This window comes from Rhamphochromis sp. 'chilingali', assembly GCF_963969265.1.
Source record: "Rhamphochromis sp. 'chilingali' genome assembly, chromosome: 5".
NCBI lineage: Eukaryota > Metazoa > Chordata > Actinopteri > Cichliformes > Cichlidae > Rhamphochromis > Rhamphochromis sp. 'chilingali'.
In genome coordinates, this window is record NC_137932.1 from 20,214,840 (window position 1) to 20,458,632 (window position 243,793).

General features: G+C 39.7%; 1 protein-coding gene across 1 annotated transcript; it reads left to right on the forward strand.

Annotated features, from left to right (window-relative positions):
• Window positions 1-65,256: 65,256 nt before the first annotated feature.
• On the forward strand, window positions 65,257-234,531 carry man1a1 (mannosidase, alpha, class 1A, member 1). The gene is made up of 12 exons (XM_080882224.1): window positions 65,257-65,981; window positions 102,783-102,879; window positions 126,507-126,622; window positions 137,056-137,136; window positions 194,112-194,206; window positions 208,972-209,095; window positions 209,429-209,522; window positions 216,320-216,435; window positions 219,666-219,885; window positions 220,906-221,078; window positions 221,346-221,461; window positions 227,247-234,531. The coding sequence occupies exons 1-12, from the start codon at window positions 65,472-65,474 to the stop codon at window positions 227,371-227,373; spliced, it is 1,869 nt and encodes a 622-aa protein (XP_080738350.1). The 5' UTR covers window positions 65,257-65,471; the 3' UTR covers window positions 227,374-234,531.
• Window positions 234,532-243,793: the final 9,262 nt, after the last annotated feature.

Below are 243,793 nucleotides of genomic sequence, written 5' to 3' on the forward strand. Positions count from 1 at the left end.
TGTTAGACTTTCCTCCTTCTGCTCCCAGAGGACAGGAGGTTGTAAGCTGCCATAAGACACAGGGAGAGAGGCAGGGGTATTAATCAAACACACACCTGAATTTCATCTACTCATTTTTTATTCTGAAGAGAGTGGACGTAAATCTAAATGCACTTTATACCAGTTATTTACAGTGTGGTGTTACTATTACTGCAAAGCTGAAAGGGTTCAAATACACCATCACTTCTATAAATCACAGTATTAATATCATGCATGAGTACATTTTTCACTGTTAGAAATGTGTGTGTAAATTTAAAACTTGATGCACTGTTCCTTCTCCTGTTGAGATTTACAATATGAAAAGAATATTAAAAACAGCTTCAACAAAATTTTGTGTGGAAGTTTGGATTTGTTATTATATTAAAGCATATTTACCGTTTTTGCGTTCTTCTTTTAACATTTCAGATTTTATTTTATTTTTTTTAAATGGGGGTATTCAACTAGGTTATAGAACTGCATGGCAACTGTTTTGAGGGTAAATCCTTAAAAGCTTAAATATTGTGGTCACTTGGTAGAAACAATGAAGTGCATTGCACAAAAACTGCTTTTTGTTTGTATCTATTCTAGCCGTTAAAGCAGTTTTGAGTTTGATTAGATGTTTCCCACAGACTTAATTCTATTATCTAGACTCCAACTAGAGAATCACTGATTGCGGTTGTCCTGGTCAAAGCGTGACCTGCCAATACCACAGTTTTATATTGAATGCACAAAATAAATAATGAAAATTCCTCCAAAATGCAATAAGTTCTCTCACCACCGACCACCTTTACCTGAGATATTTTATTATGTCACATTTTATACAAACAAAGGCAAGTGTAAGGTGGTTTCCTGGTGGACCATCTGCAGTTTACTTTGGTAAAATTAGCATCTTCAATCACAGTGAAGCGCTTCCACACTAATGGGATGTTTGCATATGGTTGTGAATGTGCACAACACAAAGCAAAGCAGGACTAAATAACAGAGCAAGCACGTATCTCCGCTATGTGGTGCCTATCACTACCCATCAGCACAATATAAACAGGCAATATCTCACTGTGCTGTCTGGGGAGCTTCTTGAGCTCACAGCTAAAGCCAACCACTGCTAGCTACAGTCCAGGACAGACAGAATACAAACCACCAGGAAAAACATAGCAGCATGGTTAATTAGCCCATACTAAAATATAAAGACAAGGGCAAAAGCAGTTGTCCACTAGTAAATAAAATATACATCATGAAATTTGCAAATTGATTAACAAAAAGAATAAATAATTTAAAAAAAATCAGTTTCAAGTTCTTACTTTTAGACTCGTGGGTTAGTCTGAATCTTTATCCGTAAAAATCAACCACGAAATTAACTTTAAACACACAAGATACTTCTAAAGATTGTTTGGTCAGTATGTAGACAAGTAGATGTGTAAGAATATTTTCCCCCTGAACTTAATTCCACTTAATAACTATATAACCCTTTCCTTTCTTTATCTGAGGAACAACAGTCAGCAGTGGGCAAAATGTGAAACATATAGCGGTTTAAAAAGCTGGAATTATATTAGTTTTTATCAGATGTGCATGTTACTTTTACTTTTTTGACATTTTTAAAGTAGTGATATGTTAAAACTTACACTGTAGGTACTCTTGATAATAGCTGGTAAATCATCTTTCTGGTTACAAAAGTGGTAAATTGTCTAAATTGTTTGTTTTGTCAGAACATAAATAACAGAGAAAACACTGTTTCTGAGTAAGATTAGCAACAGAAAGCTTGAAGGCTGAGGCAATCTTCAAATATCAAACTCAGATTCTCCTAAACCACTCTGCACTGCATGCCATTAATACATTGCTGTGATAAACCACTATAGTTTTGTACACAAACAAGCTGTTTTCTTACCCTTTTTAAAATAAATGTAGTGCTCTCAAAACATTGCTCAGAAATGTAGGAGGCTTTCAGCCAGCAGCCTGAGATATTTCCACGATATAAAACAAAGATAGGAAAACACGGTCACACATAGGGTTCACAGATTGTTCAGTGCAGATAACAAAAAGCCCAAAGGCAACAGTGAATCTTTCTCTTCCAAATAATTCAGAACAGAAAAATTCCAGGATGCAAAAAAAAAGGAGAGAAGAGCATTCATCAGAAAAACATTTGTTTATGTTAAACATCTATATGCCGCTCTGCAACAAACATTAATATGAATAACTAAAGAACTGCAACATATTTGCATCCCCTTCTAATACTGAAATAAAAAAAATGTTTAAGCTCATTTCAAGGAAAAGAAAACATGTCCTTAAAGTATGCATAAAATTAAAATCACATGGACTTTGAGAGGCCAATTTGCCATTATTTCCATGGTCATATCATGCATAACATAGACGAAGGTAGACATAGGATTAAATTAAGTCACTTTCAAATACTTTTTACTGATTCTTCCAAACAGGATTGGTAAAAGTTGCTTAATTAGCTATTTTGCATGATTTAATACAGACTTTCCATGGCTTCACCTACTCTCACTCACACAACACCTCGAGCAAATCACCAGTCACCATCTGTTTTATGACAATCTAACCCAAAAGTCCAAGGTGGAAAAGCAAGAACAATGGAACAGAACTACCTGCTGTGCAACAAGGACCACTCTAGATATTTAACTTTTTTTGTTTTATTAGAAGTCAGTCAACCCAACTGTAAATGTCAACAGAAATAGTATAATTAGAAAAACAAAGGGAGAAAAAAGGAAATGCAATTATATGGAAAACAGAAATGATAAAAGTGTGAATATTTCTGAAGATGAGTGATTATGTATATGGAGAACACAATAATCCACCTCATCATCACCCACTTGTGTTGTTCTTTGTAACTCCCTAAATCAGGAGCAAACCTCTCAGTAATGTAGCCATGTTGGAGACAATATCAAGCAGTAATTATTCTCAGGTCTTTTGGCTTTCTCTTGAGACTTTGTACATTTTCAGGAGAGGTTTCATTTGGTTGTTTTAAAAAACCTTCCTTGGACATGCTGTATTCTGGTAAAACGATTGGACATATTTTGTCAAGATAAGCCAGATATCCATTCATAAGTCAGTTAGCAGCCTGTGAAAAAGCAATAACAAAAACATGATACAAACTGGACCCGCCAACACAAGTAAGTAAGTGAAATTTAGTGATTCATAAGGTAAGAATTCAAGAGGAACAATGTTGAAAGGGACTTGCATGTCAAAGAGGGGTTGAAGACTAAAAACCACAAAGACAGAGAAATTCTGATTGTTCTGGGTTGCTGTAGTTATTATTTGGTTTTGTTCTTTTAAATGTGAAAGTAATCCAAAAAAAGGGAGTGATGAAAAAAGTGTCAAGGAAAACAAAGTGAAAGGAGGTGAAATCAGTTTTTAGAAAATAACCTTTGACCTGAGACATCTACACTAACAAGAACAAAAAGTGTGAAGCAAAACTCTAGTGATCAAATGAAGTTGAATCCACAAGTCATTTAAAAAATAAAAAATAAAAATACTCCTTCACCCAGAGGAGTAAACAGCCACAACCACACAGTTCCTTTGTGCTGCCAACACAAAGGAACTCTGGCCTCAGCCATCTCCTCTCTGTCAGCTTAAGGACTCCCAGGCCTAATTGGTGAGTGGAGTCAGTCAAGAAGAGAAGAGAGCGAGAGAGAAATGCAACAACCCACGGTCGGTCTGTGGGGACATAACAGTGAATTTATAAGCAGAGACCGAGGTTTGAGATGTTTTAGAAACAGCATCAACATTTGACAATTTACCCATCAGGAAGCAGCGACAAATTCATTTTCATTGTTTCTTTCAAATACCCTTCCCTCAGTGTTCCTTGGTTCTTTTACATAAAAAACATGTTTGAGTATCAGTATCAGCCTTTATAAGTGATTGTGGAAATGGGCTCATTCAAATTTTATCCTCAACTTCTATTTACACATTATGTTAATATAGGAATTTGCATAGATTTTGGTCCATACTCACATGACATCATCACACAGTTACTGCAGGTTCGTCAGCTGCACATGCATGATTTGAATCCCCCATTCCACCACATCCCAAAGGTACTATGTTGGATTGGGATGTGGTGACTGCAGTGAACTCACCGCCATGTTAAAAGAAAAATCAGTTTGAAATGAAGGCAGGATGGATCTGTGCTTTCATGTTGTTTACAACAAACTCTGTCTCTACCATCTGAACATCACAGAACAATCAAGAATCATCAGGCAACATTTTTCCGATCTTCTACTGTCCAATTTTGGTGAGTCCATGTGAATTGTAGCTTCAGTTTCCTGTTCTTAGCTGACATGAGTGGCTGGATGCCACTCCTGTCAACCTGTTGTGCATTTAGAGATGCACTTCTGCACACCGTGATTGTAACAAGTGGCTATTTGAGTTACTGTCGCCTTCCTATCAGCTTGAAGCAGTCTGGTCATTCTGCTCGGACACAAACAAGGCATTTTCCCCTGAGAGAACTGCCGCTGACTGTGCCTGCATGTCTAAATGCACTCCGTTTTTTTTCCATTTGATTGGCACAAATATAAAAATCAGCTAATGAGCAGTTGAAAATTTGTACCTTAGATTATATATTATATTGTTTTTGTCATCTTATAATAATATGGCTTACGTAAAGAAGATGACTTGATTCACTGGAGAAAATAAAGGTGAGTGAATACAAATGTAATGTGATTAAATCTGTGATATTCACAACAAAAAACAAAAAGATATAGGTTACATTTGCTCAAAGCAGAAGACACTGGACATTTTCTTACGTAATCTCTCAGAATAAACATCCTGTCGTTATGGAACAATGTAAACAACTGATAGTGGCTGCTGCATACTACGGTGGAGAAATACTTTCTCGATAGGTTGAAAGGTTTCAAAAACAAAAACCTCTCACAATCAAATTCAACAATTAAAAAAATCCACAACCTATGCTAAAACTGAAACTTTAAGAATAATAAAAATACAAGTAGTTTGTGCACAGACTATTTTTCAGGCAGGATGTTTTTTTCCTGTGTGAGATACTCGGCTATCATCGCTGCAGTCCTATTATTTGAATTAGTTTGCTTGCTTTTTACATGTGCAGCTATCCTGACAGTATCTGTAAGTGTAGGTGAACCACACAACAGCGCTGTGCCTGAATCCCAAGTAGACTCTGATGGAAGACTGAAGCTGCTGTACTGCTGCTTTGCATGTCGACACAGGCAACATTTATTTAATATGACACAGCATGACTCGGTATTATATTCTTTATACGAATGATGCAAGGTATTAAAATATCTGAGTAGGTAGTAATCCTCTTAATGCAAACTCAGTCTTGAATGGACGTAACGTTAGAGGTTGTCAGTCTTTCTGCTTTGCATTCGCCAGCACACAGATCCATGAAGCATTAAGGTGAGAGGGATTTCTTTCCACCAGTCACTCAGCTCAAGAGACTGTCGACAAAAAATAAATAAAATAAAATAAAAATAGGGAAGTTATTCTCCTCACAGTCGAAGGAAACTTTTGCCTCCACTTCTGAAGAAAATGCGAGGACACCTCTCAAGGTGAGGGACTGTCCGCGAGAAGAATTTCATTAAACGAAAAAAGCAATTACTATCCGAGTGTAGGTAGCACAGTGTTTTCAGCCCACTGCAACTGAGGTCAGACATCCTCATTATGACCCATCCTCTTCATTAGTGTCCATCAGGGAAGTTTATATCACATACAATTTTGTTCTGTTTAAAATGCATAGACTGAAAGTAAAAAGAAGTAATCGGTTGTCTATATGGAGGGAATTGTTAAAGAAAACCACAAGGGTACTGAAACATATTCACATTAATTCTATGTGTCACTGTGACTACTACATTTATCTGAAACTATTGCAAAAAAAGTTTTAAGGAGTCCATTGCTCAATGAACATGTGATAACAGGGTCTGCAACCTGGCATCCAGATCAGTTTGATGTTAAATTCTATTAATATAGTGCTAGCTCAGTGTTCAAGCACTAATTGAAAATTGTGCCGTAGCACAGACAGAACAGCAGGGCTGCTTATGTTCAGCCACTTAGTTTGTTTTCCACGTCCAGCATAGAAGAAAAAAAACATATCGTATCTAACCTTGTTTACAGTGATGATTGATGTAACCAGCTTCAATAGCGGCCATAAGTGGATGAATATCAGCAAAGCAGGTAAAGATTATTAGGTTATAACAGCTGGCTGGATGGAACATTTCTGTGTGGTTTCCATACTCTCCTTGTGTCAGTGCAGAATTTCTCCAGGTACTCCAGCTTCCCCCACAGTGCACAAACCTGGATGTTAAGTTAACTGCTGATTCTAAAAATCAGCCAAAGGTGCAAATGTGAAAGTGAATGGTTGGTTTTACTCTCTCTGTGTTACCCCTTCAATAGCCTGGTATGCCTACAGGGAGTGCAGAATTATTAGGCAAGTTGTATTTTTGAGGAATAATTTTATTATTGAACAACAACCATGTTCTCAATGAACCCAAAAAACTCATTAATATCAAAGCTGAATGTTTTTGGAAGTAGTTTTTAGTTTGTTTTCAGTTTTAGCTATTTTAGGGGGATATCTGTGTGTGCAGGTGACTATTACTGTGCATAATTATTAGGCAACTCAACAAAAAACAAATATATACCCATTTCAATTATTTATTTTTACCAGTGAAACCAATATAACATCTCCACATTCACAAATATACATTTCTGACATTCAAAAACAAAACAAAAACAAATCAGCGACCAATATAGCCACCTTTCTTTGCAAGGACACTCAAAAGCCTGCCATCCATGGATTCTGTCAGTGTTTTGATCTGTTCACCATCAACACTGCGTGCAGCAGCAACCACAGCCTCCCAGACACTGTTCAGAGAGGTGTACTGTTTTCCCTCCTTGTAAATCTCACATTTGATGATGGACCACAGGTTCTCAATGGGGTTCAGATCAGGTAAACAAGGAGGCCATGTCATTAGTTTTTCTTCTTTTATACCCTTTCTTGCCAGCCACGCTGTGGAGTACTTGGACGCGTGTGATGGAGCATTGTCCTGCATGAAGATCATGTTTTTCTTGAAGGATGCAGACTTCTTCCTGTACCACTGCTTGAAGAAGGTGTCTTCCAGAAACTGGCAGTGGGACTGGGAGTTGAGCTTGACTCCATCCTCAACCCAAAAAGGCCCCACAAGCTCATCTTTGATGATACCAGCCCAAACCAGTACTCCACCTCCACCTTGCTGGCGTCTGAGTCGGACTGGAGCTCTCTGCCTTTACCAATCCAGCCACGGGCCCATCCATCTGGCCCATCAAGACTCACTCTCATTTCATCAGTCCATAAAACCTTAGAAAAACCAGTCTTGAGATATTTCTTGGCCCAGTCTTGACGTTTCAGCTTGTGTGTCTTGTTCAGTGGTGGTCGTCTTTCAGCCTTTCTTACCTTGGCCATGTCTCTGAGTATTGCACACCTTGTGCTTTTGGGCACTCCAGTGATGTTGCAGCTCTGAAATATGGCCAAACTGGTGGCAAGTGGCATCTTGGCAGCTGCACGCTTGACTTTTCTCAGTTCATGGGCAGTTATTTTGCGCCTTGGTTTTTCCACACGCTTCTTGCGACCCTGTTGACTATTTTGAATGAAACACTTGATTGTTCGATGATCACGCTTCAGAAGCTTTGCAATTTTGAGACTGCTGCATCCCTCTGCAAGATATCTCACTATTTTTGACTTTTCTGAGCCTGTCAAGTCCTTCTTTTGACCCATTTTGCCAAAGGAAAGGACGTTGCCTAATAATTATGCACACCTGATATAGGGTGTTGATGTCATTAGACCACACCCCTTCTCATTACAGAGATGCACATCACCTAATATGCTTAATTGGTAGTAGGCTTTCTGTCATGGTCCCTGTGCCTCACCAGCTGATTCTGTATTAGGCAACATGTTTTCTCTCTCTCTCTCTCTCCTGCCGGGGTGATGCTCATTATGGGCTCCCGCCCCTGGCCCACGCACCTGCTGCCGATCGGGATAATCACAAGGCCGATTTAAGACAGCAGCACTGTGTCACTTGTCGCTGGATCGTTGAGTTATCAGCATCTATCCCGGACCTTTCCCTGCCTGCCTGTCATCCCGTGGACGAGTGGATGGTGGATGGTGGATGGTGTTTCCCCAGTGTGGGGAGTGAAGAGAGAGAGCCTTTGGAGGACATCAGATTCCCGTCTTTTCCCTCACATACCCCGGAACCCTGGACCCCCCTCCCCTCCCTCCAGCACTTTGTAAATAGCATCACCTGGTGTCGTTGTGTAAATAAAATCTGTAAATCCTGTAAGGAGTCCCGGTCTGCGCCTGAGTCCATTAACTGAAACCTGACACTTTCGAGCCTGTACAGCTTGGAGTAAGACAACATGCATGAAGAGGATGATGTGGACAAAATACTCATTTGCCTAATAATTCTGCACTCCCTGTAGAGTGCACCCTGTCTCTCGCCTGTGTCTCTGTATGGACAAAATGTGTTTCTTCCATCGTATTTATTTCAAATAAATACAATTACTGCAGTATAATAGAGCATGTCCACTGAAGCTTAACGATTGGGACCATTTCTTACATTTTCTTATCATTATTATCTTATAATTTATTATCATTTTGCCCCATTTTCTGGTCAATTTTCTACTTCTTTCCTATAAGTTTCTGCATTTTGAACTTTTGACTTTTATATCTGTATTTGTATCTGTATATGAGATATATCTATATCCATCTATATCTCAAAGTAAGTGTCTTTTTTGTACAAGATGACTTGATGAAACCTGTTCAGCTTGCTCTGACTGGAAATAGAAAATATTAACATATTCTAACAGCTGCAGAGACCCATGTCCTGTCTCTTTTAGACAAATTGATGCAGTAAGATTCACGAAGCAATCTATGTCTGCAACTGTAGGCAATAGCCTTATTGTGCACTGCCTATATGGCTGGGTAATTTATATATTCTGCAGACATGGGCATGAGCTCTTCACTGTATGACTCAAATAAACCGTAAAAAGCTGAAGTGATTTGTTTAGGAAGATCATAGAGACCAAGAAATGTTAAAAATCACACTTTTCAGGAGGAAATGCACATTTTCAGTTAAGAATTAAGAGATTTTTTCACTCTCTTGTTAGTCAAAACTTTCACCCTCGGTGATTTTCTTTTTAAAAAGCCCTTATCACTGTCATCTGTGCACAGCTGTAGATTTGACTACAACTGCTGCTTGTCATTCATGGGTGAATTTGTAGGAAGCTTTTTAAACTTCACCATCACTCTACAGGTAAGTTCTTGGAAGCAGGACAGTGAGTCCAAATGTGTTATGTGTAAGAAAAATGTTCCTCAAGCTGAGACTCCAGCAGCTCTCAGCCCTTCTAACAGCATCCTAAAACACTGACCCGAGTGGTTAAAGTGCCTTTTTATTCAGTGACACCCAACCCAGTGTCTGCAGTGAAAAGTCTGCAGATTTTCATTCCAACTTAACATGTCATAGTAGCAGATTTCTCGGATTTCAGTTTCTCTAAATTGAGCTGCTAATGCTTGATAATGCATTCATACAATGAAACAAGCGCTCAGTAGCAATAAAATTGAACGGTAAGATCAAAACTGAAAATGTTTTTGAGGAAATGTGGCCTCACATTTGTATCCCTCTCTGCCTTTTTCTTTAAATCACTGATTACTTTACGTAACAGTAAACGGACTGCTGACAGCGGTTCTTGTTCTGTGAGCTAGAACGCCGCCCAAACCAGAACCTTCAGCAGGTGAAGAGCAGCTCAGAGAGACTTCAGAAGTGAACTAGGACTACTTCCTGCAGTTGCAAGTTACTTGCTGTGGGAGTTGTGTATTAAACCTACACAACTGGCAAAAAGCAATGCCAGCATTTATACTTACGTACGTATTGCTTTACAGTTTTGCAGACAAAACATTTGTTGGCAGTGGAAAGTGTCTGCCCCACCCAATGTCAAACAAATCCACTTTAAAAAAAAATCAAAGATGTTTATAACTACAGAAAGTAGTTCAATTTAGCTGAAAGAAAAGAACAAAACAAATAATATATATATTATACTGTAAGGTGCTTAATAAAGGATAAACCATCTGTATCATTTTCAAACCACATGAAGAAAATACAAAAGAAATGTATAAATCACCATAAAAACTAAAATTAGTCTTTACACACTGTACGACACATCACACCTTTAAGGCTCTTAAAAACCTCTGGAGCTTTGAGGTTAGAAACCCATTAGCTTCCTAATAATATCCCTAGTCTTTAGGGATATTATCTGAAGTCACTGAAGCGTATAAACACAACAACAGACTCAGAGAGGAAGAGAAGATGAGGTCCATCTACAAATGTAACCACCAATTTCAGCGTCCGGTATTTACAGTAAGAAAAAAAGAAAAAGAAAAAAAAAAAAAAAAAAAAAACAGTAAACGGACTGTACTTATATAGCACTTTTCCACTCTATTTGAGCACTCAAAGTTCTTTTTCACTACGAGCTTCCTTCACAAAAGCAGTTTTTTCGATGCTTAAATGCTTTCACTCAATCTCCAACAGATGCATCAGCAGCAAATCGGAGTGTAGCTTGCCAGCGGAAACTTGGACATGCAGACTGGAGGAAAGAACAAACTTTCTTCACTGTAAATATAAAAATTCAATAAAGATAAAAATGCAAAACCAGTCAGACGATTCTACAAACATTCCTTTGCATGGTTTAGGAAGCAAAACATGGGCCAGAAAAAGCCTGCAAACATCAGTGTTTTAATTTCCTTCTTGACAGAAGCAGGACACCGATTGAAGAGATTTTTAACCGTTAAATCAGGGCAAAAAAATCAAAAACATGCCCAATGGAAATTGGCTAATAAACGTACTTCAAATGAAGGTTAAAAGCAAACAAAATCATGCTAATGTGAGTTAAATGTACAGTATAGGTTTTATTCTTTGTGATGAAATCTGCACAATGAAAAGCTGGTGACACAAACACTGTTCAACATTTGCTAGATGGTTAAATGCAAAAAGCTGCAAATGAATATAATAATGAGCATTGTTTCCTCAAAAGAAGCTATTATATCGAGTAATCTTCAGTGAGAGTCGACTATAATTTATGTTTTAGTAAAAAGAATCTGGCCGGCATTGCTTCTCTGAAAGTGCACTTTACTTCGCAGTTTCACGACTATTAGCTCAGAACTAATTATTTGCATTGGTTTTTACTTTCCTGGGTTCCCTGGCCTTTTCCCTAGGATCTGTTTCATCACAGTGAGTCTAGCCTCAGGCATTTCCTTTCTCCACTCAAGTGTACGAGAGACTAAGCATGCGTTTTACGTAGTGGAGTTTCAGAGGGGTATAGAGAGGAAGATTTTTTTTGCTGTTTAAAAAAGAAGAAACTTTTTTCCTGTCAGAAATTAATGCCTCAAAAGCCTCCCAACCAATGCACTCTAAAACCATCATTCATCTCTTGCAGAGCTGAAAGCTAAAGTTAAATAAATGATGACATTTATGAGACGCACACCTGTGAACCCCCAACACATTTGTCACTCAGAAAATAGAGGAAAAAAACATGCCACTGCTAAGACTAGTATGTCTTCTTGAAACTAGAAAAATAATCACATTAGTCTTTTTTATTTGTCCTCCCACCACTTCCATCTCTGTCTTCTTCACCACAGTCATTATGTCTCAATGATCCCCTCTCAGTCCAATTCTCCCTCTGTCTCGCCCTCCCTGCCAAAGTGCCTCTCTCGGCAACAGTAATTCTCATTAATTATCACTGCAGGCATGTTCCGGTGCCAGAGAGCCCCAGGTGTCGAGCCTCGGTCAAACCTCCCTGTTCCTGTTAGGGGGGAGTCAAGCTTTTCTGGAACAGGCAGGGGGTTAGACATCTTTACCACCCATCAGTGCAACAGAGCTTAACTTTATCTCAGAGATAGGGGCAGATTAATGAGCTGGTTTCACTGATTATACAACTAGAGTGTGATTGTGGAGGCCACAGTCAGGTTTTTTTTTTTTCCAGCGGGAGATACACAAAGAGATTGTTGCTCCTTCACGTCAAAAGGAGCCAAATGGATGGTTCAGGCATCTGGAATAAAACCAGAACTCACTAGACAAATTGTGTCATTTGTTTATCCTGGTAGCACAATGGGATCGGGAATGCCCTGCTCAGTCACTGCACCCTGACTTCAGGAGGGAGGATGGATGGATGAATGAATGAATGGATGGATGGATGTTCATCTTGCACTTTTTTAACAAATGGGTTCTTGATTCAATCAGTCTGCACTGATTTTATTCACATACTCTGTATGTATTGCATTTGGCTGTTATTTTTGGTCAAGCTACTTTCTTTAAACTCCTCTGCTGTAAGCTTCAGTGTGTGTGTATACATGTGTCCATGTGAAAATGCCCTCCCTTTAACCCACACCTAGCAGAAGGATGTCAGCAATAGAGAAAACAGTGAAGTGAAACTAACTTTCCTCAAGTTCAAGACAACTTAAAACCTCACAAGGTATACCAGGGAGAAATTTTATTTGAGTTCATTAACATGGTGTCAGTTGTCAGGTGCCGTTTCATCAAGATGAAACCTGAGTATCTGATCAGTAAATATAAGATTAAGTAAGTTACACTGAGCGATCTCCATCATATTTGGGTGATTCAAAGCCATGAAAGACCAATGGTTTTGTTGTCTATTCCCTCAATTATTTCTAAAATTAGCAAATATAATACATTTATTTAAAATATAGAGGTATGATGGGTGTCACCAGGTAGGGAGTTTGGTACTGACTAGAGTATTTTTGGGGTGTAAAGCCAGTCTCACAAAGGCAGCTGCTGGTCCTTTCTGGACTGCCTCCAATGCAGGTAATTCAAGGCACAGAGGAAAATAGAGGTCTGCGCTGTAGTAGATTTACCATGAGTGACAGAGAGCTGAAACTGACAGCGAATTCTCTGCACTGCAGACAACTTGACTGTAAGCAACTGAGAGTTAAAGGCAGCTGCAGGCTGTCATTAATAATCTTTCAAAGAAAACCTTGTGAGTTTTACTTCCTTTAGACTCCTGTTGTTGACCACAGATTCTCCTGCAGTCAACTTGGCTCAAAGTGAACCAAACAGGAAGAAAGTTTGAGCTTTTAGGGATGGCACGGTAAAAACAAGAAGTACACTTTATAACAAGAACAAAAAAAAGAGTGTTTCATACTGTAGTTGTTGTGTTTACATACACTGCTAAGATGGTGAAGGGTTGCTTACAAGGGGGACTGAATATGAACATATACTCAGTTACCAGTAGGGGGCTCTGTGACTAAGGATGATGGAAGGAGAGAAGAAGTGAAGTGTATGGTGAGATGTAAAATGGCGAACTACTGCTGAATATATACGTTCCATTACAAACCAAGCCGTCTCTGTTCTTCTGTCGAAACACCACAAATTGGCGACGAGGATGAGTGCATCAGTTCCGAGTCCACCATCTTTTCTTCCACATGTGGGTGAGCCGCCGATTCCATTTACTACATGGCGGAAAATATTCGACAATTACATGCTAGTAATCAATGCCACGGGAGACGCATGGCCGGATGCGGCAAATTCCCACTCTCACCAGAGGAGAGGACCTCGCCCCGCTAAAGGCTGCACTCCAGACCAACGCAAACGGGGAGGTTCAAAGCAGCAGCAGCGGAAGTGCTTCAGGTGTGGTTCTCACAAGCACTTAGCTAATGATAAAAACTGCCCGGCTGCTTCTTCAAAATGCAATAACTGCGGGAAAAAGGGACATTTTGCCAAGGTATGTAAGTCGTCAGTCAGTGAAGTGAGAGAAGTAGTGGTTCCAGAATTGGCAGTACTGTGCGTGCAAGATGCTAAAATGATGGCAGCTATTCAAGATAAGCTTACCTGCACTGTCGACATTGAAACTGTACAAGGTGGCTCTAAGACAGTAGAGCTGATAGTAGACACTGGAGCTTCTGTGTCTATTCTGCCAGAAACTATCTACAGACAGTATTTTGCAGACTGTTCACTGGTGCGACCTAAAGTCAAACTAGTTACTTATGCTAAAGATGAGTTGGCTGTGATGGGTTGTCTGCCTGCATCAGTTGCACTGCATGCACAGAATGAAAAAGTTCCTGCTTCCTTCTACATTGTCAAAGCTGGTTCCCCGCTATTAGGCCTCGACCTCATTAGAGCACTGAACGTCTGCATCGTCGGAGGCAAAGTGGACCGTATTCAGGATGAAACTGCAGATGAGCCGGATTCGTCTAACCAGAAGTCTGCTGTGTACAATGTTGATCCTATTCCACCAGCTCAACTTGGATGTGTTAAAGGGTTCATCCATAAAGTACAGGTAAACAACAATGTGCGGCCTGTACGCCAAAAGCTGAGACGCCTGCCATTAAGTGTACGTACAGAGGTGTCAGCAGAACTCTCTCGCTTACTCAAAGCTGGCATAATTGAAAGGATCGATGCAGCTGAGTGGGTGAGTCCTTTGGTCGTGGCCAGAAAGCGAAAAAAGGAGTTGAGACTGTGTGTTGACCTTCGTGAACCCAATAAGAGCATTATTGCTGACTGCCATCCTCTTCCTCATATGGAGGATCTGTTTTCTGACTTGGCAGGTGCCACTCACTACAGCCAGATTGACCTCAGCTCAGCATACCACCAATTACCTTTGCATCCGGAGAGCCGCAAGCTGACTGCTTTCATCACTCATGAGGGACTGTTCCAGTTCACACGTGTCCCATTTGGCCTAGCATCAGCACCTTCGGCGTTCCAGAAAATGATGCAAACGGTCCTGAAAGATCTGCCTGGTGTTCGCAACTACTTGGATGACATCATCGTCTACGGAACATCAAAGGAGGTGCATGATACACGCCTGCAAGCTGTTCTCCAACGTCTCAGAGATGTCGGCCTGCAGATTAATGCTGGGAAAAGTTCCTTCTGCCAGTCACACATCACATTCCTGGGCCATGTAATCTCAAAGGAAGGCCTACGTCCAAGCCAACATCACCTTACTGCTATTGCTGAGGCTCCTGCTCCAAAGGATATGGCTGCATTGCGCTCGTTCCTGGGTTTGTCATCCTGGTTCAGTAAATTTATTCCAGATTATGCTACACTGGTGGAACCACTGCGACAGTTGCTGAAAACAGACATGAAAGTCGAACTCCAGTGGAACGAGGCAGCACATGAGAGCTTCAGTAACCTGAAAAAACTCCTTCTGGAAAGTCCCACACTTGCCGTCTATGACCCTGACTTACCTGCTTTTATCACCACAGACGCATCAGACTATGGGCTAGGCGCTGTGTTGACACAGTTACATCCAGATCAAGTGGAGCGGGTTGTGGCGTTCGCCTCCCGAACACTGTCTCCTGCTGAAAGAAAGTACTCCACCACAGAAAAGGAGGCGTTAGCCTGTGTCTGGGCGGTGGAAAGATGGCGTACATATGTATGGGGCCGCAGATTCACACTTCCTACTGACCACCAAGCTCTTACTACCCTTCTCAGCACCAAAGGTATGAACAGAGCGGGCATGAGAATCGCACGATGGTCTGCAAGGCTGATGTGTTTTCAGTATGATGTGCAGTACCGTCCTGGTGTTCAGAATATCATCGCAGACTGCCTCTCACGGGTTCCCCTGATGTACTCCAGCACTGACATTGATGCTGAAAAAGACCTTCTCTTGGAGATAGCTGAAGTTTCTCCTCTCTTGACAGCGACACCGTTGACGGATTTTAAAGCTGAATGTGAGGACTGCCCTGACCTTTCTCTGCTGCAACAGGTTATCCGCTCAGGCTGGCCTAAGGTGAAAAGGTCTCTCCCACCTGAGATACAGCCGTATTTCCTGGTGCGACATGAACTTGCTGTGGAATCACCGTTGGTTTTCCGGGGGACACGTCTGGTGGTCCCAAGGTCCCTGCGGGAAAAGGTGATATGCCTCGCACACGAAGGTCACCAGGGCATAGTTCGCACAAAGCAGCGGCTCAGAGAGCTTTACTGGTGGCCATGCATGGATACTCAAGTCCATGCGATTCTGTCATCGTGCTCAGTCTGTCAATTGTGTGACAAAACGGCCAAAACTGCTCCTACTCCCTTACAGCCGGTTCAGTTTCCAGATGGTCCCTTTCAGCATGTGGCCGTTGACATTGTTGGACCTTTTGACCGCGGGTCGCAGGACTGCAGGTTTGCCATCACACTGGTCGATTACTTCAGCAAATGGCCAGAAGTAGCCTTTACTTCATCAGCTACTACAGACACTGTGATTAGGTTCTTGTCTTCAGTTTTTGCACGGGAGGGAAACCCTTGTGAGCTTACCACAGATAATGGACCACAATTCACTTCATCTGCCTTTGCTGATTTCCTGACGGAAAGGGGCATCAAGCACATCAGAACAAGTGTGTATCACCCTCAAGCGAACGGGTGTGTTGAAAGATTCAACAGAGTGCTGAAGGACTGTGTTCAGGCTGCACAGGTGTCCCAGAAGCTGTGGAAGCCCGCCGTGACAGAGATGCTACAGAATTACCGTGCTACAGCTCATGCAACGACTGGAGCAGCTCCGTTCCAGCTTCTCAGAGGGAGACCCATGAGAACAAAGCTAAATGTCCTGCCGTTTCCCAAAGACACAGGACAGTATGACCAATGCAGGGCCAGAGTCTCTCACCAGCAACGTAAGAGTAAACGCTACACTGATGCAAAGAGGGGGGCAAAACCTCCCCAGCTTGTGGTCGGTGACAGGGTGCGGATACGTAAACCTTTCCGAGTGGGGAAGGGAGAGAGACAGTTCACTGATCCACTGTCAGTGCAGCAACAGACTGGACTGAGCACCTTCATCTTGAGTGATGGAAAGAGATGGAATGCAGCCCGTCTCTCACTCTGCTGCGCAGAGAATGCTGAGCCGTTGCAGGCTGGTGACGAGGTTGAAAATAACACAAGAGAAACTCCTAAAAGACCTTCTGTTCCTAACAGACCGAGACAGTTACCAGCTTGGACCAAGGATTATGTTATGAAATGAGTTTAAAAAAAAAAAAAAAAAATGAAAAGAAAAAAAAGTGAAAAAAACACGCTTGAGCTGTTGGGTGCTAATGTTAAGTTCCATACTGCTAGTTCTGAGGTCCAAGTATAATAGAGGATTGATTTACTGTGATTTATTTGTGAGTTTTGTGACTTAAGGTTGTTAAGTTACTACAGTAACCTTAACGGTACAAGTATTCATTATAAAGGACGATTTAGGCACCATAACAAGATTGTATGTTAAGATCACGGGTATAGTTCAAACACCCAGTAATGTTATAAGTGAAATAGGTATTGAAAATGCTGTCTGGTTGCAAAGTTTACTACTGATAATGTTCTGTGCAAATAGTAATGTTGCCATACTAAGTAAGTAATACTGAGGTAGTAGAATTCTGTGAGAATGAGGAGAGATGTTGTGTTTACATACACTGCTAAGATGGTGAAGGGTTGCTTACAAGGGGGACTGAATATGAACATATACTCAGTTACCAGTAGGGGGCTCTGTGACTAAGGATGATGGAAGGAGAGAAGAAGTGAAGTGTATGGTGAGATGTAAAATGGCGAACTACTGCTGAATATATACGTTCCATTACAAACCAAGCCGTCTCCGTTCTTCTGTCGAAACACCACAGTAGTGTGCAAAGGATAATCAGTTTATCCAGATTTTTTTTTTTCATAATCACTGAAAACAAAATCCTAATTAAAATTTAAAATTTGATTAATCTCCCAGCCCAAGATTGACCCTGGAAAACTATTGGAGCTTCCTCCTATAAAAATTGGTTCTTGATCCAAGGCAAACTGTAGTAGTCTGAACAAAGTATTTTTAAGGCAGACAGTTAATGTGCATTATGCTCTCGATAGTGTCCCAAAATTGATTCTAAAATCCGGAAATCTTAATGCAGTGTCATGAAAAAGCAATAAACGAAATTATGTACTGCTGTACAGTACTTGCATCCTACTTCATGTATTTTCTCATTTAATGGTGAATAGGAGATGACTGTTTTTCTATGTGTTCAATAATTTCAAATTACGCAGTTTTTTTGTTTGTCTTTAAAGTTCCTACTAAATCAATGTGACTTTAAGTTTAAAGCTCCTGGTTGAGTTGCAGTATTTGGTAACGTAGTAAATTAATCAAAGATCAACGACCCTGACCAGGTCTTTAATATTTGCACTTAGGGCTGTTGGTGACGATATAAAAACGTCTATCGTTTCATTTTACGCTATTGTTTGTTTCGTGGTGTTGCAAAATAAACTGTTTACGGCAATATTTTTTCATCGTTTTGATGGTCACTGTAGTGGCTATATTAATTTCTTAAAGTTCTCTCTTTCTCTTATATTTAATATAACCACACTATCGACGGACGAGCGCCTGTTTTTATGCATTAGCAACAACGAGGGTAAAACCATCACGAAACACTGCTTGTTTATTTTCCACATAAACCTTTCACAATAAAGCTCAAGATCCTGTTGAGACTTTTCAAAATAAACTGAATCACGTGAAATAGTATGCAGAGTATTTACCGATGAGAAGCAAAAAAGAGCCGTCAGTTGCTAAAAAATAAACCTCAGACTCAAACATTAGAACAGGCTTTTCCCTGCAGCACGCCGCAAAGAAAACGGTGGCCGTTACAACTTATGTCTAAAAATGTGTAGTTTCATGCATCGGTAAAACACTCGACTCCAGATAAACGACGCCCAGCAGGAAATACTTCAGCTACCCGAGATTCAGAGAATTTACAGAAAATGTTAAATTTTTGTGATTTATGTTGTTATCAGACGATAGATGTTTTATATCGGGATATGAGATTTTGGTCATATCGCACAGTCCTATTTGCACTTCATAAATCAACATTATTGAACATTTCCTACACTGAGGAGTATCCTCATGTTTTAATGTGACTAAGAAGCCATCCTTCTGTATCACAGAACCTATTCCACACTAACTGCATGTGTCTGTGTAAAACACCTCTGCAAGCGCATCTTCCCAGACTAATGCACTTGACTATAAAATAACCAGATTGGACAAGCACGAAGCCCCTCTCTAGGCCAAATAATGTGATGGTGTATAGGAGCGGGGTAACACAAACTATAAGAATCAGACAAACACTCCCTCTAGCCAAAATGGCAGATAACACAGAGGGGGGGGGGGGGAAACAGCCTTGGAGGATTAGAAACGTGTACGATCTCCTGGGAAAATGAGGAGGCTCTGGATAATAGAGTAATCCAATCTGCATCAGCACAGCTTTATAATCCTTCACCTTTTTGGCCCCTATCACACCATGAGAGGATGTTTTTCTTCATCTCTATGACAACATAACATCTTCCAAATACAATACGTGATTGAGAGGCCACAGTGTCTCGTTAACACTTAATGAAAAATGTGATGATATGCGGCGTTGTTTATCGCAGTTTTGCAAGATATTCTTATGGCTACAGTGCGCCAAGGATTGTTCGGTTTTCAGCACAACTGATTTTTAGTCAGGCAACTTCATCCTGAAACTTCATTACACCCAGATTCAGAAGCAGCTGTAATGTAGAAAATGTTCTGTTAGGGCTCTGCACAAGCCGCAGTGTGGCCATTCCCCCACATACCACCTCCAGCCAAGTGAAATTAGATGTATAAATCTACACTCAGCACTCCAACAGATATTCAGCAGAAGATAATTATTCCATTATGCATATTAAAAATCACAAAAATATATGGCTTGGAGCAGACGATCTCTCCTTGTGAGGCCTTACCCAGCATTGATAAGCAGAAGAGAACCATCAGTACATGGAAATGATCTTAAGGTGTGCGGCTGAGTGTAGCAGCAGCAAACGGTAGAAAGGCAGCTCAGCAGTGGAGATGTAATTATGATATGTCATATAACCATACTGCTGAAATATCTTTTAAAGCATGGCATGAATGAAAAATGAAACAGGGACAAGAATCAGTATTTGTCATGAAACACACACACACACAAAAAAACATCTGTAGGCCACTTCCAAGACAACGGTGAGGTTGTCATGCATGAAGGAAGCATACAATATCATAACCTGGGTCCAGTCTACATATCCTCACCTGTAATCACTGACTTTAATGCTGCATCCTGAAACAGTGGAAGGTGGAAACAATAATACAATGAAAAATATGCTTTCACTGTCAGTCCTTGAAATACTTTATTTTAGCAGCGATGACGTGGTTCTATCTCTGCTGTCAAAGTAGAGGTGGGGCGATGATCCTGGTGCGATTCCAACCCTACTTTGATCCATGCATGGTCTTTCCATATGGCAACAAGCATAAACTACCGCAAGTTAATGCCTTGTGGCCTAGACACCGGACCCCGGCCTTGAAACATCTGATTGCTATGGGAAAATGTTACTACTCCAGTAGTTGATGGGTGGTTGCTTGAGGTTACTGGTGGCCACCAGCACCAAAAACATCCATTCGATGGCTCTGGCACTTTAAATGTACATGTATAGAGCTTTTCTACTCTGAGCACTCAAATCACCTTCTTATTAGAAGCCTCATTCACCTATACACATCCATAAAAGTACTTTTTTTCAATACCTTAGTGCTTTAAACCTAACCTAACATTGTCTAGGAAGGCTTGTGTAGTTGCATGCTAAATCAAAAAAGAAAATGCAAAAGATTGATAGCAGCAAAACTCTATCTACAGTTACATCAAAATCTCCAGATCAGAATTCCCTGCTTGAACTTGTTGATCTGCATGCACTGGAGTTACTGTCTGTATCATCCTGCTACAAGACCTTGATATGCAGGTCATCTGTGAAGAAATGTTTAGCTCGCGGCGTGTTGGCTTTGGAACCTGTGACACACAACTGTTATGATGAGCCGATACTGTGGAGCAGCCACACTCCTTCATGAAAAGAAACTGTCATGAATAAGTGAGAACCAAATAGCCAGGTGATCATATAAAACATTTGCCTACCTTTCTGTCTGGAGGTTTGCAGATGTGGAAACCAGAGTGAACGTCAGGTTACTTCCTGTTTTATTTTGTTACCCCTTTGTCTTGTGTGTTTATTGGTTTAGTTAGTTTAGTGTTACTTTCCCCAATTGCTTGCACCTCTGTTGTTTTCTGCAGCTGTTATAACTTCCTTGAGTTTAAGTAGCTTTAGTTTCCCCTCTTTCTTTGTCAGCGCATTAGTTAACCCTTCCTGAGATGTGTCTAGTTGGTTTATGTTCCTCATCTTCTGTGTACTTCCTACTGGATTTTTTTCACTGCTAGACTGTGTTATGTTTGGACTGTACCCCAAATGATCATTAAAAGTACATTTTGAGTTTTCACCCCTGCAGCCTTCCTTGGCCTGCATTTGGGGTCTGCTGCCACAACCATGACCATGACAGGTGTTTTGTCAAACAGGATATAATTCTGGCATGTTAAAAATATTATGTTTAAATGCACCTCGTGTGTCTGAAAGAGAAAACATGAGTTTGAGAGAAACGCTCAGTTGTAATTGAACTAAAAAGATGAAAATATTCTTGCAAATGCCATGTTTATGTTGAAGACTATTTTTTCAGTTGAAAGTCATAATGATCCTATAAACACTGCACTTACTGTAGTATTAAATAATAAATAACCTAATATGGGTCCAGCTTATAAGACGAATGTGATTCCTGAAGTCTTTTTAAGAAAATAACATTCAAAAACGTTTTCCCCTCTCACAAAACACACTTTGATTATAACTCGATGCTTCAAACTTGGTTTCTTCTGAGACAAAAGGAAACCCCTCAAAATAATGGCAACAACGAGAAGCACAAACGCACATATGTCACAAGCCAGGCAGCCAGCAGAAGAAAAATGAGCCGAATAGCTTCAAGAGACTCATTCAATATCAATAATAATAATAATAATACACACAATGCACTTAGATTGGCAGCAGTATAATTTAGTGGAATATCACACAGCCATATTAGCCATAAAACACATTTGAGAGAGCAGCAACAACCAGCCAGCTATATCACCTGACACATAAATGATGAACACAGCCGATATCCATTCACAAAGTGCATTTAGAGGAAGCTGCAAACATTTAGCTCCATACTCTGTATCCCAGTCGAGAATGAATGCAATGGCAACCTCCGACATCTACCAAAAACAGCAGGCTTATCACAAAACCAGCCGCCAGCTCACTTCTCTATATAAAAACATGACTTTGTAAAGGAAACACTCGTCACACTCTACTTCGCTCAGTAATAAATATTCACTAAAACACACACTTCAAGACCAAACACAAATGTAGAAACAAACTGCCTTACCTGTATGCTATACGGTGCTTTCCTGGTTCACTTTCTCGTTTAGGTAACTGGGTCTTCTTCAATTTTTCAAACTCCCCACGTTTCCATATTTACAGGCTTTACATGTCCCAAAAGAAAAGTAAATGAAAATGTAAACGCTAATTATAATTCCACGTAGGTGAGTTGGCTGCAGAGCGCAGGCACTGTACAAGTTAAAGTGGAAAAGCTTGTGAAGCTTCTGTTTCAAATGAGCATTTCCTGTCATGACAAATCACCTGCAAGGAGGCCCGGAAGGCAGCCTAGCAAAGCAGACTTAGCATATCAGGTGTGTATGTGGTTTGGTAACATAACCCAAACTTTCAAAATACTCAGTAAGTTGAAGATGTAGCATCATTTTTCCCAGTGGGAGAAACATTTTTATAGTTCTTCGATATTAAAGTATAAAAAAATGTTCAAAAGAGATAAACAGTAAAGCTATAATGTTGAAGTCTTTAGTTCAGGGGAAAAAATGTCCACGAGCAATTTTAGGTTACCATAAATAATCTTAGATTAACGTGATAAATATGAGGAAAATATAAAAATGAGGATAAACTCCCTTTTTTGCCTTTACTAGATGGTGGATCTGTGAAAAGTGGATAAAAAAGGGGCAGAATGCAGGAGAAGAGGCAAAGGATGGCAGGTTTACCTGAAATTGACTCGAAAGGTAGGTTCTTGGTGAAAATCTATTTTTATGAAATGTGTATTTAAAGCAGGCATTTTTAATGTCCTCCACAAGCTAAGAGGTTGTCATATCGTGTAAAATTGACCAGACTAAAGTGCAACACTTTATAGAGTTACTCTGATTCTTGAAAGCGATTTAATGTAGACGGTGTTCAAAAATAGGACCTTTATTTATTTATGTTCAGCTGAGACAAAGCAGGAAAACAATTAAGATTTTACATTTTTTCTTTTTGTTCCAGAGTTCAATTTATAATCTTTAAAGCATAAGAATCAGTTTCCCCCGTTCACTGTTTCTTTAGTTACTGCTTCCTGCCCTTATGTGGCAGGGAATTTTGTAACTCACAGGCCCAACCCTGCTGCCCTCTGCCTGCAGCCTGTCACCCGTGGAAAGTGCCCAGAGGTGGCAATTTAAGTACTGCACACTTATTTAGTCAACTATAAATACACACACACATTCATACACAGGCTTGTGCATGCCCTGTATAAATGCTTTAAGCAGTCATTATTCTGGGTCCTGGCACTGGACTAGCAGGGACTCAGGTCACCTCGTGCATCATCCTCACAGACTTTCAGTTATGATGACAAGCACTTCAGGCATATCACGCCTCCCTTAATACGCTGTATCTAAAGATCATGTTTAGCAGTACGTGAATCTGATTGAGAGTGCAAAACAGGAAAGTTGTACTTTTTGTTTTTTTGTTTTTTATAATGTTGCATTTTCATTACATCATTTAAAGCTGAAATGAAGCAGCAGTGTTTGCTTTCACAGCATAAATAACATCTCGAGCTACAAAATCCACAACAGGACCAGATAATTCTTGCTTTGCATAAGCCCCTCTTTAAGCAATAACACACTTGTTTATCTGCTCTCACAGAAATTGTGCTTTTCACAACTCCAAAATTATGTTGTTTGTTTTTACAACGAGAGCCGGGATGAGGCTGAAGATGAACAGTTTGTCTCACTGAATTTTCCTTGTCTGGTCCATGAATTTGCTTCAATGACCATTTTTTTGTTGAAATATTGATTTAAAATTGAAATGAAAATTTGATGTAATTCTAAGGTAATACATCAAATAGATTTCATGATTCCATTATCTCGGATCACCTGTACAACCTGCAGCCTCAGCCGACTGACTTTAATGATTCCATCACAACTGTCTGAAAAGTTGACTTTTACTTCTTGGTCCAAACCATCTCAGACATGCCTCTCTAATTTTGTCTCCAAAGCGCTCAACCTGAGCTGTCCCTCACTCTCAATGGAAATCTCAGAATTTTCAGATCAGAAACCTACAGATGGCCTCCTAACAGGTCTCACTACCATCTTGTAAACCTTTGCTTTCACCCTTGCTTCTGTCGTTGTGTCACAAATCACCCTTGAGCCTTGTCTCCATCCACTCCACCTTGCCTGCACTCTCTTCTTCACCCCTCTTGTGCACTTTCTGGAGTTTTTTGGATGGTCGAACCCAGATGTTTAAAGACCTTCACTAAATCGGTTCCCTGGAACGTCACTGTTAAGTGGTCAAGGTATGTTGTGTTGTGTACTATCTGGATTCTGGGCTAAAATCAAATAATGACTGTTTTCATTTAATTGTTACATCTTCTTATGTCCTGTCTTTGCCTCCCTAACCTGTCTGTATATTCATGTGTCCTTTTTTTTTTTGGTGATTTGGTGATTTTTGGTGATTGTTTTTCCTTGTTTTTTCCTTGTTGTGCTTTTATTTTGTGTCTTTAATCTTCTCTTGATTGCCACACATGAATTGTTTCCACCCTGTTCATACCTGTGTCAACTTGTGTAATTTGTCCCCTACCCTACATACACACTTGTGTTTCTCTTTGGTTTTGTCCCTTTATTTTTTGTTTCCTACATTTTTGCAGTTGACCAATAAGAGCTCATTTTCTCATTACATTGCCTGAGTGCTGTCCTCAACATCAGGGGATCTTGCCCCCTGATGTTGGGGCAAGACTATCTTTCTGTCACTATCCAAAAAAGGGAAAATGCCAAAAATGAAACCCATCCATCCTGTTATTTTTCACCATAAGTTGATAAACGGGATAAAGAGAGAATGAAGACTTTATTGCACAGCTTTATAAAGTTTCGCTCTCAGTGTAAAAGTAAGCACAACAGCCACACAATACTTCTGATAATGTTCTTCAGCTACGTATTGTTATCTTTATTTGTGCCAGCAGCAGTAGATTAATGTAATTTCTCAATACAAAGCTCCGTGTTCATCCAAGCTTCCTCTAAAAAAGACCAGCTTAATAAAAATTGAGATACATCATACTGTAATCAGCAGCCGTACACCCAGGGGGTGCTTTACTACAAATGGTCATTAAAACACTGACAGCTACAGGAACGTATTACGTCCTATAACTGCTGAATGGAACATTTTGGCAACATGCTCTTTTTGTTTAACAGTTTCTAGGTGTGGGTGAATTTACTGCAAAAAAAGTATTTCAGATATTATGACAGAGAGTTATGCTGCAGGAGTTTTCAAGAAGATGCTTAATGCATCAGAGATGAGAGATGGTAGTAGCTGTGTCATAGGTACAGATCTTGTGTTTGGGAAATGGAAAGGGAACACACAGGGTCAAAGTGAATTTGCTTTCATGGTCCAATCTGAAAGCAGGCGCTGGCTTGATCAAGTCGACATTTAGCTTGAGCACAGAGGTCACTCCACTGCTTTTGTGGATTGGAATTAAATGAGTTTTAAGATGGGGTGCACTCAATTTAGGATAAGAGAAAGGAGCTTAAACGGTTCTTTAAGGTGAGCTGAATCTGTATGTTTGCAACAAAACTGAAAATCAGGTTATTTCAGAAGCTTATTGATGAAATCACGTTTTGAATCCATTTAGTCTCTCATGGTCTCAAAAGGAAAATTTAGCTCTGAGTTATTTTGAGTTCTCTTTTTTTAAATTTCCTCAAAATTGATGTGTTTCATGCAAAGAGGGGGGAAAAAAAGTCCGTTTACACAGGAATGTGTGCTTTGCATGCATGCAGTCCAAAGACATGCATGTAACATTATTTGTGTGATTAGACGAAGCGTTTAAAGTGCACAGGATATAATGATTCATGAATATGTGTGCAAATAGGTTGATCTAAACAGCATGAGAATGATCTAAACAGCTTTGAATGGTAAAAAATTTCGACTATTTACATAGATGTTTTATGTAAATCAGTTATTCTCTGTTTTCTTTGGTTGATATTCATGTTTTTTCACTTAGTATATTAGTTCTGTTTAAACTGAGCAGCCTGTCACCTTTAGTGAAGTTAAGAATTGTATGATAGATAACATGTCAAATATCATATCTCAGATTATATTAGGCATAATTGAAATTATAGAAGCAAAAGCCACAGTTTACTTCTTCTACTCATTTAAATGGTTACCAATTGATGTTGGCACTAACCTTAGGACCCCATTATGCTTTATACTGGAATGCTTCTTTTAGCAGCTCTAGCTAAACTGTTTTCTTTATCTATGATCAATATTCTGCAATGTTCTAACTAGTTATGATTTTATTGTATGTACGGTCGGCAAGGTCTGTCATCTCAGTTGTTGTCAAGTGCAACCGACAAATAAAAGAATTTCTCAACTCAACTCAATCATTTTTATACAAAAAATTAGCTTTTAGCTTGACAGTTTCACCAGAACTTCACGCCAAACTTGGGTGTTTTCAAAGGGATGTGTAGCTTGAAAGTTTCATCTACACGTACAATACAAAGGATATTGTGTTTGTGGCCTACAAATCTTGTCAAAACATCCCAGAAACTGCAGGTTTGTCCATGATCTGCTGTCTGCCCTGGTTGTTCATTTTGTCAAAAGGTTTTTCAGATACTGAATTTGCTATCAGTCTGTTAGCCATACGTTGCTCCGAAAGATTACACGAAAAGCAACAAAGTTGTATTGAGTTAACTTTAAAAAGACATGTTGTCAAGCAGCTCCACACAACTGGGTTACATAAGGCATAAGAAATAGTTTAAGTTTGCTTGACTGGTTTCTGTTATTATGGTTTTTTCATTGAGTACATTTGAAGCACTTACTTAACACAGGGGGTGGAAACACTTGCTGTTACATTTTTAAGAAAATTTTTAAAAAAAACCCAAAAAACATTCTAAGCCCATCATATTTTGGTGAAATAACACAAATGACTAAAAACAAAAATAAAATAAATTTGTTCAACAAATCGTTCCTCCTGTTTAAACTGATAGTAGATTGAAAAAAAATCATAGTTGGAACCATTGTTACCAATAAAAATGTCACCATTCATTGCAAATTATTTCAAGGATCCCTCAGCTTTAAAGTGCATTCTGAGCATTTTAATTGGTCTTTAGAGGAAACTTTAGGTGGAGAAACTGATATCTTTGTATTTTCTGTGGTGGATTTAGTTCAGTGGAAATGTTGAACATCAGTGTTTGATGGTTAACCAAGAGAAGAGGCTGACAACAAACTCCAAAATTCAGCTTCAAGCCTTTGATCACCGACACTTATATCCTCTTTTCGTACTCCAAAGTAGCTGCGCTGGAAACATCTCAGGTTAGAGTTGTCTGCAATGGGCCTGGGAGCAAAGACAATATAGAAATCTTCTGACAACAAATCAACAGAACCGGCTCACGAGATTGAAGGTGAACACGTTGACCCTTGAAACTGCAGTTTGACAAAGACAAAACTTTGACTCATGGTCCCCCGAGCTTCTCTTCTGAAATGGTGGGATTATAGCAGACATAACAAAGAGCTTGTTTTATTTCTCAGTAAGTGAATACGGAGAAAGAAAACTTCAGTTCCCTTTAGAAATTTCAATTTTTCTCAGTAGTTAGTCAAAAGATTTTGTTCCGCACTTCTGATACCAGAGGCTGTTTACACAATAAGCAGAACAAACTGCTATTTGATTTGAATTACCATGAATGTTAAAATCTTCACTGACCTTTTTAAGAGAACAACAGTCCCACAGAAAAAAGCAAAAATGCAGAAGATTATGCTTTGAATAATCCAAACAATAAGGCATTTTTGCAATAAGTTTACTTCATTTGTGATGTCAAAGTAAAAAAAAAGACATGGAGCTACAATCTCTCTTAAAAACATAAAGTCAGCTAACCCATCTTTCAATTTGCAGAAATGGAAAAGTTAATTACATTTGCATTATATCCCAGTGAAACCAAAATTTGAGCTATGAATCATTGCTGTGTCACTATGAGTGTGTGGACATTTGTTTATCCTTTTATTTTATCTACACTCTAAAGCAACTCTTCACATTTTGAATTAAATCATGTTAGCCCTTTAGAACTGGGATGGATGAAGTCTCACAGCATTACATAAATGCGGATACTCGAGCGTGACAGTCTGCCTGTGGACAGATGGTCACTGGTGCTTGTTGCCCTGCAGAGCTATAAAACTAGCATCACTTCCTTGTACTTGGGAGGAATATGCAGCATGGCTTCAAATGCATCAATGTCACATCTAAATACAGAAGTTATTTTTCTGCATTGTACAATGAATTATCTGTCAGATATATGAATATTGTTTACATTTAGGCCCTGAAATCGGCTCCTGATTTGCTCCTTTCACAACAAATACCAGTACAGATCAGGTCTTTATTTTTGTAAAGGTACAGTCAATTTATTAGAGAAAAAGCATATACATAAATATACATTTATTAGTGTTTACACGTGACTTACAACACCCTGATATTTTTTCATGGACAAAGAATAAATCCATTAAAAATACAGAGGACTGGACACTGGTCTGTGAATACGATGGCCGAGATGGATGTTGTACGTATGTAGTACACCAAAGATGGAGGAGAAGAGACGCCATAGGCATCAGCAAGCCATGGGGGCAAATTCTATTTCACATCTGCACTCTCAGACTCAAGATTTAAGGAATCATAGAAGAAGAAGATAAGAAGTTGCAGAAGTTGGAACAGTTTGAAGGACCCGTCCCATCCTGGCAACAAACTGTTCCAACTTCTGCAATCTGGTAGAAGGTTCCGCATCTTCCGGGCAAGGACAGAGAGACTCAAGAGGAGCTTCTATCCCCAAGAAAGAAGATGAAAACAGAATTCAGATGTCTAGCGGTGAGATTTTATACTCTGTAACTTTAAGACTTGATTCTCCTGTGTTTTTAACTAGCTGCCAAATACTTCAACAAATAGCATACTTGTTTCACTCCTGTGTTCTCTTCATGTGATATACAAGTTAGCGTTTCAATTTAGACGTTACTTAATCAAAACACTCTTTTTTTCTTTTCTGCAGGTGGATCAAGTTATGCTGAAAAATGACCTTTAAATAATTACTGTTGTGAAAATGTTTATTCATGTGAAAGGACATTTATTAGATTTATGCAGGGGCATTTATTGCAATAAGCTCCGTATCAGAGAAGCAAAGATGACCATGTACCATCAAATTTGGAAGGGTGACCTTTCAGGGCATATTTTCACTCAGTCTCCATGTCTACAATTTGTTCATATCAACTTATCTAGCCAGGAAGGTCCATGTAATTCTTTTCTCATTTCTAAAAATTGGATTACAGTTCCTAAAATAAGATAAAGGAGGCTCTTGCGAGGCTTGGGATGTGTGCAGACCCAGTTTCTGTGATGCCCATGCCGAAGTCCTGAGTCATTTGCAGACACTTGCGGATCCTGTTCTAGCTAGAGGCCCGGCTGTGTATCACTTTATGAGATTTTACCAGAGAGATTGTGACCTGCTCTAAACAGAAACCATGCTTTAGAACAACATAATCATTAATCTGAATGAAATTTGTCCCTGTTGAAGGTGTGATTGATGATTGTGTATCATTATGTGTATCAGAGTGTGTGTGTGTGTGTGTGTGTGTGTGTGTGTGTGTGTGTGTGTGTGTGTGTGTGTGTGTGTGTGTGTGTGTGTGTGTGTGTGTGTGTGTGTGTACTGGTAATTTTCTGTAGTTATAATTTACCAGTGTCCCCCAAACACCTTGCATGCAGGTAATTGGTTGCTATGAAAGCTAGCAGACACACAAATAATGTTATAAGGATACAACCATTAAACATTTGAGAATGTTGCAAAGCACATGAACCGAGCACACAGAGCAGGGCTAATGCTAATAGATCCAGGTGGGTGATAAATGATAAGGGGAAGTCACCATGAATGTATAATGTCAGTAAGTGGCTTTACAAACACAAGAATGCAAACATGTTGCACTGAAGTAGTTGCTGGCAAAGCCAGAGTTGCAGTCTGACTGTTACAAACTGGTCCAATCCCATTAACTAGTGGTATATACAATGTCCACAAAAGAACACATAAAGCATGAAACAATTTATCAACTTTACCTGTATATTGACAGCAAAAAAAAAATATGTAAAGTCTTTCCACTCAAGCTCAAAAAGGCTCTCAGTGGAATGGGACTAAAGAGTCAAGTTTGGAGTACTGTGGTCCTTTGACTTGACTCAGGAGTGATCGCTTCCGGGAGGGACTCTTTGTATAGCATAAATGGTGAAAGCTTCTCAGGGATGTGTGTTTGGTTCGATAGATGATGGGTTTCTGGGTTTGGTGAGGTGTTGTGAGGATTACCAGGACACCAGACTGAGCATGAATCTAACAAATGGTAGGTTTTTTCCATTGTCTGTCGGGCTGCTGACAGACAGCCAGACACATGTGTCCTTGCTCCCAGGCAGAGTGGAGCAGACAGCTGTCAAAAAAAATGGAAACTTTGCTAAAGGAGAACCATTTTTAGCCAAAATAGAAGAGCTGCTCTGCTGAACGACCTCAATGTTGGCACTGCACTTAGTCCCCAGCAACACAGCCACCAAATATGAAGTGGATTGGATGAATGATTGTAGACAAAAGCAAAGACCAGATAGGCAGATTCACACTTGCATACAGATTCCTGGATGGATTAGTGAGATTTTGATGTAGGTCTACACACAAATGCAGTTTAGGGGTCCACATATGATTCAGTGGTTTGTTAGCTATGCAGCAGTGAGGCAGTCAAATGTATCAGACAGCTGTAGCCATTTTAAAACCATCATGCTCTTGTGTTGGGATTGCTGGCAGTATTATCACAGCAAGTCATGTCACTCCAGCTTAGACGCCTTGCAGGGAGCCCAGGTCGTTGTGTAGCTGGATGGCATCATGCCTCTGCTGAGTGCACAGCAAGGTTATGTCATCCCAGCAGGCATATACACCACAGAGGAGTGGCTTCTGCCAGGCTGCATCACAGCATCCCAGCTCCTGTCTGAATGAACACGGCTTATCCTCTCCACAGTCTCACTTTCTGCCTCACAATAGAGCTGCTTTCACATCACCCGGAGGCTGTCAGCCAGGCCACAGTCGCCTCACTCTCAGCTTACCGTAAATGAAAGCAGCGACAGATAATTAGGTTTTCCGAATTATCTAGTATTTGCACACATCAAAAGATTTAGCAGGTGCAAAATAGGCGGGGAACAAAAAAAATGAAATTTGATCCTCGTAAAATCAGAGCTTTCTTGTTAACATGTAAGCAGTTTAGAGCTGTAGACTTATGTTGTCTGTCTTATTGACTTGTACTGGTTAATTTGCTATTCTCCCTCTGCTTCTCTTAGTAGTTTTATTACAGCTGCCACTTGAAATTCTTCCACTTTTCAGAAGATGTAAGTTTTGAAAACACAGAATTTTCCCATTTTTCTTATATATATATTTATTTATTTTTAAAATCTTGACATTGTTGAAGATTTTTCACAATGCATCACTGGCTCTTTATCTTGTGAGATTGTTTATGATACATCCATTTGCGATGTGTCCCAAGGCGAAAACTTGAAAGCCCTAAAAACTCAGCATATTGTGTCCCTGTTTTTATGTTTTCTGTTGCATAAAATAATATTTAAATGCCAAAGAAATCATCTCTGCCGAAAGGACTAACACACATCGTTGTTCCTAATGGTGGATAGTTAAGCTGTTTAGTCACGATTAAAAGAGAAGGTCATAAAATGGGGAGGGAAAGATTTTAGTTTTTAAATAATGAGATTCACAAGAAAATCCATATGTAGATGGATTAGCATGACACGCGCTTCTAAAAAGTCAAATCATCACAAGATACTGACATTCTAAAGTTTTAAAACTTTCACTGAAATTACTTTTGTCGCTCAGTTTGATTGAGGAAAGCCTGGCACCATGGAACTCATTAACAGCCAGCCTATTATTCAACCAATTGTTCTCTTGTTTTGGCATTGGTAATTTGTCTACACAGGAAAGGAAATTACTTTGTCTTTGGTAGTTACTCATTAGAAGTGTGGTTCATTAAATTCTCTGACCTGACGTCACAGTAGATTTTTCTTGCTGGTGCAAAATAAAGGCATTCATTTATTACAGTTAATGGCTTTTCCAATTTATATTTGACTAGTCCTTCTTGGACGACACAGTTTCCTAAAGAGAAGACACAAACCACAAATTTACCTCTGCATTGTGACAGGTATTCCTGTTTTTCAAAGCAAAAGTGAAACACATGATGTGACACTGGATTTAAAGGAACCTATGAGAGTTACTGCAAATGTGACTGTCCTACCCTTCTCTCATAGAGTCACTCCACAGTCAAACAGGGAAACGTGAGCAAAACAGACCTGCAAAGCAAAACAGATTGAGCTGTGAAGTGGCAGGCAGATTTACCCCTCCACTGTAAGTAAGTGACTTATTCTCTTCCTTGGCTTACCGCATCCATGCACATGAATTAGCATGCATTTATTCCATGCCACGATCGACTACCTCAGACAGACTAAAATAAAAATAGCACTGCTACCTCCTTACAAGTAGGAAAAACTACTGGTGATTAGATCAAATTTTAATTATTCTTTTATTTACTTATGATTGCCCACAGGTTTAGCACACAGTACTTTTAACCGCTGATCGACCAATTTAACTTGTGTGACAGGTGCAGAGGCAACCTGTCTCCAAACAATCGTCATCTGATTGGCAAGTAACTGCTCTTTAATTTACAGGTGCAGACAGATTGCTGTCATTTTGCAATCTTTCTGATTTAGTTTTCCCCAAAAAGTGCAACTCATCTTGCAACTCACCAAGTACGTCAATTCCTGTGAAGGAATTTCTGAATTTCTCATTTAAATCTTTGATATTCTGGCTGGACTCTGAATGTAAGTAGTGTGAATTTCAGTGCATGTAGACAGCAGATTTTAAATTCACCTGTTAATTTCTGTATTGTCACAATCAGATTGCATATAACTGCTAACTTAACCCAATTCAATTGCAAACTGATGGCAGACTCATTCAGTTTTATTACCATTTTATTGCAGTTGTAAAGCACCAAACATGCGTTGAAACTGTTAAATGACAAGAAAGTTGCAAGTAGTCACAGATGGGGTCCCAGTTTTCAAAGCAACCGTTTCAAAGGTAATAAGATCACAGTTTTATTGAACATGGCCACAATACGCAAAATATGTGCTTCAGTCTCCGACCACTTAGTGTGACTGTAGCATGACTGTGTTGGCATTCTGGATTAAAATAAAGCTGTATTTGTAGAAATATAAGGTGTAGGGGGAAAGCGCATTATTTTGAGACTACGTTACCAGACAACCTATAATTCTATACATAGATATATACTTTTTATCTCCTGTTGACAATAAAAATGAAATAAAAATAAAAATACTTAAAAGCAGTTAGATTGCAATATGCTAAATCATGCTTTGTCATGCTTTCAGAAAGGTGTTAACTTTGAAATCAAATCTCTTACATGCATCCTGCCCTTACATTTAAAAGAATTCCTTTTGATTATCTCAAATAGAAAAACGCGGAAGCATGAATTTTAACACACCCTCACTTCTAACCCTAAACAAGTTATCAACAGTCTGGTGGCTGTTAATAGGTTGAAGTAATCCTCCTTAGCTCAAACCAGACCAAATAGCAAATAGAGAAATGACAACTGAGTGGGAAGAGGCTTGTTTTACAAGGTAGGTATTAATATGGGGCCTGTTCTCCTCCAGTGAATGCCATTGTATCAAAATTGGCTGCTTTTTACCTCGAGGAGCTCGGAAATTTGTCCTTGATGAATGGGAGTGAAGTCGGTTAAAAGGCAAATCTAATTATTTACACCTGCTCTTCCCCCAGTGGTGTCCATTTCCAAACAATAGCTACAATAAATGTGGCGATTGCTATCAGGTGGCTGCAGAAATTCTATGCAGCTCCTCGTACCATGCCCCAGTAAAGTGGCTTGGGGCATGGTACCAGGTGATGATGACATCTTGCTTGTGGTGCAAGATGTCATCAATACTTACAGAAAGATAATTTATTAATAATGGATTGGATTTATATAGCGCTTTTCAAGGCACCCAAAGCGCTTTACAATTCCATTATTCATTCACACACTGGTGGAGGCAGCTACAGTTGTAGCCACAGCTGCCCTGGGGCAGACTGACAGAAGTGAGGCTGCCATATCGCGCCATCGTCCCCTCTGGCCATCACCAGTAGGCGGTAGGTGTCTTGCCCAAGGACATAATGACCAGGACAGAGAACCTTCCGACCTTCCGGTTACAGATGCGCTTCAAAACCTCCTGCGCCACGGCCGCCCCTGCAAACTGTTAAAAACAGTTAAATGTCTAAATATGGCTGTACTGGTTGTCCCGACGTCTTATATATAAAATATAATGAAAAACTCTTTTTATTTCAGTGCATTATTGATTTTTTTACTGTGGCTCTGTAGGACTAAATTCCTCTTACCCTGCACCCTTGGCTGTTCTCCCTATGTTGAAAATTCCTGGTGAATTCTTTTTATCAAAAATAGATTAAAAAAAATAGATTCACAAGCATTTTTTCCTCTTGCAAAAACAAAATAAAAAGTCATTTAATGAATTGATAAAATGGGACACATTTACAGGACTTGTTATTTTAAGATTTGGCAAACACAATTAGAATTGTTGTTATTCCCACACATTACCCTTGGAAACTGAAAGGCACTGAAAAACCTGACACATGGTGAAGTTAAAGAAGTGAGCCAGTCACTCAAAAAAAAAATGGAAAAAGGTACCTGGAGTGCTGGCAGCTGTGGCAAGCAGCGCTGGGCTGAAAGCATGATGAAAACAGGGCTGCACTTGACTACCAATCTACCACCCTTGGGAAAAGGGTGTAGATTTTGAATGAGCTTGATATCCACTGAATGAGAAATAAATGCCTCTCTTAAGTACCTGTCAGCAATGTGAGCAGAGCAGCAGCTGTGTTACGCTTCACTCAGAGCTTTTTAAAGACTCTTTGGCTGAATACTTAGGATGTAGAGGTTCGATGAGCTCATAAAAAAAAGGAAAATGCTCACATAAATGCATGACAGATTACGTTTTCATTTGACCTTTCACACGTGGAGCTGACACTCTAAGCCAGGAGAGTTTTAAGCGAGGGGAGAAAAAAATCCATTCCACAAATAAAACCAAAAACCAGGATGTGATCATGATTTATTTGAAAATACAGATGAGTATGATACACGTGGCAATCTTTGAGTGACTAAAATAAAATTAATGGTAAAAACAGGCATTAGAAAGGAAGAAATGTAAATTCAGATGAAGGTTTTTTAATTATATTGGTTGGTTTCCATGCATTCCAGTAGAGGATGTCAATTTGGTGGAGGACTACAAGAATGTGGGTGTCTACACTGACAGCATACTGAAGTGGAAGATCAACACCAAGGCTATATATAAGGAGGGGATGAGCCGACTCTATTTCCCGAGGAAGATGAGATCCTTCAACATGTGCAGCAGACGGTGGAAATATTTCACCAGTGCAATGTACGTAGTCTGCTAAGAGAGCGGCACCGGAGCCGATGCAACCAACAGACTGAATAAACTGATCAAGAAGGACCAATCTGCAGCCGACTGCAGACTGCAGGTGGAGAGAAACTGTTAGCCATCAACCTGATTACGTACCGTGCTGCCACTGTCCCACTGCTATGTGCAAGATATCTGCTGAGACACCCAGTGAAATTTAAGAGACTTACGAGGTCCATGTTAGAAGGTTACAGGTTTACCACCCCGGAGAAAAAATGGTTTGGATCTTTGTGTTTTACCTTTTTTAAAACTCATTGATTTGTCTTTGTTTTGGGTGTGTGATTGTGTAATTAGGCTTGGAATAAGATGAAAACATATCCCTTCACAACAGTAACCCTTCAAGTTGGCAGATTACTTGTCCTTCACAAAGCTTTAAATCACACCTAGAGCACAGAAGGTCTTTTTATTTTTGAAAAGTGACTCAATTCTCTATGGTCTCCCTGCCCTCCTCATCTGCTTTGTCCATTTGACATGGCTTCTTGGGGAAAAAAAATAGTGCTGGCAGTATTTTAACTGAAGTGCAGCAGAGAGACACTTCTGGGACTTTTCTGAAATGCAGGTGTTCCTAAGGGGGCAGACCCAGGGCATCACACACTGCTGCAAAAGGACACCTTGTGAGCAAATGTGACCCACCACCCAGTTTGACAAATCGGCATTATTTGATGCCTTGGGAATGAGAACAGGGATTTTGGAGAGAAATGATGGATCTATTTTTTTTTTCCTAACAGACTGATTCAACTGTCATCTCATTTTTAGGAAAACAGGAATGATAAGGTAAGTTCATACCAGTTCTTTAATATAAATAGAGGCTGCAGCCACGCTAGTAGCTCTATGAGGCTTTACAGAGGCACACTGAACAAAGACGTTTTTAAACATCTAATGTATCTAACATAACCAATCTGCAAACATTTTTCTGCCGCTGTTTGAATTCTCTGCAGATCCACCTCAGAGTTTTTCCTTTCTCTTTACCTTAGTTGCCAATGTTGAGTGAGAGGCATCCACCTTTATTTGTTCTGTAGGAGGCTGTAAAACTTTCCCAAAGGACCCGATACGGCTCAGTGAGTCAGTGAAGCTCACGTCTGACCAATGACAGGAATACTGAGGTGAGTTGTTGAGGATATGCTGAGGTTTCCTGTCAGTAAGTGTTGCTGGTTTTGCTTCTGTTAACCTCTTTAAAGTGGATCTAATGCTGGACTCTGACTCTTGTTGTCAGCTGTTATGGCCCGTCTAGGCGCAGCCAGACCACAACATAAAGGGTGATCCATCCCCGTCCAACCCCAAGCAGCACGTCACACAATTAATACTTTGTGACAGTGATTTATTTACAATGAGTGAATTTAAACAAAGGAAGGGAGCGAATTATAAGTTCGGGGTGAACCAGAGGCCAAAACAACAAACAAAAGGTAGCCTCTCTCAGGAGTAAATACAACTTACCTAGTCAAAAGAACTAAACCAAACGACAATTACTTTCCTCCCTACCTAACCAAAACAGGAGAAAACTAATTAAACAAAAACTCGGGCCACCCCTACATGCTCCTACATTAAACCAACATAGTGAAACAGTGAACACACGGTCTGCCGGTTGGGTTGGGCCGAGGATGAATGACCTGGCAGTCCCTGGCGGCGTCTTCTTATGCGCTGCCTCCAGGTCGTTAGCCAATGGGTACGATCCATCCACCCTGGATGCACCAATCATGGAGGAGCACCTGCACACTCAAATTTACATATTATAATTACGACAACAGTCGTAACACAGCTGTCTGAAAATCCTGCATGTCTAATCTGCTGGTTGTAAATAATTGTGACAATATCAGATATAAATAAGCATGTTTATGCATGTTTTCATTTTTTCTGACTTCAGTGTAGAAGATGATGTTTGAGGTGAGGAGGAAGAGGAAGATATTTTATTAATATGCCGGTTCAATTTTCTCTTTCTTTTGCATTTTTGCTTTTTTGGTGAAGGGGACCCCTCCCACAATCTGTAGGTACAGGCGTGAATTCAAAATCCAACTAATGGCATTTTACACATGTGGCTAAAATCCAACTAATGGCATTTTACACATGTGGCTAAAATCCAACTAATGGCATTTTACACATGTGGCTAAAATCCAACTAATGGCATTTTACACATGTGGCTAAAGATATATGTAAAACCCCATTAGTCAAAACAGACATGTCCGTGCTGGGGAGTGTATTCAAATAAGGCGGAGAGAAACCGCAAACCTGCTCCTGTGTATTAACATTTATGAGTACAATATCCTTTTTTTCATTAAATAACTTACTGACTGCTTACTGACTGTACCTGCAAGCTCATGGACATCTGAAGAAACCTGCCAGTACTGAAACTTGTGGGAAGTGAATATTTGGATTTTACTGCAGTTTGATTTTTAAAGCCTGAACCTGCTGCAAACATTGACCTGTTGTATTAACCTGTGCTGCTCATTTAAACCGCTGAACCTTTTCCAGCCACCGAGTCTTTTGGATTTGCCAGATATTGGCACAAAGATACGATGTTTGGTGGCAAAAGCTAACAGTCCATTCAGTGGCAGCATAAACTAAAAGTCTGTCAACCAGGAAACCATCTTGGTGCCCTGTTTTTGTACTTTGTTTTGCTTTAATTCTTCTTGTTCTTTGGTTAGGTTTGCAATAAGAAGGTATTTTGGATTCAGATGTGTTCAGTCACATCAACTCTTCATATTGGATGAAGGATTGTTTTGAAAAGTAATACCAAGGGCTCCTGACTGAGTGTGCTGTAACCGTTGCGGCACAGATTCAACAACAACAAAAAAAGCACATTCAGCATATCTTGAAGACTCCTGCAGGTTTGACAAAATAGCAGAATTTGACACCCTGGAAGCAAGGACATACTCCAAAAACCAAAGCACTGCATGACATGAAAGGGTCCAAAACCCAAAATACCTTGGAAAAAGAAGTTTGATGAAATAGCCCTGAAACAAGGTGTGCTGTCTTTTGCAAGGTGTGCTGTAGTTTTTAACCATATTCCAATCATTAGTAGAGTTTGCTCTGAAACTTCTCTGGATGTCATCAGATGTAAGCAATGAAATGAATGAGAAATTTATATATCCGGCTCTGAAGTATGGGCCTTTTTTGCTCCATCACAAGAATTGTTAATGATCCCCTTCAAACAGAGAATCTGCCTCCAAAGCTCACAGACTGCATTAAGATACAGTGAACGCAACCAAGACACAACCATTTCAAAGCAAGTCTGTAAAAAAGCTACAAAATCTGTTAATAAAATTCCACGTTCCTCACCTACTACATGAGCTACATCACCTACTAGAATCAATTAATGCAGTTCTAATTTTAGCCTGACAGGGAGAGGGGAGAAGAGAGGGAGGCTGGTGTCTGTAAGGTATGTTCAGAGTGTGGACGCTTTCTTTGTCAGGATTTGGAGAGTGCTGACACAGTGCTCACTGTAAGAACAGTGTAACTTCTGTGTCCATGCTTGTCAGTCATCTTTTGGCCAAGTTCCTGTTTCTCTTGCTGTTAGGAACTTTAATGATGCTGTGCCTGTCTTCCCCTCATTTTTCAATCTTCTTTTCACTACAGTTCGATTCATCTATCTTCTACTCTTTTCTGCTCCTCTCCCTTTATTCTCTCTATTTTGCTTCAACCCGTTCTCACTCCCAAAGCGTAACATTTTACGCTAGGTGACAAATCGTCACCATATTACGTTTTCGGCTACCCACCACGTTCCTAAATGACGACCTCGGAAAAAGAGGAAATATGAGAACCGTCTGGACTGAACCTACACATGTTCGCTCTTTTTCTTCAAATCGCTTAGAAACACGCTATTTAACATCATTAAAGTCCTGGTTAAGGTCAGGAATAAGGTTATGGTCAGGGCTAGGGATAAGGTTAGGTTTAGGGCTGGAATACAGGGCTGGAACGTCTATTACCGCGGGAGCGTCATTGCACTGGATTCCAGCCATAACCCGCCGCGTACCATAAGAACGCCGAAGGTCTCCTTTCGCGTTCCTCAGGAACGCCGCGGGACGTGACAAAACGTCGACATGTTACGCCTCGGGAGTGAGAACGCTCTGTTTGCTTACATCTGGTCCCCCTGCTTTCTCCTCGTCTTCTTCCTCCCTTTTATCAGTATTCATGATGATGTGGCCTAGCTATCCTAATGAAATGCTGTTGCATTTAGAAATGTTGAAGTGCTTCAGCTCAGCCACCAGACTGCCAGCTAACTTTGGATCATTATAATGAAAAATAACTGGGACTTCTGGGAGTGTGTGTGTGTGTGTGTGTGTGTGTGTGTGTGTGTGTGTGTGTGTGTGTGTGTGTGTGTGTGTGTGTGTGTAAGATAGAAGCAAGTGAAGGTGTGTGGGTGTTGCAAGATTTGCTATATTAAAAAGAATGACAGATATTAAATGCACACTTTTATCATCTCAATGCATCGTCACATGATCATATTTAAATAATAATAATTTACACATTTTCAAATATGGTGTGTGTGAGTGAGTGTGTGCATCTCTACCTGTTTGCATGTGGGTTTGAAAGTCCCATGCTTCTGGTTGACCCATAAAAACAAGCCATGTCCACACCATTTGCAGATTAAATACAGATTAATAAGCCCCATTCAGTTAGTGCTCAAAGCTGTTCGCGTTAAATGTAAATTACTTCTATAGAATTGTCGCAACAAACTATGACTGCAATGAATGGTATGAAAGTAAAAACAATAGATACCAGGAAAGATGAGTCAGTGACATCAGCAACAACCATGACCCTGGTAAGATGAAAGAAAAATAAACAAAAAATGATGAGAATTTAAATGTTACAAGGAAAAAATGTCAATAATAATATCTTTGACTGTTGTACGCCAAAATCTCCATCCAATGGCTGTAGCACTCCCCCTCAGCAGTGGTCTCCCACGGCAGGGTGATGCTACAAAGCCCACTGAGGAATGGTTCATATATAGAAAAATGCAGAAGAGCAAAACACCCCAAGGCTTCCAAACTTCCCATATCATAACCTTATAGAGCAACTGTGCGCTGCACCTAAACAAGCCTGATCTATGAAGGACCCCTTCCCAGAGCCAGCTTCCCTCTGCCAGTCACAACAGGACACCTCCAGAGGTGTTGTGTCCATGCCCTGATAGGTCAGAGGTGTGTTTGTGGTAGGACAGGAAAATGTCATCATATGATAAAGAATGTATAGACCCAAAATACAAACTTGGAGGCTGGAGCTGAATAAAAAGCAAACTAACCCATATTTAAAAGAAGGAATTTTCCAGCAAGTGTCAGAAAGCAAAGTCGACAAGTGGAAGAAAATAATACCCAGGAGGGAAAACCTCACAGGCAGACACAGAGAGTGAACACTGGATAAACCCTATGATGCATCAAGGTACTAAGGTGGGGAAAACACGCAACTGAAAGAAAGGGAAGCAAAACTAAACACGGTGTACGCAAGATGAGAGACTATCAAAAGGAAACCGGAAGTAGCCAAAGGCAGGAATATTTAACACAGAAACATAGACTTAACAAACACGGGAAACACAGGAGGGTGGTAAAACTGAAACTAAGAGAATTAACTGGACAATAACTATGATAGAAATTACAAATGAAACAGAGCCTGAAGGGAGAATAATGTCATGGAAAACAAACGTAGCCAGCATACGTCACTCTGTGACAAAAATAAAAAGCAAACTAAGCAGGAAACATGACAAATAAAACTAAAATGTTGAATTTGAAGCACAGGGTTGAGCAGCATTGACTCATGGGGCTGTTTGAGTGGCTACATACATTCAGATCTCATTTCTCTCACAACAACAGACCAATATATTTTGCTCCACTCACCAAGTGAGATATCACAGCTGCCCAGATATCTATTTTGTGCTGTCTTTAGTAAGCTTGGTTGCAGTCAATCGTCACAGGTCAGTAGCAGTCAATGGGAAAAAACATAAACACACACACAGATGCACACACCTGCTGTTTGTAGCAGCACCGCTGACTTTGCATTTACAGTCTTTTTTTACAGCTCGCTTATTGGCTTAGCCAATGCTGACTTTGCATTTTGCAGGCAAAATGAAATAACTGTAACGCAATATGTACAAGCTATAACAATAGATTTCAGCGTCCACATACTGTATTCGAGTTATAAACCATATCAACAACCACTCCATAAGCCCTGTCAGTCATTGAAAGAATAAAAATACTTTATGGATGGTTTGTAATAGCTGTGCACAGATAAAAATCAAACTGAATTAATCACCTTAATTTATGCCAATAATCTTCAAATATGTTTCAGGGATACTCACTTTATAACTATGTTCACTATTTGTTATCAGTGACACACAGGTTATGTGTGGATTATTCAGAACAGGCTGATTACAACAGCCAATCGTTTAAATCATCATCCAATGTGACCTTGAACACCATGTCAGGCGATTTCATCAGCCTTTCTACAAAGCCTCCCAAAGGGTCCTTTACACTTGATTTAACCTGGATTTCACATGAATTTCATATCTGAGAACAGACTGTGTGATGATGCATGTCTTTTGTTTCCATCTTTGACTGTCCATATTCAATATGCATTTCTGTTGCTTCCAAACTCACATCTGTATTTAAATTCAGGGAAGGGACTAGAAGCAATTTGCTGAATTGCCTGTGAAAATATGCATTATGAAATGAAAAGAAACAAAATGAGAGAGAAACAGTGGGAGATCTTTATGGTGCTTTGTGATACATTATTCTGACAGACCAGTTTTTATTATTCAATTGAGCATGAAAATGTCCTAATTTTGCCTTGAATCAGCACCAGGTGCGTGGAGCTGCTGGAGAGGTGGAAGCCCTGCCCAGGGGCGGAGACTAGAGAAACAAAGGAACCAGGGGGAAATTTCCAGCCACTCACCCAATTCATGACACCCCAGAAACTATGCTAGAGAATTTAGTCATCCAAAGTGGTGCACTAATGCTTAAGCTTAGTTTAACTTTTTTGTATTGTTTTTTGTGGTTTTACTAACCTTTGTCATATGCTTAGGTCTGGTTCTTTCACTCATGTTTGTGCTCGTTGCCTACCCCATATTTCCACCTCTTACTAAGCCTGGACAAAGCCAACATAATTTCTTTGCTTTGGCATAATCTCAGCTCTCATTAGCACCAGCAGTACCTCACTGAGTTTCAGCCAGTTCTTCCCAACACTCTCCAGCCACTTGTCTACAGGGTACCACCAGCTGTACTTTGTACTCATGCATGTGAACAGACAACATATTATAAACGTCACTGTGTGTTAGCATGCTATAAGAAAGCTACCTTTGAGGCCTAAGTAGCCCCACTGAGTTGCTAACATAGTGGTAGACTCTTAGCATACCATTGTCCCATAAATTAGAATACTGCATCGTCATTTTAACCAGGAATTTGCATTAGAATTAAAGAGTTCCTCACAGCTAGAAAAAATGTAAATAAACTGCACAGGCTTGTGAAATGGACTCAGAAATGCAGTGGAAAACTTAAAGCAATAAATCTTAAGTATTTTGGGTTTTAGTTTAGCCACGAGTGTTATGAAATTGTCATTGATGGATGTCTGATGTTGAATATATTGCACATGTCCATACAAATCCATACATATAATCAGTATGTATGAATTTTGGACTGAGGATAATCTTGTTTGCTGTCATGTACCTGTCATCATCATCACAATATATCACAAAGATGCCGTCGCTGAAGTCAGCACAGTTAACTAAATGCTGCTTGACCAGACAAGTGTGAAAAGGTTTGCCTCACATCAGTGTAAGTGCTGTCAAAAAGATGATGGATGAGCTAGTCCATGAGGCAGAGTGGATGGGCTACAACGCATTTAAAAAGGCACTAACAGACTATGTTCTTCTGGCATGACTGGACCCTCAGATAAAAACATAAATAGTTTTGCTAAACCTGCTAATTACAGTAAAAGATGTCCAAATGCAGGCGGTTTGAATATGAATGTGAGACATATCAGTTGCAATAAAAACTGGAAACAGTTACGTTCTTAATCATATAAATGTAATTTAGCTCATATATATTTATTTGCACTTCATGACATAGAAATGAACATAACTTTTCAGGAGATGCTCATTTTTAGGGTCTTCATTAGTGCATTTGATCTAATTTAAGCTACATGGCTGTGGCTCAGAATGTAAAGCAGGGCATCTACTGGAAGGTTGGTGGTTTGCTCCCTGGTGCCTCCAGTCTGCATGTCAACGTGTCCTTGGGCGAGACACTGAACCCTGAGTTGTGCCCGATGCATTCACTGAAGTGTGAATGTTACACAGGGTGCTTAGGCATAAAAAAACGCTGTATGATTGGGTGGATGAGGCATATAGTAAAAAGCACTTTGAGTGGTTAATTAGAATAGAAAAGCACTTTATAAGCACCAGCCCATTTACTTCCTATTAAATGTTTTACTCCACCTGAAGGACTGATACATAGTTGGTGCATTATATTACTATTACTGTTAATGAAATTATTGTCACTGGGATACGGATACCGGATGACCACAATAGCACAGTTGTCTTTTAGTTCATTTCAGTTAATATACTAGAAAATTGGTTTAAGAGGGTTTAAGCACTGAAAATAAAGCATATTTAACGTCAACTTAAGACAAACAATACATGAAAAACTAATGAAACAACTTCATTTATCCTCCTTTCAGCACAAATAAGACTTGTATGTTTAATATAGTATAAAGAATTCAGATATAGGCATGGAGGGAATGCGTAATGAATTCATGCTTTATTTTAAATACATTATGCTGTGAGCTCCTGCCTCTGTGCCGATGGGAACCTTTTCAATTTGAATGTGCCCAGATAAACATAATTGCAGAATCATGTGTAGGCTCGCTCAGAGACATGGTAAATGTATCTGTGCTAGCCTGCAGCAAAAACAAACCATTTAAATGGAGTATTTCGTGGGCCTGTGACATGAACAGAGTTGGCTGATGCAGCAGAAGTCCTTGAGCATGAAGCAGGAGATGAGTGTGCTCGGGGCTGCAGATGAGTTGGTCTTTCCAGTTTATTTAATGTGAGTTTAGTTAGAACAGTCGCAGAGCACAAAGGAAAAAATCTGCACTGCTGGGCTGTCTTAAATTTGTCTCGTCCACACTTTACTGATTATAGATTAAAGTGGAGGAAAAATCAGCAAGCAATGACCCTGAAACATCATATAGCGCCACATATTTGATTGCTACATTCACTGTGTGATACCTCAACAATAATTCACAAAAATATAGCATCTACATAATGTGCTGATGTAGAAGATCCAGTAGCTTCTTCTTCACGTCCTTTTTTTCACTGAATAAGATAAGATAAGATAAGATAGAACTTTATTAATCCCTCGGGTGTTTATAATGAGTTTATACACAACTCTGTATTTAAATCATTAGTTATTATTAATTTCTGGTAAATGGTAAATGGCCTGCATTTGTATAGCGCTTTTCTAGTCCCTAAGGACCCCAAAGCGCTTCACACTACATTCAGTCATTCACCCATTCACACACTGGTGATGGCAAGCTACATTGTAGCCACAGCTGCCCTGGGGCGCACTGACAGAGGCGAGGCTGCCGGACACTGGCGCCACCGGGCCCTCTGACCACCACCAGTAGGCAAACATGGGGTTAGTATCTTGCCCAAGGATATTTGGCATGCAGCCAGGAGGCAGCCTGGGATCGAACCACCGACCTTCTGATTAGTGGCTGACCTGCTCTGCCACCTGCTCTGCCACCTGAGCTACAGTCACCCATAATTTCTGGCTTTTCCTGTTAAAATGATGTTTTTCCTTCCCACAAAGCACTTGCTCATAGAGGGTCATCAGATTGTCGGGATTTTTCTCTGATTTCTCTGTATAATTGTTGGGTCTTTACCTTATAATATAAATCACCATGAGGGAATTGTTGTTGCAATTTGGCATTATATAAATAAAACTGAATTGACAAAACACAAAACAAAGTAGTTAGGTGATCTTTAACGTGGTGGTAACTTTTTATATGATCAACAATAAATCATCTATAAACACCAGATTACTTTTTATATCGTTTTATTTCATCTTGCCACGCTCTGTCTGTGGTTTATTTACACAACAGAGTTAATTCTTTTCCTAGCTGGATAACTTTTGTCTCTGCTGCCGGTCTTTTTGATATACTGTTTGCTTATGGGCAAAGGCAACATTTCATTATTTTATCTAACAGATAAAATAAGTAAATTGTCAGTGACTTCTGAGATAACATTTAAGACCTTTTCTATATTTGCATGCAGTTTAAAAAAAGATTAACTCAAACTGCATTCAAAGGTGAAGGCCAATGGTGGTTCGGTGAAATAACAAGACCTGAGTTCAGTACTGTTTTAACCAGGGGTCCCCAATCCCAGTCCGCGAGAGCCGGTGTCCCTGCAGGTTTTAGATCTCACCCTGTGTCAACACACCTGAATCACATGATTAGTTCATTACCAGGCCTCTGGAGAACTTCAAGACATGTTGAGAAGGTAATTTATCCATTTAAATCAGCTGTGATGGATCAAGGACACATCTAAAACCTACAGGGACACCGGCCCTCGTGGACTGGGATTGGGGACCCTTGGTTTTAACCCTCAGCTTCAGGTAACATGACTATCTGTTTACAAAGGATTTGAGTTAAAGTAGACGCTCTGTTTGGCTTTTTTTCCTGGGGTCAATACAATCTCCAGACAAGACACAAACAAGAACTACTCCCTTCTTTAACTTTACAAATATTCAAGTTCAAATAACTTTAAAGATTAAAACTTGGATAAAATTGTTAGATGTAAGAAAAGAACATGAGAAGTTTGAGATGTACCAAGGGCTCAGAGTCCAGTGGGAACTTCCAAGCTAGGTGAGTGGCTCCAGCAGATCCCAGGAATAACATCCGAGATCTCTGTCCAGAAGAGCGTAGTCCTAGGAACAGCTAGGATGCTGCACAAGACCCTCAAGCTCCCGGGCCTCTGGTAGAGGACCCGAGCTTGAAGGATAGACTGCCTGCGAGGGCAAGTGGGGAATTTTTATTTTTTTATAAACTTTATTGTAAGCATGCATTTCTCAGCTTTCTTTTTAAAGAGGTTTTGCATGCATGTTACTCCCACAACTAGACTTTAACCCCCTTCAAATATCAACCACTTCTGCCTGACAGCTGTTATTTTTCCAGTGAGGCGGACCAGTGATGTACCAGTAAAACAGCAGCCCACAACACAAAAGTTACTCTTAACCCTCCTGCCTTCTTGGGACCTTTTTGTGCCACTGCTATGTGTTAAATGGCTGCCATTTCCACTGTGTTCAGTGGAATATAACCAAACTTGCCACAGGATAGTTTTTACCTGTCAATGTTAATATTCCAGTGTGAATTCCTTAAATCAGCCTAAAATGGCTGAGCAGCAGAAATCCCCACACCCATCACCCTGGGGACCATTTTCTGCCCATTGACTTCCATTATAAACGCTATTTTTCAACCCCAAATTATCATCATATGATTTTATTTTTTCTTCTTTTCTTGGATGTCAATGAAGACTCAGGGCCTTGAAGTTTTAATTTTTAAATTGCAAAAAAAATGCAAAAAAATAATGGCAGGTCAAAATGTATGTTGGTGCCAATCTTTGGTCCATCTAAAGGCCTACTTATAATGACAATCACATATTACTTCAACTGGTTTTTTGTGGAAATATTTAGTTTCGTTTTTTGGTTTTTGGGGCTTATAACACAGGGCGCTCATGTAATAACACTGGGATTTGAAGGGTTAAAACAACGAAAATATAATTAAAACTTTACATGAATATTTCAGGGAGAAGTAGTTTTACAAGGTTGGCTAATTTAAAGTGGAATAAGATATGGATATATGGTCTTTTTATGGCGTGGCTGAGAATGGTCCCTAGGGTGATGGGTGTGAGTTTTTTAAAGGATGGCAGGAGGGTTAACTCATAAACATAAACGCACGAATGCCCTTGCTGCATACAACTTTAGCTTAATGAGCCAACAAATAATCATGTACTGGGGAGACGTCGACCACTACAGGTAGCATTTGCTGCAGAAGTTCAGACGCAAGTGAAACCTGTCCAAAATAAACGTTTTCATTATCTGATTATTTTCTTGTTTCTGCAGTTTCCTAGAAAAGGGTAAAGGGGACACGAACCAATGTTTTGGTTTGAAGAATAAATTTAGAAGAATAATTTGAATTGCTTTCTTCTTTTACTCAATTCGTGGAAGCTGCTGAAAAGTGAGAAATTTGAACATTAATCCTTTTTCTGATATTTCTTTGTGGGATCAGCAGAAGCTTGGATAAAAAAGTGTTCCTCCCTTGAACTACCTCGCTGTCATTTACAATCTCTGTCTCACAGTCATGGTGCGTGGGGCGGTAATGGGAAGTGAGGCCGCATTGTTAGCTGTGAATGTGTGTGTCTGCTAATCGCCTAATAATTGGATATGATGGCAGAAAGTAGGCCCGTGATGATGAATTACCGGCAGCCGAGCACTGAGCATAGCAGGTAGGTGGCAGATGCTGCAGGTGCTGAGTTGGAGAGTCTTGTGGCTTCCTGCTGGTTTTACCCACCCACAGACACACACACACACACACGCAGATACTGGCACATGCAAAGCACACAACTGTGTCAAAGGCACACACTACAGGTGAAGAATCTGCATATAGGCTTCACCATGACAGTCACACACCTATAGGAAGACTTCAAACGTAATGTCAGAAGGATACAGATCAGTCATAGCTTTGACACACACTCACACATTCAGACTTGCAAGTCAGTCATATGGGAAATCCACTGAAAGAGAGCTTATATAGAAGCTGCTCCCCATGCTGAGATCTATCTCATGTGGCTAGCTGCACAGACTGCTGAAGAAAACTTGTTTAATCTACTCTGTCTGTGAAGCGGTGGCAGTCACGCTGGTTCAATCACGGTTTCGGAGCTCTGAAGGAAAAATGTTTCCTACCATTTTCTTTTGTTCTTTCATTTCATTGTGAGGGCTGATTTCTGGCCTGCATAGAGTTGTCATCCCACAGAGTCAAGCTTGATTAAACTGGTGAGATTGGCACTTGATTTCCCACAGAACTGGAAGGATTTATTCCACTTAAATCTTTCAGTGACTTCCTAATCAAGGCTCAAGAAAATAACTAGAGAAGCAACAAGTATCACTCCAGGAAATTATGATTCATGAAATAGACTGTGCCTTAAAGTATGTGATCTAATTGTGTCAGGTAGTAAGTAGGGTTTGGTCAGATTTTTATGTTTCCTGATATATTTTTTTCATCGTCTCTCTGGAGTTTTTTCCTTCCTGTCTTTGTCTCATTTTCTTGCCATTATAGTTATGTATATTCTTAGCACCATCTCTCTTTTTTTGCCTACTATCCCATTTTATTCCTCCTTTATCTGAATATTTTTTCCATGTCTTCCTTGTACTTTCAAAGTTTTGAGATTGTTTCCCTTTTCTTTAAATCTATCCCGGCAATATTAAATGGTGTCTTTTTAAACACTAAGGGTCATGAAAGATTCATTTTTTCCTACCTGACTCCATTTGAATCCTCATTTTGATGTTGTGTAACAGTTTAACTATATTTTCATTCAAGGGGAGAAATAGTGCTCCTCGGAGATGGTGTTTTCCTGTTGTGCTGTGTCATATGCTTACTTTGCAATAATGCTGAATGACAGGCAGCATATGAATGAAAAGAGTAAATTCAGTAATGGCTGAAGCTCACTGAACTGTAAGATTATTGGACTTCTTGCTGCACTTCTCTCACAGCACCTACGATGTCCCCTCCCCTCATCGAGTGATACAGAGGACTTGAGTCCTAGTCCCAACAGCAAGCTGAGATTGTGTGGCTTCTCCAGCAGCATTAAGCACTTTGGTTGATGGATGATATCCATGCCAGCGATAGTAGATTTCAAAACTGGCTGTTCTAGTGTCTGTGTCCTGTAGAATTTAAGGAAGAAGAAATAAAAGCAAAAGCAGCAGGACTTAGGATCCAGAGCAGTGGTGAAACAACTGAAACAACAGAAATAACTTCTACAGTAAGACATGTTACACTTTTAAAAGAGTAAATACATTCCCTGTCAGGCCATTGGCTTCATTACCATCTTAATCTAACCTTAATCAGTCTGAGTTTAACTTTTTGTTAATAAGTATTGACTTAAAACATGCTGCTTATGAGCATTTTGCATCTAGAAGGTGTGATCAAAAATCCCCAAGACTGAGCACAAAACAGAAGCAGCCATCCAGCCATCGATCGTCTTCCATTTTTCCAATTCAGGGTTGTGGTGGTGGTTTCTCCATGCAGACAGGCCCTGGCCAGATGGTGGATTCAAACCTATGATCTTCTTACTGTGAGGTGACAGTGCTAACCACCACACCCCCATGCTGCCCACAGAAGCATCCATTTTTTTCTCCTTATCAAATTCACAGTCATGGACAGGCTGCCAGTCTGTTGCAGAGCTAACACATAGAGATGGAAAGCCATTCACACTTACATTCACACTAATGGCTGATTTAGAATCATGAGTTAACATACCATGCTTGTCTTTAGACTGTGGTAGGAAGCTGGGAGTACCTGAGAGAGCCAGCGCGGGCACAGGACAACATGCAAACTGCACACAGAAAAGGCCCAGATGATCAGTGGATTCAGGATATTCTTGTTATGAGGTGACAGTGCTAAGCCCCACACCAGTGAGCAACAAGAAAAAGTTCTCTCTTTGTGGATGAACTAGGAGGTTGTAAATGCCGCATTATGGGAGAGAGATGAGTGAAGATTGTGCTGGCGTGGGCAAAAAAAGCTCTTTCGATGAGCTGATGCCTCAGATTCTTCACACAAACTCACAATAAGGAACATATTCACAGTTCACTACTTTGTGAGTGTGGAAAACAAGTACAAATATATTCCTGGTCACACTCATTCAAATGAAAACTGGTGGATCGAAGCTCATAACCCATCAGTTTCAAACAGAAGTTGATGCTTCCTCTCTGCAGGTGTTTGAAGACCGTGAAGGGGAGACGTCCAAATTTAAATAAAGTGTGTTTTTTCATTTATATGAGCTGAATCCTGGAGCTTGTTGGTCACATCATTTATACTCAAAGTTTAAAACATTCTTCATTATCTCGATTAAAAACAGAAAGCATAAAAATTCCATGTAGGATTAGGGATAGAACATCCAAACAATCAGTAGGCAGTGGTAATGAGTAAGGACACAAAGCTTGTTTTTGATCTAATGTGCTTCTCTTTGCTTTTATACTATAGAAAATGTTCACTTTTTCTGGTAGTTTTGAATATTTGTCTTTGTTGTGGTCTTTTATTCCTTTTGTCTTCTGCTAAACAAGACCCAAATCAACAGCTTATCAAAAAGAAAAAAATCTGTTTCAGTTGACAGCATTCTCATATTATTTTTCACAAAATTCCAGCAGACTAGGCTTAAATGAAGTGTTTTTTGACTTGCACCACTGCAAAAATTGATTATCCTCCCTGTTAAATAAAATTGAATTCACATCTCAGGTTTTTGCTTTGCAGGTTTTTGCCATTGCTGCAGATGTGCTTGCTTGCATGCTTGCTGTCATAGCGTACAAATGCTAAATGATTCAGAACTAGCCCCAGGACAAGATTTGGGAAAGAGTACATTTCAGCAATGACAGAAAAATAGAGAGAAGGATCCCTAAAGCCCAGGCAGAACTCCGTGTTCCACAACAATTTTGTTGGATTGTCAAGGACCTCTCGACTTCATCCTGCTGTTCACAGTCAACAGTTTTGGAGAGCTGCAGTTTTCTCACCTCTTCCCTGGAGAGTCACCTGTTCAAAGGGTGCACTCTTAACAGCACACCTGACTTTTTCAAACTGTTGTCTATCACCTAGAGCTCCCCCATCATGCCAATTCATACATTTATTTGAGCGTTTATAAGGCTCATATCATGGATTAAAGCTGCTTTTACCTGTGCTCTCAGAAAGATTTCATAGGTCAAGTTTACAAGGTGTTGGCATCTCTTTTACTTTCACAAGTGTCAAGTATGATTTAGGGAAACACTGTGCGAGCTGTATACTAGAAAATGTCCATCAGACATGAAATGAGCATCTGCTCAAAAGCCAAAGAAGATCCTACATAAACTGAGGACGATCTGTTTTTCCTGAGATATGAGGGCAGATTCTTGTTGAGGTTTTCGTCAGCTCCACGAGGATTAATGGGGTAGTTCCCACAGTTTGTCTAAAGAGATGTACACAGACAACTGACAAAAGAATAAATAAATAAAAGTGTATAGTGTCTGTGTCCCTGAAGTTTCTAAAAATTCTGGAGCAATGCAAGAACATTTGTCCAAAAGATCAGACCTCATTTGGTATTCGATGGCACTAGAAAACACTTTTTAATGGACCCGTCCAAAATCTGCTTAGCTGCACAAATGGGTTCATTGCAAAGGCCTTTGGCTCATAAGGTGCGTCATTTTCATACTCATCAAATCATTTAGTGACCCCTGAATGACATTGTCATGCTGGAAGAGACCACTCCCATCAGGACATGAGTTTTTCATCACAGAGTAAAAGCGATCACTTAAACTTTGTATTGATTTGTAGTTACCCTTTCCTTTAAGCGGGCAAATGAGCGCAAAACATGCCAGCAAAGTGTCCTGCACAGCATACAGATGCCTCCACTGGAGAGATTGCACGTCAAGGTTTTCCTTTTAATTTGTATATATGACAGACTTTAGGAAGAGTCGGTTTAAGAAGCTTAATGCAGTTATTTTTTTGGGCTTGTTGATCTTGACTGATAATATTTAGTCTCTCCTTGAAGGTGCACGAATTCAAAGAGCTTCTTTTTTTTCGGCTCTATTGAAAGGGCCCATTTTTCAGCTCATTATTTTGGTTTTATGGACTTCAGCTTTTCTGCAGTTTTGCTATAGTCCCCCACTTCACCCACCCCCAGATGATGACCCGATGAGCTTTCATGAGATGTTATACCATATACAAAAGCAGTTTTTGGAGGGGAGGGGGTGTTTGATCTTTTCTTGTTTTGCTTTTTTACACCAGACATAGGCCAAGGTTGACTTGGCTCATGATGTCTTAGATAATTAAGAACTAAAGGGATGCGTTGGACTTATACTTTGCTGACATATTAATTACAATGTAGGTCCATCCTACAGCTTATCCTGCTTTATTGCTTGTTGTTGTTTTTTTTTGTTTGTTTGTTTTGCAAAATATGACCAGCATGTACAAAATGAACATCAGCTTGTATCGAAGAAGACTTAAATCTAGCATCTGAGAGTATTAAAAAGGCCAAGGTTGGGGGTTATATCAAATTCCCATAGACTTCTACACAATCTATTTGCACCTATAAGATTTGCCCCCCCTGCTGGCCATTAAATGAGTGCAGGTTTAAGGTGCTTCACATTAGCTTCATTTTTTAGTCTTGGAAGTTATGTCCATCCTCTGGATGCAGTCTTCAGATTCAATACAATAAATTGCTACCACTGTTAGGCTTTGTATTGTTGATTGTCATTTATGCTTAGAAATATCTACTTATATATGCTTAGAGTTTTATAATTAGTTGTAGATTGATAGAGGTTTGATCCTTAATAGTCTGAAAACTTTGTGTGCATTCCAGAGCACTCTGGGAGCATGGGAGAGGTCGTACCTTCTCTTATTGTTTTATGGTAGGATAAACGTATCTATATCTGTTTTAGTCTAAGTGCCTTTTGTTTAGATCAGGGGTGCCCAATCCCGGTCCTCGAGAGCTACCGTCCTGCAGCTTTTAGATGCATCCCTACTCCAACACAGCTGAATCAAATGGTTTGATCTCTACAGCATGCCATCATGTTTGGCAAAGGCCTGATAACAAGCCATTCATTTGATTCAGGTGTGTGGGAACAAGGATGCATCTAAAAGCTGCAGGACGGTAGCTCTCGAGGACCGGGATTGGGCACCCCTGGTTTAGATGAACTGCTGGACTTCCAGACCAGCAGGTTTAGGGAAGTCATTTATGGGGTCACACTCTGACCCCACACACACACACTTACACAATGCACAGGCAAGGTACTCTTTGTTTGTATGTAGACGTCATATGTTAATGAACCTATGCATATTCATGTCACCTCAATAAAAGAGCAGTGTTACGGGGGAGCGGATGAGAGCAACTGGGGTCAAGCGAAGGAACGGCGTTTGTCCGGTTCTCTCCCGTGCACGAGAAACACGAAGAACTTTGCCTACTTCGTGTCTTGCTTGCTGTGTAATTATATTGTCTTCAACGTTCTAGCGAATAGGTTCAAGCTACAAACCTATCAACCACCAAATGAAATATGAAGACAGCTGGGAACATGTTTGAACAACAAGAAGTTAAAGAAACCTCATCTCAGCAGTAACCAACAATGGACACTTAATCCACTTAGAAAGAGAAAATGTGATTCCTTTGACATTAGTTTGACATTTTCATTATCAGATGTGGAACTACTAATAAAAAGTGTACAACACACAATGAAATTGTCTGACTGCATAACTACTCTTTGCCCACTTTGTTAGGTGCATCTGTTCAACTGCTTGTTAATGCGATCTAGGCATGTACACATGATGAACATTTTGATGTTTGCTTTGAACCGCTAAGTTCAAAGCAAACATCAGAATCCATAAAGGGTGATTTAGCTGGATGTGGTTGTTGATTCTAGACAGGCTGGTCTGTGTAAATCAGAAACTGCTGATCTACTGGGATTTTCCCAAATTACCAAAATTTTCCCATCTCTAGGGTTTACGGGGAATGGTCTGAAAGGGAAAAAATATCCAGTGAGCAGCAGTCAGGGAAGAAAATGCCTTGTTGATATCAGAATTCAGAGGAGAATGCGAGACTGCAATGAGCTTGTTTCAATTCTGCATGTCTTCCCCCACTCTCTCTCCCCACTTTCTTGTGCAGCTGAAAGAAAGCAGCATCAACTATGTATGAATGAATGTATGAATGTTTACAGCACCTTGCTTAATCGATGCCATGAAAAATAAAGGTATTACTCTTCCACCCGTCCTCATCAGGGTTAAGAAGGGGGCTGGAGCCTATTCCAGTTACCATAGGGTGAGATGTGCAGTACCTTTTTAAAAAACATACGTACAAAGTTCAAGTATTTCGTGGTGATTATTCAGCTGGAATCAGCATTCTAGTTTGCACTAAGAAAAAAGAAAATCTAAATCAGTGTTACTGCACATGCTGTTTTTTAATAAAAAGAAGTATCTGATCACAGTTGAGAGCAGGGTTGGCAGCATCACTCTGTACTTAACTTTGTCACAGTTGAAATATCTAATGAAAGATTACCAGAAACACACGTCAGAGACTGTATATGCTGGCCTGAGCTTTCTTAAGTGTCTTAATTCGGGACACTTGTTATTTTGTTCCAGTAATGTTCCCCTGTCATTCAGTCGCTTGTATTTGTCACCGTGTGAATTAACATAATTCTTCTTGCTCTTATAAAAGAATTTTCAAAATAATTTGACTTCTGTCAGGAACGAGGGGAAGGGACTGCCGGGGAGCTACAAGTCTCAACCCAATTAGTGACCTCGTTCACTGAGCACATCGTGTCTTTTTTCCCCCCTCCTCTCTTCATCACGCTTTCTATTCACTACCACCCTACATAACCCTCCATCCTCTAAAGCCATCCTTTTCTTCTCCACAGGACCTTCTGTACTCCCTTTTCTCTGCTTTCTCCTGTTTCTCCCTTCCTGTCTCTTCACGCAAATGAGTCCATTTTGCCCCGGGGATGAGACCACAGTGGTTAAATCAGATTGGGGCGAGGTTATATTTGGACTGTGGAGAGAGAGAAAGGGAGAGAGAAGGAGGCATCAAACAGCTGGGTGATGACTGCATGGCCTATTTTACATCAGCAAATTGGCTGACAGTGAATTCTCAGGGCACTTTGAGCTAACAATATTAGTAATATTAGTTTATTTAAAAAAAATCTCCAACTCATTTGAAGCTTCCTTGCCAATTATAATGAACACACATCGAGGAGATACAGCCCTGAGCCACAGTGCTGTTATGCAGGAAAATAAAACTGGAGATCAAACTGTGACCTTCAGCCAGAGTTAAACAAATATTTGACAATGACTAAGATTCAATTATAACGCTTTATGCTGTGATCCAGATGATCCAGATCCAGATTAAATGAGTAACTGAAACAGACAGATAAACGTTTCGACTTGTTTTCGCAGGTTTTGCATGCAGCAGAAATAAAGACTTTAAAGGCTTTAGGTTCCCTTTAGTTTCCTCTGATATCACAGAGACTTTCAGTGCCACACGGAAAACACCAGCATCTCTGTGCCAACTGCTATGATTCATACTTATATAATGGCATGAGGTGTGTGGAGGCACTAAGAAAACAAGTGAAGGAACATAGTTTGGACAGTAGCTTTCATCCTCCACCAATTGTACCAAACTTTGCCTCAGAGCCACAGTTAGAGTATATTTTCATATTTTACATAAGTTTGTTTTGTTTTTTAATGGCATTAGTTTTAAGTTAGTTTCTAGCTTTTTTTTTATCTTTATTTTTTTCATTCAAAGAAATTAGGGGCAAGATTTCAGAAGTTCAGAACAGGCATTGCAGTAAAAAAAACAGCTGGCAGGGTCGCTAGGTCTTGAACCCAGGGTGTTTAAGTTTGACTCTATTTTGTAATATTAGTAAGGTTGCTATTTTCCTTTATGCTATTTGTTTTATCCTCTGTTTGTAATCTGTTCATATTCATTTCATGAAATGCTCCAGCTAAGTCCATGTGTCTTGGTTATCTCCTTTTGTGATCCCTTTCTGTTTCCCCAGTTGTGTCCTCATGTCTGACCGGTCTCTCTTTGTCCTGTCTTGTTATACCATTCAGTAGTGTCAGGTTTGGATGTTTGAGTCTGTATTTCGGTGTTTAGTTTCCGTTTTATTTTGATAGTTTCGTGTCTTGTGTGCTTCGTATGGAGTTTCGCCTTCCGTGTCTAGTTTTCCGGATTCGTTGCAGCTGTGCCCTATGCTCCAATGTTTCCCATCTCCCTAATTACCTGGTGTTTATTTATTGTCTGAGTTTCCCTCTGCCCTTTGTCATGCCCTCCCACATGCTAGTGTGTTTTCTTGCCCTCTGTTATAATCAGGGTTGGTTAATGTTGTGAAATCTGTTTATGTTGTCCTAGTAAGGCTACCATGAGGGCAGGCACTAGAGGTCGCTAGGAGACCGGTGTGTATATGTGTTTTCCAGAAATTGATGTAGCAACGTACACTGCTGCTACAATTCAATAAAAAGCGGTTCGTGCTTGAGAACCCTGTGTCTTATTGCCTCCGAACATGACATGGTGTCAGAAGTGGGGACTTCACGCCGAGTTACACGAAGAAATGGCTAAATTTGGACCTCCAGAGCCGTTCGACTTTACACAGCCGGCAGAGTGGCCGATATGGCGGCAGAGATTCTCCCGTTTTCGAGTGGCGTCCAAGCTAGGGATGGAGAATGTGGAAATATGTTGGAAAATTCCTGCCAGGCCTGTCCACGGTGCTGCACCCCCTCTCCAATCTACTCAAAAAAGAGACTGTATGGGTGTGGGGCGAGCCTCAGGAGCAAGCATTCAACAAAGCAAAAGCAATGCTCGTGGCTGCACCGGCACTTTGTTATTATGATGCAGGCCGACCAACAGTTGTCAGTGCGGACGCCAGCAGCTGTGGCCTGGGTGCTGCACTGTTACAGGACAATGACGGGGAGTTACGGCCTGTTGCCTTTTGTTCTCGCATGCTCACAGACGCAGAGAAGAGATATTCGCAGATCGAAAAAGAATGTTTAGCATCTGTCTGGGCCTGCGAACGTTTTACCCGCTACATCCAAGGCATGGGTCATGTACGTCTACAAACTGACCATAAGCCCTTGGTGCCTTTGATCAACTCATACGACCTTGATAAAACGCCACTGAGATGTCAGAGATTGCTGATGCGACTGATGCGATTCAATGTTACTGCTGAGCATGTTCCTGGTAAACAGTCAGTGGTGGCGGACGCACTCTCCAGACATCCACTGCACGGATGCTACCCGTCCGAGACAGACAGCCAGGTCAAGGCATACGTGAGCAACGTAGTGACAAGCAAACCTATCAAGTCACATAAGTTGGAGGAAATTCGTAGAGCTACACAGAGGGACCCAGAGCTTCAAAAAGCAATCATCTTCACCAGACAAGGGTGGACAAGAATGGCAAAGAGCTCACCACTGCAAGGCTTTTATGCAGCCAGAAGCCACCTTTCACAATCAGATGGTCTAGTGCTCTACCACGATCGCATCGTAATTCCCACAGCACTCAGACCCAGTGTCCTTGACCAATTACATGAAGGCCACCAAGGACTAACTAAATGTAGAGAGCGCGCAAGATCAACAGTGTGGTGGCCCAACATTGGACTTCAAATAACACATAAGGTGAGGTCATGCAACTTTTGCAGAGAGCACAAGCCTACACAGCGACGGGAACCTCTCGTGACTACTCCTCTGCCCAATGGCCCCTGGCAAAAGATTGCAGCTGATCTTTGCGAGCTTGAGGGTAAGAACTTTCTTGTCGTTGTTGACTATTTTTCAAGAGACGTTGAGATTGCTTCCCTCTCTACAACAACCACCAGACAGGTCATTAACAAGCTTAAACACATGTTCGTTAGATGGGGCATCCAGTTAGAACTGGTCAGTGATAATGGGATGCAGTTCACATCATCGGAGTTCCAAGACTTCAAACTGAGTTATGGCTTCACCCACACTACGTCGAGCCGTCATTACCCCCAGTCAAATGGAGCTGCTGAAAGAGCTGTCCAAACGGCCAAGTACATTCTCAAACAGCCTGACCCCTGCTTAGCCTTAATGAGTTACCGCTCTACACCAATTGCAGCAACCGGTGCAAGCCCAGCTCAACTTATGACAGGACGTCAAATCCGCACCACCGTCCCAGTACTCGAAAAGACATTGCTGCCCAGTCCAGTCAATAGGGACACGGTGTGCCAAAGAGATGCTGCAGCTAAGGACTCTTACAGATTCTTCTACAACCGCAGACATTCAGCTCGTCCACTTCCTGAGCTTCTCCCAGGCCAGGATGTTGTAGTGAAGCTTGACGGGGAAAAGGGGTGGACGACTCCAGCTAAGGTCATCAGGAAGTCTAAGGAGCCGAGATCCTACTTGGTGGAGATGGCGAATGGGAACGTGACTCGCGGCAACAGACGACACCTTCAGCCTGTCCCAGGCACCGTTGATCCTGAGGAGCAGCAGCAGAGCACTGTTCCAGCTACACCGACTACTCCAACTAAAGGGGCGGCTGCTTCCCAAGAACCACCAGTAAGGCAGACATTGCCAATCCCTGTCTCGGGGTCTCCTCTCCACCCTACCACACCTGTGAGAGTGACTTCCAGGGGGCGGGAGATTAAAGTACCTCTCAGATTCAGAGACTGAGGACTATCTCCTTTCTATGTTCTAAGGGCAGAATAATCCCTTATCAGGACTGAGGGTAGTCTACCCCCGTGATGTCCTGCGTTCTGACAACACTGTTTTATGTTTAAAGTACTTTTGTTAAAGGGGGAGATGTTGTGAAATCTGTTTATGTTGTCCTAGTAAGGCTACCATGAGGGCAGGCACTAGAGGTCGCTAGGAGACCGGTGTGTATATGTGTTTTCCAGAAATTGATGTAGCGACGTACACTGCTGCTACAATTCAATAAAAAGCGGTTCGTGCTTGAGAACCCTGCGTCTTATTGCCTCCGAACATGACAGTTAAATTCCCCATTCAGCATATGTTTTGCTTTAAGTGAGTTCAGCATTAAAAGCATTTTTTGAGTTCAAGTCCTGTCTCCTGATTCCTGCACTGGGATCCACTTCCTGACTTCCACGCTGTGAAACCAGTTGACTCGCAACCATTTAGACACTCCAATACACTACTGTAATAATCAATGTTTATGAATGAATATTTCCTGAGTTTTATTATGGCACGTTTTGCAAACACAAAATATTATTTCAGTTTTTTTTTTTAAACGTCTAGTTGTTGCTTTTAGTTCTGTGAACTAAAAGTGGGCACTGTGGGTTTTAAGCAACTGGATAAGAGAAGCGATTAAGGAAATTCATGGATAGACAAACTAAAATGTATTTCAGTGTATTTTAATGTGGTTTTAGTTACCCTTGTTTGGGTGTGAAGAAACTTCACAGTGTAACCAAGTATGTAATCAGCAGATTATGTTTTAAAAAGCATACATAGCAGATCGTTACATGGAGAAACCTTTTGAATACAAGCGTGCTGATCCACACAGGTGTTCACAGACACAAACTACTACTGTCGATCTTGCGTGCTGCACAATAACATGTAATATTTAGTATCTACTGTTATCTACTGTTAGCTAGTTTATTGTGATGGTGTTGTAGTTATTATGTTGCTCTTTTTTGTTTGTTTTCTCTTCTGTGTTTTTTTTTTTTATCTCCATACAGGTGATCCTGGTGTTTTGTTTGTTTTTCTTTTTTTTCTTCCCCCCTTTCTCACCATCTCTTCTCCCCTCTATTTTTCTTTCTCTCCCTCTATTTCTTTCATTCTTTCTCCCTGTCCTATCCCCCAGTCATGTCTGTCCCGTCTGTAACAACCAAAAATCAAATCAAATAAATACATAATTATAATAAAGATCAATCAAATGGACCAATATGGCAAGGCCATGATAATTCAGTTGGTAAAGTAGATCCGCTTGGCATCTTTCTTGCCCTTCAGACAACAATTCTGATGGCTAAAGATCCAAACGGGACAGGCAACAAAAAAAAAAAAGTGTACATTTGAGAAATCCATAGTAGGGAGATGAACTGGAGTGCACACCGAGTGAGAAAGTGATTAAAGTTATTGTCTAAAAATGAGAAACAGAAGACAATTATGCAGCCCTATTTATCTTTTTATTGTTACCACTTTGTCCTCTTGCACTGGCCCTGCCTTTGTTTTCTGCATCTCCTCTGCAATTGCAGGAGTGTGTTCCTCGTGTTTCAGTGGGTAGGGGCAAACCCAGTGCATTCAGTCATCCATCCTTCCCTGGATCATGTGCTGCTCACCTCTCTAGAAAAGTTACAAAATAATGGGTTGTAATCTGATTTCGATTGATGTTTGTAGATACCTGGCCTGTCTTCCCCCTTCAAAGAAAAGAAGTTTGGGTGTGTGAACACCACCCTCTTTGTCGGTCCAGCTGATGGACAGATAACAATTCAGATGTGTCTGTTGCTCTTTGAACCAAGAAGGATGTGCTGGTTACAGGATGTTGCAGTGTGTGCTGGGATACTAGCAGACACTGCAACACTACTGGAACGATAGTGATGTTGATTATAATGGTTGCTTTGATCCTATACTGCATCTGTGAAAATTTCACAGCATTAATATGTCTGAATTTAGTCACAATTTCAGCAATTTTTACTCCACTCTTTTACTTGCACGTATTTGTAGGGATCCACCCACGTATATAACCATGAAGTGGCTGCTTTTTATACCCTAACAACAAAAACAAGTTCTGGCTTATATAAATTCAGGAAAACGCTGACTAAAGAAACCCAACCTTGTTATTTAAGTTAGGAAAAAAAAGTGGCCTGAAAACATCAGACCAGATCCAACTCGAGGAATCTGAATTTCTTTGCCTGATGTGAAATTAAAAGAAAGAAACATGATTGCTACAACAATCCTAAGATGAGCTATTGGTGATATACTGTACCATAGATTTCTCTGTTAATTTTGTTGAGTATATTATCTTCTATGATAGCAGTCCACTAAAGCAGGTGATCCAACATAACATTCACAGGGTTCAGTTCCACCCCTGCAGACTTAGATAAATAAATTTCATTCTCCCATCAATCACGATAAAGGAGCGAAGGCCTCATTCCTGCATAAAAATTCAAAACCGATGTCTACCAAACACGATAATTCATTGCGGCGCAGTAAGAATGACACGCAGTTATTGTTGGTTTGAAGGCTTCATGTGTTTATCTCCTTTGAGACGCATCTAACATATCATATGAACTTAAAATATGTATACAAAAGATTTCTCACTTTCTCCGAGTGGGGTTGCAGCTGATTATTTTTGATTTTTATTATGCGGGACTGCTGACATCAGCAGATTTGGTAGAGTGCTTGCCTCCAGTGTTGACATGCTGTCACAATAGTTTATGATGTGAAATGAAAAATATTGCAGACTACAAAAAAATGCCCCTCGTCCTATTTGTAATTGCCATGTAAAGGTCGACGTGAACAGCTTTCCCCATGGGGTTAAAGGAAAATGAGTACAAAAAAACTAAGTACAACTCTTCATTTCTAAAATAACTCTTAGGGATCTTTAAGATCTAATTGCGTAGGATTGTACAGAGAGGACTTTTTTTTCGAGTGAGCCTTAAAAGTGGGTTTATCCTTCTCTACAAGTTAAACCAGCCTCACAACAAAGGATTACTTGTTCCTCCTCACCTAGAAAACCACAGCAGCACTGGGAAGCTGTTGTTTCTTTGATACATACATTATCAAAAAATACAAATGCAAATGCGACTGAAAAAGCTAAAGACAACCTTCGCGCAGTGACGGAGTAAAGACTGTCAGTTGTCAAAACCGTTTCCACAAGAGAGTCTTAGTTCAATATTGAGATGTCACGCATTTCATCTAAGATTTAATTTTCTGCTTGAATCTCGGAGAGAGAAAGTAATCATACGGACGTGTGTCATCATTTAGACAAGTTGTCATCCCAGCATTGGAATTTCAAAATGGCAGCAGACATCTGTCATCCCCAGATTAGACTCTCCATCTCTCCACAGGTGAAGTATGGTATATACTAACAAAGATTTCGATCCAGACAGTTTCCACTTCTCAAGCTCTGCGATTCCTATTGGCGTGACAGTAATTTGTCAGATATGTACAGAAATGTAAGCTTTTATCAACCAGCAAGTAAGATGAACTTTTCAGTTTGAAATCAGGTGCACACACATCAGTAACAGAGAAGAAATCCAAAATAGATTATTTCAGTTCTCTCTTTCATAAAATATGCTCTTAGCTGTAGCTAATTCCAGTCCCATTTAAGGTTAAATTGCATGTTTTATAACCGTCTGGTTCCTCAAGCCATTACGAGTATGCAGTGGAGACAATTGAAATGATTGCCATTTATCTCTCACATTCAAAAACGGACTAACAAAGATCATGGATCTCATCAGTAAAAATCTATGTGTGCAATCATGCATGTGTGCATGTTCTTGAGCATCGCGGGACTGAGGTTTTATCCAATTTGTTAAGCCTATGAATAATAATCAGTACCCTGCACAAATGTATTATATGAGGTTTTCAATGGCTGTCAGCTGTGTATTATGAGGCGCGTCACTTGCTGCATTTCTGCATAAACAAGTCTGGCATTTTTCTCTGTATAGCTGCAACTCTCTAAAGATCAGACCACGTTTTATGAGTGATCAGTTCAGAAGACTTGGTAATTACAAAAGATTCACACAGGTCACAATAACAGAGAAAACAATCTGACTGATTAACACGTAAAAGGTTGTACTTTTGATGTCTTTGTTACAACGCTGAATAATCTATCGCAGCGCGTTGGAAAAAACAAGTCAGCTCAATAGACTGATATAAAAGATGGATGTAGTGACTGTGATATTTCCCTCTTGTTAGTAAACTCTGTGTTCTGAAGCCTCTGTTTTAGCTTTTATAATGACAACCATCTTCATTTCCTGGAACGAAATGTGGCCATGTCTTAACAAACAGCTCATTAGCCTTGACAATCTAAGAAAGTGATTTGTAAAATAAATAAATAAATAAATCTAATAAAAAAATTCTTTCACCAGATTTTAAACATTTTGACATTACGGGAAAAAATCGGAATCTATGAGGACTGACCCTTTTGGAACAGCCTCAAATGGCCATAAAGAGCAGCTGGCGTTTATAGCACTTCTACAGTGGCTTCATTGTTCTTATATTGTGTTTCCTGTTAGCAGCCTTCTTTAATAGTGTCTGTCACCATCTGATGTTTCCTGTAGCTGCTTATAAGCCTTGCACAACAATCAAAAGGAAATGTAGACCACCACTTCCTCCAAAAGCCTTAGTGCATCAACATTGGAGGAAAGTCTTGGTTGAATAGCCCTATTCACGTCATGGCAGAGCATCTCAAGGTCAGTGCTCTGACTTCATTTTCCACTACTTTCCACTGCTCTGATTTACCTCTGTGCTCTGAGTCTTTCCATTAAGTTTTAAGTCATGGACCGAAGCTATGTATTGTCCTGAAAGATTACTTGATGTATTCTTGAATTCATTGTTTCCTCAATAATAGAAGGGATACAAACTATCTCCAAACCATGATGCTCCCTCTGTGAAGCTTTGTGTTTGTGTGTAGTGCCTTTTCCCTGCAAGCACTGTGGATTTTTACTAAGAATTATGTTTTCTAGATGAGCATCAAGGTCATTTAAGACACGGGGGCATGTTCTATTTTTTTAGTGACCAGTTGTTTCCTTTGAGGTACCTTTCCATTAACACCCATGGTGTTCACGTGTCCTAAAGTTGACACATGAACAAAGATTTTAGCAGGTTGCAGACATATCCGCAGGTGTTTCCTGTTTCTCCTGGCCTCCTTTTCAGCTCTTTCACCTTCGTCACATATTGCACCCCTGGTGTGATCTTTGCAGGACATTCACTCTTGGGCAGTTCCTTCATTTGTTGTCTTATCATACACCAGAAACACCAAGGCCCTGTGACGGTTGTTATCATGGTTCACACCAGCCAGTCTTTCTTGAGAAGATGAATGTTTGTCTTTGATTATATATTCCTTTGGCATGCAGAACATGAGATTCTAGGGTTTTTAAACATAAAAGTCAATAAGGTTTTTCCACATCATCTGTCTTAATGGGCCTAAAGCCGCTATTGTTTTGCCCACCCTCAATCCCCCCAAACCTGTGAAAATTAACAGATCACATGACTGAAGTTCAGACAGAAAGTCACATGATATGCTTTTCTCATTTGTTAGAGAGGACTAGACTTACAAATGAGCCAGTGAGGAATTTAGCTTGTGGCAAAAGTAGTATTTAACTTTACTTTGTAATGCAAAACTGCTAATACAACAATAATAAACTATTACTACAAGTAATGTGCTCCGTTAACATGTTTGAAGAAATAAAAGTACAAATGTATTGGTGTTTTATTGTTGTTGTTGTTTTGTATGTGATGTTATTAGCTAATCATTGTTGTGTTGCATTTATGCATTGCTGTTGGTAGTGAGGTGGGTGCAGAGAGGCGCTTAGGCATTTTATGATGCTTTCAGGTAATTCTTAAAATTCCTCATTCAATACCATACCTACTTGTCTGTATCTTGGAGAGATGGTGGAGAATTTCGTCTAATAAATCCTACTTTTGTGTATATTGCTTAGGAAAGTAACAAGCTCAAAATCCCGTGTTTTACATTCCACTCAAACTCTCTCCCCGCTTAGTGAGAAATGACGGTTTCCGAGGCTGTCAGCGGCTTTATACCACGCAGTTATTGGGACACGCCCACATCAGAGCTCCCACCACTCACAGGGACGAACGTGATTAGGTCATCGCGCCTTTCAGTCACGCCCATCTACCGTGGCTTCCTGTGTGAGCCGTTGGACTCGCTCTATCTGCAGCGAGTCTCCGGTATGGACACAAGCTTCACGGCAGAACTTTTCACAGGAGATTTTATCGCTGTTGTTTTCCATCTGACACGGCTCGTATCACTCGGAGATGGATTTCTGAACGGAATAAGCCGAAGCTGAGCCCGACTCTAGTTAAATCTCCCATTTGAAATCGTTTTTTGTGTGTTGTTTGAGTTGTTAAAGGAAGAGGGGAAAATGCCAGTTGCAACTCTTCTGCCTTTTACCGCGACCCCGAATAGGAAGTCTGCCAGCCCGACTTCTTTCAGGTTGACAGAGAAATTTATTTTGTTATTAGTGTTCAGCGCTTTTATAACCCTGTGTTTCGGGGCAATTTTCTTCCTTCCGGACTCCTCCAAGCTGCTCAGCGGAGTTTTCTTTCATTCCTCCGCGGTCGAAACGAACACCCACACCGGTCCGGACAGCAGCGACGCGGGTTCGGCTGGAAACGACGACAGGCTCCTGGCAAAAATCAAGAAAGACCACGAAAAGGCTCTGTTAGAGGCTAAGGATACTCTACAAAAACTTCCCGACGTGATACAAAATGACATTCTAGCTGATAAAGCGAAAGTTACAAAGGAGAGCATGGGTAAAGGTGCGAAGGATGGCAATAATTTACCTTTCATAGAGTACCACCGCCCGCCAGGGGCGACGGGACTAGAACCCCAGGACCCAGAAACCAGGGAGAGACGGGCTAAAATCAAGGAGGTAAGGATCTGGAGAGGATTCTTGTCAAGCTGAGCTCCTTCTAAAATCCAATATTTTAAATGTGCCTTGGCGTGTGGCTGTTTGGAGTCATGGGAGAACGTGACTCAACACGTTATAGGGATTGTTCACAACCTGTCTGCTATTCGGCACACACATAAAATGCAAAAAAAGAACTAATGTAAATGTAAATTTAACTTTAGCCACGACAGTCTTGTTATCCCGAACCGCTGATTTACTTCACGCAGAGCGGTGGGAGTTGGCGAACACCAGGTACACAATTAATCATTTTAGTTAGTCGAAACAAACTGTGAGGTGGTTCTTATATCCGAAATTCACAGGATATATGTTAATGTTTATCTAATCATATTTCCGCGTGAAGAGATCTCTTTATGCTCTTCGGTGTACTTGGCAGTTTAATTAGGGAGCTTTTTGAACGCAGTTAGTAATACCGTTTTGCCTTTCCACTACACCGGGGGAAAATCAGGAATGCTTGCGAGATCCACTGCCCCCCTCCGGGCTGACCTACCTGTCTTTCAAGTTTCCCAGTCTCAGGGGCTGGTGCAGAATCAACTGGTATTAGTTGGTATATTCTCGGATGGTGGCTGGGAGAGGGGGGTAAAACACACCTTTTGCATCCTTTCATAGATCTTTATGTGACCTAGATTTTCAGTGAGCTCCATCATTCCTAACCTAAAAGGATTTGTTTTAAATAAAGAACGAACGTGTGCGTCTCTCTAATTAATAGTATTAATTATTGCAACAGAAGCTTAATTCGCTCTTGTGTTTATTTACAGTGGTAGTGTCACAGCATCTGTGTTTTTCGTTATTGAATGTTTTTTTTGTCACAGCAGATGGAAACAACGTTAGCCTTGTTGCCTGCAGCAGGGTGAAAATACCAACAGGTAGCATGTCTGCTATTATTGTGTTATGCCAGTGCACAGTGTGCGTGTGTAGAAATAAGGGGAAATCCCAGCCTTGAAGTCACAGAGGTGGTTTCAGGCAGCATCTTATGAAAGCAGCCAACCTGCTGTTTCATCTGTGATATTATGATCCTCGCAGCGCTCGACTGATACTAAAACATCCTCACTAAAACGTTAAATCAGATCTAAACCACTGTGATAGTGGTATGTGTTTGTGTCATTTTGAAAATGTGCATTGCAGGTGATGATCTCAACACTAAACGCATGTTTTGAAAAGTCCAAAGAGGGACTTTATCTTGATATAATGCAAATGGATTTTGGTGCCAAGACTTGGGAGAATCTATAAAAACAAAAGCATTGGAGAGCAAAGAGGTAGGAAGAGGGTCACCACAGCTCTTAGGGGGTTAAAGGTACCAAACTAATATAGTGCCTGTCCCCTTGTGCTTCCAAAATTCCTTTGACACATTGGGGCATGGACAAAGGGGGCCTTTAGGGTTGTCATGCGGTGTCTGGGGACTCCAGTTTATTAAGCCAATCCTATGGGTGCTGAATTATATCTGCGCATGTAGTTTTTTCTTTGTTTTATTCCTTGAGGTGGTCGTTGAGGAGGCTGCTGCAGTCTGCAGGCAGCACTGCAGTCAGTCTCTGCCTGTAGACCCGTGGTCAATATTAGCAGATACAAATATCACAGCAGTGGATTCGCCTGACTCCTTAAATGATCCCTGACATTAAACCATGATATTTTTACTCTCAGGAGAGAATTATAATAGGGTTTTTACCTCGATACCAAAAACACCAACCAAATGATCAGGGTTGTTGTATGAAAATATATTTTAGGGATATACTTTACTCAAGAGAGAAATGCATTTTTGGCGGTGGCCAAAAAAATAAATAAACAAACAGACTCACTAAAGTAACTGTATGGAGACCAGTTGTTTATGAAATCTTGTCATTTAACATTGATGTAGCTTACTGAAGCTTCATAACAATTTAACATGGCATAGTTTCATATTACAACAGGAGATTTTATTGATACATCACTCTGTATCTGTACTAAAGCCTTTTTTCTATTGTCTGTTATTAAAGACACAATGTACTGCAGATGGTTGACAAGCCGAGCTTAAGATGTGTCAAGTACCATTGAATAAGTCAGAAACCCTGCGGTCGTGCCATCAGCCACATGAATGTGGCATTAAATAAACCATGTCAACAAGAAGCCACTCTCTTTACAAACTAAGCCATGCCAAATGTGCATTTACACGTACTCACGGTCTTCCTGCACTTAGTATCATGATGTTAGGCAAAATAATACCGTGTTAATGTTTGTGTTTTGTTAGTGAGGTCCTAAATCCCATTTCCAACATCTCAGATGGATGTTTATGCTTTAGAGTTCAGCTGTGATTTTCAAAGCGACTTTAATAACCTGGGGGGAAAGTCAGCACACGACTGTCCCATTGAAAACACAATGGTTCTGAACCCTGTGGGGTTTTGAGGTCAGATTTTCGTGTTTATAAAGTACAGTTGTAACACATTGTATTGCTGTTTTGTTTTCAATAACAAAAAAATAATAAGTCCTGTACACAATACTTTGTTTATTTTCTTCCATTTTTGAAAATATCAGACGCTGTGTCGACTTGCATGCATGGTTATAAGTTTGATTCAGGTCAGGTGCTCTATTCAGAGCATATTTTTGAGATGAACTGTAACAACCTGCAGTAGTAAATCATAAAAAGATCCAGTAGTGCTTCAAGCAGTAAAATGCAACTTTTTCTTCATGAGTTCAGCTCCTGTTTGCTTGGCAGTAAGAGACTTTGAGCTGTGATCTTCTTTCAAAACAAAATCAGCTGCGTGTTTTATTGTTAAATGAGTAGACTGAGGCTAAGCGGAGGTCACTTTAGATCTCACCCAGACATGCATGTTAATCTCAGTTTCTGTAACTCATAGTGTTGCAAAAATAAAAAAAAAAGGCAGAAAAGCAAACGTGTGAGGCTTCACCAACCCCAACTTTAACGAAGCGGCTAATAAACATATTGTAATCTTCTGGGAGAAGCCTTCCTTTGAACTAGAAAACAACACTACATAATAGTTGCTTTATGGCTTCTCATCATGGAAAAAAGCATGTGGCATATATAATAAAGGCTTATAAGAACTCAAAAGAAGTGTACTGACTAGATGTGTACTTGTACCGATGAGATGGTTTGAGCATGTGAAATTGGGAATATATTGGAGAAAAAAATGTTGAACATGGAAGAAGACAACAGAGGAGGTTTGTGGATGTAGTGAAGGACGACATGCAGAACCGGCTGTCGGTGTAACAGAGATTGCAAGGGATGGGAGATGGAAGAGATGGTCGTTGTGGCGAGATCTGCTATCTCCCAGCTAAACTTCACCATCTGATCGAGTTATCAAGGGATCAGCCCTGCACTGAGCTGTCGTGTCAGCGGGCGCATGTTGAGTTTGAGATGGGCAGAGCGCATACAGCATGGGTCGCTCTGTAAAGGATAAATAGTTTGTTGGGAGTGACCGCCACAATCCTACAATCAGCTCAATCTGTTTGTCTGACTCAAATCAGGCTCTCTGGAGAACCCCGCCTCCCCACTGTCAGGACCCCGGGCTTTCACATAGCAAGCTACTTTTCTGTTAATAACAATTTCTTCACCAAGATTAATTGGATAACATTTCAGTAACATTTGCAGGAAAGTCCCCTCCTGGAACGCCTTGCGATTTTATGAAGAATGAGAAATGTATTTTCTACATTTGTATTTTAACACAACCTGGCAATGCATTGAATAAACTCTTGTTAGCGGTTGAGTTAATGGGCTTATTGCTGACCCGTGTGCTCTGCACTTCCTTTGACGTAGGCTAACCACAGGTAAGATGCAGCTTGAAGCCTTCATTATGCTTTGCTGTGGACATGGACAGCTGGAGACCTGATGGCCAAGTAGCCATTCCTGTTATACTTCTTTGAAGTCCACCACCTGGGGTGCATGCTTAGTTTGTGGATTGCAATGCAAATTCTCCACACGTAACTCCGCGCGTACACAAAAAACAAGCAGGCACCCGGCACCCACCTTCTGATGAAATTTGTCACTCATACCTGAGTGGGCCGTAGTGGACGTGGAAAGTATAATGAAAGATTGAGGGTATTTTTCTTATTCTGTTCGATTTGATTTGATGTCAACATATATTAGACATTATAATGCTGTCGAGGTGAATGTGTAAACCAGTGTTTTTAACATTATTGCCAGCACTGTCTTCTGTAGCTCACAGCGTCTGAAGTTGTTTTTACACGACGCTGTTTAAGCATAGTTTAGCTTTTAAACTTGTCAGCTCTCTAACTGCTTTGGTTGAAAGAAGTAGTTGGATGTATTGTTTCTCAAAAACCAAAAAATTATCGGTGATGGTGGACAAGCTAAAGCTGGTCCTCCCGCAGTGCAGTCGCCTGTATAACATGATAGTTAACGTGTCATAACATTAATTATAAAAAGACTGTTTAGAGTCACTTTCTTTTTTTGTTTTGTTATGACTGTGTCAGATTAAAGAGGCCATTTCCCAGTCTGCAGTGAGCTGCATATTGTCCACAGCTCTTGTTGGTAGGCAGCATTCTGTGCACCATACTGTGCCCTCCCCCGTACAATGTTATGCAAACACAAACATTAGGGAAAACGCCATCTCCGTCTCTTTAAGTTTCAAAAGACAGAGGATGAGGCAACAGTTTGCATTTATTTGCATCTTGTACTGTGGAAATTTTATCTTTCAAAAGACATTTTTAGCTGCTTTTTTAGCCCAAACAGTCCAAGCATTTTTTTTTCTACCAGTGAAAAATGGTTTGTGCAAAGGTGAGCACAGCCTTAGTTTAGGCAAAGCTGCACATAAGAATGCAAATTTCTGTATCAGTTTGATAAGGCACACAAACACAGTGTTTCACCTACAAACTGTCACGGTCTGGCTGGGGCAGACCGTATGTGTTGCAGAGGAGGACTCAAACGCAGACCAAAACGTAGTGTGGATAAACAAAACAAGCCGTTTATTGAGGCTAGCAATGAGGGTAAAAATAATCGGGCATCGGTGAAAACTAAACAATAACCTAAACTGGGTGAACTAATAACAAAACATGAAAAAGCTTAACCATAGTGAACTGACATGGGTACCTGGGGATGAGACATGGATGAGCAGACGACCTGACAACAAATGACTGAAAGCACACGGACTAAATACACACAGGATGATGAGGGAAGTGGGAACACATGGGGAAACAGCTGGCACACATGAACATAATGACGTCACAGTGGGAGAGTAAAACTGAACATGATGAACACAGAACACCAGACCTCTTCACAATAAAACAGGAAACACAGTGAGATATAAACATGACAACCTGGACTGACAACATACGCCACAGACATAAAATACATGAAAGCAGGGGAGACTTAACATAGTGGAAACACGAGGGGAAAATAACTAGTAACACCTAGGCATGATAATGATAAACTTAGGAAACCTGAAGGCTACATAAACTAAACACAAAACGCTGGGTCAGCAGACCCAGGATCATGACACAAACTCTCCTGTAATAGGCCTACATGATGCCTGATTATATCCATAGGAGCAGGTAATTGTCCAAAAATAGGAAGTGGCAGTCACGTGCCTTCTGCCCTCCTGTGTTTAAACTCATGGTTCCAAATTGTGTGACCATTGTCTTTGAGCATTCTCATATGGCTTCAGGTGATGTGTGTTAAGTCAAACCAGTCAAACGAGTATGTCACCTAACAGGAGAGGTTAGCTGCTGCTAATAAGGTGACTCATCAACACCAAAGAAACGTGGCTTATTTCAACAAAGAGCTCAGGCTGAACCAGAGGCAGCCAGACTATTTATTGGACTGTGTGAAAATGTTTAATAATGTATTGGAGACGAGTAAAGTACTGTATATGCTAATGGAGAGGTGACACGCTTGCAAAAAACAAATTGCAGTTGTCATGCTATGTGCAAATTCTACAAGGGGGCTGTCTGAAATATAATCAAAAGAAGAATTGAACACGTGTCAGATCACATAAAGGCTGTGAGTACATTTTGGCATGCTATTTGCTTTGCCTTGGGCACAGAAAGTTTGGAAACCACAGGCTTAATAAAACTGACTCTTTCTAGTAACGCCTGTGAGAAAAAGTGACTGCAAGTTTTGTTCCAACTAGATTCTCCCAGCACTGTTTAGAGTTTGTGTGAGAATGTCAAAAAAGCAGGGACTGGAAAAGCATGTGGATACAGCTTAAACACTGCAGGTCAAAGTACATTTGAACAGTAACAGGCAGAAATTTAGCCACAGATCAAATACATCACATGACAGTTTGAAGGACATGTCGTCCTATTCATAAAACCATGTGCAAGGTATCAGTGCTGGAACTCAGACTGTTCTCTAAAAAGACTTCTCCAACTGAAAAGCAAAATCTTTGACAGCTGCTGGTTATATGCATGCCCTGTATATACAGCAAACCTCGTCTAATGGCAAACACATTGTCTTGCCCATTCCCCACGTTATAATGCCTCATAATCCATATCTGAAGGTTCACACATTTTCACTTTGGAAAAATGAGCCACTGTTATCAGCAGACACCTTAAGCTGAAGTATTTAAATTTGTATAGGAAGATGAGGAGTTAGGGCTCTGCTAGAAAACTTATTTAGAAAGGTTAAAACTATTACTTGAAGTTTTAACTCTACTTGAAGGCAGAGTAGGGGGGTCATAGGATATTATTAAAATATAGGCAGAATTCATACAGTTTCTCCTGGAGAATTCAAGTGAGGTTGTGAAGTGAAGTCGGTATCGCCTCGGTGCGGTGACCAGATACATTTCTGATCTACTGTGCCCCTTCGTAAAGACATACCAGCAGTATAAAGTGCAGACATAATTGTGCTTATGGTTTGATTTTGAAGCCAGACTTGAATTACAACCTAAAACACACCTTGAAACTTTTCCTTTCACGCTGGGGATGTCCCCGTCCTTAAAGACTCAACACTGAAGCTCTATATTTTGAGGAAGATTTTCGGTGCAGTGAAAGAGTTGTTGCAATGTATTATGCATACACTCACCTTTTCTGCTCTGAGCAACTGCTGCTGTCCTAAGTGACTCATCATCTTGTTCCTTGGTGAGTGTTTGTGTGTGATGAGGTGGAGCTTGTTGTTGTTTAGTATGCAGATGAAATGTAAATGAGTGTTTGGCTAGCTATAAGGACAGTGTGCCTGCAGTATGTATCTTAAAGGACACATCATCCTGTCAGTCCTGTTACCTCTGTCAGCACAGACTCGTCTTTAAACTTTACACAGTGGAAACTCTAAGGAGGGGCTTGTGCGACCACATCCTGCTGTTCAGAAAACGACGGATAAATGCTGGTTTGTAAAGGTCTTTGGCTATCACGCATCAACTGCTGAGCAGTGATGAAGCATTAGTCTTCACTTTCTCTTCTGACATCTGTACAAGCCAGTCATTTCCTTCCCCCTTATTTTCTTTACTTTCCTCTGTTCTCTTCATCCACTCTTCTGCTACCTTCTCCGCTTTTAACAATTCCTGTGTTAAGGATTCAGTTCAGTGGTTTTTGCCCACTCCCAACACAGTTATGTGCTTTACACTGTGTCTGGTGCTGTGTGTGTGCATGTGAGTGTGGGTGCGTCTTTGCAAGCAAGCATGTGTTTCACAAAAAAGTAAAAGCTGCTTTGCCAGGCTTTGGAGCCTGAAATAAAATTCCAAGTCTTTTTTTCGGGCTAACTTGGCAGCCTCTTAGTCCTATTTCTGTATTGACCCTGTATGTGTGTGTGTCTGTGTGTGTCAGATAGAGTTACTGCCAGCCCCTCCAGGTGCTCTGTTTAATTGTCTAATGGCTATAATAGCTGAGGCCCACAAACAGCCCAGCAGCCTCCTGCATAAGTGTGTGTGTTTATATAGAGTAAAGGACTTGTGTGTTTGCCAATCCTGACAGTGGCGCCTCTCTTCAATAGCAGTGCCATTATTTTGAAAAGACATTAGTCATCAATAGCTGTGTTTACTTGGAATCTTTCATGTCAATAATCTGAATAAAACCCGATCGAAATGGAATTGCCTGACGCTACGCTTTAATCTGAACAAATTGGCTCACTTGGAAAGTAATTTAATGCTTTAAACATTTGTATAATTTGATCTCCAAAGGGAGATTTGTCATATAAAAGGCCCTTTGATTGTGCTGTTGTTTTATTTAAAGGCTGTCTAAATCGTCTTTACATGCACTCGTATTTAAATGAAATCGATAGATGTCACATCTGTTTTCCAGTTTCACAAAACTGTCTCTATGTCCGGTAGAAAGGAAACTAACATCTGGTTTACTTTTTCTTCAAAAAGCTGTGTAATTAATAGAATTTTTATTTGAATTTCTGTTTTAGCTTCTACTGATTATTAAGATAGGATAATGATTGTTGTCCTGCATCTACTTTGTTCTCTGGAAATGTAGATATTAAGGAAAAAGAAGTCTGAATTCACTTCCCACCAGGCCGCGGTATGTTTAGTTCAGTTTACATTTATTTATTTTATTTATTCAGTTCGTAGTTGTACTTCATGGAAATGCACTTTTTTTTTTTTAAAAGCCTGTTTTTTTTCTTCTTCTGTTTTTAAAACGTAAAAATATCACAATTTTTCCAAAGTATTTCAGTAGTGGAAGTAAATTCTGTATGAAACTTTGTTTTAAATTGTGTATTTTGTATTTACTTTGAAGATTGTTCTCCACCCTGAATGACCCTCGAATGACAACACATAGTTTCGGCAGACTTGTGACATATTAGCTTCAGCTTGTGGTGTTTACATTAGACCTAATTTAATGTTAATTGTTGCACACTGCACTTTTTGACACCTAGTAATTGTCTCTGACTTTGAGTGTTTATTCTGTTTCTACAGAAGAAGGCAGCTCGGAATTGGAATAGAAAAACCACACATTTGATCCAAGCATAAAATATGTATCTGTATAGAACAGAACTTTCACAGTGAAGATTTGATTGTAAATTCTAATTGTTAATGACTAAAAATGTTGTATGTATCAGGATGTGTACTTTCTACCTTGTGAAGACAGATTATACAGCACCTCTACCCTGAGGCCACGACACTGGGTGGCACGAAGGGCCGAGGAATGAATACTGTATTAGTGTAATAAAGTCACTGTGGATATACGGTCCTAGTGGATAGCCCACAAGCCTTTGGATATTTTAAATCCATATATTAATATAGATCGTTACTACAAGGCTCTTAAAGAGTCAGTAAGGATTGATTGGTGCAGTGTTTGGGTTTCTGGAAGGTATATAGTAGTTTGTACTGGGAGAGGATGAGGATGAATGTACATGTTCCAGGTCTCCTGGCTGTGAGGTCTCTCTAATGACTCAAGGTGAATGATAGGGGTAATTCTGCATATGCGCACATACACATGCACGCACACACATACTCATCCTATTGCTGTATGGGTGTCATATTTATGTCTATGTGTGTCTCGTAGCCTTTGTATAGTCAGATCATATCACAGGGTGATGCCCTGCATCCCACACACAACAGACCTAAATGCACTGAGGGTGTGGTGTATATTAAGCCTATAGCCTGCATCCGTCTCAGTGTACATCAAGGCCTTTACTGCTGTTGTAGCATCTATCCTCCCAGCTCCTTTTTAGCTCATGCATAGTTATTGGTCTGATAAGCATACGGAAACTGTTTTTCTGCCATGTGTAATTGAAAGGCTAAAATATATATATATTTATATATATTTATTTGTTGGGTACACTGGTCAGACAAAACAAGTAATTTCAGTGTTTTATTTTCAGCTTTAGAGAGTCATGACATTTCACTAGCGAGTGTCATCGGTTCACTGTGAAAATTGGGGGACAGATTTACCAATGCTGAAAATAGTTTGCATGTTAATATTTTGCAGCTTTCGCACACATACACTTTACTTTGTCTGTATATTTTAACAACTCATTCTATTAGTTTTCTGGGTTTTCTTTTTTCTATAATCATCTGAAGAGCAAATGAAATAACTCTCTCTGCCCTTGATTGACCTGTGAATCTTCCCGTTCCCCAACGTGCTCATTGTTTTGATAGAAATCAGTGTTTTTCCCCAAAAGTGGATTTCATTCCACTGTGGGATAGATGCTGAGCAGACGAATGCCAGCTGCAGTCCACGATGGTGGATTAGTTCATCCACAGGGTGAGAGACTAACTGGAATTGCAGCTGATAATTTCTCAGTTATTTATTAGCTTCATAGCATCGACTCTAAATCAGTTTGGACTGTGGATCTAGAGATTATGGCGTATAGACTGGCATAAAGTCGAGGTTATTGCTTATTGCAGAACTAATTTTGATATACAAATCTTGGTAAGGTATTAATAAGTTAAAAGCATTTTACACTGAGCTTCATTTCAGAGGTTTTGATGAATTAAGATGTCAGGCAATGCCACTTCAAACTGTTAATACTGCATGTTTTTAAGCATTAAGTGATGTTAAATGAACACAGTTTGCTGCACAGGATAATGATGTTTTGTTATGAGTCATATTGTGAATCTGGAGGTTTGAAATGTGCCTTCACTCATCCAACAAAAGTAAAATTGTCAGTCAGCTAATGCGGCAGTGCCTTTAGCGTAGACACCACTAAGAAGCTAGCTAAATGAATTGTCAATAACGATTCATCAGTAACCCTTCGTGGGCCCTCCACGGATCATCCAGATCACCTCTGTCTCCTTCAGCCCTCTCTCCTCCCTCTCTCCTCCACTTACATCATATTGTTTAAGCTTCCAGAGTGCTTGCAGTCCAACCATCAGCAACAGGCAGAAACAAACTGAGGGCTTTTAAAACTGTCTAAACAACACATGTATTTGTAGTCCCACATAAAAAGATCTGAAATGGATTTGCAGGTTGGTCTAAAGGAAGTCTTGTGGTGTTTCAATTGGTACTCTCGCACTCAGACTTCCAGTGTACACCGGCTGACATTTTTACCTAAAGGTGTGCTTTGCCTCTCTTTACCAAGTCCTGTCGATACACCACAGGCTTTGGCCGGCAGTAGGCAATGAAACTGGGTTTTGGCATTGGTGTGTATGTGTGTGTGTATATTGTTTTCTTCATCTTCATGCTGTGGGGAATTGCCTATTGACAGATTTCACTGACTCTACCACTGTGACTGTGATTTATCTGAGAGCATTGCACGTGGATTCTGTTCTTTTTTCCCTACAGTCATTGTCTTTGTTTCCACTCATGTTCCCGTTCTCTTTTTACAAACAGAAATCATAGTAATATATGACAGGGCTGTATTTTTTTATTTTTGTGTATCTGACTGTACTTTGATAAGAAGGCTTCTTGTTCTCCGATCTACAAGGTTTTTAATGTGAAACATTTATAGGGAGTGTGTTAACTGCAAGGTAAACCTGGAACAAAGAAAGGAATCAAAACTTATCAATTAATTAGCGAGCTACAACAACAGTGATGTTGAAAGGAGAAATTAGGCTGCTCAGAGTGCACTGGGGCATTCAGTATGTCATGAAAATGCATTTCATTTCATTCGACAACTATTATATGGATAATTAGTCCGTCTCTTCAAACCTGACTGTTGTTTGAAAGCAGGCTTTTGTCGTGTAAATTGGACTATTTGTAGATAGAAGCTGAAAAAAAAAAGAAAATGGGGAAAGAATGGGAAAGATGCAGGTCCCAGGCTGGTTTCAGATCTGGAGTGCATGCTGTGGATTTTATTTTAGATCATTAGCTATCTGCCGTGGGAGTGCAATATTATTAGCCTCCTTTTTCCTTTATACAATAATATATGCTTTGTGGTGCTGCTGCATGGGACTTTGGGTGAACACATGCATGTAAAACATGTTAATCACCATCCACACTTTTAGTGAGATTAGTGAGGCCAGGAGGTGAGATAAACAGTCAAAAATAAACAATCTAACAGTCCGAGCTCATTATAAGTTACAGATTACATTTTAAGTCCCTTAAGTAACTAAATTGGAAAATCACATTTTGTTGAAACCAAACCAAAAGAGAGAATTGAAACAGAATTATCTTAAACGATTTAAGGTAGTTTAAGATAAGAAGATATTTAAATTTATGCCAAGATGCATAAATTCAACACTGTGAGTCTGCTGATCTCAACTAAACCAATATTGTTCTTTGTTGTAATGACTTTCATCTTTAGTCTAATCACTTTGTTTTAATAGCATTAGCCATGTGAGAGGAGCTCGTGATTAGAGTATTTGTGAAAACAATTGGATACTAATGACAGAAAGTCAAGAGAATAGGTTTGTTGAAACAGGTTTTTTTTCTTGTTAATCATCACTATATGACAATAAAACATTTTTATCAACCACCTACATTAGAAGAATAATTTAAGATTGTTAGAGGATGGGCTTCGTCGCTCCTATCTGACTTTAAAACTGAAAATTATATTAAATTCACATCGATTTCTTTAAAACAAATTGATTTAACTGTTTTCGTAGATTACAGCGGTGCGATCTGTACCCTTTTGTTAAGTACTGCAGTCAAAATGGGTCATCTTTGTCATTCATGTAGATCTGAGGGGGAAAGTTAATGGCAGTCATGGGGAAGTATTTCTCTGTCATGGCTTTCATTGTCTGCACGCCTGCTGCAAAGGATTTTTGAAAGCAAACAGTGGGATAATCCCCTGACTGTTAATTAGCATGATAAAAATGTTTGTTTTGTTTTTAAGTGTGAGGAAATGGAGCATGGGCTGCGTGGCAGGTAACTTTAACTATCCTTACAGTAAAATCAACCAATAAATCAACATTTTAAAGCTGGCATTTAAAACCCTTTTCTTCTCAGGGTGGTTTACATCTTTGTCACATTAGTTTTACCCTTAAAGAGCTCACACCCCTGAGCCCTTTCGCGTTCTGACACACAATGATAGACGAGAACTGAGCTAATCTAGTTAAAAGTTCCGTCCCTTTATACAACTTTCATATTTTACATTTCATGGCAGCTGCAACAAACAACATTGATTTAAAAAGATTGAAAAGACCAATATTCCCATGAGGCAGTTTAGAAGGGCTGATTTCGTCTCAGAGGAATACTGTTTTGTTTGAAGTTCAGCATACAGTAACTTTGTATTAGGATTCTGATAATGCATCTATGATATATTTTCTTGTGTTATTAAGGCAAGTTGTAGGTGGATTTCTGTTTACTGCAGATAAGTGATTTTAATTCTGGTAAGCATTATGGTTGTTTAAAAAGTGCATAAAAATAAACACAGAACAACAGTCGTCTGATATATATTTCTTTATTTGTAAAAAATAAACCCTGAACACAACATGTCAAAACTAGTCTGCGGTGGTTTTTTGGTGGATTGAAGTTGCTCTTTATTGTAACATTGCCTGGAAAATGAGACAAAGTTCAGGCCATAATGATCACATGTCATTTGATAAGAGGCCACAGTCAGCTGATCGTGTTTCCTATAAGGTTAGGTTGCAGCTCACTCAAGTTTCCTCTTCATTCACTGGTTAGCTTTGATGTCAGCACATCTTTATATGCTACTCAATCACGTAGACAAAGTCCAAGAACACTAATGTGCAAATTCATCTCCTGTCAACAACTTGTCTGCGTATTCTTGGCAACCATCAGCTTTTAGAGGCTGGCACAAACAGGCTGGCAGCTTTCAAATGCTTGAGTTGGTTTGGATTTGAAGCCCTTCAGGCTGTGTTCTCCGTAGGAGATACGGTATTTTGTGACCAAGCTTTGTAGCCCACTGATGGTGAATGCTCTTGGATATTCAATATTAATGTGTCTCAAGCACTCCAGGGGTTATGGCCGGCTGATTCTCTTCTCGTAATCCAATTCAGACTAATACCCAGAATCACAAGCTGTCAATCACATACTCCATTTATTTTTCAATCTCCCCTTCCTTCCTGCTTGCCCTTTTTTCCCAGTGTGAAGGCTAGCATTTTAAAACTGCAGCCCCTGACTTCTTGCATATTATATCAGCTAAAGACCTGCTGATCTCCTTTCACAGGAAAAGATTGGAAGGATTTTTTTTGGGGGCTCTTGCAGGGAAAAGGTTGTGTAGTATATTGTGATTCAACAAGTGTGTGGCTGTGTTGACCACAGAAAAGACCTTGTCCTGCTTTGTACTAACTCTTATTACAAAGTAAGAAACTTTTACTGCTACTGCTGTTATTGTTGCTGCTGCTGTGCTGTGGTTTTGGTTTGAATCTGGATGCTTTGTCCTTTCATTCAATCCAAACAGAGCAGCTGAAATAAGTTTTAAGAGCTCAAGCAGCATAATAACGTACACGTCTAACTGATTAAATAGTTTTGGAAGTTGGACCATGTTATCCACCAGTATCAGTCAAGTAATAAAACACAGATTAAAAACAGAGTTGATATATATTTTTCTGTAATTTCTAAACTGGTGCATCCATGTACCATAGGTTGATACTGATTGCTGTCCAGGATCATCAAGTCATCATCAGGCATTTGATCAGGATGCCTCCTGGATACCTTCTTTTCAAGGTTTTCTGGGTTGACCTAAATAGGAAGGAATGCTAGGTTGGACTCCACTTGGTGGAGAGACTATATCTCTCCCTGTGAATGCCCAAGGATCACCCCATAGGAACTGGAAAATGTTGTTGGAGCAAATCCATCCATCCATCCATCCATCCATCCATCCATCCATCCATCCATCCATCCATCCAGAATTAAACAACAGGGCAGTGAAAGACTGATGTTTTGGTGAAATTATGTAACTATATATACCATCTATTTATTTATGTTGCTGATGATAACAAAGTCAACTAAAAGGATTTCCTTGTTGACTTGGAAGTTCATGATCAATACTGGAATACTGAGATCAGCATCTTCAGATGTAAAGCCAAGATGCAGTTATTCTGAAATACTAACAAACTAATGACATCTAAAAATATTTCAGAAGACTTCTCAATGCCTGCTGTGAAGGAAGCAAAATACTGCTTATCAAAATCCACGCCTCCTGTATAGAAATGTCTCACAAAGAGGGTGCGCAGTGCCAGAGTGTCTGTACATCACAGTGAATGTCAAGTTTAATGACTGTGTGGCTGTTACTTTGGTCATTAAATTTGTTTTCTCTTTGTTTTTGTAGAAATGTTTATCAGGTAGTAACAATGCTTTTCTCTTTCTAGAAACTTTCCCAGTACCGCTTTCCTGCACTTAAAAAAACAATTACATGCCCAACCACTTCTGTCACATTTATGCCATCACCCTAAACTTTTAGGCCACCCACCACATTCTCCCTGAACATAAGATGCAGATAGTTGTCTATGCAAAAAATTTTAATTGCTGTGAATCTTAATAACTCAGGTCAGACAACTCACACCATTGTATATGTTTTCATGCTTTTATATAAAATTGCTTCAAATTGCTTCAGATGGCACTGAAGTAAAAAAGAAAAAGAAAATCACATCACATGGCTTGCAGTTTTGTATTCAACAGTAGAATAAACTTAGAGGTTAAACCCCAATTTGTTCTCTAATGTGAAGGTGGGTACTGTAAGACTAAGTCGTTTGCCTTCTACCTACCTGTCTTCTCTTTATTTATGCCCTCTCTGCTTTTCCCCCAGTGGTTTGAACTTCAGCGTGGATTCTTTTTTTCCCCTCCTGTCAGACACTTGCACTGGCTCTGTGCTGTAATGTGCTCAGTTCAAATTACTATGGAGCGAGGCAAGCCAAATACACAAGCTAAATTATTCAGCCCAGCATCCTGCAGCCACTCTAACACATAGGAGAAAGACGAGTGTCTTTGTGTTATAATGGTAATAGCTGAGAAGTTGCATTCAGTGTGTTTTGAAAACAGTTTAAATAAATGGAGTTAATGAGGCTTGAACACGGAGATGTTTGTGGGCATTTTGCAATTTTACTAGAGGTATTTAAATAGAAGAGTCAGCAAAGGCATGAAGCAACCATCCATCCAGCCATCCGTCCATCTGTCCATCCGTTCATCTGTCCATCTTTTGCAGCAATTCTAGATATGGGTTGTAGGGGCCATAGACCCAGACCCCCTTCCCAGCTACCTCCTTCAGCTCACCTGGGAGGATACTGAGGCATTCCTTTGCCAAAAGGCATACTCTCTACTGGCTTTAGGGTGGGACCCTAGTGACCTTGTCCTGGTTTTACCTTGGGGTCTCCTTCTAGTTGGCCAAAAGTTTCACTTATAAGGCATTCAGGAGACATCACATCAGAGATTTATTGAGTGCAAAAGGTCATTATCACCAAATAACTACATCCGTGTAGCCATAATGATCTCAGTAGCTGTTTTCATAGCCATGAGCTAAAACTCCTGTCACCTGATGTCGACAGTTATGACTGTGAATCTCGGTGTTTAAACACATCTACCAAACAGCAATAAATGTATCCCCGTGGCACTAGACATTACCAAACTCCACACCTTTCTCTCCAACTCATTATCTTTTTTTCCTTCTTTATGGATTTACCTGTTTTATAGATTTTTCTCATAGCAGACAGTGTTATGGGCGAAAAAATACAAGCATATCTAATAACATCTATAAAGGCTTTGTTTTGCCTTTTAAGTGAGCCAGTAAGTCAAGCCGGTGAGTCAATATGCACAATACCGAGGCCGTGGTATTATGTCCTCCCACAGGTTAAATTCTCCAGCAGCAGGAGCCGGTGCCCTCACATTACCCTCACTGAATGGTATCTTTACTTTAATGGTCACATAAATAAAGTCGGGGCATTTATGACCCATCGAGAACTACTGAAGACGACTTGCGCTTGTGTGTTTGTACCACAGCGAATGTAGTTTATATTACTTACTCTCCGAATCTTTAGGTATCTTTGTAGAAGTGGTCTTGGAGAGTTCTTGAATTAATTTATGGGATTTTCTTTTCCCCCACTAAGGAAAAAGACTGATTATCACTCGGAAACATTGAGTAATATAACAGAAAACTCTGGAAAAACAACTGTTATTTCCTGTTTTGGTTTCTTCTCTAACCTCTAAACTCTGTGTATGTCAGTGAACATATGTCTATACTAGAGCTGGGCGATATAAGATTTTTTTCATATCACGATATGTTTTTTTCATTTCAGGCGATAACGATATCTATCACGATATAAGCCAAATAACTATATTTGTAAGATTTAAATGTGCCGTTGCTCACAAGTAAAATGTGAAATAATCAGCAGCTTGTTTTGATTTAAATATTTATTTCCCATAATAAGTTCAACAGGGTAGATGTACTTAAGGAACATGAGACTTTTTCAGATAAATAAAGGCAAATATTGCAAACTACACAAAAGGCAGCCGCTAAAGCGTTTAAGTTTCAAAATAGAACAAACGAAACAGACTAAATTGTCAATTCCACTTAGAAACAAAATATTAATTCTAAAAATAAATCTTAGTTTGTTTTACAGAAGAACAGACAAAATTGACTAACTTTTGTCAATATCAAATAAACTGAGAACTAAAAGGAAATTCTTAATCTCTCCTTGTTGTATAGCTTAGCTTTTCAAACAGTTTTAACAGTTACTTTAGTCTGACAAAAGCCGAATGACGAATTAGCGCTTTCAGTCAGAGATTGAGCATGCACCGGCTTATTGTATTTCCAGACTTGCTTTCGGCACAATTTACAGTGCGCGCTACTCTGTTTTTTGTCAGACAGAAATAGCCGAAATACCTTCACACTACGAAACTTCTATGGCTCTTCCGTTCGACAATCTCTCCGGCATTGGAACCATCATCTGTTTTCTCTTCGGTAACCTTCGGTCACGCTTTCGGTTGATTTTTCTCTAGTTGGCACACTCATTTCCTCCATTATACGGGCGGCACGGCGGCTGGCTGCTTCCCAAACAAATACACATGTGCAGCTTGGCATTTATGCTGTACGTAACAAGTCACGTGACGTGACGCTGCGGCTGTGATTGGTTCGGCTCTGCGCTACTTAATTTGGATTGGCTGTTCTTCTTTTTTTTTTAAGAGTACAAGAGCGGTGAGGTCTATCGCAATAGTTTAATTTTTCTATCGAGAAAAAGTTATTTCGCAAAACATATCGTTATCATTCTATCACCCAGCTCTAGTCTATACCTTAACACCGTAGACTGATGAAGACTGACCCCACCCCCACCAGAAACTGCTCTAAAATTACCGTGCACAGTTTGACTTGTGGCAGCTTTACCAGGAGCAGTTTGCACATAGTTGTGTTTTGTTTATGTAAAGGAGTTCCGAGCAAGATATTTTGACAGCTCAAGTCAGTTTTTGCTTTACATATTTATAGCTGCTGTGGTTTCTAAACGCTTTCAGCTTGGAATAACGCCACTGAGTTGATTGTGTAATAGCAGGAAGGGAAGAAACATCGCAAACTAGTCATAACGGTTGCATCTTATTACAGTGCCGCACTCAAACTCTTTAGAACGACTTGTTCTTTCATGCACGTTTGAAAAGGCAGACTACACGGCTAGTTGCTTCATTTAATACACCTGTGGGAATGTGTCTAAAAAAAACACCTGACTTCAGTGATTAAGAGGTTTGTTCATATAGTGTATGTTTTACTTTTCCTGAGCACTCAGTGGTTTTACACTACAAGTCACATATACCCACTCAACCACACGTTCATACAGTTTTATTAGATGCTTTTACTTTTTTTTTGTTTTTACCTTTCACACTGATGATGTATCAGGGGCAATTTGTGGGTCATTATCTTACTGTACCCGAGTTACAGCCTGTGTTTGGCTGCCTTTTCTGGGACCTCAGTTACCATTTTCCTGCTGAGTTTCCTGCTGGGCTCATTCTGTAGATTCAGGTCTTAATAATACCAGCAGCAATGTTGATTTTGTGAATTACAGTCCCTGTGCAGTGGTTGTACCCTCATTTTATATGCAGTCTATGGAAACAACCAGAATTTGGATTTAATTTGACTCATAATCCAACAAAAACTACATTCACATCAAATCCTCCAGCAGAAATCCACTTGTAGAAAGCATGCCAGTCTCACACAGCCACTTCTGCTTTTCTGGGAGAGGAAAGATTAGGACCGATCTGTTTCACAGAAAAGGAAGAAAGGATTTGGGCTGGCCATGTCCCGCCACTGCTCTAATAGTTACAAATGGAAGACTTTTAAACTGTTTTAGCTGGCTAAAGAAGATGTATTGGGTTAATGCCCAGATAGTGCGGTAGAGGGATTTGTGGGTTTCCCATTGGGACCTTTCCTGGACAATTTCTCCTGGAGTTTATCTGCGTGTCTGCGATGAAAATATATTCAGAGAAAAGCTTTGTTTTTGTGGGAATTAATCAATTGTTTCTGTCTTGAGTGCAGCAACTTTATAAGCAAATTTTAACCAACAAACTGAAAAAGCCCATTCTTGTTTGGTCTGAACTTGTTAATGTATCAGGTAGGGCACCAGAGCTTTTACTTTAGTGCTTAAACAGCTGACAACTTTATCCTTTACAAGGTTGCAATAATAATAATAAAAAAAGATAAAAACCTGTTTTCCTCTACCTTTTTTAGGATGCTATGTACCACATTCATCCTTTAATGTGATATTCAGTAGTCCTAAACTGCACTTCAATGGGCAGGTTTTTAATCACTGCATCTTCCATAGCTGTAACTGTGCAGTAATTATGGCTGTGACTTTCCAGGTAATTTCAGGTAATACATTTGCCTAAAAGATTACAACATGCCATGGCAACCTCTTTTTAATGGGAAGCGTAATTACACCGGAGTAGTGTGAAATGTTATTTGGTCTTTTTAGTGGAAACACGGTCTAATTGTTGCATTATCACAAGTTAACTGTCAATAGCCGGGAAAATAATGAATCTAAAAAGAAGAACAGCATCTGAAAAATAATACGTAATGAGAGAACCGTACATGTTTTTCTGTTCCTGTTTTTGCTTTGACAGCAAATTTCCCTAATTTATGTGGATGGTTGAAGACAATGAGCCTCACCTATTCTATGGAAGTCTATGGAAAATCTGCCTATGACCTCAGTGAAAAGTTTACTGAGGACTTTTTGGTTTCAATTGTTAGTTTCCAGTCTGGCTAAATACAACATGATGTTCATTTATATGTTATTGTTGCTGTAGAAGTCGAGAAGCAGGCTAAAGCAAGGGTTCTTTGGATTGATAGCTCAGATCTGTACAAGTGTACAGAGTCCCTTGATTTTTCAGTCAGATCCAACAAGCTGGTGGTTAGGAAAACACTTAGGTTGAGGCCTCATCTTGGGAATACAATGGGACTGGCTGCATCATCCTGCACAGTGTGGCAGGAAGTCGTCGGACACAGGAGTGGTATAGAGAACCGGCCAACTTTTTATATAAAACGGTCCAATGCAGACTGAACCCAATTCTGAAATGCTCCTAAGATGATTTTAAACTCTCCAGACGATAGTGGGTACATAATGATGGTCATGCCAATAGTTTGCAACCCTGTACTGGATGAGTAAATGTGGTCTACATGAATTTTAGTGGGACGCATCAATTAAAGAGTTGCAGTAAACCGGGCCCATTTGTTTCCACTTGAACACTAGTTACCAGTCCAACTGATTAATTGTCCAGTGTCATTGTTGATGTTATAGAAGTGTTTGAAAGCATGTTTAGTAAAAAGGTTAAAGCCATAATAATGTGGCAGCGGAGACAGAAAGCTTTTTAATTTGTTTCTGTCAAATGGCCAAAATGGTCAGTTTCCAGATTTTCCCCTCAAATCAGCCAATTCAGTTTCCAAATGTTATTCTCTGTTCTGCTGGCCCAACTCATTTGAACAAGTGCATTTCATTTTCTGGCGTCCTCTGCCGTTGACTTCTCATCTCTGCCAACCTGTTAAGCAGATGAGTGATGAGCTCAAACTCGGCCGCCTCCCGCCTTCTCTCCCGCCTGCTTGTACTGAAGTAGGCAGTGGACGTAATAGAGGGCAGCAGAGAAAAATCAATTTGCTTTTCGCAAAGTCTTCATTAGTTTGCCTTTCGTCACATTCTGGGTCAAACCCAGTTGGACTGCTTCCTACAACCAAGAAAAAGGTCAAGTCAATAATTGTGTGCATGTCTTCCAATACAGCTGTACAGAGCGTACTGCGCCACTGAGAGTTTTGAAAGAGAACGTTTACTTCTCAGATGTATGGTGCCAAAGTCACAGTGAAATAACTTTTGTTTGATAATGCTCAAATAAGTAAAATAATCAGAAGATGTCCTTTTTATTGTTTAGGAAAAAGTTGCCAGGAAGTAAAGCAAAATTTGGCTCGTAGTTCAAATTCCTTTCCAGCATTTTGAGCCAACGTGTTGTCAGTGACCTTTCTCTTGACCTAATACATCAGGGTTCCTCCTGCATGTGAAGGATTTTGGCCTTCTACCAAAGGATTGTAATAAATATTTTTAAACCAGTTTCCCTAGTTGTAGTGCAGCCAATAGCTGTCACAATAATTTCAAAAGTGGATGCCATCACTAGATTTGTTTGTTTGTCCCCCGCAAAATCCAACTAGCCACTTTATTTTTACAAGATATCCAAGTTATTTTACAACAGTTTCAATCAGCGATTAATTTAATTTTAGTGTTCTTGACTATAAAGTAGCCAAATGCACAAAATAAAATAAAAAAACTTCAGCCATTCTTTGGTCTATGTGCAACAAAGAAAGGCAAATGTTGAATTTGAAATACCGGTAATCAAACAATACAAATCATTGTGTTTTGACAGTGTATAGAAGGAAGTACTTTCTTGGAGCTGTAGATGTGATTTGGAAAAGCTGTAAGAAGAGCAATGAGTCCACCATTGCGATTAGGCTTAATCAAAAGTATTACCTCTACTTCACCTCCACAGATCTGGCAGAGCAGTTTCAAAATAAAAAAGTTTATGCATTGTTTAAAGAAGGTTCTGAATGATTTCACACTTTTGAAGATGGTGGTTACATTGCAAAGCTTTGACAGAAAATTTGACACTAAATTCACTCAAAAAGACAAATCCATGCATCTAAACAAAAACATTTTTTGCTCGTGGCTATTTTTCAATCTCAATTTTCAAACAGATGTTGAGCTCAATCAAAATATAGTCATGACATAGTTTATGTGCCAATTTTGATACTTGATATGTATCCATTTATCCAAATAAATCATCCAGTGCACAAATTGGGCATGATTTACTTGATCATAAAATATTTTTTTTTATTAATCACATTACCAGAAACAGCAGGAACATGCTTGAACTTATTTTAAGTAAAGATAAAGGCCCTTATGTATACATACATATACTCAGTTTGTCATGTTTTTCTGCAGATAAAATGGAAACAATCACATCACCACTATTTTAATGTTCATCTTTTATTGTAACATCTTTGTTGGTGATAATTGAGCTTCCACTTCCACAGTTATTTAATGTCAGGTCTTTAACCAGTCAGTCACAGATATAGATTTCCTCCCTCTCTTCAATTTCATCCTCTCCCTTCCTCTGCGGACTGCCGTCGGCTAGTATTGATTAGTGTGTATTGTTGCTTTGTAGGTAGGCTCAGTCTGCTGACCATATTATCAACACTGTTAGGCACCAATCAGGCTCTTGGAAGCAACACATTTATGACCCCGATAAGGCCAACGAGTTGTGGTACAAGCTTGGAGATTTTTCCTGTACAGAAGAATTCCTGGGATACCCCAAAGAAAAATCCACCCACAATATAATAAAAACTTTTTTTTGTGAAAATCTAAATGATTTATTAGTATTTAAATACATTTTCAACTGGATTGGCTGAAATACAAGATTTCAGTATATAATGGCCAGAAATAACAACATCCATGGTCACCCTCCAAGGGCTCATTCTGAACCAAGAAGAAAACACAGGAAACAGCAAATATTAGATGTGCTGTCTGCAAATGACTTTACTGGATTGCAACTGAAGTACTCCTTGAAAGAAGTCCAGCTTTATTTAGCCAGGGAAGGTTTGACAGGATAATTTGTTCGTCTGTAGCTCAGAAGTTCTTTTTTTAAAATGCAGAGAAAAACCTCTGAACCCTATCCATTCAACAGAGATTACTAGATACTGTGTCAGATTGTGTGTGTGATAAAGCAGACTGTGTTATTCATTAGTTTTACTTTGTTTTGATATAATAATATCACAAAGATGTCTTGCAAAAACATGAGTTTGACATGAAACTCAGCGATGTTGTGGCTGCTTCTCTTTCATTTAACCTCAACTGGTGCTGCTGATTGTGTTGGGAATAAAGTATTAAACTCAGGATTTGCCAGCAGACTGTGAGAAAGTAGTACAAAACTGACCCATACAGTATATAATTGTTCGAAACACTTAACTGCTTAGGAAATCCCCCCATGATCCCTTAAGACCCTGGGCCCAAGAGAGGGATTTCTTCCTGGGTTTCTGAGCGATGAGGACATGTGAGGAAATGGGGTGGAAAAATGGTGAGGTGGGGAAGTTGTGTCTCAAAGCGGCAGCAATGTCAGGGATTTGTGGGCTGTATTTTCTGATAACTTCCACTGGCACAAAAGCAATTGTGGCTTCCAAGGCATTGTTTTCTGCTTAACTAAGTCAGCACACAGGGGAATTGTCCTGGGAATAGTGCACTGATCTGAGTGACACAGCTCTCTTGTCCTTGGGGCTAATTGCATATGCATTCATGCTGAGTTAGTTCATGCTGTGCCTGGATGGCGTCCTTTGAATGGTAGTCAGTGTGAACCACCTAACACGGGTGTTGCTATTAGCTCAGATAATGGCTGCATTGTATTGTATTTAGGTGTGCTGCTTGCATGGTCTTAGTGTTGTGATCAGAGCTTTAACAGCTCCATCTTTTGTCTTCACCCAGTGGACCCATTTTATTTGCCTCTTGAAACTTTTGTATCTCATTTTTCATGTTTTGAACATAATGATTTCCTTCACCAGGCTTTCTGTGTAACGGCACAATAGTTCATACAGTCTTCCGACATCCTCTCTAATATACAACATCTGATTTTAAAACACAAAAATGTTTCATAAAACTTGAAAGCTTTTTGTCGGATCTCCCATGTAAGATAAGGTCATCTCCTTGTGCATGTCCAGTCAGCTTCAAGCAGAGCAGAGTTGTGAGATTGCTCCCTGGAAGTCTTTTTCTTACTTCCATCAACTTTATTTCAAATTGGTGCAAACACAATGGTAAATGGGGTTGGTTGAGGTTGTCCCGACTCAGTGTTGGAGATGCAGTGCCCATTGTGGGGGTTCAAGTTGAAGGCACTACTAGCAGATGATGGCTAGATAGCAGATGATCCAGAACATGAGATCAGCTGAATCTATAAAATGTTAAAGACTTTTAAAATGTAATTTCTAAAGGTCCACTCTGATTTGTGACATAGTATGCATCTGCTTAATGCCAAGTAGCTGCAGTGGCTGTCTGGGCTCAGAGATGGAAATGAGAAGCAATTTTCTATATCCCCAAAATAAATCAGGGGATGGATAACAGACAGATTCCCAGTAAACACTCACAGCCCGATGTGAAAAAAGCGAAAAAGCAAATGCTAGTATTTAACCAAACGTTGACGTGCTTCTCTGCTTTTGCCTTATTGTTTAATATACTGTTTAAAATTTATGATGAATTACTGCCGTTTTTTCTTTTGCTTTCTCATCTCTTACAACTCTACATGCCTTTTTCAGTCAGAAATGTTCCACAAAGGCTTCACCTGCGAAGATATTTTTTTTATTTTAAGACATTTAATGAAAGCCTAAGGTTTGTTCTTATAAGCACCACCCTGCACACCGAGGAGGACCAAGCAGAAAAAGCCTTGCTTATCTGTTTTTACCAGAGGTAAACAGGAAGTTACATATTTAACATAACCGCTGTCACAGAAATAAAAAGAAAAGCAAATTGTATCTGATTTCTGGGTAAGCTCACGTCCCCGGCTGTTTGTGTATTCTGCAGCTATGATCGACTGCTACCAGTGTCTGGCTCCTGTTCATGTTTCCTGCAATTTGTTGGCTTGTAAATAACATAATTGGGCAGGAAATGTTGATCTGAAAATGCTTATAGTAGCAGTTTCACACACACACACACCCAAAGTATAGAGGATTTATTCTAGTGAATTCGTGTGATTTGAAAATGATTTGACTCACAAATATCTTATAGTTTAACATTACCTGAAGCTAAAGTCACACCAAAATTAATTCTTGAAGCATAAATGACTTTTTGTGAGAGCCCAACAACTTCAGATATTTGGAGCAGGTACCAATAGAGTTCAGGAATACCAATTTTGTCAGCTGTGGTGCTACCCTGCTGCATGCACTATGCACTGAAGGCAGTTATTATGTTTTCTCTGTGTATTTCTCATGCTGTCGTATTTGAGGGTCTTCAGCTTACAATATAAAGCACCCTGGGTGTAATTTGGCCATATAAATAAAACTGGACTGAATCTATGCCAGTTATATCAGTTACGGTCTTTAATAATTTCTGTGTAAAGAAAGGCTTACCTCTATCTCACAGTGCTGGATATATTCGAGGGGAGAATTTGTTTGTGTTCATGTTTGTGGTGTCCACATACGGTTGGGTTTTCTCATGTCCTTATCTACCCGACAACCATCAGGTCACCTAGCTTTCTCTGATCTCACATTCACAGTCGCTCTCATTTGCACAAGCCACCTGTTACAGGGCGTTGGCACAAGCATCTCCGCAGAGAGATGCCGTCGGAGGATTCGGTTTCAGCTTCGCTTTCACCACAGCAGCCCTGGTGGGAGCGCGCACACACAGACGCACACCCACACCCCCATCTCTTTCACAAAACCTGTTTTACACACATTCCCTCAGTTACAGAATACTAAAGAGACCCTAGAGCAAAGAGGGTCATTAACCCCATATCTTTGCACAGCAGTTAATGATTTCCCACAAAGTGTGTGTACAAATAGGAGTAAAATACACACACCGGGGACTTTTAAATAAGGCCTCCATGGACTTCTGCACCCCATCGCTCACCTGTAGCAACACTTGCTTGTGCTTTATGTCATTGAAATGCTCTTTGGCATGCTGCTCAGTAAGCAGCTGTCAGACTTGGAAAAAGCTTCTCTTTTGAGTTGCTGTGGGAAATCCAATTTTTCCATTATAGATGTATTTTTGAGAACTTCATGCCCACTTTGATGTGCTGTCCTTATTGTTCTGAAGGTGAAATTCTTCTTAGTGGAAGAAATTTGGAAAAATGTTATCTTTTTAAGCACAATTTCTAAACATACTGATTTTAAAAAGAAATAATTCAAATCTTCTGGAGTCAGTGAAGTAAAGCATAAAATCTCACAGTGTTAGTGTGAAGAAATATATGTTGAATTCTCCAGAGTTGGAAGTCTGACCATATTTAAAGTGATTTGCTTACCATGCGTAGCGAGCTGTAGTTGAAGCTAGGTCCCATTGGTAGTCACTTCATTTGCTTTCCTCAAGGTTGAGATTTGTTTAACCCACCCGAAGGTTACTTTACCTGACACTGCTAAACACTGCTCTGGTTGCCACATTGCTTCCTGTGTGGACACTGATTTTGTATCAGGTGGGTTAAACTCGTTAACATGTGGGCCACAGACATCTTAGTTTGATGTTGAGTGAGCCGGGCCAGTGAAACTCCACTTTCTGGCGTTGTACAAAAGTTACACATTTAATCCCGAGGTATAAGAAAAAGAAGTTGAGTTAAAGAAATGCTGCTGCTAGTGAATGAAAGACGTCTGTCAGCATTGACTCTATGGGCTTCAATTGTGAGGAAAAAAAGTGTAAAATAACAGGAAGTTCTGGTACGCACACTATCCTGTAATTATAAAACAACATTTTTGCTTTTTTTGTTTTTAAAACTGTGGAACCACTGTAACAAAAAACTATGGGCATGGGAAAGATGTATATTAGAAACAAGCTGTAAAACTAATGAAAACAGAGTTAAAAGTCCAAAATTTGTGCACTTCTTCAGACTTTCCAAAGGTGGAGGCTTTGGAGTGCTTAGAGGATTTTTTAAATTATCATTGTGAACTGTAATATTTAGGAGCATGGGTATAGATCAATATTAATGCAACTTTTAGTCTTTTGTCAAATGTTTAAAACAAATAAACAGAAAAAAAAATCTCCAGAAATCTACGTATGCAGCCAGATCTGGACACCTGGCACCTCCTTCCTTGCAAGGCTGATGAGGTTGTTCTTGTCCGTTTACCCAAACAGTATCCCCACTTCTTAAATTTTTTTTAGTTTTCTCTCATTGTCACAGTCTTTCTTATGACCTTTTGCATTATGGTGTAACCTTACTTTCTGGTTTTGCCTTCATGTTCCTCAGTATTTTCCTTTTCTGGGTTCTTCCTGTCCCGTTTACCTTCGTGGTTTGCTCTTTTCTTTATTTTGAAGGTTACGTGCTCGTGTGGCTTTGTGCTTTCGCTTTCCACCTTTGTTCCCTTTCCAGCCATTATTATGTTATATTATCTCTTTCCCTAATTATTGACGCACCTTTGTCACATCTTCCTCTGGTTCTCGTGTCTCTGTTTTTTTGTGCACTTCTGTGTCTTATTCTTTGATTATGTTATTTAGTGTTTTCCTGCCAACACGCTGCGCTCCTTTGTTATTATTACCAAGAGTTTGTGACTCTCTGTTTGTGTTTCAATTTACTTTGTGAACCTTAGATTTGGATTTGGGGTTATCAAATCAAACATATTAATGAATGTAAGATGCTTGATAGTTGCCTTTTCTCTTTTTCTAGGTAGTAGAAAACTTTCAGAGTGTTTTTGTGTGTAATCCTTAGAAGTTGATGAATAGGCCTTTATGACTTAGAAGGCTAAACGCTCTGGAGTTATTTTGTATTCATACTCCTTAAAACCCAGAGGTCACCTCTTGTTACTTATGCTTACGCATCTCTGTTTGTTTGCATTGCACTCTCTGTCATTTATCCCAGTTATATTTCTCTCCTTGTCTGAAGGAGAGAAGTGACGTCAGAGTGTACAAATCAGATCCCCACCTCTTTTAAAGCCAAATGACCAAAGACAGAATTTATCGGAAAGGAAAATGGACACTCAACCTGTTAATCCCCTGCGAACTTAAATACTCACGAGTTAGTTTTTAGAAATAAAATCTTCTGAAATTTCATCAGAATTTCAGAGTCGGTCATTAAAATTAAGTTCGAAGTTTGAATTGAGCTTCGAGAAGAACATACCGTGACCGAATTGCGCTCCGTTTTTGTCACTCGGTGAATGGTTGCTGTGAGTGTTTTGTGTTTGTACTACATTCTGATGCGTGTTGGCATGCTGTAACACTAATTTTCCTCCATTAGTTGTCCTGCTGACAGGAAACTGTTTTACGCAGGCAAGGTTCTGGCTCTGTGTGCGGATCTGCGGGTTTGTGCTTGTATTATATCAGTGAACACAGCTCGGATATTGAAGCAAATCAATAAACGGAGAGGGGAGGTGGAGCAGGGGGGACAGTGGTGATTGTCAACACTTTTCACACAACCTTTTTTTCTTTTTGTAGAAAATAAGCTAATTTTTGGTCTCTGTGTGTCCGCGTGTGCATGTGTCTGATGTTTTGTGTTTGTGTATCTGCATGCTCTCAACAAGAACAGGTGTGTGTATACTTCAGATCTTCCAGCTAGACTGCACTTGATGATAGTGCCCTAGAAAACCATTGCACCTTAAACACAGAGCCAATTAGCATGGAGCTGTTGTGTGTCTGAAATAGCTTCAGCCACCATATCCACCGGTCAACCTCGAAAATCCCAGGCAGTTAATCCAATTAAAGTCAACACATAGGGATCCTGGACATTTAATCCAATAAGAGTCAACACACAGGAATGTTTTAGTAGTGAGAGCTACGATATGAGCCAACCGGTGATTTAGAACACTGGTTGCATGTTATTGGCTCAAATTTATAATTGTGACCGTTTACTGTGGTGATATCATGGTTCCAAATCTCTCACTTACTGGCAGATTCTTATGTTTTCAAGGGTTGAGTAACAGTCCCACTTCAATTCACCCCTTATGTTATTACAGCAAATCTTTGGTTAAAGGGCTCTTCCTTTTGTCAACACTGTTAACAAAACAAAACTGGTGAGAGCACACAGTCTTAATAAAACTTTTACACACATCTTAGCTTAAAGCGCATTGTAAACACAAATAGCACGTATTTTCTGTAATAACATGTTTACAGTACAGACAAAACTGGTCAAGTACCAGAAGTCAACAAGTTTCCATTATTGTGGTGAGGGCTCCATACTCCATACACTTTTGCATGCAAGCAGATAATAATCCTAATTTGACTTTTAATGTAGTTTTGATAGTTATTTATAGGAAATTAGGCAGAACCAGTGCTGATCTCAGCTGCTTCAACAGAAGCAGCATTGGACTCAAGCTATATGCAAAGTAGACAAGCATTTACTTCATAAAGAGTGCCCTACCTGAGACCAAACGCTTTGCGTAGATTTCCTGGACATGCAGAGGACCAAGATGGCTCTATCAATTAACATACTTTGATCTCAATAACAAGATCAAGGAAGGTTTCTGTTACGAGTTGGCAGTATCCGAGTGACTGGAAAGTGCATATATAAGATGGCTGTAGTCACCATGAAGATTTTTGCATTTTGAAGTATCAAAGTTAGCATTTTGTCTACTGCCATCCTAGTTTTATGAAGCTAAAAGTTACAGTATTTGGATTAGAGAATTAGGTGCCAAGTTAGCAGCTAACATTAGCATGCTTGGTTTTCTCGCTGCACGGGTGCTTCAAATAGACATGCAAAGTAATAAACTGGTCTGTCTCTACTAAACAAACAGCCAAGGTATTTGTTAGGTAATTTCATTCAAACACTGCTTTTACTTTTACACAATGAATTCAGAGGGAATCCATTAGAATTTCAGGGCTATGCTATGTACATGCTATCTAGTGACTAAAACTGAAACAATAGCAAAAGGAGCCTTTGGTAATAATGTTAGTTAGAACTGATCCCAGGGTTTTAAGTGAGCCAATACTGATCATGTGGAGTAAAACGTGTGTTTGAGTGGATCTTTTAATGTGACATGCATATAGGGGCAGTAATTAGCAGCTTCAGTAGCTTTAATTTAGGGGGGTTAAATGGAGCACGGCTATCACCTCACGTCCTTTAGATGTGCGTGGGGGAGGATATCAGAATGAAGTGCCATTTGTCATGTGTTTGTGTGTCTACTTAAAAAAACAACACATTTGACTATTCTTGAACCAGCTTAAAGTCCATGGATGAATAAGAGACTATGTGAATGTGGCATACTTGAGTGAGAGATGCACATGGAGCACATGAGACAGGAGATGAGTGTAACACTAATTAGGCCGCCTCTATTCCAGCAATGCTATGGCATATTTTCCCATGCAGGGCTCTCTAATAACCAGTTGTTCTGTGGAAAAAGCTTTAAATCAGAGGCTATTCATGCACAAGCCTCTTCTGCCTGCATGATGTAACCTGCCTAAGACCCAAACTGAAACGTTGTCAGTCATCTGAACAATGCGAATAAAAGAATGAAAGCAGAGTTTTATTCCTCTTCTGCCGTGCACAGCTCTTGTTGCCGTCGGTATCATCATGCTTTTAAATCACCACAGATACACCGCTTCCTTCAGCAGAAACATTCATACCTTTCTCCTACAGTTGTAGTCCTAGCATGTTACTTCCTATATTTCCAGGCTTTTGCCTGACAAACAGTAACAGTAAGGGTCTCTAACCTTGTAATAAACTCTTAGTCTTTTATTTTTATTAAAAAATATATATATTTCTTAGCTTTTGTTTTTTGTTTTTTAAAAAGGAGGAATAAATAACTTTAGGAAATTCCACTGTTAAGAGATATTTAAAAAAAAAAAAAAAAAAAATTATATATATATATATATATATATATATATATATATATATATATATATATATATATATATATATATATATATATATATATAAAAGATAGCTAGGAGTTGTTTGAATTTGAATTGCTGCTAGTTGTTTTAGTCTTTTACTGAACAAAATATATTTTAGTCAAAAAGTGTGTCACCTTGGAGCAAAACATTGATTAATAACTGAGAAAGCTGATTGGTTCTTAACATAAATCTCTTGGAGCCTTGTTGCCAGCCAGTTTCATTCTGAAACCTGTTGGCCTGAAACCAGCAAACTGAAGGCAGGTTTTTTCAGAAATGTTTCCAGATCTTGTTTTAATTGTTTGTTTGTTTTTTAAATATAAGATGTAATATAGTGAAACTTCTTGTTTCACTATATATATATATATATATATATATATATATATATATATATATATATATATATATATATATATATATATATATATATATATATATATATATATATATATATATATATATATATATATATATTTTTTTTTTTTTTTTTTTTTTTTCCATCTGTGGATAATCTCACATATATATTAGGCTTCTTTCATGTGCGTGGTTGTGTTGTAGCAGTGGGGAAACCGCTTTTCCTGGATTCTTGCTTAAAGTCCTGCCTGACCGACTTCCTAATTGGCTGTCTCGTTGTTTGACTGCTTTACCAGCTGACTTTGCTAACTTTCCCTGGCAGCCAGTCACACTGACCGAGTGCCTCGTTGACCTGTTGGTTTGCTGCCTGCTGCCGTTAAAAGTGATCACAGTTAATTGTTGATACTCTGAGTGAGTGTGTGTCCTTGAGTGAGCTAGCTGTCAGTGAGTCAGCAGCAGCTACAGAAGTAGCTTTCTCACTCAGATCTGTTCACCACAAGCATGCATGCAAATGAGTGCACTCATACATGCATGTACGCTTGAATGTGAGCAGTGAAAGAAGGGTGTGTTGTACAGAAATTCACTTCAGCTTGACTGAATGCAAAGTTTGTACTGCACTTATATTTAGGTGTATAAAGATGGCAGTGTGGTGCATGTGGAAGGGGGGCATGATGTTTGCTGTTGGTTACGATGCAATAGCAACCTCTCTGTGATGAGAAAACAGTCATTTAGAGTGTGTGTTTGTGTGTGGGCAGACTTACTGTTTCAAGGTGGAGGATAACGGGGCTTTAGTGTGTCTAATCTGCAGCTAGGTTCTAAAAAGATCCGGGACAGCGCTACATAACCTGGATTAGTTGAACGGACGCAGGCAGAGCTGGAGGAGGAGCCACATCCGAGACTGAAATAAGTGTTAGGGTGTTAAATTGGAAAGCAGCGTTCACATTGCAATCAAGCCCCGGCCAGCGCCAGATTAAAATGAGATGGAACCTCAATGACTCCCACTGGGGAATCAGGTGGTTTCAGCAGCAGATAATGGGACTGAGCGGAGGAAGATGTCCCTTCACACAGGGAATTGAGCGATGTGTGGATTTAGCACAGATGAGGCAATCAATCAGCCACAGTCATAACTGGAAGAGAGAATAACATTAAGTAAAAAGCTGCTTTTCCACATGATTGATATGTTTGTCTTGATGTGTTCAAATAAACAAAATATTATTAAAAATTTACAAATGGAAAGAAAAAAATATAATCACCCTGAATGTCGACAGCATTCCTGCAGATCTTCAAAAGCTCTTGAAATTCAAGGTGCATCAAAAAGAATAATACAATTTAAGTAAAGTAATGGACAAGTTTTAAAATACATGAAAGAGTATGAAGCTAAATGTAAAGTTTTACATATGATACAACTCTTCCCATACTCGAGCAAAGTCTGAAGTAACTGCACTTTTTTCCTTAACTTGGGAGGAAACAAATAGATGCTTTTAGTTAAGGTTACATTTTGTTTGTTACTGTTATAATTGCAACTAGAACTACAGCAATTAGAATTTTAAATGACACAACTACATCAATAACAACTACAACAACTGAAGTTGCCTAAGGCTATAATCTGGCATATTTACATTTCTTAAAATGTTCATTAATAGTTATTGTCCCTCTTTTTTATTTAAAAAATGAAATAAATAAAGTAGCTACAACAATACCTAGAACAAGTACAGCAATATCTGGAAAATCAACAGCAATATTCTATTTCTAGAACAACTGCAACCAATAACTATAACAACAACACTACAAAGACTAAAAATAACTTGAACACGTACAGTATTACCTAGAAACATTATTTATAGATTACTTTTCTTAACAAAGATACAGAGAGCTTCACAGACAGAAAATTCAAATAGTAAGACATACCAGAAATAATTAAAAGCAGAAAAGAACAAAAAAGTCAATTCACATACTGAGAAATCACTTCTTGTTTAACACGTTTTAAAAGAAAATAAAGAAATTGTCACTCAAAGCGGTCGGCTCCATTTCTCAGATCAGGTCAGGTGTAAATTCTTTGTGCTCATGATAAACAGATGCCATTCCTATAAACCAAACAACAGCATTTAGACAGTTTTATGATGTTGTTTCTGGACTAAAGCAGACAGGGAAGACACTGGGATTAAAACACTTAGCATGGCTAGAATTAGGATTGTTCTACCATGGAGTTTTCTGTTTTTCTGTATTTTTGGTCTTAAAAAGGTACTGAAAAAATCTTTTGTTTGTTTATACTCTGTACCCCAGATACCCTGCTTTTTTCATGACTTTTTTAGGACCTTTTCTTGTTTTTCTGAATAAATTTTGACTTTAAATTCAGGTCTGTCTAAACAGACTTTTAAGCTCGATTCAGAGCTTAAAATTTCACAGTGCTCCTTTTTATTTTTGGGAAACATGATCAGTGAGCATCTTCAATAAGAGATAATTAAATCTGATATCAACTCAGTCCATTACACTTGTAATTAGGGCTGCCACAATTAGTCGAGTAGTCACGATTACGTCGACTATCAAAATCGACTGATTTAATAGTCGACGCGTCGTTTGAAGCTTTGTAAGATCACAAAAGACGCAGGAATAAGTAGTAGAATTTAAGAGTGTAATAACGGACTGAAACAGAAGATGGCAGCACTGCATGTACAAGGATGCCAGCTGCCATTAAACCACAAAGAAGTAGCTCTGTCCCAGAATTCATAGCGCAGCCCAGCTCAGTTTCCAACAATGGCGGCATCTAGTTAGTTTTAATATTACTCTTATTATTCTTTCTGGGTCACAAAATAAAGTTTTAACATATTTTTAGGTGTAAACCTCAAATATCAGCTCAGTTTATCAAAACACCACATATTTTCAAAATCGCTCCGACGTTTGTTACCCACTAGTTCGATAGCTAGCCGGGGGCAAGGCTTACTAGAGCCCGAGAGAACACCGGACTCCCGGCAAATCGTTTTCAAACCCACCGTGGTCTTTCGCTACTCAGGTTAAACATATACAAGTCACTTAGATAACTTAAAAATGTTATTGTTTGGCTTTTTGTTTGTATTTTATTTGTTCCTGAGTAAATCTGTTTGGCTGAGATTAAAGTTATAGTTTTTACACAGCTGAACAAATGTCAAGCAGACAGCTGATTATCAGAAGTGTGAGATGCTCGAGAATTTACTCCGGTGTCCTGTTATATTTTAGATAGCAAGGAGTTTGTTAAACTTCACCGAAACAATCTGCAAATTTCATTAAAATTTAATGAACTATCATCTTGTCTTTATTTTTAGTTAGCACATACCTTAAACACTTCAAGCTGTAAGCTAATGATAGTTACATAAGAGCAGATGCATGCTGGTGCAATAAGCTGTACGCTGTGCGTCCAATGGATGCATGATCTGATTAGTCGACTAATTGCAAAAATAATCGGTGACCAGTCGACTATCAAAATAATTGTTTGTGGCAGCCCTACTTGTAATTAACCAAAGAAAATCTTCATTGACTGGTTGGAGAGTGGGAATAATTTCAGTCTGTTGGTTGCAGAGAAAATCATTAAATCATTAGCCCATTTTGATGAGAGACACAGCTTGACAGCTGGAGCCCGTGAAGCTTTGGCTCGAGGTTTTGTAAAAGAACTTGACCAAACATACTTAGAGATGTTTGGATGTTCGTGTGCTCAAAGTTAAAGCCTCAAGTGTTCAACACAAGCTTTGACAGAATACCCAAACACTGACAAGTTAGCTTAATGTTTTCTGCCTGCAATATGAAAATAGCTGCTCACTGCTGAAAATTCAATATATTAACATAAAAAAAAAAACAGGTTTGTCATAGATCAAGTTAAAGACAATTCTACTTCATTTTATTTGAATGAAATGTTCCTCCCTCCCTCACTGAGTACACATAACACGAAGTAAAAAAAAAAAAAAAAAAATAGAAGTCAAGTTTGTTTTACAGTCTTGCCTATCAGTCTTTGTTCTCTCTTCTTATTTCAGCTGTTGCTCTGTCTGATCTCTTTTGTGTTCACGTGTTTATCGATAGCTTGCATGAGTTGACTTTTGTAATCCAAACACATTATATCAAAAGGCTGGACAGAGAACAAGGGATGAAAATGCTAAAAATCTGTTAGAAAGTTGGATACCTTGTCAACTCCCAAGTAAATGTTGAGTAAGCATTAAAAAAGCTACAGGGAGCAGTCTTGGTGTACGATGGCCAAAGTTGTCAAAAGCCCGGGGTCTATTCAGTACACCCTGTTTTCTTTTTTTTTTAAAGCAGTCTGTACCAACCTGCTGCAATAAGTAATGAGTCAGTTTCGGAAAGACTTCTGAAAGGAGCTGCATGATAAAACCTGTGGATGATACAGCACTGACGAGAGCCCTGATTTAAATATCCCTGGTTGTAGTCAATACATGGTTCAGATATCCAGAGACTTCTGAAGCAAAACCTTTTCCATCTGTGGATAATCTCACAGATGCAGAATTTATTTCCCTTAACAGTGACGGGGAGATTAAACAGGCACGATGGTTATGCTATGTTACTCACTGGTCCTGATTATTTTCCCAGAAGGAAAGTTGTTCTTTTATTATAATGGTGTTTCTTGAAATCTTGCGCTGCAGTCTCAGACTTCCTGAACAGAAACTTTTATTGTATGTTTGAAGGGCAAGAATGACAACATGTGCTAACGAGACACATTGTCACCCTCCTATGAAGTTTTTTCCCTGCTGTATTTGTCATGTATTTGTCAGTCATGTGTCCAGATAAGACCGACAAAAACAAATCTCTGAATATCTTTTAAAATTTTGATTGAGGGAACGCCACAACAGATAATGTGATTCATTATATTCATTCATGAAGCTCTAGACCTTTGAGACCGTACCAAATAGAAGGACTTGCCCTAAATATAAAAATCGTTTTACAAGAGAGCTTTTGGTCAACAAGATGTGACTGAGAGGAAGTAAACCTCTCAGGGTTTCCTAGATGAACCTGTGGAAGGATCATTAAGGTTTGCCTGCAGCTGCCTTTATCCCCAGATAGCTCAGGGCCCCTCGTGCTGTTTGCATTATGCAATAATTTACTGCTGGCTTTAGCTCTGTGTAGCTACAGTTGACCAGAGGCTCCAAAAACCTCCAAACCGCCTGATCAGGGAGTAAATCCTTACACGTGTCCCCACTACCATAACCCTTAACTTTTAAAGTTTAAGGAAATCCTCTATAAATAAAAGACACCTTACTTTAAGTTGAATAAATACACAATGAATAATACTAGCAGGCAGTCCACATTACAGCATTGCCCAAAACAACTCTGACTATGATTTTTTTTTTTTTTTTGAGTATCCATTATTTTTCTCAACCTTCAGTGACGTTAATCTGAAGAACTTTGGGTCTTGGAAAGTTGGCTGATTAAATCAAGACATTGTGCTATGTCAGCTTGAGCAGTGGGAATATCTTTCCGACAACCATTGATTGAATTTGGGGTAGTTGATGTCAGTTGCAGCTCTGTATTTATTCATGCATGTGCTGGATATTTTTTAGGGTAGTTTAGAAACGCATAGTTAAACGTACAGGCTGATTCACCGAGTGAAAAACGAGCCTCATCGCTCGGTTAAAACGATTTGATTCTGTTGTTACGGCTCACAGTTTATTGTCCCGTTTAACTCTCTTCATTTCTCATCTTCTCCTCCTCCCTCTCCCCCCCTCCTACCCCTCCTCTTCCTCTCCCCTGTCAGATGATGAAGCATGCGTGGGACAGCTACAAGCAGTACGCCTGGGGTTCCAACGAGCTCAGGCCTGTCTCCAAGCACGGCCACTCCAGCAATCTATTTGGTGAGTGAAAGACCACGTATGTGTGCACGCCCAAACACGCGCACACCCAAACACACACGCACGCACGCGCGATTGATCTCTTGTCCCTGCCACCAGCAGCCTTGGCCTTTAGATTAGCAGCCAAATTGGCCGTCAGTTAGAGTCATCCATCTACACATGCCTCTAAATGTCAACTTTATCATATATTTATATTCTGTTTGTGCTTCTTCCCAGTTGTCAGTGTCTGTGCTCGTAATGAGTACAGTGATGTGGGGTGTTTTATTCTCTCTGTCTTCTTTTTTTTTTGTTTTGTTTTTCCCTCTCCTCGGTTTCACACTTTTGTAACTCTTCTCTGAAAGTCTTAATTGTCTGTCAGCCTTTCAGTTTTGAGGCTAGAATTACCACCTCTTGGTTGAATGTCTCCTCTCAGATCTGTCAAGTTTCAGTTTACATCCATGTCTCTCCACACTTAGAATACATGCAGTGAAGACTTTGAAGCAATTAAATAGGTGGGCACCAGAGATTAGTGTCACCAATTCAATAGCAGACTGAATGTGAAATATGATCCTTTCTGTTCCTTAGTGATAGTGGTAAATAAAGGCCAAAATAATGCTTTATGGCAGTCTCTGACCTTTCTCTTATGAGTCTGCTCAGTTCAGTTTTATTTATATAGTGCCGGTTCACAATAAATATGTCAGACCTACAGTATTAGAGATAAAGCACAAAGAGACAATCACCTCAGACCAGAACTCTGTAATGCCTCTTATTTTTTTCATTTGTATTTAGAAAAAAGACCCAGAGCCAATTTTATCCTATTAGTTTTTGTGCAAAATTTTTACCATAAGTACCATATACATTTTTGAGTTACTGCCAGAAATATTGTCAAAATTCTCACATGTAATCCTGACCTTTGACTATCAAAATCTAATCCAAATGAACACAAAGTAGTACAGTGATAGTAAATGTATTTATATTGCCCCCTTTAAGATTCAGATCACAAGGTCCTTTACATCAAATGCAACCCCAGAAAAAACCCCAAAACCCCCCCAATGAAACTGAATGTCCCAGCGCCAGTTTAAAAAGATGAGTCTTCAGCTGCTTTCTGCTCGAGTCCGTCGTAGACTGGACGGCAGAGAATTCCTAAAATTGCAAATTCCCTCTAATCTTTAGTTTCTTAGTGTACATTAGTGTACCCTGATCAGACCTAAGAGCTGCACAGATCTTGGCTGCGTTTAACTGGACTCAGAAAGACAGTATACTGACAGTATACTGCTACTGATGATAACACATTTAAAAATAGGTATATGATAATATTGCAAACAATCCAGTGGCAACACAGTTATAGTTACATCCTCACTACTAAGTTCATCACAGCTCTCTTCTCTTGATTGATAGCACTTTAAAAACAATTCTTCATTGCAATCTTTCAATAAAAATGGTCATTATCTATACTGTATATTCTTTTAGCCATGCTAGTCATACAATGAAAATCTGAACTGTGACAGCTTTATTAATGTTAAATGGAAGTGAAGCATACATCATTTCTGCAGGTGTTTGTGTGAGCTCTGTCTGTATGCGCCACGATAACTTTAATTAATTGCGACCGATTGAATAAACGGGAGCAGAGACTGTGTTTTTAATTTAAGATCTTTCTCTCTTTTGTCCTAATAACCCCAGGGTGTTTGTTTGGAGTCCTTTAGCTGTGCATATGTAGGTGGTGTATGACGGTTTAGTGTGGGTTTGTATTGTGAGCTTTTGATAAGATGACAGCCCCATGTGACAGAGGTAGCTGAGCCTCTTCTGCTGATAAGGTTTATGCCACGATACTCTCTAGCTTGATCTGGTTTGAAGTTTTCCTGCACTCTTGCATTTTTTTTCTTTAAAAGTTGCCCTCTAATGTCACGGTGCAGTGAAGGCTTTTCATTTTTAATTCCCTCGATAATTTCAAGTAAACTCCCTGTAATTAAGAAAAGAATGAATGTTAAATGGGTGTGTCAGCTGAGTGGAAGGAAACTGAATAATTGAAGTGTTGTTTAAACTGATATAAATTAATTATTTTTTCACTCAGAAGCAGCTGTAAAAGCTGTAAACACAACAGTGACGCGTAGATTTAACATCTAGTGGGTGTTTGTCAGTTTGCCCTCTTCGTTCCTAGGGTGGTGTAAAGCTTTAACAATCAACCTGTATCCCCTCCCGTCAGATCTATCTGTTTTGGGGCAATATTTCCAGTTGTTGGTATATAAAGCGGACTATGTTATGTGGATCCGGTGCATAAGTAGGACACGGCAAAGCTATTGCATGCATTTAGTACTCCTTTTCCTCTGTTTTTATATTTTGAGGTTATTTTCCCTTAATATTGGCTTTAAAAATCAAAGCTAGGAGCAAAAGATGCTAATATACTCTGCTGAGCTGAGACTAACCAGATAGATTACATAAGGAGAAGACATGGCGCTCAAAGATTCCTGACCTGGAATCTATGGGAGGATTCTGCAGCGCAGATGGAGGGAGAAGTCTAACTTCATGTGAAGGTGGATTAAAAAAACAAAACTTTTTAAAACCTTATTTTGGGGGACACTCTGCAAACTTTTGAAGAAGTTTTCATCCGATTCGACTGATTCTAGACATGCAGTTTTCAAACCCTGACGACAATTGAAATAAATTTAACTTAACCTAGAAGAAGTGCCTGAGGTAGTTTAATGGCTGCTGGGTTGCCTCTGGAAGGTCTTGTGGGGTAAACTGCAGATTTGGTTTCTCAACTACAGCTGGTTTCATAATATATTGAGAAATTATTCCACTGTTAAAAATGTGAGACAGTGAGAGGGGTTTTAAATTGTAATTGTAATTTCCTATTTGTTTTAAATAAAATAAGTTGTACTTCCTCAGGAATGATATTTTGGCCAACGAGTGCTATTTCTGAATGAAATAAAAACCTGGTACAGTTGTGAATATTACTGCACCACTTGTCCACAACTGTTTTGTTCTGTTGCATTACATTTACAGGAGCTGTGGTTATTTTGTTTTTTTCTGCACACAGTTTTATGCAGAGTATAAAAAATAAAGAAAGTGAGGTTTTCTTGCTCCTTCTAAGCAGAACTTCTGAAATTTTTCTGTTCTATTCTGTTCTATTAGCAAAAAAAGACAACCAGAGATTGGCTCTTATTTAAATATTTGGCCGGAAATATAAATCGTAGCATATCAAATGTAGACTTGGCCCTGTAAGACAGTGTTTTTCATTTTAGATTATGCCACTTTGAGTTTTTGCCTCACAAACCCCCCTCAAAGTCTTTTTCAGTACACAGTCAGGAAGATTCGGAGCTAATTTTTAATGATTGCCTTCTTATGTTTAATGAGGAAATTCAATCAGCTTTGTGTAAATTTCATCTACAGTTTCATTACTGAAATTTATCAAACGTAAACGTAGGACTAGGGAGGAAGCTGCTGTGTGAATATTAATTGTCAGATCACCTCTTAGAGTTGGTCTTTCTACGTGTTTCTCTCTTTCTCTATCCGTCCCTGTGTCTGTGTGATAGAAAAGTAAATAGGTTTTAGTTGGTTGCTCCAGTATACCCACTTCCATCAGTAAATAAGACAGCTTGGCCCCAGGGCCTTGTCACTGCCTTTTCCAGCTCCTATAGAACATGATGTAGGATGATGATATTAGCCTGACCTGAAATATTATGCAATGAAGCCACACACCTAAGGCTGCTTCCATGATATATATACTCTTACTTGGATTGCTGAGTCAAACTAGCCAGGAGAGGTGTCAATTAGAATGATGACAATGTCCTCTCAAAATCAACAATAAGAGCACAAGAAGTATTACGAGACCTACTCTGTGTTTTCCTCGAGACAGGATTTAAAGGATTATAAATTACTCATGGTTATTCTTTGCCTAATACCACTTAATGTTAATACACTTTAGCGTGTTGCGTAAGCGTGACAACTGTCAGAGGGATAAAAATGAAACTTCCAGCTGCCCGTTTTATTTTGGTGGTGTTCGACTTTCTGGCTCAGAAATTGTCACAGCGGGTTTGAAACCAACGGTGGTTTAAACCTTTCCGATTGTCCCATTTATAATAAATGTTAGGACTGCAACTTTAAATGATTGTAATATTGTTCTGCCTCCAAAATCTTTATTAGCCATCCATAATGTTGTGCATGGTACTGTCAAAGCACAATATAGATCATTGTTCAGGAGTTTAAAAAAAATATACAATAAATTGACATTCTGATCCTTTTTTGTGAGTTGGGCTCATGTGGGTCTAAATATGTGTTTTTGAACAGTGCGATGTCTTGGATAACGCACATTTTATTTCTGTCAAGCTGTTCAGTGGAAGAAGCCTCCAGATGGGGTGGTTCTACTTTGGGGAAAGTTGGATGCGTCTCCTCTGTGGTCACTCCCTGAAGCAACAAAACTCCTTGGTCTCAGACGCCAGCTGTGCTGTCAGCTGTTTCCACTGTATCGAATGTGTTTGGCTGGATGTTGCGGCACTTTTGGGATGTATTGCAGTGCTTTTGTTTGTCCGCGTAAAAATCTTAGTGTACAAAATTTGAAGAGCTTGAAAAAAGAGGGCAACTGGACTTCTTTGAGTTTTGTGAAGACGTGTCAACTCTCATCCAACCCAAAAGACCAGGCCTCTCGGTCTTCTGGGGACCTTTGATAACACTGTGATGGCTTCTGCAGTCTTTTATGCAGTGGTCTGCTGGGAGGTGGCAGCACAGAGAGGGGCAGGAAAGAACTTGTAGACTGAAGAGGGCCAGCTCTGTCCTGGCCTGTCCCCTAGACTAGACCGCAGAGGAGGAGGGGGGAATGAAGTTTAGCCAACCTAATGTCCATTATGGACAACACCTCTCATCCCTGCATGAGACTGTGGGGAGGCCCTGAGCACCTCCTTCAGCAGCAGATTGTTAGAGCCATGGTGTAGGACAGAGCAATCAGACATAGGATAAACACCTGCTAAAATATGTGTATATATTATAATTCCCACTGCACCTTATGCACTATAAAGAATGTCAGTAACAAGGTTTTAGTCCATTTTTGTGTAAATAGTACAATTTAGATATTGTAAAAATTACTTTTGTATTGTATTTTATTGATTTGGACTTTTAGGAGTTTTTATTTATTGATTTTGTATTGGTTTTTTTTTATATTATCTCATTCACTGGGTCTTTCTGACCCTTCCACTGCTGTAAAAAGTCTAATTCCTCAGTGTGGGATTAATTAAGTCTATATCTATACCTATCTATCTATAGCAGAAGGTGAAAAGCCTTAAGAGTGTTAACCAAGATAAAATCATAGCCAAAGAGCACTGTAGAGTTGTCTGCACAGATCTCGAACTAACTTATTCAAACACCTGAAAAAGACTGGAGCACAAACTGGAGTGTAATTAATGAGCGAAGGCCAGGAAAAACAATGCAACAATTGCTAACGTGAATCGGCCAACATCGGCTCGGACGTCCATGAGAACGAGCCTGTACAGCACATTAGCACATCCATTCAGCTCACAAAGATGCACTGGAATCACCGGTGCAGTCGCATTCCATTTAGCCAGCTGTGTTATCTCTTCATGCAGTTACTTTTCCAAAGTGGTAATACCTGCACTGTGTGCAAAGTACAACAGAGGAAATGTAGAGGAATCTCACTGCTGTCAGCCACTTTGCTGCAAGTTTTATTCACATTGATTTCTAAAGATTAATTAGCATAATGTATGAATGTAGCATATTACGGCAGCCTTTTTGGTACAGTTTGCTTATAAATGTACTTTATTTTTCATCTAGGACTTGAATATTGCTGAATTTGAGTGAATACGGAAGGCCGGTTTTGTTTTCATGCAGACATTTGGACAGATTTGAATATGTGAAAGGTTTCTTCTTACATGGCGGTGCATTAAAAACATCAATGAACATTCATGATCTCAATATTTAACTAAGTAACCATGATTATCATTTTTGACGTAACCAAGTATTATTATTATACTTGCACCGCATAATATTTGCAATATGCAGCAAATTTTCCTCCGTTCTTTCAGCAGCTGTATACAAAATGTTTGTAAGAGTTACATGATGCATGGAGGTGCTCGGGATAAACTGGGAATAAGCTGAATTCTATCCCAGGCTGGGAAATTTACCAGTTGCCACATATCCTCCTAAAATATTGGCAGACTACTGTGTTTATATTCTAAGCCCTCTACTTTGGCAGACTACCAACGGTGATTTGGATATTATTTATCAACCAACATTACTAAATCTTTCTTAACCCAAACACTTTAACAAGAAAGAGCCAGAAATAATGAGGCGGATCAGGTCCACTTCTGAGCTTGTATTAGCATATAATTAAATAGCCCTGCCCATGTCTTTCCATTTGTGTAATACAGTTGCTCTCTCCACACAAAGCGTCTTTTAATTTAGGTAGTGTTAAAGGGAAACCATTATTTAAGACATTTTTGAAAAGGTCAAGATGTTGATGAAGTGACTTGAAATGTGTTGTAGAAAATGGCCTCTTGAACAGAGGACAGCGTAGAGGAGCATCGCAGATTGATTTCATATACTGTTGCAAATGAACTGCTTCAGTTTTGGTTTGAAATTAAAAATGACTTTCAGTAAAAGTTTATTATTATCACATTTAAATGCAGGTTTCCATTAGAATGATTACTGAATTTCACAACATTGACTCTCTAATGTTTTCATCCAGCGTCTAGACTGCAGCAGCGGCTTTTCATCATGGTGCAGCAATTTCAGTCAGAAGCAATATGTCAGCTGCCCACTTTTCAGCACTGATCAATAAATACAAATTGTGCAGCTCTCATATGATCTGCTTAGCTGCGTAGAGGCTGTCTCACAGTGGCATTTTGGATGCCATTTCAATACAACTGTTCAGAGCTGAGTGATTAATTTCATAAATGTGCGCCGTCTCATCTGTCTCAATGTAGGTAACAGTAGTGCTGCTCCGTGGCAAGAATTTCAAGTCACCCTCTTCGCCTTCATCCGTCTTCTCCAGATGTTTTTTTAAATGGTTTTGAAAAAGAACAAAACTGGTGCTTTTGAGCAAATATCTTAAAACATAGCCGAGACCGTTTCAGCTCCTGTCCCATGAGATGCTGTAGATTCAGCGTGTTTGCTAAAATTAAATACAGCCCGAGGCATTGATGGCATCCATCTCTCATCCTGTCATTTCCACTCCAACTCTTCCGCTCGTAGCACTCACCTCAGCTGTCTATAACCAGCTTATTGCGGTAGAGAGTCACCGACAAAGAACAGGTACAGGCAGGCACGTCCAGAGGGAGTTCGCTAGAAGGCATAGCAAGCGCACTTCTTTTATTCATCAACTTTCACAATAATTCCCACGATGTTTCGCTTTGGAAAAAAAAAGTAGATGTTTCTGATTAGCATCACCTATTTTCATGAGTTTACCTCGTGTGTGTGTGTGTGTTTCTTTTATTAATTATATCTGGCTGAAAAAAGGGCGATCGTGGCTCAAAGAGTTAGTTCGTCCTGTAACCGGAAGGTTGCCGGTTCGAGCCCCGGCTCGGACAGTCTCGGTCGTTGTGTCCTTGGGCAAGACACTTCACCCACCGCCTACTGGTGATGCCCAGAGGGGCCGATGGCACGATATGGCAGCTTCTGTCAGTCTGCCCCAGGGCAGCTGTGGGGAGTGTGAATGTGTGTGAATGTGAGAGTGAATGAATAGTGGAATTGTAAAGCGCTTTGAGGGCCCCGAAAAGCGCTATATAAATGCAATCCATTATTAAAAAGAACCCCATTGGTGGTGAAAATGCCCAACTAGCTTTCCAAAAACTCTCAGTTCCAATTATAGGATTATACATTCCAGGATATTTTTGAGTATTACACAGACACAGACATCTTGTAGCTGTCCTTTAAACTTCCATCATTAAGAGCTTTTTCCCCCCCATCCTAATTGTGATGACTAGAATATGGAAAATGTCCCCTGGAAACTGAATTATCGCCTTATTAAGTTTCTCCAGATCATCTAGAGCTCATTTGGATCTGGATTTATCGACCCCAGCCTTCAGCTGTACCCTGACGCCTGTTAGACATCATTGAATTTAATTTAATCTCAGCCCCATTATAAGCCAATTATCCTGAGGTGAGTCTTATACCGGGACATGACCTCAGTGTCTTCAGTGGTAGCAGAGAGCTGGAGTCTGATAGTCATATACGGTATGTTATTATTCTGTATAGTAAAGATCATTTAATGTGATACTGAGCACAGATATGGTGGGTGGATAACAACTTTTTAGGCCACATCTACTCAAAAAAGGGGAAAAAAAACCCGAGTCCCACACAGACTCCTCTGGTTTCTTTTAGAGCGTACAGCAGTGGCTCCAGTAATGATGTTTGTGTTGCTCTGAGCGTCTGTGTGGTTTCCTCTCTTTAATTGACAGCGCTGACAGGCCACTGGTTGTGCTTCACATCCGCCAAACAAGCTAAAGCGAATTGTTTCCCTGTGGCTTGCCTCTCATTTCAACCGAGGCCCAGGACGGGAATGCTCTCATGTGTTCAACCGACAGAAAACTCAAACGGGGAGTGTGTGTTGTTGTTTTTGTTGTTGTTGTTGTTTTCTCCCCGCCCATCTTTTGACTATGCCACATTAAAGGTCATCTCTTCTTGGAGAGCGAGAGTAAAAAAAGCGAAAATTTTTACGTTAAGTGATTGAGTGCGTTATCTGGTCACGTGTATGTGCGTGTGTGTGTGTGTGTCTAAGAGCTACACTGCCATCTGTCTTGCTGGTATAAGCTTTCGGCTGTTTCTGAAAACACCTGAAGATCTGACTTTTTGCAGATGCTGTTAGACAAGGAGATCTAAATCAACACTGGGCTATATGTCTCACAGTACAATTTAGATTTTTTTTTCTCTATCCTCAGCCTGCTCCCCTTTTCTACTCGGGGCTAGCTAATTCACATTGTCCTCTGACAGCCTCTTCAGGTTCGTTATTTGCTGGACAGTTGGATGGATCCATTGCCACAGGCAGTGTGAGGAAGTAAAAGGCTTGTGTGTCTTCTTGTGAGACACACGGGCTTTGCATTGGGGGTTATCTGCTTGGCCCTGCCTGCAGTGCTTTGAAAGCCCATTGGATGAATGGCAGGGTTTGCCACAGATGCTGCCAGGGTTTTGTGATGGTTGTTTTTCTTTGTGTTGTTTTTCCTTCTTGTCTCCCGTGGCCCTCTACTTCTCGCCAGACCTCTCAATGGCTCAAATGCTTCTTGTAGAGTGATGCTTCAGCTCCTCGTATCAGTTACGTGATAGTAGAAATACCCATTTGGTGTAAGCCTCTTCCTCGACTCATTTGATCCCAAATGCCAGGTTTATGTTGCATTATAAACAGCCGTTATTAGCACTCAGTAGCACAGTGATCACAGAAAGAACAATGGTACTTGTAGTCTCAATTTCCCCTATTTAATGGGCATACGCTTTTAATGAGCTGCTCCCTTTACGGCTCGCCACAGCAAATCATCTGTCTCAATCTCACCCTGTTCCCAGCATTCTCTTCTGTAACACTGCCCTCTTCATGTCCTCTTTCACTATGAATCTTAAGTGATTGTCCTCTTTTCCTCCTGCCTGGCAGCTCCATCTTCTTTCCTCAGTATATCCACATCTCTGCACTTGTCCAAACAAACTCAGCTTTGCCTCTCTGACTCTTATCTCTAAAACTGTTCAACCTAAACTGTTCCTCTAATGGACTCACTTGCAATCCTGTCCATCCTGGTCACTTGCAGTAAAAAATCTTAGCATCTTGAATTCTGCACAATTCTCCATACATAATAGCAGGTCTCCCTAACATCTTGTAAACTTCCTATTTGAGTCTCGCTGCTATCCTTCTGTCACAAATGACCCCCTACACTCGTCTCCACCCACTCTACCCTGCCTCTACTCTCTTCTTCGCATCTCTTGTGTAGTTGTTTTGGATGATTAACCTCAGGTATGTAATACCACAGAAAAACAGTCCACAGAAAAGCACAATAGCTCTCCTTTAGTGGTTAACACATCCACCTGACATGCAAAAGATCCCTGGTTTGCGATCTGTGCCAAATCAAATATGCTGATTCATCTGCTGTGGCGACCCCTTGCAAATAAGGAAGAAGCTTTTATAATAGATCTTTAAGGTTTTACTATAGTCTCTACAATTCTATATACCAGCACATTTTGCTCACCTGGGTTTGATTATTATAGCTTGAAAGCAATTTTTTGTGCCTCTGCTGGTTTTCTGCTCCAGCTGATTTGCTGAGCAGTATTTCCTGTTTCTTTTCTGTGAATGTTATATGAGATTGAGCAAGTCTTTGGCTGCAGTAAGCTTTCTGCCAGAAAAACTGATTTTGGTTGTTGGTTTAAGTCCAGCACAGATGCCTGTTTAGCCCCGGTCTGTTGTACCATTAAATGTCTTCCAGCTGGCTTTTCCACTGGCTTTTAAAAAAACAACAAATATACTTTGCCTTTGACTTCAATGTGCCTTTTGTTTATGACACAAATGAGTCCGAGCAATACAGTTAATTAAACATTAAACTATCTAAATATCTGTTTGGCTGCTCTGTACATCTCATGATGCTTATTAGTATTTTCCCACATTTTATAGATGAACAAGGACATGCTCTGTGGTTAAAATTTGATGGGGTTCACAGAGGAGAAGGTGAAAAAAGAAAGAAATACACCTGCAGTTCAGCATTGTGGGATCATTTCTCTTCATCTCTAACCATAAATAAAAAGGAGAGGAACTTCTTCTGTTTTCAGATCACACCCTGCAATATACAAACTGTCTGATGCAAGGTCGGATGCGAAGAAATATTTTTTAGGATGGACTAAATAATTCCACCTATGCTGTATTAAGCAGAAGGCTACACCACAATAAGGATGATTATATCAGTGCTGAAATGACTTTCAGCCTTGAATGCAGCAGCCTTGTGTAAGAATAGACCTCGGAGATATTTCGGGGATTAAAATGTAATAAGAGGCCAGACTTTCAAGAGCTGGGAGTTTAAACCAAATGTTTACAGGGGACATCAGTTAAGTGAGGCGAGCTGAAAGACGCGGCGTTGAACTGTGCTGATAGTCTGCAGTTACTTAATGTAGCACTGTGTCAGTGATTGTGGGGTCCAGATGGGGCAATAGAGCTGTGTTGGCAATGAGAGAGAGACTTTGTACTTTACTTTTTCATACTTAAAACATTATAGTCTATTCAGTGCGAGAACTGGTTAATAAAGGGCAAAGAACTTACCTTGCTACACTAGCATATAGTGGACATAGATCAAGTAAAACAGCATAAGGCTTGAACATTTGTCTGGTTCATCATTACTTTTTGTAGCTTTATAGGTTGTTTCGTATGTGTAAAATCGATAATAGAAACAGTATTTGTATTGAAAACTAAATAAAATCCCTTGTGTTTAGGCCTGGTGGGTCACTGGGCTCATAATACCCTGACAGAAACCCTCACAGGTCCACAGAGCTGGCTGCCCACAGTGCCAGAGTGATGCCGCACAGCAGCATTTCAAGTCAGAGCTTTTAACAAACCTTTTAAAAGGTTATCTTGCCAGCACTGTTTTATTTTCTGGGGTTTCACAATCAAATCAGGAATGGCTTCAGGAATCACTGCATTAGTTTGCATGACAGACTTTAATCTTTAATCATACTTTATATATATCATATATTTTTTTTATATATTAGCTGCAGGGCAGTAGAACTCAAACTCACACATCAGATGTTCCAACATAACATCCATGATCGCATGTGATGCTGTGTGTATGCACTGCAGCCAGGAACCTCTGGTTTCTCTTTCCTCCCACCCTATACCCTCTTACAGCCCTGCTGTGTTGCTAGCAAGGCTAAAAATAATGTCAAGTCATGAAGGCTTATGTTTTTGGTGTCTTTCCTTTTCCAGACAAGTCATTTAGTTGGTTATATAGTTTGACATTGAGTCCTGGGCTGCAGCTTCGGCTTCCACGCAGCACTGTGTGTGTGTCTAAATCAGATATTCAATCTCGATAATTGAAATGGATGGAGTAATTCTGCTGTGGCCTTCCCTCAGGTTTTTGGGGTGGGTGGGTTGGTGTGTGTGTGTGGGAGGAGGAGGGGGATAGAGTTGTATTTGGTGTTGTCTGAAATGATGTAGATCACGCTCTGCACAGAGGTGGGTGGGGCGCAGATAAGGGAACACCGCTGCAGCTGAAATCGGGGTATCCATCACGCCGATGGACACCCCTTGCAGCCCCGTGTTGTAAGAACTCATCTCCTGAGCCTTTGTTATAGAACCTGGAGCCTGCCTCCACATTAATTAATCACACACACAAAGACACACACTCATGCAGCTCAACAGCAAGCCGTCTCACCTGGGCTTTGCACGCCCGCAAGGCCTAGAACAACGAACACAACGTGAGCGAACACACACAAACACACACACACACACACACGTTTCCTCAAGTCTGTCTGATACCTGGAAGTTCTCAGGCCTGAATTAAAGAAGTGGCCAAACAAAATTTACTGTGCTTGGTGTTAACAAATTTCCCACGTGTGGGACTAATAAAGGTTATCTTATCTTATCTTATCACAGCTTTCCTTTAAATCCCTCCTTTCTGTATCAGCATCGCAGTTTTCAACACACACACACGCACACAAATGAAGGGTGGAAATGCCTTTCACTGTAACCTTGACAAAATGTGTTGATGCTCGAGTATCTGGCAGCTGAAGTCAAGAGGTTAATGTACTTTGGGATGTGTGTGTGTGTGTGTGTGTGTGTGCGTGCACACACGCACATGCTTTTTGCCTACGATAACATGATTAGCCAAAGGCTTAGCCATCACTTTTCCTCCCCTCCCCTCTGCGATCACCCAGAAAACTCTGTGTAGACTCAACGTTGACATGCTAGTTGGGGCTAAATGGGATCACCAGCAGGGCTGCGGGTGTTCAGATCAGGATCAAATTGCAGGATTAGGGATCAGCCCTGGAGTTTGCATTACATTAACATTAGGATATGGGACACGTTGTATCTTGGAAACATTGTTTTGCTGAAAAAAGGCAGTGAGCTGAGGAGAAAAATTCAGAAAAGGATTTTTTTTAAAGACTGAATTTTCATAATATGAAAGCAGTCTTCAGGTCTGTGACACTTTGGCTGCTGTCAGTCTGTAGAAGGCCGAGGCTGCTATTTTTGAGGCGAAGCTGCTGAGTCAGGGTGTTTTTTCCGATATTCATTTATCTCTACTGGTAAATCTGGATGTGTTTCTGCTGGGTGCTCGTTTATATGTATGAAAGTTTTAAAAAGTAGGTAATCTGGTTTGGATGATGATATAGAACCGATGCTTCTCATGTGAAGCAATTGGCACCTAAGGCTGCTCGATCACAGCAGCACACTATCACAGGTAATTGCTGTATTATCAGAGACAGATTGTATGTAACTCCCAACTTGACCCAAGTCAGTCACAGGGCGGTCTCCACCCGGAAAACCACCAAACTTTGCTTAAAAAAAAAAAAAACCAAAACAATTTCTTTTTTATTTAAGTGGATTTCTCAGAATTTTAGTAAGCGAAGTGAACTAAAAACTAACTAAATGAAAAATATAATAATAATATGAGCTGAATTAAACATGCCTCGGTGGGGTGGTGGTGGGACTTAAATGAAGGTGTAAAACTAAAGAAAAGGAATGAAGATAATTATTGCAAAACATAATGAGGCACAATTATTTCATCGGGATTATCTCGTTTTAATAATCAGTAACTGTGCAGCATGCTGTTCCCTGGCAGTTCTCATTTACTTTTGAACATATAAGTTAATTGTTTTTGAGTCGTTGATTTATTTCTAAACGCAAAGGAGGTAACATGCAGCGAAGGTTTGTGTTCCAGATTTGACCTGGGTTGTTAGGGTTATATTTCGTTAGTTATATTTCTGGCTGCTGGCATTGCGTCATTGCATAAATCACTTACTTTCTAACTGCTCCGGGGTGTTCATTAACACTCCACATGCACCGTGAACTTAATTTTACCTGAAGGGAAAAGTAATTATTTCAGGCTGTGCTGTGGAGGTGTGGGCTCAAGCTGGGCTTTTGTCCTCCTCGAAATGATCAAAAATGCAGCAAATTGTGACTTTAAAACAAATTTACATAACATATATAAAGATTTATTCAAGAGAACTGTACTTCCCCTCTGCTGCTGTTTTCATTCAGCCTTGTGAGTCTGCATGCATACTGTATAACGACAGTTTAGTTTCTTTGCTGAAACCTGTGGTGATGATCAATTAATCAGATGGCAATTGCAATTATGATTCTGGGCTCCTAACAATCATAAAAACAAGATAACTGGGATACAATAATTACTTTTTTTGGAGTCATTCTACTCAGTTGACTAATCAATCAATTTTACATGCAACCATTTCCTTTACAGTACCTTTTGCCACTTCTTAAAAGCCCCTGACTTTTTCCCTCCTATTTACTTGTGTTTTTTGTTTTTTTTACATTTGAATGATATTTAAAGCTCAAAAAACACACAAGGTTTGCCTTAACAGTGCATCAGATTTTGAGGTCCTCGGTGGAAGGACAAAGCCGTTGTTTTTCCAGTGCAATTCAAGGGGAAAGTTGACACCGTGGAGTAAAAATCTTCAGGCCAAAAGGCACCACAGATTGAGTCAAATTTTATGTGACCTGTAGTTCTAGAGCTGACTTTATTTTGTGAGGGCACATTTGCTTCACAGGGCTGCTGTGATATAATCTGCTGCTCCACGCTGGGGTTGGATTGTGCACAACAATGAGCTCTGAATAAGTGTGAAAGGCAGACGCGAAAGCTTCATCGAGGAGTTCAGTGTGACCCAGAGCTGGAGGGCACAGCTGGCTGTTGAGGTCACGCTTTGTGTTCAGTGTGTTGATGATGTAATCCACATGACACATACTCCAGCAAGAGGCCGAACATGTATGTAGATGTTGCATTATCTTTTTCACTTAAAATATAATATTTTAGTTCAAGTGATGAGTTTGAAAATGGAACGCTTTTCATAGCCTAATAAATTACTACTCTAGTCATACTATCTAGTCCACAAACTCTGGCATTACTGCTCTACTTTTCAGGCCCAGATGTTGCAAAGCTAAATGTGACATTTTGGCCCTTTTTTCTCAGCTAGGATTACGCTCCCTCATAGTTGTCTGCTCAACAGAGCGATGTTTCTTTTGTTTTCATCAAAAGTTGAAGTTGTTGCAAAGTTGTTCATCTTTCCATACTTTTCTGTTTGAATGAACAGATTTTTTTGCACATCTATACAGGGAGTGCAGAATTATTAGGCAAATGAGTATTTTGCCCACATCATCCTCTTCATGCATGTTGTCTTACTCCAAGCTGTATAGGCTCGAAAGCCTACTACCAATTAAGCATATTAGGTGATGTGCATCTCTGTAATGAGAAGGGGTGTGGTCTAGTGACATCAACACCCTATATCAGGTGTGCATAATTATTAGGCAACGTCCTTTCCTTTGGCAAAATGGGTCAAAAGAAGGAGTTGACAGGCTCAGAAAAGTCAAAAATAGTGAGATATCTTGCAGAGGGATGCAGCAGTCTCAAAATTGCAAAGCTTCTGAAGCGTGATCATCGAACAATCAAGCGTTTCATTCAAAATAGTCAACAGGGTCGCAAGAAGCGTGTGGAAAAACCAAGGTGCAAAATAACTGCCCATGAACTGAGAAAAATCAAGCGTGCAGCTGCCAAGATGCCACTTGCCACCAGTTTGGCCATATTTCAGAGCTGCAACATCACTGGAGTGCCCAAAAGCACAAGGTGTGCAATACTCAGAGACATGGCCAAGGTAAGAAAGGCTGAAAGACGACCACCACTGAACAAGACACACAAGCTGAAACGTCAAGACTGGGCCAAGAAATATCTCAAGACTGGTTTTTCTAAGGTTTTATGGACTGATGAAATGAGAGTGAGTCTTGATGGGCCAGATGGATGGGCCCGTGGCTGGATTGGTAAAGGGCAGAGAGCTCCAGTCCGACTCAGACGCCAGCAAGGTGGAGGTGGAGTACTGGTTTGAGCTGGTATCATCAAAGATGAGCTTGTGGGGCCTTTTCGGGTTGAGGATGGAGTCAAGCTCAACTCCCAGTCCTACTGCCAGTTTCTGGAAGACACCTTCTTCAAGCAGTGGTACAGGAAGAAGTCTGCATCCTTCAAGAAAAACATGATTTTCATGCAGGACAATGCTCCATCACACGCGTCCAAGTACTCCACAGCGTGGCTGGCAAGAAAGGGTATAAAAGAAGAAAAACTAATGACATGGCCACCTTGTTTACCTGATCTGAACCCCATTGAGAACCTGTGGTCCATCATCAAATGTGAGATTTACAAGGAGGGAAAACAGTACACCTCTCTGAACAGTGTCTGGGAGGCTGTGGTTGCTGCTGCACGCAATGTTGATGGTGAACAGATCAAAACACTGACAGAATCCATGGATGGCAGGCTTTTGAGTGTCCTTGCAAAGAAAGGTGGCTATATTGGTCGCTGATTTGTTTTTGTTTTGTTTTGAATGTCAGAAATGTATATTTGTGAATGTGGAGATGTTATATTGGTTTCACTGGTAAAAATAAATAATTGAAATGGGTATATATTTGTTTTTTGTTAAGTTGCCTAATAATTATGCACAGTAATAGTCACCTGCACACACAGATATCCCCCTAAAATAGCTAAAACTGAAAACAAACTAAAAACTACTTCCAAAAACATTCAGCTTTGATATTAATGAGTTTTTTGGGTTCATTGAGAACATGGTTGTTGTTCAATAATAAAATTATTCCTCAAAAATACAACTTGCCTAATAATTCTGCACTCCCTGTACTTGTTGCCATTGTCACGTGGACGACCCATCGCTAGAAATGAAAGCCTATACTTTCCTACACTATTAGCACATCTTAAGGTTTTCACCTTGTTTTTTTTAATCATTCGGACTTTCATGTTATCCCACACAGATATAGAAAAAATACAAATTAGGAATATACTGTATACAGAAATAGGAATAGCTGCATGGCAACATGTGTGCAACATGTGTATGCAGTATAAATGCAAATGTACTAACATGTGAAGTAATGGGTTATAAATATGTGAAGATATTAGAATATTTTTCTATAATGCTTGGAAATGGATGTAAATGGATTCATGTTGACCGCAAACTGAATAAGCAAGATTTGTGTGTGTGTGTGTGTGTGTGTGTGTTTGTTTGTGTGTGTGTATGCGTCAGTGAGAGAGCAACCACACATTTGTCAATCTCCCTAACTAGCTCAGTCACTCATGCACACACCCACATCACAGATTACAGCTCTGACTTTGCTGCCTGATTGCGTGAAGTGAAGGTTATTTTGTTCTGAATAAGCAAACAATGCATCACTCTCCTGTCCAGCACTCACATCCGCTCACACGGTGCGACAGTGTAGGAAGGGAAGGATTCAGTTGGTGTTACTGAGTGGTAGAGCACATTCAAAGTTTTCAACTTGGTTAATTATTATGCTGTTAACACTGAATTTCTCCTCCATGTGCGGGTCTGTGTGAGTGGAGGATTAGTGCGGCCTTTACAGGTGACGGATAACGATGCCTTCAAAGTGTGCTGCTTTCTTTTTTACTTCATCCATCATTCTATTTTTTGCTTTTTTTCTGTTAGATTAAGGAGGAGGGGGGTAAGAGGTGAATGAGGACACAAAGGAAAAAAGAAAACAAGGTGGTGAAACTCTTTAAAACGTGAAGTTAAACACATTGAAGAAGGAGAACGGATTGATGGATGCCTCAATAAAAGACAAGTGGGTGTTCGAAGAGGAGCAACTGGATGGATGATTCACAGGGACAGAAGGATACTGTTGGTTAATGACTTTTGGACCTTCACACTCCCATTTTTCTGTCATCCCTCTCCCATTTATTCTTATTCTCTGTCTTAGTACAGAAGGGTAATCATTCTTGTCTTTGCAGGACACTGGCTCTTTCATTTTTCATTTTTCCGTCCATTTCTCTCTCAATCTTGCTGGGCTCTATAGGTTATCTCAGTCTTCTAGTAGCATTTGGTAACATCAGCAAAAGTGAACAGGAACTTTAAATTCTGATTTTCACATGACAACAACTTATTGGAGCCAACCTTCATGGGTAGATAAATCTCAGGACTGTTGGTTGGTGAAGTTTGAAAATTACAGTGAAGGTATTGGGGGAAAAAAGGACCTACCAGCTTTGAAGCCTCACTTTTGGTGCTTTAACTTTTCTCGCCATTGCAGAAATGTTGTTAATTTGCACTGTTTTAAATAGCCAGCAAGGCTCAACTTTCATGTTGCAAAGACTTGTAGTTGTAGTGAAATGTATGGGAAAAGAATGGCTTTGGTTCCTTTATTCTCTGTAAATAATTTTCTGTCAGCCGTCAACAGAGGTGTGGTCACTGATGAGCAACCAGTCAATCCCAGCCAGACTTTAATGAGCGGATGTGACGGCTAGCAAACGGTTGGACAACATCCTTCTGTCACTCAAAGGAGGCACAACTTTAATAATACAAATTTTATGTTTCAGTACAGTTTTATTATTTACCCCTGACACTGCTACGAAGGGATAAATTAGCCATAGAGACCAAAATCATATCTGTACCGAGCTGTTAACACGTTTATGTTTATGGCATTTTAACGTCAGAATTTTTGGACGTTGACTTACTTTTAGAGCCTGCCTCAAGTGGTCATTAGAAAAACTGCAGCTTTTGGCCTTTAGAAACAAGCAGCAACCTTCTGGAAGTGGAAATATAAAGCCAGTGTTGCAGTTATTCTAAATCCCATTATGGCTTTTTCCAAAACAGAATCAATCCCCATGAACTCCTGTGGTAAAACTCTAGACTAAACACCTTTAAAACGCAGGTTTTGGAAATGTTGGTTTAATTTTTCAGTCCCAGAGATTACCGCTCGCCTAACTTGAATCTCTCAACAAAGCGTGGACAGTCCATTTGCAAATGCAAATAAATCCATGTAGAATAATGTGTGGAGTTGTGCTGCATACATTTAGTCTTTGTTCCCCTTCCTGTCCCTTTTATCCCAAAGGGGATAAAAAGTTCAACATATAACTTTCGTCAAATAAATCCATCTTTATCCTTTTCACCTTGACATGCAGATATCAGTTTCAAGCTAAAGCCAGAAGGCAGACGTGATAACCACAAAAATCAGAAGCAATAGAGTAAATAAAAAATATAAGTTAAGGAGACAAAGACACTGAGAGACGGTGCTGAAAAGAGCCTTCACCAATAAAATACTTGACATGTTTGTATGCAGCATTTTTCTGTGTATCTGCCAACTTGCATGCAGACTTAGCTTGTTGCTGTGGGCAATAACAGCAACGAGCCCAGAACTATTTGTGGATACGTGGAGAGAAATTTTGACTAATGTAAGAATTCCCCCATGGCGACAAGCCCACTGCCTACAGCAAATATCAGAAGGCCTGCCCTCCCCCTATACTGCTCCATCTTCATAGCAGCATCGCTGTGGTTCTCCTCCTCCTCCACTACCACTCGTGTTTTACAGAGGCATCAAAGACTCTGCCCTCTGCTGAGCCATCTGCTTCCTTACTATGTGCACAGTCGCTAACAGAAACAAAATCCTCAGCACACATCACCTCCAAGATCATCAGACTTTGCTTTCTCAACCTCACAGACCTCCGCCGGATCTCATCACGGCTTTTTTTCTGTGTGTGTGTGTGTGTGTGTGTGTGTGTGTGTGTGTGTGAAATCCCATCTGGACATTGACACAAATCCTGGATCTAATAAAGGGAAGGGAGAGAAGGGGGAGCTGATTTTAGCAGATTCTTGGCATTGTGACCCTGCACAAGCTGTCAAACTAACATCACAGATCTTAAAGCCCCAATACATCTGTGCACTCTCTGGAAAGAACAAAAAGACAAGTGTTCTTCATTTTATGAGGCATCAATCAATGAGCAGGAACGTAAGGTCGTAGCTAGCTGCTATTTTTTTATTACTGATCAACCTGCCAGCTATGTATGTTGGTATTTGCAGGGTTTATCTGCACTCAGAAAGCAGTCTGTTATTTTATATAAGGTTGATCATGCTCACACTTGAAATCTTTGGAGGGGACTTCAAGTGTGAGCATGATCGACCTTATATACAATAAAGGACTTTTTGGGAGTGATGGGGTGGAGTACACCCAGGACAGGGTAACCACTGGCAGTCACTAGAAAGTCTAGAAACCATTACGTTCCTCACAAATACTTTCCGTTTCAGTGTTTTCGTATGTGGCATTAGTATTCTGGGCACTGTTTTGCCATCTGTATCTCTCACATCTCACACACACACACACACACACAGAGGCAGATATAAGATCAGTGAGGGGAGAGGAAGCACAGCGACAGGACAATGGACGGCAGGAAAGTGTCTCGTCCTCTCTTTGTTGCTCTGAAGGCTTCAGTGAACAGAAAATGTGAGATGGATGAAAAACAGGAAGGGCAAGTGACTACAACAGTAACTGTATCTGCTGACACTTCCAGTTACACGCTTCCTTTATTACTGGAGTAAGAGTTTGAAAAAACATTAAAAACAGATGACCATAAGACATCAGTATTGCTTTAGTGTTAATCTCTCATTATAAGTTGGATTTTTGTCCCATTTCTGATCATTTTAATGCTTAAATGCTGATTTTTCTGCCACTGTTCATCTTAATCTCTTTATGTGGGACTGCACAGCATCATCCCACATTTTTATTAGATCTGGTTTCCAACTGCAGGAAGTCTGGCTTTAATGCAATGGATGTGAGGGAAGAAGGGAAAACTGTTATCATGGATCAAGCAGAGGTTAACATGTCGCCGTCTTTTGCTGCTCGTGCAACGCCCAAATGGAAAAAAATTGTGAGCCTATGCATTTTACTAGACAACGACAATAAAACATGATAGAGAAAAGGAAATACAGCAACATTAAAGCTGACGAAACAGCTTATAACTTGGTGAATACAGTTTTTTTTCTTTTCTTTCCATTTCCCACTGCGGAGAATTGTGACTTGAGTCCATATATTATATGAGAATTTCTCTCTCTCTCACTCAAAAAAATAAAAAGGTGGCAAATCTAAAAAACGAGATGTACCAACCTATCTGTGCACCCTTACTGAAATCTAGAGACGATTACCTCAGTTATTAAGATGAAAAAAGGAATACATGAGTGTGAGAAGACATTCTTAATGCCTACTGTAATTTGCCTGTATGGGGTACCAGAGATCTGTGCTTGTGAACAAATTCTCAGACTAGTTTTCCGCAGTAGTAACGTGTCCTACATTTAGTTTGTGGATATCTGATCACCCTACTCTCGTCTGTCTGCAGTGTAACTGCAGCCTGAGATCCTGTGATTGATACTCAAGCCTGGGGGTATTGCTTTTGTGTTTGATATCTCATTATTTGAATCGGTCCACAAACATCTAGCAGATGCAGCCATTTAGGACAAACTGGTCACAAAACCAGTACCCTCACTTTATAGTTAAACTTCTTGAACGCGCCTTTCAGTCAATTTAAAGGCTATTCATCTCAGATTAGTTAGTTTAATATTGGTTAATTTAAATCATCAAACTTTGGCAAATTGTGGCCCCAGGGGAGGCTGTAGCTCAGTAGGCAGAGCAGGTCATCTACTAATTGGATGGTTGATGGTTTGATCCCTGTATGCACCTGTCTGTATGCCAGAGTATCTTTGGGTAACATACTGAACCCCAAGTTGCTCTCTGATGCATTCATCATAGTGTGATTGAATGGAAAGCACTTACCCGAAGAAAAAGTGCCTGTATGAGTGGGTGTGAATGTGTGAATGAGGCGTGATGTATAAAGTGCTTCGAGCGCTCGAGTAGAGAAACACTCTGTGAAAACCAGTGCATTTAACATTTATAGAACACCTTTATTTCATTTTTTCCCATTTTTTTAAAACATGTTTTAAACTTTATTCTATTTAGATTTCTAACTCATTCTTTTAAAAAGTTCATTTACTGTGTAGTTTCTACTTTACTGAGCTGTCTTGTCTCATCATACCGCCTTTATATTTTATTGAGCTATTCTACGTTTTTGTGTTGTGTCTCAGATTTTGATTAAATTTTCCAACTCAGGATCTGTAGATGACTCATGTAACTAATGCACATTTGCTAATGTCATCAATTGTCCAACTTTGTACAGTTATAGACTGTATAGGAAAAAAAACAAAACAAAAATACTGGTAAATTCTACCCTTAACATTTCATATATTGAAAATTGAATCAAGTCTTTTAATGGCTGGTTTCTGCAGAGGCCATGAAGCTCCCAGTGCACAGTTTTTGTGCTGATGTTAATTCCAGAGGAGGTTTAGAGCTCTGCACTCGCTGAGTCTGTGGACTATTACTCGACAACCCTAAATCACTCGAATTCAAAGATTCAGAGGAGAGGCCCAATACTTTTTGTCCTTTTTTCCCCTCATTGATTATTTGGTATTATATAGACAAACATTTTGAAATATTATTCTGGTCACATCCCAGTGAATCTCCAAAACCTCTTTAGTTGACACCAAAATGTGGGTATTAACGGCAAAGAGCTTTGGTATTATCTGGTAATGAATGTGCTTACTGTTATTCACATATGTATCTGAGATGTGTAATTATAAACCTTTTTACAACTGGAAACAGTGCAAAATAGTTTCTCACTGTGATGACTCTAAAGAAATAATAGATATTTCTAGGGAGTGAGCACAGTAGTTGTGATGGACAACAGTGTCTCTGTGCCTCGGGCTGATGATTCAGCGATGTGTCTAATGGAAAGCTTTTAGCTGCTTTTGAATCTTCCCACCACTCACAGAGGAACATAAACCAACAGATCCACACAAAAAACAAACCAGCCGCCCTCTCTGGTTTTCATCTTAACTCGAGCCACTCTGCAGCCGCATCTTTTTCAAACTTGCTTTAATGACTTGGTATGTCCTTATTATTATTTCAGTATGTTCTCCGCCCTCGCTGCTTTTCCTTCTACCTTCACTCCCTGCCCTTCTCTCTAGGTCAGCCTCCTGATGCTGATTCGCTGGTGTTTTTGTTTCCCCTGTTTCTCTCCCATCCTTTGCCTTTTCTTTCTCACCTTTAAGTGGTCAGATACTGTAACTCCTATCTGGTGTTTATAGCAAGTATGCAGGAACTAAAAGCTTTACTCAAGGCTCTACTCTGCATGCATAATGATTTATTGAGGTGTTGGGATTGTTGGGTGGGGGAGCTTGGATAATGACGGTGCTGAAATGATGGTTTGTGTCTCTCTGTGTGTCTTCCCTCCTGCTATGAGGCTAATTACTGGAGATAAGCAATACTCCTGCCGTTTCATCAGTGCCGATAATCGCTACCTCTCACCATCTGTCGAGCAAAAATAATTTATTCAACCTCCAAACATAACTTCTAGCTTCTGCTGTTTATTCACCGCTTTTCTAGTGAGTGTGGCGCCAACACCTGTTGTCATCCCTGCTATAAAAGGAATGGTTTGCTGACTAACAAGCTTTTAACATTTTGAAAGAACTTCACGGGAGTTTTTGCTCATTTCAAAAGTTCAGCTTGAGAACTTTTGTTACCAGCTTGCTGTCTGATATTCCTCTGTTTTTTATACCGGGTGCTATATGTAACAGACAAAAGCCTGCGTGAGTGTGTAATCTGTTTTTAACCTTTTGTTCTGTGTTCCTTCTAGGAAGTATAAAAGGAGCGACAATAGTGGATGCTTTGGATACCCTCTACATCATGGAGATGTTTGAAGAGTTTGATGCTGCTACTGACTGGGTGGAAAAGAGCCTTGACTTCAACGTGGTAAGTTGCGTGTGTGCTCTTGTTATGGTCAGGTATATAGCAACAATAAAATATTGAATATTATATTTTTTTGTGCAGGTAAATATTATTTAGATTTTCTTGATATATACGATATAATTTGGAGGCTACGTCGCTCACCCCTACTACCCACTGTCCCACTGTGTAGCCCACAAAAGCATCCAGTATTAGTAGTGCATGAGTCTCTTCTATTCTGCTGAAGTGAAACTGTCACGGTCTGGCTGGGGGAAGACCGTATGTGTTGCAGGGAAGGACTCAAGCGCAGACCAAAACGTGGTGTGGATTAACAAAACAAGCCGTTTATTGAGGTTAGCAACGAGGGTACAAAATAATAGGGCATCGGTGAAAACTAAACAATAACCTAAACTGGGTGAACTAATAACAAAACATGAAAAACCTTAACCATAATGAACTGACATGGGTACCTGGAGATGAGACATGGATGAGCAGACGACCTGACAAAGAATGGCTGAGATCACACAGACTAAATGGACACAGGAGGATAATGAGGGAAGTGGCAACACATGGGGAACCAGCTGACACACATGAACATAACGACGTGACAATGGGAGAGTAAAACTGAACACGATGAACACAGACACACCAGACCTCTTCACAATAAGACAGGAAACAGTGAGATATAAACATGACAACCTGGACTGACAACATACGCCACAGACATAAAATACATGAAAGCAGGGGAGACTTAACATAGTGGAAACACGAGGGGAAAATAACTAGTAACACCTAGGCATGATAATGATAAACTTAGGAAACCTGAAGGCTACATAAACTAAACACAAAACGCTGGGTCAGCAGACCCAGGATCATGACAGAAACAATATTTAACTACATCACAGAATTACTGTGCGGGTAATCAAAGGTCCTCGACAGGTGTTATGTTGAACCAGCATCCTTCTACCTTCTAACATATATAACTCTCTGATAAATTATTAGCAGAGTAAGGTGAGTTTCAGTTGTGTCAACTAGACCACAGCTTGTGGTTAAGTAAAAGTTATGTAAACATGAAATGAAAAAGCTTTTGGCGTAGCCGGTCTGAAACGCCTCCGAGGTGGTGTTGCTTTACAGTTAGTTTCCTCTTTGCTGTGTTAGCTCTCCTGCATGGTATGCTGAACAAAAACTAACATAGAACTGAGCTGACTAGATCGGCTTGCTGGCAACAATATCTGTTTCGGGATCAGAGCAATATCTGATCCAAATATCGGATTGATGCATTCGTAGCGAAAATGCCTCAAACATTTTGCACAGAAGACCAGTTTTCCTATAGGTCAATAAAAGTGTCATTGAAGAATAAGGTTCTAAAATGTCTTTTAATTTCCTGATAATTTGCTTGTAGGTATTTAATTTGAAAATGATTTCATTCAAATAATCATCAGTACAAGCATTTTTTATACTTTCCTCTATAAAAAGGACATACATTTAACTGGGTTTCACTAAATATTACCCCCCCCCCCCCCCCCGAGCATCCATGCTCCACCTTCCCTATTTGAGAATCACCGGCTTGGCTACTAAACAGTGGACGAATGTCACTTGAATATCTGAAGATAAAATAGAGAAAAATCTCAACAACTTTTTTTTTTTAAATAACTAACTCCTAACTCCCTCAGAAACTTTTCATATATAAATTCCTTACTTTAATTTAAAAACAAATCCAAACGTGTATTAGTTCACATTCACTTATACAAAATAAACGTGGTGTACACATCTCTCTGTTTATATCTGGTGGCATGATCGTGTGGTGGTTAGCACTGCAAGAAGGTCTAGTTTGAGTACTTTGTGTGTGTAATTTGCAAAATCCACAATAACTGTGGTGGTTCATGTATTTGGATCTTGAAAAAAGATTGATTTGGATTATTCATGCCATGTCATAAATTATCTTCTAAGTGTTCCAAGTGTCTGGCATCTAAATAACTGCAGAGATGAAACTAAACTCAAAAAGCAGTTAGCAGCTTTGGTCAAGTGGTGCTTACACTCAGCATTGTTTAGTTTGTCATGTGACGCTGAGTTTCTTGCAACAGCAAATGAAATCACAACTGTTTGCTCACAGATTTCCTGAATACAACAGTCCCACTTAAGAAAAAAAAAGAGTCTACTACTGGCGGAAATCCCAAATTTAGATCACCACCTGTGTGCTGAGCTTCGAGCCAAATCAGTTCTCATTTTGAGATTTGTTCCTGACCAACACAGAGGAGTGAAAATAAATTCTTGAGAAGGTGTGATGTTTACTGTCAGTCTTAAATGGTCTTACAGGACGAGGTGTTGTATATACAGACATTTAATTGAAAGTAAGAAAGATCACATTTGGAGGCCTGGTTTGTTTTCTGCCCATGTGTCTCCACTGAGTCATCACTTGGAATTTAAAAGCTTTTTTAATCCACAACACGCTGAATTACAGAAGTATGGATGTCTACTCAGTATAGCACACTTAAAGAAATGCTTCAAGTTGAAAGGTCCTTACCAAGGACACATGCTTTCACGCAGCACTCCTGAGGCTGTAAAGTTTTACTGTGAGCTTGTGAAAAATAGCAAAACATGTCATTACTTCCTGTAGGTCACACGGTGCTACTTTCCAGTTTGAAAGGCATGTTTTTATTGGAAGTTTGAATGAATGTGATCCAGCCTATGACCTAATGTATGAAATCTAACCTTTATATAGATACATGAAAAGGTGAGCAGGTGTATAAATACATATCACAGTGAGGGCTCTTTGTTGCTCTCTTAACTTGGATGTTAGATGAACCCTGCTTGTGAATGTATCTTAGACTGCATATAAAAATGAATGGTACAAACACCACGTTTGGAAGAGAGCGTGTAGTGTTGAGTTATTGGCCTAAATACACTCCTGTAATAAGTTGTACTAAAAATGATTCACATAATACCAACAGCACAAACGAGATCCCAAAACCAAATTCAATAGCGGATATAATGCAGCAGAGAAGTGACTACAGCTATAGTAACTAGCTCAGCACTTAAGTGTTACACAAAGCTAAGGCCCATAGTGTTGTGAACTTAAGCCTTAATACTATTTAAATGTGTAAATAAAAATTCACTGATGCTAAGCCTAGAAACCAGTGGGTGATGGGGAACTGGCTATATCCGTCTTTTATATACAGTCAGTGCATAAGCATTAGTTTCCCTTTAGTTTAAACCAAAGATCTCTAAAAGTTGATTTTGGACGTAGCGTCATCCAAATGACTTCTTCAGTCTTCCTGAAGATGAGTGACGAAACGTTTCTCCCACAAAACGCTGCGTCCACATGAACAGAATCAACTTTTGGAGATTTACTTTCCTGGATGATTGAGAATGCATCAAGACGTTAAACCAAAGATTTTACCACGTTTTTGTACAGGAAGCAGCCTGTGAGCATGCACATTTTTTTTTTAACAGCAATAACAGTTTAGTTTTATTTAAAGTGCATTTCCATTGCTAAGACATAGGCTTGTGCTCATTTTAAGGATAAGACACAATTTAATAAAGATACTAAGCTCTAAACTGCCTGACATTCCAGTATTTAATGCAGGAAATGTGTCCTTAGTGATATTATATATAGACTAATGTAATTTTCTGCTGTCTATAAGGTTAGAAACAATTACCTGGTGTTCCAAAGAGCTCTGCTGATAATGGATCCCAATACAATAAATGCGTTACCAACAATAAATGTGTTACCAAAATTGTTAAAAATTATGCCACTTTGACTCTCCTGAACATCTGGAAGCATCCAGGAAATTGGTGTATTGACGCTGAATTCTGTTCCATAATGGTATCAATAAAAACCCAGAGAGAGAGCCCACGTACAGGTATAATGTTTGATATGTTGCTCTTGAGTTTTCCAGGTTTATTATTCATCAACTTGTAATTGTATGCTCATGGTGCAGGAGTTTACTTCTAATGAGCGTATGTGAATATGTAAAGCAAACAGTGAATAATATTAAAGTGCTTTTAGAGCACTTTCTGCACGAGTTGCTCAGTATTTACATACATTTACACAAAGGAACATGTTAAACTTTAGTTTGTAGAAAGTTGCGAGCAAGCACACGGGATCGTAATTGCCACCTGGGGAATATTGATTCATCAGATATAAATCCTGTCAACTAGAACTTCTCAGCTGTTATGTCCACTCGTGGAAGGGCTTATAATTCTAATAAAAGATTACACTTAAAAGTTACAGATCTAGTGCAGATTTCTTACACAAAGTCTGACGTGGATATCTCATCTACTGTATGTCATTTCTGCTTTTGCTGATTAATTGTGTGGGCACATGTTAAAGAGTTAAACACAAACATTTTCCCTCCTTCCTTTGATGTTTGCCGTCCTCATTATAACATCCCCGTTAAGAGCTCCTCATTCGGGGGAAACAGCAAAGCAGTTTCTTTGTCTTTCTTTTAGCATGGTTCTGATATCAGATTTATGAAGTCTAATTCTGAAAACCAAAACATACATCCACCAAACATGATATATAAAAGCTCAAGTAGTGTTGTCAGTTATTCCTTCAGATCAGCTTTAATCCTCATTACTGTCTCCGAAACTGTGCATGTTTTGGATGTTTTACTCGTTGAGGTTTCCACGTCTGAATTTTTGGTACCACTGCTTTGTGCATAATCCTTACTGATTTCCAGTATTTGCCAGCAGTCGCCCTGTCAGTCAAACGGCATTGTAACAGCAGGAAGCCCATTGTTTTGTGATCATTTCCTGCAGTAGCATAATGTCGAGATGTAAAGCTGCTTTTGATATTCCACTAAAATGCTTTTTAATGGGAAGGTTTCTGTAGGCGGCTTTGAAACCACCCTCACTGGGGTTAAAATATCAACTGAGTTAGCCGATGTAAGTCTGACAAAAAACCAACCCAGATTTCACTGAAGAAAAACACTAACCGGCATCATGTATTATTAGCAACAATTAAGCATTTGGGGTGAAACGAAGCAGGAAAATGAGTATCAACAGTCAGAAGAAAAGGTTCAACTTTACGTTTGGGTTGCTTATTTTTAAAGCAAAGGAACAAGGCAAGTGAAAGAGATTAAAACAAAGAAAATAATAGCAGTTGTTTGAGACGTATTAATATTAAAGTGATGCCATTACTAATGCGTTTGCCATTGAAATGTGTACAAAGAGGACATGAAGTACATAGAGCATAAATATTTCTCTAATATTAAAGTCAGTATTCTCCAGTACTTTCTGTATGTGCTTGCCAGGATTATCGTTCATCCTATAGGCCATCATCAGGCTACCACAGAGGCTTACAGTCCTTAAGGTTGGATGGAGTCATCCAATTTTTCTATGACTATATTTGCACCACATGCAATAATATCTGGCAAGATTGTAATACTCTTTTTTTCTTAAAAATAGGATAAGCTGTTAAGAAGATGGATTGATTAATGAAATTCTTCCTGAAGAGCCATATGTCAGATCATCGTTTAGAGATCCTCCCTCCTCCTTTGTAAACCAATAGATTTTACTCTTGCCTGTGGGATCACACAATCTGTGTATGTAGCGACTGGAATGGTGTCCAAAGTTTGCTTGTACCACAACACCTGAGAAAGTGTGACACCTCACTTAGTCTTTGAGACTTTAAGAGCCCCACTGGTAATTTATTACTGTTTATTTTCACTTAAATAGCGAAGTCCTGAATCTTTTGAAAGGCAAAGAGGAATAGAGTTGGAATTGTTACACTCTTGGGACGGTTTGTTCATTACAAAACACTGAAACAACATTTCTTGTGATGAGATAGCGGGACTTATAGGCCGGTACAGTTAGATTTTTACAACTGGCCATGCAAGATCTGTGGATACACTTTGATCTGATGAGTTGTTGCTGGGAACATTATCTCCTGGGCTCATCTTGTTTCAGTCCTTAATTAGTTCTCTGCTTGGAAAAGCCCATGCTTAGTCAGTTTCCTGTGCGGAGTGTAATGGACCAAATGTTGCAACATCAGGAGACTTGACTGCTTGCCTGCCAGCTCTGTCAGGAGTGAGATAATGTCACACTGCTGCTGACTCAGAGGGTCATTGTCCAGCAGTTTAAAGCAGTGTTGGCTTCTTCACACAGTCACAAAACACTGCAGGATGACTGCTGGCTGAAGATGTTTCCGTCTTTAAAATTAAATTAAAGTATTTTTAAAATTTTGACTTTGATGTAAAGCATCATCTTTTAGCTTATTAAACCTCCGCTGCCAATAGACATTAAAACGTAGGAAGAAGTATTCATTGTACTTTTGGATTACAGCTGCCTAAGTGTTAAAACAAATAATTAAATTGTAATTAGAACGAATTAGTGCTGCAATCTCCCCACTCAATCAGTCACTAAGACTTGGGGATGAAAAAAAGACAGGACACATTTTGTGTGGCACATAATTTGTTTTTTTCCCCTCCCCCTTGCAGAGTCTGTTATCCTATCTCTAGTCGACAGCAGTCACTTATGAGAGCTGTCAGTCAAGCACAAAAACTTCATCCGCCTCGGGAATCTGTTCATAAAGGACGGACGTGAGAGAGAAATTACGCTTCATTGTTCGACTACTGAGACAAATGGCTATACAACTTTAAATTTTTTGTTATTTTTCCCTCCATTAATTCTGCCCAGAAATAAATGTATTGTGTTTTTAAAGATGGCACACTTTATCTCCGGCTTTTAAGGCGGTTTTTGGTACCTAAAGATTTCTTTAAAAACTTTGGAAGTCACTTCTCTTTTTCAGGCTGCCGTACGTGTGCCCTTCAAGGTATGCAGTGCTTTATCAGCATTCTTTGTTTTTTCCTGTCAAACTTAAAAATATGCTGATGAACCAATGGTCAGAATAACTCAAATTTTGACACATACATTAAGGGATGTCCTTTGCATAAACTATAACAAAGGATTACATATTATTAACCAGGTAGTTCTTTAAAAAGTCACACAACTGTGTGTCATACATTTGAAAAAGTAATGCTTGCATACTAGACTAGTATTTATCTTGTGTTTTATAGCTAATTTGTTTGAATTTAACAATACTAAGACTCATCACTCAGAGCAATGACATTCAAATAATACTTTTTAATAATACTAATAATACTATAATACTAATTTTTGTCTAACATTGTTTATTTTATATAAAAAACTCTTTATGATCCATCTCTATGGATACATTTCTAATGCTTATTCAATTCCAGCATTTTGCTGAAAAAGCATAATATTCATAAAAATAGACAAATATCGTCATTACTATTAGACTTTACCATTAGATGTGATTTCTGTTTTCCCCGGTATCTTCTGAATAGGGTCGTTTTTAGTGTCAGAGAGATTAGTTATTCTGTCTTGGACCTCCTGAACAATTTTTGTCCATTCCAGTTAGAGCTGGGCGATATGAGATTTTTTCATATCACGATATGTTTTTTTTTTTCCATTTCAGGCGATAACGATATCTATCACGATATAAGCCAAATAACTATATTTGTAAGATTTAAATGTGCCGTTGCTCACAAGTAAAATGTGAAATAATCAGCAGCTTGTTTTTATTTAAATATTTATTTCCCATAATAAGTTCAACAGGGTAGATGTACTTAAGGAACATGAGACTTTTTCAGATAAATAAAGGCAAATATTGCAAACTACACAAAAGGCAGCCACTAAAGCGTTTAAGTTTCAAAATAGAACAAACAAAACAGACTAAATTGTCAATTCCACTTAGAAACAAAGTATTAATTCTAAAAATAAATCTTAGTTTGTTTTACAGAAGAACAGACAAAACTGACTAACTTTTGTCAATATCAAATAAACTGAGAACTAAAAGGAAATTCTCAATCTCTCCTTGTTGTATAGCTGAGCTTTTCAAACAGTTTTAACAGTTACTTTAGTCTGACAAAAGCCGAATGACGAATTAGCGCTTCCAGTCAGAGACTGAGGCTACGTCCACACGTACACGGGTATTTTTGAAAACTGAGATTTTCCGTTTTCGTTTTAAAAAATAATCCCGTCCACACATAAAGGCAGAAATGAAGGAAAACGCTGCTATGAACATGCCAAAGCAGCAGGTGGCGCTAGATTCCTAACCGTGCAGAAATAAGATAAGATAAGATAAGATAAGATAAGATAACCTTTATTAGTCCCACACGTGGGAAATTTGTTTTGTCACAGCAGGAAGTGGACAGTGCAAAAGTTATAACGCAAAAATTAGAATACAATAAGAATAAATACAGTACACAGCTGTACAGAATAGAATAAAATAATATACTATATACAGTAGAATAAAATAGAATAAAAATATACAATAAGATAAAAATAGAATACGAATGCTATATACAACTGAGTAAAAATACAATGTTGGCCAATCAGAAGTCTAGAAGCCTCGGTGGGAAAAAGTAAACAAAGCTGGGGCATAGAAGCAGAACCGAGTCGTATGTGTGGAGGGACAGTAACTGTGTGTATATGTAAGCATTTAAACACTGCAGAGAGAATTAACAGTAACAGTATTGTAGAAATTCATTTCACCGAAACAATAACGTGGCGCACAGTGTGACGCATTCACCAGTTTATTGTATTTCCAGACTTGCTTTCGGCACAATTTACAGTGCACGCTACTCTGTTTTTTGTCAGACTTGAAATAGCCGAAATACCTTCACACTACGGAACTTCTATGGCTCTTTTGTTCGACAATCTCTCCGGCGTTGGAACCATCATCTGTTTTCTCTTCGGTCACGCTCGGTTGATTTTTCTAGTCGGCACACTCATTTCCTCCATTACGCGCTGGCTCCATTACCCGCTGGCTGCTTCCCAAACAAACACACGTGCGGCTTGGCACTTGTGCTGTACGTAACAAGCCACGCGACATGACGCTGCGGCTGTGATTGGTTCGGCTCTGCGCTACTTAATTTGGATTGGCTGACCTTTTTTTTTTTTCTTTCTTTTTTTTCTTTGAGGACAAGAGCGGCGAGGTCTATCGCGATAGCTTAATTTCTCTATCGAGTAAAAGTTATATCGCGATACATATCGTTATCGTTCTATCGCCCAGCTCTAATTCCAGTGATTGTTGGAAAGTTTTCAGTTAACCATTCCTTAGTCATTGCTTTCTCAGCTGCAGTTTTCAAATATCTGTCTGGTTTTTTGAGTACAGTTGGCAGATTCCCCAAACACATAACATTAAAATCAAAGTTGATCTATGGGCAGATTGATGATCTTTCTGTTCCCACATCCAGCCAGTCAGAGCAAACTAAAGAATGGTCCTGAAAGACTTCAGGAAGTGTCTTTTTTTTAATATCAGTTTTGCTCACTAAACACTAAAGCAACATCTTGGATGGCCTGCCCACAGGGGACCGTAATGTTGGACCGATAATCCTGTTAAAATGCTCCAAAATAGAAAGGAGAGGTGTGACTCCAGGCTGTTGACTACATTTGAGCACACCTGTCAGACAGAGTGTCCACTACCCAACTGGATGACATTTAACAGTCATGGGGAAATTACCTGCAGAGATCAAAGACATTTTTGTACCAAGCTGTAAACATACTGTGAGGGTTTCTGGATTGCTGCCCGGGAACAATATGTTTCAGATGGTTTGGAAAATTTGGTGCTGGTTCTCAACTAAAAACATTCGGTAGATCCCTTCTTTAATGTACCATCCTTAGCCATACACAAAGCATGGCTAACCCTAGTTATTCAAAACTTCTGAAACTTTTAGTGAGGGAATTTCCTTCTTCTTGGTCTATCAGAGATCACTTACCAGAGTCACCCCACCCCACCCCCAATCTGGGGAAACCGAGTTCTTCCCTTTTCTGAGCTTGCCTCGAATAGTTAACATGCCTTAACTCCTTTATAAAAACCTGCCACATACCTAATGTTGTGCATTCAAGGAGTGATGCATGGAAAGGAGCATGCAGCACACATGATTTGCTTCAGTATAAATGCTCCTTGTTATCGCATCATTACATATGTCAACCGGTGTAACAGTCCTCTTTTGTCCTTGGCCAATCGTGCTTGCCAAGTGGTCCTGCGCAAGTTTCCTGAATGTCCTCCCTGCACGAGTGAACCTGATCTCACAAGATTTCCACAACCCTACTCATGCGGCGTACTCGCACGCCTCCTGAGCAGATGCTTTCATGCAAACACTTTGTGGGATAAGCCACTTTCTCTTTCATTCATCCTGGCTCAGTTCTAACACACTCATTTGGCTACTCGGTCATTCGTAGCAGCGCGGAGAAACCTGGTATTCAAATTTATTCAGCTGTTTACAGCATCAGCCAGAAAATATCTGTCTAGACTATGAAAAGCTCACCTCTGTCTACTCCTCCCTGAGGCCAAGAAGAAGCCCAGGAACGTTTCAGTTTTGAGTTGTCTGCTTTCTTAACTCACTGTTTGTGGGAAAAGAAATGTGTATTCATGAGTAGTTAGCAGTTATATTTCGTCTCATATTTCTTTTCTTTTGTCTTTGCCGCAGAATGCAGAAGTGTCGGTGTTTGAGGTGAACATCAGATTTGTTGGAGGTCTGCTGTCCGCCTACTACTTGTCTGGAAAAGAGGTAAGTAGAGAAATAAACCTTCCTCTGTTTTGCTTTTATTTATTTATTTTTCCGCCACCTCTGCACTGAATGAAACTTCGGGGAGTCTTTGGGGAATCTCAGCCTGTAGTCTGATTGATGAAACAGATGGTAGAGTGGAGACTGAATGAATTAATGTTTTCATGTGCTCAAAATCTTTGGCATTGTCCCCTTTAATAGCTGGTACAGTTAGATGTCTCCCATATTGCAGGGTGAATTTAAGTTCTTTGTGAGTACCATTGCGCCGTCATCTAGTTTGATTGATTTGCTTCCAGCCTTTCTATGGGTGGAAGATTAACTTCTGTGTTGTTGTTCTTGGATCTTGTCTTCTGTAGCGCCTTTTGGCTATTAACAGTTCTGAAAGCTGTTGTATTATTAAAGAATTGAGCAGGGAATTTGCTTATAGACAAAAAACCTTTAGAGGAACTACTGCAGGGACCAGGGCCTGAATTAAGTTCTGGAGTCACCCCCTAATGTCCTTACTTTGGTGCTGGTACTTTAGGTTTGTGGCTTACACCACCAAAATTTGTGACCAGTCAGTCTTCTGCATTACCATAGCCTTCTGGACTTTACTGGAGACCAGTGGCATTCAGCAAATCATGATTAGAAATCTATGGGAGAATTCTGAAGTGCTAATGATGGTTGGCTATCTGCTTCCAGCGAGCCATCAACAGACAAAATGGGAAAACATATCAACCAATCTGGTTGTTATGCGGACACATGCGAACATTACAGCCTCACACTACTTTCAGCTGTGTGGTGGCAGCCATGACTATCTCCCCTTTATAGTTTAATAAACATACTTTGTTTTACTTTTTCTTTGCATATTAAATCCACAGTGCAAATTAGCGCAGCATTTGTTCAGTGTTCTGGTTGGATAAGCACAGATCCTGTCTGCAATGTTGTGAAACTATGTGCAAGTGTAGTAGAAGTGCAATTTTAATAAAAACCAACCAGATTTTACTGCTGTTTTTATGTCAGTGTGGCCGAACGGCTTCAAAATAGCTGCCTGGAAGTAGAGCAGAGCGATATGACTAAAAATATTTATCACGATATACATTTGAAAATTTGCGATAACGATATAACTGACGATATAATTGACACTAGACAAAATACTTTACAACTCTACAACTTTATTAGTGCAAAAAAACAAAACAGAACATCAATGTATTTTCACTTAAACAAGAAGCTGTTTTTTATGTGCATTGAAGTTATATAAAAATGTAACAGTGCAAATGCAAATTCCTTGCTGACAGTTCAAGCGGTGCGGGTTTGTAGCTTAGCAAAGTCGTACTAAAACATCTGACAGATTTTCGAGCGCCGTGTACCACATAAAAAATTTTCGAGGTCAGTAAACACAACCAGAATTCATACATAAGGCACACGGGATAACATGCTCTACCAAAAATAGTGCTTTGTTGTGTATCTGACGGACGAAAGCTAAATCAGTTCCACACCACTGAAGTTGCAGCATTTTTACAAACCAGTTCTGGTTCATCCGTTTCATTCAATGATCCACTTTCGCCCTCCTCATTCTCCGTCGCTGCCATGCTTTTTCTGCCATGTGTGTATGAAAACAAAGGCACTGCGCAGGCGCGTTTTACCCATATTCTATCGCGATATTTCATTTTCTTATCGTTGCCCAACATTATACCGGTATTACCGTGAACGGTATGATATGGCCCAGCCCTACCTGGAAGTATTTCAGAGATGGCTTCTGAATGGAAAGGCTTGCTTCAGGAACACGTGAGCAAAATATAAGCCGAAATTGGCCAGCAGAGTATCTCACTCATGTTTACAGTGGCCTGAAAGGTGTAAGAGGCAGCATTATGCAGTTATTCAGCCTGACACAATTCTGTGAATGACTTTAAAGAGCTGCTATTTAACTCTGTTCCTATGCAGTGAGATTTATTAGCGACCTTTGCAGGAGTGGATATCAGCCAGATGGCAGAAAATGTAGGCTGATTTAAATCTCAGTTCAGTTGGGTTTCTTTATGTTCTAAAGTAATATTTCACAGACACCTGAACCATGTTTTCATTTAGTCGTTAACTTGTCTTTCACTTACTTTATTTAAGTTTGTCTCACAGTCTTTTTGGGGGGGGAAAGTTGCTGTGGCCTCTTTTAGATGAAGTTTTGGCTGTGCACAAAATTGGTTCAAGTTTGCCTTTGATGCTTTCTCCCAGATGGGCTCTGTAAGATGTTAAAGATCCTGCCAGTGAGGTTACTTTTCTTGAAAATGCGTGTTTTAACCCAAACCCTGAGATCTTCTTCCAAATCTAACCAAGTTGTTTTTGTTGCCAGACTGGAAACTTTTCTCACTTGTACAAAAATAAGGTTTAAAACAGCCATCCCTTTGTCATATGTCAGCAGACTCATTTCCCTCCTCTGTGCTGGTGTTTACATTGAAATGCACCCAGTCATGTGGTCTGAAGCAACTTTTACTTTCTTCTGTAGTAAAAGAGTGAAAGTCCAGGACACTTGGGGTCAGCGTTCTGCTTGAAAGGGAACTGAGCGGTGGTGTTCCCTCCACCCTCAGAGACTGAATATGTCCTGAAGTGTCTTAGTGCTGAAAAACTGTTTCTGCAACCTTGTTTTATGCAGGAAAAACAAGCGAGAAGGGAGATTCCTCAGGGCTTCTCACTTTACTCATAGTGCCAGACCTGTTGTGCTTGTGTGCATGTGTATAAATCTGCTCAGTGACAAGAGGCTGTGAAAATGACACCTGCTGGGTATTGCGCTACTCTGCCGATGCAGAAGTGGTGTCTTAAACTCAGTTTTTTCTTGATGCCATATCTCCTTTGTATCTTCAGCTTATGACGTTCAGTCTCTAAATGAATGATGAAGCCCCACTAAAGAACAGATAATTCTGCACATCATTACAGCCCCAAAAACCTGATACCAGCATAAGTATAGCCCATACCCCAAAGATCTTCACAGTTGATTTCTGTTTTTTAGACTGATGTCACCAAGTGGGATTTTCCTTTAAGTGGCTTCTTCATTACCGCTGACACTTCAGGAGTAATCAGTTCTTTACATGCAGGTATACACCTTAATCTACATCTTCATCTCGGCAGTGAATGAACGAGGCTTGTGAGGCTAAGCGCTTCTTTATTAGCAGAGGGAGGCGGTGTGGGCAGAAGTCAGACTGGAGAGCAAAACCCATTTCCAAGTTCAGTGAGCATTTCCATGCTTCACCACACACAGCAAATCTGGAGGAATATTTTTTTTCTTACTTGTCAAGCGTTAGATGTATGGATCATGTCATAAAACTAAACAGTAAAACTAATAAGAACAGCGAGCGCTACTTAAAGAGTGCAAAGTGGTTACGTTGTAAGAAGACAATAGTTTAATCTTTCCTACTTTGAGTCCTAAAGCTGATAACAAAGTGGGCAGTATAATACTAATGACGGTATGAGCCTATGTGTGTGTCACCATAGTAAAGCTTTTGAATAACCATATGTGAGTCATTTTTTCTTTTTTTGTTGTTGTTTTTCTTTTTTTTTATTATCCCTTAGTCATAAAAAGGTGATTGGGTATTGTCGTCACCACACCGGGTGGGTGGGTGGACAGAGTGGACACTAAAATTTGTGGACACAAAAACTTGATAAATATGTCTCCAAGGATTTTCAAATGGATACCATAAGTGTATCTATAAAAAAATCTCAAATGAGGTTGAACCTTGGTGAACTTGGCCTCAAGGTCAGAGGTCAAGTTTTATTAACTCAAGAAGGAAGTAAGCTTTGATTTTCAAATATATATTATAGGCGCAACTACTAGAAGGGTCAGGGGTAGCGCTGGCGGCCGTCAGTACATTTTTTGCCCACACGCTATTTGTCTGTGGTGGATTTGGCTACAGTGTGGCTGTGGTTCAAGAGGTAGAGCACAGGGTCAGAGGTTTGATCCCCAGCTGCTCTGGTCTGCATGTAAAATGTGCTTTGGCCAGTAACTGAACTCTAAAATTGCCCCGATTCAGCCATTAGAGTATCAATGTGTGAGGTAGAAAATGTTTGAAGGCATTAAAAAAAAAACTACCCCCCCCCCCTCATTTTTTTTTTAATGTTTTGAAAGCTGATAGCAAGCTTCCTGCATTAATCTTTATTGGCAGCCATAATAATGAGAAAATTAGAAGCTTTTGGTATCATCTGAACTGATTATCCTCTCAACATGAGCGAGACAGTGAATTGAAAACTGACCCCCCTCTTTCTCACTCACCATCACTCTTAGATCCATTTCTTTTATGAGTGTCGCTCAGTTCACCATCCTCTTCTATTTCATTGCTGCTACACAAGGTCCCATTCATTCACCTGAAGGTCAGGGTTCTCTCATGGATAGATGGACAACAGGTAGCCTTGGAGGACTGAAAGCGTGTGATAGTGAAGATGACTGAATGTGGGTAGTGGTGATGCTTTAAATGACCGTCGGTGTATGGTTGCAAAATTGCTGGGTAAAGCTGCTTTGCAGGCTTATGCTTTAAATAAACATGTTCAATTGCTCATAAATGTAAATGTCTAATCAGGCATCTAGCAGCAACTTCATTTAGTCATGGCAACATGGTTAAGATGGTGAAGTTCAAATGGAAAGGAAGTTCACGTGAGTGATTTTGAATGTAGCATGGATGTCAGAAACTGCTGATCTGCTGGGATTTTCCTGCACAACTATCTCCGGGGTTCAGAAACAGTCAGAAACAAGACACTCTAGACTGTCGCGAACTTTAACTCAAACAATCACTCATGGCAACCAAAGTTGGAGCATATCTGGATGCTCAACACACTGCAACCACTGAACATCCAAGGTATGGACATTGAGGCTGTGGACAGCTACAGGTACCTTGGTGTTCATCTGAACAATAGACTGGACTGGACTCATAACTCAGACGCCCTCTACAGGAAAGGGCAGAGCAGGCTGTACCTGCTGCGGAGACTCAGGTCGTTTGGAGTGGAGGGCCCACTCCTGAAGAAATTCTATGACTCTGTTGTGGCTTCTGCTATCTTTTATGGCGTGGTCTGCTGGGGCGGCAGCATCTCTGCTGGGGACAGGAAGAGACTGAACAGGGTGATCCGAAGGGCCAGCTCTGTTCTAGGATGCCCTCTGGACCCAGTGGAGGTGGTGAGTGACAGGAGAACGGCGGCTAAGCTGTCATCCCTGATGGACAACATCTCCCACCCCATGCAGCAGACTGTGACAGCACTGAGCAGCTCCTTCAGTGGGAGACTGCGGCACCCACGGTGTGGGACGGAGAGATTTCGCAGGTCTTTCCTCCCCACTGCTGTCAGACTCCATAATAAAGACTTTAACTGATCAAGCACACACATCCACACATGTGCAATAACACTAAGTGCAATAATCCTTTCTGTCATCGTTGTATTTTTACTCAGTTGTATATAGTATTTGTATTTGTATTCTATTTTTATCTTATTGTATATTTATTTTATTTTATTCTACTGTATATAGTATTTTATTTTATTCTATTCTGTACAGTTGTGTACTGTATTTATTCTTATTGTATTCTAATTTTTGCCTCATAACTTTTGCACTGTCCACTTCCTGCTGTGACAAAACAAATTTCCCACGTGTGGGACTAATAAAGGTTATCTTATCTTATCTTATCTTATCGGACCTTGAAGCAGAAGACCACGACTGTTAGCTAAGAACAAGAAACTCAGGCTACAGTTCACATAGACTCACTAAAACTGGACAATAGACGATTGGAAAAATCTGATGTGACTCGATTTCATCTTTTGATCATCGATTGATCATCTCAAACTGGTTTCTGGCATGACAATGAGTTCACTGTACTCAAATGACTGTCACAGTCAAATCGCATAGAGCACCCGCCCTGTCAACATGGACCTAAATCTCGGAGGAATGTTTATTGAGTCTAAAAAGCAGTTTTTAGGGCAAAGAGGGTCAAACACACTACTAGCAAGGGTGCAAATCTAATAGAAAAAAGATGTGCTCCCTGCTACAAACAAGTTAAATTCCATCCCAAAGTAAACAAACATCTATATTGTCTTACAGGTGAAGTTTAAAGCAGAAGACAGAAGAATTTGTGTTTTTCATTTTCACAGTTGGTAGGATTACAGACCTTTAATTCTTCATTTTCACCTAGCGAGGTTTTCTAGACGAGTCACTGACAGGCTTAAACTCCCACTACCCACATCTAGGTACATTATGTGGAGAGATATTTTTATAACAACTGAACACTTGATAGACATTATGTAACTTCCAATTTAGAGTAGCCAAAGAAGATACTTTTTAAAGCGAGAGGCAGCCAGGTGAATACAGAAAATAATACTGTAGATAAGATCATGACCTTACAAAGCATTCCGCCTCTTGACTTTGTCTGCATTTTCTAGTGTTGTCGTCTGAATTGAAAATGAATTCATTAGAGATAGGAGACCTTGTCAATAGCCCACTTAGCATATTCAGAAATGATCCTTTCAATTAAACAAAACCTCCCTTAAATGCATCAAAGTGTTCGCTCTGACCAGTGCAGTTGTGTGTGAGGCCTTTTATTGGTATTTTAATGTATTAGTATTAAAAAAATGCTATAGAGTGTAGTGAACAGAGATGGGCACTAACGCGTAATCTGATTACTTTTTTCGAGTAACGAGTAAAGTAAGGGATTACAATTGCAAAACAGGTCAATAGATTAATGTTAGATTACTTTAAGCACACTGCGTTACTAAAACCATGATTTTTTTGCGAGAGTGTCTCATGACAATGACGTAAGCGAGTGCGACGTTCGTGGCATCAGCTGTGTGCAGATCAACAATGGATAATATAACGAGTGCGGGAGAGAGTATGAGCGTGCAGCGTTTAAAGCGTGGAAGTACTAACCTTATGTTGAGTTTGATTCCATAAAAAGTGACAAAAACATTAGCATCCGCTCTTCACTGCGTGGGAAGAAAACCTCTTTTTACAGCGAAAAACCCCCTAAACGTGCCTGCCCTACTCCTGCTTTACAGGTGAAAATAGAGCAACAGGACCGCTGAGTCTTTGATTTTATTTAGTTTCCGCTGTGTTTTACGTGCATCTATTTGAAAGAGTGAGTGCAAACACAAAAAACTATTTTATTTTATGTGCTGGAATGTGCAGAAAATGGGTTTAATGTTAAAATGTTAAACAAATTTCTTCCAGTCAGAGAATGTTGCATATAATTTAATGTTTGCTTGATGCATAAAGTTAAAAGATTAAAACTAATAAAATAAGTTTTACAAAGAGACCTTCATTTGATTACATTTTATATGATGGATTATGCAGAAAAAGTAGAATTGGGCTGAAAGATCTATTGTTTTATTACCTATTTAGGGGATAAATAACGTTTTAAAAAGTAACTAAGTAACTAATTACTTTTGAAAATAAGTAATCAGTAAAGTAACAGGATTACTTTTTTGGGAAGTAATCAGTAATTAGTTACTGATTACTTTTTTCAAGTAACTTGACCAACACTGGTACTGACAACCTAGTGGTTGCTTTAATACATGTACGAATAAAATACAATGGTCATGTTTGAAGACTAGAGTGTATATTCAGACTTTTTACATAATGTCACACCATTATGTGACAAAACCGTTTTTTCTTCTGCTGCCTTTCAAGTATTTTACCAGTTTTTAATTCAGATGCAGTTCAGATCAAGCCACTAAACTTCTTACAGTATAGGACTGCATGTGGACATGCTTCTTCAACCCTTTTCAAACAAGTCCTGTTGACCGGTTGCAGAAATCCCTTCTCCACAGCAACTCAGATTGTCAGTTGTTGGGTCATCTAAACTGACACTGGTGAGAATTTTAAATGGATCGAGCTTTTGAAGTTTTTCACTTCTCAGTCTTGATCTTATGACCTCTGGACTCTTGCAAATGAGATTTTTAATCTCAAGAGTATTGTTGTGCCATGAAGTGAAGTTTAAGTTAATAAAAAAGTTCTAATGACCCTGAAACTAATGAGTGATCTTAGATAGCTGGCTAACCTTTGCTAATTAGAACTTACCACTGCAATAAAGAATATCCTGTCCTCCACCTCCCAAGCAGCAGAATTATTGACCCGTCTCTATTGAAAATACATGGAACGGATTCTCCAAGGGATAATGTGTAAATCTTCTTCAAAGTGGAGCTCTGGCAGGAACTTTGCTCCTGTTAGTGACTGAAATACTGCAGCAGCTGCTGTACACCTGCACATGTACAGAAATCTGTATTTTCATGTTTTAGGAAAGATTTTGAGAGTGCCTTTATTAGATGGTTACAGCTAGATGACAGGAAAGTAAAGGAGAAAGCGCCGGGAGGTGACAAGCAGGACATGGCCTGCAAAATTGAACCCAGGCTGCACAGCCTCTGTGCATGTGGTGTAAATTCCACCAGGTGAGCTGTAGGGTGTCTGATAATTGGCAGGGTTTTGCTGCATTCGTGTGGAGTGTCCAGCACTGGCCAGCATCCTGTAAAACCTTTTTTCTTCTTTTTGCCTTTCAAGGCTCCGTGACAAAAGAACTTGAATAAAATGAACTCAATACTCAAAAAAAATTAAATAACATGAAATAAAAATTAAAACAACCTTGCAAAGGCCTTCACCTGGAGATCTTAAGATGTTTTCATGTTGAGATGTTCATTGGGTGTTAAGGCTGAAGAGCCAAGAACACTCGAAAGGTCACTTTAAATGTTGAAATATCTTTTATATCAAAAAGCCTTAAATGGGAATAATTAGCTTCCCATTGTAGCTGCCGAAAACAATTAAAAGTTTAAATCTAAGGCCTGTTGGTGATTGAGCTTGGATGTGAAAACCAGTTTTTGAAAGTTTAGAAGATGAAAATAAATGAAGTGTAAGTTAAAGTCAGGTGTCATGTTTTAGGAGCATTCAACAGCTTTTATCCATTTTGGAGTCTTCGCCAGTCTCGACACCATCCTTCTTGAAAACAATCTGAACTGAAATGCATTTTGCAATTCTGCTTACAGCCTAAATTTTGGGGCAGTGGTGAGATTGTTGTCTTGACGAGTGTGATAAACCAGGAGAGAGTGGTAAAAAGTGCTAAAGATGGCCAGAAGGAGCAGATAGTAGAGCAGAGGGACTCTGTGTCTTTGGCTCTGACTCAGAAAGACTGACTCTTTGATGAAAATCTGATCAGAAAAGTACACCCGGTACTGCACCCTACTGGCAAGCTTTTAACGTCTCTGCCTGCATACAGATGTTAGGATGTGACTTCATCTACTGACGAAAGGGGGGAAAAAACAAAGTATAGAAAGGTGTGCAAAGTGTGCGGCTTCCAGTCATCTTCATAATCAAAGCTAAGTGCTTAACGTGGGGGAAAGACAAAGAAAGGACAGACTGAGTAAGAAATGTGAGCAGGTAAGCTGAGAGAGTGAGAGAACAGGAAGAAGGAAGCAGTGCATGAAGGAAGATATTGTCTGTGGGAGACCTGAAGGAAGTGTGGAAAGAGGTGATGATGGATGGAGGAACGAAACTGAAAGCAGTGATGGAAAAAGTTTGAAATAATACAAAATAGAAAATCAGGCAGCAGGTGCTGTGTCCCAGCTTCATCCACACGATAAAAGCAAAGAGAGGAATTTTGAATTGTAATGTGTAAAATTTAAATTACAGCACTGGAAGAATTAACACGTCCTCACTATGAAAATCTAATTACATTTTGCATTATTCATTGTAAGAAGAGATTTTCATCCTCTTCAAACATTTATTCCACAGTGATTAGAATGAATTGAAGTGATGAATCCTGATTATGATGAAAACTAATCCCAATCTCCTTTAGTTGTGTCTGACAGAGTAATCTGATGATTGCAGGGATGAGTGTCCCAGCTGCTTACCTCATCCCTTAAACCAACACAGATTAAACTGAAAAATCCTGTCACATGATAACAAGCCTAGACACTCGACTCTCGGGTGTGTCATGTACCTCTTTTAAAGACAGATGCCAAAAATAATCATATTTATCTAAAAGTAATGTAAAAAAATGATCCTGTTGTCTTTGCAGCTTTGCTTGTAGAAGACAGAGCATCCACACACTCACGTGATATTCAAATGTAATGGTGCAGAATGGGACCAAACTATCCTGACATTGACAGTATAGGTGGTGTTAGGAAATAGGGCCTTAGTAATGGTTAAAAAAGGGGGTATGTGTAGTTGACGATTTAGTGTTGCTGTATTATCATTTCAAGGTATCAAAAATGGGAAGCATCATGGTCATAGTGTGCAGGTATTGGTGGTTGCTTCAGTTGCTTGCCTCTGAAGTTAAGAGAAGTCAAGAGGAGCCCCTTTGCTCTTCCACCAGCAGGCTTTTCATTCGATATTGCTAAAGGTCTCTGGTCTCCATGTTGCCGCTTGTCACTTCCTGTGTGGACATCCCTTAAAGTAGGGATTATACATGGTTGGACATCTACAGAAACAGGTGAATAGTCTCTCCTGTTTTAGTTGTTTCAGTCTGACAGAAAGGGGCATACATAGTTGGTGCTAGAGCAGGGCGATATGGCCAAAAATATTTATCACGATATATATTTGAAAATTTGCGATAACGATATAACTGACGATATAATTGATGCGAGACAAAATACAACTCCACAACATTACTAGCGCAAAAAGACAACCTTCCATTTATTTTCACTTCAACAAGAAGCTGGTTTTTATGTACATTAAAGCTTTATAAAAATGTAACAGTGCAAATGCAAATTCCTTGCTGAAAGTTTAACCAAAAGGCATTTCCAGTAGAAATGTGCTGACATATCCTGAGCATAACCATGTATAATATCCACTGAAGTTAAAAAGAGGTGCTTTGCAACATTAAACTGCAGTGTGCAGTACATATTTTTTGGACCATAAGGTGCACGGGATTATAAGGCACATTAAGAAAAACAAAGCAGTCAGATAAATCAAACTTTATTAAACTCATTCTTCTTGCTTCCTCCACTTCTGTACCATTGATTCATTAATGTTGAATTCTCTGGCAGCTGCTCTATTCCCATGTTGTTGCAGTATAGTAATGACTAACCTCGTATTGTGGATGGATTATCTCAGTTGTTCTCCTGACTGAAGATTGGTCCTTTTACAGCATCCTGCCATGCGATTGCATTTGTCTCTAACCATGAAGAACCTTCACGTTAACTTTTATAAGTGGAAAAGTGTTAGTGTTCGTCCTCCAGCTTCACTGTTTATGTTATGCTAACATAGCTGTGTCGCTAGCGATCACGTAGCACATCATTATATACCAGCTAGCCCAACTTCAGTAACCCTACAAACGTCACTGCTGTTTAGTTTCCTGTCTTCATTTATGTTGGAAGTGATAGCAGAGATGTACGTTTGAATTTTTTCAGAAATCTCTCAGTCAGAACATGCTATATCATGCTTAGGTAACTAGCGAAACTAGCAAGCTAACTTCCGCTAGCTTCCTGCTAACTTCTAACTCCGTTAAATGTAATAAATTTTGTTTTAATGGATGCCTGGAAGCTAAACTTCATAGTTACACCTGGTAAAGCAGCAATGCTGATCGTTTTACTAAAGATGAAAGAATTTAGACAGTTTTTAACGCTCAGTGATGCTGCAGTGTTGTTTGACCTGAAGCATATGGAGTTTAGGACCCAGATTACTCCCAGATTTAAGAGCATCTTAGTCCGACAAATACGACAATAACGACGGCCGCTTGCATGTTCTGCAAAAAAAATGTGCTTTGTTGTGTATCTGATGGACAAACACCAAACCAGTTCCACATCACAGAAGTTGCACCATTTTTACAAACCAATTCTGGTTCATCTGTTTCACTCAACAATCGGCCATGTGCGTATGAAAACAAAGGCACTGCGCATGCGCGTTTTTACTCCCATTCTATCGCGATATTTTATTTTCCTATCGTTGCCTAACATTATACCGGTATTACCGTGAACGGTATAATATGGCCCAGCCCTAGTTGGTGCATTATAGGGTATTGTCTTTGCATATGTCCACATGGAGCCTCTCTCTTGGTCTAATAACAAAAGTTATGTCAATCGGCTACAATTGTTGGAATAGTGTGGAAGCTACACTGTTAATCGTACCCATGTGAGAATAATGCTTCTTTCAGCTGCTTCCTTATTCACACACCAGGCGGCACACTGTGGTACTGGATGGTCGACCCCAAAGGAATTTGTGTCTCCTTCCGGTCTCAAACCAGAGCTCTTCGGTGCGTTGGGCAAACTTGCAAAGCATTGAGTGCATTTTCATCCTGTGTCTGTACTCGGGCCTCGCTCTGCCCTAAACCTAACTGAGTAGTATTTCCAGCTGTGTAAAAGCATCTCAACTAGACACTGCTGTTGTGTTCTCATAGGAAAAGGAACAGTTTTAGATAACATCCTGTCAAAAATAAACACTTCTAACTGCTTAAAAGCTTCTCACCCAGATGATCTTAATCTCAATTATGAGATATATGAGTGGGTATTTGTGACAGGGTTCTACTTAGTGCTGCTTTCTTATAACTTAGCCATTTGTCTGGAGAAGCATTAGCTGTCTGGCCTCCCCCCCTGCATTATTGAAAGCACTTGATTGTTTCATGGATCTCAATGGCATCGAACAACAGAAATTAGCTGAACATTGGGTTCCTCTTGCCAGGCCTTGATTCATTTCCTGAAAGGTTTTATTGTCACTGATTGATCCGATGGCACAAGAAGCTGGGCGGCCTGGCTTGGGATAGCACAAAACGCCTTTGCCAATTCCTTCAACTAAATTATAGGTCTCCATTAAGATAAGTTTTCCCCAAGTATATTCACAAATTTTAGCAACACTCTAATCTCCAGTCTTTCACTCTGATACTCAGCCTTTGTGATCCAATCAAACAGTTAAAGCTGCTTGAAATAGCCTGTGAGTGAGCTGAAATCAGGCTCCTTGGCGCTTTTATTAATAATTTTCAGTAAGCCTTGCCCATATTTCAGAGTCATTAAATAATACTAGCATTACTCTCATGCAGACTGTGAAATCAGTTACAAAATCACTATTACCAGGTTATTGCTTAACATAATTTGTTTGGTTTGTCACTTTTCTATCTCTGTTATTTAGGTAGAAACCAGGTTTACACAAGTCAGGATTAATCTTTATCTTATAATTCTTGCAGGACTACATAGAAATACACACAATGTTTATCCTTAATAATATGTTAAGTCAATATGAAGAAATGTGGACTGCCTCAACAGAGAACAGGCATGTTCACTTCCTGCATTTAAACACTGCGCCTCATGATGACAAGTACAAGAGTCTATAAGTGCTGTTTTGCTTATAATAACATTTCTCCCAGCCAGTAGCTGACAGTCAGTCGTTCTAATATGACATGAATGCAGCATTACACAGAAAATAGAAACGAGGCAAGATCAAGGCAGAGAAACGAGGAGGCACTCTGAAAGAGGCTCAAAGAGGAGTTGGCAGTCCCTAAGCTAAAGTTGAGAAACAGCAGGAAGTCTAGATGTGCACTTTTTTTTATGTTATTCGGACATATGGCTGACAAGGCGGTAATTTGAATAGCTGCTTCCTTAAAAAAAAAAAAAAGGGAAAAAAAAGATTTTTGTGGCTTCTTTCATTTTTTTTTTCAAATTTTCTTAAAAAAAAACCCATCTTCCAAGCAGCTTCTTCACAGATGTTAGCCCAGCAAATAAAGAACAGAAGCAAATAAAAACAGCTGTAATTACTATGCTTACCTCTGTGCTAGCCCTTATTAGCCCTGGGCTTGGAACACTCATGTGACTTGTAATAGCAGATAGTTTATCCCAAAGTCCGACTCGTGGTGGGCAACAAAGCAATTGAATGTTTATTGCATAAGCAGAATTAAACTAGATGTCTGCCATCAGCAATCTTAAAATGTTCATTCAAGGCTGTATTGTTGAAGCATGACTCATAATCCAGCATTTAATGACATCCCTGGGTTAATAATAACAAATAAAATTAGGGATGTGTTTTTAATCTGGGGTTTAGGTTAGTGCATGGCTAAGCAGTACAAGTTTTTCATTGACATATTAAAATCAAAATATTATCAGAGTTTGCTCATACACTCCACCTTCTTGGGTTTTTAACTCCAGACTCCCTCTGGCATTTCTTTATATTGTAATGTTCCCTTATAATATATAATGTAATCAACTGATATGTGTCCAGTCATTTCCCTCATTTAGTACCAATGAGGATGTGCTCGGCTGCGGCAAATCTACTTTTCTGGTTGTTGGATGGAGAGAGAGTCATGTCCAAACAGAGGTCCTGTGTTAAAAACAACAAATGAGATGATGATGTGAAGGTGTGGAGATAAAAAGAATGTGCTCCTGCTGTTAGCCAGAGGCTCAGACAATGAGAAATACATCCGAAGAAGAAGAAGAGCAAATATAGTTACGATAGGTGGCTGGCGTGAGAAAATAGAGGAAGGATGATTGTTTGGGACCAGGAATGAGACGGGAAGCTGCAGATAACAGGCTGTTTTGTTTTTGTTTGTTGTTTTTTATTTTAATCTAGTTATTCAGGAAGTACAGTAGTCAAAAAACCTCTGTGTTCACTTGGATTTTCCTGACCTATAACATGTCTGCTGATTTCCAGCTCCATATTTTTATTGTTGGAACCCATTAGATTAGCTTTGTACAATCCACAGATCAAAATAATCCTTATTTGTCTTATACTGAGCCTTTGTGCTGCCTCAGTCTTTATCCTCTGTTTGAAACAAGCAGCTTATATGATAAGTTTATGGTGCTTTTGTCTATACCTAAGTCATTTTATCTAAAGTTCGGAGTCTAGTGTATCAGGGGCAGTCTTGCCCATGGATACTTTGCCACATGAACAGGAGGAGCTAAGGATTAATCCACGGGCCTTCTGATTGGTAGATGACCTGCTCTACCACCTGACCCATAACCAGCCCAATCATCACAATGCATCCATCACTATATGAGGCAAAGAATGATGCTGCATGAATGTGTGTGTGTGGGTTACAGTGACTTTAGATGTACAAAAAAACACCAGTCCTTGGTAATAGAATATACAGTACATATCAGTAAATATGGAAAATCACAGTAGGTCCCCTTTAAGGTCATATCGGATTGTTTAACCCACTTAAAGCCTTTGATTAAAAAAAATGAAAAAATGAATCAGACAGAAGATGAAGCCAAATGGAGTGATCGAACATAGACGGCGGAGAAAAACTCAATTTATGGATTGAACTGGAAGCAACGTGGATACCTACAGACAGGAGCGCACATGCGCGCACTCACACACACACACACACACACATAACAAAGCCAAAGCAATCCACATTGATAGACCGCCTCCTGAGACTGTGACTTCCCATCAGACTCCCATCGAGCGTGACACACAAACACACACACCCACTACCACAGCTTTCCATTTACCTCATCTCACTTCATTGTGCTGCCACAAAACAGAAGGAAGAGAGAGATAGAAAGCTGGCTGGATATCATTTTATTTCACATTTCATTCAATCAGTGTTTTATTTTTGTTGTGTGTTCAGTAAGGCTCTTAAACAGTCAAGGTTCAGGTTTGATTTCCATTGGGACCTGCGATTCTAAAAATACTGGCAGGCATGGCACAGTAGGGCACTGTACCTAGACTTAAAAGCATCCAATAAATGGTGAAACCTTGTGTAATTGCTATGAATGTGAAAGTGTAGGGCTCTTGTCTAAATGGATCCATGAAACCCTGCAAAAAAGCACCCCGTTTTATATCTGCATTTGTCTGTTTTTTATGTATTTATTCATTTTTAAAAAATGTAAATATAAAGAGATTCGTAGGCACTGAGGAAGTTTGATTCAGTTTATTAAAAACTATTTTGTGTATGTGTTTTCATCCCCATGTTCAGACCGTGTTGGGTATTGAGGGTTCATTTTAAAGTTGTAAGACATCATATGACTGGATTATGTGAATCTGAATAGGTTTTGTTGTTAATACAGTAACACCTATTTGTAAAGCTCACCAGCTACACAAGCCATTAAAACCCTGACTGCTGGAGTATTTTTTAAGAACTGCAGCTTATGAGCCTGAGAGGTTTCAGTATATTCAAAGATTCCTAACAAACTGTATAGATTTTTAGAGAGTGCCAGGTTAAACCAGTTGAACTTAAATTCTTTTTTATTATTTTAGCCCATAAGCCATTTCCCCAGTTCTCTGCCAGTCTACTGCAATCTCTCCAGATATCATTACAACAACTATGATGGTTATTTTGTAAGCAACGTTTAGTTCAAACTCCTCATGTGAAGAAAAATGTAAAATGGAGCAGACTGGCTGATGGACGTAACCAAAATTCATCCTGCTGTTGGTCCTTTAGCTTACCTGTTGCTCTGCAGGTGACAGAGGTCACAACAAACACAAAACTTCTTTTGTAGTATGCTGTAACTGTTAAAAACAATAAGAACCCCTATCATCATCCTGCTGAACTCAAGTGCATCCCCATAACATCAACACTGGTTGAATTCCCACAACTCCCCTTTTTGTGTAGCCAAAAACCAGCCGACTCCACACAAACAGTGGGGGACCACAGGTAGTGCATTAGTTTGACACACCGCACTGATCAGCCTTTGAATGTCAATAAGTAGAAGATAATTGTTGTTCAGTTTTGAAAATGATCTTGTGTGTGTCCAATCCCAGAGAGAATTAGCCTCGTGGTGCTGCTCTGCTCCATCAGAGGTACTTCTCAGGTGGTTGAATTGGTTTGGAAATCATCTCTCAAACCATCTGATATGACAAGAGAGAATATTTTGTCCAATAACTCCCTCCAAAAGATGGCAGTCTGTGACATTTACAGCCAATTCGTTATTTTGATGGGCACACGTGCAGTATATAAAGAAAGATGTAGACGTATGATCACTACCTGACTCTGGTACACACAGAAGCAGGCAGGGACAAGCTCATTGACACAAAGCCACCCAGGGTGTAATCCCATCTCTGACCTCTCGCTGTGCAGGTCAGCACACAGCGCTATTGACCACTGACAGGTGAGACATCCACAACACACACAAACACACACACACGCACACACAGGGTAATACATTGTGTTGGGCGGAGCTGGCAGACAGCTTCTATCTTCTGTCCTCAGGAAATCCATTTCACTCACTGAGAAAATTGGCTTTGCTGGAGGGGACGGAAAGAGAAAAACAGCTCCCCCCTCATCCCTTTCCCCTTTTGGCCATCTCTACTTTCCTCCCAAGTAAAGCCCCTTACATATCTACACACATTCACACACATACACAGCCGAGTAAAGGTTATTCACCAAGCGTAGAGAATGGATATTCTTCTGGATATCTATCTTAATCTCTTTTTAGACCGGTCTAATCTGCGCTGAGGAAAGAGAGCAGGGCTACAGTTGGAGAGAGAAGGATTGAGGACAGAGGAAGGGAAGGAGAGGTGTCAAACTAGCGTGATACACTATTTTGTGTCCATTTCCATAGTAACCCTAGTTGACTTGTTCTTTTTCTCAATCAGATTAATCTCTTTAATTATTGTTGTTATTTGCAAACCTGTGAATCATGAGGCAAGAGTGTTAAAGGTTTACCTGTCAAACACCCACCTAACATTTACCGCTGCTGTTTTTTTTTTTTTTTTAGATGTTTTCAACTCTGTAGTTGTACCAACCAAACCATTTTTATCATGTAATGTTAGGTAGACAATTTAACCAGTAATCATAGGAAGTTTACAGGTAATTTGTTTTAGATTGAGTTTTTATGGTTGTATCATTGAACGTGCACATTACAACACTTGGAAATAACTGCTGTGGTAACCGGCAACAATGTTATTTTTAGATCAATTTGAACCACTTACCTTTGAATTTATGGCCAATTTATCTGGAGTGTGGTGTACTTATAAGGGAGCACGTCAACAGTAGTATACACATTGTTTTCAGCAAGTCACTTTGCTCTCTGTTAGTGTCCATTTAATGGGCAAGTGGGAAAAAGGTGCAAACGTAGGATCATTGTTGGACATGAGTAAAACGTCTAACAATGCAGGTTAAATAAAACAGATGCTGAAGAATCTGTTATACCTGGTTTGGGGTGCTACAGCTCAGTCCACGTTTTATTTTGGACTCTACTGAGCCTTCACTTACAGGTCAAAATAACCTTATTTATCCTCCCTATTATCCTCACATAAAGCCTTCCTTCTTATTGGCTGCCTCTCTCAAACAGAAGGTGGGTGGGAGTAGAGCTGGGCGATAGAACGATAACGATATGTATCGCGATATAACTTTTACTCGATAGAGAAATTAAGCTATCGCGATAGACCTCGCCGCTCCTGTCCTCTTAAAAAAAAAAAAAAAAAAAAAAAAAGGTCAGCCAATCCAAATCAAGTAGCGCAGAGCCGAACCAATCACAGCCGCAGCGTCACGTCGCGTGGCTTGTTACGTACAGCACAAGTGCCAAGCCGCACGTGTGTTTGTTTGGGAAGCAGCCAGCGGGTAATGGAGCCAGCGCGTAATGGAGGAAATGAGTGTGCCGACTAGAAAAATCAACCGAGCGTGACCGAAGAGAAAACAGATGATGGTTCCAATGCCGGAGAGATTGTCGAACGGAAGAGCCATAGAAGTTCCGTAGTGTGAAGGTATTTCGGCTATTTCAAGTCTGACAAAAAACAGAGTAGCGTGCACTGTAAATGTGCCGAAAGCAAGTCTGGAAATACAATAAACTGGTGCATGCGTCACACTGTGCGCCACGTTATTGTTTCGGTGAAATGAATTTCTACAATACTGTTACTGTTAATTCTACTCTCTGCAGTGTTTAAATGCTTACATATACACACAGTTACTGTCCCTCCACACATACGACTCGGTTCTGCTTCTATGCCCCAGCTTTGTTTACTTTTTCCCACCGAGGCTTCTAGACTTCTGATTGGCCAACATTTCTGCACGGTTAGGAATCTAGCGCCACCTGCTGCTTTGGCATGTTCATAGCAGCGTTTTCCTTCATTTCTGCCTTTATGTGTGGACGGGATTATTTTTTAAAACGAAAACGGAAAATCTCCGTTTTCAAAAATACCCGTGTACGTGTGGACGTAGCCTCAGTGTCTGACTGGAAGCGCTAATTCGTCATTCGGCTTTTGTCAGACTAAAGTAACTGTTAAAACTGTTTGAAAAGCTCAGCTATACAACAAGGAGAGATTGAGAATTTCCTTTTAGTTCTCAGTTTATTTGATATTGACAAAAGTTAGTCAGTTTTGTCTGTTCTTCTGTAAAACAAACTAAGATTTATTTTTAGAATTAATATTTTGTTTCTAAGTGGAATTGACAATTTAGTCTGTTTCGTTTGTTCTATTTTGAAACTTAAACGCTTTAGCGGCTGCCTTTTGTGTAGTTTGCAATATTTGCCTTTATTTATCTGAAAAAGTCTCATGTTCCTTAAGTACATCTACCCTGTTGAACTTATTATGGGAAATAAATATTTAAATAAAAACAAGCTGCTGATTATTTCACATTTTACTTGTGAGCAACGGCACATTTAAATCTTACAAATATAGTTATTTGGCTTATATCGTGATAGATATCGTTATCGCCTGAAATGAAAAAAACATATCGTGATATGAAAAAATCTCATATCGCCCAGCTCTAGGTGGGAGTGGTATGTGGTTAATATGTGAGATGATTAAATTACAGACCCCCTCTCAGGCTGTGTGTGTAATACAAAAATGCACACTGAGTGAAAAATAGTTTTACTATAAACAACTTAAAGATGCTCAGTTATACAAGGAAAGCAGAAAATGTTTACACCATTACATTGCCTGTTTGATGAGCAAATTTGTTGCGATTCAGCTTCCCGTTGACCCACCAGCTGATAAACTGAGTGATCCCAGCTCTACCTACCCAGTTATCAGTTTTAGTCATCATCCCTGTCTGGTGGCCCACACCAGTTTTCCACTTGTCAGGACACAGTAATCACACCATAGCCTAAAAGCCTTCAGTAGGTCAGCTAACACAGAAACAAAGGTAGTGTTGTGCGTTTCTGTCGTCTCTCTCATTGGCTGTACTTTCCATGAGCGAAACAGGAACACTATTAATACCACAAATTGATGGTTATCAAAAACACTCATTGGCTATGATTAAAGGAGTAAAGGGGTTTGCAGCTCATTCTGTTTGTAACACTACTGAAGTTTAATAATGTATGAGTTATAAAAAATAGGCACCAAAGTCCTGCAAAACATAAATATTTAGGGTTTCACTGTAAAGCTGTATTCTTATGTGATCTTTAATGGGAAGGTTAAAAAATAGCCAAATTAAAAATGCAACCACACAAGTCAAATCACACGTGTTAAAGGTGAACCATGTTGTGACGCTTCCAACAACTTAAGTGAATCAGCAGTATACATGAAAGTGATGAAATTGATTATCATCCCACCATAAGACAATTGATCAGCAGAAGGCTGTAAAAAGGATTGGCAATTAAGTAGTGCAAGATTTTTCAGCACGTCACTCTGATCTGGTTTTTATATTGTATGTTGAGGCTAAAATTAATGTAGTTCATGGTGATGTTAGTGCTTCACAGTGAAGTGGTAACAAATTGGAGTGGATAAAAAGCTAACAGGGTAGTCGGATAAAATTATGCAACATAATAATGTTCACGAACAGCAAGAAAAAGTAACACAAGCAGATGCTTTAAAGGGGTGAAATAAGGCCGTGTAAAATGAAATACACTGACAATAAGGGAGCAATATTTAAATGAATTGAAGACAAAGCAGATAATATTTTTTGTCAGTAAATCTAAGCCCAACATAAATTTAATGTATGATTTTTCAGTCTCCAGCCTGATGTTGACATGTGCCGTTGAGATATTTCAAATCTAATCGCAACAATGTTTTTTAATTTAATGGGAATCGGTACTGGAAGTATAGAGGAAAGCTGTGTGGAGGCATTTATGTAGAAATTTTACATTTTAGATTTTGATTTTTTAGTGAGTTTCCACTTCTAATCATTACATCATAATGCTATGAACAAGGTAGCAGAGTTGAGTGTCCATGTTTCCCATGGCTTACGGAGTAGAGCAGCGAGATTTCAGAGGCTGATGGTAAATGCCAGCTCAGTTGATGAAGATGAGTCAGGTTAACTCCTTAAATCCTCATGTCATTAAAAGACAACATTTTAGAATATCTGTCGTGGATAAATAAAATGGTATATTTGTATATTCCTTGGTTATTTTAGTGTGCACTGAATCCCCAATCCTGGTTTATTTGAAACTATTTTTTCCCTGTTTCCATTGCTCTCTTGCATGCTCAGGATATTTTACAGGCTGTTCACTGAAGGCTTGCTTTCTGTTGTATTAAAGCAGTAATTGGCAGATTTGTGTCTTTGGAACAGAAAGCGGTGAGGATAAGTGTGTGTGTACGTTGGCAGCATCTATTTATCTCCTATTACAGATTTGGAGTGATGGATGTAAGAAATGCACCCTATGCTTGTGATATTAATGAATCACAAATAAATCCAAATCTGGGACAAGGTTAACAGTATCATATTATCATCTTGTTACTGCTCATGAGATAAAGCTTATTCTCTCAGAAATAGGTTGGTATTAATAGCTTTTATTCTTTAATGGTCTCTGAAGTTGTTTTGATTCATTTGTGGAAACAATTCTAAACAATGGTATGTGGCTATATGTACAAAAGTACGTATGATTATTAATATGAAGGGATACATTTTGCAGGAATCATTTCCTCCTCTCCTGCAAAGTGTATTCCTCACGTGCATTAAACACTATTGTAGTTAAGCTCTTATTTAGATGTCTGAACTCGTATCCAATCTCAGTGCTAATGTCTGTCCGCATGTTAGGTAACGACGTCGTTTAAAAAATGTTTCCAGGACCAAGCATCTCTATGAGGCTTTTGTTTCTCTATTGTCTAACATGACTCAGAGTTTCTCTTGTTTTTGAATGGAAAAAAAAATCTTCCAAAGCTTCTCATTTTTACCCCCCAACTGTAAAAGGCTGATGAGGTATTGTCACCCTGCTGGGCAGGCAGGCAGCGTGGACAGTTTATGAATAATTTGAGAACGAGGCAATGTCGAACCTTCCAGTTGATACCGTCGCTGCATGTACTAAAAATCTCAGACAATCTCAGCGACATCAACCTCAAGGTCAAGTTTTTTGAAAGACTTGTAAATACGATAACTCAAGGAGGAAGTCGACGAGGATTTTCAAATTGATATCATAAGTGCAGCTACTAAAAATCTCGCATGACTTTGAATCTCACTGACCTTGATCTCAGGGTCAAAGGTCAAAGTTTTCTGAAAATCTTGTGAATGCCATAACTTGAGAACAAAGCAACATGGGATTTTGCTGGGAAATTGATAGCGTAGGTGTGTCGACTAGGAGGCGGAGAGGGTAGTGCTGGCAGTCGCTACTGTTTTATAGCACAATGCTTGTGTCGTGTACATCTGTAAGCTTTTTAAAGGTCACTGAGTACACCGCAGATCACACTTAAAAAAAATCACTGTAGGGTCGACTAAGATTTAAATTTGGACAAAAAATGTTTTCACAGCAGATGGGATCTGCTTACATGTTTTCTTGGCTAACGTTTTGTCTATTTTGGTGTCCTTTTACTTATAGGATAGATAATTTAAAGATAACTAGGCCAACTTCACTAACCCTCCAAATGCTGTTGGTTTCCATCTTCATGTCCAAAGTTATATCAGTGCTAAATGCTTTATTAGTTAATTAGTTAGAAGACGGTATATCATCCTCACATGCTAACTGCTAGCTAATTCAACTAAACCTTGTAAATCCTCTTTTACTCTTATTTTAATTTTAAAACCAAGGTGAATGGCCACACCGATAGATTTGTTTATCTGGGCTGGTTTGAACTCTCAGTGACGCTTCAGGGGGTTTTTTTTAACGAAGCATTTGGACCCGGAAATGGGAAATGACGTCAGACTTTAAAATCAGGTACGGCTACGACTGCAGTTCATTTAACAGTCTGATGTAACAGGATTAGAAAGCTGAGCAGACAACAAACTACGACAGGATAATCCATGTTGTGTTACACATGCAAAGATGTGTGTGTGTTGGGGGGGACCTTATATCAGCCTTGAATCAGCCTGTGGCTTAGTTCCCTAAGTACTTTATTAGTACACACTCTTAACTCCATTCGGCTTCAGAAACACACACACACAGCCTGTCACAGCAGTAGACTACTTGACAAGGGGAAAATTGGTTTGGTCAACAGGGTCGCCATGGGCTGAGTCTTCGCTCTTTCCTGTAGCTTACCAAAGCCTTTATCAGCACTGTGTATGTCCGTGTGTCTGAGGGCACACATGTAATTCAGCCAGTTGTGAGGCGTGATTTTGTAGCTCCCTAACAACTACACACTCTTGAAGAGTGTGTCAGAAGAGGAACCAAGCCTTTCCTCCTGCAGTGCTTTGACAGACTGTGTAATTGCTACACCACACTATGCTTTATTTTCCCCTCGCTCCCCTTTTGTCCTGTGCCTTCACACACTGCGAGCAGGAGGACACATTGGTCTCTGTAAATCATTCATGCCAAGTAATATTTGAACCTCCACCATTTATAACAAAAAATAAAAATTATATATATATATATATATATATATATATATATATATATATATATATATATATATATATATATATATATATATATATACATGTATGTATGTATGTATGTATGTATGTATGTATACAGAGAGGAGAAAAGGAAGATGTGCAGCTGTGGTTAGCTCAACCAAATGAGGGGATTTGCTTACATGTGCAGTACAAACACGCTGCTCTACAGCCTCCTAACAGACTGCAAGGAAGAACAAACACACAGGTTGTGCTGGTACCTGTTATCATGCTGTCATTTTTTTAATTCACTGTCTGTCCTGTATTTTTTGTCTTTGTTATATTTTAATGCTTTTATTTTGATGCTTATATTTTTCAGTTTTATTATTTGGTTAATTATGTTTTTGCACCTCTGTTTTGTTCTTTTTTGTGCTAACTCTCAATTTCTAAGTCCATGCTTTTATTCTTGGACTCTGCTGGAGTAGATTTACATAATTCACAGTTGAACTTGATGCTTTCTTGTGTTATACTGGGTGCTAATTCTAGAGACTTATTCATCATGAAGAAAACAAGACAGTCGATCGATCCATTACTTGCGCAAGGGAGGCCTCGTCTGTGTCCCGCACGACACGTGTGTGTGTGTGTGTGTGTGTGTGTGTGTGTGTGTGTGTGTGTGTGTGTGTGTGTGTGTGTGTGTGTGTGTGTGTGTGAGTGAGACCTCCTGCTGACCAAAGGGTCATAAACCCAGGAAGCTTACATCAAAAGAAACAGATCTTCCAGATAGGATGTATCTGCAATAAAACATTACAGCCCCCACCAGAACCTCGAGAATCTGGGGGGAAGGACAGTGGAATTTCTTTCATCAGAGTTATCAGAGCCTGATCTCTGATAACAACGAGACGGCCTACCTGAAGGAGATTAGGAATCTGGAGAACTGGCGCCAGAGGAACAACCTCCTTCTAAACGTCAGTAAGACAAAGGAGCTGATAGTGGACTTCAGCACTAAGCAGGAGAGGAACTACCAGACCCCCGTCATCAACGAGTGCCCAGTGGAGAGAGTGGACAGCTTCAAATACCTCGGAGTTCACATCACGCAGGACCTGTCATGGTCCTGTCACATCAACACCGTGGTGAAAAAGGCCCGACAGCGTCTCTACCACCTCAGACGCTTGAGAGACTTCCAACTGCCCTCCAAGGTGCTCAGGAACTTTTACTCGTGCACCATAGAGAGCATCCTGGCGGGAAACATCTTAACCTGGTTCGGGAACAGCACCATGCAGGACAGACGAGCTCTACAGAGGGTTGTGCGGTCAGCTGAGCGCACCATCCGCTCCGAGCTCCCTGACCTGCACTCAATCTACAGCAGGCGGTGCTGGACCAAGGCCAGGAAGATGGTGAAGGACCTCAGCCATCCCAACAACAGACTGTTCTCTCTGTTGAGGTCAGGAAAGCGATTCCGCTCCCTGAAGACCAACACAGAGAGACTGAGGAGGAGCTTCTTCCCGCAGGCGATACGGTCTCTCAATCACACCACCACACAGTACTGACCCACACATATGGTTCTTACACACACACTGGACTTTCTGGACTTTGGTTTTGCACAACACTGGTCACTATATTCTTCATTTCCGGTTAATACTTGTACAGCTGCTGTTATTGTGTATATATTTATTTATATTTAGATTTCTTCATACATTCTTATATAGTTCTATATTGTGTATTGTGTATTTTGTTGTACAGTTATTTTATTTTCAACTTTAATTTATATATTTATCTTTATCTTATTCTTCCCAGTTAAATTTACCCTTCATTCTAATTTGTGTTGTACAGTTATTTCATTTTTAACCTTAATTTATATTTTATTCCTTCCTAGTTAAATTTACCCTTTTTAATTTTTCATATTTATTTCCTATCTTATTCATAGCCTTTTCCTTTTTTGTTCTCTTTAGGTCACGAGCAGTTGTCCAAGCATTTCACTACATATCGTACTGTGTATGACTGTGTACGTGACAAATAAAATTTGAATTTGAATTTGAATTTAAAACAATGTACAAATGGTGAACATAAAAATGACAAACATCTAACAATTCAACTCTAACAATAGGATAGAAAGCAAAGTAAGGAGATGGCAAGGGGGGGGTGGTAGCCTGGGGCAGCTTGAACAGGCAGCTCGGTAACGACTTCAGTCTTCAGTACATGGGTTGCTACAGGTGACCTGTCTGGAGGGTTTAGCATCACTATACCAAACGAATTCATCTGACTGTAGTGCACTTTATCTGTGGTGTAATATTGGGCTTTTGTCTTCTTGTGACTGAATTAACACCTTGGAAATCATAGAAGTAGCATCAATTTTTGGAGATTAGTTTTCTGAACAAAACTTGGAGTGTTATAAACTGTTTTCTTCAACACTCCAAAGCTTAATGGGAGACTGTCATTGGGGCTTTTTTGGTCGAGGGAGCCACAACAACCCTAATTTCAGGGGTTGCTTTCAAAAAATGTCATTGCTGGAGTATTTTGTTGTGAATATCCAATCCCACTGACATCACACAGACCCAATGTTAGAAAAAATGTCAAGCAGATCTTTTAGAGCAGTCTAAAGCCCGTGTTTGGCCCTGGTTAATATGAATATGCACTACTGTCGCAGAACATATACGACAAAGAATAAGGAAGTAAACTTTAATCTTACCTTGATGTTATTTCTTTGATCATAACTCTATTTTTGGATTTTACTCTTAGTAACTTTATTTATGTAGCACCTTGAAACAGTTATTATAATCTTTCTCGGTGAGCACTGGAAACATTTTTAAAAAATCAATATTTATTACAGGAATAAGAGAAACTTTCTGCTGGGTTGGAGAAGAGCAGCTGCATGGCTGCAGGCTGACACTGCAGAGGCAAATTGTGTTAGAAAATGGACACTAAGATATTTTGATGGGTTTTCTCCACGAGGTTTAAAGAGTAAGTTACTCTCCCTGCCTGCCCTAAATAAACATTTGTCACACAGCCTCATTTCTGAGATTAAACTTTCCACCTGCATTAAATAGCAAGACATTCCTGCCAAAAATGAGTTTTAGGAGCATATTTGCACATGGATTAACGCACAAGTTTGTAAATTCACCTGAACTTGTCTCACTATTTTTTTCTCCTTTTAAGTTTCCTCAGATGTATCTCTTGGGTTAGCCTATTTAGACATCAAAACAGTAATAAATAAAGGCACTGCTGCTGTACAGGTGAGAGCTCTAAAATCAAACATATGATGAAAGAAACAAAACCATAGAGCAAGCACGGGAGGGCAAAAATGTGTCTATACTTTAAGTATTACTAGGGAGTCCCAGGCTTAAAAGCAAGGAGAAACTATTTTCCAGCTCAAAAATAAAATCTGTGCTCTAAAGGATTAAAATGGAGTGAACAAAATACTGTTCAACATTAATGCTGCTGCAGTCTGGGGTGAAGATGATAAACATTGCATAAGCTTAGCATTAAGATTCTTGCTTACAGGGTGAGATGCATATAAACGATGATGCAAGATTCAAACCTAATGGAGTAAAGACTCCTGTTTCCTGTCTCATGGTAGCAGGAAGTTTAAATTTTTATTATCCACTCAGGACCTTAACATTTCACTTTCCTCTAAAGGGAAGATCATATGCAGGAGATTTCGTTTGCTTGGGGATTGAGTAGATTACTTTGATATTTCTGAAACTACAACGGTTGGTGTGCAAATGACCCATGAAGAAAAACACCAGTATATACTTGACTATTCCTTGGCTTTTATTTAAGGCAGACTGAACCCAGTTCTTTAAGGAGATAAAAACTATTCATTATTAAATTCAGAGAAGTTCCTGGCAACTTGTGTAAAAGAAGTAAAACTGTGAAAATTGACCTGAATCTGACAAACGGATTAAAAATGGTCCATGCAAACATATCTTGTGTAGTTATGAGCTATTTGAAATCGCTAATCACATTCTTTAATAATCCAACACTGGTTTAAATGCCAATGCTGCAGTTCCACAACAGAAAACGGTGGTTTTGGACCACTGCACAGTCAAAACTATTGTGACTGTGTTGCTTCAAAGATTGGGAAAAGATCTGCAACCACTCACCTTCAAAAGTGACTTTGATACGTCAAGACTGCGATTAAAAAGGGAATAAGAGTCAGTTTACTATAAATTTGAGATCAAAGGGCATCAAGTTAGCATTTAAATCTACGTGCAATTTGTTTGTGATAATACGGCGTTAGCTGTGATAAATTAGTGAAAATCACAAATCTGTCGCAGAAAATTACCTGAACCTTGAGAAAATCAGAACGTCTTCCACAAATGGACACATAGTTGCTTGAGCGTGGTGATTTCAAAGCAAAATAAGACTGAAGTTGCTGCTTGCTTTTGCATTCCTCTACTGCAAAATGACACGCCTTAAATCAGTTGCACTCATTGGTGCAGACCCGCTCGATGTTGCCAATTTGTCTGCTTTTATAAATTAGACGGCAGTTATTTGCAAACCTTCAACAATCTGTCTGAAAGTGATTGCAGTCGGTCCGAGTCAGCTATACCAGCTATGCTTAATCGTCTTCTGCCATCTTTGAATTTGAGTAATTTGATCAAATCCAACAACAAACAACTAGACCAGTTTTTACTGAGTATATACGTTTATCACAACGTTCATACAGGAGGTGCCACTGATTAGATATCTAGTTTTTGATGAAAGACTCCCACATAATCATGCTTGCTTTTAGCATTTGTAGAACATTTTGGAATGTGCTGATTGTGAAGTTCTTGGCCAATACTTTTTGTTTGCTTTTGTTGTTGTTATTTAATCCCCGTTTCTTTCTGTCAGACAAACTAACTTTGAAAATTTAGACAGTGCGAGGCTGATGTGACACAACAGATGAACGTCTGCCATTGCCATCGGTAAATATTAAATGTTATCATTTTTGCTGATAGCTCAAAAGCAGTCAACAAGCAGGATTTTCAATTAACATATCACTGCATCCTTAGTGTAATAATATTAAAATTATACATGTTTGCATTTAAAAGTATGTTGATATGTCCCTGAGGTCACTGATGGCAGATCTGCAGGAGGTTATTGTTAGAAACCCTGAAATATCCCCAGAGTTTCTGTCTGCTGCCTGGTTTCTTATTCCTGTCAGTTGGCCTGGAGGGAGCTTCCCAGACCTGCTCTCATTGGACCTTATCTCTTACCCTGCAAGGAAGATAAAGCGTGGAAGCTATTTGGCTTGTTAATATACTCAGACACACACACACACACATCTTTGAGTGACAGAGGACGCAGAAAAAGAGTCTCTCCCTTTGCTCTCACATTTGAGTATTATCAAACCGAGGCGCTATCTAATCACAGATTAGCAGTTGACTCTGGCATGCCTATTGTTCAGCTTTCTCTCGCCACTCTTATCGCTGCCTTGTTCGCCTGTCATTCATTCTTTTTGCTGTCTTTTTTTAACACTGCTTTGTCTCTAATTTTTCTCCCTCTTTTATCTTTCCTTTGAATATACATGAATATATCGGGAAATGTTGAGTTTAGAGCCAGCTGGCTTAATTTAGCCTTCAAAATCTGTGTAATCTCTGTTTTGTCCACCACACCTCTGGGTAATTAATTACATATAGCATTTTCGTTAGAAGCACTTTATGAAAACCCGTGAACTTTACAGGTCTGTATTAAAGAAGGTGGCCCCTGTAGTGCTCTGAAGCTGAATGGCCACCTTTCTGTTGCCACAACAGCATTTTAAACCAATGTAATTAACTAACACGAATTGCCAGAGCGCGCACCAGCTCACTGTAGCACAATATTTCAGGTCCAGCCTCAAGGCTTTTGCACTCATTTCGAAACAGTTCCAGCAAATGCTCTGATTAAAAAGCTATTGACCCAAGCAGTTTCACTTTTCCCCAGCACACACTGTGAAATACCAAGCATTTTGGCTTAGTGTACTCATTTTTATTTAATTACAGCTCTAGTGAGCATGCTGTACCTAAATGTGGCATTAGAATGCAGCCGGCCTTTGCTCTGCTCAGCAGCGTGAAAAGACCAAGAGTTTCCTCTGGCGAGGCCGCGGGCCTGCGGGCTCATCCGTCAAGATGCATCTCTGGGTCAAGCCCAAGATACATGTAAAGGACGAGCATGGTGATATTCTGTGTTTTTCTTAGCCGAAACCAGCTAATAAACCTGGCTAATAAAATATTGATTGTCTGCCGTCTTATTCCTCTGTGTCAAAGAGTTTCATTGTTGTTTAAAAACTATATAAAAGATGGACGTCACCATAGGGCTTTCAGCCAGCTGTTTCTGATCGCCTATTTTTAAAGCCTCTACTTTGGTTCATTGGCTCTTCCAATTTTAGTTTTCTGTAACCAGACATGATCATATCTATAAAGGACAGCAGACTTATCAGCTAATATGAGCAAGTTTGGTTTAAAAATGAGTCACATACATACGTAAGTAATGTAAGTAACACACAAAATTGCCACATGGCTTTGAGATGGCCTCAGTTGGCCATTAGAGGAACTACAGCTTTTGTATTTCCCCAGTCAGCTTCACTTTCAGCTCAGTTGACACATGATCAGTGATGGGAATAACGGCGTTACAAGTAACGGCGTTACTTTTTCAGTAACGAGTAATCTAACTACCGGTAATTACTATTTCTATCGTTACAACGCCGTTACCGTTACTAACAAGAAAATGCGGTCGCATTACTGTTTTTCAACAAACAGACGGTTGAAGCTGTGTTCAGCTTACCGCACCTTATATCAGTTGCACGGAAGTAGCTGTAAGTAATCTGTTCGCTACAGCTTTAAGCAGCTGCGCGCGCTCCTGCGGACGGCAATCACTTTCTGCCCGACGATCACTTTTTGGCGCAACACCTGGAGCTAAGGGGCAAAACAATAGCATGAGTGCTGCTGTTTGACTAAGGAAGAATAAAGTATTCGTGGTAAGCCAATCACATGACCACTTCAAGATGACAAAGCAACAAGGTGACATATACCAGTTTTTAAATTGTGTTGATAGGCCACGTAAAACCAGAGTCATGATAAACAATATACGCAGCGTTTTTTCCTCAATAGTTTCATCACGTTTACTGTCTAACGACAGCGCTAGCATGCACTCTCTGCTTATGACCAAAAATACCCCAAACAAACAAAAAAATCTGCCCTTTCGTGTTGGTGGAAAAAGGCACCATGTCGACCAATCAAAAATGATATGGCAACAGGACATTTGGTTGTTTAGGAAGAGGGGGAAACTTTAGGAGTGATGGTGAAAGAGAGAGCAGAAAAAAGAGAGAGCAAGTTTTGAGATGTGAGAGATTTGTGACGTTTAGCGTGTTTGGAGTGTGTAGTTAATGTGTCGACTTGTGTAATTAGTGTGTAGTGTTGTGGCGACTGAGGCGACTGATGTCTCCAGGTAGAAAAAGGAGTGATACACCTGCTGCTGTCAGACCTGCAGGTATCAGGCTGTGATGTTCTCCTTTATAGTGGACAGAAATTATTTTTTTGGAGTGGCACAAATAATTTGTGTGGCATCTTATTGAATGCAATTACTTTTACTAATTACTTTTTCAAAGTAACTTGCCCAACACTGCACATGATAATAATTTGCTACTGGAAATGAGGCTGAAACCAATTAACAGAAAAACATAAACTAACCAGAGATAAGATTCAATATATTCAAAGAAGGATATTGGGTAATATTAGGTATGTAGTGTAAGCCATTGTCACACAGTCAAGAAATAGCTTGTTGAAATTGTTGAGCAGAATTAATAAAGATGGTTTAAAGCTATATGTAGAAAGTTGGACTACTTTCATGAAATCTACAGTTCACGTTGCTCCAGGCACAAAGCTCTTGAGGTCAGCTTTGAGTCAAACACGACTGTGTCCATATTGTCTCATCTTTGCAGCGGGAAAAAAAAAAAAAAGCTCAAATTTCAGTGGGCGAAAGTGGGCCTTGCCCCGCGGCTCTGTGCTCAATATTAATGCCCAGTGCCAGCTGCGTGGCTCTTAACTCTTCACCAGGCAACTTGCTGCTCTTTGGGACTTACAGTCCAATTACATCAGCTATCTCCCAGGCTTTGTTAGCAGGCCTCTGTGTGTGTATGTGTAAATCTGTACATCTATGCATGTGCAGCAGCTGAAGTCCCCTCTGATGCCTTTTTGATGTTATACTGGTGCTTTTAAGGGCTAATACAGCATGCCAGTCTTTCTATCGTGTCTAACCTGGCTTTGAAAAAAAGTTAGTGCGCGTATGTGTCTCGGTATGTGTGTGCCGTCTCACTGTGGAGATCTGAAGACTTTTTTTCCTCTTGCAGACAGCACTTTGACAGGTAGCTTTGTCTAACACTTGTGCTACACAATGCCTAAAAGATCTTTGTTCTCTGCTCAGCCTGTCTGTCTGCCTTCCTCTCCTCCTAACAGCTTCTCTATTTTTTTTATTTTTCACAACAGCAACAACGCTTCTTTGTTATTTTAACCAAACGTACCTGATTGATTGCCCCTCTGTCAGCTTGTTTCACTGTTAAGGATGCGTTTATTAATATAAAAATTGCCTCCCACTTACTTTGGATGCTAACAAGCTGTGCCGACTTGACGTTAAAGCCACCCTAATCAATATTTCTAAATTCGTGGTGTTTCCGAGGACTGTTTGTATTGGATAACAAACATGCATCCCTCTTAGCTCCAGAGAGAATTTAAACATCTTTCCACTAATTGTTTTGTTTTTGTATAACGGCAGCTTTGCCTTCATTCTCAGCACTCTTATCAATAAAACTCTAATAAAGCCGCAGTAAACTCGCTGTATGGGGTGCGCCAATAACAACTCAAAACATCCAAAAAGACCACAAGCTGAGATTAGTGTTCACAAATTCAGAGTGATTGTACTGCCTGTCTTTAACATTCCGATCTTTCTTTGTAGTCTTTCACTGTCCTCTGAATCGCTGAGCTCGTTATTTATTTATTTTTTAAATGACAGATAATAATGTTTTTGGCTGCTTATTCATCCAGTGGGAAGTCCATCCCTGGTGAATGGACGATCAGAAGATTTTTGCCAGCAGAGAAGTTGTCCCCCCTGCTGGCTATTAGAAACAATACAGGTTTAAGGCTTTGCGTTTCAGGTGTTTTCACGCTGTCTGTGGGTTCCTGCTGACATTACATCACTCATAACTTACTGGATTAATCCTCTTTCCAACACAACAAAAGTTGCACACTGTCAAAGAGCTATAGCTCAAGTTAGAGTCATATAATAATCTAAAACTAACATTTGGATATTTGACTTTTGGTGCTCACTGCATACTGAATGTCCAGATCACAACATGCCTCTGGTTTTATTGTCATTATCCATTAGCCTCATTAAATGCTTTGTTTTTCAAGTTAGCACCTTTTTAAAAAATGTGTTCTGTTTTTTTTTGTTGGTTGTTTTTTTTTTTTTTACCTCATTGTTAATGCATTTAACCACAGTGTGCGCCCTCCCTTTTTTTGTGTTAGCCAACAAAACTGACAAGGACGCACCTTGTTTCGTACCTTGTTTCCCACTCACTGTGCACTCCCTTAGTTCATTTAGCTGCACTCCATTAAACATTATTTCCACTGATGGTCTTCATTGAAGATGTTATGTTTAGGCTGTTGCTGTTACATTTGACTAAGATGTTGGTGTATCAAAGTTAAAAAAAAAACGAAGTTTTGTGGTTGTGTCAAAATGACAGTTATCAAAGGCGGAGACAGAATCCTGTTGGCCGGATTTAAAGTAAATTCCTCGGAGCTGTTGTGTCTTTACAAAAAGCCTGGAGTAAGGCATTGATTTTGATGTTTGTTGTCTGTGTCTAAATTTACCAGTCGTCTAAACACAAACTGTTCTCTGTAGACTTTCAGTCTGTCACTTGCAAGAAACCCCTATAAGCTTGCTATGTTTTGTTTTGGTTTAGGGTGTTTTTTTGGTAGGCAAAAAGACACCAAGAACTGAGTGGTTTCACAAGAGAATTAAACTTTTTAAACTTTTTTGGGGGTGTTGTTTCAAAATATGGAAATATCTTTTCTGTTTTTTTAATCAATCAAACCATCCACTAGGGCAGGTCTTTTTGCTTGAAAGCCTAATTTTTCTTATCGCAGACCTTTAACAAGAAGGTCTCGCCACAGACGTTTGCATTGATTGACATTTGCCAGAGACTCTGTGACATTTAGTCCCGCGTGTGATCCATTTTAATACTTTTGATTTATTATACCTTTTGAAAATCAGGTCTGTAGCTTATTTGTCACCACACTGAACAAACCAGGTCATCGGTTCTCTTGTGGTTCGCAGCACTTTACAAGCTCCCTTTTCTCATATTAGAGGCGCCCAGATGCCCACGAGGTTGGGTTACCATGTGGGTGTAAATCCCATCAGTGGTCAGGCCTTTTGTGCATGACGTTGCTCCTGCTCTGCCCCTGCATTTTATTCCCTATTTAGCCAAATATCACCCCCAGAAATGATCTTAAATAAATATGTGTGACAAATATCACACAACAGAATGTGGAAGACCAATTTCAGGTGTTTGAGCTGTGAAATGAGTTAGCTTTGCTTTTCCTGGGGTGAGTCAGCCTGTTTATGATTTTTGGCCTTGGGGAAGTGTGCGTATGAATATTTGACATTTTCTATCACATGTAGAGCTGAGCGATATGAGATTTTTTCATATCATGATATGTTTTTTTCATTTCAGTCGATAACGATATCTATCACGATATAAGCCAAATAACTATATTTGTAAGATTTAAATGTGCCGTTGCTCACAAGTAAAATGTGAAATAATCAGCAGCTTGTTTTTAAATATTTATTTCCCATAATAAGTTCAACAGGGTAGATGTACTTAAGGAACATGAGACTTTTTCAGATAAATAAAGGCAAATATTGCAAACTACACAAAAGGCAGCCGCTAAAGCGTTTAAGTTTCAAAATAGAACAAACGAAACAGACTAAATTGTCAATTCCACTTAGAAACAAAATATTAATTCTAAAAATAAATCTTAGTTTGTTTTACAAAAGAACAGACAAAACTGACTAACTTTTGTCAATATCAAATAAACTGAGAACTAAAAGGAAATTCTCAATCTCTCCTTGTTGTATAGCTGAGCTTTTCAAACAGTTTTAACAGTTACTTTAGTCTGACAAAAGCCGAATGACGAATTAGCGCTTCCATTCAGAGACTGAGGCTTTGTCCACACGTACACGGGTATTTTTGAAAACTGAGATTTTCCGTTTTCGTTTTAAAAAATAATCCCGTTCACACATAAAGGGAGAAATGAAGGAAAACGCTGCTATGAACATGCCAAAGCAGCAGGTGGCGCTAGATTCCTAACCGTGCAGAAATGTTGGCCAATCAGAAGTCTAGAAGCCTCGGTGGGAAAAAGTAAACAAAGCTGGGGCATAGAAGCAGAACCAAGTCGTATGTGTGGACGGACAGTAACTGTGTGTATATGTAAGCATTTAAACACTGCAGAGAGTAGAATTAACAGTAACAGTATTGTAGAAATTCATTTCACCGAAACAATAACGTGGCGCACAGTGTGACGCATGCACCAGTTTATTGTATTTCCAGACTTGCTTTCGGCACAATTTACAGTGCACGCTACTCTGTTTTTTGTCAGACTTGAAATAGCCGAAATACCTTCACACTACGGAACTTCTATGGCTCTTCCGTTCGACAATCTCTCCGGCATTGGAACCATCATCTGTTTTCTCTTCGGTCACGCTCGGTTGATTTTTCTAGTCGGCACACTCATTTCCTCCATTACGCGCTGGCTCCATTACCCGCTGGCTGCTTCCCAAACAAACACACGTGCAGCTTGGCACTTGTGCTGTACGTAACAAGTCACGCGACGTGACGCTGCGGCTGTGATTGGTTTGGCTCTGGGCTACTTAATTTGGATTGGCTGACCTTTTTTTTTTTTTAAGAGGACAAGAGCGGCGAGGTCTATCGCGATAGCTTAATTTCTCTATCGAGTAAAAGTTATATCGCGATACATATCGTTATCGTTCTATCGCCCAGCTCTAATCACATGCAAGCCTTCCAGTCTTTTAGCTCAGTCCTGTTCTCTGACAATACAGACTTTCCACATCGACATTTAAATGATACCTCACTACATTGAACGCTTATTCACTCTGACTCTGTCTCTTTTTCATCTCTACTTTTTGTTTTATGTTTGAGAATATTTCCATTTGAATTATTGAGCATTGTTTGAATTAACTCGTTTGAGTTTGTATGCTTCCTGGTTATTCGGAAAGTGGCTGCTGAGGCTGGTGAATGGACCTTAATCACAGGTTACGGGCAAAAAGATTAGATGGGAGATGTTTCGTGAAGCTGGGAGTGTTGGGTTATTTAAAAAATTCTGTTTAAGATGATAATCAGCATTTTTCCTGACTCAAACTAGGCCCTCGAGAGGGTGGGTGACTACAACTTTGATAATTAAAAATTCTATTTATGAAAATCCTGGTCAATGTTACTATCGTAGACTACAAAAACATCTTTCACAGGTCATGCAAACCACACCAGGATGAAGCCGCCATGTTTTAATATGCATATTTCCAACACAGCCCTCTTCCCCTGCTGCTGGGCTCAGAACTGTTTTCTGTTTGTCAGCAGTTGAATGTTGTTGTTTTTTTTCCCCCTTCGACAGGTAAAATCAAATGTGAGCAGGGAAGCAAAAATCCAATCACAAGTAGCCACTTGTGCATTTAAAATCAGAATATCATGTGTGAACCGCAGTGTGTCTCAGCTGGATCCAGAAGCGAGCTGGATATGAGATCTCCCGTCTGAACTGATTCCCATCCTCCCACTTCATTACTCTCCCTGAGTGATATAAAACTCTTCTGCTGACAAAAAACACGCAGTGTCCTCTGACTTTTTTCTTACATTTCAAAATGAATTGATTAGTTTTAGACATCGATCCTTAAAAAAAGTACTATAGTGATACAGGAAATCGATACAAAAGGCTTTTTGCATGACAAAAGTAAACGCTCATTGCAGCAGAGCATTAACCTAAAATTACTGCTTGATGCTCACATTGCAGTTTTTATCCCTCCAGCCCATCCAGTTGTGCACTCCTCCCCTGTAACTTTCCTACAGAGACGGCAATTTTCTATGTAAATTCGCTTTCTCCCGATCGTCTTCATTTCCATACCAGCGCCGTCAAAAGAGCTGACTGTCAAAAGTGTGCCGAGTCAGCACCGACTGTGCCACGAGAGAGCAGAGGAAATAATAACGTCAGTCGATCCTCTTTGCACCTGTGCACGCACATGTGTGTATGTGCGTGTGTGTTTTATTTTTTAATACACAAGGCGAGGATTGCTACTTTTGAGATGGAAGATAAAGCCAAAGGTTTTACCCGTCTTAGAAAGAGATTCTGCTTCTCCTATCAAGTGTCAGACTCGAGAAAGGTTTCCAGCTGTGAAGCCAGAGGTGATCCAGAAATTTTCTGTCATCTTTGTTTGACTGACATGAGCTCAGCATTTCCTTGTTTTTTCTTTTTTTTTTTTTATTGCCTTAATACCTGTTAACAGAGTGTATTTGAAACTTTTCTTTTTCTTCTATGAATTACACTAGATTCACTAATAGATGAGTAATGTTTGAAATAACAGCAGAAGAAAAAAAATAGGTTTGCATAAACAAAAACTGCGCGCCCTTTAAAAGTTCTCATGAATGGCATCGCTGTTACGGCTGCCAACAGGAGACGTGACATTATGATCCCGATTTGTTTAATGTAGTGAAAATTAAAAGCAGTGGTGGAGAACATGACAGTGGAGGCCCTTCTTTCAGGGTGGATAGAATGGGTGGAGCATTGTGCTAACTTTGTGCGTGCTTATATGTACCGCATTCATACACCGTGGAAAACGGACGCATGAGAAACACAAAAAGGCCACATTCATTATATGTTCTGTCATAGTACGCTTTTAGAATAAACTCAAGAAGCATGTAGTGGCTTTAATTATACTGAACATAGCGAGATGAAAGAAGAAGCCTTTAAAGGAGCTCCAGCACGGAAGGCTAATTACTAAGTGAAGACCAGTCTGCTCTCAGCTGCTATACAGTACCTCCAGGCTTGACGTCTGGCCCAAGTTGTATTGAATTAGGGCCAATAGATTAGCCAACAGTGAGCGGCATCTGTTTTGCTTTTGTTTTTTATAACTCAGAGCTGCATTCGACTCTGTCAGCGCACTTGGTGAATTTAGCCAGTCATTAGTACAGAGTACGGTCAATAAAACATCTGTACATTATTCTGCTGGATTCAAAACTGCACACAGTAGATGACAATCTGAAAGGAGTGGTTTGAAAACAACAAGATCTCAAGTTTCAGAGGCCAAAAGTTCTGTTTTGTGTCTACTACTGATTTGTATTTAATGTACATATTTAGGTCAGTCTATGGTTAAAAGTCTTCATATTTCTTATGTCTAATAAAGTGTCCAAATTTTAGATTTTTGATTGATCCATTTTAAATGAGCTTGGGCCCAAAGAAGATGGTAGTTTTAAATTGTTGTAAATGCAGCGGTGAGCTTCTGGCAGTGGTTCTTAGAAGTGTTCCCGTGCTGTGATTTCCGTAACTCATCGTGTCTTTTTAAGTGCAATTTACTGCCTTGCAATCAGTGCATGCTTACTGTTGTCACCATCAGGAACGGTGGCGGGTGCCAAAAGTGACGCCACAACTGCTGGCGCGGCCTGCTTTGATGTTGTTTAGGCTTGCCATGCATTTCTCGTTTTCTCTTTTTAACTTGGCCTAGACACAAGTGTAAACTTGGAGACAGTTTTACTCTGTCTTCACTGCCATTTCCATTATATATCACAGCAGGAGCACAAAGGTTCCTCGAAAACCTTGAGGACAAACCCCTCAGCGACTGCTTTGTTTCCTTTTTTAACTTCTATTCTTTTTTTTTTCTTTTGAGTTGTGACACATGATATTCATTAGAAGACTGCGACAAATCTAACACAACTTTGTTTTAATTTTCATGCTAAAGCAAACAATGCAGGGGCCATCAGTATCCGGTCCCAATGGAGCACGGGTTCTCTTTTAGCCTGGTCCCTTTCTCTTGATCCTGTAAATTTTTAATTATATTATGTCTCATAAATAATGTCCCAAAATTCTTGCAATGTTTGGTTGAGAAATGTTTTCCTTAAACGACTGAACAGTTTTCTCCTGCAGTCTTCTTTCTTCTAAATACATACATACGTACGTCAGTGTTACAACCTCATTAATTATGAGAAATTTGACCTTTTTTTTTTGCCCTTACCCTACATAAGCAATGTGTAAGGGCTCCAAAAAGACCTTTCAGACCTTTGCAGCGCTTGACTCTCTCATCTTTTCACTTTTTCCAGTTAAATGCAGGCTTTAAATACTTGTAGATTATTGCATTATTGGTTGTTGTTCCTTTATATTACACTATTTATTCTCACAATAACAGTGAAATGTTCACTGTCACTGGGTGACATTTGGGACACAGACCACAAAGGACAACTTGCATACATTATAGCTCATATCAACAATCTCTCTGTCAACATGTTTCATTCGCCGTCACCTTTTACGCTAACAGCCGACCCTCTAAACGAGAGGTTTGTATACCCTTTTGTGTGTTATCATGGCTGACAGGTGGCCCCTGCCGAAACAGCACAATAACTCTGGAGTTGCTCTCTCTCCATTTTCTCCATCCAGTCTCATTAGCATTCAAACTGCTTCACCTGCAGGGCTCTTTAGTAGTTGAGGGTGAGTCAGAGTTTAATTATTTTGGACAGTAAAAGGATTTTTTTTTTCCCAAGGTGTAGTCTGGACAGATCCACCTTTTAACACCAAAGTGACCCTGGAGGGGGAAAGAAAACATGCTGTAAGAGCAAATGCATTCATGGGGTCAGGAAGGTGCCAGCATATACCAGTGAACTGTAATGCTGAAGTTCCTTTTTCTCAGTATTTCCATATCATTTAGATAGACTTGGAGGAGAGTTCCCCTTTAAAAACCATCAGTTACGCTGGTTAATATTCCACCCTGAGGCATCCTGCCCGGAAATGTTTTTATACCTTGCAGGTATTTGCATTGCCAGCGTTGCTTCCTCCTGTTGTAATTCAAGGTTATGAGTTCAGACTCTGCTCTGACCCACACAGATGACTCAGTAAGTTATAGTCTGGGCTTTTTGCAGAACTTTGTACGGTTTTACTTTTATTTGTATATCAGACAACATGTAAATCAATACTGGCATTTTTTTTCTGTTCTTAGTTTCGCTCCTTCCCATTTGCTTTCCTTAAATGATTACAATTCCATCTCCCATCTCAAATCCGTGTTTGTTTTTCTTCCCTCATTCATCCTACTTTTTCCTTCCCCAAAGCAAGTTATTAAACCCAGAGTGAGCGAGCGAGTGAGACGGACACAGACAGAGAGAGAGAGAGAGAGCGAGGAGGACAAGAGCAACCATTCACACAACAGCAGGCTTCTTAACTACCGAAAGCTGTCACCTCCTCAGAGTGGTTTGTGTGCAAGCCTCTCCAATACAGCTGTCAGGGCAGCAGTCTCCAAACGGGCCTCCTTCAGCTGACACTCAGTCGTACCCTCGCTTATGTTTTCCATATTCAGTCTGCACTCATCGCTGAATGGATTAATTAATTCATGAAGTGAACAAACATCACACTTCTGTGTCCTTTTAACTCTGCGCTAGATGTGCAGCCCCACGTACAGGGTAGGGAATGCTATTAACTCGTATTCATGACACGGGGTGCGATGCAGTGCTGGAAATTGATCTCGCCAATCAGTCAAACTGTGTTGGCCTGCTGCATTGAGTTTGTTTTTACAGACAAAGACAGACAGTAAGGCAGGAAGAAACAACAACAGAAAAGAACCACACCAAACCCCAAATCCACAGCTTTGGGAACCTGTGTTTTAAGCTACTTAATAATCAGTGACAGATGGCTGAATAAAAACAAAAAACAGTCTTTAAATTAATCATGAACTAGTCATGTGTCTGTAAATACATCTGGGTGAGGATGCTTTTCAGTTTTGTTTATTGCCAAGATAACAGAGCAGATACAGGGCAGGAAATGAAAGAAAAAGAATGAGATAAAATGTGAGTGTTATATATGCATGAGTAGAAATTTGAATTGAAGATGGGAAAGGGGGGAAAAGGGGGGAGACAAAGGAATAAATCAATTTTCATCAGGTGTTTAGCAATGATGAGCACTGTCAGTGAAATGAGGAAGAAAGACGGAGGTGGTGAAGAAGGACAGAGGGGAGGAGAAGAGGGTAGCGTGTCAGGATCTGGGAGGGAGGGAGGTGTCGGCTCGCGCCGTCCCCACAGACGCCGCTGTAATCTGGGCCACGTGTCCCAGAATGCCTGCTGGTCACCCAGAGGCTTGGCTGGGTGATTCATCTTAGTTAGGGAGCTGTCCAAGCGACTCCCCGCGGACTGCAACACATAATCGTACACGCAAAACACACACACTGCAAACATATGTGGTTAGAGAAGAGGCGGAGGTTTGATTGACTGAACACCCATACTTAAAATTTAAGGTCCTTGGTTCCACCTTCCACTGTCGTCTCCTCACTCTAAACATAACCTGAATCTTATAAATGACCTTAACTCTGACCAAAAACATAATAAATCTAATTTATCTCATTCATATAAGTGCGCACACCTGTCAGCTATACTCACAACAGGAAAACACACTAACACTATGTTAGTTATTCTCTACTCGGAGATTACTGAACCAGGTGAAGCTTAAGATTGTTACGAGGGCCATTATCTTCTCCACACAGTTAATGCAGCTTTTACACAAGCATGGCTGATGTCTGCTTAAATTCTGCATGTTCTATCATCTACCATCTTTTGTAACAACCTTAGGCAAAATTTACTCATCACTCCCTCATTTTTGAAACGCTACAGCAACATACGGTTTAAGAGCTTAGCTTAAAACTTCATTCTTGAGCTCAACTTTATCCCATACAGAGCTGCAAAAAATAAATAACTATTTAATTATTGATAAAAAAAAAAGCTATTTTTTCTCCATTAAATTATTAATTATTTGGCCTAACGAAATGCCAGAAATACTACACTGTAAACCCGAATAAGTTACCAGAACTCAAAAAAATTGAGGCAATCGATTGCCTCAATTTTTTTGAGTTGATCAACTCAAAAGTCAAATTTTTCCAGAACATAAAAGGTTGGATTACATGGTACTTGTATCTTTTGAGAACGGTCAACTCAAATATTTGAAGTTAATATGACTTAAGGTTTCAAGTTTACAAATTCAAAGGAATAAGTCCACAGAACTTAACAAAAATAAGTACACAACCACAACATTTTTATGTTAACAAAACTCAAATGTTTATTAGTTTGTGATGTCATTATTTTAAGTACACGTTAGTCAAATATGTAGACTACTTGATACTTAAAAACATGTGATCCAAAACTTAAAATTTTTGAGGCAATTGATTGCCTCAATTACACTGAGTATCGGTAACTTAATATGCAAAAGTCATAAACATCTGCCATTGAACAGTATCTTGCCTGCTCCCTTTTAGCACATTATGTTGAAATTAAATACATTTTTTTTTAAAAATTAAATAAATTAAAAATAATTTACAAAAACATTTATAAATTAAAATAAGTAGACCAAAAATAGTTTAGTCCGGAAAACTGTCAGAGTAATAAAAAATAATGCCAAATAATAATAAATAATATCAAAATGTGCTCTTGGCTCTCTGGCTAATATCTGAATAAGGCAACAGGGCAGCAACTTTTTGAGGCATTATTTAGATAAAAGGAGAGAACTTTGAACTAGCCTTTTATAATGCTTCACCTTGCACCCTTCTTTCAGATGAGTTCCTACATAACCAAGTCATTCTTGAGGGTCTGTAACTTGGGTGACAGTTTACCACTTTCTAGACCAAGTAAAATCTTTTGAGTAAATTCTAAAGTGTTGGTCAGGGCTTTGGGGTAGCTGAGGTGAAGTGCATAGATCAGTCCAAACATTACCAGGAAGGCTTCACCAAATCTGGGGAGACTGACCACGGCATCACTTTCAATGACGACAGAGGTTTTCACAGGCTGGTAGTGAACTGGACTTGTCGTGTCATGGTCACTGATGACAGTGAAGAGGGCCACTTCAACACCATCAAGCGCCAACTCATCAGATTCGTCCTGAATGAATGAAAAAGAGATACTAATCACAATCTAACCCAAGAAATACAACAGACGACATATAATTTCTCATTTTACCAACTCCCATTGAGATCCAATACCTCTTTTACAAGGGAGACCTGAGTCTCACTGTAAGAGGTGAAAAACAGAAGATCCATGTTCTGCACACATAAATCAGCTAATTCACCAGAGAATCAAGTGGTGTGACATAGTCTGAAACTAAGCTAAAGGAAATACACAGGAAAATGTTTTACTAAACATCTTATCACTTTCAACAAAACACCAATTCAGTTCATTTGTAGTGAGACAGAAAAGACCATACATGGAAACCGTATGGGTAGACTAAACAAAGGTAAGTCCAAACAGTGCATCAAAATACATGTTTATACTTTGATGCACTGTATATATACACAGTAGTATCTGTTAGATACTTAAGGACACTCACAGTGCAGGTTCTGAAAAATCCAGAGACATCCTCACGCAGATAGACAGGAAGGGCGTGGAGAACGGTAGTGCGCTTGGTGTGGATATCATGGATTTCCTATTGCCAGATAAAAACAGAATTGTATATACTGGTGAGTTTACTGAACAACAACAACAGTCAAATCAGAACATATGTCCACAAATAACCTGTTCACATCTTTAATACAGTCAGACAAATAGCAAACACAAAGTGGACTAATAGCAAAATTCAAAAAGCTCATTTAAATCATTGAACCTGTCCAATGTTCCACTGGTTCAACCTATGAAATGTGTAACAATCTATTATTACCTGTTCATCGTGAATTCTTAGAATTTCAGCCAGGGCATCTGCTGTCTTCCCAGTTTTTGATGCCTTCTGTCTGAATAAGGTCATCAGTCGAGGAAGATGGCGGTCAAGTTCAGCGTAGAATGTATTGGGCAGGTTCTGATTTGTAATCCGCTGAAACTCTGCATACAACTACAGCAGAAGGACAATACAGTTCAATTTGAAGAATCTCGCACATCTTTATAAAGCAGCAAAAAGCTGCCACATGAGTAAGAATTACAATTTTCATTTTAAAGAGAGCTGATCCATATTACCTCAGACTCTATTTTTAGAGCGGGCCAGAGGTCCAAGAGCTCCTTCACTGGTGGGCAGGACATCACTATGGTTTGTCTGCGGAGGGGAAATGTGGTCTCCATCAACTTTCTAATGAGGGGCAGGTTCTTCTCAGCCTTCTTGACTTCTTCAACAATTGCTTGCCTCAACTGGTCAAGGCTTGAAGGATCCTTTCCTTGGGGAAAGTTTGGTAGGAAGTTGACTTCTGCTCGCTTGGGTTTTTTAATGTTGGAATGTGAAGGTTCATTATCAGGATTACTTCTACTTCTTTTTCCAGCATTAACAGTGACCTCCTGACATCCAGCCCGTCTCATTTTGGTCCTATAATTGCCCATTTTAAACTTGATGCTATTTTTCCATCCATTCCAGCCAGTCTCAGATCCTGCTTCCTTCAAGCAGGGATGTTTGGCTACAAGAGCCTCAGCAGCTTTTGCAATCTCTTTATCACTTGGGTAAGCCTTAAAACTATACATAGTAAATGCAAGCTTTTCTAAAATGTCGTGCTTGAGGTCCCTAGTCAGCTTAAGGTGTCTGTTGCTCCTCTCATATTCGGCATTTCCATGTTGAAGTTTCAGTTCAACATCAAATGCAAATGTGGGAACTGGAAAGGGACCTTGAGGCCACCTACTGAGACGTTCTGGAGATGACACATCTGAAAGTAGATCAGTAGATGCAGTAGAGCTGGAGTCTTCTGAAAGTGAGATGTGCACAACAGCTTTTTCTGGCAATTCCTCAATGTCTGCAAGGGAAGTAAGTTTCCCGTCAAAGTCTGGATCTTCATAAAGCAAACTGAAGTCAAGGTCGATTTCCAGCTGTTCTTTTATAATCTTGATCAGTGCATCAACAGAGGCTGGTCGTGAGCTGAGTTTTAATTTTCTAGCCCGGTCTGTCTCAACAACACGAATAAGCATTGGTTGTTGGGGAGGTGCGGCTGCCATTGTACTAATGAAAAGACAAAATCAGGATGTTAAAAGGTACGATATAGAATATATCAATTGCTCAATTATACAGAGAGTGAATACAAACACAATAACTGATAAATAAAAGAACCAGTCATTATTACCTGAACTCAGTTCTGTCTCACTTGAATGAACCGCTTGGGGGTCAGCAGCAGCGAGTCGTCTATCTTGTATGCCGAGAGAGGGACTGTATCGTTGAGATCAGAATGCAGGTGGATTGACAGGCTTGTGTCAGCAGTTGACAGCTCATAGGACCGCAGATGTTCAACATACCAGGACTCATAGTCACAACACAGAAAAGATACATTGTGATTCACAAGGTAGATCTGTTTTATTTTGCTAAATTTAGACAGTCCACCACTGACTCCTACAGACAGAAACATTCCACAGACATAGTCTGTGCCACCAATGGTCACCTTTGATGTCTTGTAGATTGTGTCACTAGTTGTTTGTTCTCTAATGTGTGCTTGAGCAACCTCTGGTAGAGCTGAAACCAGAACAGAGTCAACCCTGGATGCCTGAGTTTTTGGCTTGAAAAATGATGGCGCAGCAAGATGATATGCCATCATGTGTTGGTGTCTGACTGCCATTGTCTTCAAAATACTTTTGAAGTTTTGAGTGTCACGCACCACTCTTTTGAAAAAGCGGTGCTTGGCCTCAAACCGCATGGTCCAAACGTGCAGCAGGGGCCCAAAGCACTTAACTAGAGCAGGATAATGCTCCACGTAGTGATGTTTAGGACGGAGCCTAACCTCAGGGAAAACTTCTAGCAGTGCCTGTCTATGATCACTGATTTTGCACACAAAATAGTCTAAGGTTTCATCAGTAAATGATGGGCACAATGCTAACTCTACCACCTCTTTCAGCTCCATCAAAACTGCCCATACCTTATCACCCTCTGGTACTACACTGCCAACAAGCAATGGAAGAAGTCGGAGCAGAGTGGCATTTTCATGTCCATTACCTCCAATCGTTCCTCGAGAAAGAAACATTTTGTGAAGGGGCTGAGGTCTATCCACTTTATCGGTGTGCTGATATAGGAATGATGTAATCTTGTGATTCAAATACTCCAAAGTGAAGTACTTCAGCCGGATCATCTCTTTAACACAAAGAGAAAGCTCCATGGGAACAATACCTTCCAGAAGATCATGGAGTATATCTGGAGGAAACCCCGTGATTGTGTGGAAGTAATTCAGGGACTCACGCAAAACACAGCCACCTTTAACACCAAAGTGGCTGCTCAAAGTGTCACTTTCTTGAACGGTTTGTACATGTAGGTCATGGCTGGCTTCGGTTCTCTGAGGAAACCTTCTCTCTCTGACTTCAATTACTTGAAACTGTTCAATTGAGCCCATACAGAATCTGCAAACATGGCCTGCTCTAAATGACTCTACAAAGCCACCTAATCCATGAGCAGCCAAATTGTCAGCAGAAACACAAAAGATGGTGCCTCTGACATTCTGGCCAACTCTTTCAATGAAGACACCGTCTTGTTCCAGAGTACGAACATCATGCAGCAATGGAGCAAGTACAGCTGCATATCCATACTTACGGAGGTCTGTCACTTTTACCAGTATTGCTAGCTGTATAGCATGTAATGCTGATCGGTATTTTGGTGGTACATTAGCGAGGACCCAATATACAGCGCAAAGTTTGTGAATTTTGCGTGATGTGCCAAGTGGATTGGCAATTTCAAGCTCATCAATATATAGCTGGAGTGGTAGGATGAGATCCCCTGTTGACAGTAAGTCATTTTCAAGGAAATGAGAGCCATCAGAGCATGATGCATATTGACCAGATGCAGTATTTGGTTCAGTAATCTTCTTAAGAATGTCTGTGTTTTTAAACAACTCTTGAATCATTGAAAGGATAGGAACATACATGCTGGTATGTCCAGGTTGATCCAGCTGATACTCCACTGGCATTACACAAGGGTAGTTGCACTCAATAAAGGTTTTTCTGCGCTTGGTTGAACTCAACTCAGCACCTTTAGAGGTTACTGTAGACAGAACGTTGCAGTCCATGACAGTGGCAACAACTTCACTCAGTGTAGGTTCTGCAATACTGTGACCGTTTCTCTGCAATATGTCACTAACTGCCTCTTTGATCAACGGCTCAGATAAGGAGAAGATCTGATTCAAGTGTTCTACTATTTCTTGAGTAGCCGTGTTTGAGACATGGAGGATAGCCTGCATCTTTAGGAATAAGGAAGACACATTTTTTTTAAGTTGACTTCTTAGACTGTCAGTGTCACACTGATCATCATTCCCGACTTCCGTGCTCTGGCCTGGGCATTCTTCATGCGAGTCACTAGCTACTTCAGAAATACTGGCTTGGAGATTATGGGGATCCTCACTGACAATGTCACTTTGAAAGTCTGTTGCAAGACTTGCTTGGTGTGCTCTACTTTTATGGGAATTGAATGAAGAGTACACATTTGTGCTATACCTACAATCCTTATATGGGCATGTCACTGTTTCATGATTTTTCAAATGCTTTCTGAGATGACTGAAAAGGCCTGTTTCAGAAAAGGGTTGCTGAAATGTGCATAAAGGGCATTTAAATAACACAGGCCTCTGACTCTGCTCTGCACAACTGCTAAGTTGTGCTGTATGATATCTTGACAAATGAGTACTCAGTGCATTAAGTGTCTGAAATGTACAAATGCAATCAGTGTAGAGGCATGGAAGAGGGCTGATTCGGGAATAGTGGCTGTGCTGCAGCCTGTAGTGTCTAAATAACTGTATTCTGGAAGTGAAGGAAGCTGCGCACAACTTACACTGCCAGATCATGTTGGAAACAAAACAGAACTCCTTACAACTTAATATAACAGTTAAGTTATATTAATAAGTGACAAATAATAACAATAAGTGAATTACTATTACCTCACAAAGACATGGTCATGGACTACAGCTAACACTGCTTTAAAATGGCAACCTGTTTTCCTCAAAACAATTTGTTTTACATAAGAAAGTAAAGTTGGTTTAGTAGTTAGTTTAACATATTTTTAAGACAACTCGAGAGAGAGCGAGAGAGGTGATTGGTAGAAGAATTCGCAAAATGAATTACCTGGTATCTTTATCACATCCCCAGTTCTCTTCCTTGACTCTGTCTTAATTCTTGAAGCTGGAACAGAGAGATCCAAAGGCATAAACTGATGAACAATTAAAAAGCATCCAAACGGTGACAAATTATAAATACTTCCATTTATAATTTTTCCCTGTTAATGATCTTTTCATTTAATCCCCAAAGTGTGAATGCATCTCTAGTCAAGATACTAAAGCCATCGACTAAATATTACAATACTGAAGACAAGCAGCAGCACTTGAACTTTAACGGCATGGTTAAATCAACAACAACGCCATTTCTACAAACTAAAGCCTTGAGAGGTTCCCCCAAACATATGTTATTTGAAATTATTTAATGTGCATACACAGTTAATGTCAAAAATGTCATGCTCCTCATCACTGCTTCTCCAAACGATTCTGGTTGTTTTGATTGACAGGTTTGTTTTTTAGGACCTTAGTGATCCAAGAGTGCCAATTGGTTGGCAGAAGTTGATTGACAAGTGATTCCACTAATTAGGCAAAGTGAGAGGAGACAATGTGCGCACCGTGCTCTTTCATTGGCCCTCTAACTCTTGCTTGTGAACAACGTGGCTCGTCAGATGAGTTTCCCGATCATTCTACAGCATAAAGTGACTGATATATATAAAAAACACCTATCGAGACTGTCGCTCAAACGACTAATACACCTGCACCACTTATTCGCACATATAGTTTAAAATATAGCGTTTCTAATAGTGATGGGATTTCCGGCTCTTTTTAGAGATCCGGCTCTTTCGGCTCGGCTCACTAAAAAGAGCCGGCTCTTTCGGCTCCGATCCGGCTCTTCAGGTTGTTTTGTTGCTTTAATTAATTTATTATTCACAATAATATAAAATTATGCACAAAAGAATTACTAACGTAAAAAAGTGGTTTTATTTATATATGTTTATATATAAATATATGCGGTGGTCCCTAGAGACAAAACACGTACAAACTCCAAAACACATTTCTAACATGAACTGAACTTCCAAAGCAGAGCTACTAGATCACTTAAATTACACAATTGAAAGCATGTGTGTGTTGTTTGTGTATTTATACACAGGCACTCATATATATTCAAATAATTTAAAAAAAAGTTCATCTACCTGTTACTATCACACACCAAATCCAGTCATTGGTACTTGGTGGCTTGTGTAGCCACAAGATAACAAAAGCTCAACACTGCGCCCAGCATCCTGGAGCACTTCTGTTGTCTTTTGTACGTGTTTTGAGTTTTTATGTGCTTCTGAGTTTTTACGTGCTTCGGAGTTTTTACGTGCTTCGGAGTTTTTACGTGCTTCGGAGTTTTTACGTGCTTCGGAGTTTTTACGTGCTTCGGAGTTTTTACGTGCTTCGGAGTTTTTACGTGCTTCGGAGTTTTTACGTGTTTTGGAGTTTTTACGTGCTTCAGAGTTCGTACTTGATTTGAAGTTTGTATGTGCTTTGTCTCTAGGGACCACCGTAAATATACTTTTATTTATTCACTCCACATAAAATGTAATAAATAAATCATATAATACAAAAATCAACTATTCACATTTCAACTTTTAACTATTTAAATTTTCAGCTGTTTCCTTTTACAAATTTAAAGTGAAAACAACACAAAACAAACACAATTAAATATAAATTATAATATGAAAACAAAAAGAAGATGTACATTCTCTGTCATATGGACCCGCATGAATTCGCACTTTCTGAATCCTTTATCATCTGCAACCGAAAATAGTTGTGGATGATTACTATACCTTTCTAATGTGACGTTGTTGTCCCTGGTTCTCTTTCTCTCTCCCCCCCCCCTCTGGCTCTGTTCCTGTGCTACTGAGTGTAACTACCGCCCCTCCCCCCTCTGCCCAGCGTAAAGCACAAGGCTCTCGTTCAGGGTGAAGCGGAAAAAAAGTGCGAGAGAGGGTGAGAGAGAGAGAAAAAAAACACGTAATGGCTCGCGATAAGGAATTTAGAGAGATTAAAACACTTTATTTCATACTAGGCGACCGGGTGCCACCTCTAGAACAAGTAGCATCTAACTTATTAAACAGCCTGCGACCCTCATTACACCAACTTAATGCTTCGGGGAGAGCAGCAAAGCACATAAAAAACACGGACTCGACATTTCTGCTATTCTTTTCGACACACACCCAAAATACAACTAAATATTCGTATTTTAACAATAAACTAATATCAACATTGAAAACTTACTGTAAGTCCAGTGATGCTAGTTGCTGGTTAGGTCCAACTTTCTCCAGTCGTCCGTGTTGCCTGTTTGGTGCTGTTTCCCGCCCATATACCTTTACTTCTTCTGTGTTTCGTGTTTTTTTCCAAATAGCGGTAAACAATCAGTGTATAATGCTCATTAGCGCCGCCTTCCGCTTCAGAGGGTGAATCAGAGATTAACTCGGAATAAAAATTGATTCCTGCAGCTGCTCAACACTTACGGAAAAGATTAAAAAAAAATATATAGGATACATTGATAAGACAATGAATATTAAAATAAATACATTTTGTCTTCCACTAATGCATTTAAGACAATTTGATTTTACTTATTTGGTGAAACACTTTGAGATTTTATTGTATTTTAGCATGTGCTACATAAATTAAGTTTATTATTAAATCCTACCTACTTGAAACAACAAAAATAACAGGACTTTACCATTCTTATATGTCCTAACTTAACTGTCTTACGTTGTGCTTAAGTTATGATTTTAAGTGATGCTTACTTAATATAGAAATAGTTCAATTCAATCAAATATTATTGGTTTCATTTACTCAAAAAGAAGAACATGTTACACGAACTTGACATATTTAAGTTAACAGAACTTTTTAAAGACTTTGAGTATACACTATTTAATCTATTTAATTACTTTGAACATTCGGGTTTACAGTGTATAAACATTAAGTTTTCCAAGGATAAAGTTTGTTACCATAGAGAAATAAATGTGAAATAACTTGAGAGCAAATCAAAAACTAATATATATATTTTATATATATTTTTATATTTTATATTTCTTTGATGTTCCAATTGCTTAACTGTTTAAATGTAAGTAATCCTCTTCAACAATCTTCAACACAACACAGTGATGTTCTGGACATGCTGTCACAGCCATTGATTCTTCACTTATGGTTGATAGCTTTAGGTAATCTTGGAAAGACTTTTAAACGCGTGAATTTACAATAAGTACTTTGCCATCTTTCACTTTAATTGGTTTAAATAATTTGGATATGCTGAACATTTGCTTGCAGCCAGCCTAATTAGTAGTTCTCATTTATTGTTCCTGTACTTGAGTCCTTTTTATTTATGTTGCTTAGCAGTTCGGTTGGTAAACTCCAAATTAATTGAGGCTGTTGTCTGTAATTTTAACAGGCTATTTTTAATAATGTTTCGTATTTCACTGCAGGACTCACTGACGTCATCTTTCTCGTTTTTGTTTCTTTAGTGTTCCTGAGATCTAAATCTCGATCGTTCCAGAGAGCAAAACACGCATATCAGTGTTAATGCCTGTGTTTTACACCTCATTGACAGGTGGCCGCCTCATTTGTTGACAGTGGTGATAGCCAGTCTTTACCCTGTGGAAATAAATCAGTCTTCTTTGTGTAAAAGCTGTATTGACGGGCCTGATGCTCTCACATTCCCTGCCTCATTTAGTTAAACCTGATTCAGTGGCTGATGTTCAGTGAATGTCTCAGCATGCGTTTAAGTATAGGACAATGTCACGATTTCAACCACTAGCTTTTCACACTGAGCTCAAGAAATCAATGTTTAACCATCATTTCTACTCCCTTGTATTCACTCTGACGAGATCTTTGAATAACATTTCACTGTGTGTTATACTTGTATAACTATGCATGTGACAAATAAAGAACCTTGAACCTTGAACCCTTGAACCCTTAACTCATTTGTAGACTAAAGACCAAAGCCAAACACATCTAATGGGAGGAAAGTAGAGTAAATTTTCCTTCTTTCTACCTCCTTTGTTAATGGTTTTATTGCATGAAAACCATGGGAGTGTGTCACATTCAGAATAGAGGTTTCTGACACAGCTTCACCTACTTCCAAGGTTCATGGAGAAGAACAAGGCTCTAAAGAGGCTCTAAAGCTCCAGCAACAGTATAAAGAGCAGCTTTATTACTTGACCAGCGTGTTTTGGGATCGGTTGTTGATGACCCTGATGAAGGCCACAGGCTGAATCATGTGGTCAAATATATTACACTTTATATTGCAAGTGTTGATGGAGCGTTGACCTCTTTAAACCCCATTCAGAGATGAAGCCTAGCAGACAGCTAGCAGGTATAAGCTGCTTTTCAGTTGAAGTAGCAACTCCCTTAATGCACACTTTAAACCTTAATACAAATTAAACAGATGAGTTATTAAAAAATTGGACCTTTTAACATTGTGTTTAATGGAGATTGACTCGCTTTTCGAGCAGGCCTCGAGTGGCCATGACAGGAGCCATTTTCAAATGCGAAAATAATACTTGAAAACCTATCGTAATGACTGACTGTTTATTAAATATGAAAAGATGAATACTCTTTTTTTAACTGTTTGATATAGTTATACAGCATAATATTCTGTATTTAACACAGCTATGTGCTTGTTCAGATGACCAGGTTGTCTCGCCGTAAAGGGCACACAGAAAACTCCTGGTACTTGAGCTGTTTGGTGTGCAGATTGATCTATTTTCACGTCTCTAAAGCAGATGCGTCATGAGTTATTGGATGCTGATATGTGTTTCATCCATTTGCTAGGGTTAACATATGCAAACAAACAGACTGGTGTGTTTTCCTGAAGCCTTTGCTGTCAGAAGCATCGAGGTGTGAAATCTGATTATCAACATCAGCTTTTACTACTGACATCAGCCACAGGTTTTGCGTGTGCTTTTCGCTTTCTGTAGTACTTATTAAAGCTTGTTGGCAGCTTGCTTAATGGCCTTGGACGCGGAGTGTGTTTAATTCATTCATGGGCGCATCCCTGGGAGTGTTTTTATTCTTCCCCTCAGTGTGCTTCTAGCATTATTAAAGGCATTAATCACTGTGATCTGATGCCTTGTTACGACACGGCTCTGCTCCCACTGCGCAGCTAAACACACACGCATTTCGGTGTCCACAGTGCCATCAAACATCTTGGCTTGAAAGTACTGCATTGTGAAAGTCTCCTTGGAATACAGAAGGAACCCGTATGAGCGGATATATCAATGTTTTCATCTGTTAAATTATTTTTTGCTCATGCCGTGAATCCTGCACAAGAATCCGTAATCTTTAAGGGAATTTTTTAACAGAAAACATCGACTTTCAGATCTGGCTGCTTTGCTGTTTCTCAAATTCTTGTTAATATCCCTCTCGGCAAGGTGCATGTTCTTGAAATCCTTTTTAAGTCCTCCACCATCCAAACTCCATCCATCCACTTTCTTAACTGATTTTCCGATCCGTGAGAAGAAGTCACAGGAGCAAAAAAGGAATTAAAATTATCCATATTTTTTTCTTCCAGTAGAGGGAGATATTTTAGATATTTCATTTTAAGCCAGCATGAAATAATTTCAGGAAAGTGTTTAAACAGATATTAACACATTTACACTTAAATACACATTCGCCGCCTAGCTTAATGGTTTCTATCCATTAAGTAACCTGGAACGAATGTACTCTGTATGTTTTTTGCTCATTGCCAACTTTGTGGCTTTAAGTATTTTATCTCCCCCTGCTGGTAATGCAACCTCTGCATGCGTGTCCATTTCATGTTTTGCAGATTACACGTTACATCTATTATACATTTTGTTATGATATTGGGTTGGTAACTGTAGATTTTCAAGTTGATACGCCTCAAGAGGTTCTTGAAGTGTTAAAAAGCCAGTTTTCCTCATCTCATACAAGCATTTTGTCCTCTGTATTTTTACCGAGCTACTACTCTGCATTTCCTCCACTGTAGGAATGTAAAACACTGGTGATTTGAAACTAGCCCATTCGAAACTCGAGACTCAAAGTCTACTGAATTTAGCATGCACTGTTAGGTAATAACTCAGATTTAGGTGTGCACGTGTAATAAAGAGTAAACATGTTTGTTCAGCCTGGTAAGAAATATCTCCTGGCTTTTCTCATCACTTTTTTCATCTTTTTATGAATCTCTGTTACTTTATATTTAAAAAATCTATTAACTTTTGTGTTTTTTCTGGTAATGTATAAATAAAAAGAATTAATTTAATCTTCACTTAGCAAAACATGTTACATTTGTTTTAGCTCTGGCTAAAGACTCAGTTCCTTCAATTTAGTCAAATTAAAAATATATGAAATATAAAGAAATGTGTGTCAATATTTGGTAGACCTCATAAAGTCTGATATATTGGAAATACTCAGGTGTAGCCTATCATCAGTCTCTGTCTGCATGTCAGGCGGACAAAAATGTAATAGGAGAAACATGGCTCATCTTGACGGTGTCAAACACATCGACACGTTGCTCCGTCTCACACGAGGATATCTGACATTTATTCCCAGAATGCCAGCAGTTAATTTTGGCCACATTTCTGTTACCTCTCTCGCTACTTTAACTCTCAGTAACCTTTCCTGCCTCTGAATTTTGAGGAGAAAGTCATAGAGTTGCCACATTGTTTTGACGAGTGGCCTCTTGAGCTTTTCTTCTTCGCAAATCTTTTTCTCCCTCCTGCCCCCGTCTCTCAGACCCCGCTGAGTGGCTGATCCCTCGAGTACAGAGCTGCCAGCTCATGACGCAGTGTGATACTGCACTGTCTCTGACTCAATGTGTGTGTAAAAAGACACATTTCCACATATAGTAGAATAATGCATGAATAATAACAACAGAGCTCATTAGCAGTAGTTGGATAGTTAGTCGGTCCTTTATTCGTGGTGATTAAATACCAATTTGGGGTGATCATCATCATCAGCCAATTATTTCACAGCGTCAGTCACAAAATATTGGAGGAAAGCTGGCGAATTAATCTCCTTTAGGTATTTGTGGCTAACTGTACACTGCTGGTGACATCTGGTTTCAAAAACATCAAGATGGAGACAGCAACTCCATCTTAATACTGTGAACATGAAAATCTGCATGTGCTATTAAATTCAAATAAGCTTGAACTGGCTTTGAATGGCAAAACTTTACATATATTTTCTACCTTGTTGCAAGACTGCGAGCTACATAGCAGCCTCTGGTTGAAAGAAATAGCGCTATGCAGTTCAGTCACACATTTCAACAAGAAACATCTCTGGTGTTGTTGTTTTTTTCTCCCCTTATGAACTAAGGCAGCTCCCAGAAGTGGGAATAAGTCTCACATGTGCGAGTCACAAACAAGTCTAAAGTCTTAACCTTCAAATCCCAAGTTACTGTGGGGAAACCAAGCAAGTCAAGTCCTATGAAATTCCGATGATCTATCCCAGATTTCACATTTTCTGTCTTGCACTGGTCATGAATGTTCAAAAGATATATATATATATTTTTTTTTAGCAATAACCCTTGGAAGCTTTCTGATTTTTAACATTTTGTGGTCTCAATAAAAACTCTCCTAACAGCACAAAAACAAGAGGATTCAGAGGTGCTGTTCATGAGAGGTGTGGCAGGATCTGATTGACTTGAATCTGTGGGACAGGTGCCACTTAATTCTACACCTAGAGTCAAGTTATAAGAAAAAAGTCCAAATCCATGTGGGCTGCATTAACAGACATGAAGCCATTCTCATTCGTGTCAGTGGGCAGCAGCACCAGTTTGAGTCAAGCCGCTGAAACCCTGGCAGCAGTGTCAAACTGTCCACTACGTCTTAGGCCAAATCCCATTTCGTCTTTACTGCTTTAGTACACTCACACCAGAAGCCAAATATGGAAGTACACTTCACTTTTACAGCCAACAAAATCAGACACCTTGGAGACAACCAAAGCCCTCGGCTAGAACTGCTACAAAGCTGTCTTGTCAGATTTGCTAATACAAAAGATTAGACTGGGAATTTAAATGCACTTGATAAGAGATCACCAGTCAAGGAGGAAATTTGCTGTTGTGTTGCTTGCAGCAGAAAACACCTGAACTGTGCTTAAAAAAAAGGGAAAAAAAGTGGAACCAAGAACGTGATTAGCACAAGTTTTATACAGGTTAAAAAACAAATCAAGTCTTACGTCACGCTTTTAGGCTGTTACACAGTACTGCAAACAACCAAGGAGTGGTAGACATCCAGGAAAAACACCAGATATTACCATATTAATCTAAGAAGAATGAGCATTATTCATTCCTGTGGAAATTGAAAGAGTTAAAAGTGCACAAATCCACTTTTATAGGGCATCATTTCCCAGTTTCCTGCAGGTCTGAGCTCCAGGTGTATTTGCTCTCGTTTTCAGGTTGAATATTCATGACACTATTTAAAGCCACACTGGGCCTCTGTGGTGGGTCCAAATGGATCTGAAGGTTACATGCATTGAAAATTCAACTCTAGCAGTCCGTAACTGTGTAAATTGATGTTAGTACACTTAAATACACACCACAGGCTTGTGTTTACCAGCACAGGCTGTGATGTCTCACCCTGAAAGATACCAAAGGGATGAGAGGAGATCAAAGATCCGCGAGTCTGGCTTTCTCTGGATGGAAGGCTGACTCACTGCTGGATTTTTGGTTGTTTTTTTTGTTTTGTTTTTTTAAGATGTGTTTTGCTTTCACGTTTAAGCTAAAGTTAAGCGGTTTTCTCCTTTTAGCCTCACAGATTGTGATAGAGTTGCAAATCTTACTTTCTTTGGGCAATCAGTTTGGTGAAAGCAGCAGGAACACATTAAATAGAGGGGAAACGAAACATTGCTGGCTATATAATGGCAAAATGGTGAATTAGACGTAAGCTGGAGAGCCATAAATCAGTTTTTTTGTAGTGAGAAACTGTTTTTAAGATATCTATGTTGAGTCAGCGACGTTTTAAACAACTAAATGGGCTAAAGTTTCCTCACATTACACATGGAAAACATCAGTATAGCTCCAAGCAACAGTAAAGCAGGCAAGGAAAGATACTGGCAAAAACATTACTGGGATAAAAGGAAGCAGACAGGAAAGAGGAAAAGCCTGGAATAAAGGGATAAAGAGTGGAAGGATGGGGGAAGCACTGAGCTACAGGTGTAAGCCTTGGATTTTGAGCAGAGATGGAGATTCGCAAATGTTGAATTATATTTTCTGCTGAAAATTCAAGGAAATGTAGAGGCATACATCAGCTGCTCGAACCATCTTGTAATGAGTTGCTTGTTTTTGTTCTGTTTCTTTCTCAGGTGTTTCGCAGAAAGGCAGTGGAGTTGGGCGAGAAGCTGCTGCCTGCATTCAAAACGCCCACTGGCATCCCCTGGGCTCTGCTTAACCTCAAGAGGTAAAACAAACAGACAGCACACACACTTGCTCTTTGTCTCCCAGCAGTCCACTTTCAGGCAGCAGGTCTGTTTTGATGGCCTGATGCTTTAAGGGGCGCCATGGTCTACCCCTCTCTGTTCCACTCGCACACACTGAGCTGAAATGCTTTAGTCTTACATGACAGAGCAAACTTGTCAGACAGAAACTGTTTGATTTTTTTGCATCCAGGGCTTCATCCTTGAAACTAAACTGCATTGGAAAAGACAAACCCAAAGAGGTTGGGGTTACAGGCTAGTTACATGGCAGTGCTGGTGATGTTTCCTTTCCTCTGGCTGAAACCCTCTTTGTGCTCCACCAAAACCTCCTCCATATAAAAAAAAAAAAACCCTCATACTTCTATTTTAACATTTTTTCCATTTGCAGAGATATAAACTGATTTTAAGAATCTAAAAACCGACTTTTTTTCACTCATCTAATTTCCAAGTAACAGTCATTACTGGTTTGCTTTAAAAAATTGCTTTAATTTGACTTTATTAATAAGGTCATATAAAAATCACAGGTGTCTCACCTGTGGGTTGAACCTGCTGTTCAAACCTTTGTTTAAGGTGAGGAGCTAAAATGCTGCATTTCAGATGATGGATGAACCGAGCGATTAGAGGGTTAAAATAAGTAGGGATTATTTTGGACTCTCAGTCATGCAAAGCTACTCAAGCAGAGTCCAAGAAAAAAAATGTGCTAAGAACACAGTTTTATTTATATATATAAAATAAAATGTGCACAATGCCAAAATTAGAACTTTAAAGCAATTAAAATAAATTCCAACCAATAAGCACATAACATTTTGGGGTCTTTAATAATAATAATGGATACTTTATTGATCCCCATGGGGAAATTACTTGTTTTTCTCTGCATTTGACCCATTCACTCAGTGAAGCAGTGGGCAGCCCACTAAGCAGGCGCCCGGGGAGCAGTGTGTAGGGACGGTACCTTGCTCAGGGGTACCTCAGGGTAGCCGTTAAGTGGATTCGAACCGCCGACCTTCCGATCATGGGGCGACCACTTTACCTACTGAGCTATCCCTGCCCCCCTTTAATATGAAAATATGAGTATCTCTGTATAAAAACAATTAGAGGTCTGCAACTATTTTTTGCTACAGTCCTTCTGTCAGTCACACATGATGAGGAGAGCACTATTTTCTTTCTATCAGTCGTTCCCCAAAGAGAGACATGACATCCAGGCTGTTTGTCAGCCCGTTAATTAAAAGGCAGGTTGTCATGACGATAAGCGCGCTGTAACAAATTAATTTTCTCTCTGTCTGTATGGGTGAATGGACTCTGCCCGCCTTGTCCTCTTCCCTGAAGTGAGAAATACCCCAGGGAGAGTGAGTGTGTAAGTGAGTGAGTGTGTGTGTTCATGTCTGTGCACATGTATGTGGCTCTGCACACATACGTGATCCCCAGAGGCCTGAGCAGATTGCTGTTGATGATGACTTTACCTGCATGACTGAGTTATGATAGCTTAGAACCACACAAGCACAACCCCATATTCCTACACACACACACACACACACACACACACACACACACACACACACACACACACACTCAAATAACTCTGGAAACAAATTACAGTAACAAATATACAGAGCAACAGAGAATGTAGGCTATTAAACTGCTATTTTTAAGCTAATTTTTTTTTCTTGTCTATGAAATTGACAGATTAGCATTATAAAGATGTTGGGAAGTTGGTTTCTTTGCAACACTAATGGATTCTTTTTTGAGAAGAACAATTTTAATCAAGTTATTTTTCAAATGATCCAGATTTGCTAGAAAATTCGATGGGTCTTCCTTTCCCTATCCAATTCCTCGCCACCAGATTTCATAAACTTTGTCTTTTAGTTTTTGTATACTTGCTGACAGACACCTTGGTTCTTACCTTAACAGAAGAATGAGCCGAAGGAAGAACACCTTACAGGGCCAGACTTTGTAAAAGGTGTTAGGTTTCTTTGTATTCCATGATTGTACAAGAGATATAGGGACAGGGCCATGGTACTCAGTGAACCCTGAACAGAAAATCTTTGGGTTACAGTAACTTCGGTAAGCACAGCGATGGTAGTGGACTGAACTCTGGCCCCAAATATCCAACCACCATCTGAACTGAAAAACCTATCAGCCAGTTGTGTTGTTTCACTGACACACAGACGCAAGTTGACATTTATCATGGTTTCGGCTGATAGGTGTATGTCCTTGTTTTTTTGTATTGTAACAAGTCTGACTTGGGCTGACTGCAGTTATTCTCAGATGATGAGGGCAACCTGACTGCAACACTTCTCTTTCCAGTAAGGGACTCCACTTGAAGGGACTTGAAGACAGAAACTGACTGCAAGTGGTTCTGGTTCTGGCAACTACTGTTTTCCCTAGTGTGACTATAGTATTTGTTTACTGTAATGTGAATTAGAGTGGTATTTGTTCAACTCCTCCAGTGGGATCAGCTAGAGACACTGATCATTGCAGCCATCTGTGAGGTTGTGAATCCTTAAAATAAACTGAGTACAAGAATGCAAGTTATTCTTTATAATCTTTTTATAAAAGATTTCAAGATCATTTCAATATATCTGTTTCCTCCCCTTCCTACTGTTGCAGATATGCACCATCTGGGAATCCCTATGCTATTGTATTGATATATCATAAAAGATCAGCAGAACCATCAGTGGCAAGCGTAATGTAATCCAACAGACAATGGGGTTTATGGTAGCTTTTAATCCCATCCTGAGTTATGTAAAGACCCAGAAGATCTATAAAACTATAAATCTAAACTTCCATATCCACTGATACATATCAGACAAGTGTTATCAATATGTCTCTCTGGTGATAAAAACTCGTCTGTGCTTTGAAAATGTTAGTTATTTCATTTCTTTTGTTGTTAAAACATCATTAAAACAGTCTATTGAGGAAATTAGACCATGTAGACATTATACAGAGAGAGAGAGAGAGGTAGAGGTCAGTTGCAGAAATCCTAAACTCAGAGTGACGGCTCTGAATGATCTGTGGGATAAACAGCACTCAGTCAAAGTTAGATTATGTTTAATTCACTATGTGCAGGTCAGAGAGAAACGAAGCAAGAAGAGATCAAAAGATTTTAGGAATGAGAAGTTGAGAAGAAAAATTGAAAGTGCTTTTGAAGTAGGATAGTTTTGAGTTAGAATACTGCCCATGCAACCTTGACCCAGATTGAGGTAAAATAAATCTGTAAAACACGCTTGCAAACGAGGCCCAATTACTGAATCATCTCTCCCTTTATCCGCCCGTCCTCCCTTCTCTGTTTTACATTCCATTCTTTTATTCTCCTCCATTTTTTTTCTTTAAAGTTTTTCTCACATCCCAGTCTCTTGTATTTCTGTCCTTGTTCAGCCCATCCATCTTATCTACAGTGACCCAGTATCTCCTTCTGTTTCAGGATGTGTACTCCAAGTCCACTCCACTCCATGGCCTTGTTCTTTGTGTTCCCTGTCGGTAGCCTTTCATCGCTCTACCCTGCAGCTATCTGCAGAGCCCAAGAGAGACCATAAGAAATAAGGCCACAGTTTAAAACATCTTATTGCTTCTATACCAAGTGAACCTTGTTTGCTCAATGGCCCTGTGTTAATTTCAGAAAACAAGATAAATGCGATGTCCTCAGTTTGGAAAGGTTTTTGCTGCGTTTCCTTTGGGAATTACGAGTGTGTTCAGACAAATTAATAAAGGCTTAAGATAAACCTGCGGAGCTGCATTTAGTTAATTTCTAAAGATAAAATCTTTGGCCTGAACACAGCACGTGTTAACATTTCAAAGAATCAGGGTGTTTTACTGGGTTCTATTGGGAGTATTTTGGAAATGAAATGTTTGAGATAATTTTTATCTCACTAAATCTCAAAAGAAAATCTGAACATCAGGTTGAAATCACTCACTGTCTGGTTGGGTATGTTCAGTACGTGTTAACATGGTAATCATAAAATAGGAACAGATCTGAATACACTAGTGTGTAGCTCTTTATTTGTTTTCTTCTTTCCACTCTTTGTTTGCTTTTTGTTTCTGTCACACCCTCGCTTCACCTTCCCTTTATGCTGGACTTTTTTTCTTCTTTTGGCAGCATGTAGAGTTTCCATAGTTACTCCCCCATCTACCATTTCAGCTAGGGAACAATACCAGTACCTACTGGGGAAAAAGTGTTATCCTTTTCCCCTGGAGAATTTGTACCCAGTGGCAGACAGAACTGCAAATTGAAAGTAAACCCTAGAGGGAACCAATTGAAATACCAATGATGCATTCAGTAGCTCTAACATTAGTTTCATGGCTGTAAGTAAAGTAAAAAAAAAAAAAAGCTTTTCTTTTTTCACTTTAACATTTAAAACCTGAAACTAAAATCTGCGTATCTGCTTGTCGTGGATCATTATGGTGTGTAGAGACCAAAGTTTAAATAGAGATGTTGCAAATTCATTACAGAAAAATCTAATTTATGAAAGGTCATAAGAGCTGATCACATGTCTCATCCTCTGAATGACAAGCCACCAGGAACAAAGGACGATGGAAGGTTTTGAAGGCCGTCAGAGAATGTAAAGGAATAATTCATCAAGAAATTTTGTCTTGATGTCCAGCTGATTTATCTTCAAAAGGCACTTGAAGGTGGATCAGCTTGCTTGCAATATCCAATAAATCAACAGTTCCTCATACAGAGTCAAAGGCTGGCCCGGCCTTCCTCTCCGACCCCCCGTGACCTTTAGTTTGTACATCAACTCATTGATTGCTACTAACCGAGTGGAAAATGCTGCTAAGATACAAATGATTTTTTTTTTCCGGTTGATCTGCTGCAGATTGGGGCGTGTTAGGGCAGGACTGCAGCCAGATGGACAGAGACACAATTGTCCCTGAAATGAGCTTTAAATATTTGAGAAGGTGAAGAGGTGCATCACTGAGAAGGCTGGGGTAGTGCTCCTCTAAACTAGTTTTTGCATTTGACATGATTATTTTTTCCCTTTTTGGTGCTTCTGATTTGTTCTGCGTGCTTAATTCAATTTTTTGTAGTTAATGTTGTTTTTATATTTAAGACAAAGGGAAAGGGAATACGCTAAGCACATAACAGTCTTTAAGAAATAGATTACTCATATTTTCATTTCTTAGAATAGCATGACTCATCGTCTACCTTTGCAGCGTGCCCCTTAATTAACACTGAGTTACTGAATCGAGATATTATAAGGTGGGTAGTGATGAAAGGGTTTTGGAAAAGAATAACTTTATTTGTGCTGTGTAAGTAACTAGAAAATATCGTTATGTTTAACTGGATTTTATCTACAAGATTGATGTAAGTGGTAGGAACTCACAAACTCACTTTTTGCAGATGACCCTGTTGCATATCTTATTAAATCTGGCCCAGATTGTTGTATATCTTATTAAATCTGGCCCAGATATCTGCATCCGTCTTAAAACCACTACATCGATTGGGTTTTAATCCAAATATAGAGTACATAGAAATGTACTATGTTCACACTGGCACGTGTGCAAGCCAAAATACTTTAACCTAATGCAATGACTTTTGTTTGCATGTGCATGTCTCTGTGTATAGTGCAGAATACAGTGTGTAGTATTTAGTTGCTGTGCTTTAGCAACCGACAACATATAACTGCGCTGTACCAACTAAACTAATTTCCCTTTTCCTCTGACACTTTCTCTAACTTTTTTACACACAGGCACACACACACAAACGCATACATGCACACACACACACACTAGTTTCCCAGTTGTTATCTGCTTTGGCCAGTAAGTCCCATAGCTCTTCTATTAACATTCAGACTGATAAAGCCCTTGCAAATCACTCCCACTGCACTGCATACTGACTGGCCTTAATGGGATGAGGCATTGTGTAAATGTGTGTCGGTGTGTGTGTGTATGTGTTAGGTTTTGCTGAGGTATCTGGATCCGTGCTCCACCCTGAAATTAGCTGCTCATTCCTCTCTACAGGCATCATGGTGATGATTGCTTCCCACACACACGCACACCTCTGATTGGCAGTAAGGCATTTAAAAAGTGCTCGAATCTGCATCACCATTCCAACAAAAGACTTGGTTAAAATGACAAGTGGCAAAGAAATCATGCTGAAATGTTAAGTGGTACCTCTGAACAGGTATTTATATGTGAGGTCTGACACCGTGGGATGAATTTATGGGAAAATGTGAATCTTTTTGCCTTTTTCAGACTGAATCAAAGAGCTGTATACATTTCTGAAGTGGCTCCCCCACCACGGCCCTCTGCATTACAAAACGCAGTAACTTGTGGGGAAGTGTTTGCTTTCCAGGCGAACTGCTCCTAAAAGCAATGTCATCATCTTCATGACGTTGCAAAGTTAAAACTAACCCTCGTTCCGTTTCCTTATCTCAGAGAGGAAAGTATTTTAGAAAAAACTGTCAGCTTGAGGCAAATTTGCTCCTTTTCAGCTCTTGGCTCTGGGACTGAAGCTATCAATCCTGAGCTCTTTGGGTCTTGGAGTTTGATTAATAGGTCTGCATTTGAGAACGGCTCTATTAGTGCAGCCTAGTGAGGGTGCCACACTGGGTGACCCTGTAGTGCCACTCTGTCATGGAGCCCTTTCTTCTCGATGCGATAGGAAAATTAACTTGTTAATCCAGAGCATGTCTGGAAATTCTTTGCTTAGCAGAGACTGATGAATAATATCTAAAGCAGCTAGCTCATATTTTAATTTAGAGCTACAAGAGTGCTGGAAGAGTGCTAAGTGCTGAATGTCATCAGCATAGCAGCAGCAGCAGAGAAACCAGTAAACAACCAAGATCAAGAGGTTGAAGGTAATAAGAAGCAAGAAAAATAAGTGTAAGAAAATACAAATTCTCTCATGCCCAAATTCCCTGCTGTGTCACATATTCACTGGATTCAAATGCAGTGTATTTGAAGCACTTTGGGCTGCTCTGCCCTTTTTACTACACAAAGGCTAACTCCAGGTACAAGTCTTGCCGTTAGCAGTTTTCCACATATAAAAGCAGATTAAATAAAGATTTAAAAAGACAATAAAGAACCAGGCAAACGTCAAAACTTGCTGGTTTAACTGTTCAGCTGATACCCGTCCATTTACGTCAAGTAATTACGGATTATGGTCGGCTACTTAGCTCTGTGCCGCGTGTGAACAGCAGTCACCCTGACTCATGGTCTCTCCCTGATATAAAGAGGAAAATAAACTCACTGTGTCCGTCTCTCTGTGTCATGTCACCCACTGTGTGCACAGAGATGTACTTAGACCAACACAGCTGTTCCTGCTGTGCCTCACAATTAACATTATAGCAGTTTAATAGCACTACTTTAACTGAGTGCAACATTAAATGCAGAAAAAGCTGGCTAATTGGAGTGAATTAGAAATGAGCTATGAGAAAGAGGCCAATCAGTACTGATCTTTTTGAGACAATACAAACAGCAGTGTGTTCAGTTAATATCAAACAGTGTCGATGAGAATGCTGGATAAATCTCAGCATATGGCAATAGGCTGTAGGGTGGCACTGCAGTGCAGGGAGTTGTCGCCTCACAGCAAGATGGTTAGTGATGGTAATGCCAGGGACGGGGAGAGATGAAGGCAGCTGTGGTGACCCCTAAAGGCAGCAGGTAGAAGAAGAAGAGTTTAAGTTTCAGTATCGGCATTGCTATGTGACTAAATTAATAAGTGTAGTGCAATGAGCTCTTTTAGTGTAGTTTCATTCCTGCAGCTGTCATCTAAAATTTTAGGGTTGTATGTATCTGGATGAGCAAATGACAGCACCTCTGTTTTGGCCTCAGTTATTAACTCATTCACTGCCATTGACGTCTATAGCCGTCAATGGCAGTGAATGAGTCAATGGGTTTAACTCATTCACTGCCAATGGCTGGCAGTGAATGAGTTAATACGCACAGATATATGCAGCAGCAATGCACTCTCACTGCCCTAAAGCACGTTTTTAAAGCAAAGAAAAGGCTAGCGTTCGGGATGTACAGAGATTTCTTTAAAGAACAAGCTACACAAAGCCAGACATCCATTCTCAGTGCAGCTCTCCTCAGTTGTAACCTGAGGCGGTGGAAGGCAGCCATGATTTAAGGGCTCTAATTAAGTTGCTAACTGTGAATCTATCGCAATTCACATTTTCTCTTTGGCCGTAGGGAAAGTACGATAGATTTTAAGACGCAGAGGAAGAGATGTACAGCAAAGGAAATCGAGAGGAAAAGGAGAGGTAAGAGAGGTCGTGGCAAAGATGAGATGGAGGACAGTGAAAGGCTTTCCAGAGAAAACAACAAAGAGAACTGGGCCAAAGTATTGGCCTCACCCAGCTATAGAGTACAAATGAATTGGAGTGCTTCCTGACATAATTTTAGAGGAGCGTGAGAGGGCACTCTCTGCTAATTTATGGAGATGTATTGCTTTTTCTGTTTTTCCAGGTTATAGCTTGGCACCACAGAATTAAAACCTCTGTTTTTTGGCTCTGCAGAATTCACTGGAGGGTTAGAAAACTAGCAGGCTATGATTTGTTGTTTTGCAGCTGGCCAGGAAATAGCTGTGGGCGTTAGAGGTTGAATGATAAGAGCATTGGACAAGACACCAAGAGGATGGGAACATGTCCTCCAATGCAGACTATTTTAATTCACAGTGGCATTGTTTTGTAATGACTTGTTTTCTGGGCTGAGGCTTTGGATCTTTATTTGTTGCATGCAACCCTTGAGCCCCTAGCTATCCCCATAGTGAACTTAAATGTAGTGAACTAAGTTGGTCTTGAAGCATATATAATGTAATGCACGACAATGCTCTGGAGTCTTTGGGGTAGGGAGGCTAATCACGTTAGCATGATTAGCACCAAAGGCAGCAAAATGGTCAAAATCAGAACTAGACTTTCAAGACACACATTGTGTATTTTTGAAGGTAAGAATTTGTTTGTTGGAAAACTGCAGAGTGCACCTTTGAGGTTATGGTTAGCTTTAGATTGAGTTGGAAAGTGGACAAAAGTGAAGTTTTTTTTCTTACCTGAGAAAAATAATAACAGTCTGGCCACAGACGTTCTTTCGCTTCTGGATATAATCAGAACTGGAACCACAAACATCATAAACCTTTTCAGAGCGGACTCTTTCTCCTGGCAGTCTTTCCAAACAACCCGTACTTGTTTTTTGCCTTTCTAATGGTATCATCATGAGCTAACTGAGGCCTGTAGAGTCTGTGTAGCACTTGGGTTTTTTGTAAAAAAAAAAAAAAAAATTTTGCATGGGTTGAATTTGCTGGAAAGTCCACTCCCAGGAATGTTTTGGCATTGTGTTAACACACACCTGAATGCTGCAGACCAGCAAACAGCAAAAATGTGCTCACATTTGCTGATAATCAGATAATCAAGTACAGTGGTACCTCGCTATAACGATTTTTTGTGTGTGCAATTTTGCATGCTGTTTTTTTTTGTTTGTTTGTTTTTTTACTGTGCATTGTGTTCTGCGTCCTGATTGACTGTAGACCATTGTCAATCAATCTCATGCGATGTTTCCTGTACAGAATGCGTTCAGCTTGTCAAATTTACATAAATCTTTGATAAATCGAACTTTGAGAGTGTTTAAACAAAAGAGAAAAGTGTGAAAATGTTCATGTGTGTCTGAGAAAAGTGTATAAAGCATGTAGTGAGGGGTTTTATAGCCTTAAAACATCTATAATAATTGTAAAAAATAAAGTTAGCTACTTCACGGATTTCACCTATTGCGGGTTATTTTTAGAATGTAACTCCCGCGATAAACGAGGGACCACTGTATGTCTGATTAGTAGCCCCTGGCTGCTTTTTACCCTTTTAATTGCTATGGAAGCAGTAGGAGTGTACATAATTTTTCATAGGAGTACAAAAATTAGGAAGAATGGCATTGCTTTGTTTCTAAGAAGGCTTTCAAATGTATCCATAGTGTTTTAATAAGCAGGACCTTGTCAAACTTTACCCAAGTGACCTGGAATCATAGGTTTTTGAAACTTAAGTCAAAAGTGAAACAGTGATAAGTTACCGTTTGGACTGAATGATTAATAGTCAAATGTAAGTAGTGTGATATAATCTGTTCTGTTTAACAGAGAGATATTACTGGGATTAAATTCTGCATGGCATAATATCTGCCCCTTAATGAATATAAAAGGGGAAATGTGAGGCAAGGAAATTAATTTAAAAAAGAGTTCCTGTTAAACAAACAAACGCCATCCTATCACTCCTATCAGAGGTGGATCATGTTGGCTCATCTTCTTAACTTATAATGAAAGTTCAATATCGGCTTTAATACGCTGATGTAAGCCTCATATAATCTCTGAAAGTCCTCTAGTTCTAGGTCACAGTAGCAAATTGATTAACATTTACAGCTTGGTTTTTAAAGAGAATAACCAAACGTTTTTCAGTGTGCTGCACTCTAATATTACTGTTTGGTATAAAGCGTGGCTCATCGGCACAACATTTTATCAAAAGCCAGCATGTCGATGAGAAGTGAGAAGCACCGCTGTGACTGTTCGAGAACTGAATTCAATAAACCGAGACTTTATATTAATCCAGAGTTTAATATGAACCTTCATACCCCTCGCTGCTGTGGAAATGAAGCCCACTGAGATCACAAAAAAAAGAAAAACAGGCAACAGGGAGAACTCTGTTATCATTTTGGATTAGACATCTTGGGTGAAAATTTTCTGCAAATTAGGACGAAAGCCAGCTGAGGCGAAACTTTGACCAGTTGTACAACGTTTTTATAATATTGCACTTTATGTATTCTGTAGTGCAAAGACTGCATAAACTAAATAATGTGTTTCAAAGATTAGAGCTAATAAGTCCTATTACATGCCATGTGAGAAATGGGATGTAGAGCATGCTGTTGTCAACAGGGCCCTGGAAACTGAACCACTAGGACATTTGCATCAGTAGTCAAATACAACAGTAGACTCAAATAGTCTAAGACAGATGCATTGTTCTGTATGCCAATGGATGGATGGAGGCCAGTTTCCAGTCCCAGTACAGGAGGGGACTGGTTTCCATCAGAATAGCGATAACAAAGTGTTCCTCCACAGGTTAATTTAGTCCAAAATGGAGCAGAGCCGGATCTCTGACTCCAAATTATTGAGTTTATGAGCATTAATACATCATTTCATCCACGCATTTGTTCACACTGTTTCTGCAAGCAGGCAACAGCAAAGAGTCAGCCTTTAGCCCCATTCACACAAAATTAGTCTCACCAGGAGAACACATGTGCTTTAGGAAATAAATCACATGTTTATGCTCACATAGGACAAGCAGCTCTGTGTTTTACTTGACGGCGACATCTTTGGTCCCTAGCTACAGAGCTAGCATTAATATTAATAGACTGTTAAGCATCTCATCTATCTCACCACCCTTCGAGATTTCACTCTTCTAATGGATGTGACCTGGATCTCGCTGTTGATAGGTCTCCATGTTGTTTGGCTACAAACAACATGCCGTCCAAACTTTCTTTTGTAATTACCAGAGCAGCCTCTTTTGTGTAAGAAAAAGCCAGGAGAAAAACATTTAAAAATAAAGTTTGCAAAAGGGAAAAGGTCATCCAAAACAGCCTCATGTTAATTTGCACCAGACTATTAGTGTCTGGCTAAATGTGGAGGGTAATTTTCAGTGGAATTATGATTATTTTTTAATTATGGCACCGATTACCTTCACAATTATTACAAATTATTTGAATTCCCCAGGTAAAGACTACCACTACCTGATCTCTTACAGTGTTTAATCACACAAATACAGTTTCTGGATTGTTTTTGGAAACCCACAAAGATTTGCTCACAAAAACCAACAGGAACAGCTGGACAAAAACCACATGAACAGATTTGTAGAACTTACCAAAACAGTCCTACAGTTTTATTGTCTTTTCTTCAAGCCAAGAGCACCCAGAGTAATCACATTGCTCTGGGTGCTCACAAGAATCAATGTGAACGTCTGTGAAGCAGATTTTTCACCATCATTTCACCCAGTGCAAATTTGTTTCAGTAGCTGTTTTTAAAACTGAACACAGAGACTAAAACTGTTTCTTTGAAACTGGTAGTAAAATGCTTTTTAGTACTCTAAAGCTGGACATTTTAACACGAGAGTCTGAGGATTTCTTAGAGTCAACGTCAAGTGGCCGTTAGAGGAACCACATGTTAGCTTTATTTTTTAGCCCTGAAGCTTTGTTTCTAACATGCATTGCATGCTTTGCTAAGAATGAAAGAAGTGAGATTATTCATCCAAGCACAGAACTGATTCAGTAATTTAAGCATAGTGTTATATTCATGACATTTGTTAACGGTACTGCACAAAAAAAGGCCGTAAGTACTAAAATGTGTGATTAATCAAATCAGCAATCAAATAAATTTCACTTTGATCTGGAAACAAATTGAAGTGATTTCCGTGTCTTCTTTATATTAGGGGACAAGTTTCAGAGCTTTAATCTCCAGCTGTCACCTTAGAACTAAACAGCAGCACAGAGAGCGCGTTCAGCGATAAAATAATTAACTTGAACATAAATGTTGGTTTTACCACTCTGTGCACTAAATCACCAGGTTATTTTTACATCATAATTTGATAACTTATTTGATTGGGAATGGTGGCGCTCACAGGGATCTTTCTGAAATGCCCCTTTTTATGTGGGCACACCCAGAGCCTGAAGCAGAAAGCCCTTCTTAACAAAGAAAGTTGAAAGGCACCGTTGGGGGTTTTAGGTTTTGTCTGGCTCTCTTTTGTTTTAGACTCCCTAACATGGATTTGGTGCTTCTTGCAGCGGGGCTTCAGGGGGATTGAGGTGGACAGGGGCGAGCTGGAAAGGTGTGCGTTGTCTCTCAATCCCACCCATACAAGCAAAAGGATTTACTGTTCATCACAGGGTTTATAAAGGGACTAAAAATATGGATAGACAGATCAAAACTACGGTTGAATGATAGGCGGCGGAGATGAAGGAATAGTGTTTGACTAAAATGTAGCTTAAAAACTTAATCCAAAATATATGTGTGTGTTTATACACAATCTCAGCGGTGTGACAGTGCCAATTAAATTTTTGCTGGGAGCTGACCCCCAAATTAATCAGGGTGTGCAGTGATGGGATGTTTTCTCACCATTCCTGCTTTCTGACAGTTGCCAGACTCTGTGTTCGCTGCCTGATGCGGCAGTGGTCGTCCCTGTGTTTGGTTGACTTGATTAAATCTGTGGTGTAATGGGAAACAAATTATGGCTTATGCAACATGATGAGTTGAAGAAGGGGGGAATAATTAGTATGTTCATCCACCTCTTTAAAGAGATGTGTGGGTTTGTCTCTATGTGTGTGTGTGTGTGTGTGTGTGTGTGTGTGCAGCACATCTCCCAATCCACACTCCTTCTCCTCCCCCTTCTTCTCATTTGTTGGATGTCTCCTCTGCTTCAGTGTGTGTGTGTGTGTGTGTTTGTGTAGTACATGTGTCCATATGTAGTTGCTGTAGGGCCGACATCCGACAGTAAATAGTTCATATGTATTCATGAGTAGTTACTTCAGGCACCACCACCAGAGTCATCAGTCCTTGGTCTGAAAGTGATCTGTCAGTGGCTGTAATGATCCAGCACACACACTTACATGCACACACTCCCAGTTGCAAGGTCTTCTGTCCTTGTCAAGCACGCAAAGGTTGGTAACTCTCACATATGGCCCGAGAGCAGACGCACCTTTTTTTTGTTTCCTGGCAGAGAACAGGCTCCAACAAGTTTCCTTTTGACTGACGGGTAAACTCAAAGAATGATGTGCTGCCAGGTGAAGACTGTGGGAAAAACAGACATGTGCATAAATATAACAAACGGAGTGTAACGTTTGGTTTAATTTTAGTGTCATTAACATACCCTGCTCTTTATCTATTTAAGGAATCTATTTGTAAATGCCTTCAGAGTGAAAATCGGTTGAATAGTAATTACTTTTAAAAATAAGATCAAACTTTCAGGAACTGTTTAGCAGTCTTCAGATTTTTAAGGAGTTTGGTTTCTAAGTAAGAGTTTCAAGATGGCTTTTTAAAGACTTTCTGCCTGTTTAGTGGGAATGGGTGTTGTAAGTTTGCGGGTATGTGCCCAAGTTAAAAGTTTTATTATGTTACTCATTTGTTCTGATTTGCTTTATTTTTGTCATGCATTTGTTCGTCATTCATCCATCCATTTTCTGTCACTTATCTGAGTCCGGATCACGGGGGCAGCAGTCTAAGCCCATACCTCCCACTCCTTAGTGACCTCATCCAGCTCTTTTGGGAGTGGATACCAAGGCGTTCCCAAGCCAGACAGGAAATGTAATCGCTGTAGTTGTTCAAGAGTGAGGGAGCGGGAGATTGACATATGGATTAGTTCAGCATCAGCAGTGATTTGCACACTATACCAGTCTGGTGTGGTGCAGCAGAACCAAGCATGAAAACTAAGCTGTCAGTCTATGTTCTTACGCTCACCTATAGCCATGAGCTCTGGGCAGTGACCAGAAGAATGAGTCTGTGGATACGAATGCAAGCGGTGGAAATGAGCTTCTTCTGTAGGGTGTCTGGGCTCTATCTTAGAGTATGAGGAGCTTAGTTATTTGGGAGAGGCGCTACTCCTCCATATCAAAAACACCCAATTGAGGTGGTTTGGACATTTGGCTAGGAAGCCTCCCGGGGCACCTCTGAGGTGAGGTGTTTCTGGCATGTCCTAAAAAAATATTCCATACAGTGAAAATCGAAAAATGTCACACTTATTATTGTTTTTGCGTTTAACATACATTTCTGTCTCCTTCTGCTTCTGTGTTTGTGCAGTGGTATTGGTAGGAACTGGCCATGGGCATCGGGTGGTAGCAGCATCCTGGCAGAGTATGGCACCCTGCATCTGGAGTTTATGCACCTCAGCAGACTCTCAGGAAATCCAGAGTTTGCTCAGAAGGTAACAGACACAGAGACTTTTAAAAGATGTTTTTTTGTAATAAAAAAAATATCTAAGCAATGAAATATACCAGTCCAGAGTCCAGATAAAGATGAGTATGTAAGAGTATTAGTTCTTTATTACATAAAGAAAAACAAAAATCCTGAACCGGAGATAAACAGTTCACATTAATTGATATCAATTACATCTTAGTATTGTTGTGTATAGATATTTAGTAAAATTAGCCTGCTAACTAGCTAGTCCCTTGTATAATAAAATATAATGTGCATATTTTGCAACTTTTGAGAATTTTAAGAAATATTTATGTTCTTTTTTTCTTTCTTTTAATATTAGGTAATGAACATCCGTAAAGTACTCAATCGCCTGGAAAAACCTCAGGGGCTATACCCCAACTACCTGAATCCCAACAGTGGACAGTGGGGCCAACGTAAGTCCTGATTCCCAGTTTCACAACCTGTATTTTGTTCTTTCTTCCCTTTTTATTTGTATTGCTTACATGTATGCTAATACTGCTTTAAACGTTTGTATAGTACTTTTCAAAAACAGTGTTACAAAATGCTTTACAAAAAGAAATAATCCACACAATAAAATATAGTTATACAGCAGGGAAAAAGTAATAAGAGAAGATGAAAGCTCAAAGGATAATTTATGAGGGGGGGGGCTCAAGCACCAATTAAACCTCTGTGGACGTTATTTTCTGGGATAAATCCAGTCAGCCATTCAGAGGACTATTTAACATCTACATTTGAAATCTTTTCACGCTATTGCAAAGGCTTAAAATCAAGCTAATTCCTGCTATTCACCAATTAACTTTTAACCGCTGAATACTCTCACTAGGTTGGATATCTAATGAATGTCTAAATGGCACTGGCTAAAAACAAGTAAAAGTTCAAAAATGATGTGGTAGACGTCTATATTGGCTACTTTTAAAAACATATGTGACAAGTCATTGCCAGTTTGACTGACCAGTCAGGCCATACCGCCACACGTGTGTGGTTCACTGAGCCGAGAGGTGTGCTGTACGAGGATTTGAGGCAAAATGGTGCACTGTTTATTTGCAGTTTACATATCAGAAGCTGTGCAATAAACTAAATTTTTTGGATATAGTTATGAGAGAGCTTTATATAAAGTCAACGTAAGATAACAAACTTTGGGAATCCAAGTTGTTTTGATTGCATCATTGAGAAGCTGTTTTGTGCACATCCAGGATTCTTGCTCCATATTTTTGGCCGTCGTTAGATCTTTCTTTTGTTTGTTTGAAGTACCTACTTAAGAGAGTGAAAGTGCACAAGCATATCCTTTGTTTTTTTTTATGTAGAATTCATTGCTGCAGCCAGGGCTAGTACAAAAGTGACTGCCTTAGACTGATTTATAGGTTTAGTGTCTTTTAGACTTATTGGTCACTAATTAGCTAACATACACTATTGTAGGTCCATTAGCAGCACCACAGTGCTGTCACGTTCTTTATAGGCACAAGATGATGCTAAACATACTCTAAACTTAAACTTTAGATGCTTCTTAAACCCAGTTTCACAAACAGTGTTAGATCTGTGAGAGTTTTTGAGAGTAGGCATCCATGGTTTCAAATAGCCTCGATACATGTAGTGTTTTATGTCCACTTTAAAGTTCCTGCCTACTCACCAGATGCTACAGTCAGAGTGTGCCAGATGTTTCACAGATGGCATAACTGCATCCAAATCAAAGTTGCCACTCGCATGAACTGTTTGCGTTTGTTTGTCTTGACACAATAAAAAGGCAGTAACGTTTCAGTCCCAGGTTTCCGCTGGCTAAGCATCACCAATCACAGCCAACACCCTTCACATGTTGAACTCTTTCTTTCTTTCTCATTTGGGGATTTAGCTGCCCCCCAGTTCTTCCATTAAAGCTTATTTGAGATATGAGTGTTTAGAAGGCTGCTTTGAGTACTCTGGGCCATCCTTAACATGTGGCGGATAAAAACTGTGTTAATCTTCTCGGGTTCGTTCACTGATTAACGAGAAAGTAAACATCTCCTCTGTGTGCTGTAATGCTCGACCCTTGAACTTGTCGTTTTCTTGCTAGTTTATGCCTTTGCTTTGGACAATAATTTTTATGCGTAATACTAAAGTACGTTAATCAAGCGTTCCTGTTGTGTTTGCACATTTTAAGATTTATCTCGGGCACAAATGCAAGACTGAGTCATAACTTCCTCCACAGAATAAAGGTGAAATGGATCAGTGTGTAATTAAAATGAAAATTGTGGGTTGAAATCTTTGGGTTAATAATTAGCGAGACTTTGAGTCTGGTATCAGAAATATTAATAAAATTTGCATTTATCACTTGAAGAATGTCAGCAAGGTTAGATCGTTTTTATCCACAATGACAATGACACACTAATGCATGCAAATTACAGCTCGTCTAGATTACTGCAGTGTACTTTGTGTCGATCTTTTAAAGAAAAGAGATCTACACCTGCAATTTGGACTGACTAAAACCAAGAGATACCATCTTATTGTAGTCATTACTCTGTCTTCAGCTCAGATTGACACTTTGAAAGGGTGGCAATTATTTTTCAAATTTTCTGTGAACTTACCACCATTTATTGTGCATTAATGATCCTTTACCATAATTTTAGATAACTTCTCTTTAAACCGTACCAGAGCACGAATGTCCCCTCCCCTCCTTATCTGGGCCTGAGTATACTTAACATGCCCCCCTCTCTTTCTTTCATGCACTTTGCTGTTTAATTGAGGCTCTTTTTGACAGAACTGACAAACTTTCCTCTTAAACGTTGGCTTATAGATTTGCTTATTACTTACTGCATTCATTAGTGTTTTGTGCTTAGGTTGGGTATACAGAAGACTATTAATATGACTCGTAACCTGAAGCATGCGCTGCTTTATTGTCATTTTTGGTTCCAATGGGGACCATAATTTACTAAATGGACATGGTGTTGGTTTCAGTGAGGCTTGAAACTCACAATTGAAACCTTGAGTTCATCAGCAACGTGGATTTTACGGTCCGTTGACGCCAAAGTCACGAACACGAAGGTTTGGCTCGAATTACTCACATGAAAGCAACGAAAGCAAACCCTGAGAAAAGAAGCATCACAATAAACAGTGAAAATAACTGCTGCTGGTAGCGCTTTTACTTTGTAACCATTGTAAACTTCGGAGTATTGAGAAACTTGGGCTTTATGTTATCTTAAGGATCTGCACTTTCGCCGTAACGATTGTCACTTTCATAACTTTCATTCAGATTATTTCACTTTCTTTGTTTTTTGTTTTATCTGTCTACTTATGTCTTACCCAGTTGTGTTTATCTTAAATGATCCCTATGCAAATGAGATTTAATTAAAGTTTACCGAATGAAAGTTCTGTATAAATATTATGGAGCTCTGTTAACAGTGACTGAAGATAAAGAGTGCTAATATTTGTCCGTTAAACAAAGTTGATATATGCTGTTTCAGTAGTTAAACAGGCTGACAGAATGATCCAATATTAGTTTAAATTAGCTTAATAAAAATGTGTTAAGTTGTACTGCTTGTAGCTGTTGTGGAGCTTTTGTTAGGCCAGGGACACTCAGGAAGCTGGAATGAGTCATGCAGAATTACCTATGCAGTAATCTTGATATAGAGGATTAATACATGTTGACGCATTGTCCCCCAGTCCTGAAGTTTGTTCCAGAGCGGGGTATCTTTAAACTAATTTGCCACGCCTCTCCCTTAGTCTATTAGATAACCCTGACACCACTCTGTGACACATTTTCCTAAATCCAGATAGGAAAGATGTCAGTTGGGGCTCAGATTAAGAGACTAATCTCCAAGGCCTTTGAATGACTTGGACACTTCTAAGGTCATGCCGAAATGGAGAGGCCCACTCTAAAGAGAAAATCCTTTACACTAGCAGCAGAGGAAGTGTTTCTGCAGATGGGCCTAAAGTGGAATATCCTCTTCCTGTTCTCTTTCTTTCTCCTCACTGTGTCATCACACTTTCCATTTGAACCTTGACTTTCTTTAAATTATTGAAACCCACTATTTACCCGTGTCACTGTCAGGTATTTTCATACTCACTCCAAGGCACGTCTTTAACATCTCCGGTGCTGCACAGGTCCGCACGCTCATGCTTCTGACAAGGCGCAGGTAACAGGGTGTAATTTTAAAGTCATTATCGGACTCGTCACACCGTGCGACTGAACAGGTAATGATAATAATGATAGAGACGTGAAGCTGGAGGAAGAGGAAATAATGGAAGTCTTGATCACAAAGAGAGAGGAGAAAGGACAAGAACATAAAGAAAGGTGTATAATGTGGAGGTGATGTAACTTATAGTTTGGGAGAGGAACCCAGCACTAAAAGCCTCTCCTTTCTAACAGCACTTGTCATACGTTGGAGGAAACTGCCAGCTGGGTACATATAATTAAAGTGACACTGACAAGCGGAAAGAGTGGGCCTGCATATCAAAATCAGTTTTTCAGCCTGTTCTTAAAGCTGGTTTAAGTGGGGTTGACCACTAGAGAGCAGAAACCAGTGGCTTAATAAATTTATTATAGCGATTTAAATTAGAAGGTGGATGCCAGGTTCTTGAAGCTACAGAGACAGACACATGTCCAAACAACATTTAGTCACCTTATTACAAAAATGCCCACATGGAGGGCAAACAGGGGTTACAAGGGGAGATTGTGATTCTCCCAGATTCATATCTTCTCACTTGCTCTCTGTTAAATCCTGAATTTGTTAAGTCCTCACATATATCAGCATGAATCATCAGGCCCCATCATGCCTTAAAGACCTCATAGCATCATGTTATCCCAGCAGAGGACTTTGCTGTCAAGCTACAGGCTGACATGTTCCTAGAGTTTCTAAAAGTAGAATGGGAGCCTTCAGCTTTCAGGCAACCAGCTCCTTCTTTAGTTTCTGGAGACATTCCTTCTGGTTTTATAAGATTAGGCTTAAAACTTTGCTTGTTTTTATAAAGTTTGTAGTTAGGGCTGGGTTAGGTAAGCCTGAACAATCCTTTAGTTATGGTGCTAGATGCTCAGACTGCTGGGAGGTTCCCATGATGCACTTCAATAACCTCTTTTCACTCCCGATGTGTTTACATGCCACTACTGTATCTCTCTCATACCTTGCAGAGTTTTTTTGGCTTGTTTGTTTGCTTTTTTCAGTTTTAACAGACATCTGCCCCTCTCTGACTCTGGTTTTGCTGGAGGTCTCTTCCTAAACGTCATCTTTTCCAAACGTCACCTTTGTAATCATAGGGACTGTCTGGCTAATATTGCAGGATCTTAACCTCACAGCATAAAGCATTTTAAGGCAACAGTTGAATTTACTGTACTACCTTCCAGATTATTTTTACCAGGTTTGTTTAGCCAAAAGAAAAGGGATTATTGGAATGCATGGAGTATTGGACTGTGTGCAAAAACACATGCTTTGTCACAGCAGCTCAAGCAGTCAGCAGAGACAGATTAAACCAGTATGAGACTGGAGAAAAGTTTTGATCAGGTGCCCTTTTTTGAGCATTTATCTTAAATATCCATGGCTTCAAACAAATCAAAAAAATTGTCAGGTTACTGCCAAACAGTTTCTTCTGATATGTTGCATATCTAGAAAATTCTTAGTCATCATGCTGCATTTTGACCAAATTTAGTCACAACTGTGGAGCCCCAGGAGTTAAACACAACATCGGGAGCGGCACCAAAATTGCCCTTTAGCCTGCTGCGTTTTCATTTCAGCTGCCTGCCAAGAACTGCAAAGATTAGGCAAATTAGCGTAATAAAGGATTAGAAAGTGACTTTGCTTGAAACATTGTTTTGCATACACAATACAAGAAGGATCATGCGCTTTGTAATTTATTGCAGTTAGACTGTGGAGTGTGAGTTGATAGGTAGCAGTCGCACACAGAGAAGGGAAAGAAGACTGAAATTACTTTAAAAACTGTTTTTTCTTTTTTCCACTTTTAATTCTTTGTGAGTATTTTACATTTAAAATAAACTATTATTCAATTTTACATTATGATAGTGCCATGTTTGCAACACCTTTCCACATAAAATCTGATACAGGTCTTTTGATTTCCACAGCAAAACAAATTAGAAATCCTTTAATCGACTTTTATTAATATTTTTTTTTCCTTTCTTTTTTTCACTGATATGCGTTCAGCCTTTATTAGAGTTCTGTCAGGTATTGTTTTTTGCCACCTTCTATTTTATTAAAGGGGTGTTAGTATCTGTAGTATCCTAAATCTGAATCTGCACCTGTGGTCTACTTGCTTTTATTATGTGATGGGCTGAAAAACCACTGAGAGCACATCCACGATTATAATGGTTGGCATTTAGCTGACACTCTTAACCACAGCCAGCTACTATGATTTCATCCAAGTATTTTATGCAAATGATGACATACTCAATTAGAATTGAAACTGGAAGTTCAAACAAAAGAAGGAAAAATCGTCGCTTTTATGCTCGTCTTAGATTTTTTCATCTAGACAGAAATTATGCAACAGTGATGGGGAAGGCATTTGTTGAATAAATTATAACTCGGGGATCTCTGCTGCTTAACGCTGTCTGAAAAAATATCTCCACACCGCAGCTCTCCAGAAAGGCTCTCTCTGTTTGTATTTTATCCAAACAGCTGTGGCAGTGACTTGTGATGATTAAGTCATAGTTTCCATCCTCTCTCTGTTTATAATATATTAAAAAAATGTTTGCACAAATTTATTCCAATCGCACAGCTGTAATGCCGTTTGGCAGACTGCTGATGGTCTGTTTGAAGCGTGTGTCATCTCTCCTGATTGGCTGGTGCTGCTGTTCCTGTTTTTTGTTATTGAACTTGAGGAAGGCCGGGTACCGTTATCAGCTCAGAAACAAACTGTGTTCAGCTCCGTCCTCCTTTTTGCCTCACTTTAACATTATCACAGTTGACATTTAATCTCTGCACACCACAAACAACCTCAGACTCTGTTAATGATGCATGCATATGGATGAGGCTTTGCTGACCATCAGCAGGACGAATGCGAAAATGCTGCTCGGCTTGCTCAGCTCTGTGAAGGCTCACCAATAAAAAATAGCACGCACACACATACAGAGTGCTGTTGTTTATCTTGGATCACCGGTATTCCACATACACCGTGTCATGTGAGGATGATCTTTGGATGGCAGTGTGATCTAACCCAGAAGACAGATGGGGAGGCCTGTTTGTTTCTGTGTGTCTAAGTGAGTTTCACTCCTTTCTTTATCTGTGTGTTGCAGATCACGTGTCCGTGGGTGGCCTGGGTGACAGTTTCTATGAGTACCTGCTCAAGGCCTGGCTGATGTCTGACAAGACTGATGAGGAAGGCAAGAAGATGTACTACGATGCCCTGCAGGTACACACACTCACACACACAATGACACGCTTTTCAAAATGAGCTGAGGCGACTTTGACTGTTTGTGATTGAGGGGGGAAAAAAAGAAGTATTCAGAGTTTCAATCACAGACTTCACTGGAACTGCAGCACGTAGTAAAATGAGCTATCATTCAAGTGATAGTGGATCTCTTTATAAACAGATATCTGCAGGAACGTTTTACTTTTGCACCAGAAGCGTTCTGGTTTGGCGTTTTTTGTGTATTTGCGATTTAGGTGACCACATCGCAGCAAACCAAACGTGACACAAACTGTGTGTTTGTGTGAGTAACACCACTAATGCTAAGAGGTGATCTTTTTTTTTTTTTGAAATACATATATTTGGCACATAAATGACAAATATACAGTAGTTTATCCAACTAAATTTCCAAGTTACCTTACAATCATATTCCTTTTTTTTTCTATCCAAATAACTGTTAAAAGAGTTACCTGTTAAATCTACTGTGTTTTTGTCTCTTTATTATAATAATAGTAACAAGAGCAAAATAAATATCTGTAACCTCTAAATAAAACCTGTGAGAATTACCTTTCAAAGTTTCGTCCTTGTTGTTCAGCTGTTGCTCTAAAAGTGTCTGTCCTGCTTTGGTAACTTTTGTAAACTCGAGCCAATCAAAATGTGGAACATTGTCTCATTATGTGGTACGAAGGGATGAAAACGAGGTGCAGTCTCACATAAACTGGGACACATCGTCAACCTTCTGTATTTGTAAAGAATGAGCAGCAGATGTAATGGGAAGGTTTGGCCCAGATATCGCTTATTTGTGGAAAAAAACTGCCATTGCGGCCAGAGGCCAAGTCAGCAAACAAGCCTGTGGGTTTCCGGACCGAGTGATTTTGATAATCACTCAATCATTTTTCAGGCAAAATGTCAAAAATACTGTCCAGGTTCATCCTTTAACTTAGAGGGATTTGCTGCCTTTTTCTGAATATTTGGGGTTTTAACTGCTGATGAAGATATTTGAACAATTTTTTTTTCCAATTAACTAGACAATTGTAAGATTTTGTGTTACAATAGTGCATGTTCATACAAAAGCTTAGGATAATGAGGTTGGTGTATACAGGTAATGCTGCTCAATACGCTCAGTTACAAACGTCTGTTTGTGAGGGCAGCCAATCAGAAGACAGTTGGCTTAAAGGGGGAGGAGCTAAACTGCTTGTTTAAAGCATGGAATGAACTGAGGGCCTGCACCAGGACCCAGTATAAGATAAATAAGGATTATTTTGAATAGTGAATCACGCAAAGCTGCTCTAGTAGTGTCCAAAAGTATAAATAAGTCTGTGTAGTACTAAATTAATTTTACAAAGTATTAGTCGTGATTCTATTTTCCAGTCTTTATCATGTGTTAGCACTTAGTGAGTAATGCAGACAGTATTGTGTATCTGCTTTGTATTTTATTGCTAATATATGGGGAATCCCGAGGTAACCTCTGGAAGGCTGTGAGTGTATTACACATACAGCCAGTGACCTCTAATTTGAGGCTGTTCTTGCTGAACTGACAGCATAAGGGTCTGTTTACAGATGGTGAACTGTGTGGATTTACTCTGGGGTTTTGCATCCTCCGTGCACCCTCTGAGTCATAAATAATTGGTTGTTGGGAAATAGCGGAAAACAAGCATGAGGCCATCTTTTGATATTGAAAAGTGGCCTTTTTGTTGTATTTATTTCTGTCTAGCTTTGAAGCTTTGCAAGTGTTACTTGTTGCCTCTGTAGTTTTATGCTAAAATATGCTATTTCACAGATTTAATTTTAGTCTAAAGTGGAGAGTTTTGTGATTTTTATCTCAAGTAATATAATCTTCAGGAGCTTGATACAGAGTTTGAGCAGATGGAAGGATGACACAGCTGACAGGACTACTGCTGAATAACAAAAGACACAACTACAGTAACAACAGCACTCGTAAACCCAAAGGATAGATGACACACGCACAGACAGACACACGGAGACAGCTTTTCTCTGTTAGAACAAATTGTCAACTTAAGTTGAGGTGACAAGCGACGGGTCTCAGCTGGAGAAAGCTGATTGTCCGTCTGTCTTTCTGTGGCACACTGGGAGCGAATATATTACACAGCGACTAAAATTCAGACTTAAACACGCTGGGATAGTTTACCCATAATCCCTCTTGATCTTTGAGGATTATGGGCATTCTTGTTTTATTTGTCAAGGAGAGGCTCGGGAGGAAGAAGCAGCAGGAGGTCTATCAAAGTCACAACAAAACAGAAAAAGGAATAACTTTTACTTTTTGCACAATTTGTGCTCCTTAAAGGGTCTGTAAATAGAAAAATACAAGGTTTTTCATTTTGGAGGACTACTTATCCATTAGAGATAACAACTGGAACCAACACAAATCAGTAACTCTTAAGATGATTTAGTTGTAGTTTTTCAATCATATCTAGCAATCTAGTCTTTGGTGATGAAGGTAAATCACAGCCACAAGCATTTCTATATTTCCCAATGGGATTGACATGTTTTCTTATCTGCAGATATCTGCTGAGACTGAGTATAAGGAGGAAATTATTATGACATATTATGACTAGAAAGAAATGTTTGTGCACAGCTTCAAGCATATGTTTTCTCATGTGCTCAGGGGTCATCCCAGATCTCTGGCGGTATCAATTGTAGCCTTGTTATAACAGTTTCAGTCTAATACAATTGATTTTCCCAAGGGGCCACATGAGAGACTGGGACTGTTGTTGAAGGCGACACGAATAAGATGAACTCTCTTATGCTCGGTGTGAATTTTATCCCTTTAGAAGCTTATTGGTCTATAGAGATAAATCGGTATAAAGAAATCAGATAGTTATTGGGCATACCTGAAGTTAGCTAATTTATGCGGGCCTCCACAACAGTCCCAGTTTCTCATGTGGCCTCTTGGGAAAATTAATTGCCCACCTCTGATCTAAAAGCTCAAAGTGGATTTTTGTTGTTCAGTGATTCAAATTAAAGCAGGTGAAGCTATGAAGACGCCGATTTGCCGCACTGGCATCCACCTGTCAGTCAAATAAGCCATTAATAATGGATAAATTCAACCCATGATATTATATTACCATGGTCACTTTCTAGAGTCTTAGGTGAGCCTGCAGTTTAGGCACATCTGTGTTGACTGTTAATGTTCTCTTCCTCATCTTTAAGGTGCGACAACAGTCACATATTTTAACCAAAGCTAACACGTTTGTAATCTGCGTTTCTTTCAGGCAATAGAAACCAACCTGATGAGGAAGTCAACCAATGGGCTGACCTACATAGCGGAGTGGAAGGGGGGGCTTCTGGAGCATAAGATGGGCCACCTGACCTGTTTTGCAGGCGGCATGATCGCTCTGGGTGCTGATGGGGCGCCCGGTGACAAGACGGGCCACCAGATGGAGCAGGCAGCGGAGATCGCTCGCACCTGTCACGAGTCTTATGCCAGGACAAGTAAACAGACACTCCACTTCATCTTTTTGCCCCACTTCTGATTTGGTTTGTTAAGCGTAGATGCATTTCATTGTAGAAGTGAATCTGTTGACATAAATGGTAAATGGCCTGTATTTGTATAGCGCTTTACTAGTCCCTAAGGACCCCAAAGCACTTTACACATCCAGCCATCCACACATTCACACACTGGTGATGGCAAGCTACATTGTAGCCACAGCCACTGACAGAGGCGAGGCTGCCACCGGGCCCTCTGACCCCCACCAGTAGGCAACAGGTGAAGTGTCTTGCCCAAGGACACAACAACCGAGACTGTCCAAGCAGGGGCTCGAACCAGCAACCTTCCGATTACAAGGCGAACTCCCAACTCTTGAGCCACGATCGCCCCATAACATGTGTAGATTTCTGAATATGGCTCAATCCAAACGATTACTACTCTCCAAATTATCTTTCATGTCAGGTTTTTGAATGCTGTCCATGCACTGTTCATTTTTTTTAATCAAGACACTCAAATTAGTGCTTACTGAGGGGAAAGTGCTTTTAGACTCATTTAAAATTCTCATTTTTAATCAATGCCATATTTTAAGAGGATGCAGTTTTTTCCCTTTTTCCTCTTAATTCAGATAATTGTATTTATCTCCCTCATTTAAATGCATCCTTAGGTCGTGTTCTGAGTCATCGTGATTTGAATGCAGTTCTGGAGAAACCTCACCGCTAGCAGTTGAATAGCATTATTCTTTTCAGTGACCACTGACCTCTAAGTTAGTGGTGTTGCTCTGCACAGCATCTACATATATTACTTATTTACTTACTTACATATTAGTTTACTTTATGTAAATATATGGATAAATAATAAAAACAAAGTGAAAGGGAAGAAAACCAGGCATGTTCACTATTCTGTAAGCCTTACATCATGTGGTTTTCCATACATGTGCAAACATGCAAAATATATAAATATGCTGAAAAACACGGTTCTGTTCTTCATCTCTGAACATTTTCTTGTCTTGTTCTTGTCTTTTGCAGCTTTGAAACTCGGACCAGAGGCTTTCCGTTTCGATGGCGGCGTTGAGGCCATCGCCACCCGCCAGAACGAGAAGTATTTCATCCTCCGTCCTGAGGTCATTGAGACCTACATGTACATGTGGAGGTTTACCCATGACCCCAAATACAGAGAGTGGGGCTGGGAGGCTGTACAGGTAAAATATCTATCTATGAAAACGAAGATTGTGTTAATTTGAGAAAAACTGGAGACAAAATTCTGAAAGGAAAAGTAAAGTTTTTCTATTTAAAAATCCATAAATTGCCTGTAAAAACAAAAACAAAAAAAACCTCACACAAGGTCACTCATGATTTAGTGAATAATCCTCCCTAAGGTTCAGTGATTTATGTCACCAGTCACCGATGGCCTTCTTTGTCTCCCTCTCCCTCCGTGCTGTCCGTCTCCATCACCGTCTCTCATTCAGGCCTTGGAGCAGCACTGTAGAGTCGACGGAGGCTACAGCGGCATCAGAGATGTCTACGCTTCATCTCCAAACTACGACGACGTGCAGCAGAGCTTCTACTTGGCCGAGACGCTCAAGTAAGACACAAACTGAACACCCTTCACTTCTGTCCTCTTATGATTGTGCTGTCATTGCATTTTATGGTGTGACTAGGACCCTGCAGCCCCGAACTGACAGAGATGTCAAGCCCCACACAGACACACACAGGTTGTCATTCATTCACACTAAGCTCCAGGGAAGAGTGTCACACACTTCCTGAAATTGAGGGACTTTTGTAGCTGTACAAAATAAGTAAAGTACATTTTAGGCCCAAAATTGCAAGCTACTGCAAGACGGAAAAAATATTAGGTTCACAAATGAGGCAGAAATAGAGGGGAAAGTGTTTAAAGCAGAATCTTTAGGTCTTTTTGCTTTTAGCAGATAGTTTAATATGGATTTCTTAGGAGGAAGAATGTGGGACAGAGGGAAAGAGGGACAACTTGAAGTGTTAAAAAAAAAGTTGGACTCAAACTGTGAACAGTGGGATTACATAGCTGTTGCTGTTATACCTGGACAGCCCAACATTGTAACCAGAGTATCTACAGGTCCTTAAAACACATTTAGTATCAAATTGTCCTAATGTTGTTTTCACTGTTTATGTTTTTACAGATTATAAATGTGCTGTTTTCAGAATAGGCCAGAATCCAATTCACAGTGAAATTCAGAGGTCAGAGGCAGAGAGAAAAGCCGTGAATCACAGTTAACCTAGTTATAGTATAAACCAAAGATTTAGCTTTCTGTATTTAATGAATATGAAGTAGAGGAATATCAGCTGTAAGGATTTTACTTATTTATTAATAAATAACTACAAAGAAGTACTAAGAAATATGTACAAAGGAAGACTGCAGTACAGGGTTAAAAATAAAATGCAACAAAGTACAAACCTTAATTCTCTCAGCAGTAGGCTATAAAAAAGAGCTTTCTTCTTCTATTGCCCCAGACTGTGCAACTCAGTAAAATGCACTGTCATTCCTATAACAATTAAACCAGATGATTTCTTATAGACTGGTTATGTTTAATCAAAAAAAAGTGCATTTTTTGGCATAAAAGATGACATGAAGGAGAACCAAAGTGACTTACCAGTGGCAAAGATCTTGCTGTACTGCTGTAACACCAGTAGCATCTACAAGCTTAAGCCTCATTTATACGCTGTTGTGGACAGACAGCTGGAGATATAAACAACTTCAAGGTCTCATTTATGTTGTTCTTTTTAAAGTCCAATTGAAGTCCACTCCCTCATGCACATGCATAGTTTTCATTCTGCCTGAAATATTTGTCAAAGCGGAGCTAAATTGATGAATTTGGAGTTAAACAGCAGAGCTGGTTACGTGGGATGAATTTACATTTTAAAAAAAGCCAAAACAAACAAGAAATATTGTGTCTAGAGAAAAGCTGTAAGACATCTGTCATCTCTCATTTAGTCCTACATATTTAGTAGCTTGTAATTCCAGGACTCAAAAAAGCTTCCTTTTGGTTAGTTTTCTTTGTCAGAAGTGGGATGCGGTCAACACCAAAGGCTTAATGTGGATGGTTTACTGTTATGTGGCTCAATTCCGTGTCTTGTCTTGGTTAGAGTTGACATTTCGGGTGTGAATGTCATATTTGTGCCCTCCTCTTTTTGCTCTTCTGGAGTAAAAAACACTCAAACGCAGCTGGGACTTTCTATCCTGTAGATGACAAAGAGGCTTTTAGAGTTACTGGTAAACCAGAGTATATTCATCTTTTTTCATTTCAACATCTGTTTTGCATTCCCGAAACAGTCCAAAGCTAAACTAGGATGATTTCTCTTCTGGGATGTATAATAACATGAAAAGAATTGGATACAAATGTGCAGAACTTGTTCTGAATAAAAGAATATTTTGCAGCATTATAAATAAACTTCCTCTTCACGACTGAAAACGGTGCCTTGATACATTAGATCTGAAATAGCAGAAATCTAGTAGAGAAAGCCAGAAACTGTGAAAAACACCGCATGTCCTTACACACCACAGGCAGCACGCCGTCTCACTTTTTTCTTAATACATGGCTGATATTTTTACTTAACTGCCCTTATGTGCACGTCTCAGTTTGAATGTGTTAATGTGTGCGTGAGGGTGTGAGCGTTTGAGTGTGCAGCCAAAAAATGGCTCTTTAAACGTGTTGTCAGCCACGCAGTATGATGTCTGGTGGCTAATAGGGCTTTCTCTCGCCTCTCCAGCTGTGCTCAAGAAGACAAGTCTGTTTAAAGCACGAGGAAAAGTCTCGGCTACAGCTTAACGTGGGTGGAAGCGTGTGGTCATGCACTCTGCTGTGTGTGTTTGTGTTTACTTTGTGTGTCTGACTACGCAAAGGAGGAACAAGGAGAGCATTCAGTGTTAGTGTCATTATGAAACATTGGGTCAGTAGTGCCAGAGTCAGGTAAGTAGTAGTAGCAGCTACACAAGAGTTATTCATTACATGTTCTTTTCAGGTACTTTTATAGTATTTTGCTCAAAGTTGCAGCTTCTAGTTAATGTATTTTTTTATGGATGTAACACAATCAACCATTCACAGCGTAGAACTATGTTAAAATTAAAGCTTAAAAGAGCCGGGGAATCAAGGCTGAAAATTCTGCATTCATTGCTCCTGTTAATCGAACATGGTTGTAGGGCACGGTTTTCTGACCAGTTATCCATTTTTACATGAATATTTTTAAGTTGCCTGAAGCAAATAAAGAAAAATGTTCAAGGCGAATTTAAAATCAGCTGTCAGAGACTCAGCAGCATTGAGAAAGCGCGCACAGGCTGTAAAATAGCTTAGTGCAGTTGAGCTTTAGAGCTGATACGACTGGTGATCAGATATCAATACTGTGGCTTCAGGTCTCTGCTGATGCCGAGTGACAATCTGACAGGAGTGTAAAATTATGCCAAGGGTCACACTAGAATATAAACAGGACAACAATGTCCTCGTGACGAGGAAAATTCGGTGGTTTGCATTGAATGTTTTTGCTGTTGGCGACCGATTGCAAGTAGTTATGGCAACCAGCTGTGTTTTACACACATATGATGATCACAAACAGACTGATCGCAGACTGACTCTGTCTTATTCCCACTTTTATCACCGTCTCAGCCCTGATTCCCATCTACAAAGCAAACAATTCACACAGCACACGTATCCAAACACTTTTTTTAGTGTGACTGTAGCATAAAACTCTTGTTCAGCTTAACATTAAACATCCAAAATGGTCCTTTGTGCGAGTTCTTTCTACTGATCATCAATCACGCTGGGTCTTCTTTTACTGCTCTGTCTGAGGGCACGTCTTTACTGCCCGTCTCTTACACACCAACAGCTCACAAAAACAAAAAATAAGATGATATGATGAATACAGCTTAGGTTAAGTGCAACAAAAGCTTCCCAGCAACTGTTACAACAAAACATAATGAATGAGCGATAGAGGCCAAAGCCTCATCGTCTGAGCTTTTCTGCTAGTATCAGCTCATGGTGACCACAGTTTGAGGTTAAGTCACAGATTTCAGAGGAAGAGCCAACAGTTTATAATAATAATAATAATAATGGATACTTTATTGATCCCCATGGGGAAATTACTTGTTTTTCTCTGCATTTGACCCATTCACTCAGTGAAGCAGTGGGCAGCCCACTAAGCAGGCGCCCGGGGAGCAGTGTGTAGGGACGGTACCTTGCTCAGGGGTACCTCAGGGTAGCCGTTAAGTGGATTCGAACCGCCGACCTTCCGATCATGGGGTGACCACTTTACCTACTGAGCTATCCCTGCCCACACGACATATAAGAGTGTGCAAATGAACCCCCGCCTGCCACAAACAGATTCTGAATCTGTGGTATTATGGCACATGTTTTAAATGCTGCTAAGAACTGTTTTTAAGTTTTGTGGAAATGTAATGAGGACTCTTCAAAGGCTTTAAGATTCAATGTATGGAGTACATACATTACAAGTACAAGTATTACAGTTACATTACAGTACAAGTATGGAGAGAAGGACCCTTTGGTTGTTCTCTAAAGAGCATTAAAGCTGTTGAGAGTTATGTTTTTTGTTTTGTTTTGTTTTTTTCACAGTACAATATTCATTTTTTATTAAGCAATTAAGCTTTAAAGTTGAATGGAATGCATTTATTAAAGGCACAAGATACCAAATCAATACATTGATTTCCCACATCTGATATCAGCGTTTCTCACAGTTACCATTAACGTCAGCATGAATGTCTTCATTACTGTGTTCATCTGCTGATTATTGTTCAAATTACATCCTTAATTGACAAGAAAGAGTTTAAAATATACATTACAGGTTTCCACAGCTTCCCTAATGTTTAGTATTTGATCATGTGAGACAAATATAATAACATAAAATCAAAACCTGTGTGCATGCATGAAGCAGTGGACTTCATGGATGGACTGATTAAAGACCAAAGTTTCTATTCGCCTCTTTCTCCCGAGCCTCATGCAGATTTATCATCCTCTCCGTTTCCTTTACTCCCTTAGAAATGATATCAGCCACTCCTCCATCTCCCCCTCCTCCTCTATCATTTTTTTCCCTCCCCACATACCAGACAGCTGTTGACAGGAAGTCAAGGTTATCCTAACAGAGCCTTATGGGGGCGAAGTGCCATCCAATCCAGCTTTTATTTTATAGGCAGTATATTTTAACAAGCGTCACCTCTACTCCTGATTAAAACACTCACGGACACAGAAACCAACACAGCCAAAGTGTCCGACTTCCTTCTCAGATCAGTTTGTAGAGATTTATTTTTCCTCTTCATCGACATAAAACTTGCCTAGACATATTTGTCTAGGCAAGTGGAACAGAAAAGAAAAAAGTGTCTCTGAATGCTAATGTGTTATTAGCATTTTCTCACATTAAAGGCCCCCCACAGACAACTGGAAGGCAGAATAACTGCGTAACTGACCACGAGCCTGGACACTAACATAATAATTACCCCATCGGTCAGGCAACTGAAACAGACCTCGGCAGACACAGAAAATATCAATCCCATTTAGCTGCGAACCCACAAGTCTAATCCTCCTAATGTGACTCGGGGACTCTGGCATCTTCCAGCATTCATCTTCCCGATGCTGCCAAGGACGCCGTCGTACTTCACACTCCTGTCTGCCTTCAATCACTCGCTGCTGTCTGCTTGTTTGGCTGGCAGGCAAGCAGAGGAGGATGGGGACTCGTCCTGGAGTTTGAAGGCTTCGTGGACAACCAGCTTCTCTACTGAGTCATTATTTCATCCTTAGCTCATGCTTTCTTTTTAAGCTTGTCCCTTTTCTTCAGCTCCATTGTTTAAATTTTCATTTGCGACCAGTTGAAAACAAATCGTTTGTTTTTCACTCAACATGATGAAATCTGATAAGACCCCACAGGACCGCCAGCTGTCCTGAAACTCTTTCAATTTGCTTATCACTCCTTTGATGGATAATAATATTTCAGGGCCGTTTCATAACAGGGCGGTTTGATGACAGCGAAGCACAAAAATTGCATGACTTCAAGTTTCATAAACCAGTCTGAAATAGAGTCGCACCCATTCTTCGCTTTCAGTTCCACATCGGTCTCATCACGGCTTTGGCGAAACCATCGAATAAATATTGCAAAAGCTGAAATGCTCAGGAGTAAACTGTTTTTATTTTATTTTATTTTATTTTGATTTCCATAACTCTCATAAAGAAATCAAGGAGGGAATTGAAGCGCATTTAAACAGTTTATGAATAATGAATTCGGGTGGGACCACAGCACAGTCACAAACATTACTTTATTTTGGATCATTTATGCTAAGTTTGCTGCAACATTTCGTAGTTTAGCAACTTGATCTGACCCCTTCTTCTCTCCCACAGGTATCTCTACCTCCTCTTCTCTGAGGATGACCACCTACCATTCGAACACTGGGTCTTCAATACCGAGGCTCACCCCCTGCCCGTCATAAGGAAGGATAAAACGGACAGACCCAACGAAGTGGAGTAACGGACCTGCCTGCACCGACGCCCAGAAATGTGTGAGAACCTCGATCCTGTATACTGAGCCTCCAGCTGTCTGAAACTGTTGAGCCGCTTGGAGCCCTGAGTGGTTACAGATCAGACTTCACCTGATATTGTTGATGGGCTCAAAACTGAACCCACTTGTGCTGGAGCCGGGTTCTCGCTGGAGACTCCAGGGGTTTTTGTTTTGTTTTCCTTCACTTGATTTTTTTTTCTTCTTCTCTGGTTGAGTCCAAAGGCTGACCCAAAGCAACATATGTACTGCTGAATAACATGATAGCTCATCAAAATGTAGACATAATAATTTGAATCAAGATCTAAAGAAAAAAAAAAAGGCTGTTTATTTCACTCCTCGGTTTGACTTCCTTCGCTTTTCTGTTCATTTGGAGGGACAGTGTGACCAGCTATCACTTTATTCATCAGTTTAATTGTTGCTAGTAGCCATTTTTGATGAGGAGGAGGACGCTGACAGTCATTCACCACTGATATGAACTACCATGGAGCCCGAGTGTTTGGGCACCACACCAAGGAAAAGCTCCCCACTGAGGATCACAAGGCTGGCTGGCCGCGTGAACGGACGCTCAATTCCCTTCACATGTGTCGTCTTTTACCTGCTGCTCTACCACAACAACATCTGAATAGGAACTAGGAACCGGTCTTTCCTGCACCGACTTGAGTGTTTCATAGTGTCGTCAGAGAACTGCTGGTTTTCTTAAAAAAAGAATAGAAAAAAAGGAAAGCCGCAGCACAACCCGAGCCTCTTTTTATAAACCTAACCGACTCTTCTTCCTCCTTCCTTTCTCTTGAGTTGGATGTGACAAATGACGACCAGCCGCACCAGCTCATTACCTGCCAGTAACTCCACTTTCTCCCCACGAGGTTTACACAAAGCCATCCTCCTCCTCCTCCTTATTCTTCTTCTGCTTTTCATCTGCATCTTTGACCCGCTTTTAGATTTCTTTCTCCTTTTCATATGTGCTCTGGGGGTTCGACCAGCACAGGTTTTTTTAAAAACTGAATCAGAATTCGTTCGACAGTTTTTCTCCATTTACTGAAAAATAAAATACACATTTTTTCTTTCTTCCTTTTAAACACTGAAAAGAGCATGAACCAAAAGAAAAAAAAGGAACATTTGCCTCAGTCTGATGGAGCGTTCAACCACTTTTCACAGTCTTACTCCAAAGATGATGTCTGCACAGCTGTAATGGAGCATGGAGATTAGTTGGAGTGCGGATGAAAGCTGTAGAAAGAATTAGGTACTGATTAGGTCCTGACTTTCAACAGAAATCTTCTGAAAATGCTAATATCCTCACAATTGACCATGTGTATGCATTAAAAATTTAGCTTCCAGGCTCTCTACAAGAGGAAACTGATTTATTACAGTCCTCTGTAATCCTTGTGCATCAGTCGAGCCCTCGTCCTCTTCTTCACCGCGGTGTTGCTTCTTCCTGTTTCCATCCTCCAGGTCCGCGTAGGGCAGCCTGTAGGATCTTCCCTCCTCTGTGAGGAGACGCCGTCGCTCGACTCTTCTATAACTATCCACCTTCACACACACAAGAAGCCATACTACTGCAACGCAGCTTCACCGTGTTGTCGTTAACGGGTTTTTTTGTTTCGTTTTTTTTCATCCTCCACTCACATGTAGAGTTTGTGACCGTGTTTGCTGCTTTTGTATCTTCAGAGTCGCGCTCGCCTGGTCATTTTAGTTTAATTTCACAGTGAAGACTTCTCCCGATGCCACACAGGAACCAGATTTAATCCAGTTTAGTCTTCGATCTAGTGCCTTCGCTGTAGAGAAGGAGGGAGAAAGCAGCTCTCGCAAACACAAAAAGCAGTTTCAAAGCAGTATTGCAGCTTTAACTAAGAGCTCCCATTGCTCTGATGAGGATTATAATAAATCTAGACATGGATTAAAGGATGATAACTGCTTTTTAATTTGACGTTTGGAGTAAGTTGGGCTTGATAAATGGCTCAAGAGTTGGTAGGAACTTGGGCTTTGTTGTGCTAAGAGGGAGATCAGAACACCAAAGTCCTGAGTTCAGAATTAAAATCGAAAATAAGTCCTATGCGCTTTACTTTTTCCATCTCCAGAGTCTGCGTCTCTGTTGGGAATCGCAGTCTAATCATTTGAGACCTGTGCAGGGCTCAGTCAACACATATTTGTTTGGCTATACTGACATCTAGTGGTAAGTCTAAATATTACAGTCTAAATAACCGTAGTCTGATAAGTCAACAGCTACTTCTATGTCCATAAAAGTATTTACAGCTCAACAAACAAGGAAAGGGAAAACAAGCACTGTTGTACTTTGAGCCTTTATATTGAATATTTGATGGAGCGAGGGCCTAGCTCATAGAACTGCACATTCAGTTCTGCTTATCCTCCAAATGAGCTTTAAACTGACAGATGGTGAGTCATTAGAAAGTTCAGTCAACAACAGGATGACTGCTGAGCTGATTTATTTGTTCTGGCTGAGCGACGCTTGTGCAGGTTATTTTTCTCAGCAGGTTAAAGAACATTTGCCCCAGGTGTCTCAGAGCAGGTAAATCAGTCTGTAAGGATTTCAGAATCAGTGCTTTCTGGTTTTTTTTTCTTGTTTCGTCATCAGTTCTGCATCTTCCAGCTTACCTGCAGTGTTGTTTTATCCATCTAGATTTTTTTGGTGTGAGTCCTCCAGTTTTGGAGAACATACAGTCAAGAGGAAAACATCATGGGTTTATGTGCACTTCTTTCAGCACGTTTAATGGGCACAGTTTGATGAAAAAGAAATACATGAAACCGCTCACAAGAATGTTTGTAGAGTTTTGTGGATTCATAAAAGGTTTATCCCCAAAAGTTGATTCTGTTCATCTGGACGTAGCGTTTTCAGTGGGGGAAACGTTTCGTCACTCATCCAAGTGGCTTCTTCAGTCTCAGCTGACTGCAGGTTTCTCCAGTGTTATAAACAGTACATAAGATTGGGGAAACCACAGTTAGCTGAGACTGAGGAAGTCACTTGGGTGAGTGACGAAACGTTTCCCCCACTGAAAACGCTACGTCCAGATGAACAGAATCAACTTTTGGAGATTTACTTACTTGGATGATTGAGCATGCATCAAGACATAAAAAACTCAATATTCAAGAAAGGGCAGAAATCTCTACAGCCAATATCTACAAAAACAGTCGGCTAACAACAAAATAATCTAGATGGATGAATAGCACTACAGCACTACTTCTCTCCCTTTAGAAGAGCCCATTTTTCCCGATTCAGTGCCCAAGCATTCAGAATTTTTTACTTCCTGCCACCTCAAAATCGCCACTATTCACAAAAGATGAAGCTTTGACAAACCATACCACAGTCCTGTGTTTGCACGATGCTAAACTCCCAGATTTTTTTTATTTTGTTTGGAAAAGTAAAGCCCAAAATGCTCAAGCCCCGGTTTTTACCAACACTGACATATCGTTTCTTATTCTCTGAGCTGTGACCAATCTCTTCATGTTCTTTCTGTCACTGTACAGACGGCAGAGCTTACTGTTTGGTTTAGTTAGAGTGGCATTTATTACCCACGTGATGGTGTATTATTGTAATTCTGCTGATTGTGTTAATTTATTCTGTGCTAGAGAACATAGGAAACATTGGGAGCCGACCCCTAGGTGGCGCTGTGGGTTTTTAATTGGATTAGAGACAAAGACTGGCAGAGAGAAAGCTTCACAGCTGTGTGCTGGTCTGTTGGGTTTTAAAGAGCTGGCACCTTTACAGAACAACAGAAAAAAGGGGCGAAGGAACCACCTGGGAGTTGATGGGAAAACCTATAGGGAGCCGCATGAATGTACCATCCAATGTGAAGCGAAGAATATTTTGTTTGTATTTTTGTCTTTGTTCGCTTCAGTGTGCTTTATGTTTGTTTTTTGGGTTATTTGGGGGGTCGCTTTGTTTTGGGGTTTTGTTTTTTGGGGGCTTTCTGGTATCTTCCACAGAAAGTGGAAGCCAGGCGTGCAGACAGGAAAAGGTTTGAGAGCAAAACAGATGGAGAGCTGCTTAATGTAGCTGTTTATGTGGGAAATGACCAAATCTATCACATGAGGTTTATTTCTACACTGTAGGGACATTTTTTGTTGTTTTTCTCTGGATGTGACAAAAAAACATAAAAAGAGTTAAAGACATAAAGTGTTCGTTGTACAGTAGAGTGTTAGCACACTGTGCAGCTTTATATGAAACCACAGAAACCAGTGAGAGCTGAAAACAGCACGGTTAAACTATGTAAACATCGCTGTCTGATGGCTGCTGATCAAAGTAACAAAATTCTGCTTCATCCATGTTTTGGGTTCAGTGGGACGGGCTCGCGAATCTTCATCCGACAAGTTTGGCAATAGAGACGTCAATTAATTGAAACAGAAAGCCTCTAATGAGGGAACGTGTGATTATTTTCTTCTGATTTCTTGTTTTTATTTTTATTCCTTTTTATGTTGCTGCATGAAAAAGATGAAAACTACAGGAAATTTGTACTTTACTGGTAGTAAATGTTAAGATACTGAACAGTGACAGTTATCAGCTGGCTGGGTTTAATTTGTAATCGATTACTTTGATCTCTGCCGACTGCTGTGACAGGCTCCGACTACACGATATGTTATAATGTGTTAGATTAGATTTTAAATTCAAAATATTATGTTTTACTTATTGGCTACGCCCACAGGCATGGAGGCCTAGAAATTCGTCAGCTACCACCTAGAAACCTAGAAGCTTTGTATTCCCTGAGTGGTTGGTGGAGATTGTAGACAGTGATGAGGTGAAACTGATCGCCATGGTTGCCTGTAGTTTTTATGGAAGACACTGGCGTGTCTGCAAACACTCTTAGACTACTTTCTGCGCTCTAGTGAAACGGTGAGAAAGGGCAGCACAAACCAGAAACATAGACCGTAATTTCCCTTCAAAGTAGTAAAAGCTCCAACTGTCAAGCTCGACTTTTATTTTGAAAAAAAATGTTCTCCGTTTTTGGGTTGAGTGACTTTTTTTTTTTGCTAGCAAGTGTTTGCAGACAGGTCAGTATCTTCCATGCAAGCGATGTGACTACAACAATGTGACCAAAGAAATCACAAGGATGTTTTGTTTCACCCCAAGTCCGTTACGGCAGATGGCAGATGGCTGCCCTTCCCTGAGCCCGGTTCAGCCGGGTTTTCTTCCTGTTAAAAGGGAGTTTTTCCTTCCCACTGTTTCCAAGTGCTGGGTTTTCTCTGTATTAGTTGTCTCTGTACAAAAAAACTGAATTAAATTGAATCCGGGGCACTAATGTGAATCATTTCTATCTATCAAAAGACTCTAAAATATTAAAGCGAAAACTCCAACAATCAAAGAGTCTCTTATGAGCAAGCACTAGGTGACAGTGGAAAGGAAAAACTGCATTTTAACAGGAAGAAACCTCCGGTAGAACCAGGCTCTTTAATGATGCAGACTTTGGGAGAAAGAAGATAAAAGTTAACGACGTGTAGCAGTGGTATCTAAAAACATGGTGAGAAGAGGTCTGTGGACACAAAATACTTCTTTTTGAAACCAGAGAGGTCGCCCCCTGATGGCCATTAGAAAGAAGGCAGGATTAGCCTCACTTTTAAGGTCTTGGCGTTATTTTTTATTTATTTCTTTTACACTTTCTGCAGTCAGGACATGGTGAGGCATTCTTTCGTCCATAACGCCAGTTCTTGTTCCCGAGTTCAACTTCTCGCTGATGTCGTGTAGTCTGAACCTGGCATTGGCCGTTCACATTGATCCTGATGGTTTTAGATACTTTATGTACTTGGCATTTAAGACCTGCAGCTAACAGCCCGAGTATTTTCTCTATCACGTCATTCCCTAAGATGGTCAAGTTACAGTCTAACATGTAAATATCTTCTTGAGGTCAAGAATACCCTGTGACAGTCCTGAACCCACAAAAATGTCCAGTGTGCAGTTAGATAAAAGAGAGAAAAGAGTTAAGGCTACGTTTCACCATTAAGGTACTGATATCTCTCTGATGTGATTTAAGTTATTTAAAATTTCCGATGATTTCTGTCCGGTTACAGATCAAAACATTTAATGGTGTGTGGGTTATACTTTCTTTTCTTTTTTTTAAGCCTCAGGTAAATATGATCGTTAATAGAGATTTGAATGGGTGAGATTTCGTGATATTTTCAGCAGTCATTTGCAGCATTTTGAGGAGTAATCTCCCAACAGGGAAATTTGCTTTCCAGGCATTAGTTGAACGCAGTATACATATGATTATAAATGTTGTTGTTGTCGATTTTTAAGCCCTGTGTGCAGACTTTTGTTTTGAAGGTTTGTATTCTTAGAAACATTTGACCCAATTAGACTTAAAGGGCTCAGTCCCAGCTTTTTCTTCCAAAAAATTTAGTTTCTCTTCTGCTCGTGTCCACCTGGATTTTTATCATTTTAACATTTTTTCTCTCTCTCTTATTTGACACTGAACTGGTCGTTTCACTACCTGCAAAAGGAGATCTGGAGAATGTATTTGGTTTCTGATGTTTGCTTTAGCTTCACGTTGTGTGACATCAGGCTTTTGTTCATTCTCACATGCAGACTTTTTTTTTTATCTGTTGTTTTCATGATTAAGCTGAAATGTCTTTGGTGATTTTATGATTATTGTGTTGACGGTCTGTTGCTTTCCAATGCCTTTCTATTAGTGAATATTAAAGGAGAATTACACCAGTTTCAGGAGTTCAAACCAAAGTCAGTCAGTCCTCTTTGAATATACACCACCTTAAACGTCTCATACAGACCACACTGACATTTGTTTTTCATGGTGGTACACGACCACTAGAAATGACTGGAACTCAATCTGAATTCCTGCAAATGGTCGTAAATCTCCTTTAAAGGGTTTAAATGTGTGAACCTCAGAAATGTATCTGTACAAAATATTGCTGATAATCTTTCCATTGCACATAGTTTACTTTGCATTTATATGCAATCTTTTAATTTTGTGGGGAAATCTGTTTTATTGTGTTAATATTATAATTATTGAGTAAAAATGTAAATATTCCATTCCGGCAAACTGGCTGCTTGACATTTATATAAAAATCTCCTGAGCTTATGGATTAAGATGATATTAATGAGCAGCAGACTTTTTAATAAACTATATTTGTTACACTTCTATTGTGAATAAAAAATCTTTTAATATGTGGTTTCTTTGGATTTGTACTGTGTTATTTTAATCTACAGACCTGTTGTGGAATTTATTGGATTTGTGATATGAATTTAAAACCTGTGCTAAAAATTTGTCTGGGCTGCGAACACAAAACTACTTTCAGATTTAGAGCTCTAAACGTGTCTTTTCAGAATAAGAGCATGGTATTAATGTGTTCATTGGGATACTTAAGTAGATGGATCCCCTCTGTCAAACTTTTTACATCAAATTATGGCCTTACAATCAGTTGCAGCAGAAACTGGATCTCACTAGAACAGGCAACATTTTTTTAGGCTTCTGTCCAATTTTCGTGAGCCTGTGAACGGTGTAAATTGTAGCTTCTCTTTCCTGTTCTTGGCTGACAGGAGTGCCACCCGGTGTGGTCTTCTGCTGTTCTAGCCTGTCTGCTTCAAGGTTTTGTGCATTCGTACTCGTTCCTCGCTGTACCTTGAGTGTAACAAGTGGTTATTTGTTGCCTTCCTCTTGAAGCAGTCTGGCCATTTTCTAATGTCAACAAAACATTATCATCCACTCTGTTTCCTCTTTTTCAGACCATACTTCTCTAAACTGTAGACATAGTTGTGTGGGAAAGTCGCAGCAGTTTCTGAAATACTCAGATCAACCCAACACCACCAACAACCGTCCCGCGTCCAATCATTTAAACCAACTTTCTTCCCGTTCCTCATGCTCCATTTGAGGTGTCTACATGTCTAAATGCTTTGAGTTGCAGACATATGGTTGGCTGACTAGGTGTTTGTCTGAAGGATCGTGGGCTTTGGACTTTGCGTTTTGTCGCCACAATGCTGGTGGTGGAAGAAATTTAAGTTACTGCTATCTACTGTGGTTACACATATCTGCTAATTATTAGACTAATAAAATGCTGGAATTCCACTCAATGAATAAAACCGAAGCACATACATCTTGGAGGCCAGACACTACACAGCTGGACAAACATTAAAAAGCATTCACAGCACATTAGTGGCTCCTAACTGGAAACTTGTGACAAATGCTTAGTGTCGTGCTTTAGCCCAGCCTGTAGCTGGTGAAGATGCAGAGAGGTGTTGGAAAGTTGCATCAGCAGGACAGGTGGATACTAACAGTTCACTCAAAACTGGGCCACACAGATGCATTTTGGGCTGCTGTAGCTGCTTCTTTCTGCATGCTTTCACAGAGGAATGAGACTGATCATCACTACCACAGCAGAGGGGCCACTGTATCATTTCCACCCCCCACAACACTCGACTTATGCCTTAACACTCATCAGGGTAACCTCTTACAGAAAAAGGTTCTGCCTATAAATGTCTTGAAGCTTGATGTGCACTACAAAAATATGCTTTGTTAGACAACATGCTTCCTACACCAATGAGTTCCTTTTGTAAATGGTCATTAAGGCTACAAAAACCAAGGGCGTCATATTAACAAACCTGGGCTCAGTTTAGGCTTTAGGGTGTCTCCTTTTTAATGTAATTATGAGTTCAGTGAGATTGTTGAGTTTAGACCTGTGTGTGTGTGTTTAATTGGGGTATAAGAAGCTTTTTGTGGATTTATAAAAATGAACTTTTAAAAAAAAAAGGTGCTGAAGTCCATCTCACCTGCTGATTACTGAACTGTGTCCAACCTTGAATTCCACCTATTGAGCAACTGATGAGGCCACAGAAAACAAGCAATCAAACAAGTGTAAAAAGGATAAGAAACAAAACTTTCATCACAATGTGTGAGAGAGGGACTGAACACAATCACAAGGAAAACTGAAGCCTAAAACTCAGCACGATGCCTTCCACTATTAGTGACACACCTGTTGTTAATGCTCCAAGGAGGAATGTGACGTTTCTCCGCTGTACCCATCACCCAAGAATCTTCAGGATGAGTGGTCCTTGGAGCCTTAAGGAATTAACAGAAGAAAGAGGTACATGTTCAAGTATGCTACGAGGGAGCTGTCTGTAGGATGACGGTGAGACTTTGGAGGAAAGATATTTTGTAGATGCTTAGAGTCCCAATGATGGGGGGTGTTAAAACTCACCTTACCTCACTGAAAGCCTAAGCACTCTGTGTATACAGTGGGGCAAAAAGGTATTTAGTCAGCCACCGATTGTGCAAGTTCCCCCACTTAAAATGATGACAGAGGTCAGTAATTTGCACCAGAGGTACACTTCAACTGTGAGAGACAGAATGTGAAAAAAAAATCCATGAATCCACATGGTAGGATTTGTAAAGAATTTATTCGTAAATCAGGGTGGAAAATAAGTATTTGGTCACCTCAAACAAGGAAAATCTCTGGCTCTCACAGACCTGTAACGTCTTCTGTAAGAAGATTTTCTGTCCCCCACTTGTTACCTGTATGAATGGCACCTGTTTGAACTCATCATCTGTATAAAAGACACCTGTCCACAGCCGCAAACAGTCAGACTCCAAACTCCGCCATGGCCAAGACCAAAGAGCTTTCGAAGGACACCAGGAAAAGTATTGTAGACTTGCACCAGACTGGGAAGAGTGAATCTACAATGGGCAAGCAGCTTGGTGTGAAAAAATCAACTGTGGGAGCAATCATCAGAAAATGGAAGACATACAAGACCACTGATAATCTCCCTCCATCTGGGGCTCCACGCAAGATCTCATCCCGTGGGGTCAAAATGATCATGAGAACGGTGAGCAAAGATCCCAGAACCACACGGGGGGACCTGGTGAATGACCTGCAGAGAGCTGGGACCAAAGTAACAAAGGTCACCATCAGTAACACACTACAACGGCAGGGAATCAAATCCCGCAGTGCCAGACGTGTTCCGCTGCTGAAGCCAGTGCATGTCCAGGCCCGTCTGAAGTTTGCCAGAGAGCACATGGATGATACAGCAGAGGATTGGGAGAATGTCATGTGGTCAGATGAAACCAAAGTAGAACTTTTTGGTATAAACTCAACTCGTCGTGTTTGGAGGAAGAAGAATACTGAGTTGCATCCCAAGAACACCATACCTACTGTGAAGCATGGGGGTGGAAACATCATGCTATGGGGCTGTTTTTCTGCCAAGGGGACAGGACGACTGATCCGTGTTAAGGACAGAATGAATGGGGCCATGTATCGTGAGATTTTGAGCCAAAACCTCCTTCCATCAGTGAGAACTTTGAAGATGAAACGAGGCTGGGTCTTCCAACATGACAATGATCCAAAACACACCGCCCGGGCAACAAAGGAGTGGCTCCGTAAGAAGCATTTGAAAGTCCTGGAGTGGCCTAGCCAGTCTCCAGACCTCAACCCCATAGAAAATCTGTGGCGGGAGTTGAAAGTCCGTGTTGCTCGGCGACAGCCCCAAAACATCACTGCTCTCGAGAAGATCTGCATGGAGGAATGGGCCAAAATACCAGCTACTGTGTGTGCAAACCTGGTAAAGACCTATAGTAAACGTTTGACCTCTGTTATTGCCAACAAAGGTTATGTTACAAAGTATTGAGTTGTATTTTTGTTATTGACCAAATACTTATTTTCCACCCTGATTTACGATTCTTTACAAATCCTACCATGTGGATTCATGGATTTTTTTTTCACATTCTGTCTCTCACAGTTGAAGTGTACCTCTGGTGCAAATTATTGACCTCTGTCATCATTTTAGGTGGGGGAACTTGCACAATCGGTGGCTGACTAAATACTAATAAATAAATACTAATAAAAATAAATACTAAATAAAGTCATGCAGGGACTTCATCTTATTACATGTGGCTATCCTCACACTGTGCTAATGATGTACTTCTGACACCTTAAGCACCACTTAAAGCTTTGTGTTGAATTCAGCGTCTACCTTGGCAACCTTTGCAAAGCTTTGAAACCCTCTCTTCTCTCCACTAGATGGAGCTGTTCCACAGTTCAGTAGGAACAATGAGTATCATTCCCATTTTCTTTAGAAAACGTCCACCAGTCAGAGCAGTGTCTGATTGGTGTGGAGCAAACCACTAATTAATTCACCTGAGATCAAATTTAAACTTCAAGCCATTAAACATATATGAACTGTAAGATAAAAATTTCAATAAACTTTTAATTCATAACTAAGTGATCAGTGCAGTCCTCTGATGTGGAATAAATAGCTCAACAGAATCTTCAAGACTGGTGTCACTGACCACAAAAATAAAAGAACTAGAAATATTTAAAGCAAATATCTATAATTACAAATGTGACATTAAAAGTGGTCACACTGACCAAATAAGCTATTCTCAACCATGACAAAAAAGTCATGTTTCCAGAAGTACATCTTATTTCCTTTTCCAAACCTCTTTCCTTGACCTCGAGGTCACTGAGGTTGTTGAAACTACAATATGCAAAAGATGGACTACAAAACGTGCATGTCCCTTCATTATAAAGGTTGGCATTTTTGGCTAAAACTTTGCCTCTGCCTTAAACCACTTCACTAAGGCAACTTGGATTTTTTTTCCAGAGAGAAACATGGATGAAGTTGTCAGAAAAAAATAATGTCGCTCTTTCAAAGCTGTTGTAATTAGAAGGCAACTCTAGTAGTAATGAATATATTGTTTGCTTAGGCCTCCACCTGCTCTCCTCCCTTGGAACAGCCACATCTCATTCACATAAACCACAGGAGAGATTTCTGAAGGAGACCATATCGAGTGGTCCTCTCTAAAAAAGACCGCAATTACAACAACCAGATTTAATAGAGTTCAGTCTGACAGAGCTGGATATTTAGCTCCATGACTCAGTGACTGTGGAGTTCTATTTAAGGTCAGACATACACAGAAACACGGACGTGTCTTCAGTTCTGCATAAAAATGATCAAAGTTGATGGTGCAGGTCTGAGGGAAATGATGCTGTAGCCTTTACAAATGTTTTTAAAACTGTTACCGTTTGTGAGTTTCAGCACCATGGACAGTCACACTAATGTGTTTCAGTAACCAGCGACAGCTACATCATGTCCTATGTCTGTTCTGCACCAGTGGTTTTTGTTTGTTGTGTCGTCGTCGATTTTTTTCAAACAAACTGTTATTTTTATGGAGTATATAAACATCAAGCAAACAATGTTTTGTGCACATATAATGTGTGTTTGAATAAAAAATTAATTGTAGATTTTTTTTTTTCCCCACAAAACAATTATAGAGTAAAATTGATCCAAAGTTGTTCTTCTTGTCTTCGTATCTAATGTCGTCTTTACTCCATAATCTTTTATTGGGACTGGGACCAATCGAGGGAGCAATTGGGACCAATCGAAAACATTAAATATTTCATTCCTCTTTACTGCTCGATATTCTCCAGGCTGCTTATCTTTCATTTTGAGGAGTCAGTATTGTTCACGAGCTACAGGGTCATTCACTGAGCAAAAAGTGTTCTTGAGTTCTTCACGATCTTCTCTGCACTGTTGATATCGTGTGTAAGGAAGAGGACACCCAAGTTCATACTTCAAGGCTCTCATTTAACTATCCAAATCATTGTGTGACAGAAGACTTGGGCTGATTAACCTCCTACGACCCGAACTCTTCCACTGCATGCACTTTTAATTTCTCTTTGATATTTGGGCTGATTGGGTCCTGATGAATGTAAAAAACAAAGAATTACCAGATTTTTTTTTTTACCTAATTTTTGTTTCTAAGAAAAATGAGAGCCACATATGAGGATATTCGTTTAAAATTTTGATAGAACAGTAGCAGTATAATGTCCTTATAAGTGGATATCAGGCCCTTGTAGAGCAAAATTGAGTATTTTGGTCGAAATAACCCAAAATGTGATGTCCACATATGTGGACGCCAGGTCCTAGGAGGTTAAAGTAATTTAACTTATGACGTGAGAGTAAAAATATATTTTAGACATGCAGACATATTTTTTTCTGATCAGCTTTAATATAAACATGCAACAGGTTACAAAAACCCGCCTTTAAATTTTGTTGCTTAAGTTTAAAGTTGTTGTTTTTTTTTTTTAAATCAGCTAGAAGTCTGATTTCCATTTTACTTTTTAGTGCATTAGAAGTTGGGCTATTATTAATTGAGTCAATCAGAAGAGTTCGGAATGGTTCCTGGAACTGATGGTCAATAATCTATAAATACACACAACACGAAACGAAAAGAAAATACTTAAATAGTCATTCCTGCTGCAGCAGTTTGATCCAAAACCGGTTTAAAGTGCTCAAAGATAACTAAATAATCTTTTAGCTTAGAACAAGCAATAAAATTCTCAAATTCCAACAATATTCCCCATAAATAACAGTCACTACAGTATCAAAAACACTGGTCCACACAGGAGAGATGCATGGTTTTATCTGAGTGTCCAGGAGAAATGTTTTAGCACTATGGTCAATAAATGGGGAAAATCATGTGTATAGGTGTGGAAATCAGTTTAACTGAATAATGAGTTCAGGGAGGGGACCAGAGCGTCACTTTTGCCAACTCCCTACCAGACCAGTGGGAAGCAATGCAGAAGATTCTGGCTCCCAGCCGTTCGTTAGCTCGCCATCCTTTTTAATCCCAATAGGGGTCACGTGGCCTGCATTAAATAAAAAGGGCCAATAAGAATTCACAAGAATAATGCCAAAATGTCAGCCAGTTTGATTCAATGACATTTAATTAATCTTGTTCCTGTGTACACAATAAATTCATAAATAAATAAACAGTATATATAGTCAATAGATTTATCTAACACTTCAACTGCTATATAAAGACTACCATGCTTTAAACCATTTGCCACCCCACAAATACCAGTCTAGCTCCCCACAGAGGTTTACTTTAGGTTCGCTTTACTAACAAACAATCATTCCATTCTTTGGATCGGCAGTAGCCAATTAGCGTTAGCCGCTAGCATCACAAACATCACATTAAAACGGGAAAAGCAATCGTTTGGAAATACGAACCTGCAACGGCTTGGTCACCTGGCATGCAATCTGATTGGCTGAGCGTAGCCATATGATTAGGGTCATGAAACTAAGGTACGTATTAGTGATGTGTTTAATAGCAGGAAAAGTGTAGAAAATTACAAAACTCTAGTAAAGACGGATTTTACTTTGGGTTACTACCATAAGCCCTAGTCAGAAACACCATTTCCACCAAAATATACATTTTTTTTCACATTCTTATAGGCATAAAACAAAAACAACACACAAAAAACGCACACAAAAACTGTCAGCAACCACCTCACGGCATGTGGGAGGCAGCTGACAAGTACTGAAAGACCAAGTTTAGTGTCGAACTCCAGGTCTCGAGGGCCTGCAGGTTTTAGATCTCGCACAGCAGAGCGCGTTTGCTGTCACATTTTATTTGTAGTGTGAACGAGCAGACAAAAAAATCGGAGCATTAAGACCTGCAGTGTGAACGTAGCCTAAATGTGCGCGCTTACAAACAGAACAAATGTATCCAAACCAATCAATAAACTTATTGGAAACTAACGTGTATTACTATGTTCAAATGAAAATACAAGAGTTACTGACTTTAGAGTGTGGCCATGGGTTTGGCCATCACATCGCTTAAACCATGCTGTAAACAAAAGACTCAGTGAAACGAGTTGCTTTGAGTCGATTTTAAACTGAAACTCTGAACATAATCTGCTCCTGACAGCCTTAGTTTTTAATCTTTCAATAGCAAACTCTGTGCTGTTTGAGAGTAACGATTAAATATAAAAACAGAGTTCAAACATAGTCGTAGTCTGTGCACAAACAGGTACAGGTGTCCTGTTTTAGGATCGTATATTAATGCTTAATTGTTGTAAAACTGGTTCCTGCCAATAGGGGGAAAAAACAAAAACAGAAAGATTGATTTATATTTTTATTTCATGCACAGTTGGTGAGGAGCATCCACAATTTCGTTGTATATGTGCAATGAAAATTAAAGGCTATTCTGCTCTATTCTATAACATAGCATGGTGATATATTGGTACATGCAACCAGTGAAACCTGGCAGTTTGCAGAAACCCAAGGCTGACCCTGAAGTTAGCTGGATGAATACCTGCTTCTGCATTTGAGGAGAGGAACTGAGGATGTGCAATTTAGGAAATGACAAACGATATACCTCAGAGTACCACCAGAGAGCAGCCGAGGACCACCAAAAGATTTTCAGCTTTCTCTGCAGAAGGGCGTCTGAGGCTGACTACCACTGCATCTGATTTTTAAGATCTTGACACCTTTTCTATAATTTTGCGTTAGGTTGTGAAGGTTGTGTTTTATTCCCCATGATTTCCTTCTCCATTTAATCATACAAATTCTTCCCTGACTCCAAAATGACTCAGCACAGAAAAAGTATGGTCAGCTCAGCATCCCATTACAGAACACAAAGTTGGTTTCTCCTAAGAAGGTAAAAGAAGCAAGCCCCCAATAATATGATGAGATGAGTTATAGAGCTCCTTTTTAAATTTTCTAAAATAAATGAAAGGTTAGTGAACTGGCTTTGCTGGACTCCAAAACTATTTGTGGTTTGATATGTTTGAATTTGTCATTTTGAAAGTGTACTATTCATGTTCTTGTCTAGTTTAAGCTTTGCTCCCACATCATATGGCCTTAAAAAGATCCACACTGGGAGGTTTACATGTGACACCCTTCTTGCCCGTGTGTGTGTGTGTGTGTGTGTGTGTGTGTGTGTGTGTGTGTGTGTGTGTGTGTGTGTGTGTGTGTGTGTGTGTGTGTGTGTTATTTACAATAACATGCACTTTTGGGTGCCTTTTTATTGGCTCTTCTGAATTCTGGGAATTAAGAATTATACCCCAAAAAGTCCCTGCAGTAGATATTAAAGTTAATTTATGCTTAAAAAGTTGCAACAGAAGTTATTCACTTTATTAAAAAACAAATACAATTGAAGACACTAAATAATGACACGAGGCATCCCTAATCTAAATTCATTTTAGACTCATTTACTGATTGCATGCAATTAGTGAAACTGAAAGTGCAAGCACAGTTGTCCAGAGAATGTGTAATGCGGATTATTTTCTGTAGCTCTAATTTCCAGATTTTCCCCAAACACACCACATGCAGGCAAACACTGTTTTTAAAATAAGGACAGTTATAAGAACACACACACAAATACAGGTTGTGTGTGGCTGTTAAAAAGGTGCTTGAGAGGAAAAGATTATAGATTACAGCTTTCTTGAGAACTGCTCATTCAAACTACAACAGTGGGTGACTGAAGTTATTTTTATGAAGACAAAAAAATGCAGTAACTTTGTAATACCGGATATCTTTGTACCTTTTGGTCAGCTCCTTTTATTTCTCACAGCACTGTAAAGACCCGTTGGGATTTAGATTTTGGAGAGAATTTAGAATTGTTTTAAAGTTAGACTGTTAGACATCTCTTAT

What these genes read in the sequence shown, in the direction of transcription:
- man1a1 (XM_080882224.1), top strand. Translation starts at nt 65,472, where the DNA reads ATGCCAGTTGCAACTCTTCTGCCTTTTACCGCGACCCCGAATAGGAAG. An exon ending in ACTACTTGTCTGGAAAAGAG is followed by an intron (nt 137,137 to 194,111) that starts GTAAGTAGAGAA and finishes TTTCTTTCTCAG; the next exon opens with GTGTTTCGCAGAAAGGCAGT. An exon ending in GGGGCTGGGAGGCTGTACAG is followed by an intron (nt 221,079 to 221,345) that starts GTAAAATATCTA and finishes TCTCTCATTCAG; the next exon opens with GCCTTGGAGCAGCACTGTAG.